Source organism: Lagenorhynchus albirostris, chromosome 20 (assembly GCF_949774975.1).
Source record: "Lagenorhynchus albirostris chromosome 20, mLagAlb1.1, whole genome shotgun sequence".
Classification (NCBI taxonomy): domain Eukaryota; kingdom Metazoa; phylum Chordata; class Mammalia; order Artiodactyla; family Delphinidae; genus Lagenorhynchus; species Lagenorhynchus albirostris.
Window position 1 is genome coordinate 59878318 of NC_083114.1, and position 288358 is coordinate 60166675.

Consider the following 288358-nt stretch of genomic DNA (forward strand, 5'->3'; position numbering starts at 1 on the left):
CTAGGCATCCCAGTGCTAACACGGCACTCCAGCCGCACAGCTGCAAGGGTCTGATTTCAGACACTGGCTTTTTGTTGCAATGAACATCAGGAAGGAGGGCTTAGCAGCTAGACACATAGGGCCACTGGAGTTTCATAATTTACACCCTTGCGCCTTCAAACCTCACCGTACTTGGCCAGCCCTCAGAGATGGTAAGTCAGACACGGTGTGCAGAGAGGACCCCTCTGCCCTTTACCTTCACCGTGCACCAGGGGTCCACGTCAACACCTTTCTTGCAGAGAAGGGGCAGCAAACCACCGGCCGTGGGTCAACTGGGGCCCGTTGCCTGCTAAGAATGGTTTCTATAGTTTTAAATAGTCAAGAAAAATCGAAAGAAGAAAAAGATTTTGTGATGTGAAAATTTCATGAAATGCAAATTTCAGTGTCCATAAGCAAGGTTTTATCAGAACTGCCAAAGATAAACAAGGCTACAGTTAAAGTGGTCAGGACAGATTTTAATCAGGAAGGCACTACTACAGCAGGAAGAGTCTGGGATGAATTGAACTCAACTGTGTGCACAGAGGTGACCGGGAGGTTTAAAGGGTGAGCGAGGGAGGGGTGAGGAGGGCCGCACAGAGTCAGAGAAGCCAAAGGTCGCGAAGGGCTGGAAGGGGCTGGGCGAACTGGAGATGATCGAAGTTAGGCGCTGACCCGCTAACAGAGGCTCGGAGACGAGGGCCCTGTCCTCGGGTGTTGGCTGGAACAAACAGGCAACCTTGAATTTTCTCAGGCAGACACTTCAAGGGGGGCTGGGGTCATCCTAGGGGTGCGGCCTTGAGCTGTTAGAAACTGTGTTAGTGTCTGTTCGCATCGTTCTAGGCCAAGGTGGCATGGAGAGGAGGGCTGGGATTGGCCTGGCTGGAATCTGGTCCAGGAGCGAGTCCACCAAGACACAGCCACACCCCTCCGATGGCTAATTCCCGCTTCCAGGCCGGGTTAAGACTGGCCTGCAACGTCAGGCCGGTAACTGAAGTAACTACTCTCACCGGCCAGCTTATTAACCCCTAACTGTTGGCATCTGTAAAGTGAGAGGAAAGCAACTCGATCGCTCCGCTGAGAACAATTTAGAAGGGAGGAGCCGGAGGCTGGGGCGTCTGGGTAGCGACCATGGTGGGGCGGGTGAAGATGGCCCTCTGACATCTCAGGGCTCCGGGCTGCGCTTGGAGGGGCCGACAGAGCCCAGCCCAGCCTGCTTTTGAGTCCGGGAACGTGCACGTGCCCCGTGCGTGGCTGTGAAGCCGAAAGGGTCAAGGAGAGCAGGGGTGACATCAGAGGGTGGGCGCTGCCGAGAAGGGCGGGTGGCGGGCGAGGCCCAGAGGAGGCTGCTTGGTCCTGCAGCCAAGGGCGCACGCGTCCCGAGGATACACAGGTAGAGCCTGAGGGCCACTTGCTCCGGATGAGCGGCTAGGAGATCAGCGTCCACGCCAGCCTGGGATTTGGGGCCACGGTTTTGTGAGTAAGAAGGGTGCTGTCGTCCCACAAACTCCATTTTGGAGTCCAGTATTATTGTTTTTATTGTTATTATTACTTTTAGGGGAATTAGACTGGTGTGCGTTTTGTATTTCCACCTACATAGCTGTATTTTTAGCAGCCAAAATCACTCTGAGTGGAATATCCACTGAATATTCCTCTCCATTGCAGAATACATTGGTTTCCCAGTGTCTAGCTCTTTCGAGAGACATGTAAGCAGGCCTGGAACTGCTCTGCAGGCGGGGTCGGCCGGCTCCAGCCGGGCGGCACACAGCCGCGTCTGCTCCAGCTTCTGCTGTGGGAAGAAGACAGCTCGACAGAGCAGAACAGAGCCCAGCGCTGAAAAACAAAGAGATCAACGAAACCAACGAGGGAAGACGTCTTTTTGTCTCCAGTCCGCTCACCGATGCTCGCGGGAAGGACGTTGTGATGGGTGGGGCTCAGGATTCGGGGCGGCCCCGGGCTTCACCGCAGCGCTCGGCCAGGGGCCTGCCGACGGGCCCGCAGCAGGACACCGCGCCACTGGCTCTGAGGCGGGCAGTTAGCAGCCAAGCGGGACGGGCACAAACGGAAAAATCATCCAACCCTGAGGTTCCATAACGCTCTCACGTTCTCAGCTTTCTAAATTCATCAGATCCCATGAGGTAAGGGAGCCAGGACGAGCAACTCAGTCCAGATAAATAATATTGAAGTGTGAGACGTTTTAAGAAATGTGGTGAAACAGACACAGCATAGAATCTACCATCGGAATTATTTTTAAGTGCCCGGCTCAGTCATGTTACATGTGCGGCCAGTTCCCAGGACTCTGTTCATCTCCCAAACAGAGACTCTGTAGCCTTCAACAACTCCCCGCCCATCCTGACCACCATCTACGTTCTGTTTCTCTGAATTTGACTACCCTGGTGCCTCATAGGAGTGGAATCATACACTATTTGCTCTTCTGTGTGTCTTATTTCACCTGGCGTAATGTCCTCAGGGTTCATCCACGTCATAGCCTGCGTCAGATTTCATTCCTCTTTAAGCCCGAACAACACTTCACTGTACGGGTACATCAGGTCTGTTTACGCGTTCATGCCTCAGTGGACGCTTGGGTTGCTTCCACCTCTTGGCTACTGTGAATAATGCTGCTATGAACATGGATGTACAAATACATCTTTGGGAGCTTGCTTTACGTTCTTTTGGGTAGGTGATGTGTGATTTTTTAAAATCAAAATTATGGCAAAGTATCCGGGATGAAGACGGCGTCAAAATCTTAAATAGAGGCTGGATCCGTGTTCCTGATTCTTCCTCTTTATCCCTCTCCTGTGGCCACTGTACAGAAGAAAAGACCGAAGACCTGAGAAGGACTTGCTTCCCAAGATCTGGTTAACTGGCGCCAGAACCGGAATGAGAACAAGGCTGACGGTTTCCCACCTGTGTAACCAGTGTCCTGTCCGGTCCTCACTTAGCCTCTGCCCAAGTATCTAGGGGGTCCGAGACACACGGCATCCTCTCCTTGGCTAACACATAATGGGGTCTGCCCTGGTGGTTTGGTCCTTATTAATCCCTCCTTGGGATTGAACATTTCAATTCTGTTACCACTATTTTTCCTGACCGCCCCAAAAAAGAGGGGTTTTAATCACATCCTACTGCAGTATTTCCCCTGCTGGTGTGACTTATCCATTTTGATCAAATATTTTATTTACCCATTCATTTCTAATTTATACCCTGCCTGCTTTCAGAAAAGATCTGAAGTGGAGACAAGGTATGAATGAATGCACGACGTGGGACCGATTAAGCCGCAGGGCTGCAGCTGCTGTGGCCTCCTTCAGCCCCCGCTTCACAGCCTCACTCAGTAGCAGCCACTGAGGCCGCAAGTTAACGGCCACCCAGGCCATCCCTCCCGCCTGGCGAAGAAAGTTCATTAAGGTAATTGCCATTACAAGGAGTGATGCTCTGTCTTCTTCTGCCTTTGCTCCTGACAAGTTTCTGGCCTGAATGTGAAAGCCCTGACCTCCTGGAAACGCTCGTTGATTTGGCTTTAAACCCGCCTCTCGCTCTGCCCACGACCGGCCCTGGTAGCCCCAGGGATAAATGGAGCTCGGGGGATTGGTCTGCAAGCACAGTCTGAGCGTTCTCACCCCTGAGTTTGAAGAGCTCAAAACAAATATCCAAGTCACTGATTTAAACAGTTAACACCTTTCCCGCCCGGTCCTGCCAGGCTGAGACAGTCGGATGAAGCTAACAAAATCGAGACACAGTCTACCGAGAAACGTCCAGGAGGCAGGGAGGTAGCAGTGTATGATCCTGTCCATTTAAGGTGGAGGAAAGACGAACGGGGCTGCGTCCCATCTGAACCGACCAGGGCGCTGAGCCAGGGTCTCCTGGACTCAGGTGTCCCCTCAGTTGCCCTCATCTCGAGGCCCTACTATGCGCTGCCTGTACATAGTAGGGGCTGTGGTAGGACGAATCCAGACTAGGGCCGCTGTCAACCTGCTCTTGTGAACATTAACAAACTCCTGCGAGACCAGAGCACGTGTTAGACTAACTCATTGTTACGCTCCCTCCACTTCTGCGGTTCTCTGCGTCTATAAATACGAGGAGATGCACAAAGTGGTCCCAGACCTCGGGAAACATAAATCTCACATTTTAAAATTCGCCATGAAACACACATGAAATGGTAAGACGGCCTTTGACCTGGCTGAGCGCTTGACATGTGTTCTCTCTCCTAAGCCTTGCAACAGCCGTGTGTTCGCTTTTATTCCCATTCAGCAGATGAACAAACTGAGACTCAGCAAGGCTGAGTAGCCAACCTGGAGGCACACAGCAGAGGAAGGAGGGAGAGCCAGGCTCCTGTCTGCTTCCTTCCAGAAGCTGAGCTGTTAGCTGTCTTGCTGGCTAATGTGGGTCAGTCTTGCCAGGTCCCCGTTTTCTGGAGAGACCAAGGGGTCCCGGCGGTTCCCTGTGAGCTGTGCAGATATTGGACTCCAGTTTGTTCTGACTGGAACAAAACCCAACGTGGACTCACCTGTGTTACGTGCGTCATCCTGGTGTGTATATTAAAGACCTTCGAAGGGTTGAAACGTGTGCTGTAATTTTCTCCTGAGGAGGCCTTCAAACAAGTTTCCTTGGCCATTTCTCTGCGTACATTTCAACTTCTTGTCTGTGTCTCATGGATTCGGGCTGCCAGTTCCGCTTTGGTCTTTGGAAAATTCCGGCCTGTGCATGTCTGCTCAGCACAATGGTGCGGGCAAACATACTACTGTTTATCTTTATAAATCACAGTGTTTGCTCACCTTGCCCAACGAAAGCAAGGAAAATAAATTAGTGTTAGAGTTAGATGTCAGACTGCATCTGCCTTCCATAAACTCCATTTTCCAATATTTGTGTTCCTCGAAATATCATCATTGCCCTTACAAATTGATTTTACAAGAAGCGGTTACAGAGTGTGTTTACTAAATAAATTTATAAAAGTAAAAAAATATATTTTGTATATTACATATTTAGGGCTGAGAAATCTAGGTTCTAACACAGGACTTTGTTAGAAAAAAGAACGCTGCTGCTTAAAATTTTTGGAAACCACTGACAATCGTTTAATCACTGCTTCAGTGAAGCAGTCCAGACTTGTCCGAGTTCAAGAAAGAAAGATAGCTTTAAAATAAAGTTTACGTTGCTTGTCTCACGGAAGGCCAGGGAGGGTCTCTGAGGGGGAAGTGCTATGATAAAGGCGTACGAACAGGGATGCGCGTGAGAGACGGCCAAGGGGCAGAGGCTACAGGCAGGGAAGTAGCTAGAAAGCCTCAGGTAGGGGAGTAAGCGTCCCTTCCTTCAGATCTGCCGCCTGGTCTTTCGTCTCCCGTCAAGCGACGAGAGTCTCGAAACCACGATCCTTCTTCACGTCTCGTGTCACGGCCGACTGACTTTGCGTTCACTTCCCGAGCCACGCGCTGATCCCATGGCCCACGCCACGGCACGAGCCCCCCTGAAGGTCACCAGCAGCCCCTCCGTCACCTGTGGCGCCCTACGACGCCTTTCTGTAGAGTTTGTACTTCGGGCCTCTGCTTCCGCTCCCTCCCTGAGATTCCCTGAACTTTCCCTTGTAATTCTGCCACCTGCCCCTTAAAGCTGCATGTTTCCAGGGTTTTTGTCTTTGAACTTCTCAGCTCACAACACAACTCCCGAGAAGTTTCGCTCCCTTCCGGGCTGTCGGCCGCCCGGGGCCGCGGTCCCTGCCTGTGTCCAGGCCGCCTCTGTGCCGGCGTCAGTGCCGGTGTGCTGCAGTGCTGCCCGCAGGGACGTGCGTCCTAACCTGCCCTCCCTTGCTTGCCCCCTCGTTTCGACGGCCCTGCATCCCCTCAGCCACCCACGCCGAGAAGCCCTGTGGTTTCTTTGGCTCCCGGGCACGCCTCACAGATTCCACTTCCGAGACGAACCGCAAATCCACGTCTTGTTGCCCTGCTGCCACGAGGCCCGGCTCTCCTACCCTCCCCCTGCCGCTCGTGCCCTGAGCACTGGCCTCCCCGGAGGATGTGGTTTCCCAGACATGCTGAGCCGGCTGACGTCTCTCCCACAGGGTGTCCACCACGTAAGCAAATGCACACTCACTGCGCGTGTCCGGTTCCTATTCTGAGACCACCCGCTGTCCTCGTCTGCGGCTCCCTCACCACAGCTCCCTCTTCTCTGCCTTTGATTGTCCAGCTTCCCTCTTGGAAGGACCCTTGTGATAACACTGGGCCCATCCAATAACCCAGGCTAAGCTCCCGTCTCAGGATCCTTATGGCTTAATCACGTCTGCCGAGTCCCTTTTTCCATATAATGTACCAGGTCCCAGGGGTTCGGCTGTGGACACCTTCGGGAACCGTTACCCTGTCTACCCCACTAGATACAACACTGTGTGCGAAGCACTGTGCTAAACCAGGACATGACCTGGTCCTGGACAAAAACCGGGGATGGGCCCTCGGGAGCTGAGAGTTCAATCGTGGGTGACTTGAAAGTAAGGCGTAAGTGCTATGCGATGTAGGTGGGTTCCTCGGCCGCATGTGGCCCGCCCCCTTTCTGAAGTTGCCAGAGGCGCCTTATTCCCCAGGACCCAGCTTGGACATCACGAGGTGACACATCCTCCAACCACTCCGTGCAAAACCTGTGCTTTCTTCCTTCTTGTGCCCTTAACACTGTGCTCATACCCCCAGTTCTGACCCGGTCTGTGTGGCTCCCTGTGCCTGCCTGCCTTGCTGGATTATATTTTCCTCTGAACCATCCGGCAGCTAGAACCTTCCCCAGCCCAGTCACACGCTCTGCACAGCGTACGGCATACAGCGCCCTCGGGATGTGTTGGTACATCGGACGAGTGCGTGAACTAGAAAAGGGCCGGGAGGAGTGCGAGCAAAGAGGCTACAAAGAAGCATCAGGAAGTGCAGTAAGAAGGCCTCTAGAGCTCATTCGGGATCTGCTCCCCTGGCCTCAGGGGCCCCGTGCTCGGCCTGAGCCCCTGTATTCCCTACAGCGGCGCGCGCAGCTGCGTATCCCTGGGTGAGACGGTCTTCTGAGCTGGAGCACGTCAGCCCTTAAGAACGGACGGGTTTCTGCCATACACCTGGAACTAACACAATACTGTAAATCAACTGTATTGCAGTTAAAAAGAAAAAAAGAACAGACGGCTTTCCACAAGGGCTTTGCTGGATGATTCAAAATTACCTTTAATGACACTAGATCACAGATTTTTTTCCAAAATAGTGTCTCTTCCATCCTGTTAACAGAACCAACCCAGTAGGAATGATCTGGGTCTTAGAAGGCCTCTAGAGTCACAGGGAGATTTGATTCCTCAGGTAAAGCCTGTTTACTTACACACCTGCCAGCAGTTCCCTGTTGCTTTGGTCCCAGGTCACCACTCCCTTTAAGCCCAGTCACCAGGTTAAGAGGACCGAATCCTCACAACTTTCTCTTCCAAGAGGAGCCTCAGCCGCGAGCGCCCACTTCTCTTTAGCTTTGTAAAAACACGTGCACGTCTGGGTTCCAAAGAGACAGAAGACCTGACAGCAGGTGGGCTTGACGAGCAGGCCCAGAGCAAGCCACCCACTCCCCGGACTCCAGGCCCTTCCCTTTTGGTCGCCACTCACAGCAGGAGGGCTTGTCAGCTGAGGCCTCCGATTGCATTTCTGTTCAATTAGTGAGCAAAGGGCACTGAACCACATTCTCCTCTGTTTCCCTCTGCAGCGGAGCCCAGAGTGGGAGCCACGACCACTTTCCAGAGCTCTCCGATGGTTCACCCCATCGTCTAACTAGCGCCCTTTCTTCTCAGGAATTAGCCGTGCAGTTTCCCGAAACGATGGTTCAAATCAATTTGCAGAGCATCTGTTTTAATGAGCTAAGAATGGGGTAACACCGCAGACTTTGCAACTGCAGCTCCTCTTCAATCTAATTATCTCCTTCTGTGGATATAAAATCAACCAGAGGTTCAGACAAAGGGGAATTTCATCACTTTCCCAGAAGTCTGCACGTAGGAATATGCCTACTGACGGGGCTACGCTAAAGTAGGCAGCATCCACCAGAACTGACGTCACGATGGTGAAGCTGTCAAACCAAGGCTTCTAACAGCGATACCTGGTGAATGCTGACGCTTTGTCATCGCTCAGAGAGCACAGTGGAGCAGGCGGGGATGTGACTGCACAGGACAGCCCACTCCTGCACCCCAGGCCATCACTCCTGCCCACGGTTATCATCCGGCCACACCACAGTGGCAAAGGGCATCCATGAGAAGGGGAGAGTGTCCTGAAGTTCTTCTGTCAATCAAACCCTCTGAGCCAGTTCAACAGGCATTCGAGGGCCTGCTCTGTAAAAACTACAGAGCCAGTACTGTAGGTTTTGGGGTCTTAGGACAAGATCTCTGTCACCCAGAAGCTCACAAACTCCTAACTCTAATATAAAAACTGTGATAACATAGATATAAGCCCATTAAGGAGGCACAGAGGATGAGGGAACTAATTCCAACTGACCTGGGGGGTCTGAGCGCTGAAGGGCGTGCTCCAAACGAAGTAGAGAAGCAAGAAGGTCAGGGTTCATCCAGGCGAGGAACGGCAAGCTGTCTGATTTAGGGGACTGTGTGAAGTGCTCAGGAATAAGACACGGGGGTGTCTCCAAAGCGCAGCTAAGAAATTTAGGGTGCGATGGGCAACCACCGAGGGCTTCTCAGGAAGAGTGGCACCATCGGATCCGTTTCGGAAGGTAACTCGGGCTGCAGTTGGTAGGATGAGCTGGAACTGTGGCTATGCAATCAAGATGGGGTCTTCACGTCCGAAGAGAGGATTTCCATCCATCTGGGAAGTGGTTCGTTAGGACAGTACCACGGTGTGAACCAAGTGGCAGAGCCCATTACAGACCCAGGGCTCTTCAGCTCCAATACCACAGCGGCATCAGAATGTTCCAGTTTAACCGAGCTGAGTGCAAGTAAGTCTCCATTCCAGCACCCCCTCCACGAGGCCAACTTTCCATTCTCACGCTTGACCTGCACTCCATACAGTTCCCGCCTTGCCGTTTTGATGAAATTACATTTTCCCAATAACTTTCACACTAATATCATTCTCAGAAAAATGCTTCAAAGGCTTCAAATAATGCATAGGAATGAACACCTGAAACAGTCTTGTTTGCGTTTTCCCACTGATGACGGGGGCTTTGTTTACTTCCCGTCGGGCGGATGGCAGCCCTCCAAAGCCATTCGATTTATCTGTAAAGAAGTGTGTTTCTTTCCAAAATCCAGAGATGATTTATGTTGTATCAGATCAAGTCAAAGAAAGCAAGATACCTAGCTTGAAAACTAATCCACCGCAATGAGTAAGAATTAGAAATTGTCCTTATGAAAGGCTGACTGCCCTATCTTCTTACATTTGCACACTTTAAGCACAGAATATTCAAGTTAGATTTATGGTGCCACATTAATGGGGTGTTAAAAATAAAAGAGCCAGGGCACACAAAGCATCCTTTGACCTGCTAATGCTTCTCAAAATCGTATCAGGGCAGATGCAAAGAATTATTTCCCCAACAAAAACAAGACCCTGGCTCAGGGCAATTTCCTGCACAGCCGGCATCTGGGGGGGGGGAGGGGCAGGGGTGGGGAGGGAGCAGTGCATGCCACGCACCCCTGTGAAATGTGTTATTATACCTTCATAATATATTGATACCAAGTAGGTTTACAAGTTCTGAAATGAATTCTGGGCTCCACAAGCCCAGCATCAACAAGTGACTTGTTAACACTAATTCATGATCACTGTTTTTAATTCCTAAGAACCACGTTGAATGACAATTTGAAAAGGGCTCATTTTCTCACTGATCACTGATGATCTCTAAACTTTCAGGTTAACACTTGGAGCCTTTAGGCCTTTGCTTCTGCTGAAGTTCAGAGACACAAGTAAAGTTGCAAATTTCTGGAAACTATAGAGTCACAATTTTGCAAATCAATGTTGAGCTCTGTTACTTTAGCTGGTTTTACTGATTAATATCATGAATAAAATCAAAGTGCTGTGCTTAACTTCTGTCAGACCTTTGCTCTTAAAAGGAAGCAGAGGATTGTGGTTCACACATAACAAACAGATCTCCAAATTATTAAAAAGGCATTTTATTATAAATACATTTTAGTTGTAGCAGTAAAATACATTTTGTGTTACCATGAATCTTTTAAAACAAAAGAACTTCACTGAGACAATGGTCACAATGTAGGAATTAGAGACCTCCAAATTGAAAACTTGTTCTAAGGAACCAAAGCGACTAAAGTAATTCTAAAACTAAGTTAAAAAAGAAAATGACAAAAAAGGAAGAAAATAAAAACCCTAGAGAGTGGCTTTGGGGTTATTTTATGGTACAAAGTCATTTTTACTTTTAAGCATAAACTCTTTAGGTATTAGAACTCTCAGATGAGGTATCATTAACTGCAAAGAAAAAAATAATAATTTTGTTATAATTTTGCCAGAAATTATGATTATTAGATGGCTGTACAACTGGTACTTTTAAGAGATGGAAACTGATCAGTTTTATGTAACCTTCCTTTAGGAGGCTTTTGCCCAAATAAGACCCAGTATGAATTTGCCACGTGATTGTATGAAGTTAGCTGAACACGTTTAGATAAGAACTGTATTCTTGAAGCATTAAAAAAACGAAAACAAAAACAAAACCTGTGTCACTAATGACAGAACCCTTTAATAAGATGCAAAACCCATTACCTTTATAATTGAGAGGAGAGGTATTTTAATCACTGGATTTACCTAGGATACAACTACTACACTTAACCAGTACCTTCATGGGTTTCAAAGAATCAGGTGGGATGACTGGCACAGAAAGCGGATACAGTACAATGTCATACACACGGGTTTACAGGAAGTAGGCATGGTCTGGACATGTAAAAATCCAAGACTCCTGCTCTGTATGGGGGGGGGGGCGGGCTGAGAAACATTCAGGTGTAACTGACACGTCAGCACTTCATCCTGGACAAAAGAGCCCTCTGAGCAGCTGAAAGACACAGAGGTCTTCACTTCCAAGGCATCGTGCAAAGAATAAATAAACTGAAGCTCCCTATGAGTTGGAACTGGATAAAGTAACCTGTGCTGAACATACAAACAATCCCACCAGAGGTTATCTTGCCTTTCAAGGAGGAAGTACTGTGTTTTAAGAATTCCAAAGCTGTGTGTTCTATGATGCTTATCATACGGTCTACATCTAAGTCATTCTATAATCTATTACCTTAAAAATAATTTCTTCTCTTTCTAGGGTCTCGGTAAATTCAAAGCCAAACAAAAAACCAGAGGCAGAGACCAATACCCCTCAAGCTGCACTCCAGGGGGAATATTAACAACAACAGCACGCGCATTTTAAACACCCAAAGACCTGTAGGTTTATTATACTGTAGGCAGTTTCTTTCTCAAAAATAACTTGCTCATACATGTGCACCTATGGTTTATGAATAACTCATGCTGTGTAGGTGGTAGATTCCTCTAGACTTTATTTTGCAAACATATATAGATTTTTTTTAAGGTAGCAAAGTAATCAGAGACAATTATCAATTTCCTGCCACGTACAACAATTCAGGCTCCCCTAACACCTACCGGCACGGCAGAGAATCCAAATTAACTTTGTTAACCTGAGAAACACATAATTTGAAAAGCAAATCCTTTGCCCTCGCCTCCCTCATCCCCTAAAACATAACAATTACGACTACACCATTCGGGGTTTATCTATCGTTTTCTATGCTTCAGGTCACTGCCATCGTAGGACGGGGCCTCCAGTACCTGGGGCCTCGATAAACGCGAACTGCATTCTCGGGACAGTCGGATGGCTCCCTTCCACAATCCTCACCTCCGCGTGTGTGGAGCATCAAGACTGACTCTAAGCGCTCCAAACGCACGCACAGCTTCCAGACCAAAGCCCAGGCTGCAGTGTACACAAAACCAAACTCACCCTCCAAGTGCGAGAGCTCCTGCCCCGTCACGGGGAAGAGCAGCACAGACCTCAGACGGGGTGAGCGCTGAGGGGCGGGGGGCGGGGGTGGCCACCCCCCAGAGGGCCCGGCACTCCACGGAGGTCTTTCTCCATGAATGTGCCCGTCGCCGCATCAGAATTATAAAAATGTCTCAAGAGATCAGTTTTGTACACTGAGTAAATAAATGCGTGGCTGAAGAGACCCTCAGACTTCCTCTAGACCCGTGGTTCTCAAAGTGCGGTGCCTGGACCAGCAACGTCAGTGCTGCCTGGGAACTTGCTGGAAACGCAGATGATCAGGCTCCGGCCTGGCATCAGAAACTGTGGGGCAGGTCCAGCAGCCTGTACTTTAACAAGGCCTCCAGCTAATGCTGACGCTGGCTAAAGTTGGAGATCCGCTAGCTCTATCCTGCTTAAAATGTCCATATCTTAAAACAGGACATATTTGTAAACAGATACTCCTTCTATTCTGGGTTGAAACCTATGGAATTTGCCCCTTCCCCTCAACTGCTCAAACATCAAAAAAGAAAAAAGAACTAATGATGAAATTCATTTCAGAACATCAAAACAAAAATTTTAAGTAATATCGGTTTCCCCTCCTATACATAGTTCTAAGGCAGGCAGTCACATGCTAGTATGCAAAATAAAACACAGAAGACACCTCATATATGAGATGTAGAAACAGCTAAAAAGACTCCCAAAGAATATAATGAAAATTCTGTAATATTGTTTAATGAACTTATAGAATTATATAAAACTTACTATGCTTTATGCTTAATATTCGTATCAAAATAAAATCTCTCTGTTGAACAAATTGCAAATAAAGTCTGGTCTAATACATTACTGAAGCTGTAAGTATATGAATGTCTCTGGATTTTCTGAACACTCCAGTTTTAGAAGCTTTAGACTAATACTGTATAACTGGGTTTAGGATTTAACCACAGTTCACATTACTAAGCCTATATTCTTTTCTGTTAGGTACCTCCCTTCGAAAACATTTAGAAGCTCCTGTGACTGTTTCCTTAAAGTTTATTCCAAAGTAGATATTTTCAAACATTTCAAAAAATTTAAATGTTACATTAAAATTTTTTGTAATCTGTTTAATCTCATATTCTAATTTAAAGTAATAACAATGCCACTTCCTGAATGTGCTTTAAGAGAATGTTAAATGCCAGTAAGATTGATTCACTCCTTATAACAATGGTCTTCAGCAGCTTTACAGGGAAACCTCAGCCAATAAATATCCAACCCCAGGTAGATGGAGAACTCGAGAAACCTAATATAACAAGCGCTCTGAAGACTAACGTGACACCTGCTCTTTCCTGTTACCTTTATACTATGTGGCGGACATCACTAGCTGATACTCTGAACAAGAAATCATGGTTATAACATTATCCGTTATTTCTAACTGCTCAATACTGTGTGGGTCAGGTGGCAAAAAGCGGAGTGAACAATCAGATCCATTAAGACATATCCTTTGAGATTTAGGAGCGCACATGAGGGTGGTGGTAGAAATTGAGGGTTTCTCAATAGTTAAAGGGATGGTTAGCAAGAAACAACGTCTGGTAAATCATAAAAGACAAAGTACTACCTTTGTGGAGCTAGAAGAAAAACCAGAGCGCCTAAGTAACATTTAAGGTAGCAATTTGTATCTTGCAATACATTTAAAGTTTTAATCTTGTATTTTTATAGGCTTTTTCTGGGTTCTCTTTTTAGAAACAGCTCCAGTAGGAAACAATTCTAAGGATAACAGGTGTCTCTTCTTAAAATGGCGATTTCAGTAAATTTTATTTTCTTAATAACAACAGCTGAAATCTGAAATTTAACTTGAAATTGGTTTTCACACACTGGCTCTTAGGCAAGGTGACTCTCTCCAGCGCAGGTCGCTAGAGATACATTCCTATATGTTTATAGCTTTGCTCTTGAAATGTATATACGTGGAAAATATTAAACATGTAAGATCAGCTATACCAGAGCAAGATAATACTGTATCTTAATTATCTCAAGTTAGGGAATTCAGTTACTTTCTCAGCAATTTCAATGCCACCATAAAAAAGGAAACTATTTTCACAAATAGGTCTTGGAGATCGCTATGTTTAATTAGGTAATGCTTATTCAGTGGGAATTCTGATTATTTTACTTATTCTGCAGTTCTTTGAACTGAAAAGACCAATTGATGTTCACACCAAACTCAAACTTATTCTAGAATCTCTGATGAAAAAAACCACACAAAGCAGTTTATTATTTCACACATAAAAAATGACCTGGAGAGAAAGCATATCTGTCTGAGGAAAGGAAAATGAAAGTCATGTTGTTTAAATGGTCAATAATTAACTGCTGATTAATCAAAAACAAAGCTCTGCTATAACAACTTGGCCAAGCACATGCCAAATGGCAACCAAAACCCCTCTGAAAAACCCACCAGAAAATATCCATGTTGCACTGAACGAGGCTCATTCAGAGCTGAACAGAAATTCATTTTTAGGTAGGGAAAAAAATTCAGCATGAAAACTCTACAGACTCTATCACCCAAAAGAATTTCTTTGAAGTAAAAAAAGAAAATCTCAGTAGCACTGAAATTAAAAAGTAAAATTAATAAAAAATAGTTCTGGCAAGAAAAAGGAAACTTCAGAGTGATATAAAGAACAAAGAAGTAGAAAGACATGTGAACAACTAACTGCACTTAGAAGAAATCTGTTTTGGAAGAAAAGGAAGTTGGTAATACTTGGTATTATCCCAGAGCTTACATCAAGCTTTAAAAAAAAAAAGTTCCATCTGAACTCTAAGGTTGGACCTAGACCATAAAACACAGTCGCCCCTCAGTGTCTGCAGGGGATCCGCTCCAGGACCCCCAGGACTACCAAAACCCGAGGATGCTCAAGTCCCTTACATAAAATGACGTAGCACTTGCACATAACTTCCACACATCCTCCCATGTACTTTAAATCATCTCTAGATTACTTATGATACCTAATTCAATATAAATGTTAGGCAAATAGTTGCGAACGCATGGCAAATTCAAGATCTCCTTTTTGGAACTTTCTGGAATTTTTTTTTTTTTTTTTTAAATATCTTTGATCCATGCTTTGCTGAATCGGTGGGCACGGAACCCGCAGATACGGAAGGCCGACTGTAAGTTGTTTTTTAAGTCTGATTCGTGGGCACTTGCTAACACTACCCAAGTAATATCCAACAGGATGAACGGTACTCAGAAGCCACACATTTCAATGGAAACTTGCAATGATTCTTGCAGTAAGACTTTCTCAAAACTGTTACAAGATATTATTATGTATACATTACATTTAAAGCACAGTTGGAAAGATGGCATTAAGTAAAGCTGAGATGGAAACATTCGAATCCTTGACTGGCTGTAGAAACAATAAGGAAGTGAGGAACACTCAGACGTTCTCAGCAGAGCAGTGGACTAAGAAGCAGCTACTACTTTTAGTTTCTTAGAAATAACTGCTTAGAACAGCAAAGTCACAACAACGTAACAGCTTCCTTACGCAAAGTTTCCATCAATATATAAGGGCGGTAGGGTGGGCACATTTAAATATAAATAATTTTAAAACTGGTATTTTTTAAAGGTTCAAGTATGGAAAACAGATGATTAGGCAATTACTTTATGACAAGGGGTTAACTGACAGCCCTGATGGGATAGTTCTGTCTTTGTCAGATCAGCATGCTTTCGACCATTTACCTGGCTTGCGTCGCAGTCCTGTATATTTTCGGGGGAGGAGAATCATCACTGACAAGAACATCATTCTTCACTGACATCCTCACATCAGGGGGATCTCATTTTCATTTGGGCTGTATCTTGAGTTTTGTCACAGAGTTAGAAATACACAGCTATATGGCAAAACTTTTTCTTCTTTTCTTGTGACTATGTTGAGTAAAATCTGCCATCACTAAATGTGGCGATCTGACATCTTACAGAGAAAACGAGGTGCTGTAACTTGCTGGCTCCGTTTTCCAACTGTGATTTATACTAACCATTAGCACGTCTGCAGTCTACACGTCTACATCTGCCGCCTTACACAGAGACCTGCAGCCTGTAACGTGAAGCCACAGAGAAGTGAACTGCACTCTGGGCAGAAGGACAGAACTGAATAAAAAAGAGGTTCTCTTCATTTGTCCTAGAGCTTGACAGCCTTTAACTAAAGGCACTCTCTTCTCCCAAACTGTCCGAGGCTTACAGGGGACTACTGCTGGCTGACACCAACTAAACTCCCGTCGCAGACGCTTTTCTTTGCCCTCCACTTTTCAACTCTGCTTTAAAAATGGACCGCGAATAGACGATGGCCTATTCAAAGGCAGTCTTCCGGAAGAAAACTAGTTTTGAACGGATCATGAGGGTCCGTTCAGGATTTGCAGTGTTTCCCAACCTTACCTTATTATTTTATGTTTTTTTTAAAAAGGTTATATTGTAGTTTCAAGATATCTCTGAAGTATAAAAGTAGTACTACTAGATCAGGAAAACAATATGGACATGCATCGTCGCAAAAGCGTTACAAGACCACAAGTTTTAAGAGGGTAAACGTTGTTCTTTGGATTTTACCAAAGTTCATTCAAAACAATGTTTAGACTGTAGGATATTTAAGATAGCTGTTTAAATTGTATATTTTTGTACAAGTTCAGTGGGGTTCTTTTAGAAGAATCAAAAGACATGAAAACAAGGGCAGCTTCTTGCCCCAGATTTTGATGAATTTTGATACATCTTTGACAAACATTATACTTCTTCTTTAATGATGTTCCTCAAACAAAACAGTTAGCAAAATATTTGAATTGCCATGTATAATGTCACATTTTAATGTAAACATCAAATAAAGGTACCAAAATTTTTACTGGAGGGAAAAAAAACCTTAAAGCGGCACAACTCTTTATACCACTGGAGAGGGGGAAGCCAGATTACGAACATTTACACATGCATAGTGAGGAAAAGAAGATGTTACTAAATTCACGCATTTTTAAAATAGTTATCAAGTCTACTAAGCACCAACAATCCTAAAAATTTTTCAGCTTCATGATTTGTTTAAAAAAAAAACACACACTATCAAATTAACATTAAAAACAAGCTTAAAGTGTAGCTTGTCCAAAAAATAATTAAGTATGCCACTGTTTTTTTCATGTTACAAAAAACAGTGGCATATGAAATACACCTGCAAAGAATGCCTTTAACTCTATCCTACAGTGGATGGAGATTACAACAGCACATCATACATAGTCTAAAACTATAAAAGTTTTAGAATGCAGCATCTTGTCACCAAAAAAAGCTGATAAAACTTAAAGTATTTAGAAGATGCTGACCCCTTTTTTTTTTTTAAAAAATTTTCAATGAATTTAAGCAAAAATAACATACATTTGTACATCAACTGGCCATTTCTGGTACAGAAACCCAGCGTATGGTAATATTACTGAATAAATGTAAATGCTACTTACAATTTTTTTTTCTTTTTAAATACATTTTAGACAAACTTTTTTTCTCCTTTTTTAATAGTTGCACAATTAACCTCTTAGCTGCTAGCTTGATGCAAACATATGTAACAATACACAAATTTAAAAATATTTTTTATTCCACATAAAAGCTGTCAAAATTCCGACTCATGTCAAAAATGCAAAATAATGGAATATACTGTAAAAAAAAATTAGTTGCAAGTCTAGCAGCAAAGCAATTGAGAACATACTTAATATTAAAACAAAGGGAACTGTGCATCTATAGGTGAAGTCCAGCTATCTTAATTCTACTGATACAAACAGAATGAAAACACTCTCCCTGGAGGAAAAAAAAAGTGATTATTTAAAATAGGAGTAAAAGCCATTGCTGCCCGATGAGCTCCCCAGGCTGAGTTCCTGGAACAGAGACAGAGGGTCGCTGCTCTTCTTGGCCTGCTCTGGCGGGGGCCTGGGCTTGGGCGGGGCCCGCAGAGCGCTGGCGTACGACATGGCGGGCTTGCTGCCTCCACAGCTCTGCTGGCTGCTGCTGCTGGCCGACTCCGCGATCTGCTTGTTGGGCATGAGTGGGGGGAACTGGCCGAGATGCTGCAGGACGCTGTAATTGAAGGAACTGGACCCCTCGAGGTTTTCAGGCTTCAGATGATCCTCAGGGGGTTTGCCGGTCTTGGGCGGAGCTAGAAGCAGAGAAGAGTAGCACCGATTTAAGGGCGAGCCCAGCGACCCTCAGGCATCTCACTAGTTCAGTGTGTCACAGCTGGTTCTCATCTCCAGGAACTCAGCGACAGGAGAGCCACAAGGACAGACAACTTCTGCCACAACACTCTGCAATCACAACACATCTGACTGAACTTCTCCATCTCATAAACACTTGAAGAAGAATTAACTACGTGAACTGTGATAACTAAACATATAAAACTAAAGGTCAAGTCTGAAGGTTTTACTTCAAAAAACTAACTTGTGCCATTGCACACTTTGCTATTTATTATATTAACTGCTCACAGTTTGAAAATGGGAAAAAACAGGTTCTTTCTTAAATAAAAATGAGCTCTATATGCAGACTTCTGGTTAAAACAGCTTCTATTATTAACCTAAGAAACAGCAGCACCTGGATTCAATTTCTTAAAAATACTACCTTTTCTTGTAATATGTAAGGAAACAAGGAATAAGGTGGGGAAAGCTGCTGTAGACTTTACTTCACGTTTCCTGTCATCTGCCGAATTCCAAGGTCCTTTAATATTCGACTCCACTCTTCCTAACTAGTTTTATGGCCCCCAAATCATAACTGGTTTTAAACATTGCTTTTGCTTTCAATCTTTTAAAAGTTTAACTAACATTAGACTGGATTAAAATCATAATACATATTCATTGAGGATAACTTGGAAATTACACAAAGGCCAAAGAAGAAAATAAGTCATTCATATTTCCAAATACCAGAGCTAATTTAACTTGCTGGTGCATTTTTCCCTAAGGATGTCATATAACGCAGATATTTCATAACTTTTTAAAGTAATCTCTCATTTTTAGAAATATGGATAATAGTCAATTTTTCACTTTTCTACACTGTGATAAATGTTATTATAGATAAATATTCCTAAATATTCACGACTGCTCCCTTAGGATAAAGCCCTAGAGGTACAATGGCTGGGTCGTATAGTACATACACAGTGAAAGTTTTTGATTAACTGCGGCCAAGCTTCCCTGCAGGAAAATACTGCCCACTTAGACTCAACCAACAATGCTTGCTCATTTCCCTACTACATCACAACACTAGTGTTACTATTTTTTTTAACTTCAGCTTCTTTTATAAATAAATAATTATCTTGTGGTTCTACTTTACATGTCTTTGATTACTGACATTTATGGACATTTTTCCTTGTGTTTATTACCTATTTGTGTAAAGTTAAGGAGGAAATATTTCATTTTTTAGTTTTAGTATTTCATTGATTCATTATGCTAATTTCATATTATTATTTTAAAACTTTAAAAATTCACAAAATTGTTCAAAATTATTTTAAGCCATTTAATAGCTTTCTGGAACGTTTACCACCTTTCTGTCTAAATGTCACTGATTTTGTGAATGAAACAATTGTTTTTAAGAGCATTAGTTTAACAAACACTTCAATATAAAAGTGGCCTGTACTGCCTAATATACAAAATAAACATTTTACTGGCTGTTCAAAAACTTACTATTTTTATTTACTTTACTAAGTCTTATTTACCCATATTCTCATCTTCATGACAATATAAGAGTTTAGAATGTTTTCAAGTAAATAATAAATACTTACAGAATAATATTTTAGAGGCAGTTTAGCCTAATGCCTACACGCTTATCTAATCATGAATGTAAGATCTCTGTCAATTTGATTTACCATATATGCTCCTGGTAAGACAAACTATTCTTTAAAACTATGAATTTTACTAATGACTTTTTTCAAAATACATTATCTCTACCTAATCTTTAATTTTCATCTGTGCATAAAAAGAAAATGCTTGATAAAGTATGCCTTGTCACCAAGAGAAGTGAATAGAACCCGAACACATATGTGTTAGAGAGACGATCCCCACCCTCGCTGAGGACACAGAGGTCCCGCAGTGAGACTGGATCACCCCCTCGATCGCACAGGGTCTATTCTCATGATCTCCTCACTCAGCAGGCAGGCATTTACCAAGGTGATCAGTACCAAAATGGGAAATCCAAAGTTCAAAAAGGTCAGAGACATGAGCTTTGCTCTCAGGCTTGTAATTGTGGAGAAAATATGGCCATATCATGACCTCTTTCAAATTCCAAACCAATATAATAATGAACAGTTTCCTTCAACTCAAGAAATAAGTCTCAAACTTCAGAAAGAAGTTCCCCAAGTGGTGATTATTGTCCTTCTGATTCACCACCGGCAATTGCTACATTCCTCTAAAAATGAAATGAAAATATAAAATAGAATAAAATATGAAATAAAATAAGAAATACACACATACATACATACTGTTAGACAAGAAGCTGTGCTTCAGGATAGTAGTGATTTTGAATTAATTTTTAAACACTTAGCTAAGTGTTACTTTCAACTAAAGAATACTATTTGTCTCCTAGCAATGAAGAAAATAAGAATTTTATATTTGTGGAGAAGACACCATAAATGACATGTGCTCTGGGCACTTGCTCAGGAAATTTCAACTTTATCAGATTTTTACTGATTTCGGCCAAAAGCTATCTTAAAATTTAGGCAGAAAAAAAGGAGAAATGATGTTGTCTTTAAAATAAATTATAATACACAAAACAACTAAGAAGTAACAAATTTTCATCACTTATTTGTAATTTAGATGTTTCTCAGGAAATTCAAATATGATGAGTGCATTTCTGTTAGACCTTTAAAATGACAAAGCAGTCCCAGGCAAAATACAACACTCTAACCATAGAAGGTACTAATGAAGGTTTAAAGCTTAAAATGACCGTGTCTCTTGACAGGAAAGAAACCAATGCCTTTCTAATGCCTTTTGACCTACCACGTCTACTGTTCTAAAAAGAACATCCTCCAAAATGGGTCAGTCACAGGCACAATGGATTCACATTCTAAAGATGAACAAAATTAATTTGAAATACAAAGGTTGATGCTATCAAGGCAGAAATTCACCGACGATCACAGACTTGTTCACAAAGATAAATGACTGCAGCCTACAAAGAGAAGGCTATATAGATCGGAGAACTCAAACAGTATCATTCTTTACATTCCACATAAAAAAGAGGGAAACAAAGGAAAGATAAACGTGCACTCGCGTTCAAGGCTGAAGAAGACTTCAGACTTCCCAGCACACAGGTTTACAGCCATATCCATTCCAAGGCCTTCCTATGCCTTCTTTCTTTTCTTCTTTGGACTTGGATTTCTCAGTTCATTAGAATATAAGGAATAAATACTGGATTTCTAAATCTCAAAATGTCAGACTTTACTGGTTTCTCTTATGGCCAAACTCTATTGTGTAGCAAACTGTCAACAACTTTATTGACAATAAATCCTTGAAAACTGAAATTGACCTAACCAACTGCCGCCCCCAACCCAGAAGAAAACACGAAAATCCAGAAAACAAGCTTTTCCCAAGCAAAGGTGATCTGATTTAGAAATGCATTCTAGGTTCCCTTACTTCTTTCACGCATTCACAGGTTAAAATGATCAAAATGATCAGTTCCCAAATATGGGTAGGTCTACTTACCTTCCAGACCATAAACATGGAACCAATATAGTCCTAAATTAATGTGTATCCTGAGAAACACCTGCGAGCTATGAGCATTAAATACTGTTCCAAGATAATAATGCGAATGGAAGGAATGGGAGAAGAAAAACTCCATAAATACGCAGGAGCTGAGTAGTTAAAACTGCAATTGTGGCAACCCCCAACCCTGTCTTACCTATCAACTCTCTGGGCTGAGCTGTCCTGCTGGATCCATTGCACGGAATGTTCTGATAGGGGGTAGATGAGGTGGTGTTTACCCAGGACTCCGGGGAGGAAAAGTTGAAAGAAGATTGGTTATTATGGTCCTGAAGCTCTTTACACTGGGCAAGGCTGTCTTGAGGAGTGCTTACTTCTTCAGAACAAGGCTGGACTGAGCTAGATGAGATTCTTCTTTGGTACAAGGGCCGACCAGGTCCTCTGGGTTCATACTACACAAAGAAAAAGGACAGTTCATAAATCAGTGAAAACTTACACCCTACTCTCTTATGCACACAGCAGTCTCACTCTATTAAGTAGAAATTCTCAAAAACACTTTCTTCTGTGACTATCAAAACCCCCAAAAAGCAGCCTGAGCTGTGGACATGGTGTCAGGAGACCTGGGGTCAAAACTCAGTTCTGGCCCTTAGCAGGTATTCCTATGACAACACACGTCTAATTTCTGACTCTGTTTTCCTGTCTGTAAAGTATGGGGCTGAACTACCTGTCTTCAGTTCTAAAGTTCTATCCACATTTTAGGTAACATTAGATTAAGAATAAGAATGAAGAAGCATATCTGCTCAAAATTAAATGGGGAAATTACAGTCACGATCAACTGAATCACAACATCTTGCACACATGCGTCCGTTTGAGACTCATCTCATGGGCCCTTCACAACCTCCTGGTTTGTCATTCCTTAGACCTGATGGTAAGACAGGGTTCCTCCCACCCAACAGAGGTACTCCCGATCGCCCTCTCTGCACGTCTTCCTTCGGAAAGTCTTCGACTGAAACGGAACATTCATTATTCTTCAACAAATCCTTCGTATGTTTGAAACCCAATTAACGTTTTTCTCCTCCCTACACTTGCACAACCAAAATTTCTTTGACTCTCCGACAGGATGTATTTGCCAGCATTTCATGATTTTTTACTGCTACTTAAGTGCCCTCCAAGCTCTCGGGCCCGATTGCTGTGGCCATGCTCAGGCTCAGTTCTAAAAGCAAAGGCAATACGGAGTAGCAGTCAGGTGTTCAGTCAGCCCGGCAGCATCACTCGGCAATTGACCTAGCCTCTTGGGAACTTCATCTGTAAATGTGGCTTCCCTGTCCACAATGCCTGCCTCTTAGGGCTGCTGTGAGACCTGAGCAAGTTCAGCATGCATAGTATTTGGCACATAGGAAGGTCTGCTGTTGATGTAACATAATGGATAAGCGTCCGTGTTAGAGCTTACATGACAGAACAGGATTGGCTTTTTACTGCCCCCTCTCCCTCCCCCCAAAGTAACAGATTTGCTATTCAGTTCGTGGTCATTATGATTGGGAGGAAACTTTCTTTTACCACCGTTGTTACAAATAACTGGAAATCAGGAACTAGAGATTAGATTACAAAGAAGAGAGAGAGAGATAGGCACAGAAATAGCAGGATTTGGGGGGAATATAAGATATCACAAGCAGATATTGTCAGGCCAATGAAATGCGGGAATTTGTGGGCCTAAGTATGTGAGAGTAAAGTCGTCACGGACGGAACCACAAGGGTACAAACGGGAAGGGAATGGGTCTGGATTGGCTGCCTTGAGCAGAAAGGCGTGAAGGGGAGGGAGGAGAGACCTCTCACTGTTAAATGAGGATGTCCAGGTCATTTCTACATTTCCAAAGTTTTAGCTACTGGATGAGAAAGGCGAGAGCTAATACTTCCATCCCATTAATACCTTTTCTCATATGTTTTTATTGTTCTTCTGTCTTTATGTATAGTATCTAAATTCATCTTTAGTTTTACTCTGCTTTAAAGGTATTTTTTTCCAATGGTTAAGATCATTCCAAATTTGATTCCTATTTTCTAGAATAGTAACCATTCTAACTAGTGTCAACTGTGAATTTAATCAGCACATTTGAAATTTCTTCATCAAGGTTATTAACTTATGGTGTTGAGTAGAATAACCAACATTCCTAAACTGCTTTATGTTTTGTATGGCTAGGCAATGAATGAATGGTCACAGCAGCTTGTACAGGGTGCTTTTTTTTATCAAGGTTTGTTATGAAGATGATTAGCTCTTAGACTCAAAGTGAAGTGCTTCTTTTTATTACCATGACCTGAGTGTTCAGCCCAGTCAGAAACTGTAGGGGATCACATTCTAAAGGCTTTATGTGTGGGCTTCCCTGGTGGCGCAGTGGTTGAGAGTCCACCTGCCGATGCAGGGGATGCGGGTTCTTGCCCCGGTCCGGGAAGATCCCACAAGCCGCGGGGTGGCTGGGCCCGTGAGCCATGGCCGCTGAGCCTGTGCATCTGGAGCCTGTGCCCCACAACGGGAGAGGCCACAACAGTGAGAGGCCCGCGTACAGCAAAAAAAAAAAAAAAAAAAAGGCTTTATGTGTGAATACTAAAGTACAAAACTAAAATCTGTTATGGCCTCAGAAAACAGGTTATAATAATCAAATTCCCTGGTGATACTCATACGAATTCCAGGCATTAACTTTATAAGCCCCTTTCTGCAATGAATAGATATGTGAACCACAACGCTTAAATGAGGAAAACTAAAAATCAGAAAGCAGTGGAAAGCTGATATAAAAGGAGAAAATGTTCAATTAAACTTTAAAAAAAATGTGTGTCATTTATACCTTCCAAACTGAAATCCAAAAAAATCACACAGTTGACACGCAGAGTACTTGTGGAAGTATTGTGTAACATGTTTATAACAGCTCCTAAGCAGCTGCTGACAAAGATGAATGGGGTAGATTAAGTATAAAATACAACTTCAAATGACATTATGAATGCAATTGATCCTCTGTTAGAAAAAGAACCAAAACTTGGCATTGTTTGAATGTTCTTAAAATTAGATATGTTGAAGATTTATCTATATATATGTGTGTGTATGTATACACACACACACACACACACACACACTCACACATAATATACATACGTACATATATAAATATAATATACAGATGGTCCCCTGGTATACCTACTTCATACAACACAGATGTAGGTAGATGCATGAAAATATGATTTGCTACTTTGGAATCTGTCCTCAAAGGTAATTTGAGGATAAGCAGAGAAATCTTGCTGACAACTGAATGAAATGGTTTATACACCAAATAAATTACCTTTTAGCAGTTTTGTAGTTTTCAGCATACAGACCCTGTACAGGTTTTGTTAATTTGCACCTAGCATTTAATTTTCCTCTGAGCTAGTGTAATGGTACTTGCTCTTACATTTTGGTTTCCAATTGAATGTTGCTAATATATGGAAATGGGATTGACTTGTGTTGACCTTTTACCTCAAAACCTTGCTAAATTCACATTAGTCAAAATTAATTTTTGTTGGTTTGTTTTCTGGGTAGATTCCTTGGGTTTTTCTACATTGACAATCATGTCATCTGTGAATAGGGAGAGTTTTATTTCTGCCTTTCCAAACTCTGTGTCTTTTCTTTTTATTGATGTACTGCACTGGCTAAGACTTCCAGGATAACGTTGAACAGGAATGTTGAGAGTGGACATCTTAACTCCTTCCTTATCTTAGAAGCGTTCAGCATTCAGTCTCTACCTTAATCATGATGGTAGCTGTAGGACTTTTATAGGTGCCCTTTAACAGGTTGAGGAATATCCTTCTACTTCTAGTTTGCCAAGAGTTTTTATGAGTGGATGTTCTGTTCTGTCAAATGTGTATAGGCTTTTTTTTGCCGGGGGGGGGGGGATGTCTATTGATATAATCATGTGATTTTTCTCCCTAGACTGTTAGTATGGTGGATTACATTGATTTATTTTCAAACACTGGACCAGCCTTGCATTCTGGAAATAAGCTCCGACATGATTGTAGTGTATTGTTCTTTTTTATATATTGCTGAATTCAATTTGTTAATGTTTTGTTGAGGATATTGCAGTGATGTTCACAGATATGTCTGTAGTTTTCTCTTTCTTGTACTGTCTTTGTCTAGTTTTGGTATCAGAGTAATGCTAGCCATATACAGTAAGTTAAGAAGTGTGCCCTTCTCCTCCATTCTCTGGAAGAGATTGTGTAAATTGGTGGTATTTCTTTACATGTTTGGAGGAATTCAGCAGCGAACCATCTGGGCCTGCAGATTTCTCCTTTGGCAGGTTTTTAAACTACAAATTCAATTTTGTTAACAGTTATAAGACTATTCATATGCTATCTATTTAATCTTCAGTGAGTTTTTGTAGTTTGTGGTATTCAGAGAAGTGATCCATTTTATCTAAGTTGCTGAATTTTATGCAAAGAGTTGTTCACAGTATTCCTTTACTGTTATCCTTTTTAATGTCTACTGGATTCAGTGGTATCTCCTCTTTCGTGCCTGATATTGGTAGTTTGTGCTTCTCTCCTTTCCTCTGTCACTCTTGCTAAAGCTTTATCAGTTTTTTTTTTTTTTTTTTTTTGCGGTACGCGGGCCTCTCACTGTTGTGGCCTCTCCCGTTGCGGAGCACAGGCTCCGGACGCGCAGGCCCAACGGCCATGGCTCACGGACCCAGCCGCTACGCAGCATGTGGGATCTTCCCGGACCGGGGCACGAACCCGTGTCCCCTGCATCGGCAGGCGGACTCTCAACCACTGCGCCACCAGGGAAGCCCAAGCGTTACCAGTTTTATTGATCTTTCCAAAGAACTGGCTTTGGGTTTCACTGATTTTTCTCTATTATTTTTGTTTTCATTTTTTATTGAATTCAGTTCTCATCCTTATTATGCATCTTTATTATTCCCTTCCCTCTGCTTGATTTTAATTTATTTTATTCTTCCTTTTCTAATTTCTTGGGATAGAAGCTTAGATTATTGATCTGAGACATTTTCTAATTTCCCTTGAGACTTCCTCTTTCACTCATTTATTATTTAGATATATGCAGTTTAATTCCCAAGTCTTGGAGATTTTCTGGTTATCCTTTGGTTATGCATTTCTAGTTTAATTCCATTATGGTCAGATAACATATTTTATTGGTGAATGTGACATCTGCACTTGGAAAGATCATATATTCTGCTGTTGTTGGTTGGAGTGTCCTATAAATGTCAACTAAATGCAGTTGGTTAATGATGCTGCTCGCTTTTTCTATATCCTGGCTGATTTCCTGTCTATTAGATCTATTAAATACTAAGACGGGAGAGTCAAAGTCTCAAACTATAATTGTGGATTTGTCTGTTACTCCTTTTAGACTTTGCTTCACGTATTTTGAAGTTCTGTTGTTAGATGCATACACACTTAAGACTGTTATTTCCTTTTAATGTACTGACCCTCTTATCAGTACTAATGTCCCTCTTGGATAACTTCCTATGCTCTGAAGTTTACTTTGTCTGACACTAATATAGCCGCTCTAGCTTTCTTTTGATTAGTCTTTGCATGGTATGCCTTTCTCCATCCTTTGCTTTTAACTACCTATACTGTTATATTTTTAACGTTTCTTGTAGATAGCATATAATTAGAACTATTTGAAAAACCCATCCTGACAATCTCTGACTTTTAATTGGTATGTTTAGATCATGTATATAATGTAATTACTGATATGTTTAGATTTAAGTCAGTTGTCTTACGTCTTTTGTTTCCTGTTCATTTCCTGTTTTATGTTCCTTTGTTTTCCTTTTCCTGCCTTCTTTTGGGCTATTTGAACATGTTTTTGTAATTTCATTTTAATTTTGTGATTCTATGTCTCCTTATATGATTTTTAAATAGGTGTTCTAGGGATAATGGAATACATACTTAACTTTTCATCATCTGCTTAGAATCTGTATTTTATCACTTCAGTTGAGATGTAGAAAACTTATTACCATATTCGGTTCTTTACTTTTCCTCTTTATGCTATAGTTATAGTTGTTTTATATATTATATCTATATACACTGAAAAACAATCAGACGATGTTATATATTTTGCTCTCAACTGGGAATTTTGATAGAACTCAAGGAGAACAGTTTATCATATTTATCCAGATATCTACTGTATCTGTTGCTCAACTTCCATTGCTGATGTGCCTAGTTTCCTTCTGGTATCATTTTCCCTCTGTCTGAAGAACTTCCTTTAACAATTCTTTTAGAGGAGGTCTGCTGGCTAAAAATTCTCTTAGTTTTCCTTTATCAGTAAATGTCTTTATTTTACCATCATTCCTGAAGGACAGTCTTGCAGCATATACATTTCTGGGTTAAACGTTCTTTTCTTTCAGCACTTTAAAAATGTTTGCCACTTCCTTCTGGCTTCCATGGTTTCTGATGAGAAATCATTAGTCATTTGAATTATTGTTCTCTAATGAGATGTGTTTTCTCTGGCTTCTCTCAAGATTATTTTCTTTGCTTTTTGCTTTTAGCCATTTGATTATAATATGCCCAGGTGCAAATTTCTTTGGGTTTATCCTATTTAGGGTTCACTCTGCTCCTTAAATCTGTAGGCTTATGTCTTTCACCAAACTTGGGAAGTTTTCTGCTATTATTTTGTCAGATATTTTTCAGCATCACATTTTTTTCTCCTCTCCTCCTTGGACTCTGATGAAATTCAAAAGATTGAATATTCAACCTCTGTTTTTGTCCCATAGGCCTCTGAGGCTCTGTGTTCCTCCCCACCCCCACACCCCATCCAATTCTTGTTCTTTCTGTAGTGCAGATTAGGTAAATTCTATTGATCTTCAAGTTCACTGACTCTCTCCTCTGTCATTTCCATTCTGCTACTGAGACCATCAAGTGAGTTTTAAATTTTTGGTTATTGCATTTTTCAGTTTTAAAACGTCTACTTGGTTTTGTTTTGTTTTTTAATATCTTCTCTTTCTCTGCTAAGACTTTCTAACATTTGTTTCAAGAGGTCTGTGATTGCTCTTTGGAGCATTTTAATAATAAGATGCTTTCAAGTGTTTTCGGATAATTCCAAAGTCTGTATGTATCATCTTACTGCGGGCACCTGTTGATGGGCTCTTCCTGTGTGAGCTGAGATTTCCATAATTTCTTATATACTGAGTAAGCTTGGATTGCATTATGGACATTTTAAATATTAACTCATGAGACCCTGGGTTTGTTTAAATCCTACAGAGAATGTTGATACTGATATTTTTGTTTTAGCAGGCAACTGATCTGGTAATGTTAAGTTCCAACCTGTCTTCTGTGGGCTATGGTTTCAAAGTCAGCTTAGTTTTTAAAGCCTTGGTGGTGCTATCTGGATCTGCACTGAGTGTCTGCCACTCTGGATTCAGTCCGTGACCTGGGCAGAGGTCTATCCATCAGCTCAGTTCTCCATGTCTTTGGTATGCTAATTAGGATCTGATCCATGTATGTGTACATCAGACCTGGGCCCACGAATTCATAAACAATTCCAGAGTCACTTGCTTAAGCTCCTCCTCTCCATGAGCTCCCTGGTGATTTCTAGGTCCTTGGGAGCCCCCTTGATAGTCCTCTGACCAGAAACCACCCACTCCCACAACGTGCAGAGTCTAGGGCCAAGGGGCAGGAGGACAGACAGGAAAAGGCAACAAGGTCTGGCCCCACCCTCCTGGCACCACAGGCCCACCAAGCAGAGACGGCTCCCCTCCCTCAGAGTTCTGGCTCCCATAAGCTTTTGCTGTGATCAGGGCCATCACAGTGAAATTTTTGACTCCATATTGCAACTAACCTTTAAGAAACTACTAACTGCCAAGTTTTGGTGTAGTATCAAGGGGGAATATCTATAATTTTCTGAAACGGTCATTAAAATCTAAAATCCCTTTTCCAGGTGCACATCTGCATGACAGAGCTTTCTTCATATGCGCCAACCAAAGTGACACATTGCGGAAGGTTCGCAGAACTGAGGAGCTGGCACTCTCGCCACCAAACGTCTTGTTTGGACAATACAGTTACTTTTGTTAACGAGGAATGAGTTTATTATCATAATTTTTAAGTGAATTGATATTTATTTTAAATTATTAGTTTTAAACACTGATAGCTTATATTAAAAAAAACTGTTGATAGATATTTAAACATCACATAAATAAAAGTTTTTGAGATCCTTCTGACGTGTGCATAAGGCTATTCACTGAAGCACTATTTTTTTTTTAATGGAATTGGTGGATCGCTTGGTAAACTCTAATTTTATTTTATTATTTTATTTATTTATTTTTATTTCATTTATTTGTTTATTTTTGCTGTGTTGGGTCTTTGTTTCTGTGTGAGGGCTTTCTCTAGTTGTGGCAAGCGGGGGCCACTCTTCATAGTGGTGCGCGGGCCTCTCACTATCGCGGCCTCTCCTGTTGTGGAGCACAGGCTCCAGACGCACAGGTTCAGTAATTGTGGCTCACAGGCCTAGTTGCTCCGCGGCATGTGGGATCCTCCCAGACCAGGGCTTGAACCCATGTCCCCTGCATTGGCAGGCAGATTCTCAACCACTGTGCCACCAGGGAAGCCCTGAAGCACTATTTTTTAATAGCAAAGGACTGGAAGCAATCCAAATGTCTGTCAACAGGAGACCAGTTCAATAAACCATGGTACAGCTACATAATGAAAGTACTATGCAGCTGTAAGAAGAACGAGGAAGATTTCTAAATACTGCTATGGATGAGCTCTGATCTATCATGATACACAACAACGTGTATAACATGCTGCCTTTTATCTACGAAAGGGTGGTACATGTACATACATAAGTATCTGCTTTTATTTTCAAAAAGAAATAATGAGAGGATTAATTTAAAAAAATAATTGTTTTCTATAGGGGGAAGGGATAAGGAAGGAGTAGAGTCAGGAATGGAAGTTTAACCTGTGAATATCACTTGTTTTATTATTTGGACTTTGGGACCATGTACTGATAAGTGCTTCCTAAAATCAAAATTAGATTTGAAAACTAAAACCAAATAGAAATAAACTCAAATGTTTATCGAATGAGTGCTATAACCACACACAGAAGAATTATTTCAGATACCTTTAAAATCCAGTTTTGTTTGTTTGTTTTTGTTTTTTTGCGGTACGTGGGCCTCCCACTGCCGCGGCCTCACCCGCCACGGAGCACAGGCTCCGGACTCGCAGGCCCAGCGGCCACGGCCCACGGGCCCAACCGCTCCGCGGCATGCGGGATCCTCCCGGACCGGGGCACGAACCCGCGTCCCCCACATCGGCAGGCAGACTCCCAACCACTGCGCCACCAGGGAAGCCCCTAAAATCCAGTATTTTAACTAAATATATCTATGGGATATAGCCTTAGGACAAAATGAACCACACAGATGTCTTCAACTGCATTTATTGCTAATTTAACATCCGTACTGTTATTATGAAACTATTACACACACACCCTTATCTATCTATATCTTATCTATGTGTATGTATATACATATAAAGCAAATAACTAGCTGTTAGTCATTTATTAGGAACAATGATCTCTAGTGTAAAGTGAAAAACACAAATATTAAAAACCCTATAATCCTTCATTGACTTGGAAGTATCAATATGAACTCATGATTTATTTTTCTCTCAAAAAACAAAGTACTTCCCGGCTCTGCCCAGTGAAAAAGCAGGGACAAGCAGTACCAGAGAGCACCTTCAGTACCAGACTACAGTCTCCATCAGGGCTGCCCTGAGAAACACCTGATTCCTGGTCAGGGGCGGAACATGTACGAGATGAGCTAGAGACATCTCGTCCTGCCTGAAAGCAAGGAAGCTACCAAAGGTCACTGTCAATATGTCAAAGAACACAGCCACCAATATGAAGGGGCTCCCACTGGCCAGAGACATAACAGTGTGTCACACTGCAGAATGGCTACAATGAACTGAAAACTCAAATATATAATGATACCTGATTCATGATGATATTCCAAAGGAAAAAACGGTGAGGGGAGCCTGAGTGGTCATCTCTGGGGCCTGCTAAGGCACCATTACTCTGAAAATTTAGGGCAAGAAAACAAAGGGCAAGAACTACTCATTTTTTCTATATAGACCAGATTTGAAGGAATGAAACCTTCAGTGAGGAGAAGTTCCCTTTCATAGAAGAAAAATAGATACAAAAGAAATTAAAAGAATTTTAAAATTTTAAAACCATTTTGCCATCTCTAATGAAACAACAGTTCTAAACAATAGTCATCAATAGCTGCTAAATCTGAAGGTCGTTGGGAACTTTTAAAACCGGTGGATCAGACTGCTGTCATCTGATCACTGATAAACGTTAATCAACTTAACATCACTAAAGGTAGAAAACCAGGTATTATGAGCATCCTCCCCTGTATGCATATGAACACACACCTTCACTTCAAATGATATACACAACCTGGTAATTTCTCACTAAAATATCACAGATATCTTTTTATCTCATGAAAACTCATTTATTACACCATATTTAATAGCTGCACTTTATTTCTTCACTCATTTAAAGTTGGAAAATTCTAATGCCCGTAGGACCAGGTCTATAACCTAAATGTGTAATGTAAATCAGACCAGGTGTTGAACAATACGGAGTTATGCTGTGATAAACTAAAGAATACATGCTTGGCACTCAAACTAGTCAAATTTAATTTTCTAAAAAAACACTGAACAAGTTAAAAAAAAACAAATCCGGACTATCAGTCTGTACTCTCTGAGTTTTATCTCATTTCTAGGATATTTAATAATTTTTCACGACTTTACAATTTACTCATCTAAAATACCACTGAATTCCATCGCTTTACATCTTGTTCAACTATAAATTTTCATACAATATGAAGGTTATTGGTTCACTAACAAAATTGATTCTCTGGAGATGCTCACGTTTTTCTTTTAATCTAAAAGTATGTTTTTGGCCTGGATTTGTGTGATCCAAGAAGAGGCAATGTAACCTTGACCTAAATTAAAATGTCAGGGACACGCAAAGACTCTGGGGCAGAAATCAGACCTTACTCACTTGTGTATTCCCGGCACCTAAACACCATGCCTAGAACCTAAAAGTCCTCAATAAGTATTCAACAAAAGGATTTAAACGTTTAATGTTGAACACATACCATATTTTCTATTTAATTTCCCCAAGCTTTGAAGAAGAAATTCCTGACTATAGAACACTCTTGGGCTCTACTAACTTACTTCAATTTAGCTCCCAGTAAGGTTATGATCTTACGTCTAAAGCAATGTGCTATAGTTTTGTCGACTTACCTAGGAAGAAAGAAACTAGGAGAGGAGTATCACTATAAGATTAAAAACAGTATTAGCAAGCCAGGCAATGTGTGTTGGATAAACTGTAGTTTGCAACAGTAATGTCTATGGGTTCATGTCATGTAATCTATTGAAAAGGACTTGATAACTTCTGAAACTGTATTTTGTTTTTAAAGGCATGATCCCCAGTTAATGGTGGAGACTGGCCCAAGACTCCACTAAAATAATAATAAGTGAACATAAAGGATCTATAACAATCAAGACTGGATGACTGGCCATCAACATAGGACACATTTCTGGAACACATGGAAGACTGTCTGTGGAAGAAGGATGGAGTTAGAGCTACCAGTTGAGAGGAGAATCAGTCCACTCTGCAGGATTCCAGAGAGACTCGGGCCTCAGAAACACAAGCTACAATGGAAAGTGAAGGGAGGACGAAGGGATAAAACGGGGGGGGGGGGATTAACTGAAAGTCTGTACAGAGAACAAGTAGTCTCACCCTGCACTCCTCCGCAACAACCAGAAGATTCAAGCATTAAAAAGTCCCCAGGGAAAAGCCTGCCAGGCAGTGAGTCATTAAGGAAACGTAAAACTCCCAAACTGCTTTTCAGGGACACAGATAATCAAGGGTTACCAGACATTTAAAGGGAGTCTCCAGCGTAAAAGATGGTCACAGATAAACAGGAAAAAAGGAGGGCCCAGGAAAAAGAAGTAGCAATTATGTTTTAAAAATATTTTTTCAATGCTTTTTTAGTTCTTACTAAAAATCTAAGACAAAACAACAACAACAACCTCTCAATTGGTTTCCTCAGAAAAGGCACTGCATTTATAAAAACAAAAATAAGATGCTATGAAAAAGGAAAAACCTGAGAAGGAAGAACTCTTGGAAATGAAAGAATCTGAGGGCTCAAATGTAAAGTGTGATAGAAGGGTCTGTAGGTAAGATGAAGGAAATCTCAGACAGCAGGAAAAATACAAACATTAAAATGTGAGAGGAAGAAAGAATCTGAAGAATCCAGGAAGTCTAACATCTTATCAACAGAAGCTTCAGGAAGTGAGAAACAGAGAAAAAAAGATGGTAGGCAATTAGCAAAGAAATAATACAAGACAGTTTCAAAGAGCTGAAGGGTGTGAGTCCTTCAGTTGAGCAATTCTGTCCAAAAGACCCTTCCGTGGCATGGGAGATGCTGGGGACCTGCACTGTTCAGTAAAACGGCGCTGAGCCACACGTGGCTGCTGAGCAACTGAAATGTAGTTAGCAGAAACAAGGAAGAAGAGGTGGTTCTATTTCACCGCATTTCACATCACATCAGATCCATCAGGAATCCCTGTAGATCTTAGCTACAAACAGACCTTGAATTTACTTCTCGCCATTACTACTGCTCCATCATAGTCCAAACCACCATCATCTCTCACCTAAATAATTATGCCACTCTCCACCATTTCTTTTATATTATTTTAAAATAATTATTTTTAAAATAAAATGCATTATCTTAACAGAAGTTTGAAAATGTCAATGTCACATTAGGTTGATAAGATTCAATCATAATAGAAGCAAAAATTTATCTTAATTTTCAAAACCACAGTACATTTATCTCTGGGTTTTGTTTTGTTTTTCTTGAAAGAAAGGTACACTAAAATGAACGTGACTTTGTACCAAAGTGCATTAAAATCAATTTAGGTCTAAATAAAGATAAATACCATTTGAAAGCATTTCACAGGCAAGGGCACTTACACTCTGCAAACAGTATTTTCCCACCAAGCGATGTTCTTTTCCTACATCCAAACACAAGGTAATAGAGGAGATACTAGAAGGAATGCAGTATTACATCTAAGAGAGAAATGTCAGGCTCACTGCTGTGACATTTTGAGCTACCTTGACTCATTCTGGCTCTTGTCAACTCTTCTTGAATGTGAAACAGTCAAGTTATCAATTATAGACCACAATCCCTCTTACGATGAAAATACGTCAGCTTGACATAAATAAAATAGTACACAGAAGTTTACCTTCAACTCATAGCTATGATAACTCTGAAGAATAATTACAACTATGAAGAATCACAGTTATCATAATTAATTTCAAAAAAGAAGGTAATGCCAGAGAATTCTGTTTATAATTTTTAAAGAACATTGAGAAACAAATTCCTTATAGTTAATCTTCTGATATTTGAGATCTCCAAGTTAATTACCTGAGCTGTCAAACATTTAGTAGGTAGAACTGGATAGCTCTAAGAATACGGAATTCTAAAATGAACCATCTCCTTCTCTCTCCACCACCATCCCCCCCTTCTCCGCAAAGGAGAACTTCATATAATTGAAGATTTAATTGTTTGGTCTCAAGAACATGATTTGTCTCACCCCTGGCCTCACCCACCCACCTGCCACGTCTACTTCATGTAACTGCAATCACTTCCTGCTTTCTCGGAGTAAACCTTATTTGTGGCATAAGGATAGGAACAACAGTGTGATGCTCCAGAAACAACGCGAGACCGGAGGTCAGGAGTCTCAGCTCTGCTGTGATTAGTAACTGCTTGAGCTCTAAGTCCTTCAACATCTCACTGCCTCAGTTTCTTTTTAAAAGGAGGAGTCAGAGTAAGTGATCTTCAAGGCCTTGACTAATCCCAAAGTTCTAAGTTTTACTTTAAAGCCTTCAAAAAATCAAAGTCTTTGTCAATGAGAATATATTTTAACTTTTTATTATTAAAAAGTCCAAACATCCATCACCGACCTTAACAGCCATCAACAATTTGATGTATTTGCTAAAATAATTAAAGTGTTATGACATATACAAGCCTATTTAAGTTATTTAAATTAAAAAAACTATAGAGAGCATGCTAACTGATTACAATAGAATGCATTATGGGCAATGAGTTTAAAATTTCAGATTTTCTCCCCACAGAGGGAAACTCCTATGAAGTACACTGAAAGAGAAGGGCCCGCAAACAAAAATTTGAGAAAAAGATCCCTTGCCTATAAAAATACATATATATTTCTGACAGAGAACGCCCTTTTATTTCCACCTACACTTCAGTCCTGTGGGCCCTTAGGCTGTTCAATATATATACTTTTCACCTTTTATTTTCTTTCTTCTTTTCTTATTTCCTCACCACTTTTTGTTTCCTGTTGCCTTTGCCCAGTTCTCAGTTTTTTTCCTGAAGAGAAGACTATTCTTTCTACCCACATCTCCTGCCGAGCAGATTGCTCCTTTACTTCTAGATGGCAACCCTATCAATGACTGGCATGCAGAATTTAATTTTAGAGTCCTCAGGTCTTAAATAATTTCATTATTTATTCCTTAAAGGCTTATTCTCCTCTGCCGGAGATCCTTAGTCCTGGGTTCAGTATGGACTCCATATATGTTTGTGTGTTTATAAACATTCTTCATGCTTAAACTGTGAATTTGTTATGTTGCTAAACATATGATCATTATTTTCTAAGTCCACTGCTAATATCTCCTTCTAAAAATCAAAGTGTAATGCTAAAGTTTCAAAAGCCATTTAAGAAGAAAAAGCTAAATGACTAAACTCATGTATGAATTTCTATTTTTAAAGACTGCTGTCAGTTTAAGGAAAAATTCATAACCTGCTTACCACTGTTTTATAAGGTACACCTCTAATGTATAAGGTTAGCAAGCCATTCACATGTACATGTGTAAATAAGTAACTGGGGGAAAGGTGAGCAACTTAATGAATTAGGGCTCTGTTTATAGTTACACTATCAAAGCTAATCACTAGGGAAGAGCTAAATGCTCTGGCGGAAACTCCAAGGCTCATTAACTATGGTGCCAGAACCTTTAATTAAAACAGAGCATCTCATTTACATGGTTAGCTTGGTAATTTAAGCCTCTTCATGCTTAAATTACAGGCCCAATTTATTAATCTGTTGATCACTGCCTCTGTCATATGCATTAGATGGTGTATTAGATGCCACATAGTGACGATCTGAGAAGACACTTCTGAGAGGACAGCAGTACTACCTGGTCATGCAACATAAATCATGACCTATCATCATGCATCCACCTTTCAAGTCAGAACAGGCAGACTACGTTGATCAGCCAAGAATATAATCTTCAAGCTACATCTGTACCATAATACCTTGCTCCATAGAAGGAGACTTGGCGGGGAAGAGGGAGGATGATTAGACAACAGTATTGAAACCACTGAGTATTGAAGGACAAGTACTTCCTGAAAGCCGTTTTGAAAACTAACCTCAAAACTAGCTGTTTGAAAGAAAAAAATGAAAACAAACAGATGGGTTAAAAAGTGTCTTTGTTCAAAAGCCAACACATAAGACAGAACTATTTCAAAGCAGATACCTCACAGAGGCCTACTCGTCATCTCTAAGACGGCATAAGTAAATGCTGATTTATAGGAAGCTGATCAGAATGAGCGACTTACAAGAATTCCGTCTTTGTTAGAAGCCCACTACAACAGTACCACCAGCGCAGCACAAAAATGTGCAGCTCCAAATGCTTATTTGGAGACTTTTACAATACGACACTTTTAAAAGGAACTTTCCATTTATTACTAGTGAGGACTTTTAATCAAACTATTATTTCATGGCAAAGTACCTCTTAAATGGCAAAAGCTTTGCTCTGCACCAGTGTTCTGCACTGCTGGCTCTATGTTAAACAAAAGTTTTTTAACGTGATAAAACTATCTCCACTTAAGAAGAATGAGGATTTATCTCTCAAGATAAAATAACTGGAAAGTATAATGGGGGGGAAAAAAAGGTCCTGTTCATAAACAAAAAGCAAGGAAAACTCAACCTAAGAATAAATTTAACCAGAAATGAAAACACTAGTAAGAATTTTACAGAGGAACACTCAGAAAACAAAGAAAAAAGGAAGAGAAGGAGGGAAGAAGGAAAAAAAATTAAAATATAGAAGACTGTACAGTTCCTAAATGAGAGGTTTAAAATATTTGTAAAGACAAAATTTCCCCCAATTTAAGCTATCCATTTGATATAAGTGAAATTAAAACCTAAGAAAGGTTTTTGTTTCCGTTTCGGGGAGAGGAGTTCACATAGGTATTCTAAACTTCTAGTAGAAAAACCAGAGAATAACCTCTTCTCCCCGGCACTCCCCAAACCGAAACTGGAAGAAAAAAACAAAGTAATAAGGGAGACGTCACACTATCAAATTAGAATGCCAGAAAGTCTCAAAAATTAAAACAGTGTAATTCTGGTACAGAAACATATGGACAGATGAGGAGAAAAACAGAAAGTCCAGAAACAGATTGCAGTATATACTGAAGAACTGCATCTTACTCAGAGATTAGATTGTAAAGTTATCATGCAAAATGAAAAACCTTATTCAGATCAAAATTACCCTTGAAAAAATCCCAAATCATGCCAAAATTACTAGAAACTGAATGCTTGGAAGTTCAGAAGCCAAGAGATAACTTCTATTGCTGCTCCTTGCATTTCACCTCCCCCTCCCCCTAACAGCAGTGAGTTGAAACACAAATGTGATACAGTGGTATTATGAAGAATTTAGTATTCGACAAGAAAACTACTATCTAGTGAGTATGCAATCATTTAATAAAGAGTATGAGAACAACTGGCTAAATATTTGGAGAAACTTAAATCATAACCTCAAGCTTACACTGAAATGTGAAATCAAATTGGAGCAATTTATCAATCTATTTCCAATCAGGAATGGTCTGTAACCTGGTCCAGGTAAGGAAGGCACCTCTGCTCTTTGTTCTCCTTCTCTCATCACATCAGTAAAGAACCAGAAGTGGGAGAGGGTGCAGGCGCTACAACCAAACCACAGAGCCCTAGCTTCATGCAAGCAGCTGAGGGCCGGGGCTTTTGAGGTAGGTAAGGAAAATGCATGGATTGATGCCTGAAGCATCTAAATGAGAAGACTCTAAAAATTTTAAGTAGCAAAAAGTGCCATTGAATAGGATCAAGATCACGTTCAGGGATCTTGGCCTGGTAGAAAGAAAGGTTTGATGGGGCGATATAACTGAGCACAGCAATTAGGGAAAAAAATTGTTTCACGTCTCCGACAAGTAATACCCCTCCATGACAGCCACATGTTCTCACCTGTGAATGCTATGAAAAGCTATCTGTTACTGTAGGTGAACAAAATTGGCTATCCCAAAATGTCTCTCTGGCTTGAGGATTAATTTAGGCTGATTGTTTTTAAGGCCCAAAAGACTCAGGAAGAACCTCTGACCTTCCCGCTAACTGCCTAAAAGAATGCAGATAGAGGACCTGTTCCAGGAAGGGAGCTGTCGCCAGAGATCACTATAGTGCGAACTAAGTATCTAGACGGGGAGGAACCCAGAAAAGCCTGTTTGTTAAAATTCCTCTCTGGGTCCCACTGGCTGCACTGCCAGCAAACCACACACTTGACTTTCCATCTCCAAGCCAACTGCCTTCCTGCACTCTGAACTCCAACCACCACCCCACATCCTTTTGTCTTAGCTGAAGATGGTATTTAAGGTGAGGGCTTTGACCATTTTGGTGAGTTACTCAGTTTTCCTGGGTCTCTCCCATGTATAGATGATATTAAACTTTGTTTGATTTTCTCCTATTAAGCTGTCTCATGTCAATTTAATTCTCAGAGCAGCCAGAAGAACCTAGAAGGGTAGAGGAAATTTCTTCCTCCCCGACATTACAGGAGCTATCCTGGTATAGTGAAATGAGGAATAATTTCTCTAACTTCCACATTTTCCATGCTGACCAGGTATATCATTTGTCAAAAGAAAATCAAAATTATTATAAAAGAAGAGAAAACTAGTGAAACACAACATGAAAAACCATATCTGTTCAAGTTAACTGTTAAGCTAACATCTAGATGTTTTCATCCAACATAAGCTTCATCTACCAAGGTTTCTAGCAATGAAAGAATTAACAGTAGGTAGGGAAATAACACATTTTTCTGTATTGTTAATGTTAAGGAAATTATTTTAAAAGGTTGGAAATAAACAGCAAACATATAAACCATTCATTCTGTGAGATGATTCATGCAAAATCGTTTTGTACAACATAACAGACAGAAGTTATCCTAATGTACTGAAAACGTCAAATCCTGTAAATGTGGTAAAAATAATATTTCCCTTGTCAAGGTATTTTCTTCAGTGTTGCAAGTCAGTCATCATTTGTGAATCTCATGCATCAAAACAAAGGTGACCAAATGTTTTTGCAAAAGTAATTGCACTCTAAGAACCCACTGACAATTGAAGGTACTTATTCATGTACTCACAGCTAAACAGTAATAACAAATGTTAAGAGCGCAAAGGTACAGAGAACTTAAATTCCAAAACTAAGAAACATTTAAATAGATCAACGATTAAAAGTACACTATTCAGTATCCAACATTATTTAGCAAAGTACAAAACTTTATAAAACCTTATAAAAACTGTGGCATGTTATTTCCCCCAAACATTATGAACTCATTCTACTGGTTAGATCAAAATAGCACAAGGGTTATCAGTAAAAACGGTGGAACGAGGAACTCCATAAAAGCAATGGAAAAACTGACAAAAACCGTCACAATCAACTTTCTTGGAATTTAGGAAACTAAAGCTTGCAGCAACCAGGGGAGCACTTAATCAAGAGAAACCAGAAAATTTCAGCAAGAAGAGCAAGATTTGCAGTATTTTCATTTCCCACAGGCCCATGCCCCTGCTTCTCCAGCTGAGTGGTAGCCTTGAAAATAAGACCCTGCGTTTCCAGCACTACTATCAGAGCAGAAGGGGCCTCACTGTCCAAGAGCTGTCATTATTTGTTTTCACCTGTCTGGTACAAAACAACACTTGACTCTTATCTAACTCAGAACTCAACCAGTGCTGAAGGGGCCATACTGAAAATACTTACAAGGCCGATGTTTTAGTTGCTGCTGCCTGAAGCAATGGATAGCAGTTGGACCAAACAACAGACTAACAAAAAGCTTTGGAGGAAAGGCTGGGTTATAAGATACTTTAGGGAATAAAGACTTCGAATAGCTCCGACCTGTTCCTCCCTGGGAATCTAGAAGACCACACACATGCTGTGCACGTGCTCAGGAAAGGCCAGAAAAGTTCTCACCTCTGGCTGATCTGGAGGCTGGAGAAGCAGGAAGTTAAAGCTGAGGCAGAGGTGTAAACTGCCTGGCCGAGTACGGAAGGTGTGCGCAAACACACGTACACACAGGTGCCTCTGCATGTAAACTGCCTGGCCGAGTACGGAAGGTGTGCGCAAACACACGTACACACAGGTGCCTCTGCATGTAAACTGCCTGGCCGAGTACGGAAGGTGTGCGCAAACACACGTACACACAGACACCTCTGCACGTAAACTGCCTGGCCGAGTACGGAAGGTGTGTGCAAACACACGTACACACAGGTGCCTCTGCAAAAACTGGGCAATGTTTTTGGAACGGGGTGGTTAAGGAAACCTCTGGGCAATGGCTAGTTGATCATGAAGCCCACGGAAGAAAAACTTCAGAGGCCACACACAACAAATACTGACTTTAAAAAATCAGTTCAAAATTTAAAAATTAACTTTAAATTTGAAAAATTAGTTCAGAAAAATCACTAAACAAACAAATGACAACAAAATCAAAAGGCAAAAGGATGAGAAAAGACATTCCATGCAAATGGTAACCAAAAGAGAGCTGGGGTGGCTATACAAATATCAGAAAAAAACATACTTGAAGACAAAAATTGTTATGAGAGAGAAAGGACATCATATAATGATAAAAGGTAGACAAGGAGATTTAACAATTATAAACATACGTAAACCTAAGGACAGAACCCCAAAATACATGAAGCATAAACTGACAGAATTAAAAGGAGAACTACACAATTTAACAATAATATTTGGAGACTTCAACACCCTACTTTTGATAACGGATATAAAACCTAGACAGCAGACCCAAAGGAAAGAGAAAATTTGAACAATATAAACCAAATAGACCTAACATATCTATAGAACATGCCACCCAACAAGAGCAAGATATACATTCTTCCCCAGTGTACCGGAAACATTCTCCAGGATAGGCCATACAACAAGTCTCAATAAATTTTAAAAGATTAGAATTATACAAAGTAAGTTCTCCAACCACATGGAGTGAAATTAGAAATCAGTAACAGAAGGAAATTTGGAAAACTCACGCCGGAAATGCTTGTCTTCCTCTAATTTTGCCAACAATGTACCCTAAACATTATACTAGAAGTTCTGGCCAGGCAATTAGGCAAGAAAAAGAAAGAAAAGACATCTAGATTGGAAGGAAAGAACAAAACTATATTTGCAGATGACATTATCTTCTACATAAAAAATCCTAAGGTATTCACACAAAAAAAATCTATTAGAGCTAATAAAGAGTTCTGCAAGTTTGCAGATATACAATCAATTGCACTTCTAAACACTAGCAGTGAACAATCCAAAAAATGAAACTAAGAAAACAATTCCATGTACCATAGCACAAAAAATAATATGATACTTTGGAATAAATTTAACAAAAGAAGTGTAAGACTTATAATTGGAAAACTACAAAATACTGTTGAAAGAAATTTTAAAAGACCTAAATAAGTGGAAAGGTACCATGTTCAGGAACCAGAAGACTTTATATTGTTAAGATGGCAATACTTCCCAAGTTAATCTACAAATTTAATGCAATCCCTTTTAAAATCCCAGCTAGATTTTTTTTGCAAAAACTGACAAACTAACCCTAAATTCCATATGGTAATTCAAGGGACCCAGAATAGCCAAAACAATCTTGAAACAGAAAAACCAAATACCAAAGACTCATACTTCCAAATACAGAACTCACTACAAAGCTACAGTATACAAGCCAGCATGGTATTGCATAAGGACATATATAGATCAAGGAAGAGAATTTAGAGTCCAGAAATAAACCCATAGGTCTGTGGTCAGTTGATTTTTTGACAAGGTTGCCAAGACCATAAAATGGAGAAAGAATGGTCTTTTCAATAAATAGTGCAAAGAAAACTGAACAACCACATGCAAAATAATGAATTAGACACATACCTCATAAAATGTACAAAAATTAACTCAAAATGGATCAAAGAATTAAATGTAAGAACTAAAACTAGGAAAGGTAGATGTAAATCTTTGTGATCTTGGATTAGACAACAGTTTCTTAGACATGACACCAGAAGCAGAACGACCAAAGAGAAAACAGATAAATTGGACCTTATCTAAATTAAAAACTTTTGTGCATCAAAGGATACTCTCAAGAGGGGGAAAAGACAGTCCACAAAATGAGAGAAAATATTGCAAATTATATGTGATAAGAATGAGCCAATCAATGATGAGCCAATCAATGAATACTGGAACAATTTGAACAAATTACCTCCAAAACCCTACAAATAAGATATAGAAGCTTCCCTATGAAACTTGACTTTTTAATCAGCATCTGTAGCAGAAAATTCGCAAAACATGAATAAATTATTTCTAAAGCCTTTAGAAATCACTAAGGAACTGACAAAATGAAGCTAATGTCAAAAAAATATTTTTCATATCTCAAAATTCAAAGTGTTTACCCTGCTTTAAGAAGACATCTGTGATTGATAATGACCACACGAGCTTTACACATTCTTACCTTTAATCACTGTAAGCTTAACAAGAACAGCTAGACAACATTTTTATAGTCCACACCGAATGTACCATTTTTGAAATTTTATAACCTAGAATTACTAAGATTTTTATATCAGTGAAGGTCCATGAAGATGCTCTTTAGCAATACCGAAGTATAATTCAGTTTACCCTGGATTGCTTAGTTTAGCAGAGTCAATTCTACGTTGAAGACTGCAAATTCTGATATTTGGGAATCAGTGTCATTGTGTATTAACTGCCCCAGTCTAAGAAAACACCAGGATGAACGACAGGAGAAAGAGCACAGCCCTTGCAACTGACCACTGGCTGAGAAAACCAACATCTATGGAAAACCTTAATGAACAAATTTGTAATTAACAAATATAATGTAAGTAAAAAGATGAGCCACTAAAAACCATTTCCCCAGATCAGACAGGATGAAGCTTCTTGAATGAATAGCCTCCTCAAGTCAGTCAGATGTTAAGTGTTCTAAAACAGCAATAAAAGGCTTCAGGTTGTAACAATGACCATTCTACAAAGCCTGAATTAGCGTAATAAAAGGGGAAAATTAAAATAAGTTCCAAGAACAGCCTCAGGTAAATCAATGAAATTAGAACACTCCCTCATCACACCATACACAAAAATATACTCAAAATGGTTTAAAGACCTAAATATAAGACATGGCACCAAACAACTCCTAGACGAGAACACAGCCAAACATTTTTGAATATAAACCACAGCAGTATATTCTCAGACCAATCTCTCAAGGCGAAAGAAATAAAAGCAAAAATAAACAAGTGGGACCTAATCAAACTTAAAAGCTTTTGCACAGCAAAGGAAACCATCAACAAAACGAAAAGACAACCTAAGGAATGGAAAAAAAATATTTGCAAACGACCTGACCAACAAGGGGTTAATTTCCAAAATACACAAATGACTCATACAACTCAGTATCAAGAAAACAAACAACCCAATCAAAAAATGGGCAGAAGACCTAAACAGACACTTCTCTAAAGAAGACATACGGATGGCCAAAAAGCACACGAGAAGATGCTCAACATTGCTAATTATTAGAGAAATGCAAATCAAACCCACAGTGAGGTATCACCTCACACTGGTCAGATTGGCCATCATCAAAAAGTCTACAAATAATAAATATGCTGGAGAGGGTGTGGAGATACAGTTACCCTCCCACACTGTTTGTGGGAATGTTTAAGTTGGTGCAGCCACTGTGGAAAACAGTATGGAGGTTCTTTAAGAAACTAAAAATAGAGCTACCATATGATTCAGCAATTTCACTCCTGGGCATATATCCAGAAAAGACAAATACTCTAATTTGAAAAGATACATGCACCCCCAGTGTTCATAGCAGCACTGTTTACAATAGCCAAGACACGGAAACAACCTGTCAATCACGGAAACAACCTGTCAATCAACAGATGAATGGATAAAGAAGATGCAGTATATATATATATATACACACATACATACATACATACACATACATACATGCACACACACACACATACACACACATCTATACACACAATGAAATATTTCTCAGACATAAAAAAGAATGAAATATTGCCATTTGTAGCAACATGGATGGACCTAGAGAATATCATACTAGGTGAAGTAAGTCAGACAGAGAAAGACAAATATCCCATGGTACCACTTACATGTGGAATCTACAAAATAATACAGATGAATCTATACACAAAACAGAAACAGACACATAGACATAGAAAATAAACTTATGGTTTACCAAAAGGGAAAGGGAGGGGGGAAGGGATAAACTGGGAGTATGGGATTAACCGATACAGAATACTATAAATAAAACAGATAAGCAACGAAGATTTGCTGTATAACAGGGAATAGTATTCAATATCTCATAATAACCTACAATGGAAAATAACCTGAAAATATATATATATATAACTGAATCACTTTGCTGTACACCTGAAACTAACACAATACTGTAAACCAACTAGACTTCAATAAAAAAATAAACAACTCTTTAAAATGAAGCTGCAAAATAAACAAGTTGCAAGAAAATATTATCTTTACAAGACTATTAAATATAGTTAAGATCTGTCCACCGTCACCATCAAACCAACAAATATTGATCTTTTTCACAATCAACGATCCTGAAAGGAGAAGCGCAGAAGAAAGACATTTTACCTCTTCTAAGCTGGGGAGCGAAGAGGACGACACCGTGCGAGCCGACAGCGGGTGGAAGGGCTCTTGGCTGACAGCAGGCTGATGGCTCTGCATGTGCACAAAAGGGGTCTGCGGTGGCCTGGGCGGCAGTGGAGGTAGGCCATAGGGAAAACCCGGCCCCATCAGGCGATTCTGCTGTAAGTTGGCAAAAGTCCATGCTCCATCAGGTGCCAGGCATTTCAAGGGAGGAGGGGCGAGGTGTTCAGACGGCAACGAGAAAGGCGAATTGAACAGCTGCGGCGGCAGGCGCTGTGGAAATGCTGGGTTGCTGGCTACTTCGAGGTCTCTGCTGCTGTCACTGAAGTTGGAAAAGTGGGTACTGTGGTCTGCACTGGACGGGGGCGAGGGGACTGCTGGTGGGCTCCTGGTCTGAATTTGTCTATATTGCAAAAGTCTTGATTGAGGTGGCGGCATCTCAGCTAGTTCCCGTGTTTCACTTTGATCACGATTAGACAGTTCTCTGATTAAGTCTTGAAACCTACATAAGGATGATGAAATATGAGGAGGAGAAAACAAAAGAAAAGCTTCATCACATTAAGGAGAGCTTAATCAACTACATGTGTAATTTTTACAAACAACAGCATACTACTTAATCAGAACTAACGTTAATTCATCTCAAGAGCAGGAAGCATTAACACTCATAGGTGCTGAGCTGAAGATGCTAAATATGCCCAAGTATCTGATTTCTCTCTTTTCCCTTGGTGGTAAAAACAGCTGTCCTGGTCTTTACCATGCCTTTGGCAACTAACGGCTGTAAAAGGTCACCATAATGGTGGATCTTATTCAGAAGGGATTAGGAAACACTTCAATGCATTCACATGACACCATAAAAACAAGTTTAGAATGAGGACTGAACACTCGAACATCTATACTTAAAAGACGGTAGAATTTCGTGCTACTAGAAAAAAACATATTGATGATAAATTTATAATTTTTAACTTTTAACCTCTAATTTAATCCTGTCCTCTTTGCATTATGACTATGAAAAAACCACGCACAGTGATGGTACGTTTCTTTCAGAAGGACTGCAAAGCAAGAGGCCACATTAACTTACGAGCCACAGCGGGTGGTCCATGCCTAGATTTTCAGAAGAGTTACTTCTCAAAAGATGCTCTATATTTTAGAGTCAATCGACAGAACTGTGGAGCAATGTACCTAGAAGGCCGGCATCCAATTTCTTTGGGACAATATTCCAGTCTGAGGCTAAAAGGACACCACTCAAGAAGGACAACAGTAGGGGCTCGTGTCAGTCTGCTGGGATACCTTGAGTCAGCTGTTTCTGCTTCATCTTCGGCACTGCTGGGGAGCTTCCAGTCTGCTCTCACTGGTGGCTGATGTAATCCAATGGGCGGCTGGGGAAGATGCTGGAGGTGAGGGTGAGGGTGAGGATGGTGATGGTGTGGGTAAGGAACACTGCCCTGGCTGAGATAGGCGTGATGCTCACTCCACTGCTGTAACCGCACCTGCTGCTGCCGTAATGCTTCCAGAGCCACACTCCCATGCACACGATCTGTAGAAACATTGGTGCGAAGTTTATGTTTTCAGCATTTAGGGTTTCAAGTTAATTCTTTCAAGAGTTTCTACAACCAGATATTCTCCAGAAAGAAATGGCTACAATTTGAGTTTTGGAGAAAGCATATGTTTTCTTAACTTGCCAGTAACTCAAGTTATGGTGATGATGATGATTCTTCCTTACCTACATTATGACATAACCTGACATCAGCTGGATGCTTAGTATTATATAGCATTTGGAACTAGATTCTGATTACCACGCTAACTGATTGATTCTTTTGCTGGCGTTATTTGAAGAAATGAACCAATCCTGACTCAAGAAATATTGTACAGCAATGTCATCTGAGTAAATCATCTCTGAATTTGTCACATCCAGCAGCGATCAGAGAACTCACCTAAAGCCTCTCCTACAGGCAGTCCTGGGGGGTTCTCATCAGTGAAGTTATTCAGATGTGAAGGAAGAATGGGGCCGGGCTGCGCAATGGCTCGCAGAGGACTGTGGCCCCCCTGCAGCATGGGAGGGGGCTGCTGCTCAGGAAGTGCAGCCTCTGCAGGAGGGGACTGTGGTCGATGAGAAACCGGAGTATTAAAAAAAGCACTGTTGGGGCCTGCCTGACAGGCAGCAGAGAGCTGAGGCGGCGGCTGGCCCAGCGGATTCTGCTGCGGGACTCCCTGATTCGGGGGGGGCGGCATTTGATTTGGTTGTTCAGGCAAATTATTCTGCTGCTGATGTGACAAGGCGTGCTGCTGTGGAATTGCAAATGGCGGTCTTGGCAGCTGGGGAAGTGGATGAAAATGGCGACTGGGGACTGCATACTGCGCATGGGGAGCAGGAACAGGGAGATTTATGTGTCTTGGGTTGAGATTGTCTTTGCGATGAAATTTGGGATAAACAACACCAGGACGTGATTCAGGACTTCTGTTCTGTGGATTTGATTCCAAATCCATCTAAAAAAAAGAAGAAGGATTTTTTAGCTGAGGAAGATCTAAGTCCTGTGGTTCACCACCTTTTCCCACCCCTAGCACATCTAAAAGATATGATCCATTCTTATCTGTAATAGCAGGAGCGCTGGGGGCCCAATAAATCACTTTCTGACAATCAAACGAGGGAATATTCTTTAAATTAGGAACGATGAAACAGAAAAAAACCCACATATTAAATGTGAGTCACAAGGAAAGATACTACTATTTTATTAGCATATCCACTTTAATGCCTTTAAAAACATTATTTTCACACTTTCTTCCTTGGAAAGATAACCATTTACTTCCTTCTGATATAAATCATTAAAATGTGTTCTTTCCTTCTGATTTTATTGTTTTTATACATCTCTTCCTCAAACGTATCTATATTAATATAAAAAAAGTCTCAGTCTAAATAACTTTGAAGTGAACAACAAAAAAAGTACTATATCACCTTTGCATTAAAAGCTTGGCTGTCAATTTTTGCCATTATTCCTTCAACAAACACTTACTGAGGGCCTACCAAGGACACTGTGCCTGGGGCTGGAGATAAAAAAACAGACTCAGTCTGTACCCCCAGGAGTGCAGAGCGGGGGTTGGCAAACTACGACCCCCAGGCCACTTCCAGTCCACCGGATTTCTGTGCATAAAGTGTTACTGGAACACAGCCACAGTTGTGCAAGTTGACACACTGTCTACGGCTGCTTCCTCACTACAATGGCAGAGGTGAGCGGCTGCAACAGAAACCACACGGCCCACAAGGCCTGAAAATTTAGTATCGGGCCTTTCACAGAACAAGTCTGCTAAGCTCTAAGCTCTGGCTTAGAGTCCAGTAGAGGATACCAACGTGTAAACATAACATTAGAGGTGTTGTAAGAGGACGTGAGATGACATCCTGGAGCCTGAGAAAATTAAAGGTGACTTCATGGAGATAATGATAATCTTGCATAAAAAGCTGGAGTTTTTTAATCTAGTATGAGGGAAGTACATACTAGATAAAGGTAACAGCTTATACACCGAAGCAGATTTGAGACGAGAAGCTCTGTGCACACAGAGCTACAACGGGACTTACATGCGAATCTTCCCCTTCTTGAAATCAGATGAAACTGCAGAAGCCCAATTACACGAGACCCTGAATGAGTCAATACTGAGAATAAACATGTTCTTAATCCTGTAAACTGTGGCAAGCTACCAAAGGTTTTTAAGCTAGGGAGTGCTGTCATCCTTCTGAAACACAAGTCTGATCTTAAGTGACATGAAACTGACGACTCTCAAGAAGACAGAACAAGCAGTTTGTTCCTGCATTGAAGCTGGGGTAACCCAGCAACCAAGCTATTGCCACAGATGGCTGCGATGTGCCAGTCATGCCCCAAGAGCATCCTCATGTCTAGCTCAAATGGACCAAGGTTGAATCTGGCCAGTAAGACCCTGAAGACTACTGGGTATGTATAAATTATCTCAGAAATGAAATGAGATGGATGGTAACTCTGCCCCAGTCTTCCCAGGCAGCTGCAATGCCTGCTCTTCAACTGTCTCAGAACCTGATTAAGGCTCTTTACCAACAAACATTTTCCCCTATAAATCTTCATCTTTTTAATGACTGAAGCGACATTTCAGCTGAGATACACCTTTCTCCAGAAGATACTGTTGACAGGCACACGCTGATTGCATGAGGGTGACCATGATTAGATGTCAAGGTTGTGTCTGTGGATAAGCTGATGTTTCAATTGCCTTCTTCACTTCTGACTTTGAGCTGGACAAGAAGCTGGGCCAGTGTCGCAGAAATTTAGATCAAGACTGTGCTCCTCTACGATACTACAACAGGCTAAGCAGGGGAGATGACTGTAAAGTCTGAAGGAGTCTGACTCTAATATTATCAGAATTAGTTTCTCCTCTATTGCTTTCCTCTTAATCCTGAGTCAAGGAGAGCTAGGACATTTTCCCCCTAGGCCCCAGGACGAAGCATCAGGGTGGAAAAGAAAATGAAACATGTCTATCAGGTTGCCTAGTCCCCTAACAGGGAAAGACCACAACAGAAAATTTTAAAGAAGGACGTGAGAGACGTTTGGCTGTCTTGGCTTCAGCTGCTCTGACAGCACCTAAGACTCTCCCGGTTGGGTCTGTCCTAACCCTAACCCTGGCCCTCTGACTACCGGTGCTGCTGCTGTACCGCCCCACACGCCCTCTGCTTTCTCTCTGCACCCGTTCCCAAACACACAGGACGCCTACTCTCACTGCTGCTTCCCTCTTACTCTATCAGCAAGCTCCCCTGGCTGCCTAATTGGCACTGCAGCTCCTCCAGTGGGTACTGAGCCCTTCCAGTTGTATAAACTGTGAGTCAGGGCTGCTTATGAGGCATAAGTTCCTGAATACAGAGAACAGTTGCTTAAAGCCCGCCTGAGGTTGCAGGTACAGATTTGGAAGTCACCATCAGGGAGCAAGTAATGGAAATTGTGGAATTGGACTAGTTTATGGTAAGAAAGCACAGAATGCAGAGAGAGCTATATGGGACCATGACAGAACCCTGGGAAACCCCAACTTAAGGCCTAGGGACAGATGGGAAGGGGTGGACAGGAAATTATAAAAGAGACAGAAGATCATGTAGAAAGAGTTGTGATAAGTAGAAATGTGTGTCAAAGAAACCAAAAGAAACAAGATGGTCAAGAAGAAAGAGGTAGAAAATAGTGCCAAATACCAAAGAAAAGTCAAGTAAGGCTACAACTGAAGCATGTTCATAAGATTTGGTCACTTTGAGTTTTGTTTTGTTTTGTTTTTTTTCCTTTGGCTGCACCACTTGCAGGATCTTAGTTCCCTAACCAGGGATCGAACCCAGGCCCATGGCAGGGAAAGTGCGGAGTCCTAACCACTGGACCGCCGGGGAAGTCCCTGGTCACTTTGAGCTCAACAGTTTCAGTGAAATGTTAAGGCCTAATACTAGTCTGTGTTGGTTAAGGGACAAATAAGAGATGAGGGGAAAAAGGAGAAATTAAGCAGTAGCTATATAAAGGAAATAAAGGCCAAATAAAGTGTCTTTTATAAAAACAGTCTATCAATCAATTTACTTACAGGCTGAGGAGGAAGAACGAGTAGCTGGAAAGAATCTGAAGATAAATGAAGAGAAGGGACAAGTTCTGTGAGGTGACCAGAAGAGGAGAGATAAGTCTTAATGGAAACTCTTCCTCTGAGATCGGTGATATAGAAGGATGTTCAAGGACACAGGAAACGTGTGAGGACTAAAGTTCTGAGTTAAGAGCGTGAAATCCTGATGAATTTCACTCTAAGGCAAGGTCATCCCCTGATCGTAAGAATAACAGGTAGAAGGTAAGCAGGCATCAGAAGAGCTGCTGAGAAAACTGGGCAAAGGGAGCCAGGCACGTACAAAAGAAATGGGGAGGCACCCCACAGGTTCCCTGAGATCAGAAAGCATGAGTTTCCAGTGGCACTAATTCAACCAATGATTTGATTTTCCCTCACTGGTTCACGAGCACAGAAGCAGAAAAAGCAGGTGAACAAACAGGTTAAGAGTTAAGGATGCACACAGCAGGTGTGACGAGAGGACAAGGTGAGGGACTTGAGGAAGTTAAGTCTTCCTTTCACACTATAACAGCTCTTCCCAATCTGAGATAATTTTTAGTAACACATCTATAGCTGTGTCTTCATTTATTACTTTATCATTGGAAGTCTCTGAATTCAAGTCTATTGCTAAATAACACAATTTGAAAAAAGTATTCTGATAAATAAAATAGTGTAGACAAAGAAAAGGTGGAGGGAGAGAGTGCAACATGACCCACCAGATCCTCATGAAACAACACACATAAAAGATATACATAAAAAGGTAGATAATTTTCTTTAAAATACCAGGATTCCAAGATGATCGATCAAACTAACTCCATCAGAACAATGCATTCCCTAAAGGTAAGCCACATACCTGCTTTGATTCTGTAGGCTTTTTCTCTGGTGTCCGAATCTTATTAATTTCAGGTCCAGGATTATTTGTATCACTTTTACCTAAGAAAATATTTCAAAATTCTTATAAATTGTCTTCAGTAGATGTTACAAAATGCCAATGACTATCCAATATTAGACAAAGAAGCAGAATATTTTAAACATTTTTCAACAATTATTAATTATTACTGCTTGGGTTTTGTTCTTAAATCTTCAGAGCTGCAATTTCTCTGCAAGAAAGAAAATTTATAAATGAAGCAAATCTCTCTGACAAGGCAAAAACTTAATAAGGGAATAAGCTTAAAATATCAACTAACTCCAAAGATAACTGCCCATTCTCCAGGAATTTACAGCCTCATTTTCTTAAACTAGACATAGAAAAGGCCTATTTATAAAGGTTTACTACTTTGGCCATTTACGAATGCAAAAATCCAAATAATGCATCAATGTAATTTAGTAAAGGAATCTAAACTAAATAAAGATATTCTGAAAAGAATGCAGTTATACTTTTAAAAGTAATAGGTATCAAACTAAATATAAGTGGATGACAAACATTAAAGGAAGCAATATTAAGGTTAAAAAAATCACAATTATAATAGACAATGCTAGTTCCCGCATGTGAAAGGCTTTTAATCTATAAGAACTAACTACTGGATATTTTAAATCCCTTGAAAGAATCCTTAATTTGGGTTCTTCCTTGAAAACATTCTTTTAAGAATGCCACTGGAACCTTGTGCCAAAATAGCCTTACTACTCAACTTTAAGAAATGAAAACTACAATGTCTGAGATGAAAAATACACTGGATGGAATTAGCAGATGTTTAGACACTGCAGAAGAAAAACTTGGTGAACTTGAAGGCATAGCAATAGAAACAATGCAAGGTGAAACACAAAAAGAAAAAAGAATTTTTTAAAAGATGAAAAGAGCATCTGTGAACTGTGGGGTAACTTTAAGAAGCATAATAAATGGGTAGTTGGAATTCCTGAAGAGAAAAAGAGGTGAGACAGAAACAATTTCTGAATAAAGGTCAAAAATTACCAAATTGATGAAAACTGTAAACCCACAGATACAAGAAGCTCAACAAACCACAAACACAAGAATCATGAAGAAAACTACACCAAGGAATATCATTTCATCATAAACAAATTACTAAAACCAGTATAAAAATAAGTTCTTAAAAGCAGTCAGAGAAAAAAAAGACATGTTATATGCAGAAAAGCAAAGAGAAGGATGACATCAGATTTCTCACTAAAAATAATGTAAGCAAGAAAACAGTAGAGTAACATCATTAAAATACTGAAAGATAAAAACTATCAACCAAGACTCTATACGCTGTAAATAAAAACATTTTCAGACATACAAATGCTGAAAGAATTCACTGCCAGCAGACCTGAACTACAAGGAATGTTAAAAGAAGTCCTTCAGGCAGAAGAAAAATTACTCAAATAGAAACATGAATATACAGAAAGAAATCAAGATTACCAGAAGTACTAACTACATGGATAGATATAAAAGATTATTTTTCTTATTATTTAAAACTCTTCAAAAAGATACTTGCCTCTTTAAATGAAAATAACAATGGTTGAGGCTTATAACATAGGAAAAGTAAAATAAATGCATGATAACAACAGATAAAGACCAGAAGAGGAAAACCTGAAATACTCTGAGGTTCCTTTTCTGTACCTGAGTGGTAAAACATAAACGGGAAAGTAAACAGTGTTAAGTTAAAGAACTCTCAGAACGGGAGAAACTATTTACAAAGGAAGCAACCAACAAAGGATTAATCTCCAAAATATACAAGCATCTCAATATCAAAAAAACAAACAACTCAATCCAAAAATGGGCAGAAGACCTAAACAGACATTTCTCCAAAAAAGATACACAGATTGCTAACAAACACATGAAAGGACGCTCAACATCACTAATCATTAGAGAAATGCAAATCAAAACTACAATGAGGTATCACCTCACACTGGTCAGAATGGCCATCAGCAAAAAATCTACAACAATAAATGCTGGAGAGGGTGTGGAGAAACAGGAACCCTCATACACTGTTGATGGGAATGTAAATTGATACACTATGGAGAACAGTATGGAGGTTCCTTAAAGAACTAAAAATAGAATTACCATAGGACCCAGCAATCCACTACTGGGCATATACCCTGAGAAAACCATAATTCAAAAAGAGTCATGTACCACAATGTTCATTGCAGCACTAATTACAATAGCCAGGACATGGAAGCAACCTAAGTGTCCAACGACAGATGAATGGATAAAGAAGATGTGGCACATATATACAATGGAGTATTACTCAGCCATAGAAGGAAACGAAACTGAGTTATTTGTACTGAGGTGGATGGACCTAGAGTGTGTCATACAGAGTGAAGTAAGTCAGAAAGAGAAAAACAAATACCGTATGCTAACACAAATATATGGAATCTAAAAAAAAAAAAAGAAAAAAAAAGGTTCTGATGAACCTAGGGGTAGGACAGGAATAAAGATGCAGGCATAGAGAATGGACTTGAGGACACGGGGAGGGGGAAGGGTAAGCTGGGATGAAGTGAGAGAGTGGCATGGACATATATACACTACCAAATGTAAAACAGATAGCTACTGGGAAGCAGCCGCATAGCACAGGGAGATCAGCTCGGTGCTTTGTAACCACCTAGAGGGGTGGGATAGGGAGGGTGGGAGGGAGATACAAGAGGGAGGGGATACGGGGATATATGTATATGTATAGCTGATTCACTTTGTCATACAGCAGAAACTAACACACCATTGTAAAGCAATTATACTCCAATAAAGATGTTTAAAAAAAAAAAAGATACCCCACATCCAAAGACAAAGGAGACGCCGCAATGAGACAGTTGGAGGGGTGCAATCACAATAAAATCAAATCCCATGACCACTGGGTGGGTGACTCACAAACTGGAGAACATTTACACCACAGAAGTCCATCCACTGGAGTGAAGGTTCTGAGCCCCACGTCAGGCTTCCCAAACTGGGGGTCCAGCAATGGGAGGAGGAATTCCTAGAGAATCAGGCTTTGAAGCCTAGTGGGATTTGACTGCAAGACTTCGACAGGACTAGGGGAAAGAGAGACTCCACACTTGGAGGGCACACACAAAGCAGTATGTGCATCGGGACCCAGGGGAAGGAGCAGTGACCCCATAGGAGACTGAACCAGACCTACCTGTTAGTGTTGGAGGGTCTCCTGCAGAGGCAGGGGGTGGCTATGGCTCACCGTGGGGACAAGGACACTGGCAGCAGAAGTTCTGGGAAGTACTCCTTGGCCTGAGCCCTCCCAGAGTCCACCATTAGCCCTACCAAAGAGCCAGTAGGCTCCAGTGCTGGGTCGCCTCAGGCTAAACAACCAACAGGGAGGGAACCCAACCCCACCCATCAGCAGACAAGTGGATTAAAGTTTTACTGAGCTCTGCCCAACAGAGCAACACCCAGCTCTACCCACCACCAGTCTCTCCCATCAGGAAGCTTGCACAAGCCTCTTAAGATAGCCTCATCCACCAGAGGGCAGACAGCAGAAGCAAGAAGAACTACAATTCTGTAACCTGTGGAGGGAAAACCATATTCACAGAAAGACAGACAAAATGAAAAGGCAGAGGACTATGTACCAGATGAAGAAACAAGATAAAACCCCAGAAAAACAACTAAATGAAGTGGAGATAGGCAACCTTCCAGAAAAAGAATTCAGAATAATGATAGTGAAGATGATCCAGGACCTCGGAAAAAGAATGGAGGCAAAGATCAAGAAGATGTAAGAAATGTTTAACAAAGACCTGGAAGAATTAAAGAACAAACAAACAGAGATGAACAATACAATAACTGAAATGAAAACTACAAGGAATCAATAGCAGAATAACTGAGGCAGAAGAACGGATAAGTGACCTGGAAGACAGAATTGTGGAATTCACTGCCATGCAAGAGAATAAAGAAAAAAAGAATGAAAAGAAATGAAGACAGCCAGAGACCTCTGGGACAACATTAAACACAACAACATTCCCATTATAGGGGTCCCAGAAGGAGAAGAGAGAGAGAAAGGACCCGAAAAAATATCTGAAGAGATTACAGTTGAAAACTTCCCTAACATGGTAAAGGAAATAGCCACCCAAGTCCAGGAAGCACAAAGAGTCCCAGCCAGGATAAACCCAAGGAGAAACACGAGATACATAGTAATAAAATTGACAAAAATTAAAGACAAAGAAAAAGTATTGAAAGCAACAAGGGAAAAACGACAAATAACATACAAGGGAACTCCCATGAGGTTAACACCTGATTTCTCAGCAGAAACTCTACAACCCAGAAAGGAGTGGCATGATATACTTAAAGTGATCAAAGGGAAGAACCTACAACCAAGGTTACTCTACAGGGCAAGGATCTCATTCAGATTTGATGGAGAAATCAAAAGCTTTATAGACAAGCAAAAGCTAAGAGAATTCAGCACCAACAAACCAGCTCTACAACAAATGCTAAAGGAACTTCTCTAAGTGGGAAACACAAGAGAAGAAAAGGACCTACAAAAACAAACCCATAACAATTAAGAAAATGGTGATAGGAACATATATATTGATAATTACCTTAAACGTGAATGGATTAAATGCTCCAACCAAAAGACACAGGCTCACTGAATAGATACAGGAACAAGACCCATATATATGCTGTCTACAAGAGACCCACTTCAGACCTAGGGACACATACAGACTGAAAGGGAGGAGATGGAAAAGAATATTCCATGCAAATGGAAATCAAAAGAAAGCTGGAGTAGCAATATTCATACCAGATAAAATAGACTTTAAATAAAGAATGTTACAAGAGACAAGGAAGGACACTACATAATGATCAAGGGATCAATCCAAGAAGAAGATATAACAATTATATATGCACCCAACATGGGAGCACCTCAATACATAAGGCAACTGCTAACAGGTATAGAAGAGGAAATCGACAGTAAAACAGTAATAGTGAGGGACGTTAACACTTCACTTGCGCCAATGGACAGATCATCCAGACAGAAAATTAATAAGGAAACACAAGCTTTAAATGACACAATAGACCAGACAAATTTAATTGATATTTATAGGACATTCCATCCAAAACCAGCAGATTACACTTTCTTCTCACATGCATATAGAACATTCTCCAGGATAGATCACATCTTGGGTCACAAATCAAGCCTCAGTAAATTTAAGCAAACTGAAATCATATCAAGCATCTTTTCCAACCACAACGCCATGAGATTAGAAATCAATTACAGGGAAAAAAAATGAAAAAAACACAAACACATGGAGGCTAAACAATACGTTACTAAATAACCAAGAGATCACTGAAGAAATCAAAGAGGAAATTTAAAAAATACCTAAAGACAAATGACAACGAAAACACAATGATCCAAAACCTATGGGATGCAGCAAAAGTAGTTCTAAGAGGGAAGTTTATAGCAATACAAGCCTACCTCAAGAAACAAGAAAAATCTCAAATAAACAATCTAACCTTACACCTAAAGGAACTAGAAAAAGAAGAACAAACAAAACCCAAAGTTAGTAGAAGGAAAGAAATCATAAAGATCAGAGCAGAAATAAATGAAATAGAAACAAAGCACAGATCAATATAACTAAAAATTGGTTCTCTGAGAAGATAAACAAAACTGATAAACCTTTAGCCAGACTCAACAAGAAAACGAGGGAGAGGACACAAATCAGTAAAATTAGAAATGAAAAAGGAGAAGTTACAATGGACACCGGAGAAATATAAAGCATCACAAGAGACTACTACAAGCAACTCTATGCCAGAAGAAACGGACAAATTCTTAGCAAGGTATAACCTTCCAAGACTGAACCAGGAAGAAATGGAAAATATGAACAGACCAATCACAAGCAAGTAATGAAATTGAAACTGTGATTAAAAATCTTCCAACAAACAAAAGTCCAGGACCAGACGGCTTCACAGGTGAATTCTATCAAACATTTAGGGAAGAGCTAACACCCATCCTTCTCAAACTCTTCCAAAAAACTGCAGAGGAAGGAACACTCCCAAACTCATTCTACGAGGCCACCATCATCCTGATACCAAAACCAGACAGAGATACTACAGGAGAAGGAAATTACAGACCAATATCACTGATGAATACAGATGCAAAAATCCTCAACAAAATATTAGCAAACAGAATCCAACAACACATTAAAAGGATCATACACCATGATCAAGTGGGATTTATCCCAAGGACGCAAGGATTCTTCAGTACACACAAATCAACCAATGTGATACACCATATTAACAAACTGAATAAAAAACATATGATCATCTCAATAGATGCAGAAAAAGCTTTTGACAAAATTCAACACATATTTATGATAAAAACTCTCCAGAAAGTGGGCAGAGAGGAAACCTACCTCAACATAATAAAGGCCATATACGACAAACCCACAGCAAACATCATTCTCAATGGTGACAAACTGAAAGCATTTCCTCTAAGATAATGAACATGACAAGGATGACCATCCTCGCCAGTATTATTCAACATCGTTTCGGAAGTGCTAGCCACGGCAATCAGAGAAGAAAAAGAAATAAAAGGAATACAAATTGCAAAAGAAGAAGTAAAACTGCCACTGTTTGCAGATGACGTGATACTATACAGAGAATCCTAAAGATGCCACCAGAAAACTACTAGAGCTAATCAATGAATTCGGTAAAGTTGCAGGATACAAAATTAATGCACAGAAATTGCTTGCATTCCTATACACTAACAACGAAAGATCAGAAAGAGAAATTAAGGGAACAATCCCATTCACCACTGAAATAAAAAGAACAAAATACCTAGGAATAAACCTACCTAAGGAGGTAAAAGACCTGTACTCAGAAAACTGTAAGACACTGATGAAAGAAATCAAAGATGACACAAACAGATGGAGAGGTATACCATGTTCTTGGGTTGGAAGAATCCATACTGTAAAAATGACTATACTACCCAAAGCAATCTACAGATTCAATGCAATCCCTATCAAATTACCAGTGGCATTTTTTACAGAACTAGAACAAAAAGTCTTAAAATTTGTAGGGAGACACAAAAGACCCTGCATAGCCAAAGCAGTCTTGAGGTAAAAAAACAGAGCTGGAGGAATCAGACTCCCTGACTTCAGACTATACTACAAAGCTACAGTAATCAAGACAGTATGGTACTGGCACAAAACCAGAAATATAGATCAATGGAACAGGATAGGAAGCCCAGAGATAAACCCATGCACCTGTGGTCAACTAATCTATGACAAAGGAGGCAAGGATATACAATGGAGAAAAGACAGTCTCTTCAATAAGTGGTGCTGGGAAAACTGGACAGCTACATGTAAAAGAATGAAATTAGAACACTCCCTGACACCATACACAAAAATTAACTCAAAATGGATTAGAGACCTAAATGTAAGACCAGACACTATAAAACTCTTAGAGGAAAATATAGGCAGAACACTCTTTGACATAAATCACAGCAAGATCTTTTTGAGATCTACCTCCTAGAGTAATGGAAATAAAAACAAAAATTAAAAAATGGGACCTAATGAAACTTAAAAGCTTTTGAACAGCAAAGGAAACTACAAACAAGACGAAAAGACAACCCTCAGAATGGGAGAAAATACTTGCAAAGGAATCAACAGACAAAGGATTAATCTCCAAAATATATAAACAGCTCATGCAGCTCAATACTAAAAAAACAAACAATCCAATCAAGAAATGGGCAGAAGACCTAAATAGACATTTCTCCAAAGAAGACATACAGATGGCCAAGAAGCACATGAAAAGCTGCTCAACATCACTAATTATTAGAGAAATGCAAGTCAAAACTACAATGAGGTATCACCTCACACCGGTTAGAATGGGCCTCATCAGAAAATCTACAAACCACAAATGCTGGAGAGGGTGTGGAGAAAAGGGAACCCTCTTGCACTGTTGGTGGGAATGCAAATTGATACAGCCACTATGGAGAACAGTATGGAGGTTCCTTAAAAAACTAAAAATAGGGCTTCCCTGGTGGCACAGTGGTTGAGAGTCCACCTGCTGATGCAGGGGACACGGGTTCGTGCCCCAGTCAGGGAAGATCCCACATGCCACGGAGCGGCTGGGCCCATGAGCCATGGCCACTGAGCCTGCGCATTCGGAGCCTGTGCTCCGCAACGGGAGTGGCCACAGCAGTGAGAGGCCCGCGTACCGCCAAAAAAACACAAAACCAACTAAAAATAGAATTACCATATGACCCAGCAATCCCACTATTGAGCATAATATACGCAGAGAAAACCATAATACAAAAAGACACATGCACCACAATGTTCACTGCAGCACTATTAACAATAGCCAGGTCATGGAAGCAACCTAAATGCCCATCGACAGACGAATGGATGAAGATGTAGTACATGTATGCAATGGAATTACTCAACCATAAAAAGGAATGAAATTGCGTCATTGGTAGAGATGTGGATGGATCTTGAGACTGTCATAAAGAGTGAAATAAGTCAGAAAGAGAAAAACAAATATCGTACATTAACGCATATATGCGGAATGTAGCAAAATGGTACAGATGAACCGGTTTGCAGGGCAGAAATAGAGACACAGATGCAGAGAACAAATGTATGGACACCAAGGGGGGAAAGCGGCAGTGGGGGATGGTGGTGTGATGAATTGGGTGATTGGGATTGACATGTATACACTGATGCGTATAAAATTGATGACTAAGAAGAACCTGCTGTATAAAAAATAAATTAAATTTTAAAACTTAAAGGAAAAATAGATAAATACCAATTATATTTGGAGAATTCAATATTCTTTTTTTTTCAACGTAGACAGAAAATCAGCAAAGATAAAGTAGACTTGAATAATCGTATCAACCAACTTGACCTATAGCACTAGAGCACTCCATTCTTCTCAAATGTACATGGAACATTTATAAAGATACACCATATCCTGAGCCATAAAAGAAATCTCAATAAATTCAAAAGGATTCAAGTCATGCAAAATATGTTCCCTTACCACAATGGAATTAAAACTAGGAATCAGTTAACAGAAAAATTCTTAGAAAATCCCCAATAACTCACCCAAACTCACCTTTCTAAATAATCCATGGATCTAATTTTAAGAGAAACTAGAAAGTGTACTGAGCTGAATGAAATAAAAATAGAACACTGGAATTTTGTGGGATACACTACTGAGGAGGAAAATTCTAACGCTAAGATACCTCTATTAATCTAAGCTTTTGCCTTAACAAAATAAGTGCAAGAGTTGTATTCTGAAAACTCTTTTTTTTAAAAGGCTGAAAGTAAAGACCTTAAAGAAGAGAGAGACACCGCGTTCATATAACAGAAGACTAAATATTAAGATGTCAGCTCTCCCCCAAATTGACCTACAGATTCCACACAATCCCAATCAAAATCCCAGCAGGCTTTTTTTTGTAGAAACTCACGAGCTGATTCTAAAATGTATGTGGAAATGCAAAGGACCTGGAATACACAATTTTGAAAAAGAAAAACAAAGTTGGAGGACTCATACTACCTGATTTGAAGGCTTTTATGAAGCTACAGTAATCAAGACAGTATATTTGGCATGAACAAACATATGCATCAATAAAAGATGATAGAGACTTCACATAGGCAGTAAACTGATTTTCAACAAAGATACCAAGTCATCTTAATGGAGGAAGGAGAGTATTTTCAACAAATGGTGTTAGAACAACTGAGCATACATATATGTAAAAACAAAACAAAATGAGAACAAAAAAACCCTTCAATTCTTACCTCACACCACATATAAAAATTAACTCAAAGGAGACCTAATATAAGAGCTAAGACTATGAAACGTCTAGAAAAAAACACGGAAGATCTTTGTGATCTTGGATCAGGCAAAAAAAAATTGATGTAACACCAAAAACATGACCCAAAGAAGAAAAAATTGGATAAACTGGACTTCATCAAAAAGGTAAACTTTTATTCTTTGAAAGATACTGTTGAGAAAATCAAAAGGCAAGCCATATCCTGGGAGAAAATATTTTCAAAACATATATCTAATTAAAGATTTGTATTCAGAATGTATACAGAACTCTTATAACTTCGTAAGACAAACCAATAAAAAAGTGGACAAAAGATACAAATAGACACTTCATCAAAGATATACAGGTGGCAAATAAGCCCAATGAAAAGATACTCAACATCATTAGTCATTAGGAACATGCAAATTAATACAACAATCAGATACTATCAGATACCCATAAGCAAGGGTAAAATTAACAAGACTGACAATACCAAGTACTAACGAGAATGTGGAGCAACTGGAAATCTCACACGTACCAGAAATGAAGAATGGTTTGGCCGCTTTGGAAAACAGTACGGCAGTTTCTTATAAAGTTAACGAATGTGCTCAACAAGCTCAGTCCTGGGTATTTACCCAAGAGAAATGAAAATATCTTCAATACGTATGTTCACAGCAGCTTTACTCATAAGAGCCAAAAATCAGAAATAATTAAGGATAGATAAAAACAACTGATGGAGGAGAGATAAGAAGCACTGTGGTTCATCCATATAAGGGAATACTAATCAACAGCAAAAAGGAACAAACAACTGACACAGACAACACAAATAAATCTCAAAAGTATTAAGCTAAGTGAATGAAGCCAGACACTATGATTCCATTTATATGACAAACTAGAGAAAAGACCAAGGTATAGGCACAAAAGTCAGATCAGTGGTTGCCCAGGGCTGGGGCTGGAGGAGGAAAGTGACTGCAAAGGGACAGGAGGGAGTTGTCTGAAATGTAAACACGCTGAATCTTGATACTGGTGGTGGTGAACAGCTCTGTGTATTTGTCAAAACACATCAAACTACATTCTAAAAGGGTGGATTTTACTCTATATAAATTATATCTCAATAAACCTGACTTTAAAAATTACACAGGGCAATTTTTCCTTATTTATAATTCTAGTAGACAAGAGACTACGATTTGCATAAGAAATAACTTCTTTAAATAAACTATTGCCACAGTAGCATTAATGTTTAGTATGCTACAAAAATATTTTGGGTCAACAAAAATGTTTAACAGGAGAGGGTTTTCTGTCTCAATTTTAAATGACTACCATTTAAAAAAAATCTAAATATTAACATTTTTCCAGGAAATTGACACCATCAATCGTAAGTGGTAGGTTACATCTAAGTTTTGTATCCGTGCACATATCTGTATCTTCTGGAGAGAGGATCCACAGTTTTTACATCAGATTCCTCCTCGAAAAGGCTTATAATCTATGAACGAGTTAACACTCGCACTGTTAAAGGAACCTTATGCGTTGATACAACCTGGCATGTCGTCAGTCTAGGAGCACGAGAACAGCACAGCAACTCACAACCTGGCGCGTCGTCAGTTTAGGGGCACGAGAACAGCAGCAACTCACCGTTTCGACTCTGCTCATGTTGGTCCTTCTCCTGATGCTGGCTTTGCGTCTGCCCTATGCTGACAGGTGGGTGATGCCCAAGGCCATAAGGTATAGGAGACCCCCGCCCATGTGTCTGTAAGAGGTTCATATTGTAGGCCATGGCTGCCTGGTGTGTAATGATTCGAGGATCAACTGCAAACCTACCCTGGTATCCTGTCCATGGTACCTAGGTTATTATAAGAAATAAAATAATTGCTTTCAGTACATTTTGAAAGGCAAACTGCTATAGTGCTATTAATTAGGAAAGAGCAAACACACACAGAGATGTTAATTTTATCAAAATGAATAACTACAAAATGAATGCTAATAGTGCCAACTGGTAGAATGACTGCTATATCTCAACTGGCAAAAAAAAAAAAAAGCTCCTTGAATCTTTAGTATGTAAGGGAAAACTGACCACTTCCCTTACACACTAGGTTAGGAAGAAATCAAGGACTTAAAATTGGTAATTATTCCTTGAGGCATCAAATCATTTTATAGTCTTGAATCATTTTCCCTCAGTATGAATGCATATATGTCACTGATTACCATGAAAACTGTCTTTTAAAGTCATAACTGCATAGATATACAGTTTAATAAACTTGAATAAGAGAACAGGGAAAAAATTTAAGAAAAAATTCAGTCTAAGGAGTCTCAACTCAAAAAATATGTATTACTATTTTATATGAATAACCAAATCATTTAATGTTCATTTACTGTAGGCAAAATTCAAACAGGTCATTAATTTAATTAATGCTTCTGATTAATTAAACCACAGAAACAGAAAATTTCTTTAGGTGTGTCAAAATATATAATCTCTGCATATTAATATAAAATGAATAAACACAATGACATCTGAGCTACCACCCCTATTATTTTATTATAATACAACTGTTAAATTCAGACTCTTAGAAATCTTTAAAAGTCTCTTTGACCTAGTAAAATGAAATATAAATCCCAAGGGACTTACTATTTAAAGCAGATGATGTATAATGTTGCCAGGCTGTCTGGGAAGAAATAACTCAGCTAAAATGGAAAGTCTATGGGGAGTTGACATAAATGACATATTTCTTATTGACAGTTATTCTCACTGGCTGCCGGGATTGTGAACCACCATGACCAACATGGCTGGAAAATGTTGGCAGCTAGGCGTTTTTGCATTTTGGGGGTGTAGGCAGGGGTGCCAAAGATCCTTGACAATGATCACCTCTACCTGAAGCTACAGTACTTATCTTAAATGAAGAAATATTTTCTAGGCTAAAATTCCTGAATTTGGAAATATTAGTAAACAGCAATTTTTTTTAATTACCAAAATACTCAAAAATCTTAAAGAAAAGAAAGATGAGTTTTAACATAAGATGGAAGCCCTCTAAAAATCTATAGTCTTAGAAATGATTTAATAATGTTTTTAAGTGCCAGTAGGATTTCATAAGGTGTGGAATTTCTCAGATAAATTTAGATCCAAGGGAGCTAGGCTAATCCAAACCTTTTTGCCTCCTTCAAAGAACTGTATTTCTTAGGGTTAGTGAATTATATAAGAATGAAAAAGCAAAAGATAAAATAAAACATCACTTTACAAAACAAGAGTCCAATTTACTAGCTCTGTTAACTTTTGGCCCAATTTTCCCCAGTAAAAATACTTAAGACAATACAAAGGCTTTTCAATCAAAACACCCAATTTACAGATTTCTTCATAGCCACTGACAAAATAGTAACAAATTTTAAGCAACAATTCACATTTCTTTGGTCATAAGAGCTGCTTCGAATGAAAGAAGCTTACAGACATTGAAAACCAAAAAAAAAAAAGAAAAGAGAGAGACAGATTAGTAGAACACTATTTGGGATAGTCACTAATTTACTGAAGCCTATTTTATCTTATTCATTCAATAGAGAGTATCTTAAACATCTACTTACAGGTAAAGGCACGGACATAACTACATTCCCTCCATAGACAGCAGGTACATAAAGAATACTTGTCCCAGTGTGAGGATCTATTCTTTGAACAGGGCTTGGAGATTTCCCCAAATTTGGGTGAGGTCCAAGAGGAGGTGGAGGGGTATATGCTCTAATAGGGTTGCCAATAAGCACAGAAGGATTGGGCTGAACTGAAAAACAAATAAAGAAAGGATGCACTCAATAGCTGTACATATTCACGTAGACAAAAATAATTAAAATCATCCAACAGCAAAACACATTCCCCAGCTTTGCCATAAGGTATCTTATATTCAAAGAGTTATCAGTGTGAAAGAGTAGAGCATATTAAAAAAAAACAATCACTTTACCATATATTCCCTAAAATTAGCTTGAGATATACAAAGTATTCCTTGTAAAAACTAGCATAATTTTAAATGTCTTGCAAGGAGCTGGAGATGTGTCCTTCAAGAGAGAAAACCATACAGTAAACATTCTTCTGAGACTAGAAAACGTAAACAATTCTTCAGAATAAAGTTTTGAGTTGCAACTGTAGCACAGCCACATACAAAACAGTTAAGCAGTTATTGTTTTAAGAGCATAATTCTGCAACATTTTAAATCACTTAAATAAACTTTATCTTGAAAATTTGTATACCCAACATTTGTAGGATATAAATATGTTCCAAAAACTTATGTTGCATAGGAGGCTTAAATGTTCACCCTCAAAACTTCTATATATATGTACCTTGGTACCTACAAAATCACCTCTTTTCAGAAATGACATATCAAAGCATTCACAAGAACGGATGTGTTGAATAAAAGAGTTACATGAGCTCCAAAGTGTCAGTGTGTGTGTGTGTGTGTGTGTGTGTCCCTCTCCATCCTCCTCTTTCTAAATGACAAAATTTGGAATAAACGTCTTACATCATAAAAGCAAGCTTTCATAGGGCTAATTTTTCCACTTACCAATTCCATCATTCTGGAAATGATCATTCTGGATATGATGGAGGCTTTTCCCCTTTACAGAAAAACACAAATGTATAATAATGTAAACACACCTAATATTAAAGAACAAAAACCATTTTCCTCATTCCATGCAAAATAAATGTATATAGCAACAATTAAAATGTAAAGACTGTGAGTCTGTAATTAATAACCGTTAGAGGCCTTTGAGCCAACCTTCTTTTTAAACGTTAAGTCAGGGACTCCCCTGGTGGTGCAGTGGCTTAGAATCCGCCTGCCAATGCAAGGGACATGGGTTCGATCCCTGGTCTGGGAAGATCCCACCTGCCGCAGAGCAACTAAGCCCATGCACCACAAGTACTAAGCCCACGCACCGCAACTACTGAAGCCTGTGTGCCTAGAGCCTGTCCTCCGCAACAAGAGAAGCCACCGCAATGAGAAGCCCGCACACCACAATGAAGAGTAGCCCCCGCTTGCCTCAACTAGAGAAAGCCTGTGCGCAGCAACGAAGACCCAACACAGGCAAAAATAAATAAAATAAAAACATTAAGTCATGGTGCTAGGCCTCAAGTTTCCTCAACATCAAATTAAGGATATCTAAAATTCTTTTTTCTTTTTAAATTAATGTTTTTATAAAAAGAAATACGCATCAATATGACTGAAACCTAAATTCTATTCCTTTGCAGCTTCTCTATAAATTTTCTATGAATTAAATGGTGAAGTGTAAATGCCGTTTTCAAGGGAAAAATATCAATCTTCAACTCTTGAGGATGAGAACCTTTAAAATAATAATATGAATGTAAATATGCTTTGGGGTTTATGATATTTTGAGTATGATTCATGGCATCAAACTGTAAAATTTACTGAAGGAACAGGAAAATGCACAGTGTCATAATCTGCTTAAGAGAATGTACGAATTTTCTAGAAAGCAATGTGGATGTCAAAAGCATCAGAAATGTACATATGCTTTAACCCAATAATTGCACTTCCAGGAACCTAAATGTCCATCAGTAGAAAATTTATTAAATAAGCAATGGCAGATTCATACAATGGCATGCTAGTCTACCATTAAAAATGATGACTTTGGGGCAGAAATATGTGAGGAAACATATGGTTCTGAGTTTCTAGACTAAAAAAATTTTTTTTCTCTTTTCATTGGCTAAATGTAACACACAAAGCCATTACACAACACAAGTAGCACATTATACAACTTACCCTTCCACCACGTAAATTTTTTATTTGTACATTATATCTGAAAGCTTAAGTGGGGGGATAATGCCTATAGCAAGAAGAAGAATTTGTTCTTGACCAAAGCAAAGGTACAGTGATGCTTCACTTATCTCCCTATCCGCCAGCAACTTTAAATATTCAGGTTAGCACTAAACATCAAAGGCTTATGGTCAGCTGGTTAGCAACGGGTAGGCAAGGGCAGCTAAGCTCCAACTCTTAAAATGTCAGAAAAAAAACAGTCAAGAAAGAATCAGAGTTGCTCCTTTAACCAGAAGAGAATGTTCACAGTGACTGTCGTTAGCTATTAAAAAAAAAACAAACAAAAAACAAGCTTCTGAGGAATAGAGAAGTGAAACGAAAAGCAGGCAGAGGAAAGGAGAAAATGGCACACAGCAGGGACGGCAGCAACAGGTGGAAGATGAGAGGCGTAAGCAATGAGAAGTGACCACAAGAGCAGCCAGAGGCAGACACGCTGACAGAAGAAAGGAGAGCAGTGACACAGCAGAGATAAGACCGTTCCAAGAGGCTAATAAACCATTCAGATTTCTCAGTCTCTGAGGACTTGTCAACCAGGGGCGGCTGTGTGTCAGGTGGAGAAATCGCTGTCACTGGGTCAGTGTGGAAGGCACAACAGCCCCCCCAAAGACATACACACTCTACTCCCTGGAACCCATGAGCTGTCATGTCATGTGGCAAAAGGGGCTCTGCAGATGTAACTAAAGACTTAAAATAGGAGGATTATCCTGGATTATCTGGGGCGATCCAATCTAATCACATGAGCCCTAAAAGCAGAGACACCTCTCCAGCTGAGTCAAAGAGATGTGGAAGAAAAGGAAGGAAGAGATACAAGCGGTAGAAGGGGAAGTCAGAGATGCCAAGAGAGAGAAGGCTTCAATGCACTGTTGACAGCTCTGAGAGGCAGAGCCACATGCGAGAACTGGAAAGAAGCCTCCAGAGCTAAGAATGGCTCCCAGCTGACAGCCAGCAAGGAAACAGGGACCTCAGTCCTTACAACCACAAGGACTGGATTCTGCCAACAACCTGCATGACCTTAGAAGCAGATCCTTCCCAGAGCCTCCAGATAAGAGCCCATTCGACCAACTCCTTGATCCTGGTCTTGTGAGACCTGGAGCCAAGAAACCAACAAAAACCTGGACATCTGACTCAAAGGAATGTGAGATAATAAATGGGTGTCATTTCAAGTCACTAGGCTTGTGCTAATTTGTTACAACAGCAATCGGAAATCAATACAAAGAATAACCATAGCCTAGATTGATCCTGCACTGTAAAGCTGGAAGCATGCCAGACAATATACATCAGCACTCTGGGTGCTGTGTGATAAACCAAGTGAAAAAGAAACTTGGGAAGGACCTAAATACCTAGGACGTTATCTGTTTAGGTCATTATTGATTCCCTGAGCTTAGAACATCGCCTGGCTCAATGAATACTGTTGAACGAATGGGGGGAAAAAAGCAAGTTGGGGCCTCTCACAAAAAGATAGTGGCATATCTGCAAGCATAATTCAGCACCCTGTTACAGTTCGATATGGGAAAACTCCTCTAGCATATTTAGGCTTCCCATGCAACTGTAGAGCAATAAGTGTGCTTGGTCTATACAAAATATACAGTGTTTGGTAGCATATAACTAAATAACAATGCAGCAGTAAGCTAGAGCTAACTATGCAGAAAAGTCATTCCATAATGATAATTCCAAACTTCTGCTAATAAACCTTCAGGAAGTATGTATACCTTTGGTAGAAAGCTTATAAGCAAATGTAGTTCACATCATCTGTTTTTTGAGGACCATTTTTTTTACTCAACCGTATATTCATTCAAGTATTTATTGTTTCATTCACTCATTCTTTCATTTTCCATTTATTCATTCAACAAATGTTTATGAGGGCCCACGATGTGTCCACCCCTGGCTGGGCACTGAGGCTACTGAGCCACGTAAGTCTGACACGTCTTCTGATGTCTGGACCCGGAGACACAACATAAGCAGCTACAGACAGTGAAGAGCAATTCACAAACTAAAATCTATAAAACAATGCTGTGGTCTTCTCAGAGGACCCGTTTCTGAATATTATCTGTCCTCTGAAGAGTTCTTATAGCATGTACGAATGGGTCTGGCCCATCTTCGCAGTTTCTGAACGCTGCTCCCAGCGCGTGCCCAGGAGAGAGCAGACTGAAGACAAGCAAACTGTTTCCTGCGCGCTGATTCTGTAGGCACCGGAAACAGATGCCTTCCTACAGATGAACGATGCCTGGAGAGCGGGGCAATGAGTCTTACCTAGGACCGCCTGCTCCTGGATCCCCTAATATCTGTACCTTCGCTAACCCTTACCAGAGAACCTACATCTTAGTGAGGAGGATAAAGCCATTTGATTGGTGAAGAGCTAGGGGTAGGCGTTGCTGCCAGACACAGTGCTGAGGGAGCAGGTCCTGGAGCACGTGTAACCATCACCCAGCATTCTGATGATTTTATCTACATTAAATCTTACTGGGATTTTAAGTCTTAGGCTAACATTAACCTTACTAGTTTTTAATATTTCTTATGCACAGAATTGCATTAAAAGTTAAACATTAAGGAAACTTGGGGGGAAATTATATGGCTTAGTATCCTGTTTTAAGAAACAGCACGCTTTTCTTGCAAGTAAATTCCCCTTCATCAAAAGACTCTAGCATATGAAATAAAACATCTGGAATTTGTTTCAAAATTCTCCAGTGCGTATATGTGGTGGTGGAGTGGTGGGCTGACAGCTGAAATAAGATCAAGGATAAACTGATAGTTAATGAAGCTGGATGATAGGGAATTCATTATACTCATCTATTTATGTATATATTTGAAATTGTCTACAATAGAAAGTTGGATAAAAAAAGACTCCAGTACAAATTCAATCCTCAGAACAATTTAATAGAAGTAAAATATAGTACTGGGGCGCGAAGGGAGAGATGATGACAAAAGTAACCTTTGGCTCACTATAACTTAGTTACCTAAAATTATTATTATTATATATGATATAAAGAACTTTAAATAACCAGGTATATAAACAATTGAGTGAACCTCTGTGTTAGTGACAATGAAATAACAGATGATATCTACTGGATCAGTGAAGAAAACTTCCCAAAAAGTTAAAAAGGAAAAACTGGGGAGATGGCTGCTATGGTCCTTAACTACACAGCCTTCCTACTGAAAGAAGGAAGCCCCATGCACTCTCCTGGACGCATCACAGCCATCATTCACGTATCAGGTGCTTACTGAGCACCCACTATGTGCAGGGTGGGGCTAGGCACTAGAGGCCATAAGAAGTATACAGAATAGGATTTTTGTCTCGGGGAGTTTACAGTGTTGGAAAAGCAAGTGGATTCAACATATATTTTCTTTACCTTTAAAATAAAAACAAAAAGCAAATCACAGGATCTTGCTTAGGGTCAGTACACATTTGATATAATGGCTTGAATCTAGCTGCATCTATGGTACATTAATTGATGCTAACATTGATCAATTAAGTAAAAAGTTTATTGTAGTTATTGTATTTAAGAATGTGCAAAAGGTATAATGTCTCTGAAACATTTAAATAAAAAACAGTAAAGTGTAAACGTTTCTAACTGGGTTCCCACTCTTCACCCACTTTAAGCTACTTGCTGTTCCCTGGAGAGCCTGCTCTCTCACACCTCTTGCTTTTCGTATGAGCTCTTTGCTAAGCTTCACTCATTAATCTTAAAAATACTTCTAAGCACCTGTGATAAGCCAGATGTTGTTCTAGGCACAGAGGCTAGAGCAGCAAATAATACAGGCAAAAATCTCTGCCCTAAAGGAGTTTCTGTTCTAGTGTCTGACAGTCTCCCCAATCTCCCACTCACTCCATCCACTCGGTGAAATTACCCTGAAATCTCCACTGTGGTGGAGTGGTACTTCCTCGGACCGTTACCCATCTGCCGCAAGAACACTGGGGCTAATTTGCTTCTCTACTGCCTACCGTAACAGCTGTCACACAGAAGAAACTTAACTATTTGATAAATAAGTTGATTATTAATTTATCAATAGTTTAAACTTTAGAAATCTAGAGGATTCAGTTATGCAAAATGCTTAATCTGCTTAATCCCAAGTAACTAAAGCATTATTGTATATCAGGTCCATTTTTATTAAACTCAGACAACAGTACATTAAAACAGAAAGCAGTTCTCGTCTCAGTTTAATATTTACTCAGCTAAAAGTTCTTCAAGATATTAAACCAATAATTATTTCTTGCACATTAAGCTTTACATTTTTAAAATGAAGCCCCAAACTGGCATACTCTCTTAATTCATGTCACTAAGTTTAATATCATGCTGATGACTATAAATACACCCCAAAACCAGAACAAATACTAAACATGCCACACTCATAACTTTCTTTTCTAGATGGTAAGTGCAAGCATTTTTTTTTCGGCAATCTAGCAAAGAAACCAGCTGTTTCTGACCAAAATAACTATAGTTCAAAAGTAGACATGGGGGCCTTGATTCCCCCCCATCCCATCCCATCCCAATGACTGGACTACTTCTTATGCAACAAACACTGGTCAAAGTCGATTAAAGTAACCTTCAAGCAGTCAGCCAAATTTTCTGTGTCAAACACCACTTGAATTGGTCACCAACAAGAGGTTAGAGCTATTTTCTTTATACAAATAGTGCTATTATTATATTGTTCCTTATAAAAATATGCTGTAAAAGCATGCTATATAATATTCTATAAGAGCATGCTTTTAATATGTGTGGCGGTCTTTTAAACTGCTTTGTTTTATTCACATCTTGCTAAAATAAGTCTATCAGTAGAGAGGACCGGGAGGTTATATTATACAAAGGGCACCAGACCTAACCAGGTACCTGAAAACTTTTTTTTTTTTTAAGATTTTTTTGATGTGGACCATTTTTAAAGTCTTTATTGAATTTGTTACAATATATTGCTTCTGTTTTTTTATGTTTGGTTTTTTTGGCTGCGGGGCATGTGGGCATCTTAGCTCCCCGACTAGGGATCAAACCTGCACCCCCTGCACTGGAAGGTGAAGTCTTACCCACGGACCGCAGGGAAGCCCCCTTGAAAACTTTTTGAGGATGACTTATGCCATTAAGCAGCATGGCTAAACACCACACTGTATTTTCAATTAATGTCCACACTGGACGAGTTCCTTGCAGAAACTGGTTGCCATCAAATGTAACCTTCAATTCCAACACGTAAAGTAACCTGCAGCCCAAGAAAGCTCTGACGTCTCTGCACTGTTCTCTCTTTAACCTCCTCAGTTTCACTGACAGGCTTTACCTTGGGGGGTGACTGCTGCAATCTGTTGGTATTTCCCGTGTGCTGCACTCTCAGAGCCCGGGGGATAAATTCAGGTGCCAGTGGATTCAACACATATGTCTTCTTTAGTTCTAAAGCCTCTAGCTGAGCTTTGATCTGTTCAAAAGTGATTCCATGTAGGCTATTATTTTCATGACACAGGGCAATAAACCGCTCCCAAAATTTCCTACAGAAAAGATTTAGAAGATCAGTTTATAATTTCAGTGGACGAGATCACAGAAATGACTAAAAGCAACTAAAGATTAATTTCGAATTCCCCCACCCCAACCCCAAATCCTTAGGCCCAGTATTCATCTATGATTCAGGTATAATCTTCCCACCAGATCACAAGACTTCAGAAGTTTGGTTCTGAAACTACAGTCATGTCTAGTACTGTGGAACATACAAATTCTGCTCTCCATTAATTCTGGCTGATCAATGAAAGTAACATGGTCAGTGCTCGACTATGCACACTAATTTGGAATGACAGATTTTGTTATCCACACAGTAAGCAAGGATTTCAAAATTGATAACTCATTTTATCAAAGATTTGTACTTCTAGGCATACTCATCATATACACATTTGTATGTATACATATATATATTATATACATACACACACACACACACACACACACACACAAATTTGAATTATGGGGCCAAAGTAGCCTGGTGCTGGGTGGGTGACTAAGAAAAGCCAATTCAGACATAAATCTGAACCACAAAGTAAATAATTCTCATAAGGAACTTAAGAATTAACCAGTTATTCCTATATTTTTCTTTTAATTAACTGACGCTTGTCACAGCAAAGCTCATAACATTAATTGACTAGGTTAAAAGAATTAAATTATGAAAAACACAGGAAGTTGGAATGCTAATTTTTTTTTTTTAATAAATTTATTTATTTTTGGGTGCACGGGGTCTTTGCTGCTGCTCGTGGGCTTTCTCTCGTTGCGGTGCGCGGGCTTCTCACTGCGGTGGCTTCTCTTGTTGTGGAGCATGGGCTCTAGGCACGCGGGCTTCAGTAGTTGTGGCGCGCGGGCTCTAGAGCGCAGGCTCAGCAGTTGTGGCGCACGGGCTTAGTTGCTCCACGGCATGTGGGATCTTCCTGGACCAGGGCTCGAACCCGTGTCCCCTGCATTGGCAGGTGGATTCTTAACCACTGCGCCACCAGGGAAGCCCTGGAATGCTAATTTTAATGATGATTATTTATCTCCTAATCAAATTAATAAATACTAAAGGAGAAAAATACATTCAAAATTAATCCAGTTGTACACTGTTGCTCCTGAAGTTTTGAAAATTGATCTCCAAATATTAAAAATATTATATATTACAAAAGATAACATATAAAAAGTTTTAGGATTTTGAATGACTATTATAAATATGCATACCTATCTTTGGTATGAGGTTCAAATAATGTTTTATTATGCTATAAAAGATATGTGATATGGTTTCTTCCCAAGTTGGTATCCTTGTGTCCAGGTGGACAGCAGGTAATCAAGATGGCTTCAAGAAGCATAAATAAAAAGGTTTATATTATAAAAGTTAGTATATGAATGGGAATGGAGTTATTAATACATTCATAAAACTTTGCAGATTTTCATTTCAAACTATGTTTCTCTTACATATGCTTTCTACCATCTTTTCTAATTTTTTAAAGATGAGTTTAAGAAATGGGTCCAGAAAAAATTTCAGGCCTCCATGTCAACAACAGGAAAGGTAAAAATGCTATAAAATATTAAATATGTATTTCCAACAATAAGACATAAAGGCTAACAAGACACTCATTCAGCTACAGGAAGTGTGTGTTGCTAAGAAATGCACACTGAAAGCTGCCCTTTATTTTTATTCTTAAGAACCTTTCCATAGGAATCAAATTTTTTTTCTCATAGTCTGACAGCTAAGGAAAGACTATCTTCAACATAGCACTCAGGATATAAAATCCAAAAATTTTCCTACCCTTTTGATAAAGAACCCCAAAATATTCAACTGTATTAATATTTATCAATACAATTCTACTACATCCTGTATTAAAAAGGAAGTTTTTTTGGTCTAATTGATAAAGTAATAATTTCATAGAGTGGCATTTTATATTCGTGTGAACTTCAAGACACAGCAAAATGAGGAGAGAATGGATTGACTTTACTACAGCCCAGTTTTTGATTTTTATTTATTATAACATATTTTCATTTCCAGCTTACATAACTAAAATGCTAGAACTTGCTCTATTTCAAGCTCCATACCCTGTCCCTATACGCTCTTACTTACCTCAACTGCACTGAAGTAACATCGAGTTAAGCAGAACCTTTAAACAACCTCACACGTCACAAGAAGCTGGTAGCTTGGTGACAGTTTTCATCTACAAGATCCCAGGGATCTCAAGGAAACAGCCTTTGAGTTAAAGGAACCGTTTCAGAAACAACACTAAACACTTGCTAGAAGCTAATCAAGTTCAACTAATTCCAAAAGCAACCTGGAATTTCCATCTTAAATCTCACTTGTCTTTTGATAGCCTAAGGGAATAGCAAAATGGTCAAGCACGTGGATTCTAGAACTAGGCTGCCTGGGCTTCAGTCATGGCTCTGTCATTCAGCAGCCCTGTAGCGTTGGGCAAGTTATTTAACCTCTCTTCATACCTCAGTTTCCTCATGTGTAAAACAGGGCACCAACAGTGTTATTATTATTATACTTTTATCACTAAGAAGACTTTTATTTCTCACTTTTAAACTTTCAGAGAAATGTATTCTTTCCTTCAAAAATTCTTAAAGGCAAAAATATTCCTTTCTTCTCTCTTTGTGAAGGCTCTTTCAAAGACCATTTCACACTGTCCTTGAACTCAATTCTTTAATGAAATACTACACATGGCATTATGAGGCATTTCAGAACACATAACTGGAAGATCACTTGAGAATTTCAACAACACTCAGACTGAAGAATTCACCACTATGATTATTTAAAGGCTTCACCAATTCTCAGCGCCTCCCTAAAATGTTAACATGTTAATTTTTTTTCTAGTAATGTTGGTTAGAAAACCCAAGTGTGTCTCTACGTTGTGAACGTAAGTGTTACTTTCAGAAGACAAAACCTTACGTTCAATCACTGCATGAACCCAAAGTCTGCTTGCATTTTCATGCTAACCTTGCTTCTAGGATCGCTGATAAAACATTGAAAAATCACTTGGTGTCCTCAGGTCATAGAGAGAGAGGGTGTCTGTGCACATACACACACCTCTACACGTGTGAAATAGGTTTATATCTCACTGAGCAGGTGGAATTCGCTAATGAAGAAATTCGGTTCAAAGAGAGATCTCTTCCAAACTCTCTGGTTTGGAAAAACCCATGAACACGCCCCGCCTCCCCTCCCCCATCACCTCTCCTCACTCAGCGTAGATTTATCCACGCACACGCCTCGCTTCCTCGGAAAGGCAGGGTAACCCGGTGAGGTCAATCTGACATCTGTCTGAGTGAGACACTTAGTAGCTATGTGGTCCTGGGCAGTAACTTAAACTCTACATCAGGCTGCCCATTTAAAATGCAAATAAAATACCCACATCACCGGGTCATTAGGATGACTGAGCGAGGCAAAGTGTACAAAGCACTTGACCTAGCACCTGGCACAGAGAAAGCTGTCAATAAACAGCAGCTACTACATTAATATTTGTTTGTTTGGCAAGTGGGAGAAGGGAAAGTTCCCTCCATTCATTTAGGGTTAACAGAAAAATTGTTTAAAAATCCTTTACAACAAAAAAGATTATACAACTGGTTGCCTTCTAAACTGGTATAGTAAACACAGTAATCATTCCTTGAAAACTTGATCAATATTTGGAAATACCATATTAGTTTTTTATAAATATCAAATGAGCAAGGGAGAGAGACATCCTGATTAACTCAAACTATTGATACAAAGAATTCACGCCTTCATTAGTATAGTACCTAAGAATCACATTATGTCCTCCAGGTTTACCTGTATTATGAGATTAATTTAATTTCTAATGAAACTGGGAAGAGTAAAGCATAAACATCCATAGCCTCAACTATCAGCTCCTGGGTTAGAGCTGATTAAACTGTCCAAATAACAGATTATCAGCATTCCCATTCAGCTATGGGTCACATGATTTTCTCTCCCTACACAATGTACTGGACTCTCTGAAAGTATTTTACTTAGCTTATAAATTAATTTGAGGGCCTTGACACACTCCAGCTGAGTAGTAAGAAATAAGCAACCTGTAGGCCTGGCTTCAAGTTAAAAATTAGCCCTGGATCATTCTGATAGCATGGCCTCAGGAAGAATCATCCACCTATTTGCTCTGAGAAAATAACGACTTATGTCAGAGAAGGGGTGAAAAATGCTGATCTCATGTAATTCACAGTATAATATACCTCTGTGGAAAGGGGTAATGATTTTAAAAAATATGCATGTTGGTAAACGTTTGGGGTTATTTATAAAGAATGTCCAAAAGTAATGTCACTCAAGACTACTGTTATACCTATTTATACCCACAACAGTTTCTAGTTGCTTTTAATACATGTCGGCCTACTTTACATGTGTTAATCTAATAAAATTCTAATCAAACTGTATGTGTTCTCACATTTATCAAATGATAAATATAAACAAAAATGGTAAACTACCACAGCAATATTCTAACCAAATGTATTTGCAATGAACAGTAAAGTAACTAAAGTGAACTTCTCAGGAAGGAAGCCAAATTAATAGACTTAGTTTTATTCATTGGTATCTTGGAATTAATATAGTTCCTTCCCCAACTTTTTGTCATTAGTGGCTAAAAATTAATGGAAATCTATTTTTAAAACAAGAAACTAAAGATATTTTACAATAGAGCTGTTTAGCTATATATAAACAAATCATGGACCATTCAAGTTTTACTTCCTTAAAAATAAAAGGTTATTCTTCAGAATGTAACCATAAATTAAACTCTACGTGATTAATGGCTTTCCCCTATAAAGTATATTAACTTCTTTTGGAATCTTAAACTCTAATGTATGCAGCTTATTCTTAAAAAGGTCCCAAATTGTTTCCTTTGCCATAGAATACTTTTTTCCTGCTGAGACAGGAAAACAGATAATAAAATGCTGCTATATCTATATTGCAACAGAAAACTTGGTTTAAACGGGCCACTTCCTAACAACTTTGTCTATTTTAACATACCACGAAGAAATAACTACCCAAGGCGTATTTGAGACCATCGGCACCTCTTTCTACTTTTCTGAACTCACTCTGACAGGTACTAGAATACTTAAAAAATTTTAAGTAATCCCTCGTGTATTTCTTTCTTTTTCATAAAGGATATTCTAAATTTCTGTTCCACTGTTTTTTTGTAACATAGTTTTTCAACACTGCGTAGGCCAAGTCTTATATTACTGGCTTCATACAGTTAAAAGTCCTATTAACTAGTATAAATCGTAAGTGTACAAGGAGAAGTTTTTTATTTATGTTGATATTTTAACATTCCTTATGGCTACAATCTAAGGAATACTAACAGTTCTTTCCAAATACAAGTAACAACCCTTTTTAACCCCCTAATTTTAAGATCCTCTGGATTAACCAGACACAAAGATTTGCACTGAGAAGCCTTGAGAGAAAATGAGAAGGAAACTCATCAAAAACAAGCTAAAACAATAATGAAGGAAAAAAGAGGGGAGTATGGGTATGAAATTCAGTCTCCATCAAAGACAACGCACACACACAAAACCACCTTCAGGACCTCGCACTGGTCAGTCCCTTGTCCTGGAGCACTCTTACCCCAGGAGCCTGCGTAGCTCATACCCTCAACTCCAGAGTCAGCTTCTCAGTGAGGCCTTCTCTGACCACACACACCATGTGAGATCACAAACCGCCCACCCTACCCCATCACTTCTAATGCCCCTTGATGTTCTATTTCTTCCACTGAACTTACCACATAAAATACTACAGTGTTTTTATTTTGCTTACTGTCGGTGTTCCTCTCCTCCCCAATAAAATGTTAAGCCCCACAAAGGCAGAGATTTTTGTGTTTTGTTCACTGATGTATCCTCAGTGGCTAGAAGAGTACTTAGAACACAGTAGGCACTCAGGAAACACCTTATGAATGATGATTGATTCAATGAACACACAATTTCATGTACATAATGAATAGGCTCAAAGCAATATATTTTTGTGTTCCCACTGGGTATTAGATAAGACTAAACTTGATTTTAATTAGCCAGGAGGTCATATAAATATGTGCATAGGGATGCAAATTACTCTACATTTCCCCCTTTAATGTCGCAAACACTAACACATAATTACCTGCATCTTCCAATAGAGCACAGAGCAATGGGATCACCCACCACGGCAACCAGGGACTGTGCTCTTGTGATGGCAGTATTGAGAAGCTTATAGTTAGATAAAAAACCATAATCTAAGTCCTCTGTGGAATCTTCCAGCAGTTGCTCTTTCTTTTTAATTGGTGTCTGTTTATGTTTACAAGTATGTCTTGTACGTACTGTGCTAAGAAACAAAACTCTGAATTGCTTTCCTGTAAAAAAAAGAAAATAATTAAAAATAAGAGGACTGTTATTCTGAGCCATATAATAAAAGCATTTCATTTTTTAAATCTTATTGCTAAATAAGAGGTGTTGATGAGAATGTGGAGAAACTGGAACTCTTGTTCACTGTAGGTGGAAATATAAAACAGTATGTAAAACACTATAGAAAATACCATGGCGGTTCCTCAAAAAATTAAACATAGAACTAACATATGATGCAGCAACTCTACTTCTGGAAACACACCCAAAAGAACTGATTCCATAAGGAAGCCTAGAGAGAGACTAGTCTGTACATGTTCTTTCTTACATCGACACATCTCTTCCCTCATTCTATGACAAGTCTCCACAGATGCGAATACAGTTCTAGTGTCAATTCTTCGTTCTCTCCTCTCCAGGCCAAACAATCCTAGTTCCTTCAACCATTTCTGACTCCACAGGGCAGTTTCTAGACCACTAACTGTGCTAGGTCGTCTCTGGACGCGTCCTAGTTTATTAGTAATATTCTTTCTAAAATGCACACCCAAATTCTGCGTGATCTGAATGCATGGTATACTGGAGCTATTCTCCCCCATAATCTAGAAACTGCATTACTCTTATTGTTGTATATTGCCACGCAACTTCAGACTGTGCTGGGCTTTTCTGGCACTCACATTATAGTGCTGCTTCACTTACTTAAATGCACAAATTTCATAGCAACTAATTACATGAAAATTTAAAAGAGTTGCTTTATTCACTTAGGAAAATCTAGATGAAGAACAAGCTATGCCTTTAAAAATTTGCTTGACAGGTACAAGCTTTTAAAAATCTTTATAAACAAATTAGTCCTCAGATACATTATAACAACAATAGGTGTTGTATGCTACTGCGATTGCAACTACAGCATACAGATATTTGCAGTTACAGTCATGGAGGAAATCCATTTGTTGATACTTCTTTTATTTGGATATAGAAATTGAACGAACATGTAAATGAGCTCGACCTTGAATTGCCAAATTTGGCATTAAAGAACTTGGTATGAAACGAATACATAATTGCTTGTCCAGAAAAGAGATCTTGAAAACTAAAAATCAAATGTGCACACACTTTAAGATCTAACCATTTGAATAACTTAATTCATTTCCATTAATAGCTACCTTGAACATTTAGCACCCTTTCGACGTTAACATCAGATAATCTCTTTTTTCGAAGTTCAGCGCGTATCCTGAACACCTGGTCGGCATACGGAGTCACCACACCAATACTGCCGTCATCTAACTTCCCCCACGCTACTGGCCACTTCCTTCTTAACTCTTCCACACGTTCCACCACTTCAAAGACCTTTAAACAAACGTACATGTATACATATTAAAGTTATACAAGTGCTTGGAGAAAAGAATATGGTAACTGAAATTGATGTACAAAGGATTCCATTTTAGCAAATGTCGTTTTAAAACCACCTCAAACCAGGAATAATGCTTTGCTGATGTGAACACATTTTTGCTTACATTTCAAGCAGTAAATCTCTACAATAGTGCACCCAGTGAAAACGTGAAAATCGGAGACGATGTAACTGGCCATTGGCCCCACCCCTTACCTGGCCCCCCTTCTCAAATGGGGACAGGTTCGGGTTCCTGTTTAGAGAGAGGCGCGTGGGACCGGCAACCCCACGTTCCCAGTATTTCTCAGTCCACTCTGTAGCTCAGGCCGATGAAACCCATTAGGAGAGCCCTAGAGTCAGCGCCGCCAACGTCTCAGCAGTGCGAGGGCTACCCTTCCTCCTCTCCCCGTGGATATAAGTAAACAGAACAGCCAACAGCTGGCAGCAAACCGCAGCTGGGACTGGGGCAAATCTGGACCTCAGGACAGACTCTCGGAGTTCACTGCCTTCTCATGGTACAACTCTGCCCACGCCCTGCCATTAACCTTGCAGTGAAGTAAGCCCGTATTTTACCATCTGGATTTTCTGGACCCCACTTAGTGAATTAGAGTAGAACTTTTAGTGTAGTTTAATCTACTTTGATTCGATGAATTCATCAAACAAAAAGTGTTGATGCTTGGCACAGTAGGGGACAAAATGATTACTAAAACACGCTCCTTGCCTGTGAAGAGATTACTGTATAGTTAGAAAACAGATTCCTAATTTAAAATACGTATTATAAGGCAAGCTCAATAGAGGGTCAGGCAAGAGTCCAGGGGCAGAGAGAGGAAGGAGAAAATTTTAATGTCTTTTAAATACATTATTTATTTACTATTTGTTAGTTAATATCTACTTAAATTTATAATAGTAAATATACAAAAATTTGATAGTTTTATTCCTTTTAAGAACTCGAGGATTAATGGCCAGGATGCAGTTCCCACTTCCACATATAAATTCAATGAATGACAGAGGAACAGACTCTAGTCATCCTGTTGTTATAATGAAATAACAGCAAGTGAAACAACTACCCAGACCGTCCAAGGATTCCGATGAGTCAACTGGATTGAAAACATGGCGCTCTCACCCATAAGGAACAAGCAACACATAACCAGTTCTCCACTTCGTCCCTCTGTTACCCCTTATATAATAGGCAGCATAAAACTGTAGTCAAAATACACAGGCTTGGAATGGTATGAGGAGCTTGGGGAAAGCCCTCTCCCAGATAGACATCTATGAAGCTGGTCAAGGCCAACAGATAATCGTTCGAAGTCTCTGGAGACGATCAAAGAGCTGCCAAGACACTGAGAAGCGTTGTTTCACCAAAGTCTACAGGAAGTCAGGAAGAAGAGTGGAAGGCTGGGGCTGCCCCGCTCTCCCGCAGCCCCCTGTCCTACAGGACTGTCTCAGCAGCTGACGGGTAGCTCCCACCTGCTCCAGCTCCCTGGGGGGAAAGAGCTACTCCAGGCGGTTACAGCAGTGGATGAACATCAGAGATCTCGTTTGCCCCAGGAAGGTGCAGCAGGAGGCCATGAGCAGCTGGCAGCACCTGGGTGGCACCTGTTCCCCTTCCCCACCTCCTGCTGCACAGGGAGGGCCTGCGTGGGACAGTGGGTGAAGCAGGCTGTCTCCTTCGCTCGTACCATAGTCAACACGGTAGAAGTCACAGACAAAAACAAAATCTTGATAACAGCAACAAAAAAACACCTCATCACTTACAAAGAACTCTAATAAGATTAACAGATGACTGCTCATCAGAAACAATGAGGGCAATAAAGCAGTAGGAAAGCATATTTCAGTGTGCTGAAAGAAATAACTCAATAATCTAATATCCAGCAAAACTACTTTTCAAAAATGAAGGCAAAATAAAGACATTCCCAGAAAAAAACAAAAACTGAAAGAATTCTTTACTAGCAGACCTGCCCTAAAAGAAACAGTAAGAGAAATTCATCAGGCTGAAAGCAAGTGACACCAGACAGTAATTTGAATTCACACAAACAGAGCATACTACTAAAGGTAATTACATGGTTAATTATAAAAGACAGTATAATAGTATATTTATTTTCCTTTCTCTTCTTAACTGATTTTCCAGCCAGCAGTTTCCAACCTGAGTGCAAAAGTAATAAAGGAAACCCTAGAGTTATTTGTCAATATTTCAAACAGGTAAAGAAAAGTTTACCTTTTGCTAAAATTAATTGGCACAGACTAATTAAAATGTCAAGTTTCTTTACGTTTGGCTAGGAGTTTATCAAGTAGGTACTGTCAATTTTCTTGTACTGACTTCTAACTACAGGCCTCTGACCAATTTTTTAATGGAAAGATGAATTACTATTACCTAATAAATGGCATTTTTTTTGGTAAATAAAATGAGTAAATCACGGGACTCAAGGGAAGAAAGGGAGATGGAGATCACATATCACGAATCATTCTTCTAATGACCAACGATGCACACATCCTCCCCTGGGTTTCCTGAAGTCCAGAACTCCACTCCCTTGTGACAGCCAGAACCAAACCTCTGGCTCTCTGGCCCGCTGGCCCCTAAAGACATCACAGGTGTTAGTCTGCTACCTGATCTGACCCCTCATACTCCCCACATTTTCTCTGAACTTAAAAAGTCAGAAACTGTGAGAGAACCACACACGTTGCAGCACATAATGGGTTAGCACCATCGTCATGTGGGTCTGTGTGACCCCCCGGAGCGCAGGATTCCACAAGTCAAGTCTTTTTACTCATGTAAAACGATGCCTCATTGGAGTGTGCACTATAAATTGTGACCTCAGTCCATTTTAGATGGCTTCTTTTAAATGAGGTTCTGTATTTTGGCATAAGACAAAATGTAAATCAAAGTTTTTGTTTCCCATGGCAGATTCATCTTAACAAATCAATGTTACACAAGAAAGAATAAACTTCCATACTATTTTCATGTAAATGAAGTCAACACACAATAAAATATCAACCCAAAATTTTAAATAAATGCTTAATAAGACCAGACTATATATATGACTGCAAAAATGTCAACAATTTGCAAAAAGGACTAAGGTACCTCTGCATTATTATAAAAAGCTGTGCTATTTTTCTCTTGTACATCTTCCCCTCGTGCTGTAAAGAAGGTTAGTGGGTAGAAATCCTTGTGTGCTGGCTGCTTTCCACTGGCCATCAGTTTGCCCTCATAGAAGAGCTCAGAGGTGTAACTGCAGAAAAAGACCGAAATAAATATATAAATAAAAAGTAACCTATCATCAAAATTAATTTTACCCGTAAGAAAAAATTACCAGTCAAATTTCACGTTGATTTATGCCCATGATTAATCTTAATCCAAACATCTAATACCCATGATGCCAAGATTTTCACCAAAATTAGCCACAGCAATGAAAACACAGTGGGCTCCTGGTATACCACCGATAAATGAATTGACCTGGGGAAGGCATGAAGCCAGAACATAGAAAGAAAAGGAAGAAATGACGACAGTTCAGTACTAGATGGAACTCTTGTTTCATGAGGAAATTTGCTAGCTGTTATGGTTTTCTGTACTCAAATTTTTTAAATGTATATTTTTATTTATGTGGATCATATACTTATGCAAACACAAAGATCTATAGACACTAAAACAATACACACAATTGAAGGGTATTCCAGTCAACTGTAAAATGAATACTCTACTAATGAAGATATTACGTAGTACTCGATTCATCACTGACTGTAGCAAATGACTGGCAACAATAAAAGAGGAATCACATTTCGAGATATTGATAAAAGCCATATTTAAATCTAAACTTATTTTTATATCTCTCCTACTGCTTTCAGAGAAACCTAAAAATTAGTTTCACATGACCGCCATAATCAATATTATTAAATTATACTAAACTTGAAAAAATCCTAAGATTTTGGTGGTGACAGTGACAGGAATGCAGCACAAAGGGGCTTCCCAGGGTGCTGGGAACATTCTGTTTTTTGGTCTGGATGCTGGTTGAGGGGTACGTTTGGTTTGTGACTACTCACTGGGCTACCATTTATGATACTTTTACTTGTATAGATGCATACTATGTTTAATAGAGACCTTTTAAAACTTTATTACTAAGTTGCATGGTTTTCTTTCCTTCCTCCCTCCCATCCTTCCTTTCTTTTCAAATAGACTCCTTGTATAACACAGCCAGACACACATGCGCAAACCATTATGCGGCTTGTCAACATATTTGTTTACTACATCATGTAGTTTTACATATACATTATATATTTAGTCACAGAAAAATATGTTTATAGCTAGTAGAACCTGAAGTTTTTGTTTCCAGAACTGCCCTACTATAATAAATTACAACTGACTTTTGAAGTATACTTTCACAGACATAAAATCAAACATAATTTGCAACACTAGGGACACCATGTAACTCTGCTGGGAATAATCTGTCCCTAGGAACAGTGCTGTTTTGAGTCCCCTTCCACCGGACCACACAAAGTGTGACAGAGGGGCAGCTCACACCTACTTGATGATAGCTTCGTGGGAGCGGTAGTTCTCACACAGGAGGATCCTGCAGGGAAACTCGGCAGGGTAATGCTCATAGAGCCGGTCAAGCAGTGAAACGTGAAGGTTTCTTTCCCTGGCAAACTCACTGTAAACGAAAGGGCTGAGCTGTAACAGAGAGACACATGGAGAGAATTTAACTAAATATACAAGTAGTATTTTTTTTAACATACTTTAAAAAAAATCCACCATGCTGAAACTTCTGATGTACTAAACCTCAACATGCTGAATGCTGGAATAAGCAGAGTCAAACATATTTTTCTAGGAACAATTTTACTACTATATAGAATGAGGCTAAATTTTCTAACTTTTCGTTTCAGCATGCCAACACTAACCTAGAGTTTCTACACATAGGTTAATAAAGGACTCTTCCGGGCTTCCCTGGTGGCGCAGTGGTTGAGTCCGCCTGCCGATGCAGGGGACACGGGTTCGTGTCCCTGTCCGGGAAGATCCCACATGCCACGGAGCGGCTGGGCCCATGAGCCATGGCCGCTGAGCCTGCGCGTCTGGCGTCTGGAGCCCGTGCTCCGCAACGGGAGAGGCCGCAACAGTGAGAGGCCTGCGTACCGCCAAAAAAAAAAAGACTCTTCCAACTTAATAATAAATAGCTACTACCTTAGTAATTTTAGGGATGCAACCCACTGCATCATTGGGGGAGTCAATCAACTGTCTCACTAAAATTAAGCAACTATTTTAAACAGTGAGCTAGCAGGATACACCGCCTATGACTAAAACACTTATTTTTAATAATTAGCAAAAAAGCCATCTTTATCTCGTAAAGTGTAAGGAGCCATCCTTGATTATAACTTTGATGCTAAGAACAAAATTAAACTTCTGGCAAAAAAACAAAAACAGAACTTGTCCCTCTACCTTCAACTCTTTCCTAAATGGATAGCTACAACACTGTGTAGGTTCAATCTCAACCAACTGTGACAAAAGAGAAAGAACCTCAAACTGAAACTTTGCAAAACTGATATTTTAATAGAAAAACTGTAATTTTCTTTCATGCATCGGTATTAAGATCAGACAAGTTCTTTGAGATTTTGGCTATTATTTTTAATTAGGCACTTTGTTTCCCATGATAATGAAAAATTAACCCTTCAGGAAAACAAATGTTGGGGACAGGAACTGGGGAATCGTAAGAAGGATAATTTAAATTTATTTGATAAAGAAAAGTAAGAATCAAATATTCATACTACAGAGAACGGAACTTCAAATTAATAAACATGACAATTAGAACACTGATAGACTCATTCATTCCAGTCTCTAGCCAAAGAAGGAAAAAAAGTGGGGTGGGGTAGCAATTTTCCTTCAGAAACACCAACATTTTCCACTATTAGTATAGAGATATTTAAAGTACTTAAACTGACATGCATGGCACAATTTCATAGGCTGTTTTAGAAAACAAAATATTAAACATCAAAATATAACAGAAGTTTCTTTCAACACGGTGACTCAGAGGGCACTCACCTGCATGTGGTCACCAGCCAGGACAACCCGCGTGTCCTTAGTTGCTAATGCTAGGGGCATAATGGTTTCACACTCCATGGCCTGGGCAGCCTCATCTAATAGAACGTGTGTAAAAAACCCTGCGAAGTACAGTATAAACACAGGACCGCATATTACAGCAGTGATAAAGGGAGGAGTAGTGTTTTTCTTTTAAGGAAAGAGTTTAGTGTCCTGATTTAAGAGCTGTGAGTACTTTTAATGCCAGTCCTCAATTTAGAAGATCATATATTTAAATCATTATTTAAAAATAGAAGTTGAAAGGAATAACTATTTTACTCAACAATAGATATGTAAATGACATCTGGTACTAATGGCCCCAAGACTAACAGTTAAATCAGGACACATAAAAAAGACTTTAAAAGTGCAAGATAGCAGCTTTTCACCACAAAGAAAAGCTGGCAACAAAACAGTGATAGGCCCAAAATCCTTTCACTATTTATTTGCTAAAACACCAAAAATAAAACAATGGTAGTTTATAAGTAACTTTAGCTTAAACACATACATTAGACATTAAAGAAAATCATACCCAAAATCTAATATAAAGGAGAAAGTGATAATCTAACTTTGACCAAAAACAAAGGTTATCTGTTAGCAAATTCACTATTTTGATTATTTAGGTTTAGTGTGTGTGTGTGTGTGTGTGTGTGTGTGTGTGCGCGCGCGCGCGCGCATGCATGTGTGCGTACAGATGATATACAATGTTTTAGCCTAAGACCCTATCCTGGCTGTAAAACTATCACCAGTCTGAAAAAGAAAAAAACAAAAGTGACACAAGTATCAAAAATGTACATTTTCAAATATGCCCCAGATGCAAACACCCACGTCTGGGTTACTGCTGCCACTCACACTGAGGCACAGGAATCTGTGTAGAGAAAGGAGGAAAAGCCTCTTTGCCCCTAAAAGAGGAGACAGAAGAAAAATCTTGCTGTCTCAATGTGTAGAAGTAAATGTTGCCCCCTATGGCTAGCTCACTGAGGTAGAGAGAGGGGGGCCCTGTTTTTACTAGCACAGGAAAGAACACAAAGTAGCTTCTCTGACCAGTTGTAACTCTCTAGATTAATTAGCCTCCTGTGAGTTGGCCCAAGAACCTAACCTCTATTTCTATGGATAGCAACAAGTTCCAAACAATCTGTTTATACAACTTCCTAATGCAACTTGTTTCTAGGTTGGGGACTTTCTAAACCTTACTAACTGGCAGTAATAACCGCCACCACCATCACCACCATCATCACGGTCCATTCAAACAAATGGCTGTGTTGACATTTCAAGTATCAATAACTGTTGTCTATTTAATGACAGTGGCCCAAGCATGATTTGGACACGTGCATTTTTCTCCCTGTTGAGGAGAATTTGTGCTTTTTGTTCTACAAGACTAATTAAGGAAGATGACTATATAATTATAGGATCAAATTGGAAAAAACTGAGACTAGTGAAAAAAATCTGTTTTCATTAGATAACATTTTAATTAAATAGAACTAGGCTTAAATCAGGAACTGAATAAATCATGAAATTGTTATACTGTTGCTTAAGCTAGTAAAAGAAACCTGAATTAGTCAAACTGATTTAGCCTGAGCCTTGGTTGTCTTAGCTGTAAAATAACCCTCCACAGAGTTGATATGAGAATTAAATAAAGTATAAACAATGCCTAAAACAAAGCAGATCGTTGACTTGCAATAAATGTTCTACACTCTTGCTCTTCAAAGCCATTCTTTACTCTTCCTCAAAACTATACTGTTTAGGAGGCTTGGGTATTTAATTTACGTGGCAAATATGCAGAGTATAATCATGAAGTAATGAGACTGATTGTTAAATAAACATACCAACATTTACATTGCAAATAAGTGTTGTTCCATCAAAGAAGTCAGCTGAGAGGAAATATAACTCATTCCAATGGATGCAGCCACTGTTCAAAACATTTTTGAAACTCTGCTTTTGTAACTGCCCTCACCAGCCAGCTATGAGCTGCGTGCACAAGAAAAATAAGTCTCATTACATGAGAGGCACGTCTCTCTCTTTTTTTTTTCCAACCCCTAATGGTATTGCTCAGTTTGATAACCTGCCTTATTTACCAGATATGCCTCAGAAAGATTTTGAAGCTTTTCTAAAATTAACTCTACCCTCAAAAAAGAAAGTTTGGCCACTGTTCATTCTTTAAGATAAACAGAGGTTTATCAAGGGCCTCCAGGTGTCTATACCCTGGGCCAAGTGCCAGGAATACAAGATGAAGAGAACTGTCTCTACCTTCCAGAGACTTAAAAGAATCTGTCACTGGCTCTGAAAGCAATTCCAAAAGGAGAGAGCAAAAAAGCGTACACCAATGTCAACAATTATAATAAAGCGGTAATAAATGAATATTCTTCCAAAGCAACTACCTTAAAGTGATACCACATTTTGATGGTTAAGTTCTGCCATATTTATCAGAACTTCTTGTCACCATCTGTCTGTACTTTGTATAATATTAGTTTGATTTTACATAGTTCCTGTACTTAAATAATCTTAATAGTATGTCATAAAAAAACCTATCATGATTGTTGTCTCTACCCTGTATTAATGGAAAACTATTTTAAAATTAAAAACTTGGGAAAATTGTAAAAAGACCAACACTGTCCAAATTTGAATTTTTCACATGATCAATAGTAAGTAAATACCATCTGATCAATTAGAGAACAAACAGAGTAGCAGTCACTAAAATGTCTAAACTAGGGGTTGATAAATTTTGTGTATGTGAAGGGCCAAACAGTACACATTTTAGGTTTTTTTGGCCATACAATCTCTGTTGCAACTACTCAACTCAGCTGCTGTAGCACAAAAGAATCCACAGAAAATATAGGTAAATAAATGGGCATGATTGTGTTCCATCCAATAAAACTTGATTTACAAAAACAGACAGTAGGCCAGATACGGCCCACAGGCCAACACAACCCCTGATCTAAACTGAATGCAGAGCCCTGTGCATTCAGGCACCCCTTCTGTGTCTTGAGTCAGCATACCAGGTTCAAGGTCCAACTGACAGAGGTACTGGGAAGTATTCAACGTAACAACAACCACGCGGTGCTTAAGAATATCTTCTTTCTGTGGCATCTGAAAGGTGGAATGTGCGCTTGAGATCAAACAGTACTGATGCACAACTGGGTGGACAGTCTTTACCCAGCGATTTCTGAAATATACCCTATAAAAGAAGATAACATTTCCTATTTATACTTATTAACATCTTACCAGTACCTGATTATCAAAATAGCGACATTATGATGTTAAGACTACAATACCTGGAAATTAACAAATAAGTCTGGTAACTGTTAACACTCTACCGGATTAGAATTTAACATACAACTGTAACTCCCCCCACCAAAAAATGAATCAAGCAGAAAGTATATACACTATGATAAGATAACTATCTAATTATTTTTAAGTGTTCAGAATAATCTTACAACAGAATGACACACAGAGTTTCATAAGCATTCGTTTTTTTACTTCAGAACATTCCCATTTGGGAATTATTTTTTTTTCCTAGAATATTCTTACAAAAATATACTTATATTTTAATTATCTATGCTAATAAAATACAGTGAATTGCATAGTTACAAGAGAAATTTAGAAGTTCCTTGCATTTCACTTTAGAATATATTCTTATACCTATATTTGAATAGACCTCTATCTAAAGTTCTGGAAATTTAAAAATGAATTTAAATTCTGGACCATCAGAAAAATCTTAAGAAAGAGCATCTCGTCTATTAATTGCAAAAGAAAAACAGAAATAGGACTCATACAACAGATTACTAAGATGGTACAGAAACAACTCATCCATCCACCCACCCACCTCCCCCCCTCCCTAACCTACCCACATCACAAAGATCTGCTGGGTATCTACTATGGTCCAGCACAGAGGCAAGTCACATGGCTTGCAAACTTTCATAAAGACTTTGGATTTATTCTGATTTCAATGGAAAGCCATCAGAGAGTTGTAACAGGGCACATGTCATGAGACACGCCTTAGGTTGTTAAAGGACCCCTCTGTTTCTTTGGACAGAATACACAGTTTTGGAGGCAGGAAGAGGGCTGGACAGTGATGTGGTGGTAAATGTTGAATTATCAGCCTTCGGGGTGGGGATGACCTGATCTGCAGTGTTAGCTGGTTTCTGGGGTATAAAACCTACTATCATGGCCAATTTCACATGAACTTGGGAAGATATGCACATGACTGGCTCTCACAAACCAGTACCAGCTGCTCCATCAGACCAGGGACTGGGAGAGAGGCAGGGGGAGGGGGCAATATCAAGGAGACCCATTAGGAGGCTGCTGTAAGGATCCAGACAAGAAAAAATGATAGCTTGAACCAGGGTGGTAACAGTAGAGATGTGAAAATGGTCAGATCACTGCATATTTTGAGAGTAATGCTGACAGAATTTACTGATATACTAGATGTGGAATTTAAGAGAAAGGATGTTCCATGGCTTTGAAACTGGATGAGTGGCAGTAGTGGTGATAGGGAGGAACAAATTTGGGGTGGGAATTGAGAATTCAGTTTTGGACATATTTAGTAGTAGACATCCAAGTAGAGATATCCAGTAAGCAGAGGTATTTATAAGTTTGGAGTTCAGAAGAATGCCTAAGACAAGAAATATACAACTGAGATCATACTTAAACCCTGAGACTAGAAGAGCTCACCTGGAGAGTAAGTGTAGATAAAAAGGAAACTAGTTGGAAGAATGGCTGATGGACCACTTCCACATGTAGAGGCTGGGGAATGGAGGGACACAGGAAAGGAGACTGGGAAGCAGCAATCAGTGAAGCAGCAAAGAACTTAGGAGACTGTGAGGGTCCAATCAAGGGACATAAACTTCCGTGTCACTAAATCGTCTGGACATATTCCGGGCCCATCACGTTACTTATTAGCAGCATCCAGCTCTGTGGTTGCTCCCTCCTTGAAATATTCTCTCCCTCGGCTGCCATAACTCAACCGCTCCCTGCTTTCCTTCCACCTCTCTAAGCTGGTTCCTCAAGGCTTAGCCTTTAGTGCTCTCATCAAGCTCTGTCCTCTCACCTGACAATCTCATCCCAGGCCCATGGCTTCAATTACCACCAATACCCTGATGACTCACACATTCTTCTCTCTCCAGCCAAGACCTCACCTCTGAGCTCCAAGATGCATATCCAACTATTTATTTGACATCTGTCTCCTCTAGAGCGTTTCAAAGGCAGCTCAAATGTCATATGCACAAACACTAACCTCATGATCTTCTACCATGTGTTCTAACCCTCCATTAAACAATTAAAACTGGTTGTCTTTTTTTAAGCAAAGCAAAGCAAAAAAAAAAAAAAGCATTTAATAAATGTCCCTAACTTATAAATAAATTGTAATAGAGGAAAGTAATGTATTTTAAAAGCATTACTATGATAGGAAGGACTGTGAAAGTAACCAACACCACTCCTAAAAGATGTAAAAATCTTAAACATATTTTAGGTTTTAATAAAAAATATTTAATCAAATCAGCAAAGCAGAATTTACTTTTAAATATATGAAAAATCTCATTTTACAAATTATCTGAAACAGTATTTACAAATTATGATTCCATTAATATTAACTTACGTGTGTGTATTTAAGCATATAAATGACTAGAAATTAAACTGTAAAATGTTAGTAGTAGTTATCTCTGACTGGTAAGGTTATAGGTAATTTTTATTCTTCATGCTTTCCCATATTTTCTTAAATGAACATTTCATTATAAAATTGAAAAATTCATTTTCCAAATTACTTATCAAATCTAACTCCAGGCACTGCTTCTTTCTCAAAGAAAAAATAGAAATTGAAGTTCTAAGCCTCATTACTGACTTTTTTGTAGTTACCTTGGAAAGCTAACTCAAGATGAAGTTAGTAAGAATACAAAGTTTGATCATTAGGCCCATTTCGTTAAAAATATAATAGTCTAGTGCTGACTTAAAAAAGACTTAAATATTTTCTCAGTACTTTCATTTTGTGCAACATTTAAGGTAGACACTGTCTATAAGATTACTTAAAACACATCCAACAACATTTTTCAAAATTGGAGAATTGACACTTTCAAGTCCATGGTATAAAAGGTGACACCAACTAAGTAATTTACATATTTCTAGAAATAAACTGTCCACATACCCCACATGAATTATACTGAAATTTAAAACAGAAGACTGTCTGGTAATATACCATTTCAATTCACTGAAATTTTATTCATGTATTGAATTCATATGCAATGAACACCCCCAAAATATTATTACATAAGATACTACAGAATCGGAAAGACCTTATTTATTTATTTAAAGATCTTTATAAAATAACATATACCTTCTATTTGTCCAGAAAACAGTAAATGTCCACTTTCTCCATAGATAGCCTTTATCTAATAAGTGGTAACTCTGCCAGAATCAGCTACTGATTTTCAGAAGCAGACACAGAAACTGTTTTCCTCTCTATTCCATTTTAAAATCTTCTAATTCTAATAAAGTAAGAAGTAAAAACTGAAACTAAATATAATTAAAATGGATTCTAAAACCTCCATCCCAAAATAATTTAAGCTCAACTCCTGGCAACTAATAGAATTTTTATACATTTTAACGACAAGTGTGCATATTTAAACATATTTACTGTTTTAACTATTTAATGTTTATGGCTATTTCCCTACTTTGTCACGTTTACTAGGGCCCACTAAGCTACAGTGTGGGAAGGTAAACTTGTCATCATCACTCTTATTCCACAGAGACAAGTCTTCAAGGTCACATGCGGACACTTAGGGCCCTCTTGTGTTCTTTCCCCTGCGTTCTGGGACAATTCACATAAAGCTGATCTCCCCAGAGTGCTCGGCCGTTCTAATTTTCTCGACTGCATCTCCCATACCACTCATATTTGTTGTCCATTAGGAAAATTATAAATTAATCTCAGTTAACATAATAGATGGTGCTAATAAATCCTAACATTTCAATGTAGTAACCCTCCTAGGAAATACATTCACAAGTTAACATCTTTCCTGAACAGAAAAACTATGGCGAAAATACAGCGCCACATAAAGGCCCAAGTCTTTTCTTATTTTATTCCACTTATTAAATGAAATAACATGAAATTTGTATTTAAATAAATTCAAATATTTTCTGCTAGAGGGCAAGTTTCTGTATTTGGGCCACTACAACTATACATAGACCCTACTGGAACATAACTTCTTATCCTACATGTTTAGATGCACTACATGTTGGATTGTAACGCCCAAAACATAATTTTACATGGGAAAAGCTAAACATAATGCTAGCCAAATAATGGAGTTCAGTGTTTATCAACCACAGCTCTCCTGCCCCAAATGTCAAATGACCTATGCTAGGTCAACCAAGCTTTGAGGGGTCTTCACTCCACTGTTTCCACGCCAAGTACAATGATAAATGAGATTGTCACAGTTCCTACGTAACATACATACACAAACATAAGCACACACACAAGCTCTACCAACAATAAAACATCTTATCGACACTGAAGTAAGAACACTCACAGCAAAAATGCTACTAGCTAACTCAATTTCACTTAGGGGCTAAAAAAGATTAGAATCTGAAGCAAACTAGTTTTCGATGAATTTATCCATTGGTAAATATCACATTTTCATTTATAGTGACTGTACACATGTGATATTTTCTTATCAAATAAAACTGAGTTCTACTTAAAATACTTATTTCTTCTCTAATTTGTCTTCAGAGTAGAAACAGAGTACGGCATAAAAACCTGTGTTAACAGGCCATGCCACTTTTTTCTCTTTTGTTCTTTTTAATGCAATTGCAAAATCATTCGAATGGCTTTGCTTATGGTTATTAAAGAATTAAATAGCGTAACCTCATTTTTCCATGCCTAAGCTCAACTAGAAAGAAAAAGTTAGTGAATTATGATTCAAAAGTGTGGTTAGAAATTAATTTTTAAACAATAATTGTATTTGAACAACATAGGGCATGATATATTAGTTTGTAAAATGGCAAAACTAAACATTAATTCATATAACAATGAGAGCAAATGGTATAATAACCATTTAATGGTTCTTTATTGTTTTCTGAAGAAAAGGATTTTATTCCCCCACAACCCTATATCTAAGAACATTTCATATCCATAGACACTTAGTAGACCTGTATTAACCTAGAATTTTCTTTATCTCTTAAATGATAGCAAAGAGCTATAAGTACCAGTCGGTTACACCGTGCTGCAGAAATCACTTCAATTTCATGCTTCTCTAAATGTGTAGCGTCTGTGAAATTACCTGCATGATCACAGTCAAAATTTTATTTCCATAAACAACTATCACTGCATGACTACTCTGCCATGCAAAATATGCTAGAATTTTAATTAAAATTGATCTAATCATAAATTTATATATAGTAGCTTTTAGAGGAACACATCAAAATCGGCTCAGATTGTAACCACATTTTTTACATACAAAACTTAAAAAAGGATGTCTTTCTCTTTACTTAATGTTTAAGAAATGAATGGTCAAAGATTTTTAAATTTTTCCTTAATTTAAATGGTTTCTTCAAAAGGCATAACCTCCAAATGCCAATGCACAGTTAAAGATTTTGGTTTTCTCAAAGTTACTAAAATCTTTATAGACACCTTTTCTTAAGAATAATAAAGTATGATACAGAGACATAATAAGCCTTAAAAGAATACCTGAGAGGTCTTGCCTGGGGATTGCCTGCTTCTACATATGGATGTAAATAATCCTTTATGTAGAGATCAGCAGCACTATTAGAATGGGTGCAAATGAGAATCCTGCTGAAATAAATGGTGCAAATAAAAAGAATGATGAAACACAAAACCATTCAAGCAGTATAATACCAAAAAAAAGCAGTGGCCATTTTAATATAATACATTTCCCTCAACCTACTCAGTAACCTCTAACATATTATTCAGTTATGCTTTTAGGAAATTATTACTAAAGCTTAATTACTCTTTAAGCTGTAAAGGAGATAAGTTCCCCCAAATTATTTTTAAATCTATCATATAAAATTATTTTTTAAAAACCCAACCCTTTTGGCACTAACATTTATCACACTCTCTTAGCAGACTTGGCGTTTTGAGGACTATTTAAAAGCTACCATTCTCTATGTTGCCAATTTTTAAAAACAGTACGTTTTCAGAGAATTCAAATTTTAGTGCTTTGGGGTTTGAGTGTGGCTCTTTTTCTTTATTTGTATCTTTTTTAAATTTTTACAAGCAAGATGAAAATCATCTCTCTAGCCCTTGCTTTGTCTTCACAACAAGGACAGAAACTGTGCCCTGCTGATGAGACCAGGGCACACACAACGCCATCTCACCTGGTCTCCTGCTGCTGGAGAATGTGCTTGACGGCCTGAGCTAGGGTGAATGTTTTGCCGGTGCCATAGGGGCCGATGATGAGAACAGGAGGCAGCTGTATTGAAAGTGGGGTCGTAACAGCCAGAACAGCCTCTTTCTGTTTTGCGTTTAGCCGAGGATCCAACTGCTCATCCCATTGTCTAAAGAAAATTAATATGTAAGTTATTTTAAACACATGCATCTTATTCATAAGCAGAACATGGCACACAAGTATCTTGAATTTCACTGAACCATTAAAAATACTGACATAACATAGCATCTATAAAAACAAATGCTTATTCTAAAACTACTTTTTAAAAAATTCCCAACAAAGTCGGTGTAGGGTGTTTTACTACTCTGATCAAAATTCACTTTAGTTATCCTGTCCTTTCCAAGTGCAAAAAGATTCTGGTAACTAACCAAGAGACATCACAACACACTTCCAGTCTAGTTGCTATGTAACAGCAGTTTCTTTGCATAGCAAATAAAATGGAAAAGGGAAACTAACTGATTTTCAAATTCTAATCCATTGAAAGACCTCTCAGTAAAATTTAAAACAAAAGAAAAAGAGAAAAACCTGTGTCACTGGTTAAGAGATATCAAACTTTTACAAAGTTCTTAATTCAGAAAATAGCAGGGTTTTTTTTAAGGTCAAACAGTATGAAATGTTTTCTGATTATTTTCACACACACAAATAACATACATACGTCCTATTTTTCTGGGTACAGAACACCTGTCATGGCAACACAAATGGCTGTTGTAATGAAATCTACCTTATTAGTGTCCCTTCTATGACTTGGCTAAGTTTTGAAGATTTAAATGGACGGCAGATGCTGAAAGGGATCAAACTAAGTGGAGAATCAACAGCATTCTTTCTCATAACTACAATTATAATACTAAATATTGCAACAACTATGGTAAAAATGATAGCGATGTAAACCAAAATAGGAAGGGCGTGTAAAGAGACTCTTAGAAAATTTGCAAAATGCCTACAAAATAATCCTGAAATAGGAGGACACAGTTTAGACAGCAAAATGCCCACTCCGTGAGGCTACACTCTACTCAAACAGAAGCTAGTTATTTATGGAAAGTCTTCTTAACTCTTTCAGTTTCAAAAAATTATAACTAATGCTATATATTATGATAGCTTCAAACAAACAAAATTCTCCTAATTTAAAACCTTAGAAAACAAATTTTAAAAACAATTTTAAGCATATAAACATGCTATTATTTATTTTTCTGAAATTTAACTTTTTTTAAGTAAAAAACAAAAGGACTCTGACCAGTGGCACTAGATTTCCTGGAAGCCATGCACGAAAACTCCAAAGAATCCCTCAGCATTAACCAGTTTCTTTACTCATAATTCTGCCAGTACCTAGCAATGCTCCATCTCCTATAAATAAGGAAACTCCTTTAGGTAAGTACTAAGTCCAGAGCTACTACACGTGGCAGACACTGTGGAATGGTTACCCCCAAACCACCTGCGGTGCCCGTCTCTTCCTCCTTCTACTACTGAGCCCAGACAGCTATAATACTACCTTTCCAGCCTCTGTGGCTGGAGACCCAACTCTGGTCAACGAGACGTAAAAGAAGTCCCTCAGAAGGGCTTCTATACCCAATAAAACAAAACAAAGCCTCTCTAGAAGAAAGCCTTCCTGCTCCTTTGCCTTCCTCCTTCACCTTGCTGGAAAAAGCTCATGATAAATAAAACTGCAGAAGCCATCTTATAATCATGAGGCAACAACAGGCATCACGAAGAAAACTAATATGCTCTCTAAGTAGAGAGAAAAGGGAGACTAGGTCTGCAAAGGTACTGCTGAGCCCCCGTACCAGCCCTCGACCACCCAGCTCTGGGCCTCTACTTCTATTTGTTTAAGCCACAGTCAATCCAACACACTGTCGCTTGCATCTATACCTGACCACTATGATTCTACGATACCTGACCCCAATGGTTCCTTTATCTGTACATGGAGGTAATGATACTTGCATCAGATAGATATTTTAAAGGATCAAATAAGATCATGCATGTAAGCTATTAGGAAAAATAACTGAGCAATAAGTGCAAAATTAACTTTGACTTCTATTACTATAATATTTTCTGAGGATCTCAGAAAAAGAAGATATTACTTGACCAGCACACACTTTTGAAAATCAAAAAACGTTTTTAGAATACCCTCTAATCTCTCAAATTTGGGGACTTTAATGAACTTATGAATGAGATCGATATTAGATTATATACATAAGTATAAATCTAAGAGATTAGTGACAGATTTACAGGTATAATTCTAAAATATGTCGATATCTCTTCATTTTATTTATATAGACCATTCTACTTGTCAATTGTTTCAGTGCAAATAAACGCTTCAGAGTAGATCAGAAACTTTACCAATGTGAGTCATCGCTATAGTTTCTGGTCATGAATGATGAACATTTACAGAAAGCCAATAAGTAAAACAAATTGTCTCTATTTATTATACTACCTGCTTAATAAAGGGAAGAAGATTTACAATAAACATGCTGGTAAAAGTCATCTCTGAATTTCACAATTAAAACAATGTAAAGTCTCTTCAAGTTTACTCTGAATAAAATAAGAGTTATTTTATTCCCTGAACCATAAGTTCTTTTTTTTTTCCTGGTCTGACGCATTGTTGTGATTAATTTATAGACTACATGCTCAAGAATAATTTCTCAATTTCATTTATCTTTCTATATTCCACCTTATTCCAGAAAAGATTTTAAATGGCTAATAGCTTCTCAGCGTTCCTAGACCTAGATACATTTTAATTACTATTTAAATTATAGTGGTATGAAATCTCTTCCTGCTTGAAAGTTTTCTGCTACTTGACATTTCCTTACTTTTGCAGTTAACACTTGCAATCAGTGGTATTTGAATATGCTGCTATACACAATATATTTTTCAGAAGTGAACATATCAAGTCAATGCCTATAAGTTTACTGGTATAGCCTCACATTTGAAACCCTAATTTTCTTCTTTAAACATGATATTCTTATTAACTTAAATGTGTCATATGTTAATAATGTGCAAGGTTGTGTTGGAGATTCAAAGACAAATAAGATGTGGTCTCTTCTAAAAAGCTCAGAGTCTAATGAGAACAGCAGAAATGTACACAACTGAGAAAAATCAATTTTAGAGAAATTATGCTTGAAAGTACAAAACTGACTGAACCTAGCACATACTAGGCATCAATAAATATTTGTTGTAATAATGAAAAGGAAGAGCAGATTCATTTACTAGAAGGAGAGAGCCCTTGAGCGGGACTAAATTTTAAAGGACAGGTAGATCCTCCAATAGATCAATATTGGGCAAACATTATTTCAGGGAGAAAAAAACACAGATAGAACACAGGGCTGGGGGAGGGGGAAATGCAGCATTTAATGAGTATAAAGTTTCAGTTTTGCAACATGAAAAGGTTCCAGAGATAAACTACACAACAATGTGAGTACACTTAGCACTCCTGAACTGCACACTTTAAAAATGGTTAACATGGTAAATTTTACGTTATGTAGATTTTACCACGATTTTTTTTAATTTTAAAGAATTTTTTAAAAGATAAGGAGGCAAATAAGTTCAGGGCAAATTAAACAAACATCAAGGTAATTCTATATGGCTAGAACATGACGATTTAAAGGAAGAAAGGGAGAGTAAGAAGAAAAAAGTAAAAAGAAACCTGAAAAGATACTGTTGAGAAGCACTGTCAATGAGACCACATAATATGAGTTCTGTATTAGGATGTTCAGACTTTATCTGCATATCAAGCAGAAGCCCTTCAGAGGTTTATAAGCTGTGAAATGAAATGATTATTTTAGCAAAGTAACTCTGGAAGAAGTACGTGGGTTGGACCACAGAATAGAGACACAGACAGCAGGACTGACGACCGACTAGAAGGCTACTGAAATAGTCCAGCTCTAAATTACGCACTGGCTGTAGGGATGGAAAGGGAAGGATGCAGAGACGCTGAATCACATAAGAGCTAACACTATGAGATGCCACTCACCACTTTCAGGAGGGTGAGAGCAGCAGAGAGCAAGATCACAGGGGCGAGGAGAGAGAATACACTGCAGGTAGGGTGGCCACCCTTGCTCAAGAACTTTGGCAGTAAAAACAAGAATGAGGAAAGTAAGAACAAGGAAGAAATGACTTGGATTTTGTATTATAAGGCATATTTTTCTTTGTTCTGTTTTTAGGACCAGAAGAGATGAAGTGTGAGGGGAAATGATATAAGTCACTACTAGGGCTGGCCCATAAAAATTTCCCACATGGCCCTCCGTGCTCCTGCTTCCCCTTCTGCCAGCTCATGTCAGCACCCAGGGTGACCTTGGAAGCCACTCAGTAAAGATACCAGAGCCTCCGTCAGAGATGGAGCAGGGCCACGCTACCATGACTAGATTGACACAAGTGATTAAAAAATAAACTAGTTTGTGGAGCCACTGAGATTTAAAAAAAAAAAAAAGGTAGAGTGAGCTGGGCATGGGCAGGGGCCAAGAGGATAAAATCCAGTAAAAGAATAAAAAAGATGCAGTCATAGAGCTGTCACTACAGTTAGTCTGGAAACAAAACAGAGGTATCATATTTAACTACATGTAAAGATGTGTAAAGAGACTTAAGCAGAAAAATATTTACATAACAATTAACTTTACAGCATCTTCCATGATACTTCCTCCATTTTCCTAAATTACAAAAATGTCTTCCCTATTCAAAAATTATTTTAAATTAACTATTTGAACCACTTTAGAAAGGCCCTAGTTTCCCTATTCAGCTTCTACTCAGGAATATTCCTAAATTGCTTGGCATTCTATTAAATTAAGGCAGTTGAGAAAAGCAATAGAACTCATTTAGACTCTGAGGAAAAGTGAAGAAAATCAATGATGAACTTCAAATGCTTCATTCTAAGAGTTCTTGTACTCTCTTTTCTCAACTAATAACATCTCTCTTGAAGAATATATGGAAACCTTCTTATAAACATATGAGTTATTTGATACAGATATTCAATTTAAAATTTATGTAACTTCTGGAATGAGATATCTCTTTTTTGTACCTGTTGGGACTCCAAGGTATGGTTGGAGTCATAGTGATGTCTGGAAACAAAACCCCATTGTCCTTGATCCTGTCTAGCGCATAATGCATTTCACAGAGGGGTAATCGATTTAATTGAAACTGAAGTTCAACCTGAAAGACAAAACAAAAAAAATTTTTTTTAAAAGCATTAAAGCAAACATCAGTGCTTTTCAGCTTCCTAGAGTGCTCTGTGGAGATAGTGTAATAATACTATGCCTAATATTTGCTTTGTTTATTCAGTGCCAGGCACTGTAACATGCACTTTACATAGATTATCCCATTTAATAGCACCAATGACGTGTATACTATTATTAACCTCATTTTTCATCTAAAGAAACTGAGGCACTTGTAAATTACTTAATCTTTAAATAAAGATTATCTGATTCCACCATTCCTAAGAAGAATATATTTGATAAAATTAGTAGAACATCTGTGAAATATCATCTCTCAAGGGTTAAAACCAGGCCTATGACACCGTATTGATTTACTATGAATGGATAATATTCACCAAATGCTATATTTAAAAAGAATAAAAGAGTAGCTTCCCAGTTAAATATGGCAGACTGAGCACAGTTCACCTAAAAATCAATAAAGACAAAAAGAACAAGAGCAGGGCTTCCCTGGTGGCGCAGTGGTTGAGAGCCCACCTGCCGATGCAGGGGACACGGGTTCGTGCCCCGGTCCAGGAAGATCCCACATGCCGCGGAGCGGCTGGGCCCGTGAGCCATGGCCGCTGAGCCTGTGTGTCCGGAGCCTGTGCTCCGCAACGGGAGAGGCCACGACAGTGAGAGGCCCACGTACCGCAAAAACAAAACAAAACAAAAAAAAGAACAGGAGCAGATACAACTTCAGATAAGAACTGCCACAGGATCTAGCTTAGTTTATTTTAATCTGTTCTTCTGTTGCTGATTTAAAACAGAAATCAGAAAGCTTGACCTCGTATAAAACTGGAATGTTTTAGATTTTACTTAAAGAGAATCAATTTTCTCTAAAAGTTATCAAAGGTCCAATTCTCCACCCACCAGAATCAATACTTCAAAGTCAACTGCACTTCTAGCTGTGGCAGAGGGAGGGAAAACAAACCAGAAGAGGAGGATCTGCTGACAGGGAGACTACAGACAACCACAGTGAAGCTGCCGCACTTCAAAACATACCTGTGTGTCATAATCAGGCCGAAGATTAAGTTCTTCACAGCATTCCCTGGATATCCTTAAAAATATATATTCTTTTGTTTTTTCTTCAATAGTAGCTTCATAAACCTTCTCTTTGGTTCCCTGGGTCTGTACTAACTTCTCTTTAGGGACTGGTAATAAATAAACAGCATTGACTTTGGTCATCACCAGCCGTCCAGCCAAAGTATCTTCAGAAAGTGTTTCAGTAAGCTTGAAACGGCCAAAAAGTTGTCCATTCTGAGCATACTTTGCACCTCCAGAAACTCCAGTGAGCATGAAGCTTGCTAGAATCTGCAATTGCACTTTAAGGTTGAACCTAAGTCAGAAGTAGAAAATGAGTTTGAATATTTTACATCAAAAACATTAAAACTAAATAAGAGAGTAAAACGAATCAAATATAAACATAGAAAAATTAAAGGTTCATTATCAATTCCACTCCACTGAGCTACAAATTATATACTATCTTTAATCCAAGCTGGAAACAACAAAACTTTAAGTGAATAAACTCTCCAAGTTTATAAAAATGCATGCTTAGTTGTGTTGAAGAATACACATATTTTTAAGTTTGAGCATTTAAAATGAAACTAGGTACGATTTTTTAATAAAATGAAATATCATGTATTAGTTAATATGAAAGTCTGTTTAAATATACCATTAGGACAATCAAGACTTTAAAATCACCTAAAGCCAGAAGGAAATGTACTGTACTGAAGCTACAACAGACTTTTATTAAACTGCTGCTTTCCAAGTAGATCTTACCAAGATTCTAACCATAAAATTTCTCTTCCAATACCGCTGGCGAATAACATCCAGAATACATTTTTATTCATGGCTACATCAAGGCAGGTCTCATGCCCAAATTATGGAAAGAAAAGTTAAAGGCTATCTTATTAGACAATGGCTGGTGCACTCACTCCCACTTCCATGAGCACACGTGAGCATGAAAGAGAACATGTGTGTGCAAGAAGCACAGAGAATCAAGATTAATTCACACAGTCAAGAAAGATGAAATGAAAGAAAGATTTAAATTAATTAATAGCTCTTCTCCTTTGCCACTCTGAAATGGTGCTGTGAGAGAGAAGACACAGTGGTAACAATGGGAAGACTGTCTCCTTTTTCTTTTCTTTTTTTTTTTTTGCAGTACGCGGGCCTCTCACTGTTGTGGCCTCTCCCGTTGCGGAGCACAGGCTCCAGACGCGCAGGCTCAGTGGCCATGGCTCACGGGCCCAGTCGCTCCGCGGCATGTGGGATCTTCCTGGACCGGGGCACAAATCCGTGTCCCCTGCATCGGCAGGCGGATTCTCAACCACTGCGCCACCAGGGAAGCCCTGTCTCCTTTTTCTTAATAAGGTTTGAAAAATTTGAATGAAAAAACTGTTTTATAATCTATATACCCATTTGTGGAAAAGGCTACTTTTCAATGGTACTACTGTATTTTCTCGTGATTTTCTGAAATTTTCTGAATTTTCTTGACGTGATGTCAAGAATGTCTTATAAATTCTTAAGGAAAAAGAAAAAAAAACCTTTTCTAAAACATTATGCACTTCTGTAACACAAACATTTGTACTGCTTACAATATTAGGAAACCAATTCTAATTAAAACATTATATTCAAATTTTGAGTTTCCATTTATATACTTTAAAGTTAGAAAACTGTAAAACTAGATAAATATTTTAACAGAAATAAGAAAACACTTAAGGAAAATAATACATCTGAACAGCTATTTATGCACATAACAAGTCATAGCGTTTATAAGCTCCATTAGTTATTTTAAAGTACCCTTAAGGGCTTCCCTGGTGGCACAGTGGTTAAGAATCCGCCTGCCAATGCAGGGGACATGGGTTCCAGCCCTAGTCCGGGAAGATCCCACATGCCATGGAGCAACTAAGCCCGTGCACCACAACTACTGAAGCCCGTGCGCCTAGAGCCCGTGCTCTGCAACATGAGAAGCCACTGCAGTGAGAAGCCCACGCACCGCAACGAGGAGTGGCCTCTGCTCACCGCAACTAGAGAAAGCCCACGCACAGCAACAAAGACCCAACGCAGCCCAAAATAGATAAATATTTAAAAAACACTTAGAATACTTAAGGCTCCAAAAAGACATGTAAAAATATACTTTATTATAAATATAAATTTAATATATAATAACGTGGCTTTCTATGAGGATCAAATGAATTCCAGGAGTACTTGCTCTGTGTATCATATATATATATATATGGAATTTTAAAAAATCATGTTATATTTCTCTCATTCTCTATCCATATTTCACTAGATCCAAACTAGAAAAGTACAATATAATTTAAAGAAACACAGATTGTATGTTATCTACTTATGTTTGATTCTTTCAAGACTGGAATGTGCACTAAGGATTCATATAAAAATAAGTCATAAAATGAAACAAAAGTATACCACCCTCCCCAGTTTACATATAGTCTATGTTCACCTTCCTTTTTTTAAAAAAATAAAATATATGCTTTACAGAAGAACAGGAACCCTTAGGTTTTTCACGTTTTTTCAAATGAAGTTAAATTTCTACTTTGTTTTTATCATCCATATAACTGATGTGTGGTCATTAACAACCTTCTCAGAGCAAAGAGATTCCTTGCAGTCCACTCTCAATTCACAAGTGACCTCTCTGTTGCTAAACTTGATGTCCAGCTTTCTGATCTTTTGTAAAGTTATTATTACTTTGCGACCACTTTCCGTTTCCTTTAAACTCCCTCTTCCACTGGCTTCTGTACAGTCATCCTCTCCTAGTTCTCCTCCTACTTTTCTGGCTGTTCCTCCGTCTTCCATCCAAGCACCACCCCCCTTCTAAGCATCCACCCTGCTCTCTCCTTACCCTGCCGGCTCTCACAAGACGAGGACGCCCTCTCCTAGATCTCTCAGCTCTGGGCTGTAAACTTAACTGCCAAATACACACATTGGATTACATGCTCTGCAAATTCAGTACAAGCAAAAGAGAATCACCATGTGACTTCCCCACGTACCACCCCAAACCAATCCTCCCGTGTATTAGACAGCTTAGGTAATGGCACTATCCACCTAGTTGTCCCAGCCAGAAACCAAGTTATCCTTGACCTTGTCTCTCTCGCCAACCTTCATTCCCCATCATACAATCACCAAGCCCTGTTAGTTCCTCTTATTCCTAAATTATCTGCATCTCAACATTTCTAACTTGAATTACTGTAACAAACTCCTACCATGTCTTGCTTCAGATCTATTCTCCAAGCCACCACTAGAGGGTCTCTGTAGAATGCGAGTCTGATGATAGGCGGCTCCAAGGGTAAAGTGTAAACAGCTTTCTATCTCACCACCCCACCACACACGTCCCTTCCATTAAAATTACGATGACCGACTTGCAGCTTCCCCCACAACTCTATGCTCTTATTCTCCTATCCTGTTTCTTCAAACTAAATACCTTTGTCCTGTTTCTTCACCTGACAATTCTACCTGTTTTTCAAAATTCAGCTTAAATGCCACCTGGTCCAGAAAGCTGACTTTGATATGTCATTCAAGCTCTGGGGAAACGAAACGTAACTTGTTTACCTCAGAATCAGCAATGACCAGCCTAGAACCTAACACTTCGAATACTCAATAAATTCTGTTCATTGAATTAATTTTACATGCTTGTAATAATCTGATTTTTTTTCCAGGCACCATATTCCCATTTCACCTACTTCATATTATTCCCTAACAAATTCTTGTAATCCTATAATGTTTTCTCAACTAACTTGGGTAATGTATTAAAGTTTTACTGTTACATCTATTTTAGAATCTACCATCCCAAAACACTTGATGACAATTTAGCAGGCATGAAAAATTAATCTCACAGTTTTAAAGCAATAAGAGAATTCTTTTATGACATTGAGTTGTGCCTTGCAACAAAACTCTTGAGGCAGAGACACTAGAACTAAGAAATACAGCTTTTCCTACAGAAGAGTCACCATATGTTCAAGATGCAGACATTAGAGACCTTCTCAAAGTTACAGCTACTAATATTTAATTTTTCTAAAAGATTAACAGGCTGAAACTAAAAAGACATTAGTAAGCGTTCTTAAGTATTAAAATAATATGCATTTTTGAGATTTAGTAACTCAGAAATACCTAAAATACAAAATATATCCTATAATTAACAAAGATACGTCTTAAAAAGAAGGAAAACCATCTTTCCATGGTTCCATGCCACATTTTAAAATCAACTTGAAAGCTTACAGGATTCCTAACATTTTTGGAAATGGCAGAATAGTAGCCCATGGAAGTTTCCGGCCGATTTAAAACCATACTTCCAGCTAAAAGAAATATGGCTCCGTCTATGTTAGAAATAGTTATACCTCTTGAGTGTAACTTTCAAAACACTTCAAAGCTATATATAGTGAGTTTCCCTTCATGCAATTTCTGACTAAATGAATGACAACAAAAGTCAACCATGGTAATAAGCCAAAAAACAGCTGGGTCTACTGAGGCAGAGCCACAGAACCAAGGTTGAATCAACAGAGGCCTCAGCCACTGCAATGATGAAATGAGCGTCCGCGTATCGAGCTTGTCCTGCCAGCTTTAGTGCTGGGCAGCCACAATGCCCCAGTCCTGCAGGCCACGACACACTCTGATGCACATGCACATGAGAGCTTCAGCCAGAGCCAATTTCTTTTGAAAATGTATATCTCAGAATGAAATCGATTTCACTGCAAGGTGGAATCATTACTGAATGCACAACACCATGTAGCTGAGGACAAGAGAAGTTGAAAATAAATCTTGAAAGAACTCAGAAGCATATTCTAAAACTTAAATGAAATGCAGTATTATTCTTACCATCTCCACACATCTCATACTAAAACTTAACATAAAAAGAACTCTTAATATCTGGACTGCTTTGAAAAAAATCATCTTTCTTTAAAAAATAAAAAGATAAACCTGATTATCAAATTCAGCCTCAAGCCGAAATACATTTTTTCTAATCTTGAGAGGTTTCATTCAATCCATTTTCAAAAAGAGAAATTCTAAGGTGACCACGTAAAAGTACAGGTCTACCTTGTTTTACTGCACTTCATTGTCCTTTGCAGATACTGCGTTTTTGACGAATTGAAGGGTTATGGCAACCCTAAGTCAAGCAAGGCTACAGGTGCCATTTTTCCAACAACATTTGTTCACTTCATGTCTCTGTGTCACATTCTGGTAGTTCTCACAATATTTCAAACTTTTCCATTATTATTATATGTGTTATGGTGATCTTTTATGTTACCATTTTAACTGTTTTGCGATGCCACAAAACGCAACCGTGCAAGACAGGAAACAACTGTGTGTGTTCTGATTGCTCCACCAACTGGCCGTTCCCCATCTCTCTCCCTCTCCTCAGACCCCCTATTCCCTGAGACACAAGAGTAATGAAATTAGGCCAGTTAATAACCCTATAATGACCTCTAAGTGTTCAAGTGAAAGAAAGAGTCACATGTCTCTCACTTTATATCAAAAGCCAGAAATGATCAAGCTTAGTGAGGAAGGCATGTCAAAAGCTGAGGCAGGCCAAAAGCTAGGCCTCGTGTACCAGTTATAGCCAAGTTGTGACTGTGAAGGAAAAGTTTTTGAAGGAAATTAGAAGTTGTACTTCAATGAACACACAAATAGTAAGAAAGAAAAACAGCTTTACTGCTGATATGGAGAAAGTTTTAGTGGTTTGGATAGATCAAACCAGCCACAACAGTCCCTTAAACAAAACCCTAATCCAGAACAAGCCCCAACTCTCTTTAATTCTATGAAGGTTGAGAGAGGTGAAGAAGCTGCAGAAGAAAAGCTTGAAGCTAGCAGAGGTGGTTCACGAGGTTGAAAAAAGAAGCCATCTCCATAATGTAAGTAGAAGTGCAAGGTGAAGCAGCAAATGCTGATGCAAAAAGCTGTAACAAGTTATCCAGAAGATCTAGCTAAGATACTTAGTGAAGGTGGCTACACCAAACGGCAGATTCTCAGTATAGATGAAACAGCCTTCTGTTGGAAGAAGACTCTACCTAGGACTTTAGAGAGGGGAAGTCACTGCCTGGCTTCAGAGCTTCAAAGGGCAGGCTGACTCTCATTATGGGCTAATGCAGCTGGTGACTTTAAGTTGAAGCCAATGTTCACTTACGATTCCAAAAATCCTAGGGCCCTTAAGAAATATGTTAAATCTACTCCACCTGTGCCCTGTAAATGGAACGACAAAGCCTGGATGACAGCACATCTGTTTACAGCATGGTTAACTGAATATTTTAAGTCCCCTGTTGAGACCTACTGCTCAGAAAAAAGATCCTTTCAAAATACTACTCCTGTCAATGCACCTGGTTACCCAACAGCTCTGATGGAGAGGAACAACAAGATTAATGTTGTTTTCATGCCTGATAACACAACATCCATTCTAAAGCCCATGGATCAAGGAGTAATTTCGACTAACAAGTCTTATTATTTAAGAAATATATTTCATAAGGCTATGGCTGCTATAGACAGTGACTCCTCTGATGGATCTGGGCAAAGTCAACTGAACACCTTCTAGAAAGGATCTGCCATTCTAGACGCCATTAAAAACATTTGTAATTCATGGGAAGAGGTCAGAATATCAACATTAACCATAGTTTAATAAAAGAAGCTGATTCCAACCCTCATGGATGACTTTGAGGGGTTCAAGACTTCAGTGGAGGAAGAAACTGCAGATGTGGTAGAAACAGCAAGAGAACTAGAATTAGAAGTGGAGCCCGAAGATGGGACTGAATTACTTCAATCTCGTGATAAAAAGCTAACAGATGAGGAGTTCCTTCTTATGGATGAGCAAAGAGAGTGGTTTCTTGAGATGGAATCTACTCCTGGTGAAGAGGCTGTGAAGACTGCTGAGATGACAACAGAGGATTTAGAATATGACATAAACGTAGATGATAGAGCAGTGGCAGGGTTTGAGAGGATTGACTCCAGTTTGGAAGAAGTTCTAACTGTGGGTAAAATGCCATCAAACAGTGTTGCTGCTACAGAGAAACTGTTCGTGAAGAGTCAATCGATGCAGCAATTTTAAGAAATTAAAATAAGACACAGCCACCTCAACCTGCAGCAACCACGAACCACCCTGATCGGTCAGCAGCCAGCAACACTGACGCAAGACCCTCCACCGGCAAAAAGATTATGACTTGCTGAAGGCCAGACGATGGTGGGCATTTTTTAGCAATAAAGTATTTTTTAATTAAGGTATGTACCTTTTTTTTTAGACATCCTGATATTTCACTTAATGGCCTACAGAATAGTGTAAACCTAAGTCTTATATGTACTGGGAAATCAATAAATTCATGTGACTTGCTTTACTGCAATATCTGCTTTATCGTGGTGGTCTGGAACCAAGCCCACACTATCTCTGAGGTGTTCCTGTATAGTCCAATCCTTATAATTAAAATGTAAGAAACCAGTATGAATTCCCTCAATACTACTTTCATGATTATTTTTCAAAATATGTGGTCTCCTTCAGTTTTTGAACATTTATTCGATAAATAATCATTGAGTGTTTGCCCTCCCACTGACAGAGACCTCCTGAAGAGCAGGGACCATGCGTTTATACTCCCAGCACGCGGCAGCAAGGGATGCCACTAGGGAGCACTAGGGATGCCAAGGTGAGCACAGCTCTTCCCTTAAGCTCATATACCAATCCTGGATAACAGCTACTGAATAACAACCGTTTCACCACCTGGCTGCGCTTAGGCACCCCTCCGTATTTTAAACATGAAAAATACTATCCAAAGGGGAGATTCTAAAAAAGAAAGAAAGAAAAGCAAAGTGTTTCTAAAGTAACTTACTTGCTGACTTCCTTATACTGGGCTATCTCCTCAATATAAAGGAGGTCATGCAACCGTGACTGATAGTTGGTCTTGGTCAATGATTTGTCTAAAACGGACTGGGTAAATAGCTGGTCAGCAGAGAGAGGAATTTGGTATCTGATAAGAAGGCTCTTCTCCAAATCAGTAGTTTCATTAGGTTCAAAATCTATAATAGTCTTAGAAGAAGAATCCCAACGCTTAGCCGTGGTTACTAGCTGCTGTTTTGCATGCATCAGGTACTCAAGATCTAAATGGAAACAAAAAACACATTTATAAAGGAACACAACATTAAAATTCTCAAATAATACACTGTGCATTTTGGTAAGAAAATTTTGTATGCTAAAGTTCTTAAAAATGAAACAATATAAAACCCCAGTTGACAGAGTGTTTTCCCCATGTGAGAAATATGTTTTTGTCTAGGTTAACAAAATAACATAAATAAGAATTCATGTAAAAAATATTTTTTTGTACCTCAGGCTAGGACATACCAGAAATAGTTATTAACATTTAAAAAATATAGATTAACATTTAGAACTTAATCCTTTAGTCAAGAGAAATCTGATCTGCAGGAAGAAAGTATGGTAAATTTCTCATAAGACAAAATCTCATCAGGTGATAATCACTTTTCTCTTCCTACTAGAGAAACAAAAACCTTTTGTGTTTTATTCCCACATTAAATTCCACATTAAAAGTGATAAAATGTACTATTCAAATGCCATTTCAGAAAAATCCAGTTTAGCCTCAGTTAAATTGCATGGTAAGTAGAGCACAATGTCAAAATGAACGACTGATCAAGTTTTCACAGCTCTGGAAAAAAAATGCAGCAGAATACCAGCACCGGGTGAAATACATCGTAACATAAATCCTGAGCATTGGGTAGCCTCACTCTATCCACAGTGCATTTTAGTTTTCTATTGGGTGGAACACACGTACACCTAGAAATATGAAACTTGACCAAAAGGGGAAAAAAAATTTGCTTAACTAACTCATTAGGCCAAGATCCAGTTTTAATATAACCTAATTGGAAAGATGGTTTTTACAACTCAAGTTAAAATTTTAGGAAGAAATAATAAAAAGTTTAAACAGAGATCAGTCTCCAAAGCGCAAAGACAAGTTATCCTGTGCTATCTTTGAAATGAGAGCAGATTGTATAATTGTCTTATCTTGCTTAGTGACAGATTTTGCTATATTTAAATGTTATATATAAACTATAAACATATAAGTATAGTCATCCACCAAGAGAAATTTCTCAATATTAGAAAATAGTTTATCCTGGTATCATAATAAAGATCAAAATGTACAAGTCCTAATTTCTAATCTTTGTTCCTTGAAAAGGCATTTTTACATGCCAGTTTTATTATTCATCAAATGGCAATATAAACACAACTATAACCATCAATATATAAAGATGGTCTTCTTGTTAAAATTTTGCATTTTTAAAATCCTCTGGATGAGATAATGATGGTCTGTTTTTGCAACAGCCTCACGAGAAGTTTCATAAACTAACCACATTTTGTTCCTAAATCACTCTAAAATTGGGCCCTTCCTATCCTTTCATTAGATCATAGCTATAAAAAATATTTAAATTATACAAACGCCAACATTCCTAAAACAGATTATACCATCACTAAAGATCAGATACTATTAACAAAATAGCAAGGATGTACATAATTTTCTTCCCTTAATTCAAAAGTCAAAAGGAGAAACACTAATGGTACAGAAACCAAATAACCAGCTCTTCAAAAAAAAAAACACTAAACTCTGTGCAGTATTGAAGAATTTAGTTAATAGGTAATAAAAGGATGTCTATTCTTTGGGCATAGGGAAATTATATTTCATAATTTTATTTTAAATAAGAAACTGATTCAGACTATACCTACATCAATATTATATTCACATTCTTTAAAAAGTCACTAGCTATTCCTAACTGCCATTTAAGTAACTGGGATAATAACAAACTTAAAATGGTACAGCTTTCCTTTAAAAAAGCTTTTTGTATCACCTATTTAATATACAAAGCAAATTTTGCAGAAAATCATTCTACTCTGGGCTAAAAGTATTCAGGCTTTTTGGGAAAAGTGGCATGAGAAATAGTATTTGTTTTTCTCATTTTACCTATTTACTACCATGATTCCCACCCTGATTTTATGAAGTTCTTAAAATGAATGTCTTCAGCTGGTAGCACAACAATTTCAAAACAATTCCGAAACAATGTTAAATTTTATTCCATCTTTTTAATAACTATAAATACAATATAGGAGAGGGGAGAGCTAGGGGAGCAGGGAGAAGAATCTTGGGAAAATCCATGTGTGCCGGCATCAAAAAGTCTACAAACCACTGACCTTGGCCATTAACTCAGGCGTCCGAGATGGACTGGGGCCAGTGACTACTGAGGGTTTCTTCTGCAAAAACCACTTCTCTTTCCCTGCTCATGTTCAACTTGAGACAAACTTCTGCCTCCAATCCTCTCAGTTGTAAAAAGTTTCTTATTAAACCTGTTTAATTACCCACCTACTTACAGTGCTTAAAGGTCATTAGGTCTTAAGAGCTCCTCTTTAAACAAAGGAGGAAGCTGGGGCTCCCCCAGGGGGACACTGGACACTCTAGTCCTGGGGCTCATCTCGCCCCCCATGCAGCACATGCACCAGCTAACATGCAACCCAGATGTGAACACTGCTCAGGGCAGCCTGAGCCAGTCCATCCATGGTAAGAAAGCACTCTTCCTCAGTCTAAACTAGGCTAAAATTTAAAAAAAAAAAAAAAACATTCTGCAAAGATGAAAAGTGAACAGGTTAGAATCAATATGCATAAAATCACTTAGGGCGAGTTTAACACTGACTTATTAACCAATTCCTGTAATAATAAACCTGAAACGCTGACAAATTAGAAACCTACGGAATGTGTTACCCTGAGATATGATAGGCAGAAGCTACACATGTATTTTAAGAGAAATTCATAAGAAAAAGTTAAAGATAATTAGAACGTACCTGATAATTAGAACATAATTTCCTGAAGATAACGTACGGAAGAACTGTTACTATCAAAAATAGAATCCAAGGTTGGAATAACTAGTCTGACACAAGATTCGCTTCCCAACTTCCCTCACCCTTCTGATTACTGTGAATAGCAACTGCTCTCGTTTCAGCCACATAGTTACTATTCTAATAAAGCATCCAAAGGGTTGGTTTGTTTTATCTTGAAGTATGTAGTACAGCAGACTTGAAAACTATCCTTAACAAACCCTAGACCGTGGATAAGAAGTTAGGAGAAAAACATGCAGTGTCCTACATACCCAGCACAAAGGCTGACACACAAGAAGCATGCAGTAAATGCATTTCAAATGTGGGATTTATTAAAAACAGGTATATTTATCTAGGACTTAAAGAGAATGAGACGAAATGATTCCTAATTCCAAAATTGGATACAACACTCTTCCTTAGGAAACATTTTGGTCTGTGGCTTTACAAATCTTGACAGCCCAAATCAACAATAAAACAAAATCCCAAAGGAAACCCAAACTACGACTTCAGCTATCCATTTCAACATTGTTCCTTTCACTAAAAGAGCTACTCAGACGTAAGATGAACATCTCTTAGCTTATCCATGTTGTCTGTTCTCTTAATGAGGCTAATAAAAAGTTAAAACAGCGGAGTAACAACATAGGAGTACCTCACACTTTTTACATGCTTCTACTCATTTACATTTATCTTTTATTGACAAATATACTATTTTTTGTTTGTTCTGTTTTTTTCTTTTTGGCCACGCCATGCAGCATATGGGATCTTAGTTCCCCCGACAAGGGATTGAACCCGTGCCCCCTGCATTGGAAGCGTGGAGTCTTAACCACTGGACTGCCAGGGAAGCCCCTATTTTTTAAATCAATTTTTCTATTAATTTTCTGACGCCGTAATAGTAAACATTATATATTTATATATATAAACATGTCCTTAATTTACCAACAACTTTGACAGCCAGAGATAATTTTTAAGACGTACTTTTAATGTTAATTTTAACATACATTGCTAGACTAAAAGTAATGTGTAATAAATACCATTTTCAAATTTAAATATAAGAACTAATTTCCAACATGTAGCTTCCAGATATTCAAAGCAGAATTCCAGATCAGTTTTGTCAAGCAAAAATCTTCTATGACTGAAATTGAGGTATAAAGTGTATAATGCAGTTTGTGTTCTAAGCAAGGGGGAAACTCACTAACTTCCTTCTTTTGTAAATGTCCTTTGCCACAAATTTGTGAGAAGCACATCTTTAATCCAAAAAAATTTTTTTTAGTTCATATAATGCCTTTTTCTGTACCTGAACCTCACCAACAAGGAAAAAACAATGAAAAAAACTACATCAATTGTGAGAGTAGTAAAAATATCAAAGACAGAACTAAAAATGAGCACAACAGGTCAGCTAAATTAACGACAAAAAAAGCCAATCAAATGTCATCTAGCTTGCCTAAACCTAGATTTAAGTTTTTCTCTTTATAATGTTCAAAATATCTTATCAGAAAATACATTTTGTAGATTTTATATTGTTCTCTTGTAATATTTGTTTTTCCTATGTCCTTGAAAAACAAATTTCACTATGTGAAATTGTTTTAATGTTTCCAAATTAGTTCAAGAAAATGCTTGATTTTATTCAATTATTTTCCATAACATAATTAGAAGTAAGACCTTGTTTAAAGGAAAATAGGCAAAGATATCAAACTGCAAAAAGGTCACTAAGAAAAAGGATATAGTAGTATAGAAAGGGGGGAGGGTATATAGTATTGGTCCCAAATGGGAGAACATCCCTGTCTGTATTAATTCCCGCTACCATATCTGAATCAAATATAAATTTTACTATATTTTCAAACTGATATATCAGAAACATCAGAAATGAGACTCTTTATTTCTTCCAGTTACCAGTCTCAAAACATCATTCATCTTGGGACAACTTCTCTTGCCAAGATCTCTAAGTGCTGCTGCCTCAGTAACTTGGGTCTTCATCTCTGCTCTTCAGTCCCCTGGCTGCACCCTAGTCTGGGTCCTCACTAGAAGAACAAAAACACAAAAACAAAACCAAACAAAAAACCCTTCTCTCTTCCTTTTTTCTTTCTGTTTGCAAACCGGAAATTATCCTAATGATGGCTAATGATAACATCAGCAGCTACTATCTACTGAATGCCTGCTACGTGCCAGATGCTGTGCAAGGTTTAGTTCCAGTTCTCACGATAATCCTCTATGACAGATACTACTAGCCCCATTTACCAGAAGTTTCCACACGAAGCTCAGAGATGTTAAGTTCTCTGCCCAGGGTCATACAGGAATTAAGTAGAAAATCAGGATTTGAATCCAGTTCTATTTAACTCTGAAGTCTGTCCACTGCTCTGTTTCTCCAACTAGAAAAGTAGCACATAGCTGGGGCAAAAGCCGCCAAAGCACCCTCAATCTCTCAAGCCCATGAGGGTGCCCTGAAATCCTCCTCATTTCCTCTTTTTATTGCAGATATTTAATATTTTATATTATTAATTAAATAGGCTTTTATTAACTAGTACAGATTTTTGACAACACTTACAAACTTATTTTTATGGGAAATGAGTCATGAGTTAAAAGCCACAATCTAAAAGCAAACTTTTAAAGTACAACCCACATGTAAGCCAAGAACATCCTTTTAGAATTATATTTGAGAGTAGGAGATGCATGTCAGTATCTCTATGATTTTAAATCTCCTTATGATTTAAGAAAGGTGCAATCCAGTAGTTCTCAAGTTCTAGTCTCTAAAAGCAACGTAATGGCGCAAGAGTAAACAAACCACTGCATTCAAGAGAAATCCAGCCTGCATTGTTTTTGAAAATACAGTTTTATTGGAACACAGTCACACCCATCCATTTACATATTGTCTATGGCAGCTTTCTCACTATAATGCAGAGCTGAGTAATTGGAATAGAGATCATCTGCCCTGTAACACCTAAAATATTTACTATCTGGCCCTTTACAGAAAAAAATCTGCCAACTAACTGCTCTATTAGTAAATATAAATCAAGTATTTTTATTTCATCAACTACTGTATCTGTTTGGCTATGGGAATTAACATATTTTTATTCCAAAGAGTAGTAGAAAGATGACAAAAGCAGAACACAACAGAATAAAAACAGGTAAAAGGGATCAAAGTAAATGAGAAATATGGGTAAAATGAAGTCTGGGTAATAATATGAGCACAGATACAAGAAGTAACACCTACTTGTTCAATTTTGGCACAAATGTTGCTTCAACCCTACTCACAGCTAAAGGTAAGGGGACAGAACCAGTTCCACCTGTTCGTTATGTCCAAAAAATAAAGTCCTAGCATTTACTCATGAAAAAAACTTCTAGGTTCTCATAAATGGGACACTGTGGACAGAATGAAAAACATCCTCCACAATATGCTTAGTTATAGCCAATATAACAGCAAGTTTCAGATAGCTCTGCTATACGAAGTGCCTGTTAAATAAATATTTAGTGCTCAGGAAATAAAATAAAGCACCTATAAATCCAACCAAGAGCCAAGGAAATGGAGGCTAGCATGCCCTTCCTTCCCTTATCCAGCTGGATCTTGGCGTAAAATTGAGGTTTAGGCAGTAACATGACAATTCACAAAGTAATTCACCATCTTCTGCAGGTGCCTGCATGTTAAAACCAGGGACCTCTTCCCAAGAACATGAAAGCAGATCCTATTAAAGGCACTGTGGTCTCCTTTATACTAGTAAAATCAAGTTATGAAAGCTTATTTTTAGGACTTTCCATTCAGAGATAACATACTAATATCAGCAAAGTTAATTGGACCATCAGTTGAACATGGAAATAGACACTGTAGGTGTATTCACAATTACCATTGAAATTACATTCTACCCAAACTAATACTGAAAGGTTTTAACTGTGCTAAAATCATCAAATGAAGTTGGTAGACCAAAGGAGACCTGACCATCTACTTACACAAGTCTGGGGAACCTCAAAGCAAGCTTTGCCTGATGACTGTATGAAGTGACCAGGGCATAATGCAAACCATTCTAATCCCATTACACAGTAAATGAGTCAATAAACTTGGGATCTTTTTCTTACTATTCCCTCCCTGTCCATGGTATATTTAGGGGCCAATACCTGTCTTTTAATGGTGCTGTTACAGTGCCTTTTAATACATCGTTATCAGGGGAAAAAAGGCTAAATTTTACCTTCTGTAGAAGCTGCATCAATCATTACTCTTTGCATGAGTACTGGTTCCAATCCAAAGTCGAAAACTATGGTTTGGCGAAAAGTTCCAAATATTTCTGTGTTAAATGCTATCCCGACTTTATACACGTAATGATCTAATCCATTTTGGGCCATCTTTCCTCCTATCCATTCTTGACAGTTTTCTGGGACTTCTTGTGACACCTGGGTAGCACTATCTCCGGCAGATATTGCAACGATACTAAAATGAGGGCGATGAGCATCGTAAAGCAATGCTACACGGTACAGCATTCTTGCAGGCTACAAGGAAGTTAGAATAATTTGTTGAGTACAAGGGGGTGAAAAATCCAGTTGTAATTGGGCTCTTCAATGAAAATATTGCCGTAAGGGACTTTTACTTTCCCATGCTTCTAAGATACTATGTTAAAAATACAAGTTGTACTCATAAGCCATTTAAGAAAAAAAACTCAGTTGTTAAAATGATATATTTATGATGTCAGTTATACCTCAATAAGGCTGACAGTTTCAAAAACGATATACTTACGCTCCATTACTAGCCTCCCTGCTCTTTCTGTGATACATTCGTCCTCCACTGCGGCAAAAGCCTTCGCCCTGTAGCACCGTCACCTCCAACTGCCCATACCCTTGGCCCAAAAAAGTTTCATCTAGCCTCAAGGAGGAAGTCCTCATAGGAGAGCAGTGACCTCTGAAGACACTGAATTGGGTTCAAGGCCAAAGCTAAACGTTCCCAGATTTTTCATCCCAAGATGCAGATGGTACAGTGGAAGAAACATCACAAAAAAGTACACAAAACTTTTCCACTGCATATATTCACAGAAATATTTTACTTTGCTTCATTCTTAAACTTTGAATATTATAATTCAGGATGGGAAGCACTGCAGAAAAATGTCTCATATTAAAAACCCGTTATTACAGAATTTGTGATTTCATTAAATCAAAATTAAAAACAAACTCATTGTTTGAATATCTTAGAACCACCAGATTAAACAATTCAATTTTTAAATAGTTAACTACAAGCCGTGAACCCCATCCTACGTTTTAAGTTTGGAAGACAACATGTCGAAGACCTCTTCACCAAATAAATAAATAAGCAAGTATCTAAACATCTACAAAGCTTTTATCTCAAAATCTAAGAAAAATCTGTACCCTTCATGATCAAAATACAGAAATATGCTTTATCACGATATAGAACCTACATAAAAATGTACTTAGAATAAAACATTTTCAATGCTCTTTCAACACACAGATTTAAAGGTCCAAAAAGCCTTTATGAAAACTGAAAGACATTTATATTCTTTAACTATCACAAAATTCATACCTTACAAGTGAGAGCAAAGGTCCATGTCTGGTGAGATTTTTTGGTGTTGACAGTAACGGACAGATCAGGATTATGCTCTACCTTTACTCCTTCTATACATTCACTAAGCTGAAAACAGAGAGCAACTAATGTTACGTTTTATTCCTAAAAACACAAACAAACACTTTTGGCATGGTAAATAAATGTTAACGGTAAAGATGCTGATGGAACTGTTTACAAAGCAAGGTATTTTATACATTAATTTTCAGTTATTTTTATAAGCACAAAATATAATAAAGCTAAAGTAAGAGACATAAGAAAACTAACAACAACAACAAAAAAAAATGGCAATAAAAACTCCCTGAATGAAGACAAATTAATATAATACCTGCAAGTCTCCAAACAAATGGTTTAGTTCTGCTCTTTATTTTAGCAAATGGGTCTACTTTTGCTACTAAAAACACTTTATCAAGAATCAAGTTTTTCATATAGAGGACAGGGAAATAAACCAAGATACAGCACGAAACAAAGTCAAGACTCAAACAAGGGCACTGTTTAAAACAAACAAACAAAAAAATGCAGTTTATTTTCCTCACCACTTTCTCAGGAGATAATGAATTCATCCACTTTTCTATCAAGGTTTCCATGTAACTGCCTGAGAGCTGTTTATTCTCATTTTGCTGTTTCAATTTTATCAACCGTGAAGCATATCTTTTCTGCCATTCTGCTAGTTCTTCCTGGGAATGTGCTGAAGTACACTGGGCACCATACCTACAGATTCCTTGCTCTAAAAATCTAAGTAGAATAGGAAAGACTGTTTTATCATATACTTTGTTGGACCATTTAAAAGATAAACTTCCAGCATTTGCCCTCCGACTCTCCAATAACAAAAACAAAACTTCATCTCCTGAAAGGCCATATTTATCACATGTCTTGCACCGAAGAGGAAGAAGACGTTTAGGAAACATTTGTAACAGTTAATCAAAACAGCAACCCCCCCATGTTCACTGACCTCTTTCTCTGGAATAAGGGGATGACAAAGCAGAACATATTCATAACCGCCCCCCACCCACAAAAACTGGCATTGCAAAGGTAGCTTCCTTCATGATATAACAACTCTGTTAGACAATTCCTCTTAGAGCGGAATTTTTCTAAAGCAACACTGACATCAAGTGGATTAGTTCGTCAAGCACAGGTATGCCCTACTTCCCAAAATGATACGACCTAAAGAAAATTTTCCACATACTAGAAATTTTGTTCTGGGAAAAAAAAAAAAAAAAAAGTAATATGTCACTGAATTAACATTTCAAGGCTTCTACTTTTCACCTTCAAATGTAATGCCTTCACTCTTCTCTACATTACTATTGCCTATATTTCATTGAAAATATTGGACTATATTAATTTGCTTGAAGTTTTAAATAAATAAAGAATAAAAGTTTTATGTAAGAATCACAATTAATTCAATAGTCAGATTAAATTCTTCAATGGGTAAATTCATAAACGTTCATTTTAGAGGCTATAGGGTTAATATTTCTCAATGCTTATGACTCAGAAAATTCAACTGATAATTCAATGGTCAAAACAGATAAAAATGCAAGACTTTGATCAGTAACTTTTTTAAGTTTTAAATACTCTATAAAATAATAGATCCAGCCAGTTTTTAAACATTCAAAAAATAATAAAAGATCTTCTGAGAGAAAAAATGAAAATCAAACTATAAATAGCAAATGGATAAAAGCGATGTTATGTTATAGATAATTTTTCAACTGGAAAAATATGAATAATAAGAAATACAAAATGAACCACAGCACAGTGTACATTATCAAGTGTTTCACCCTATTTGAAAAGACGAGTGTATTTAAAGCTTTTCTTGATGATACATAAAGTACTTGAACTTAAATTATGCTATTTATTAAGTTCTCTTATGCTTAAGACACATTTAAAATCATGCATTTGTTTCTCTTCAGTATGTCGTAATAAGCCAAATATTTCTTTGTCTTTCTATTGCTTTGCTTTAAATTATTTCCCTAAAAATTGAAGGTTTGATAGTCTCATCTGGACTATGAATTTTCTCATACTTCCTTTGCATAGGATCACGTTCTACCTCTCCTACAACATTGATGCCACCAGGATTTTAAAAATTTACTACCTAGTTTCTTTATTTCTACAATAAAATCAAACCTGACCTCTTGACTCTTCAATCATCAAAGCTGCATATCAAACTTCCTTCATTATCAAAAGCAACCCAGAGTAATTAGAACTTATATCTAAAAAACCAATAGTTTCTAGTTCTTATAAAAAGAACCTTTCTTAATGTAACTTTAAAAATTCTTTCTACCTTAACATATAATTATTAAATTTTGAAAGGTTAGCCCTTCAAATATAAATTACTCATAAATTCTATATAAGATTACGTGATAATAGATTTTCTCTTTTTTAGAAAAGTTATTAAAATAATTTAAGATTTCTTTATCTATTTTATGCTCCATTTCAGTTTAAATAAGGTAACTTCAACTTCAATCACCATAATTTAGGTAAATTTCACATAAACGAGATCAGCAATTAAATTGAGTCATATTAATCCAACTGGTATTACAGAAGTCTTAACAATCTCCATTTAGATCACTGTTGTTTATAATTAAAAGAAGGATCATCAATATGGTTTTGATTTTTATTATTTAATGATAATGACCATTTTGGCTTCTGTTTCAAATTGAAAATAAACCATTCTACTCAATTGTTATGCTTCTTCCTTCACATATTATCTTCTTTAAATCGGAATTACTACTTTTCAAAAAGTGAAGGAAAATTAACTATCCTTTGAATAAAGACATGTCATTGGTTTAAAAAAAAAATTCACGTTACCTTTTACACAAAGTATATTCCTCGCTGCTTGTGATTCCCCTAGGTGGTGGGCGGAAATGCCAACCATTACAAGATCCTAGAGAGTAATCAGGATATATAGTCTTATCATTTGAGGCTTGCTGATAATTCTGATATTTTAATGTGTAAGAAATACTATAAACCCTCCATACACATCATCTCAGATGATGTAAAAAGAACATGACATGCTTGCCTCTACCAAAAGAGCCCTCTACCAATCAAACGAATTATAAATCACTTAGCATATGAAACTTAGAAACCACTGAAGAAGCAGTTACACAGCAGCTAAGACAAATCAATGGCCCTTACTCTACCCCAGCGACTGGCAGACATACTTCCAAGTGCAGTCTCCTGCCTGGCATCTAAAGGGGAGATGTGTTTGGCATGCTTGTCATTTCTTAAGTATGAGTCGCGTCTCTATTAGGAACTATTTCAGGAATGAGAAAATTATGGTATCCTGGAAGGAAATTTTGTAAAACAAATTCCAGTACTGCATATGGAGTGAGAAGAAGTTCCACATTACCATCCACGTTCCTTAGGGTCTGTCTGACACATGGCACTGAATAAAGTAATCTTTTTTTAATAATTGAAATGAAGTTCAAAAAGGTGAATTCTGAGATAGGAGCTAAAAAATAACATTAGTTTCCTTCTGAATACAATGCGTTTTAATGCACGTGGATAAAAGGTCCCAAATAAGCCAGGAAAACAAAGCGTCAGAGAGAACGGCTGAGCTCTAGAGGCTGAGCGGGCAGCAGTAAGTGTCCCAGGACCTTGCAGCCATTTTCTACCCCCTCACAAGTCACTGTGCTCCCCCGCCCCCAAAACACACTCCGCCCGGCTGAGTTTAAAGCTGCGTTTCACCCCTTCCTATCTGCGTGACTGGGAGAATTACCGAACCTTAATGAACATCAGTTTTATCACCTATCAAAAAGATGAAGAAAGACTCTAAGAAGTCAGTACTCGTTTCTGTGAAAGCCACTACGTGGTAGACATCATTTAGCAAACGCTCAATGAATGCCAGTCTCTCTTCACCTTCCCCTGGCAGGAGAAGAGGAGAATCACAGACTTTCACTGTGGCAGGAACAACTCAGCTTACAGGTCAGCACTTCCAAAAAGTAGTAACTGTACTAGCCCGTGATAGAGAGAAAGGAGAAAAGACCTCCCTCTACGGATTGCTAAGAGCAGGGTTCATTCAAGTTCAGAACTGCGCACATGGAGGAAAGAAGGTAAAATAGGTCACTTCCGGGGTTACCTCCCATCTCCGTACTCTATAACTCCATGACAGGGGCTAGTGAATGAACTGCTTCCATCCGCACTACTTCTTAAGTTATATCTTTATATTCTCTCCTGTACCTCCACTAACATGTAATCTAACTCAGAAATTTCCTCCCAATAATCAATAAAGAAGCAATGCTCAAAATCACAGCTACCAGAAGTTATGAAGTTTCGTACTTACCCTCTTCTAAGTCTTCCACGTGATATCCAGGGAGGACATTACCAGTTGCTGTCTGCAATTTTTCAAATGAAAGAAATTTTTATAATAAGAAATAACTAGTTGATGTTGAATTAAAGTTGGAAATTTTAAATATTTTTTAAAAAGCTTTAGATTGAATATTTAGAAATTTTTAATAAACATTAATATGCAAACGGTGTTTTTTGCTCTTTGCTCTAGTTTCCATATGTAAGTATGGAAAAGAAGTACTTCTGTGGTCCTCATTAAGGAAACTGATAGAGATTCCTTCCCTACATAAAAATTACCTGGGTGCAAGAGAAGTCTCAGTCCCCAGCCCTGAACCCCGTGGAGTAGCACCTTCCATCCGTGTATGTACTGCACTCTCCTCTGCTAACGCCTACAGTGTGACCAGCCACTTCTCCTGCATCAAGTGCAGCACCACCACCACTGCAGGACCTGGGAGCATATCCTGGCCGAGTCCCCCTCGCTGCTCTAGGATGAGACCTTCTCCCACAGTGGAGCCCATGGCTGGGGACCCACTCACCCTGACTTCTTGGCTTTCTCGACCCCTCGAATGCAGGTAAGACCTCCATCTGCCCCTTTGGCTATAACTTTACTCTAAGCTCCACACCCCCAATTTCAACTGAGTGCCAGCTAGAGAATAGTTAAGTGCCGCTTAACTATCCTATAGCATTTTACATGCTGGGTCACTGTCAGCCATGCACAGACCCACTGTCAACAGCCTGCAACTGCCTTTCTGCATTCCTGCGCCTCAGAGGATCCGGCACATAATGAATGCTCAGTAAATCTGGATGGATGGGGGGATGGGTAGATGGATGGATGACCGCCCATGCACTTCAAACACAGTATGTTTAAATAAAATTCATCAACTTTAACCCCAAAGCTCATCTTCCTTCAGTGCTGCTTACCTCAAGTGAATGGATTCATCTTCCCCCAAAAGAGCCAGGCTGAAACCCTGAAAGTCAGACTCTGTCCTGCTCCGAGTATTCTCCAAATCTTTGCCCAACCAGGTCTAGAATGCCTCTCATGTCTGTCTCATACTCAACGCCCCCGCCACTATCCTAGGTAAGAGCATCATTACTACTTGTCTCATCTACCCCTGAACCAACTGACTGCCAACTTATTGTACCAAGTCACTCCTGGGTCTTTACTTAGCTGCCTCTATCCTTTAACTTCAGTTCTGACACTAGCCTCCCTGGTTTCCCTGCAGGGTGTTTATCTCTCCTTTCCCTGCTTGTACTTCCATTACAGAACCTGCTGACCACAGGCTGCCCTGTGGGTACATTAGCTATGCACATCTTGGGCTGGCCCTTCAGATTGTTTTTCATGGATTTCTCAGCTTTCCAAAATGCAAAGAACCTTGAAGAGCACACGCACTCAGTAAATGTTGAACTGAATGAGAAGGAGGAAACGGTATCCCAAGATGATATTTGGAATGTCTTGTACCATAGAAAGAATGGCATAAATGCTAATTGGGTATAACTGAAACAATAATATCACCATAATTTACATGTCACTGATTAAATTGGACCCTTTTTAGGTTGGGCTGGAACTAAATCACCATAATACTGTTTCAACAGGAAAATGCCTTCTGATTCTCAAACTACTTACTAACAAGTTTTTAAAGACAACCCATTCTTTTTGTAAAATGAGGACTGAATATAAGAATACATAAGCTAACAAATAAATCAGGAGTAATTATTAACATTATAAGGACTCTATGCGCACCAAAAAGGTATATTAAAAGATCCTTTAAAATTCTATAAGCAAGATCTAAGCAGCATAGTCCCACAGTAGCCCTTAAAATATGATTCTAACTGCACAGAATTTATAAGAGCTAAAAATTCACTTCAAGTATAAATTGAAAGTATCTCCTCTAAAAAAATTTATCAAAATAAATTTACCAAATATGTGAGAAAAAATGGGGAAAAATGTTTTGGTGATGAAATGAAGCTTAAAGCATTTATAACTGTCAGAAGGGAAACATACGTGGTGTATTTAGTGAGTCAGCATCTACAACAATCTGCAAACGGGCAGAGTATGCATGTGCTGACACTGTAGTTCTCAGTCTGGTGGGGTCTGGTGAACAGCACATCCTCATCAGAAGAGCTGGTAAAAATGAGAAGCTCAAGCCTGGGCTGAATATTTGGCCACTGTGGCTTTTAGTTTCCTGGTACTGTGTTTAGTTTTGTTTTTTTAACACCCTTTTTATATGCTCAGACCCTAAGACAGAAGGGCAACATCAATTAGTTTGTGATTTTCAGTCTTTACTGAGACCTTCAGGGAAGGCAGCCGAAGTTCACACTGCTAGAATTCCTGTAAATTTACAATCAAATCTATTGATTGGATATTTGAAATTTTTCTAAAGAATATGCGTTGTTTTTCTTTCCATTAGTCAGCCTTTAGTTCCATGTCTTTATTCTAATCCACCAGCATTTACAGGTTAAACATCAGCTCAGCCCAATCTTTAAATAACAAATTGTTGCTATTTTTAAATACGTCAGGTGCAATAATAAGTAAGGGTATCATTGTTTGTTAACTTTTTCTAGATGGATTTTTTAATAGTACCAGTTCACTAACCAAAAATACTACTACTCTGGTTACACAGAAAAGAAATTATAAACAAAATTTAAGTCACTTATTCCAAAAGTACAGTCACAAAATGAGAGTCAAGTAATATTTGTGACCTTATACATAACAGCATTATAAATATTAAAAATAAAATTTTATATATATTTGTGTATGATTATCAGATGTAAAGCTGCTAATTCAACTAAGGTAATAAAAGAGGAGAACAAGGCCCCAAATCATCTTATTTTATGTTCTCATTTTAAAAGTCTAAAACACTTATAACTGTCATATTTTACTTCTTAGAAATTAAAAGACTACATATATACTAGAAGGGAAATGGCTTTGAAGTTAATTAGAGCTTATTGATTCTCAGTTAATTCATAATAAGATAACATAAGACCAAGAAAATAACATTTTTTTAAAAGGCTATATTTAATTGTAGCAAAACAAACAGTATCTTTATGCAGCTTATATAATTCACGATGACTATCTTCTTTGCTTACTTATTTTTTGGTATGAACTGCGATGTATGATTAGATTTGAAGTGGGAAAGTAATCTACAGGAGGTCAAGGTTTACACCTGGGGGCTCTTCTCATCCTCTTGGCCTGATGGGAGCACCCTTATCGCACTCTCCACGAGACCAGCACCTTCTCCATTCTCAACTCAGCTTAAGTGTCTCGTCCCCTCACCACCACGCCAGTTATTTTTCCATCACAGAAAGCTTATTCTTTCCCCATCACAGAAAGCTTATTCTTTTCCCTCATACCACTTACCTCAATGCGAATTATACCTATACTTGTTTAATTAATTTATGTATTTATCGTCTATCTCCTCCCCAAGACTCTAACCTCCCAGACGACAAGGACCATGAGTGTCTTGTTCAGTGCTGTATCCTCAGCACCAAGCATAATACCTAGCACACAGTAGGCGCCACTTTTTAAATAAATAAGCCAACCAATCGATCACTTTACATGGGCTTCCATTTATGATAAAAACTGACAAAAATGGCTATTTTTAAAATGAGACATCTAAATAAAAATACTTTTATATGAGGAATAGAAATGTGAGACTTACAAAGCCATGGGCCTTTTACGTGCCACTGCTGTCCCCAGCCTTCAACTGCTTCACCAGAGCACATTTTCGTTTACCATTTACCCTGATACACATTATTTCCACCAGCTAAACTCACTCCCTAAAAAACCTCCTCAAATCACAGACTTCCATTAGTTACTTAAAAACACAGAAGGCTTGAGGAGTATCTCACTATTAAAAACAGAATTTTCTAATAGCCAGATGTAGTTAAAAACTAAAATTTCCCCATTATCTTTCCATTTATTGGCCAGAGGCAGCTAACAAAAATTAGGGACAAAACAGAAGACCTGGGATGCAGAGGCACGTTGACAGGAAGCAAAGTTCCTAGGACGGGACCAAGCCTGGTTACGGAAAGTCTAAAGGTTGCAGTACCCCATCTTTAAAGCCTTGCTGATGCCCAGTGATTTTCCAAATTTTAATAAAGAACACGTACTAGCCAGACTGCGTTAAACTCTTCCCAAAGAGATCCACTGAAATAGTCTTACCTCCGTTTCTGTGAGAAGTATTTTTAGTCTTGTCAAATCTTTTGTTACCATCCCATTCTGAAACGGCAAATGAAAAATGGAAAAACCAAGTAGTGTATTAGTTCTTTACTATGGGGACTTAACTCTTCAGCTGTTTCTAAGGTTCATCTGTAAAAAGAAAACTCATCTCCCATCCTCATTACCATTACTATCATAGAGATGATGATAAAGCTAACCACCTATGCGCAAAGTTAAAAAGATTAACAGGACAAAAGATACAGTGTGCCCTAAAACACTGTATTCACCTTGCCTAAGAATTTAAGATTAATTCAATAAAATATTCACAAAGGGTATCACTGAAGAGCAAGATAGAGTAAGTAAAGAAAAAAATAAACCTCAACTTGTTTTTTAACCTCAACTTTTTAAAACTCCTTTTTCCTAAAACTAATAGGCTAGATTCACAAAATGGTGAACTCAGTTACTTATGACTCAGATTCACATACAATGATCACACTACTTAAAGATGGTTCATTAACAAAGCTGTTGAAGGAAAATACATAAAACATTCACTCTTCTGAAATTCAAATTTCACTTGAGATTTGAAAGCAAATTGCTTCTTCCTAATTTTAAATTTAAAAATCTACAAACAATAAATGCTGGAGAAGGTGTGGAGAAAAGGGAACCCTCCTACACTGTTGGTGGGTATGTAAGTTGATACAGCCACTATGGAGAACAGTATGGAGGTTCCTTAAAAAACTAAGAATAGAACTACCATATGACCCACCAATCCCACTCCTGGGCATATACCCTGAGAAAACCATAATTCAGAAAGAGTCATGTACCACAATGTTAATTGCAGCACTGTTTACAATAGCCAGGTCATGGAAGCAACCTAAATGTCCATCAACAGATGAATGGATAAAGAAGATGTGGTACATATATACAACGGAATATTACTCCGACATTAAAAGGAATGAAACTGGGTCATTTGTAGAGATGTGGATGGACCTAGAGACTGTCATACAGAGTGAAGTAAGTCAGAAAGAGAAAAACAAATACCATATATTAATGCATATATGTGGAATCGAGAAAAGTGGTACAGATGAACCTATCTGCAAAGCAGAAATAGAGACACAGACGTAGAGAACAAACGTATGGACACCAAGGGGGGAAAGGGGGGCTGGGATGAATTGGGAGATTAGGACTGACATGTATACACTGCTGTGTATGGAACAGATAACTAGTTGAGAGCCTGCTGTACAGCTCTGTGGTGACTACTACACTATGCTCTGTGGTGACCTAGATGGGGGGGAAATCCAGAAGTTGGGGTCAGGGGGAAATATGTGTGGCTATTTCACTTCGCTGTACAGCAGAAACTAGCACAACACTGTGAAGCAATTATACCTCAAAAAATTAAAAAATAATAAAATAAGTAAAAATCCAACAGGTAAAACGGTGTAATATGCTTAACTTATATAGAAAAGTTCCTTAAGGATAGAATTATCTAAATAATAAAGAAGAGAGCTATTCTTTATCATCTATTTAGAACTAAATACCCATACAATTTTGCTACATTAATAACACATCTTAGCTTTTATATTCATTTGTTAAAATGGTGACATCCAAAAATACTGTTAAACCAACTAAACAATTCACAGCAAAATAATTCCTTAGAAAATAACTAAATTACCCTCTGAGACGGGTCATTACATTACACTCAACAATATACAAAGTACTTTCCTAATCTCCATTTTTTTTTTACCAAATATATATTTATTTGCAGTGAAAACACAACTTTGCTCCTGCTTTCCACAATTTATGTTAATTCAGAATAAAAGTATAGAGAATTCATGCTGTATAACAAAGTATACATATATTTTCTTGCTTTCACTGTTTTTCATTATGATTCCTGAAAAATATCAGCCAATTCTGTAACAGTTACCAACTGGTAAAAAAAAGTTATAATATCTCTTTTCTTCCAATTTCTATAGATTGCCAACTCTAAAGTACAAAAAAAGTAGTCTTTCAATTATCTCATCCAAAAACAGACAAAAACTCTCAAAAATTATATACTACATACAAACATTTATCCCAAAGTCTGAAAAGAATTAGATAACTCCATCAGAGCAGTCATGAATATTAACTTACACATATGACATCTTCAGAAACAATAGTAATTATTACTTAGTTTAGATAAACTTAAGCATTTTATAAAATAAATTGTTGAATTTAAGAACCCTATAAGATCATATGTCCACAGGAGCATTTTAAAAGTCAAAAATATTTCCAGGTTCTGTTAAATTATACCTTTAAAGAAAATCATTTAGTTATTCTATACTTTCAAAGCTTAAAAAATATCTCCAACTCTTATATATATTATCACAAACTACAAGAATCCAATGATTAAACATCAGTTTGTTGAAGAGAAATAAGCATCTCAAGATACTTACAAACTTTGATTTCTGACAGAACCTAGAGGAACGTAGGTAATACACCTAAGGAGTCAAATGGATGAATCCGTTTTCAGACATTCAAATTTAGAACTCATCAACATACCAGGGACTCTCCTGTCAGTGACTTGGCAAGAATGCTGGATACAAGTTGGAGCTTTCCTTTAAGCTGCATGCAGCAAAGTACTGCTTGAAAGGTACCATCTCCCTTGGCCAGTCCTTCTCCCAGCACTGTCATGAAAGAACAGCCATCATTAACCGCGTAACATTCGATACACATTTTTCTCAATTTTATTATTAGCACACTATCCCAAGCATGACTTCTTTCATACTAAAAGAATAACTATAACTGCTAGAGGAAGGCAGTGATGTTTCAGTTCTGTCCATGACATGCATAAAGCCAAGAAAAAAAATGGGACAATCAACATACCTAACCTACTACAGCCTATAGTCAGGTAGGATCACCACAAAATCATGAGGAGAATTAATCTTACAGCTCTCCAGTGAAAATACTGTTCAACCTATGATGTCTGGGTAAATGAGGGCTTTTAAACTGCAGAGATAGATATTCGCTGAATAAAGTTCTTGCATTTTTGACAAAGAGACGCAGTGCCATTAAAATGCGTAAGAATAGAAACTGCAAACCTCAATATTTTGAAATTCCTAAGTAATTAAGAATTAGCTTTTATCAAAACCAGCAAGATTAACTAAGAACCCAATGGTCAAATGGCCAGAGAAAATGCTACCCAATTTATCTGCAAGGGTTTACTGACTTAATTTAATACAATCACAAGGAGAACATATTTCTAACAATACAGAATATACTCATTTTTATGCCATGTCATTTGAGATGATTTCCCACAACTGCTAATGGTTCAACCAGTAAAACAATCTGTACCTTTCTCTTTACTGCTAAGTCCAAGATTCTATTTTTAGTTTATACACACTTCAGCTTCCTTTGCAAAAAGATAATTTGCTGAAAGAAAATATTTTGGAAATTGCATTTTTTCTAATTATTTTCAAGGAAATGTTTTGTTTAAGTATCAATATAATATACTGCATTTAAAGTCCATTGGGTCCGTCCTTAATATATATATATATTTTTTAATAAATGTAATTATTTTATTTATTTATTTTTGGCTGCGTTGGGTCTTCATTGCTGCCTGTGGGCTTTCTCTAGTTGCGGTGAGCAGGGGCTACTCTTCGTTGCGGTGCGCGGGCTTCTCATTGCGGTGGCTTCTCTTGTTGCAGAGCACGGGCTCTAGGCGCACAGGCTTCAGTAGTTGTGGCATGCTGGCTCAGCAGTTGTGGCTCGCGGGCTCTAGAGCGCAGGCTCAGTAGTTGTGGCGCACAGGCTTAGCTGCTCCGCAGCATGTGGGATCTTCCCGGACCAGGGCTCGAACCCATGTCTCCTGCATTGGCAGGCGGATTCTTAACCACTGTGCCACCAGGGAATCCCTGTTCTTAATGTATTTATTTTGGTTGTACTGAATATATCCTTTTGTTATATGGTTCAATTTTTTTATTACCCAAATAACATAACAAAAGCACACTAATAAAATTCTACACAGAAGTTCACCATAAACTCACCACTCAACCAAAAAACTGTTTTCACTTATTCATGTTCTCTTCAAATTCTGATCAATATTTACATAATTTTTACATGACTGTAACTGATATAACAGTTTATATCCTACTTTACTTCCCCTTGACATATTCAGTATTTTCCATATTACAGTGTTTATATTTATCATTTTATTAGCTATATAATGTTCCATCAAGTAGATACATCAATTTACTTAACTATTCCCTTGATCCAGAACAGTTCCAATTTTTAACTATTAAAAAGAACACTGTATGGGGCTTCCCTGGTGGCGCAGCGGTTGAGAGTCCGCCTGCCGATGCAGGGGACATGGGTTCCTGCCCCGGTCCGGGAAGATCCCACATGCCGCGGAGCGGCTGGGCCCGTGAGCCATGGCCGCTGGGCCTGCGTGTCCGGAGCCTGTGCTCCGCAACGGGAGAAGCCACAGCAGCCAGAGGCCCGCGTACCGCAAAAAAAAAAAAAACACAAAAAAGAACACTGTATTAAACATCTTTCTACATATATACTTTATTGAATCAGATTATTAAATTGAAAGTTGCAGTCTCTGTATCCAAGAAGGTTTTATTCAATTACTTTCAGTTTAGACCAACCTGCTGTCACAGCATCCATGTTACAGATCACTTATCTCCTCAACTGACAATTCCAATACATGAATAACAACAACGGAGCATCCTTAAGAATGTCTTGAGCAACTCAGAAAATTCCACAGTAAGCCCACATCTCCCCCCAGATCTTACTATTCCTGAAACTACTTAAATATGACCTTCGGCAAAAGTCATTTTATCTCTCTGGTCCTCAGTGTGGTCATCTGTAGAACTGCAAGATGAAAAAATGTGCTGCAAGGATCAAATAATATAATGCAAGCATTAATAAAACGCTCTGAAGAAACATGACAGTCTTACCAAGGTCTGGATCACTCACATTCGCTAAGCCTGTTTCCTCCCCCGTAAAATGGAGGTGACAGTAGCTACCTAATAAGGTTGTGGTAAAGACTAACTGTGTTAATTATATGAAGTATCTAGCACAGTCTCCTCAAGAGTTCCCTAGATGTTACGTTCCCCTCTAAAAATTATAAAATAGTATTAAGAACTGTTGAGGAACTAGCCTAGTTCCTTTTCAGTAATTGGGATATTAAGAAACTAGTTGTCCAGAGCTGAAGAATGTCTCAGGGAAATGAAAAAAACGTAAGAATATTTCAATCTCAGATGACTATGTCATGTTTAAAGAGTATTAAATGATATGATATTTTACAAGCACTTTGCAGAGATCTTTGGTTTTGCACAAGGTATATGCTGAATTTTATTTTGGAAAAGTTCTTCCATTACACTGATGTCTAAATGTCTCCAGATTTGTCAAAATTATGTTTCCCTTTTTCTCTCTAAACATTTTAGACAAGAAACACTACTGATGTACTTTCTTCTAACGGCTGTCTTTAAATGCAATTCAGTTTATGTCTTGTAGGATCCCACATGAAGAACTATGGCAAAGAAACAGTCAACTACTATAGATAAAAAGCTATCCTGCTATGGTGTCATATGATAGAATCAAATTGCAGTGCTGCCAATCTGGTCCTGTATTACCTTTAACATCTTGAAAAAGCTTGAAAGAAAACAAAGTATGGCCTAGTGTATTCTTAAACTTGCCTCAGCTATAATAATTGAACTTGCCAAAAGAGATGACATTAAAACATAACCTAATCTTGGGCAACTGTAAAAAAGTTATGATTCCTTACAAATAAATTCTCTTCCCCCAACTATCTGTGAAATTCTACAGTGAGCACATAACTCTTTCCTTCCCCTGGGAGTTACAAAGGAAAAATCTGAACACCTTAGTTGCGTTGCTAAATTCAAGTCTCTATCCCTTCTCATTCTTAAGTTTTTGTAAGATTTTCTAACACTTGAAATATGTCTTATTTGGAATATTTTGGACCAGAATATGACTAATCTTAAAGGAGTACTCATTCAACTGTTTCAACAAAAACAGCTTCTGTAAGTGTTTGACAGCCCCTGGCTACCAAAAGGAGAGGATCAACAATTAAAATGTAATTCCCCTTGCCTGTAAAGAATTACCTGCAATGAGAAAGATAATTTAAAACAAGCTTAAAGTTCAGTAAATGCTGAATATTAGTCTGTATTTTTTCAGTAACATGACCATAAAAGGGTATTTTTCTTATCAAGTCCTTAGTTATTTCTAAAGCCTTTTATTGAAGAGCATAGCCTAATCAAGGTAGCATTTTTCCCAATTTTTTGAAAGAAATTTTAAAATTACCATTAAACTAAATCCTTGAGTCATTAATAAAGTGAAGCTATTCACCACTTGGAAATAATCACATTCTCAGAACCAACACATCAGGAACTGAATCAAAAATGAAATAGATTCATTTAATAAATATATAAAACAAATTTATAATTTATAAATAAATTCCTTTCCTAAATATCAGCCATTTAATTTTTGGGCAATAAACTTATTGCCAAACATCTATTGGGGTGGGGTTAGGGGAGGAGTTTATGAACAGACTCCAAACAGCAGAAGGCCTAAGTCAGGTTAAAATGTCCACTTGTAACAAGTAACAAGAAGTATAAGGTAAACCAGAATAAGAACTCTGTGGCAAATCTCTCACCCGGGTCCATTTCTCCAAATAGTTTTTTTTTTTCCCACCATGCTTCTCCTCTGTCTCAACCCCTTTTCCCCTTGCCCTCTCTTTACTTCCAATTGTAATACATAATACTTGAAGACATGCGGACCACAGCTTTTGTGGCATTTTATGTCCTTCCTACCAAGGTCTTTTGCAGATATAATGTTTCCTTTATAAGACGCTTTTGGAAAATGAAAAGCCTTAACAGTATTCAATCTCAGGTATCACACAGACCTCTTCTGAATATTTCATCTCCAGATTTAAATACTATACTCTCTCTCTCATTCTCTCTCTTTTCTTTTTCCCCAAATCCCTGCTACCTTGCTCTCTGCTCCTTCCAGTATTCAGTCCTTAACCTGGTCACAAAAATCTCTGCATCTCTTTTACAGCCCTCTTGTGTGTGCCATAAACTTTGAAGCTGAGACCTTATTGTATATTTTTGGAAGTACTCTTTCCTTCAACTGCAGCTCAGAGTAAAGGCTCTTGGACTCCTGAGTAGCCTGTTGTACTGTGTGTGCATTAGAAAGAGAGAGAGAGAGAGAGCGAGCATGCTGCTTCCCGAGCCTTCAGCCTCCTCGTTATAAAGAACCCTAATTTCCAAGATGCATTTGCTGTAGCATTACAGGAAAGTTAATCTCTGTTAACTGTTCAAAAACTGGAAGAAGGGGGCTTCCCTGGTGGTGTGGTGGTTAAGAATCCACCTGCCAACGCAGGGGACACGGGTTTGAGCCCTGGTCCAGGAAGATCCCACATGCCACGAAGCAACTGAGCCTGTGTGCCACAACTGCTGAAGCCCGCGTGCCTGGAGCCTGTGCTCCCCCACAGGAGAAGCCTCCACAGTGAGAGGCCCGTGCACACAACGAAGAGTTAACCCCTGCTCGATGCAACTGGAGAAAGCCTGAGTGCAGCAACCAAGACCCAATGCAGCTATAAATAAATAAATAAAATTTATTAAAAAACTAGAAGTTGTTTCTATTTTAAAAAATCAACTTAACTGTATTTTTTTATCTTAAAACGCTTTCAGTGCCTTTACGTCAACGTCAGAAGTCAACGTCTTTCTATGTCCGTTGTAAGCACTCAGAGAAAATCCTCTGCTAAGGCACTCCCTTACTTCACTGTTTCCACGGTTGATTTGCTTGCTTTTGAAAAAAATAATTTGCTTACTGAGAAGAACTGACATTTTGCTCCTCTTCTGACTATTTTCTTTGCACTATGTGAGAGGGCTATGTTTTCAGGTGTTCACAATAACCTTAATTTCAGTGCTGTCATCCTGCCCGTCAGTGTCCATCCGTCCCCCCCACCCCCCCGCCCGTTTTGGTATAGTTTTTATTGAGATTTTACAAGGCAAGGTACCACTCATTTTAAATCTTCTCTTTTTATGGTATACATATAATTTGAGCTAATATAAAATTAATGCTAGTATTTATTCTATGAGTGAAAAACAACATGGAATACATTTATAATGTCGCTCATGACTATAACTGGCACCCTGCATAAATAAGAAAAGGTCTAGAACAGACAGTCATACAACCATGGAGGCTCTTGCAACTGAGTTCAAAGGGTGTAGTTCAAAGACTATTGCTTACTTAAATATCTACTCATACAAAAGAGAGTCTGGGGCTTCCCTGGTGGCGCAGTGGCTGAGAGTCCGCCTGCCGATGCAGGGGATGCGGGTTCGTCATGCCCCGGTCCGGGAAGATCCCACGTGCCGCGGAGCGGCTGGGCCCGTGAGTCATGGCCGCTGAGCCTGCGCGTCCGGAGCCTGTGCTCCACAACGGGAGAGGCCACAACAGTGAGAGGCCCGCGTACAGCAAAACAAAAAGAAAAAAGGGAGTCTGCATACTCAGAGGATGGTCTCCAACTTAACTTAAATATTAAAAAAACACTTTCCTGATTTATATTCTATCCCTAACAACTTACATATAAGAAATTTACTTAAAACAGTTAATAGGCATTATGGGGAAATGAAGAGTGGAAGTTAAGGTCCTATTCCAGAAAGCCTTAGGCTCCTGCTGAAGAACAAACTGTGGTACAGCCATGCTGTGGAATACTACTCAGCCATAAAAATGGATGAACTACTGATACACACAAGAACTTGGATGGGTCTCAAACACACGGTGAGAGAAAAAAAGTCATCCTTAAAAAGATCACGTACAATATGGTTCCATTATGTGGCATTTTCAAAATGACAAAATTATGGAGGTGGAGAACAGATTAGTGGCTGCCAGGGATTACACAGGGAGGGAAGACAGTGACTGTAACTGCGAAGGGTAGCACAAGAGAGATCTTCACTGTGATGGAACTCTTCTGCATCAGGACTGTGCTGGTGGTTACCTGAATCTACACATAATAAAATGAAATAGAATTACACATATTCATTGAACCAATGTCAACTTCCTGGTTTTGATATTGTACTACAGTTATGCAAGATGTAACCAGTGGGGGGAAAGGTACATGGGATCACTGTACTATATTCGCAACTTCCTGTGAATCCATAATTATTTCAAAGTAAAAAATTTTTTTTTAATTCCTGTTGGAGAAATAAAGCTTATATACATGAAATTTTTTTTTTTTTTTTGGCCGTACACGGGCATCTCAGTGTTGTGGCCTCTCCCGTTGCGGAGCACAGGCTCCGGACGCGCAGGCTCACGGCCATGGCTCATGGGCCCAGCCGCTCCGCGGCATGTGGGATCTTCCCGGACCAGGGCACGAACCCGTGTCCCCTGCATTGGCAGGCGGACTCTCAACCACTGCGCCACCAGGGAAGCCCCATGAAATTTTTTAAATAGTTACCGCAAGTGGATCTAAAGAACAAGTAATTAAGAAATATTATTGAACTGCATCTCTATTTAACATTCTGGTCAACAGGAAAAACTGGATGGACTAGAGGCTTAAAGATCCAAACTCCTGTCCCGCTCCACTATCGTCTACGTGATCCGGAGCCTCAGTGTTTTTCATTTCTAGAATATAAAATACCCATTTGCCTTTTTTCCCCCCAGGTTTATTACACTCAACAGAATAATGTCTGTAAAACCCTAAAGAATAAATAGGTTGTACCTTAGGATAAAGAGAAGGAGCATGGCCTTTCAGATCACAAAGACCTCACTTCAAAACCACAGCTCCACTCTGGACTGTCTCTATGCTCTTAAGCAAGTTACTTAATCTCACAAAATCTGTTTCCTCACCCATAAAGCTGGAATGATATTACAGTGTGATTAAACAAAATACTTCAGAGGGTCTTACTCAGAAATAATTCTGAATAAGTATTGTTACCCCTATTAATTATTTTTCCAAAACATTTTTAATTACCATAAAATATAAAATCTATTTAATCAAAACTCTTCAGAGAAGGAAAGTATAGAAGGTTCAATCAATCACGTATCAATTTGCCTTTTGTAATACAGTCAGCATCTATTTAACAGGGCTTTTTGGTTACTGAATCACTTACTTCACAGGGCAAGTTATCAACATAATAAATATCAATTGATGGCCCAAACTCCTTTGTTTACATTAATTTCTTAAATTAATGACACTCTCACCTAGGGTTTAAAAATCTTGCAGCCTAAAAAGAATAAAATAAAAATCTTGCAGCCTTATGAAAAGTATTCATTGATGTTATAATGACTGAGTTTGATCTACACAGTACATGTAGCACAAAACTCTTAGCTGATAAGACTATCTTTTGATTTCACTTTCTCCATTTACCTCATTCCCTTTTGTTAGTGTAAAAAAAAGTGAGTTTCCTATATGATGAATATTTCAGAGGAAGAAAAAGAATCCTTATGTTATGAAAGTTTTCCTGTTACGCCAAATACAGCGTATGTTCAGATAATGAAAACAGACTTGACCACCTCACTTACTCAGTGGTCACTGGCTTGACAACCCTCCCTCTCCAGAACACAACACCAAACTCAGAACTAAACTCCATGAACTTAAAGTCTGTGCAGCTTATTTTCAGGATGCCCTTGAGTCCTCACTCAGAACCTATTTCTTATTTAAGTAGAATTCCAACTATTAAATCTTATGACTCTGATTAGTTCCTGGCTTAAACAAATCAGCCATAAAAAAAAACATTTTGGGAACAACCAGGTAAATCTGATTATGGACCGGTTTTGGATATTAGGGAATTATGGCCATTTTTATTAGGTTAATAATAATATTGTGGTTATACAGTTATGACCTTATTTTTTATTAGAGATGCATACTAAAGTATTTAGGAGTAAATATCATGATGTCTGTAATTATTTTTAAATAGTTCAGAAAAAAATTAATGAAGTAAATATGGCAAAAGGTTACAACCTAAGTTTCGAGACTATGAATGTTTATTATACTCTTTCTCCTAGTTTCCTGTATGTTTTAAATTTTTCATAATAAAAAATGTTTCAATGTTTTTTAACTCCATGACAAAGATTGCCTGTCTGGTTTCCTATCCCTGCCTAAGAAAGTGAAATCAGGGTCAGAAGCAGCAAGTGGAGAAGAGGGGGAGGGTAGCTGCAATGAGGCATGTTGAGAGTTGTAAGGAATGCAAACTGATAGCCTGACAGTGAGGGAGCAGACACCAGGATGATACTCTAGTACATAAAATTCAAACAAAGCTCTGGGGCCATTAAGGCAGGAGCTATTCCGGCTATCTAGCGTTACAAACCAATATAATAATTAACAGAGATTGAGATTCTCGTGTTGCTTTTTATTACTGACTGCTTAACTGTGGTATTTTATTACCTTATATAAAAATAAGCTTGCTGTACACTTGAAACTAATACTGTAAACCAACTGTTTGGTTTACAATTTAAAAAATTTAAAAAATTAAATTTAATTCAATTTAAAAAAACACAAGTTACCAAAAGGTGAAAAGAAAAAAAAATTACATGTACATAATATATAAGCAGAACTCTACAATTAGCAATATACACATGTAAACTTTGCCAATATTCCCAAATGTCTATTTCAAACGACAAAGTTTATATACATTAAATAAGCACTTCCATGTTCTTACTTATCACATAAATGGTAACAAGGAATGCACAGAGTGTAATCAATGAACCCTTATTGCAAGCTAACCGATTTTCTGCTTTTCCACACAGTATTGCAATGAAAACCATTCCACATACAATTTCTTCCTTCTTTTGGAATATTTACTTGGGACAGTATCCCAGAACTAAGATTAGTGGGTCAAAGGAACGAACATGTTACCAAGCCGTATTCCGCTTCATACTCTACCACACCACAAGCATACACTCATTTCACTGCAACCTTATCTTAGGCATTGGTTAAACTTTTCTCCCCACATTACAGAGACATAATCAGTATCCAAAAACTGCACGTAATTGATGTATACAGTCTGGTGAGTGTGGACATACGTATACATTCATGTTACGATGATCACAATCCAGGTAACAGGCTTATCCTTCATCCCCAAGGTTTCCTGGTTAAGCTTTTACTGTGGTAATTCAGCAGCTGTAAAATAGTATCTAACTTGAAAACGCTAATAAAACAATTAACAAAAAACGCAGCGTTTTTCCTTATGTTCCTTCACCCACAGCGTTTACCCTTCGACAACTCTTCACAAGTCAGTTACTCTTCTGGGACTTTGTGTGTCTCCAAATGAAAAGCATCAACCTCCCGAGTACTCATGGAAGGGAACATTAAAGCAAGAGGGGCCATTTCTCACACACAAGATTGTCACAACGTCAAGACTGAGAGGTTCCAGTTAGTGAGCTCACAGGAAACAGGCATTCAAGTGTATTTTAACCCAGACACCCAACTTTTAAAACTCCTTAACCCAGATATCTAACTTTTAAGACTACCATAAATAAACAAAGGCAACAGTAAGAAAGAATATATGTTTATTACAGGATGAACTATAACAAACTAGAAAACTAGAACCACCTGAATGCCCGTCAATATGGGAATAGCTGAATAAATTACGGCACATCTATGCCATGGAATATTCAGCAGGAATTGGAGCTGATGTATTATTAACATAGTAAGATGTCCATGATCTATTGTTACAGAAGAAAGCAAGAAACTGTGTGATGATCACATAATTCTTTTTTAATTTTTAAAGGAAAACCCTACCTATGTATTATAAGCATTTGTGCTTATCACTACAGAGAAAGGTGAAGAAGATGCAGCAAACTGATAACATGGTTCCTTCAGATGGGGGAGAAGGGGAAGTGGGTCCCTTCTTCATATTCCTCTATATTATCTGACTTATTATCTGGCTTGTTGGTAACTTTTAAATGTCCACAGATAGTAAAGATTTTTTTAGTGGAAGATGGTACTAGATATCTCTCATGCCAATTAACTCCCAAAGTATACAATCCTATGAAGCAAGGTTTACAAAGAGGTCACTGAATCTTTAATGAATGGTTAAATTATGTCCAATATGCCCCAGGAGTAGATAAGATGGTTTTGTAAGGTTAACAACAAAAAGAGCTAATACTTTTAAGAGTTTTGACACAAAGGAGCAAATAGGAAAAAAAACTTTAACTTATGTTAGACACCTCAGCCCCCCAACCCCAATCTGGATAATTGAAACATTATATTATCCAAATCACTGAGCTGTGCCACACTCCCAGCAAGAGTGTGAGAGAATGTACCCTGAACCCTCCTCCCACTCACTTCTAGACTCATTCTAGTGAACTGGCAGCAATCTCCAAGAAAAGGATCCCTAGTCTATGAGTACCCAAAGAGCACGAATCTTACTAATCAATTTCCTGCCCAAAAGAAAACAGGAAAAAGCACTAAAGAGCATTCTAGCCAGTCTCTGCTCTCTAAGGGAAATCTTCTAATGAAGGGGAAAAGAACATTTTAGGAGGCAGAGGCCCAGCTTTTCAATTTATCCAAGCTTAACGTTTTAATCAACGTGTGTTATGTGCTACAGTTCTTAAAATATGGCTCTTTATTGACTGAAAATACTCACACAAACTTTAAAAGGGCATTATCAATGTTCCCAAGGGAGTGACAGCAATGCCAACACTCGTGATTAGGAACAATGTTCATGTGTGCACCCATCATAGCAGGGAAGTCGCCATCCAAATTAGTCACTCAGCACCACCGTGAGGTGGGTTTTTTAAATATTATAATCACTTTTGAAATTAGCATATGAAAAAAAACAAATCTTAAACACTGCTCAATTAAATAATTCAAAATCTTCACAGCAGAAAAGAATCCTGCTTTTAAACATACCATGCCTACAATCTTCATCAGCTTGCCCATAGTTTTTCTGCAAAATAAAAGATACAAGATAAAGTTAAGTAGTTCAAGGGCTGCTTAAAACAGATTTTATCAAAAAGCTCAGCTTTGTTTCAAAGTTTAATCACTAATGTTGCAAATTTAATATGCACAGAATAAAGCTACCTCTGGCCGAGGTTTACACAACATTCTACAAACAGACATTACAGTACACTTCCCTAGGCCATTTATTCACACTCCTCCCCTCGCCCTCTCCAACCTCAAGCCACCAGAAATCTCTTCCCCATCCTCACTCTCAGCTAATGACTTCACTGAGTAAACTGCAGCCCTGAGAAGAGACTTTCCACGGATGGCCACTACCATGGCTGCCCGCTTCCCGGCACACCGTGCCTTCCACCTGTTACCAGGTGAGCCATCGCTGTTCCTTCCTAAAGCCCATCCTACCACCTGTGCAGATCTGTTCCAGGGCCTACTCAAGAACAGCGCTCCAGCAAGCTTCTTCTATTTCTCCTACATCATTAATTTTTTGTTTTCTAACGGTTCAGTCCTAGAAACAAACATGCTCTTAGTTCCCTCATCTGAAAAGATCCTTCTCTTCACTTCACTTCTCCCACCAGCTACCATTCCATTTTTTTGTGCTTCAGTGGGGCAAACTCCTCAAGAATTGTCTGTATCATGTATTTCAATTCCCTTCCCGCTGACTTTCTCTTAAACTCTCTTTTATTAGGCTTTCACCCACCACTCCATGGAAGCTGCTCTCATGGAGGTCACCAGTGACTGCCAGTGGATCCAGTTAGATACACTTACATGTACCCATTTAGACACACTGTCATTTCTCAGTCAATTCTCAACCCTCACGACTCCACCCACAGCAACCGACACTGAATCTTCCCTCCTTTGGACACAGGCCTTCTTTGATTGGTTCCTAGGACATCTTACTCTCTTAGTTTTCCTTAACCTCACGGGCTGCTTTTCAGGATGCTTTGCTTCTCCTCCCAACCTCTTAAACTAGTGCCACAAGACTAAGTCCTCAGCCCGCCCCTTCTCTCTACCTATACTCATTCCCCTGCTGACCTGACCCAAGTCTAAGACTTTATATATCATCTACAGGCCACAGACTCTCCAATCAACATCTTTAGCCCAGACCTCTCTCCCAAACTCCAGACCTGCATTTCCAACTGCTTATTCAACATCTCCAGCTGGATATCTAAACGTCATCTCAAATCAGTATGTCCAAAATGAACTCTTTCCCATCTCCCCACCTACAGCCCTCTCATCTCAGTGTAAGGAAACTCCACGCTTCCAATTGCTCAGACAAAAAAAGGGCAAAGTAAGTAAACTATGCCTGCTCCATATCTCTCACTCCCTGCCTTCAGTACATTAGGACATCTGCTTCGTTCTATCTTCAGATTGTAACCAGAACAAACCACTTCTCACCATCTCCACTGCTAGCATTTTGATCTGAGCCACTTCACCGCTGGCCTAGATTATTCTAACAGCTTCCAAACTAGTCTCCCTGCATCTGCTCTTATTCTTTTACAGTCTATTCTCAACACAAAGGCCAAATAACTCCTATTAAAGCAGACCATGCCACTCCTCTGCTCAAAATCCCAGCACAGTGTCCCATCTCAAGTAGAGCAGACACCAGCCCTTACAGTGGCCTGAAGGGTCCCACAGGATCTAGCCCTGTTGCACTCTCCCCCTTGGGCACGTTACTCCAGCACAAGGGCCTCCCAACTGTTCCTCAGACGTGGAAGGCATGCTTCCGCCTCGGAAATTCCGCACTGACTGTTCCCTCTGCCTGTAACGATCTTCTTCCAGATTTCAACATGGCTCACTTCCTTACCTCCTTCCTATCACCTTATCATGAGGCCCATCTTAACCCAATTTAAAACTGCAACCCTAACCCTAACCCTAGTAACCCTCTATTCTACTTTTTTTTCCATGCAGACTGTTACCTTCTAACAATCTAAAGTGTTTACCTATTTATAATGCCTATGGTTTATTGTCTGCCCCCCCCACTAGAAAAAGTACTATGAAGGAGGGATCTTTCTCTTTCTCTTTCACCAACGTATAGCAGATACCTAGAACAGCGTAAACATTCGTTGAACTGAGTGAATAATATTGCTTGAAATATTTGTTGAATGGAGTGAATAATCCAAAATGCTATACGATAGTAATACTTTCAAGGCTTAAAAACACAGTTACTTGCCATCAAAGATATTCAGCAATCACTAGCCACTTCACTCATGTCCTTAGCCCAGAATGTGGTGATTTGTAGCAGCAGTGATCAGCAATAGTCCACTCACAGAAAACAGACATTTTACATGGTTCAGCACTGGCTCATTGACAGTGTTTACTCACCAGCTGCAAAAAGGAGGCGATTCTGTAAAGAAGACTCTCGATTTTGATGCTTTCTATCTCCAGTGGACACGGCCCTGTGAAGTCAGCCATGGAGTACTGGCCAAGAGAAAGGAGCGCCTCTGTGCAGTGCTTGAGGGTCATTTCATAGTCCTGTCTCTTAAGTGATTCACACGCTTGTTCACATGACTTCTCAGCTCTTCTGTCTTCCATGACTCAGGGACAAAAATCCTAAAGACAGGGAGAAAGAACAAATCAGAAAAGGTTTTAAAAAGTTACTAATTATCAATTCTAGCCCCATTCCTAACTCAACTGGCCCAACTAGCTATCTGAATAGTTACTCTCAAGCAGCCTTTTGATCAAGGTCAGAGCTGAGGAGCAACTACTGACGCTACAAACTCTATGCTTCTCCTTTCTATTTTATGAAGTCTTCACTAAAATTCAAGCAAAATATCAACCGTAAGTCAGGATCATGCCAACAATACATCAAATTTATAAATGAAACATGATGCTGAATATTACAAAGTGTAATAAGCCATGAAGGCGTCTCTTTTTTTTTAAAACCAGAAGGTGCAAAAATGTTTCTTATCCCAGCCTCCTATTTTCGGTCTTATAATTCTGTAACTGAGACTGCAGAGAATCAAAGTCCATACCATGTAGGATTTTTCCCACCAGTACAAAACACTGGCTCAAGGGCAAGTTTGAACTGGCTATTAATTCAGTTCAGCAAACATTTCCTGAGGCCAGGCCCTGTGTTAGCAGCACTAAACTCAATGAGGAAGCACGTCATCACTCCTTTCGAGAAACTCAGATTCTAGCAAGACAGGCAAAGCACAAGTGAAAAATGACGAGAAATACCTTCCATCTGCCGAAAGGCATGAGCTGGCCTCAGAAGAAGAACACCAGTTCACTGTGCAGAGATGACAGGAGAGCACAGGGGAGCTCTTCAGAGAGAATATGCACGAGAAACCACCACGGCAGAGAAAGCACACGATACACTCCACGTGTGTCAGAGAAGGAGGGAGAGGAGCTAAGAATGCCCTCCAATGCCACAAGAAGTGAGGGCTTTATTCCATAGCAATGGAGCATGATGGGAGGCGTTTAAATAAAGAAGGAACCTATCGGGCAGTCCAGTGGTTGGGACTCCGCGCTTCCATGGCAGAAATGGGCGGGGGGAGCGTTTGATCCCTGGTTGGGGAACTAAGATCCCGCAGGCAGCATGGTGCGGTCAAAAAAAAAAAAAAAAAAGAAGGAACCTATCATGTAGAAGTCCTGTGAACAACTGGTGAGAAGCAGGCATTGCCATTAATAACAGACCACTAAGCAGTCCAAGTAATAGAGATTGAGAATTCAAGCGCAGCCTCTCCTGAGCTCTATCACTCATAATGCAGGGAGCAGAAAACCTGGGCAAAGAAGACCTAAAACCCTTGGACCTGAGAGTCACAACACTGCTTCGGAGGATCACCCTTGCTGACCTCTTATCACCATCTCTGTCGGGATGGAGACTGCTCTTCTTGCCTGTTCCCACCCTCGCTCACTCTCCCCACTTTCTACCTTACCAAATGGCCCAAGGTACAGGTCTCCTCCATCTTTCCAAAGCTCCATTTATGCCACTTCGCTTTTAAGAAGGACCCACGTTAGTGCCTGTTTTCCTAACCAAAAGAAATCCAAAGAGGATATCTATTTTTACAAAAAAGGGGGGAAAGTGAAAACAGTGTTCGGCGTGTGTTTCGCAGCAGCCCTTACAGAGGCAATCCGCACTGTGAGCTGCAAAAGTGGGTGCAAGGGGCACCGCCCAGCTCCTTCCCGGGAACCACACTCAGCACCTCAGCATCAAGCCACCATAGCTCTGAACTGTCACTGGACTTCTGTGCTTTAGCTCAATTTATTTTGTGCATCCGTTAGCAAGATGTGTCCTATGGTCACTGCTTCTTCGCTTTACGCCATGTCGGCTTATGGAAGGTTTCCTGGGAATGCTCTGCTTTCAGTCATTGGGGGAAACCCATACTTACTGTCCTCCCGCCTCCCTCCAGCCTGCATATCCACTCTCGGCCTGGCCTTTCCAGCTCTGAAAAGACAACCTGGCTCCGCCCTCTGCCGCCTATATACTGCAGTGAAAGATGAGGGGAGAAGCTGACAGGCAGACAAAAGGCAGCAGCAGTGAGTGAGGCCTGATGACAGACATCGGAAGAGTTCCAGGCCCCTTCAACTTTTGAGATGTTTTGTATAACAAAAAATGTAGAAACACCTAAGGGATGGGATGAGAAAGAGCTCAAAATGGATTTCAGTATTTGTCAGCGTTTGTTAAATATGGGTGGTACATACACGGGGTACAATGTAATATTCTCCACTTTTCTAAGTATGAAATTTTTATTAAAAAAAATACCAAAATACGGTTTTTAAAATTACAGGATATTTAAAATGTTTATACATTTGACAAGTTAACACAAAAAATGAAATCTAATTGTGTTATTCACAAGGTAATCCAACAAATATTTAGAGTATTGTATCCTCAGGCATTAACATGGCCTCCCTTTAAACTTCCTCAGCTCTCCCTCAGTGGGCTATAATTCCCAGTTTACTTTAGGGGAACTTAAATATTTAAGTTATAGTTGGTGTTTATGTCCCTTATACAAACATGCATTAATTTGGGGAAATCAATTATCAAATAAACATCAAAAGTAATCATTTCTACATTACTAACGTGACTTTGCCCATTAGAGATCAGAATGGCATTACAAGATCATCAGTAACTTATTCTATAGGCCAGAGCTGATGCTATTGACATTTTGGGCTGAACAATTCTTTGTTGCGGAAGGCTGTCCTGTGCTTCATAAGATGTTTCAGCAGCATCCTGGCCTCTGACCACTAGGTGCCAGGAGCACGTCTCCTGACTTACAACAACTAAAGATGTCTATCTCCAGACATCAGCAAACGTCCCCTGGGAGGCAAAATCATTCCTGGTTGAGACCTACTGATATGAACAAGCATACAGTGTTTGCTTGCCCAATAACAGCAACAGAAGATGGATACATCCATGGATTCCAAAGGTCCTAGAATTAGCAAATCTCCTCTATAAAACTCCTAGCCCACATCTAGAAAGTATTACAAAAAGAAGGAAAATGAAACGAAAAACTAACAACACATGAGCTAAAATCTTTGCTAGGGAGAGAACACAGCACAGTGATCCAAAGCACAGACTTGGAGCCAGAGGACTTACATTCAGAACTCACCAGCTGTCACTCACCAACTGTGTCACTCACCAGCTGTGTGACCTGGAGCAAATGACTTAGCCTCAAGTATCTCAACTTGCTCACCTCTAAAATGGGCAAGAAGACAACTAATACCTACCTCCTATGGTTATTTATTTTCACTTAAGAATTAAGTGAAATAATACGTGTAAAGTGCTTAAAAGAATGCCTGGCATACAGTGAGTGCTCAGTAAGTGTTAGTTAGCTATTGTTATTTCACTAAAATTCCATATTTTCAATTTATACAAAATGGAAATCACTTTACAGATTTCAACATACAACACTGTATTCATAGAAAATAAAATATCATGCTATGTAACTACTTTATCTACTTGACAGAGGAATTATTTTCACCCATTTTCTCCATCTCGATAAAATAATAATGGTTATGATTATGCAATCATAATAATGATTATGCTCCCCAATAGCCATTGGAGAAACAAGTGTACTTGTACGTCGCTGACGAAGACAAGCTAACCCCTAAAACTGGCTCTGAGGGGAGATCACAAAGACTACCGTCAACATTAATCACCAAACATATTAGCCAGGGATATCTCAATAAAAGTAACACAGAAGTAGAGATTAGGGACAGAATTACTAACTCTGGGAGCTATGGGGGGAAGTGACTTAATTTCAAGAGTTAATGTCTCTGATATGGAGGCTCAGGTGCCCACCTCAGCACTGGATATGAAGATGCCTACCACAATTACGTTTGTTAATTAATCAGGTCCCAACAGTTCATTTCTAACTGCTGTCTCCCTGACCCTCACTGCAGGTACTTCTGTAATGTAGCTCTCCATACAAGGCAGGTCTCTGGTAACTGTCTTCCCTGGTTCTTCAGAAAACAGCGTGACCTGGCTACACATACTCCTGAAGAAGTTCAAGTGCCTTCTTGAAAAACATAAAATAAAAACTGCCAGACGAGGTCAAAGAGAGACAATGTCTCAAGCCACGCTAAAATGGACTACAAAAAACACAGATCTAGAAACTACCTCTACACGAGGCCAGCTCCCAGACACACCTCACCATGTAGCCGACACTCTTGGCCAGGATACACGGATACACCCGTGTCTACAGCACGCGACCCTGCTACGTGGTGGACAGACACTGACCAAGCTGGGTCTTGTACAGCCTCTGCCACGGGGACAGAAAGGCCTGGAGAAGGGCGCTGAGTCGCTTGAACCCACCAGTGTGGGAAGAAGCACCACGTCCACCCATTGCAAGGGCCACCCCTATTTGCCTCGACTCTTTCTCTTCGTGTTAAAAATTATCCAACTTTCACCAAAAGAATACACAACACTAACTTTCTGCAAACTCCTGCCCCTGTGGGGAACGGCATTCCTGGAGGATGTAACTTCACCGACAAAAAAGCTGGAATCAGTAACCAAGATTCTAATTCAAATCCATTAACCCCTGTGATCTGTTGCCGATCTACAAAAAGAGCCTAATAGCATATTAGTCGTTTGACCAGCCAGCGTCCATCCCTTTTTCTGGTGATAAAAGCCCACAAATTCCCTCAGAGTAGGTACCTCTCTCCGACTCTCAGTCGGCATGGCTCCAGTGGGGTCGACTCTGCCAAAAAGCCAGGGGTGCCATGTGACCAGAACTGGCCAATCCCAGTCTCACAGCCTCAAACAGCGATTGGCTCCAGGTCAGACATGTGACCCCATAAGAGCCAATGAGACATCATGAGACTTTTGCTGAGGCTTCTGGGAAAGAGACAGGCACTCTTTCCGGCTGAATCTAAACGCTGACAGGCTACAGGGGGTGAATATGCTACAGCCATTTTTGTAACATACAGCTCCTGCAACTGAACTCCATACAAGGAAAGGCAGAGTTGACTCGTGGGGAGAACCTGAGTCCTGATGACTTTACTTGAGCCCTGAATCCAGCCAGCTGTGCCTGACTTCGCAGTTAGGTGAGCCTAACTCAAACTTCTTTCCAGCTTAAGCCAATTTAGGTTGGTATTTCAGGCAGCTGAAGCGAATTGATGTATATGTGTATATCTGATTAGTACCTCACAGGATGTGAAAAATGGAATGAACTGACAGTTGTCTTGTAAAACAGTGTATATACACATGATTATTAAAAACACTGGTCACAGGTATTGATTAATAATAAGTGCAAAGAGAAAAAAGTGGGCATGGGAGAGAAATGACTTACTGTGATACGTGGTTATTCCGACTCTTGAAAATATTCCAAAACATTTGTTTAAACAATTTTATCATAAAGCTATTTCAGCAATAATAATAAAAATAATAACAAGAGCCATTTGCTGAATGCCTACTGTGGGCCAGAGGCTGTTGAAATGACTATATTATGTAATCTGCTTGATTCCTCATAAACGACCTTACAAGGTGGATGTTATTATTATCATTCCCACTAACAGATAAGGAAACTGAAGCACAGAGAAGTTAAGTTACTCACCCACAGTTACACTGTTAATAAAAGGCAGGATTCAAATGCAGACATTCTGATGCAACTCGTGCTTTTAGCCATGACACTGAATCTGAACCTACACTCAAAGTTCTCATGCTGTTCCAGTGAAGCAGAAACTCAAACTCAGGCACTCCCAAAAGCATCAAATGTGAATGTAATATTTTAACCCTGGAAGAGTCTTAAGGACTAATTCCTACATAGTTGTGCATTATGAAAGTATACATATTTAACCACATTAGTGATCATCATTTTTTTAAAAAGTGTGAAAACCCTCACAAACCTCAATCAATTGCATTCTTTGGTTAAACAGAAGTCCTAGGTGTTGCCAAGACTAAGGAGCATATTATATAGTACTACCTTGCCAGAAAATAACATTTGCACCTTCCACAAAGTCAACTTTATGAGAACATTCCCATCACTAAGTTACTTTTCACCACTTTTATAGAACAGAAACTTATTTTAAAATCTACCCATCTTAGTATAATATAAAAAAGAAAAAAATTTATGCATTGGACTTTCTCAAAATTAAACCTTTTTGCTCTTTGAAAGACACTATTATGTTAGAAGGATAGGAAGCCAAGCTAAAGACTGAGAAAAAAACAACTGCAAATCACATACCTGAAAAAGGATTTGTATCCAAATATATAAAGAATTCTCAAAACTCAACAGTAAGAAAACAACCCAATTAAAAGCTAGGCAGGGCTTCCCTGGTGGCGCAGTGGTTGAGAGTCCGCCTGCCGATGCAGGGGACACGGGTTCGTGCCCCAGTCCGGGAAGATCCCACATGCTGCGGAGCGGCTGGGCCCGTGAGCCATGGCCGCTTGGCCTGCGTGTCCGGAGCCTGTGCTCCGCAACGGGAGAGGCCACAACAGTGAGAGGCCCGCATACCGCAAAAAAAAAAAAAAAAAAAGCTAGGCAAAACATTTTAACGGGCACTCCACTAAGAGGATCTAATGATGGCAAATAAGCACACGAAAATATGTCCAATGGCATTAGTCATCAGAGAAATGCAAATTAAAACCATGATAAGATATTACCACATACCTATTAGAATGGCTAAATTAAAATCACTGATAGTATCAGTGATGTGGAATAGGGGGAATTCTCATACATTGCTGCTAGTGGGAGAATATAAAGTGGTACAGACACTCTGGAAAAAGGGCTGACAGTTTCTTATAAAGTTAAAAATATACCCACTATATCACCCAGCAATCCCCTCTCCCCAGAGACAGCTACCCTAGAGACAGAGAAATGAAAACTATGTTTGCACAAAAGTCTGTACACAAATGTTTACAGCAGCTCTATTCGTAACTGTTAAAAATTGGAAACAACCCTAATGTCCTTCAATGAGTGACAATGGAAAACTACTCAGTAATAAAAAGGAATAAACTTTCAATACATGCAATAACTTAGATGAATCTCAAAGACAGAGTAAAAGAACCCAGTCTCAAAAGCTTACATGTATGATTCCATTTATATGAAATTCTCAAAAAGACAAAACTATAGGAATGGAGAAAAGATCAGTGGTTGCAGAGGTTATAGGATGGGGACAGTTAACTATAAAAGGATAGCATTAGGGAATTCTGGAGAGTGATAATATTATTCTGTATTCTGATTGTAGTGATGGTTGCACAAACTACAAGTGTGAAATTAACAGAATAAAAGAAAAAAGTTAGTTTTAGTGTATGATAATTTTAAAAATAAAATTTTTAAATTATTTTTAAAATATGAATCCCAATATCACAATGGACACGGTTTTTAAAAACTGGAAAGAGGGGCTTCCCTGGTGGCGCAGTGGTTGAGAGTCCGCCTGCCGATGCAGGGCACACGGGTTCGTGCCCCGGTCCGGGAAGATCCCACATGCCGCGGAGCGGCTGGGCCCGTGAGTCATGGCTGCTGGGCCTGCGTGTCCGGAGCCTGTGCTCCACAATGGGAGAGGCCACAGCAGTGAGAGGCCCGCGTACAGCAAAAAAAAAAAAAAAAAAAAAAAAAAAAAAAAAAAAAACTGGAAAGAGATAAAGAAGGATAAGTTTGTTAATAAAAGGAAAACCTGGGCTTCCCTGGTGGCGCAGTGGTCGAGAGTCTGCCTGCCGATGGGGGGAACACGGGTTCGAGACCTGGTCTGGGAGGATCCCACATACCACAGGGCAACTGGGCCCGTGAGCCACAACTACTGAGCCTGCGCGTCTGGAGCCTGCGCTCCGCAACAAGAGAGGCCACGGCAGTGAGGGGCCCACGCACCGCGATGAAGAGTGGTCCCCGCTCGCCGCAACGAGAGAAAGCCCTCGCGCAGAAACGAAGACCCAACACAGCCAAAAATAAATAAAAAATAAATAAAAATAAATAAATTTAAAAGGGAAATCTATACATTTCCCTTTCTGCAAATGCAGGTTTTCAAGGCAAGAGCAGAGCCTCAGAAAGAATGTCTGCAAACAGAACAATCACTAGTTCACTAGGTACAAAATGTAGGATACTTTTGAAGAATCCCATCACAGCTAGATAACTGGTCCAGGACCAAAAGTAAATACTGGAAGAAAAATGAAGTCAACAGTGTACCACCGAGGTGGCAGGCAGACTGGCCTGGACTAAGACATGTTCAGTAATAGATAATAAGGGAGGTGATTTGTAAGCACCATTCTCGTCCCACTGTGGACTTCCTTCTGCAACAGTGTAAGGATAACCGCCAGATCATCTTGAAATCAAGTCATGAAATATACTTTTATATTTTTAAAAATCAATTATTGTCCTAAATTAACTTTTCTTATTAATTCAGTCATGGTCCTCTTTTACTTCTAAAAAATTAAATCTTATTTGATTAGAGACAGACTTCAAAAAATAAAAATAAACTGTGATCAAATAGCAGGAACAAACAGTAGTAACTAAAATTTCTTCAATCTAAACTGAAGATGATTTCTGTATCTCTGTCTTTTACATTTGTCTCCATTAGGGGAAAAAAATTATCTACCTCATAATTAACTTGGCTGGAATGAATCAGACTGCATTTGTAAAGGTTTCAGAAGACCAATGAGCTGTGCTAAACATTACCACTATCCACCTGAGCAGAAATTACTATACATAAGTTTCTTTACATAACGAACAAAACAAAAATTTAAACAAAAGAAGAACTACTAGAAAAAAAATTAGAGATTCATTTTTTTAAGTCAGTAATTTGCCTTTAGTCAGTAGTTTGCCTCATACATTATTATTTTCCCTGTGGAAACCCAATTATTATCCTGAAAACAAGACCACTTTAGAAAGTAAATGCATTGTGACAAAAGAAAGAAAAAGCAGATTGATACATTATTAAAATAACTCACATGCCATACCCTGAGGAGTAAGGAAGCCATGGCAGAGCAGGCCCCCTTCTCCTCAATGGACAGCACAGCTGTGGGGAAGACACTGCAGCTAGCACAAGCATGTCACACTTCCTCAGGGAGGAAGCAAGTTACAGACCACTCTAGAGAGGGCGCCCATAAACTGACGGCCATGCTCATTACCCAACGTCCAGGCCACCCACAGGCTGACTACAACCCAACTTTCCCACCATTCCCACACAGGCCCCAGGGACCGTCAGGCCTCTGAGGCTCTGCCAATGCCCTTCCCTCTACCCAAATATCCTTTCCCTCCTCTCTCCGGACCTGAATCCTGCCCAGCTCTAAATGAACACTTCAAGGCCTATTTCCCTAAGAATGCCTCTCTCAAAACCAAAATTACTTCCTATAGAATGATCTGCCTCTTACTCATCCATTATCTTGGATTAAATACATCATGTAAGATGCCTTATCTGACGAACACAACTATTTTATAAGTAGGAGTCATGTTTTATATCATCTATATCCCCATGACAACCATTCAGCTCACTAAAACCATTCAATAAATACTCTAATTGAATTTCCGAAAGAGTTGACCTAAAATAACCTAAATGCCAAGCATTCCAAGAACTGTCCTGAACCAAATTCACTTCTCATTCGAATGCCAATGTCATAGACAGGGATGTTGTATTGTCTTTAAATGTACTTGCCTTTATGCAAAACTAGAATCTTTGATGAATCTATGGGACACACATGTAAAATATTCTGCAAAGTAAAAAAGCTTTATTTATTGTACTGTGCTTAATATTCAGCCAGACTTGCATTTTTCTCTAAAACTTATAAAATTACTGAGTATGCAAGAAGCATTAGAAGAGAGACTAAGTCTATTGAGAAGAAAACTGGAAGCGAAGGTCATCAATCATTTTCTACTCTGAATAATCTCTTTCATAAAGAGGTAAATTCTCCTAAATTCCAGAATGAATGGAATTCAATACAGCAAAGTAAAATGCTTTAAATACATAAAATAAATATCTTGATGGACCTTCCACCATGTGTTTTAGTAACTTAAATTATTAAAAAAAAAAAACCCTAAATTTAAGAAAAGTTATATCGAGCTAAAATTGAGATTTTTTTTTCCATGTATTACTTTGATTTTCCTGGCCCATTTTTGAGAATGGTCAGCATTCTGGATCAATAATTCCAAATTATTTCTTGAAGAGAGATTCCTCCCGAGTCATTTAACATGCTTACTAATCAATAAAGATATGAAAAAACAAAAAACCCATATTTATGAAGCAAGCAAATTATATTAAAAGACTGACTTTGAGAAAAGGTTGCTGCTTGCCAAGAAAATTTTATTATTATAAAACATTTTCTGTCATTTGTATTTCTTCATTTTCCCTTCCAGATTATCTGTGTAGCCTTGTAAACACATCATAATCCAAAGCAGTTGAGCTTTATAAATAAAATGTAAATCAACGCAAGAGAGCCAACTGCATAATTAACACAAAAGCATACAGGGCTTCCCTGGTGGCACAGTGGTTGAGAGTCCACCTGCCAATGCAGGGGACACGGGTTCGTGCCCCGGTCCAGGAAGATCCCACATGCCGCGGAGCAACTAAGCCCGTACGCCACAACTACTGAGCCTGCGCTCTAGAGCCCACGAGCCACAACTACTGAGGCTACACACTGCAACTACTGAAGCCCACGCACTCTAGGGCCTGTGTGCCACAACTACTGAGCCTGGGTGCTGCAATTACTGAAGCCCACGCACCTAGAGCCCGTGCTCCGCAACAAGAGAAGCCACCACAATGAGAAGTCCGCACACCACAACAAAGAGTAGCCCCCACATGCCACAACTAGAGAAGGCCCACGTGCAGCAACAAAGACCCAACACAGCCAAAAATAAACAATAATAAAAATAAATAAAGGCATCATCACATAAAAACAAATGAGGAAATAATTTTTTAAAAAAAGAATAACTGGTGGGGCAATGGTTAAGAATCCGCCTGCCAGTGCAGGGGACACGGGTTTGAGCCCTGGTCCGGGAAGATCCCGCATGCTGCAGAGCAACTAAGCCCGTGCGCCACAACTGCTGAAGCCCGCACGCCTAGAGCCTGTGCTCCGCAACAAGAGAAGCCACCACAGTGAGAAGTACACGCACCGCAATGAAGAGTAGCCCCTGCTTGCCGCAACTAGAGAAAGCCCGCACACAGCAACGAAGACCCAACGCAGCCAAAAATAAATAAATTAAATAAATAAATTTTTAAAAAAAAGAAACTAAAGAAATAAAATATATTTTGGGGAGAAATAGGAAAAATTATACATGGACTTGATATCTGATAGTATAACTATTAGTATTACTGAATTATCTTCTTAGGTGTGATAATGGTATTATGTTTATGAAGAAATATGTTCTCATTCTTAGGAGACACATGGTGAAGTATGAATGAAATGCCATCTAAGATGTCTGCCACTTACTTTCACCTGGCTCAGGAAAAAGAAAAATTCTAGCTATTTGACAGAGAAAGAGAGACAAGGCAAATTATGACATAACACTAACAATTGGGTATTAATTATACTATTCTTACAACTTTGCTGTAGGCGTAAAGATTTTCATAATATAAATTAAACTAACAGTTTTCTTTAACTTAAAAAAGATTCAAAACCCAAACTAATCCAGAAGTTATAATCTTCTCGTAAATATATTTTATTTTATGCTGCTTAATTCATCTCCTCCAAATTAAAAAAAAAAAGATTGAAAAGGGGTGACTTATTTTACATAGTAAGGAATTATAGCTAACATCCAGGAGTAATATTTAGGTTTCCTTCAAATTGATATTGAATACAGTCTTTTTAATCATCTGAGCAGTTTATACTGATCTTGGGCTCATTAATTGCTAACTTACCTAGTTTTTTTAAATAAATATGTTTATTTGTGTGGGTTTTTTTTTTTTTTTGCGGTACGCGGGCCTCTCACTGTTGTGGCCTCTCCCGTTGCGGAGCACAGGCTCCGGACGCGCAGGCTCAGCGGCCATGGCTCACGGGCCCAGCCGCTCCGCGGCATGTGGGATCTTCCCGGACCGGGGCACGAACGCGAGCCCCCTGCATCGGCAGGCGGACCCCCAACCGCTGCGCCACCAGGGAAGTCCAATATGTTTATTTGAATACAATTACCTTATCCCTTAAAGAAGCCAGAAAGAAGATTAAATAACCCAGAAGACACAGTTGGAAACTGTAAAGAGGTATAAGAAATAGAGTCACTGGCAGAAGAGAAGAGCAGATCTCTTACAAAGCTGCATTCCATGTACCCTGCCTGGGTCAGACATAGTTCATCTTGAGCCAAAGATCCAGTAGACACCCATCTGCCCAAAATGCCTTTTTCCAACTGAGAAAGAAGTGAAAATGCTAAGACATATGAGAACATTCGTTGCTGTCTACAGCTAACTGAATTAGAAATCTTTAATACCATTTCTAGTCCTGAAATTCTATTATTCTACATAAAACACCTTTAAAAACAAGTATATATTATCATTTCACACCCATTAGGATGGCTACTATCAAAAAAATAGAAAATAACTGTTGGTGAGGGTGTGGAGAAATTGGAACCCTTTTACATTTCTGGTGGACATAAAATGGTGCTACTGCTATGGAATACAAATACGGGGATTCCTCAAAAAATTAAACACAGAATTACCATATGATCTAACAATTCCACTTCTGGGCATTTCCCAAAAGAACTGAAAGTAGGGACCTGAACAGATATGTATACACCCAAGTTCACAGCAACATAATTCACAACAGCCAAAAGGTGGAAGCAACCCGAGTGTCTATCAAAAAAATGGATGAATTTTTAAAAATATATTTACATACAATGGTATATTATTTAGCCTTAAAAAGGAAGAAAATGCTGCCACATGCTACAATATGGATGAACCTTGAAGACATGCTAAGTGAAATAAGCCAGTCGCAAAAAGACAAATATTGTATCAGTGCACTTACATGAGGTACCTATGGTATGAATGGACCCTATTCAAATTCTTAGAAACAGAAAGTAGAATGATGTTTGCCAGGTGCTTGAGGGAGAGGGGAATGGAGGGTTAGTGTTTAATGAGTACAAAACTGCAATTTGGGAAGATGACAAAGTTCCGGAGATGGATGGTGGTGCTGGCTGTACAACAATGTGAATGCACTTAATGACACCGAATTGTATGCTAAAATGATTAAAATGGTAAATTTTATGTTATGTATATTTTAACAATATTAAAAAAAAACCCACAAGTATGCAAGCCGTAATACCCTCCTAACCCTCCTTAAAAGGAGTGAGACCCATGTCCTAATCCCGATGCAAACTTAAGGAATGCTCACTGCCCATTTCCCAATCTTCCCTGCCCATGAAGGAGAAACAAGAGCTGGCAGGGCAGCGCCAGAGCCAGGGGCGGGAAATTGGTCCTGATGTTCGTCCCAATGAATAAACTCAGAAAAGCCAAAACAGAGGGTAAGGCCCAAGGTGACTGACAGAGGCAGGCCAGGGAAGAGAAGGCAAAGGCAGAAGGAAGGAAATCCTTGAGAACATGGGCAGCTGGTGAGACTGGGAAGGGACACCACAGCTGTGCGCAAAAGGAGGAGCAGAGAACAGGGGAAATCAGAGAAGGGAACTGCCCCAAGGTAAGGAGAGAGCAGCAGGAGAAAAAGAAGAATTGTAAACAAGAAGGGCTTCATTCAAGAAGCCATTCTTCCCAAGTACCAGCAGGAAAATGACTTCCTTCCACTGAGGTGGCCATTTGTATCTAAAGAAACCAAGAAAGTTGGTGAAGCCTATAAAAAGTTAGGAAGAAAAATACTTGTCTATGTAAGAATATTAATATACCCCCATCCACAGAGAACTGTGTACTGCCATTTTTTTCATTTGTTTTTGTCTTTTTTCTCCCACAAGAAGAGAACACTTACTTGTTTAGGGATAATTTCAATCAGGGCCTACCTTTTTTATTTGTATCAAACACTAGTACGCCATGAATGAGCTGAAGCGTTCTAATGGCACAGGGGTAAGAGTATAGGCTTGAAGCCAGCTCTGCCTCAATATGAATCCTGGCATTGTGACCTGAGGCAATCTGCTTAAACATTTGCTTTGATTTCCAAATCTGCAAAATGGGAATAATAACAGTGCTACACTTCAAGGCATTGCTGCAAGAATTAAATAGGGTAAAATATGAAAGCACTTAGAACAGTGTCTGGCCCACACTAATCACTATTAAGGTATTAGCTTCCTATTATACTCCAGACCTAGAACATGAGCTCCAGGAGAGCTGAGATTTTGTCTGTTTTGTTCCCTGTTGAAGCCTCAGGTACCTCACATAATTCTTTGCTGAATAATAAAAATGTACTGAATGCCAGCAACACAGAAGCCCAAAGGAACAGCATCACCTTTCTGTTATTACCAACAACTAAAACCTGCGTCACTTCAGGCTCACAGTTCACAGAGGGTTTTCTACACCTTATCTCAGGTGATTCTGTGACGCTGCCATTATTACCTCCGTCTCACAGACAAACGAAGGCTCAGAAGACGTAAGTGATTTGCCCAGGAATTCTGGCAATTAATACTACTTCTGTTCACTCTAGACCCCCACCCAGAAAGCTCAGAACATACCCTACTGAACTGTTCAATTCTCCTTAACTACAGATACCCAGAGTTCAGGTTCACCAAAACACTCTATCCGATTTACTTCAATATAACTGATGGAGAGGGAGGAAACAGATGAAACAGCATTAGTAACTATTAAAGTTGAACAACAGGTACAGTGGGACTGATTATACCCTTTCCACTTCTATACATCTGGAATTTTCCATAATAAAAAAAATGTAATTAAGAAATAAACTCTTCACTCCCAACGTAAGCTCTGCCACTTCCAGCTTCCTATTGAGCACACCTGGGTGCGAGGAAAACACCGCAGAGAAGATTCTCAGTCTGAGGCAGTGAAGAGAGTGCTGGACTGGGAATCAGGCAGCTGCAGTCTACACTCTGCTTTATCTAACTGTGAGACCTCACTGGTCCCTCTAGTTCCTCTGGGCCCTGAACTTCCTCATCTGTTCCTTCCAGGGTTAAGATTCTGATTTCACCTTTCTACTAGTTCCTTAAACTCACAAAACCAAACTCGTCTTTTCTCTATCCTAAACCCCTAAGGCCTGTTCTTCCTCCTGACTTCTGTATTCCTGCTGCCCCATTCTGCCAGCCATCCAACCATAAAAACCTCAGCATCATCTCTGACTTGAGACATAGAACTGACTGTTCGCTTCCCCTCCTACCTAATCAGTCACCACATCTCTCTGTTCAACCTCCAAAATACCTCTTGACTCCACCACCTCCTTTCATCCCCAAGTACACCAACTCAGGCACTCATCATCCCTCACCTGGAGTAATACCAGGACCCCAACTGAAAACGCTGTCTCTAGTTTCTCCTCACTGACAATCCATCATATTCATTCTCCAAAACCCAGTCATGACCTCTCAACAGCCGCACTGTCCGCTACGTTCCTTCATGTAACCCAGGGTCCGGGTAATTTGGATACGCAGTTTCCGGACAGCCACCTCATTTCCAACACCACCCCTCAGCCTTTGCTCAAGCTACCCTTCCCTCCAGAATGCCCCCTTCTTGCCATGGCGCCTCAATTTCACAGTGGTGCAATTTAAATGCCACCTCCTCAGCTGAAGTGTTAGCTTATATCCCCAAGGGGGCAGTATCACTCCCTCCACTGAACCCCTAAGCACCTTGTCTGAACCCCTCTTACAGCACCCTTCAAATTCCTATTAGTCCTTTCTTGTTTTGGTGCCCCTACTCTCTCTACTAGATGATTCGTTCCTTGTCAGAGGAAATGATGTTTTATTCATCTTTGTATCCTTCAGAACAGAGCTTCTCAAAGTGCCGTGGCACTGTGGTATGCCGTGAATGAGCTAAAGACGTTCTAGTCAGTGATCCCCTCAGCCCTCCACAAAGCGACTTCAGAGCCAAAGTCCCAACAAGTCAAGCCTCTAGCAGCCTCAAGCAGCCTCCTCCTTCAACCAAGTATATGCCATGATGACTTGAGAAGCACTAAGAGGACGCAACACGTGGTACACACGGATGCGTACTAAACATGTGCCGAACTGAATCTTGGAATAACTCACCTGTTCCCCTTCAACCACTATTCTCAAGAAAATTTACCATCTAGACTAGACTCACTCTGAACATTCTCACTGAACATGTTCTGATCATCTTTTTAATAAGCACCTGTTTATTAGCTGGTTATACGTGCCTTACCATCCAAAGCCCACATCGATAGTTTACTGATTAAAATAGCAAAGGATATGAACAAACAATTCACCATGAAGAGACTCAAAGAGAAAAATTCAACGTTATAGAACAAAGAAGTACAAATGCCACTTTACACTATTAAATAAGCAAAAACTTTTAAGGAAAAAATGTATTTATATCCAGTTGTGGTGAAACAGGTTCGTCTGTATATCTGTTAGTAGTACAAACTGGTATAACATTCTTAAAAAACAGTATGGCGATATATATCAAAAGCCATAAAAACATTCATACCATTTAACACAATAATGCATTCAAAAATTTATCCTAGAGATATAATTAGCCAGAAAAAAATACAATATCTACAATAACATAGATTCAAGTATTAACTGAAAACCAGCCAGCAACATAAACATCTAACATAAAAAGACTGAAGTAAATTACTGACGGCATGACTTGATGAAATATTTTGCAGTCTCTCAAAGTGTAATCATGTCAATTAAAATTGTGACAACTATAACATGGAAATGTTTCATAATCTAATAAATAAGAAAAATTCAAATTATATGCATCATAATTAAAAATGAGTACAATAATATATATGTGTGTGTGTGTGTGTATATATATAGATATAGATATATATCTATACATATATATTTTTTTAACAGAATGCCAAAAAGAAAATCAACTGTTTTAGGGGTAGTAACCCAAATACTTAACAATTTACTTAATAACAATTCTTAAATTATTTTGTAATTTAAGAGAGAAAGTTCTACCATACTAAGGAAACTAGGGGTCCCAGGATGCAAACTCGATATACTCTCAGGAAGAGGACCACACCTCTCTTTTACTGCTCACTTTGGCCTTAACTGAGAACGCTCATGCACTTCTTATCACAATGACCTATGACAACCCAGACCCCAGCTTTCCAAGGACCAAGAAACCAGCTCAACTAGTCTTCTGATCACCCCCATGAACCTGCGGGGGATGAATGTGCAAACTACCCTAACTCAAGAAACAACAATGTTTTACTTTAGCAATCAATAAGTAGCCAAGCCTAAGTTTAATTATAAACCCTAAAAGTATATAGCATTGTCTCATTAAAGTCTCTGGGACTAGTATTAAAAATGTATCAAAAAATAATTTTAGCACTGATGCCCCACAAGGACAATATTAAAACAGTCTTCTAACTGTTTTTCTGTAGTATTACCATTTTCTTAGTTTAATACTGAATGGCCAAGATACTATAATGGACCAAGAAGATTACTAACTGTGAAATAATAAATACTCAAGACTAAAATGTTATTCTTAGGGCATTTCAGCAAAAAACAAATAATTTGAAGGACTAATACAACCATTAGGAAAAAAGTTTAACCTTTTGTTTCCTTTGATATGTTCTTGGCATCTAGATCCTCAAAAATGCAGATCTATACAGTCATTCATGACAATACACACACAGTAGATAACAGGAAAAACAAACAATTTAATACTTAACCCGTTCATCAGAGCACTGGGTGATCAACACTCAAGAATGCTGACACAAAAACTGCAGGACCTCTGAAGATCCAATCATATGCAGATAGGTTGAATCCCTGTGCAGTTACTCATTCAAAACAGAAGTGGAAGATTAACCTACCCGCACTTCTCTTCAAACAAACTGACAAAGCGTCAGGCAGTCTGTTTGGAGTAGGTTCACCATCATCCAGTCTGCTCCAGAAGTAGCCAATTCAGTCAGGTCACCACTGCTGCACCAGTGCCCTACTTCCTCCACCTTGTCCCACCTCATCTTGCTGACCAGACACCCTCCTCTAGATTAAGTCTCTTTTGTCTTTTCCTCAGGCATTATCAAGTTCTTGCTTTGTAAATAAGGCTCTCCCAGACCTTACTCACCTGCAGTTCACTGCACTGGGTATCACCCAAATAGCCCATCAGAGCTCTTTATAATTTCTGAAAGAGAGAGAAGGAACCTTTTAATACATACTAGAAAACACCACTGCTGATGTATCAGTTCTGAAGCATTTGTATCCAGTGGTCACAGCATATAGTCCTTTGGTCCACAGTACTTCAATAAAATGTAGCATAACCAGCCAGGACCAAGAGTCCTGAGATAAGGGTCCAGAGATAAAAGTTTGGTTTAATGTTGCTACTAATCAGCTGTGTGACCTTGGGCAAGTCACTTGACTTCTCCAGGCCTCAATTTCCTCATCTGGAAAATAAGACAGACTAGATAGAAGCAGCAGAGCATACTGCAATGGAAAGAGAACGCCCTTTCCAAGGCACAACGCCAGCACCACTACTTACTAGTCTTGCGACGTTATGTTCGTTAATTCACATTTAACCTAAATTTCCTCTGCAAAGCAGAAATAACAGCTATCTTGGAGTTGTTCTGAAAACTAAAGGAAAGATAATGAGTTATAACAAGCCTATAGTAAGTATACTGTGCATCTCATCATAAAATTCCACAGATGATAATTACCAACATTACTCCCAGCCCTAAGGTTATGTGAATTCAATTTCCAATTATTTATTTCCTTACAAGATCAACAAATCAAAACTTTACCAACCTGACAATGCAATTAACTGTTTGAGTGTTTCACTAACAATTCAATTACAGTTATCTTAAACTAATGGAAGTTTAAGATTATCAATATTAATTAACATTACAGGAAATAAGGGCGGAATCCCTGCCTGACATCTAAACGGGTTCAGTGGCCATGCCTTCCCTGACTTCTCCCTCTGCTTTCACTACTGCCCGGGCACCTAGGCAAGAGAGGTCTTCCAAACACCACGTAACACCAACTGCTTTCTACGGTCAGATTAGGGGGACGCGGCTAAAGATGGAGGAAGGAGAGCAGAGGCTTTTTATCTTTTTTCCTACATACACTTAGCACTGCTCCGATCTGTTTACCATAGCATGCATCAGTTTTACATAAAAATAATAATTTTTTTAACTATATTAGTTACACATATTGCCTACTGAAAGGAAGCTCGCCTCACAGGAATATTTTCACCACAAGGAGAATATCGACAGAAGAAAGCAAAAAGGCAAATTCAGATGTTCCGAGAACACCTAAAATATGGCACAAAAATCACAAACATTCACACGTCACAATGGTTTACTCAAAAAAATTTGCCGTGCATTCTTTGAAGAACCTAATGATGAATCAGAGTTTTGGAGAGTCAAAACAAGTTGAACACACAAATTCTGGCTTTACCATACAACTTCCTGCCCCTGGAGAAACTGACCCAGTACAATTTACACCAGGAAACAAGTTGGTATGACTCTTTAGTAGTACGCTGAAAAACTTTCAATTTGCTTTATACAATTGGTAGCTTTTAAAATAAAGATATATACATATATAAATATACATGTACACATATATATACATATAAATTAAAAATCTTCATGTTATATCTACTATTTATTTTTGAAAGAGGAATGTTAACTCCATTAAATTCAGTGTGGCTCGAGAGGATAATGTCCGCCACCGGGGAAGCGACAGACCACTAAGTCTTGCGCTGCTCCTAGCCAAGGCTGCCGAAGCCGCCGACTACACCCAGCAGTTTAAATGAACTGCAAGCTGCTGTGGCCGCGCTCTCCACACATGTCATACTTCTCTCCTAGAAAACAATTCAAACTATTGCTTAGAAATCAAATTATATTTGCGTGTATACTTATCTAAGTTTATGGAAATAAACAGCCATAACAATTTGTTTATAATTTTTTAAGTAGCTCCTCCCCATTTCTTGTTTACCGACAAGTTGATAAACTTGGCCCCAAATCTACTATGCATTTAAAACTGCTACGCATTTAAAACAACAGGCAAAGGACCTTACTTCTTGTGCTGGGCCTGCATTTAGAATCTTAAATATAATTTGATAATTATATTATAGACTATAGATAATTATAGACTAATTTGCATTTAATATCAATACCATGCCTACTTCTTAAACAGAGAACAAAAATGCATGTGTAAGATCTGGTCTACTTATTTGTAGGTCCCTCTGCAATATTCTTAGCCTTTCATGAATATGCTCTATATTTTTAAACTACACAAGGCCTTTGCAAGTAGGAATGATTTCCCCTGCTATTTTGGCATCACTCCCTTCTCCAGTAAAACACTGGACTGTCCATAAATGTATACAGACTTTAAAACAATGTAGATTGAATACTTATGGTATTAGAAATGAAACTTCTTGCTAACAACTGCAAAAATCAAGCACACCAGCTGATAGAGGCACTTACTGACTCCCCAAAACTCCCGCCTTACCTAAAAATAGTGTCCCAGCTTCCCAGCCAAAAGGACAGACTAAAAAAGCTGTGTCTTCATTCAGCTCAAAGACACAGACCCCGCTTCACCACAAACTTCAATACTATGGCATTTCCCATTTTAGAATGCTTCGTGTGACAACCTGTTCGGTGGCCAACCACCAACTTCACTTTGAAGTGAATACTAACACTTCACATGGTCTACATGTGTGAAAATTGTGGAAAATGTCTTGACACAGCTCAGGCCAAACAACACTAGCCACACAAGATTATCTATTTCTAAATATTCCCTTTTGGATTATAAACAAACATCTCCATAGGCCCAAAAGTAGATCATTGGTTCTTTCCACAAAGTAATATGTATTAAAAAAAAAAAAGATAAAAGGTACAGTTTGGGAGGTCTAAGGCATGAATATGCCTCCATCTGTAAGTTGAAAATAAATAAATTTTAAAATCCATATTTGCTCTGCTAAGAATAAAAATAAATGTAATACACACAAGCACTTCTGAGTTTCAAACACAAGCAAATGTGGTGTGTGCACTTACAAAAAGATCTTGGTTTATGTCCACCTTCCTCTCCCAAGTTTTTTTTTTAAGGCAAAAATGTCAATTGTATGCCTCAATCTGGAATAAAATAAAGCACAGCTTACTCTTCTTAAACAGATGTGTGATAGAGATGAAAACTTTGTGAGTGGACTTCAAAATTCAAAGGCTACCCAGATGTGTTAAAGGAAAAAAAAAAAACGCTGCAGTAACCAATCTACCGTAACAACTTACATTTTCTCAATAAACCATAGTAAAATATTTTACAGACACACTCACACACACTGTAGTATAGTACATCTACGATGACTAAAATAAAAAATAAATAAAAAGATATATTTTTAAAGTTGAGAAAATTGCTTGTGAAGAATGTAAAATTAGCAAACCACTCTCCTTCTCACCAGTACAGAATACTGACTGTTCATTGACACTATATTAATAATGTTCTATAAATCCAAAGCCTTATAAGTTAGATTAAATAAAGCAACACTCTGAATTCACACACTACATGTGACCAGAAGATAATGACAAGCCAGTCTCATCCCTAATAACCTATAACCAAAATGCAACACTATCATTTTTATTTCCAAATAATTATGAGAGAGACAAGCACTGTTCCATTTTTCAGAAAATAAAAGCAGGATGTGCCTGAAATAACGCTTTCCAATGGAAAGGGTGTACTTTACACGAGTCCCACAAACTGCAGACATACAAAATCCACATACACAATCACTAACACTCAATGCAGACTAAGTGATGGACACCAAAGCACAGATAAAATTAAGACATTCAATTAAAGTTACACAAGGGAATTTAAATAGGCAAACTATAATTACCCCTGGTGAAGATACTAATCAAGGATGGCTGCAAATAACACTTGGCTCTGGATAAGCTCCAGTAGTTGAAAAGTTTGGTATACTTGACACAGTTGTCCTTTCCAAATCTAGCCCTGCCTCTACTCCCATTTGACTGAGTGAGTGATTTGGAAATAAAGATGGCCCCATCAAATTACTTAGTTTCAGTCTCACCCTCATGACTTGATTAAAATAAAGAAGGAAAAAAGGTAAATCATTTTTAACTGCAGTCTCACCTTACACATCTCACCAGCACTGTAGTTCTTTAGTGATCAATTACTTCATCCAATTCCTGAGATAAACAGAAAAGTATAATGTGTCTATACAACACCAGTAAGAGACATGATCAGTAGCAAACATTCTATCAGCCTGAAGTGAAAGGGCATATAAATTTCAAATGGAAAAAGTTACCAAAATGGTATACAGTATGCAGCTTTGTAAATGAGTCTGTTTGCTTTACTTTAAAACAAAAACATTTCCTCTCTGTGTGATAAAAGAATAATTATAAAGTGCTCTTAAAATCCAAACATAAAAATGTCATATCTGACTGACCTTACTTTCAAAACATGAAATGAAAAAAAAGGAGAAAAAAGAAGAGATGAAGGAGAAGAAATCCATTCATAAGAGTTTAAGAGAGGGCAAAATTAACAACTAGCCAGGACGACGCCTTCCTCCCCCCTCCCCCCGCCCAACTCCAGGAATCCACTGTCTCTGGAGTTCCACATCTATGAACGATTTGCCTGAAAAGTGTAAGTGGTGAGGGTGAAGGAACAACAATTTTGAGTTTCAAACAAAACCTGAGGGTCTCAATCCAAGAAGAATCCGAAGACCCTGATTTCCAACCCTGGCTGGAGGATCCTCAGCAAAGGGGAGGGTGCAGAAGCCTCAAATAATTTGGGGGGAGAGCAATCAAAGTTCCTTAGATAAAACTGCGGTCCCTTAGCTCAAGAAAAGGGAAGTCTTGAAGGAATCTCCAGGAAAGGATCCTCTGTTTTTATTTTTGTTGATGTGCTTGTGGGCCAATGAGAATTTCCGAGGAGGGGGCGGAGAAAGGGGGTAAAGAAAGTAAAGCTCAGGCAACAGCCCTCGGCGGGGGAGGGAGGGGTGCACCCCTGACCCACTTTTCCCCGCGCCCACCCTCCGGCCCCCGCCCCACCCCGCGTGGAAGTCCGAGCCCAGAGGGGGCAATCGAGCGGGGCGTGGGAGGCCTGCACGCTCCCCACCCCCAGCCGCGACCCGGAGGAGGCGAGCGTGCAAGGCGGCTCGACTCCCCCTCCCGGAGTGCCGTGGGCTGGACAAACCTCCCTCAGGCTCGCGGCCGGGGTCTGCGAGGCCCCCTCCACGGCCTGGGCCGAGGGCTCCGCGGCCCCCAGCGGAGGGGAAGGGGGCCGGGGAGGGGAAGAAGCTGTAAACAGCCCCAGCGTCCGGGCCTCGCCTCGAAGAGCCCCGCTTCCCAGGCCCCGCCGCGGGCCGTCTGGGCCCCAGGCCCGCCCCGGGGCCGCCCTTCCCGGGACTCGGAGGACCGGAGGGGAGTCCGGTCCCCTCTCCGGAGGGCTCCGGCAGCTCGCGGAGCGGTCCCAGCAGCAGAGAAGGGGGAAGTCAGGACTTACCTGTCATTACTTTCTACGCCATCTTGGATCCACTTGTCAACGTCCCCACAAAGCATTATGGGTAAGAAAGAGCCTTTAAAGTGACTCCCCCCCTCCCTCGGCCTCGGACTCCCGCCTCCCGCCGCCGGCGCCGCCCCTCGGGCCGCACCTCCCGCCCGGAAAGTTGCCCCGGGTGGCTGGGAGGCCCTCCTCCCTCCCCCGTACTGTTTGCCTTTAAAATTCCCCCCTCCATGTTTAAAAACGTGGCTTTGGGTCTTTCCCGTCGCTCCTGCCCCGGCCTCCCTTCCCCCCACCCTTCGCCTCCACGCCGGTTCCTTGTACCCCGCCGCCCTCCTGTCCTGGCAGACACCCCACGTCTGCATTTAATCAGCCCGAGGTTTCCCTGCTGCTGGCAGCAAAGAGCTGCTCATTGATTTATTTATGCGTCTGTTATTGCTCTAGATCTTCGGTGCCCGGAGGCGGGCTTCTGCTTCCCGCCCCCGGGCAGCCGGGGGTCGCCCTCGGGGCCCCGGAGCCCGGCAGCCCTGCAAACCAACCGGCGCTCTGACTGCCGCATCCGCGGATGTAAAGATGCCTCTGTCCTGCCAAACCGTTCTGGGGCCGTCGGGCTCCGGAACCTGGGCGGACACTGGGTCCCCGAGCCAACCGGCATCGCAGCGCGTTAGGGAGGGGGAGGGGAGTACTAAGCGAAAAGCAACTTTTACCCCTGTTGACTCTCCCTTCCGCTGTCTCCTCCCCTCGGCCGGTAATGCGATCCGCGACCCTCTAGATGGGGACCCCACCCCTCCCCTAGGAATGTGGTTTTGGGCTCTGCCGAATCCACCCTTTTACAGTCCGGGCTGCTTGCGAACTGGGACTTCCCGAGGCAGGTAACTCGGGGGCGCAGATTGCGAGCTCTGGCCGGGGAGCAGAGGCGCGCCAGGGCTCGAGGGAGGGTCCGGGAGAGGGGCCGGGGCCGGAAGGAGGGTGCGCCCGCCGCAGTCCACCTGCCGGGTCCCAGCCGGGCGGCGAGCGCTGGCGGCCGGGCGAGCGAAGGACCGCGGGCAGCACTCCGGCCCAAGGCTGGTGGGGGGACGCTCAGGTCGCCTGGCTGCGACGGGGCGCGCTGGAAGTAGGGGCGCCGAGATGCTAGCCGGGGAACCAAGCGAGCGACCCCGCAGCCCACGCCCGTCGCCTGGGCCTCTGCTCCTGCCCGAGGGCTCGCTGCAGGGGAGCTGAGCCCTCTCGCGATGCTCGCCGCCCGTTTTCGGTTGCGCGGGCGAGCAGAGCATCCGCCCGCGCCCTCGCGCGGTGGTCCCCTTGCCCCGGGGCCCGTTGGTCAGTCCGCCGCACTCTCACCTCCCATTGCCACTGGTCTCTGCTTTGCAGACTTTGGGGGCCTACTCTGGTTGCTTTTTTGTTTCCCCCAAGCAAATTTTGACCAAGAGGTGTCCAAGGGAAAATTCCTCCAGGACACCAAGACTTGCGAAATTGTATTCGGTATAAAATGCTGTTGAAAGGCTCTGAAATTAGAAGAATGCACAGGCATTAAAGCCCTCCTTCGGTGCACGGGGAGGGCCTGGGACCTTCGGGTCCACCCAAGGGTTTTATGCTCCTCCAGACCCTACGAGAAGCCTCTCTCGAGGAACCTGGACGGTTGCTGACAGAAGCCCTGCCCCCGGGGAGCTAAAAACTCCACCAGGCAATTGTCCCGGCCAAGTGAGAAGAGTGGGGTGTAGACTCATTAAGGGATTGGCCCGGGGTCAGCAGTGAGGGAGGGAGCGAGGTGGTGAGTCACTGCAGGCCTGCTGAGAACGCAGCGTGCCGGGAGGGCCCTCGCCTGAGTCACCAATTCTCTGAGCTCCGAGTGAGTTGGGAAACTGGAGCCCGGAGCCAAGTTCTTGGACAATCCAGGCCCCGCCGCCATGCGGGGCCGTGGGCTGGGGGCGGGGAGGCAGCGCTGCTCGCGACCCTCTGCCGCTGCCCGCTGGAAAATGAGCCGCCCCGCCCGTCTGGTGAAGGCTCCAAAGTCTCTTCTTTACGCGGTAGCCAGTTACTGTTTCCAGTCCCCCTTCTGCACCTAGTCAGCCACTCCTATGCACTGACTTATTGGTTGCTTTGTGTTTACCCGGCACCTTAATATGTGTGGTCTGAGTTTCCTGTAATTCAGCACTCAATAAGCTGACGGCAAGGACTGTACCTCGCCGACGTTTCTTTAGTAGGTGCTTTTCTTGGCCTTGCATAGGCCTGGACCCAGAGAAGAGTTTGATATATGTGATTGCCAGACCCACCCTTTCGTCCAATACAACGTGCATCCTGGCCCATCCTAGTGCAAGATGCCACCTGTGGCCTCAGCTAGAAAACCCTCCTAACTCCTTTCGCTGCCTCCACTCTGGCCCCTACTGTCTGCTCTCCATCTGACCAACCCAGTGAGGTCTGCGAAATGTCACGTGAGTCCTCTGCTTAAACCCACGGGAGGTGTCCTCGCCACACTTAGAATAAAATCAAATTCTTAACCATAGCCTACGAGGTCCTGTGTGAGGGGGCCCCTCGCCATGATCAGCACACTGGCCTTCAACAGTCCCCTGCAGCACTGCAAGCCTCCCTCCAGCCAGATCCTTGACCCCCAGATCTGATGGCTGTCATCCTTTTAGCACTCAGGTCTCAGCTCAGATGTCCCCTCCTGGAAGAGAATTTTCATGATCCCCTTCACCAAAGCAGGGCATTCTCTGTTCTTTTACCCTGGATTAGGAATGTTCTTGTTTGTCTATCTGTTGATTGTTTATTATCTGCCCCGGCCCCCTCGGAGTATAAGCTCCATAAGGGCACAGGCCTTGTCTAGCTTGTTCACTCAGGGCCCGGCACATATATAGGCATTCAGCAAAGAATTGTTGAATGAATGACCAAACCTTTATGAGAGCAAGGGGTGGTGGTGAAAGAGTGCAGAAGCATGGAATGAGCAGCTGAGGGCCCTGCCCATCATCAGACCACTGGGATTGTACACAGCTAGAGGCAGGCAGGTAGGAGCAGAGTTGGGGGAAAACAGACCCCTTGGTCACCATTTAATGGTGCTCCATTCTGATTCTGATCTGATGAACCACAGCCCCAAATAATTCCCTACTCACGCCCGCTTCCTTCCCTCACTTTTTTTCTCCCCATCCCCAGCAATGGCTACATCTTATTCTGCCCAGACCTAAGGCTCAGTCCTTGGGTCTCTCTTTTTCAACTACACTGCCTGCCCTTCTCTTTCGGTCTCAAGGCTTTGAATAGCGTCTTTACCCTGAGAAAGGACTCTGAACCTGTAGCTCAAGCCCAGGGCTTTCTCCTGAGCTTCAGACTCTAATCCAGCAGCTTCTTAGCATCTCCATGTGAAACTCATATGGACGTCGCAAGCTCAACATGTCCAGAGGTGAGTTCTTGACTCCCCCCCCTCACAAACGTGCTCCACCATGGTGTTCCCTGGCTCCATCTCTTAATTGCTCAGGCCACAGTCACTCCTATCTTTCTCTCAAACTCCATCTTCAATCCATCTACAAATCCTGCTTTGCCTTCAAAATGTATCTAGCAACTGACATCTCTCATCACCTCCATTGTTGCCACTCTGGTCCCATGCACTTTTATCTCCTTCCCTTTGCCCCCATTCAGTGTATTCCCAACATAGCCACCACACTGGTCTCGATAAAGTGCAGATTGAATCCTAGCTCTCCTCTGCTCACGCCCATCTGATTTCTTCTCATCTCATTCAGAGGATGAAACTAGAGTCCCACACGATTTGCCTCTGATTTGTTTGACCTCATCTCCTGCCTCTCTCCGCTGGCTCTGTTTCAGCCATAATGGGCTCCTTTTTGAGTGTTTCCTCTTCCAGTACCACCGTCTCCCCTGTATTCACATGGTTCACTCCTCTGCTTCCTTCAAGCTTTGCTTAGCCCAGTGAGCCCATCTCTTGCCAGTCTACTTAAAATTTCAATACTCCCCCCTCCCAGACACTCTTATTTCTTTCCTGCATTTTTCTCATAGCATTTATCACCTCCTGAAGTAATAAATAATTTGTTATTCAGTTTCTTGTCTGTATCTTTCCATGTGAAGAATCAGTTTGCTATCACCAAAGACTTGTGTTTGTTACTGGGAACTACATTTCCCAGCCATGCCCTTGCCTTTGGGGCCATGTGACTAGTTCTTGCCAATAGACGTGAAGCAGAAGTGTGACTCTGAATGAGCAGGACAGATCTGCATGACCAAAAATACATGCAAGGACTCTCAGCTGAGCAGACAACAGACCTTATGTTAACCTGCTGAGAAGTTGTGATCTGTTTGTTATAGCATTTAGCACCTCAATCACTGTACCTTGGATACAGTGGCCCACTAGAACAGAAGCTCGGTAAGGGCAAGGGCTTGTGTAGGTTTTGTTCATTTGTTTATCCTCAGTGCCCAGAACAGAGCTTGGCATATAGTGGGTACCTAATAAATATTTGTTGAGTGAATGAATTAATTTCCTTTTCCATGACCAGTCATGAAAATAAGTGAATGGTTGGCAAGGAAAGGACAATGTGAAAGGAATTTTTTGTTTGTTTGCTTGTTAAACGAGTAGTAACTCTGGATTTCTACAGAAGTACTGGCTACAGGTCTTGGTAAAGCTAAATGGAGCTTCCTTTAATTCTGTTCTCCCTGCTTCATCTTTCTCTTTTCTTCTTCCCACTTTTCTGCCTTCTCCATCTCTATCCCTCTAGGTCCTCCTTCTCTCTCCCCTTCTTCTTCCACTCCTTTTTCTTCCATGGATTTTCTTCTCTTTTTATTCTCACTTAATCTAAAAAAAAAAAAAAAATTCACTGCCTGTTAATTTGAGCTACTGCGAGTACTCAGCCAGGATATCTACTCCAGGTTACTTAAAATATAGACGTGGGAAATAACGTGGGTTAAAAAATAAAGAAATATTAAATCCGTGGACTCCTACTCTCCTTCTACCTTTAAGGCCCACTTCATTTCTTCTTGAAATACAGAAAAGAAGTGATGGTGGTCCAGATAATTCAGACTAACCCTCCCACTAAGTACTACTAAAACAAAATAGACAACGTATTCCTCAAAACATCTGCTTGGAAACATCTGGCAGGTTAACAAAAGTGAAAACTATCAGGGGTAGACAGAACAGGGAGGTGATTCTGAGATTTGGGGTCCTTGTGCCCTAAGGTCCTTTGCTTTTGACAGCAACTTAAGTCCAGAGTATCACCTCGCACACATTAAGACAACTGTTATCAAAACAAAAACAAAAAACAGAAAATAACGAGTGTTGGCAAAGATGTAGTGAAATTAAAATACTTGTGCATTGCTGGTAAGAATGTAAAATGGTGCGACCACTATGGAAAACATTACGGCAGTTTCTCAAAAAATTAAACAGAGTGACCATATGACCCAGCACTTCCACTTCTGGGTATATACCCAAAAGAATTGAAAGCAAGGACTCAAACAAATATTATATACTCATGTTCATAGCAGCATTATTCACAATCGCAAAAAGGTGGGAGCAACCCAAGTGTCCATCAACAGATGAATAGATGTTTTTTTAATGTGATACATACACACAATGGAATATTACTCAGCCTTAAAAAGGGAGGAAATGCTACACATGCTACAACATGGATGAACCTTGACAACATTGTGCTATGTGAAATAAACCAGCAGCAAGAAACAAATTACTGTCTGGTTGTATTTGTATGAGGGCATCTAGAGTAGACAAGTTCTTACAGAGTAGGAAGGGTGATTGCCAAGCAGCGGGTGGGGAGGAAGGATGGCGAATTGTTAACTGGATACACATACAGCGTCTTCAGTGTGGTAAGATGAAAAGACTTCTGGAGATTAATTGCAGAACAATGTAAATGTACTTTACTGTACACTTTAAAGTGACGAAAATGGTCAACTTCATGTTAACAGAATTTTTACCGCAATTTTTAAAAATTTTAATGGTTAAGACAGTAAATTGTATGTGCATTGTACCACAATTTTTGAAAGAAGAACAAAAATTTAAAACGACAAACCATGCAAAAACTACCAAAAGAAAGTAGGCATTATGGCAAAAAAGCATGACTGGAGTAAAGAGGGTTGCTTCATAATGATGGTATGCTTCATTCACCAAGGAGACATAACAGTTCTGAACTTGTGTGTGCCTAATACACATAGCCTCAAAATATAGAAAGCAAAACCATGGACAGAATTGCAAGAAGGTAGAGACAAATCTACAAATATAGTGGAAGATGCATATATCAGTAACTGTTAAAACGAGCAGATGGAGAGCTAGTGAGAAATAGATCTGAACAACTGGATAAGCAGACCTTACCTAATAGATATATAGAGAATACTGCACCCACAACTGCAGATCACAAATTCTCAAGTCTACATGGAATGTTTCTGAAAATGCTGGGCCATATAGCAAGTCTCAACAAATTCAAATGCTCTAAATCATACAGAGTACATTCTCAGACAGTGATGCAGTTAAGATAGAAAACAAGAAAAAAAGTAAAAAATATCTACATATTTGAAAATTCTATATACTCCTAAATAACTCATGGATTTAGAAAATCACAGTGGGAACTAGAAAATATTTTACACTGGAAGTTTTTGAAAATATTACATCCCAGAATTAAGATGTAGCTAGAGCCATGTGAACATGGAAAGTTTTTAAAAGCATGTAATAAAAAATGAGCCTGAAATAAGAATAAGCAAAGTAGGGGCTTCCCTGGTGGCGCAGTGGTTAAGAATCTGCCTGCCAGTGCAGGGGACACGGGTTCGAGCCCTGGCCCAGGAAGATCCCACATGCCGCGGAGCAACTAAGCCCGTGTGCCACGACTACTGAACCTGCACTCTAGAGCCCGCGAGCCACAGCTACTGAGCCCGCACGCCTAGAGCCGGTGCTCCACAACAAGAGAAGCCACCTCAGTGAGAAGCCTGTGCACCGCAACAAAGAATAGCCCCCGCTCACCAGAAGTAGAGAAAGCCCACGCTCAGCAATGAAGACCCAGCACAGCCAAAAATAAAATAAAATAAATACATTAAAAAAAAAGAATAATTAAAGGCTTCCCTGGTGGCACGTGGTTGAGAGTCCGCCTGCCGATGCAGGGGACACGGGTTCATGCCCCGGTCCAGGAGGATCCCACGTGTCGCGGAGCAGCTGGGCCCGTGAGCCATGGGCGCTGAGCCTGCGCGTCCGGAGCCTGTGCTCCGGAACGGGAGAGGCCACAACAGTGAGAGGCCCGTGTACCGCAAAAAAAAAAATTAAATTAAAAAAAGTTAGTTTCCTTTCTGAAGATATAAAGGAAGCTTAAAAAAAAGTATAAGCAAAGTATTCTTCTGAGAGATTTCTTTAAGCACAAAGAAAGTGCAAATAAATGGAAACAGTCAAAAGTTAATTCTTTGAAAAGACTAATGAAATTAATAAACTCCTCCTGGGACTAATTAAAGCACAGATAATGCCAAAAAATGAAAAAGGGAACATTTCTACAGATTTTTCAATCATTAAAAAGACACTGAGATAACGTTATAGCAGCTGTATGCCAATAAGTCTGAAAATTTGATTGAAATGGAGAAGTTCCTTGAAAATACACCTTTCCAAACTGGCACAGTTATAATATAAACCGGACTAGTCTTGTATCTACTATTTTAAACTAGGTCTATAATTTAAAATCTTCCTGCAAAGGAAACTCCAGGCCCAGACAGCTCCATCAGTGAGTTCACTGAGTTATATTTAAGGAAAAACTAGCACCAATCTAATTTTCCTTCAAAGAATAGAAAAAGGAAATAATCTCTAACCATCCCATGAGGTCCGCACAACCTTGATACCAAAACCTAACAAAGACATTACCAAAAGGAAAATTAACAGGCTAATCTCACTCATAAACTTTAATGTAAAACTACACAAATGATCAGCAGAATGAATCCAGCAATATGTAAAGACGTTAATATACATCACAACCAAGGTGGGCTTTTCTATGAATGTCAGTTTAGTTTAACATTCAAAAATCAGTCAGAAAAAAATGTTGAATAAAATTCAGCACTATTTATGATTTTTTTTAATGTATGTACTAGCAAAGTAGGAATAAAAAGGAATTTTCTGAGCTTGATGAAGTGTGTGCAGAATTTTCAACAAACACACCAAATAGTGTAGAAACCTACAAGCATCATACCAAGTAGTGAAATGTTGAAAGCTCTCCCTTTGAACTGGCAACAATGATGCCTGCTCTGACCACTTCTATTTACCATCATGATGGAGGACCAAGCCAGTGCAGAAAGCAGTACAAGAAAAAAGTAAAAGGTATATGTTTGAAAAAGAAGAAACACTGTTTACAAGATGACCTGATACATATGTTTAAAAATCCACAAGTATACAATTAGAATTAACAAATGAGGTAAGGTTACTAATATCAATATTAAAATGTATTTCTACATACTAGTATATACTATATAAAACAATAATCAGGTAGAATATAAAAAGTTTAAAAAGATATACATGCACACCAATGTTCATAGCAGCACTATTTACGATAGCCAAGACATGGAAGCAACCTAAATGTCCATCGACAGATGAATGGAATATTACTCAGCCATTAAAGAATGAAGTAATGCCATTGCAGCAACATGGATGGACCTAGAGATTATCATACTAAGTGAAGTAAGTCAGAGAAAGGTAAATATTATATGATCTCACTTATATATGGAATCTAAAAAAAGATAATACAAATGAACTTATTTACAAAACAGAAACAGACTCGCAGGCATAGAAAACAAACTTATGGTCACCAAAGGGGAAGGGGGCGAGGGATAAATTAGGGGTATGAGATTAACAGATACACACTACTATATGTAAAATAGATAAACAGCAAGGATTCACTGTAGAGCACAGGGAACTATATTCAATATCTTGTAATAACCTGTAATGGAAAAGAGTCTGAAAAAGAATATATATATATGTATATATGGCTGAATCACTTTGCTGTACGCTGAAAACTAACACAATATTGTAAATCAACTATAGTTAAAAAAATTTTTTTTAAATAACGGGGAATCACCAAAAAAAAAAAATCTTACAACAGTGGTAAAATAGTGAATACATAGGAAGGAATCTGTTGGAATGTGTACCAGAACTCCATGCAGAACTAACCATTGTGGAAATCGACATAAATGAGAGGCATCACGTGTGGCAGACATGGAGCTGTCATCTAGATGCCCTTCAAGAAAGAGCTGTCTGCTCAGCCATGCGGATGCGGCCTGCACGCAGCCTCCAGCTGCAGAGAGCTGCCTTGCCTGAGAGCAGCATACATCCAGTGACACACACGGGACAGGGACATACTTAGGGCCATTTTCAGCTAATGCACGCTATTCCAAAGCTCTTGGCCACTCCCTGCCGCGCTGACAGAGTGTCATGGGGCCAGCATTGCTGTTTGACCCTTTGCTGTGCCTGACCTTGCTGCCTCCCCTCCCTTCCCCAAGTGTCAAGCCCTCATAAACATCTTGCACCTCAAAGTCGGTCTTTGCCTCTGCTTCTGAAGACTCTCACCCATGACGGCTGGCTCAGGAGAGATCTGAGGAAGCAGGTGATAAGATGGGGTTCAGAGCCAGCCAGCAGGTCTCCCTTACTGATGGTAGGTGGGTGGGACTCAGACAGCCCTTGGCACAAGGTGCTGGTCCTGTTGGCACATGAGGAAGGTGTCCTGGTCGAAATGAAAGCATTGGCAGAGGTCGCGTAGCAGGCCCTTGAGACTTACGAGGAAATAGTGGCTACAGAGATGGTCGGTTTGGATGGCTATTGACATGCATCATCGATGCTCTACAGAGAGGCGATAAAGAGTTGAAGGTAATGGGCAGTTGAAAGCCAGGTGTGAAAACCAGAGGCCTCCTTGGTTGCATAAAATGAAGCTCTCGTCTCCTGCAGCGACAAGGCAGAGAAAGCTAGGGACAAAGACAATGAAGATTAAACGCCCAGCAGAGGCCGGTCAGGCCCTGGATGGGATAGAGACATATGGGCAATGACACTGAAGGTTTTGGCTTCCTGGACTCCTGTGGACCTTCTGAGCCTGCAGAAGTGGCCCATCATCCCCGAATCCCCAGTAAGAGCTAGCACTCCCTCTTGCTGGAACACCATGTAGAAGAGCCTGGGTTCCTCGGAATTCCCCCTCCTTGGTCACTATGCCTATCGCTAGCTTAAGTCACAGTCTGTGGCAGCTAGGGACATGCTGAGGGATTATATCCCACAAAAGTGCTGCAAGCCCTAGCCAGTATGCCGGGGACTGGATTCTAAGGGCGCTTGATCCAGGGGGCCAGAATATAAATGTGGGTTCAGAGGAGTCTATTGACTTGGCAGTGCTCTCCTGGGATACAGGATTCAACATCCTGGTAAGGGTCTCGGGTGCAAACTCACCATTAGAAAAGTTGAAATCCCAGAATTGCCAGGAAAGAAGGTGGAGGAGAAAATTAAGAAGCTTAAGAATGAGCTGTGTAGACCTGAAAGTGCCGGACACACCCAGTCCTCCTTCAGGGAAGGACACGCTGCCCAGCTGTGGGGAATGCGGAGCCTGGACGTGCAGCTCCTGGGGGCCTGCCTCAGCTGCTGAGTGCTGCTTTGCCTAGGGTCACTCTCTTCCGGCCCTTCCCGGGCAGCCTGGGTTTCATGACTCAGCATGGACATTTCAGCCCAACACTGGACACTCTCACAACAATAAATGCTCCAAAACACACCAGGGTAGCCAAAGCTTTGTCAGGTCTGGATCTGATTTCTTCCTCTGCCCAATTCTGCTGCTTTCCTTTTCCCTCATAAACTCCTGTGCTCCAAACTCCATTAAACATCTGTTTCTGGACACCCTGACCTGCATACCATACTCCTGGGTTTAAAGACTCAAAAACGTTTCAAGAGGTCAGTTCACCTGCAAATGCCCTATAGATTATATACAACCATATCAAAATCTCCAAATATTGATCTTCTTGCAATATTTTTGCTCATATAACACATTTATTTCCAAAGAGTGTTGCCCATAGTAAGTTTTTGAAAATAGAAAGTAAACAAATATTCTGTGGGACTATATTCAAGGATTGACAGATTTGGAGGAGAAACACTTTATATACTATACAATATATATATGGTCAGGACAAAAGCAAATGTTATAAAAAAGTATAAAATAGACCAAAAGATACAAACACAATAGAATGATAAACCAATTCTGGAATTTATTAGGAGATGCAGAGGGCTAGGGATTATCAAGACGCTCTTGAAGAAACAGGAAGTAGGTGGACTTGCTCTACCAGATGTTAAAACTTACTATAAAGCTACAGAAATGAAGACAATGTGGTTTGGGTACAAATACATACAAAGAAGAGAGAACACAGAGACGAGCAGATCCTATCTGAATGTTTGATTTACATCAAAGGTGAAACTGCAGACCAGTGATGGAAGTCTTTGTCATTATATGGTTCTAGGACAGTTGGATGCCCTTACAGAAAAACATGAAACCTTACCTCCACCCCACCCCATAAACAAAAATTAACTCCAGGTGGATTGTAGATCTAACTATGAAAGACAAGACAATAAAGCTTCTAGATCAGTACAGACCAAGAGAAAATGGAAATATTCTCTCATCTGTGCTGTTCAATACAGGCAACTGAAGGGCTGAATATTTTAAAATTTTATTTCATTTTAATTAACTTTCATTTAAATGGCCACAAGTGGCTGCCATATTGGATAGTTCAGAACTAGAAGGCAATATTGAAGACTGTCTTCCTGACCTGAGGATAGAAAAGACTTCTTCAACAGCCTATGAAAACCACTAACCAAAAAGAAAATAAATAAACTTAACTGCATGAAAATTAAGAATTTCTGTGCATGTAAACGTGTCATGATATACTTTGATGAAAGAAAGAAAGAAAAGGAGCACAAAGGCAAGTCACAAGTAGGCAAAGGGCTCATATCCAGAATGTGTAAACAACTCCCACAGATAAAAAGGAAAACAAACAACCCCAAAGTAGGTAAAAGACTTCAACAGGCAATTCCCCCCCAATAAAAAAAAAATCCAAATGAACAATTAACATGTTCAAAGTGTTCAACCTCAGCGATAATCAGGGATATACAAATTAAAATCATAATGAGATAGCATGACACGCCAAGCAGAATGGCTAAAATCCAAAAGATTGACAAAGCAGACTGGCAGTAAGAATGTGGACCAAGGGAATCTCTCAGATAGAGTTGGGTGAAGGTTTGGATCGGTCTAACCACTTTGAAAACTGTTTGGTAGCATCTGCTAAAATGAACCTATGCTCTAAGCCAGCAATCTCACTTTAGGAATATGCCCAACAGCAATATGTGAACTTGTACATCGAAAGACGTGCACAAGATGCTCATAGCAGCAGCATTTGTGATAGCCGGAGGTTGGGTAACACCTGCTAGCCACAGCAGGAGATTAAGTAAACAATCAAATCATCATGTTGTACAACTTAAATATATACAATTTTATCTGTCAATTATAACTCAATAAAGCTGGTAAAAAGAAACTATATAAAAGTGTACCTATAAAAAAAATAAGTAAACTGCTACAGTCATACAATGGCATACTACGCAGCCATGAAAAAGAATGAACAACTGTTATATTCAACAACATGAATGAATCTCACAAAGGATGCTGAGCCAGAAACATCAGAACAACAGAAGAGTCCATACCCTGTGGTCCATTTATACAAAACTCAAAATGCAAGCAAAATTCAGCTATAGTGTTGAAAGATACATGCTTAGCAAGGAGATGATTGCCATAAAATTCTGGCCTGAGGTCACCTCCAAAGGGAGGTTAGGGAGCATACGTGAGCATTCTGAGTTGCCTTACGTAATGTTTCGGAATGTGGATCTTTGCTTTGTGATAAAACAATGAGCTGTCCATCTCTGTTTCATATGTTTGTGTGTGTGTTCTATTTCACAATTAAAAAGGTCGAAAGAAAACAGAAAAGGTTACAAAATATTGGGCTGAATGTTTGCAAACCCTGTATGTTATATATTTGAGGTTTTGGCTTTTTTTATCATGTTATCTTAAGCCTCGATGCTCTGTGGAGTGTTCCCTGGCCAAACTGTTTGGTGTCGGGGGAAATAATCTGGGGGACGAGAAGTGCAGGTTGCAGCAAGAGACAGTATGAGTGGGCACGTGGTACCAGTCTGCCCTGGAGAAGCAGCAGCATCTTTGCACCAAAACCACCACTGGATTTTTCCTTTCCAGCCCCAGCAAAGGCAGAATGGAAGAAGCAGGCCCTTAGTCTAGTTTTACGGTCCTGTCATGCACTCTTCCCTGCCATCCATGAGGGATGAAGTCCCCAAACTCATTAAGCCGCTATGTAAGAGTTTCTGTTGTTGCCAGGGGTTGGGGGCAGGAAAGGAGAGGCAGCAATTGTTTGATGGGTATGGAGTTTCTTTTGGAGTGATGAAAATGTTTGGAACTAGAGTTGGGGGTTGCACATCACGAATGTGTACTAAATGCCGCTGAATTGTGCACTTTGGTTAATTTTATGTTATGTGAATTTCATCCCAGTTTAAAAACAAATAAATAAAAGGTTAAAACTCAGTGGATAGATTTAACAAAGACTATATTTTTCTCCTTCCTAATAAAGGCAGAAATATTTCTTTCTACAAGGAAATAAATAGACTTTTAAAGAATTTCTGGCATCCCCAAACTTATCTAGTTGCTGTTTCTTGCTTTTTTCTTTTAGGTTGTACAAAGCGAGTTCCTTAAGGTGTACTACATGATGACTTAACATACATATACATTGTGAAATGATTACCATAATCAAGTTAATTAATACTTCATCACTTTAACCTTTTGGGGGAGGGATGGGGAGTGAGAACAGTTAAGATCTACTCTCTCAGCCAATTTCAAGTATATCGTACCATATTATTAACTATAGTCACCATGCCATACAGTAGATCTTTAGAACTTAGTCAACCTATTAAATACTGAAAGTTTGTGCCCTTTGCCCAACATCTCCCCATTTTCCCCACTCAGCCCCTGACGAGCACCATTCTACCCTCTGGTTCTAAGAGTGACTTTTTTAGGTTCCGTGTGTAAGTGGGATCATGCAGTGTCAGTCTGTGTCTGGCTTATTTCTCTCGGCATAGTCTCCCCCAGGTTCATCCGTGTGGTTTTGCTTTTCAGTTCTTGTACCCACCCCCTTTGCCTGTCTCCCCTAGAAGGTAATTTTCAGCACATGTTTGCGCGCACAAGCACTTCTGTGGGTCTGCCTTTGCCTCTGGCTCTCTGACCTTTTGCAGCCTCTCCCGTGGTGAGCACTGCTTTGCTGAGGCTGCATTTCTGCTGGCAGTCCCTCAAAATGATCTTGACAGGAAGCCAGGCTTCCTGGGGTCCTGAATCAGCAGAGCAGGAAGGAACTAAAGCCCACAGAACTGTCGAAGGGGAAGCAGCCAACTTGAAGGCAGAACCCATACCTCTCAATAGGTCTGGAGAAGAGTCCCATCATCTGTGACTAGAAGCACAAATTCTGGAACAAGTCACCTGAAATGCTGTTTCCTGCGATCAGATGACCCTGGGCAAGTCCTTTGCCTCTCTCTGCTGTCATTTCCCCATCTGTAAAATGGGAATGACTGTTTGAGGGTTACAGGCATCTCCAGCCATGGCTTGGATAGAGAAAGTCTGCAGCAAGGCTAGCTCTTACTCCTTTCAAAGCTTTCAGTTTTAAAGTAGAGGGTTTAAAAAAATGCCCATTTCTTTTCTTCCTGCCTTTCACCTCCCATGTTCCAGTTAAGAACTGATATCACAGGAGCAAACAAACGAAACAAACCAGAAACACCCTGGTAACCTATTTTTGGCATTCACAATTGAACCAAGACTTCTTCCACAGGAAAATGGCACTCAAATAGGATAATATGTTTGAGGACATTTTCTTCCTAGACCTTATTGTAACTGGCAATGGCATTTAGGGCCTACAAGTCTAACTCCCTTATTTCTAGTAGTTGAAGTTTTGGAGCAGAGCTTTTCATTCGCAGAGACAGCAAGAAGTACATAGTTCAGTGATGAATTCTCTTGTGGCGAGCCTACTCTTCAAAAGTGTTAGGATACTGGGAGATGCTGGGACTCGGAGATGGGTGACCCAGGCTTTGGTTTGCCAGGAGACCCTGGGCTAATTACTTCACTTCCCTACCCATCAAACTGGGGTGTTGGACTGAATGGTCTGTAAAGTTCCTTCAGTTTAATGATGAAGGATTCCACTCTTCAATATCACCCCCAAAGATAAAAAGGAGTCATGAGGCTTTGGGCTAAGAATGAGCTGGAAAAAAAAAAAGGCCCCTAAGGTCCTCCTTTAAAAAAAAAAAAAAAAAAGTGTGTTTTAATTATAAGTCAAATTTTACTTTCAGGAAAACAAACAACACTTAGGCATTTTTTGTTCTGTTTAGTTTAACTTTAATCTTTCTCCCCAGCAGATAACTCTGCAGTAGAAAGGTTTGGGGAAGGTTTCTTACACTTTCCACCTACAGGCCAGTGTACATACCTGAAAGGACTCCCTGGAAGCTACTTTGCCAGTTTTGCAGAAAGTCACTGCCAAGAGAGAAAGCTTCACATTAAAATGACTTAAGTAAATCTCTGGTGTCATTTCTGATGCTATAGGGTTAATCCAGTATAAGGACAGTGACAAAGTGCAGGGATTTTTTTTTTTAATGGATTCCACATTCATAGCCAAGTACTTGGCAACCTGCCCTCTCATATGTTACGAAACAAAAATGTGTTGCCTTCAGTGTGTTTTTATTAGGCCAAGCAGTTTGCAATGCTTGGGTCTAGACTGAGACGCCAGAACTTTCCCGCTGCTTTGTCACTGCTCTGATTAGTATCTTGGTGTCCCTCGTCCTTTTAAAGAACAGTTTGAGGACTCAGGGAAGTGATGTCCTGGGAGCAGGCACCGGCCCTCAACCGCGGCGGAAGCTCTTCAAAGGGGTTCAAGTCCAGATTTGCATAACATTCCGCAAAACTTGCAAACATTCGCCAGTCTTGGACTCTGAAGTTATTGGCAAAGGGAAGGTCCACCGTCGTGAAATTCTCAGGAGCGAGGTGGAGCAGATTTCCATAAACAAAGCAAACTCCAGTCTCTGCAGCCTTCTGTAGAAATCTTTATACCCAAAGAGAAGGGTCCCTTCCAGCTCTAGGACGCTATAATGTAACCATTTTGCGCTAAATGAAGTGCTTTATGAGCAAGCTTGCCTATTCCCTAGGAAACTTCAAGTGCATAATTTTCCCTCAATACATCTTTTTGCCCCATAGGCTTGGCTGAAAGGTAAATATCCCTGATGATTCTCCTCACAGGGAAGTATTTATTGGATGAAAGGCAGTTTTTTTTAGAGGACTAAAAAAAAATTCCATTGACTCAGAAACCTTGTGAGCAGCTTTCCCAGTATTTAGCCACCACACTGAGCCCTCCAGCCATCCCCGTGATACCCCTGAAGGCGGCAGCAAAGCCATGGGTTGATGTATCAGGAGTCATTAAAGCTCCTACTAGCACACAATTAGGATTTCTTCTCAGTGGAGCCTAACTTTTTTTTCTGGCCCTGGTACTGTGTCTGCTCACCCAGCTTAGTTGTATAAAGGCTTTTCATGAAGTCAGGAGAGTCTCCAACACTACAAATGACTGGTGGTTCCTTATACCAGACCAAGCTGTGCTTCCCAGGACTCTCCTTACAGGTGAGTAAGAGGCCACAGTCCCAGGGACCCCAGAGCCAGCCTCCAGCAGCTGGAACAGCTGGACTTTACCCCCTGTTACTCCTGACGTCTCCCTTGCTCAGGCCGTCTTGTCCTTTCTTCCCAGTCTCTTCCTTTTTCCTGTTTTCCTTATCTTCCCTTTCTCCCTGTACTCAGCTGGCGTCTTAGTCACTTACGCAGAGGTCTTAGCTCTATCTTGTCTCATTCCCACAGCATCCATAGGGTTAGGTCTATTTCATCTCACTTCCCACAGCATCCACAGGGTTGTTTCCATTTTCTTCTCCTCTTTCCAAATAGCTCTTGTCTCCACTTACATGTCCTAGGCCACCCCCAAATCTACTATCCTTTATGCCACCAGGCAGCCCCAATACTCTCACTTGAGTCATAGTTGCAAGAGTTTCCTTATAGAGTACCTTTATCTCGCTTTGGAACATGGACTTATTTCACATCCCAATAACCATTCTCTTAATTTTTGGATGGAACGTATACATTCCATTGCATTCCAGAATGCAATGCACAGCCTCTCTTGCAGCTAGAAGTTGCCTTGGAACAGAGATGTAACCAAAACTGTTGTGTGCAATGTCCAGAAAACGTCCTTCAGTGGGGACTGCGGGACACCCTTCTTCGTTCCTTCCCATTTCCTACTTATTAGAGTAGAGATGTGCTGTCTGGAGCCCCAGTCACCAACTTGGATCACGAGGCCATACGCCGAGCACGTCAGAGCAGTAAGGCTTGATCTCTATTGATAAAGGAGCCTCCCTCCAGACCAGCCCTGGGCTGACAGACTGCTGAGTTCTGTTCCTCGAGAGAGAAACTAAACTTCTATCCCATTTAAGCCACTGTTATTCTGGAAGGTATGTATCCAAATGCACATTCTAACATATGGAATTTATAAATTCATATTGCACAGAAATCAAATTTATCTGGACCCACGCAAGAGGATGGGCCTTGCCAAGAGAGAAAATAGAAAGGTAAGAAATGCTAATGACTCCGAGTCCTTTTGACGAGTTTTCACATGTTTACCAGACTCCCTCAGTGCCACAAATGACATCCAACAATGGCTTTAATGACCAGAGACAAAAGATATTTTAACATTTCTCACCTTTTTTGGGTTTTTTGGCATAATTGCCGACTTCCCAGCAGATTGCAAGAATAGTACATGGAGTTCCATACGACCTTTACCCACATTCCCCAAACGTTAACGTTTTATCACATCACTTTATCGTTCTTTGTATATCAAATTTTTTTCCTGAAACACTTGACAGTAAGTTGCAGACACATTGCCCCTTTACCCGTAAACACTTTAAGTGGGTATTTCCTGAACAAGGGCTTAAGTGCAACGTAACCACAGGAAGATAATCAAAATCAGAAAATTAACCCTCATACGATACTGTTAGCTAACCTATAGACTCTTCTCAGGTTTTGCCAATTGGCCCAATAATGTCCTTAATGCCCCAAAAGAAAGACAAGAGGAAACCCCAAATTATAGGCTGCATTCTGTTCTAGTGTCTACCTAGGCCTCTTCGCCCTGGAAAAATTTCTGTTTTGGCCTGTTTTTCCTAGCCTTGACATTTTTGAGGAGTCAGTTATTTTGTAAAATGTCCCTCAGTTTGGGTACATCTGATGCTTTTCTCATGATTCAATTCAGTCTGTGTATTTTGCGCCAGAATCCTCCAGAACTGATGCTGTGTTATTCTCAGTGCATCATTTCAAGAGGTGGTAATTTGTCCCATTACTGGTGATGTTACCTTTGGCTGCTCTGAAAGTTGTGTCTTTCTGAAGTGTCTGCTCTGAAAAGTTATTATTTTCTCTTTGTAAAATTAATAAGTAACTTGATAAAGGGTTCCCGGACCCAATTCCAGTGTGTGTGTGTGTGTGTGTGTGTGTGTGTGTGTGTGTGTGTGTGTGTGTGTGTGTGTGTGTGTAGGCTTCCCCATACCAATAAGCAATTCTGTGACACCAGTGGGGTGTCCAAGAATCCAACTCATTTCTGACACTATCTACCTGGAGATAGGATCAGATTCCACAGGTAGGGGGCTCATTCCCACAAGACCAACCTCCACTTCAGATGCCAGTCGCAAGCCCAGGTTATTATTACCTGTGCTTCTGACCGACTGACTATAAATCAGAGACTCTCACAACCCCCTCCTCGGGTTTGATTAATTTTCTAGAATGGCTCACAGGACTCAGGAAAACCCGTTTACTCACCAGATGACTGATTTATCATAAAAGGATATGAATCAATGGCTAGATGAAGAGATACATAGGGTGAGGTATGGGGAAAGGGTCTCTCCAAGCACTCCACTCTCATCAAACACGTTCACCAGCCCAGAAGCTCTCCAAACCCTCTCCTTTGGGGTTTTTATGGAGGCTTCATTACATGGGCGTGATTGATTAAATCGTTGGCCACTGGCGAGTCATTCAACCTCCAGCCCCTCTCCCCTCCACCGAGATGGGGGATGGTACCGAAAGTTCCAACCCTCTGATTTCATGGTTGGTTTTCCTGGCAACCAGCCCCCACTCTTGGGTGGGATCCAAAAGTCACCTTCCCCAAAGCATTTTCAGGAACTGAAGACAAGAGACCAACTAATCATCCCATTGCTCTTATAGCTCAGGAAATTCCAAAGGTTTGGGGAGCTGTGAGCCAGGAACTGTAGGTGAAGACCAAATGTATGAGAAATATATATTTTGGTCATCTGAATGACCGAATACCTATTTCTTGTAAACCATGATATCACCATCTTGTGGAAAGATACTTCGAATCTGTGTAAATATCCTGTTAATCCTTCAACTTTCACCCGCTAACTTTAGCATCCATTGATAATTCTTGCATGAATGAAATATTACTATAATGGTTGCCCAATAGTGATATGATAACACTTTTTCTTTTATATTCTTTCCCAGAGACGATTGGAATTTATTTACTTTTAAAGGTTTTAATTTATTTACTTTTTGAGCCACTTTATTGGTATGTGAAGGTAGAAGTTTAGAATGTGAAAGCAAGGACCCAGGCACGTGGTGATTGTCACCCTGAACACTATAAATAAAAATAACTTACCTATTAAGAAATTTCTTTTTGGGCCCAGAGCATGTGCCTGGCACTGCGCTGGGCCCTGGGGTCCAGTAGTAAATGAGACACATCCAAATCCTCAGGGAGCACACTATTTTTAATGTGGAGGACACAAGCATGGACATATATTTTCTGCAACACGGTAAGGGCCATTCCAGGGTGGTTTGGAACCAGGTGCCTTGCACGGCGGAGCTGGGTTCCTCTGTTGAGTGGAATGAGAACGCTTGATTTGCTCTATTATAAAACTACTTTGCATACACTGATTTTTATGTAGGATAACAAACTTTCTGGAAGGGAAAAACTTGAACCCTGTCTATCATTGTTATGTCTGAGGAACTTGGGAGGCCAGAAAGGGGCAAGCGTACAGGGGAGGACTACAGAAGCCTTAAGACCTCACTTTAAGGAAAGAAGAAATTGTCTGTGTGAAGCAGCTTCCCTGTCCCAAGACTCTCATAGTCCTAGCACCCTGCTCCTGGGGGTCTCATCCCTTCATGTCACGTGTGAAATACACTCACATCCCATATTACATCAATGTATGTGTATGCATATTAGTTTCATATGAGCTAGCTTTCATTGGTTCGTTGACGTATTATTATATTTTGTCAGCTTTTGATTTATTTCAGATAAGTCTTTACAGTTTAAAGCCAATACATTTTTTTTGAGGTCTCAAAAATCTTTTTGTAGATTCTCACAAAGGTCGTAGGCCCCAGGAACTGCACCTGAAGTAACTGATGTATTTTTTTAAATTGCAAGAAGTTTTATCTGTCTCGGAGACAAATATCCCTGAATTAATCAAACTTCTTTAAAAAAAAATTTATAGAGATGTAATTTACATACCATAAAATTCACCCATGTAAAGTATACAATTCAATGGTCTTCAGTACCTTTACAGAATTGTGCAACCAACGCCGCTATCTAATTTTAGAACGTTTCATCCCAGCAAAAGGAAACCACGTACCCACTTAAAGTCACTCCCTACCCTTCCCCTAATCTCTGGCAACCACGAAACTACTTTTTGTCTCTATAGATGTGCCTTTTATGGACATTTTATGTAAATGGAGACATGTAATACGTGGTCTTTTATGACTGGATTCTTTCAACTCAGCCTAATGGTTTCAAGGTTCATCCACGTTGTAGCATGTATCAGTACTTCATTCCTTTTTATTATTATTCGTATTATACTGCGTGGATATAACACATTTTATTTATCCATTCACCAGTTGAGGGGCAAGGGGGTTGTTTCCACTTTTTGGCTACTGTGAGCAATGCTGCTATGAACATTTTGTGCAAGTCTTTGTGGGACATTTATTTTGTTTCTCTAAGAGAATTGTTGGGTCATGTGGGAACGTTTTGAGAAGCTGCCAGACTTTTCCACAGCGACGGCACCATTTTACATTCCAGCAGCACTTTCCCTATATCCTCACCAACACTTTTTATTGGCTTTTCTATTCTGGCCATCCTAGCAAGTATAAAGTGGTATCTCATTTTGGTTTTAATGTGCATTTCCCTAATGGCTAATGATGTCGAACATCTTTTCATGTGCTTACTGGCCATGTGTATATCTCTTTTGAGAAATGTTTCTTCAGATCCTTCGCCCATTTTTAAAATGGAAGTATTTATTTTCTTCTTCTTGAGTAAGAGTTCTTTCTTCATATATTCTGGATATAAGTCCCTTATCAGTTATATAAATATGCTAGCTTTTCCAGTTCTGTGAGCTATCTTTTCACTTTCCTGATGATGTCATTTGAAGTGTAAAAGTTTTTAGTTTTGATAAAGTCCAATTTATGAATTCTTCCCTTCATTGTGCATTTGGTGTCATATCTAAGAAATCATTGCCTAACCCTAGATTATAAAGATTTATTCCTAGGTTTTCTTCTAAGAGTTTTATAATTTTATTTTTTTAAGATTTATTTATCATTTACTTATTTATTTTTGGCTGTGTTGGGTCTTAGTTGTGGCAAGCGGGATCTTCATTGAGGCCTGTGGGCTCTTCGTTGTGGTGCACGGGCTTCTCTCTAGTTGTGGTGGCGGGTTTTCTCTTCTCTAGTTGTGGCGTGCAGGCTCCAGAGCGTGTGAGCTCTGTAGTTTGCGGCATGGGGCCTCTAGTTGAGGCAGGTGAGCTCAGTAGTTGTGGTGCGTAGGCTTGGTTGCCCCGTGGCATACAAGATCTTAGTTCCCCGACCAGGGATCGAACCCACGTCCCCTGCATTGTAAGACAGACTCTTTACCCCCGGACCACCAGGGAAGTCCCTAAGGGTTTTATAACTTTAGCTCTCACATTTATGTTTCTTTTCCATTTTGAGTTGATTTTTGTGTATGGTATATGATATGCATTCAACTTAATTCTTTGACATGTGGATATTCAGTTGTCCCAGCACCGTTTGTTGAAAAGACTGTATTTCCCCCATTGACTTGTCTTGGCACCTGAAGTTTACGATGGTTCTGAAAGCTAGCTCCAGTGAGAGGGTCTGAGAATTAGGGAAGAGTGATTACTTCCAGCTATGATGTAACTACTCATACGCGGGCCTGTCCTGCAGACCTCTCAGATAGTAAGGTTGCTCCTTGCAAGAAGAGGAGCAGCCTTCTGCTGCCCAAGGTAGCAGAAAGGATTCCTGGTTTTTTAGAGCGCCAGGGATGATCCGGTTTTATTGGCATCGTGCATGGTGGGTCTCCCGTTCCACCAGCATCTAGTGGTGGTCGTAGCAGTGGAATCTAAGTATCGCCCATGGAGCAGCATGTGTACAGCTGTTAGGAGCTGGATCATTAGGTCCAAGTTCAGGTAGCCATAGTGGCGACCAGTGACCAGCACTAGTTTGTGAATATGTCTAGGTACCCTGGTGTTTCCTAAGTGATTTTGTAAAAGTAGGAGAGGCTACTATAAAAGATTGAAAAGGTGAGACCTCAGAGCAACTAAGATTTGGGCATTCATTGAAATGAGGCTCTACCTGTATTCACAGACTGGTAAAGACTGAGTCACCAATATACATGTACGATGTACAGTGGGGTCCCGTGCACTGTTCCTGATGCTGCAGTTTTTCAGGATCCAGCAAGGGCCTGGGAAGGGGGGGAAAGCAGCTACGGACTCCAAGGCAGAATTTGGAGCTGGGACTTCAGGCCAAAGAGGTAGGTGGGCCAAAGCCAAAGCCAGGAGTGAAATGAGAGCTATATCAGGAGCCAAAGGCCAGGATCTAGGAAGGCAGGATACAAGGGAGACATTAAAACCGGGAGGGTGGCAACCAGGAAAGAAACCAAGGATGACACTGTGACCGGGAGCCTAGGTTCATTTGTAGTTGGATTTAGAGACACATCGGGTGATTTTCCTGGCTTTTAGAAATTCCAGGCATTCTCCGTGAAGCACCATTTCTGCGTCTCAGAGGCGGGTTCATGGCACAGCTGGTCTCAAAGTTGGTGCTTATAACATTGTGCTCCTGACACAAGGCACACATATATTGAACACCTACTGTGTGCCTCATGCATACTTGGAGGTCAGGCTACTGTCATAGTGTAAGACACACTCTGTTCTCAGGAAGCTGAGCAAACAGCTGGCTTAGAACATTTCCAGGGTTGACACAGGTCCTGGGGCAGTGAGGTTTCCACTCGGCTTAACTACAATGGCAATGACACATGTCCAGGTCAACACAGCTAATAAATGAAAGAGCCGGGGTTAGAGTGCAAGTGCCTTTGCTCTCATGTGGAGCTTTTTCTTCGACACTATGGAAGACGCAGAGGCGGTGGAAAGGAAGAATGAAAAAGACTGAAACATGGTTATTTCTGTAGGAAAGAATGATAGGGAGGACGGAGGAGCAGGGGAGGGTCACTGGAGGGCAAAGGGGTCAAAGAGGACAAGTGGTGAGAATGCAGGGAGGGTGAGAGGAGGTGTTAGTCAGGTTCTCCAGAGAAACAGAACGAGTGAGACACAGATATGCAGAATACACAGATCTCCTGTTTCCTGTGTGTGTGTGTGTGTGTGTGTACAAAGAGAGACAGACAGACAGACGGCAGAGAACCGGCTCACACAGCTGTGGATGATGAGAAGCCTCAAGGTCTGCAGAGCAGGCAGAGCCCCCCCCCCCCCCCCCCCCCCCGTCCAGGATCCCCTGCAGGCATCAGCAGCCCCTCCTCATGGGTCGTTAGCACAAAGAACACCTACCAAGAGCGAGCACACACCAGGGAAGCCTGTCCAGTTACGGGCTCCACAAAGACAACTAGAGACACCGTATGGGCTGAAGGGGCCAGGGCGTGGTGGGAAGTGGCGGGGAGGAGAGCTCCCCGGATGCTGTGGGACTTCGCCCTCCGCTTTCCCCGGGGGAGTAGCCCAGAGCATTTGCCCTTTCTTTGGGGCAGCCGCTCTGGTTTTCCACGGGCCAGAGCAGGTCCTATTTCCATAGTCCTTACGCTGGCTCTCAACAGTTCGACCCGTCCTGCTCCGTAAATGTTCTTGCCTGCGTAGGTTTTCTTCTGGGATCTATCCGAGCTCATCCTCGCAGGCTCACCTTCTTGCCAATTCAGGGCTGCCAACCTGCCCCTTCAAATCCTGGTTTTAAACTTGATGTTTCAAGTCCAAACTTGTTTCCTTGTTTGCCCCTTCCCAGGACTCCACACCAGTTTCCACTTTACACTATGACCCAGAACCCAGGTCTGACCCACCCAGCCCTGACGGAGCTCCTGGCCTGGGCTGGAATCCAAGTCCAGATTTGCCAGGGAGAGAAGGTTGGACAGATTCTCCCACTCTGCCTGTGTAGAAACCAGAGCCAACTTCCCTGACCTCATCTGTCTCAGAGTTGCCGCTGCTCTTCTCTCAGAGGTAAGGATGGGCTCTCTTACCGCCAGTGTGTTACGTCCCTTTTTCACCTTTGAAGAAGAAATTAAGAGCGACCAGTGTCCAGCACCTGCACCCAAGAGGAGCAGGCCTGTTGGAGAAGCCTGAATCATCCATGTGGGCAGGTTCAACTACTCATCCTGCAAAGTTCCCTTTGTTTCTCTTAGGGAACTTCTTGGATTTATATCGAACCAACTATTTCTGATACCTGCTGGAGAATACATTACATCCAAGAAACATTCACGTCATCACTCCTTCCACACATCTGCAAACCCTAGCCACAAACACCTTGTCATTTGCTACATGTAAGGTATACTAAATCTATTAGAATCCTGAATATAGTTCAATCTTTTTTCTTTTGAATTTAGAAACATTTAGAATGTTCTGTGTTGTAGTAGAAAGAGATTTCCTATTTATTTTTGCAAATCTCTCCCTTCTCTCTCTTCAGGCAGCCCTTGCCCGTAAACCCCCTCCCCTTCCAAGACTCTTCCCCTACCCTCTCCCCCATCCATCACCCTTCTTTACAGAAAGGATCAAGCCTCAATTCCCCTCTTTCTCCTTCTCTGTGTCTTGCAAATTTCACAAGCGGCTGGTGTCAAAAGGCTGTGGATGCCCTTTCATCTCTACCAGATTACTGATGCTTCTGCAGAGCAGCCAGTGAGTGGGCTGCAGGGAGATGGGAGGAGTGAGCTCTGATTTCAAAGATGGGGGGATGTTCCATTTGGAACTGCCGCTGGTTTCTCTTAGCGTATTTAAAATCAAACATCGCTTGCCTTGACCAGGATTAATTTCCATCCAAAACCCTCTCCTGTCTGGAATACATAGGAAATTTGCATTCCTTCTATTAACACAGCTTTGACGGGTCCCATAAACTAATCCGTTAAGCCCTGTGCTCCGTGAACATGCACATTTTCCTTGCCCTCCGTTACATGACAAAGCATCCTACCTCAGCTGACAGGGCTGGCAGGCCCAAACTGCAAGCACGTTTCTCCCTGCCCCCAGGCCTGGTGCCTTGGGGATGGGGGCAGGGTAAAAGTTCAGTGCTCCCAGCCTTATTATAACTACAATTATTATTCATGCCCAGGCTGGGGGAGCCCGAGGAAGCAATGTTTGCAAATTCTTTAAAAACTGAATCAGCAAAAGTCTGACCTAAATAGTAAATCTCTAATAAATAGAACTCCAATTACAAAACAACATCACTAACGACAACAAACCTATATTTTTTCAGCCTTGATTTTGTTATCTGCACTAGGCCAGACAACCAAATTTACCGGACGGACTTTACTGCGTTGCTTCTAGAACATACACTCACCATCAACACACTGACGTTCCCATGTCCGGGTCATCATTTTCAAAATCAGAATTCCCATCATGGAAGCCCATGATTGCCCTTTGAGGGCTTTTGTAAAATCAGACAAAGTACATTCCAACAGAGACATTCAGATACACGATCATTTTGACTAAAGGAAATCGTGTGACACTATATCTAAAAACCAACTTCTTAAGGCCATGAAAATTTTCCACTTGGGTATTTCTTGAGCTTATAACACTTAAGTCTATTTTTGTGTCAAGGGTCAATTAACCAGTGTCCAGTATTTAGAAGAGTATCAATAAACGTTTGATTGACATTTGAAAAAAAAAATCATTGATGGGAAATGATAATACAAAGGACAAGAAAAATTGTGATCCATCTGGCTTGGGTTTGTTTGGGCAGTTTTTCGGAGTCCAGTCCCAATTAGCAAAGAGCACAGAGGAAGAACTGTCCTTAGGGGTCACCTGCACTTCTGCCCTTTGCCTAGGGAAGATGCAGCCCAAGTCCAAGATGCACGTAACTGCTGGCCAGCCCAGGCTTTCCAGGTAAAAAGCCTGATACTCCGGCCATAATTACGAAATGCCTTACCCACCCTTCCCATAGTCCTTTCCTGCATTAATCAGATTACCTTTTTTTTTTCAATTGAGGTACAGTACAATGTTATATAAGTTTCAGGTGTACAACATAGTGATTGACAATTTTAAGTGTTATATTTCATTTATAGTTATTCTATAAAATATTGGCTGTATTCCCTGTGCTGTACAATATATCCTGGTAGCTTATTTATCTTATACATAGTAGTTTGTACCTCTGAGTCCCCTGGTCCTACCTTGCCCACTCCCCGCTTCCTTCTCCCCACTGGTAACCACTAGTTTGTTCTCTATATCTGTGAGTCTATTGCTTTTTTGTTATATTCACTAGTTTGTTGTATGTCTTAGATTCCACATACAAGTGAGATCATACAGTAGATATACAGAAATAAGTCTTGCTCTGACTTATTTCACTCAGCACAATGCCCTCCAAGTCCATCCATGCTGTTGCAAATGGCAAAATTTCATTCTTTTTTACGGCTGAGTAGTATTCCGTAGTATATATGTGCCACGTCTTCATCCATTCATCTGTTGATGGACACCTACGTTGTTTCCATATCTTGGCTATTGTATATCAGATTACCTTTTAATTAAAAGTCTGGTGAAGAAATTAAAATGTATCACAAAAAGTCCAACCCTTAACTCGCTGAGTTTATGGCTTAAGTTTTAAGGAATTTAGGATAATGGATTCTAAATTCATATCAAGTTTTCATCCAGCAAAACAGCTGGATCTCATTCTTGCTGTTGACTGAACCTTATCAAAAATTACCCAGGACCCAGGTCAACCTCGGACCCAGCTATAATAACATTTTCTAAGCTAAAGTAGTAGATCCTAACCTTCTCCTCACTTTCTTCCACACGTGTCACCAACAGCGTTCCCATGCTCCCACCGTGGATGGCCTGTGGCTTCTCCAACAGGCCAAGCTGTTCCCATGCCCCAGCCCTACAGTACCCTCCCCCCACCTTTCGTGCTGCAGAAACCCCTTCCATAGAAGGTGAAAATGCCAAGACTCACCTCTAGGACTTAGGGCTGGAGTATGGGCATGTGGCCTGATGCTGGCCCACTGTTTCTGTAGGAAAGCTTTTAGGCAAAAATTTTCCCCTACTGTAGAGACTCACGGGAGGAGATTCCTTTCCTGGCTAGATGTGTGCGTATCTGCAATGTCTATAACTGCTCAGACATCTGTCTCTTGACCATGAAGAAGGGATGCTGCTGACAAGCTGAGAGTAGCCAGATGGAAAGGTGGAAAGCTGGAAAGCACCCTTGTTCTCAACGTCATGGTTGAACCGCTGCATCTACCCCAGGGGCCACCACGCTGCCTTTGAACCTCTGATCATGTGAGATAACAAATATCCTTATTGGTTAAGCTAGTGGTTCTCAGACTTCTGGTATCAGGGCCCCTTTCAGCTCTTAAAAATTATTGAGGTGGGACTTCCCTGGTGGTCCAGTGGTAAAGAATCTGTCTTCCAGTGCAGGGGACGCAGGTTCAATCCCTGGTCAGAGAACTAAGATCCCATGTGCCGCAGGGCAACTAAGCCCATGCGCCACAACTACTGAGCTCGTACGCCTCAACGAGAGAGCCTGTGTGCCACAAACTACAGAGCCCACGCGCCCTGGAGCCTGCGTGCCACAACTAGAGAAGAGAAAGCCTGCATGCCACAACTAGAGAGAAGCCTGCGTGCCACAATGGAAGATCCCGCATGCGTCAACGAAGATCCCGTGTGCTGCAACTAAAGTCCCAATAAATAAATAGATCTTAAAAAAGAAAAACTTACTGAGAATCCCGAAGAGCTTCTGTCTATGTGTGCTACGGCTCCGTATTTACCTGCTAGAAATTGTGACAGAGAAAAAGCTTAAATATTTATAAATAAAGATAATAAACCCATTTGTTGTTCACATAAACAACATGGATTTATGAAAAAAATAATTATATGTTCCAAAAGAAAAAATTAGTAAGAAGAGTGGTTGTTCTACCTTTTTGCAAATCTCTTTAAGTCTGAGTTAATGGGAGATGGCTGGTCTCTGATAACAATTGCTTCTGCACTTCATCTCTGTGATATCACACATCATATAGCCGCTGAAATACGTCCACTTTACACTTGTGAAATAATAAAGGTGGTCTTGGTCTTATTATGAAAATGCTTTAACCTCACAGATGTCTTAAAAGGGTCTTGGGAATCCCCAGGGGATCCCCAGATCTCATTTTTTCTTTTTTTTTTTTGTGGTACGCGGGCCTCTCACTGCTGTGGCCTCTCCCGTTGCTGAGCACAGGCTCCGGACGTGCAGGCTCAGCGGCCATGGCTCACGGGCCCAGCCGCTCTGCAGCATGCGGGATCTTCCCGGACCAGGGCACGAACCCGTGTCCCCTGCATTGGCAGGCGGACTCTCAACCACTGCACCACCAGGGAAGCCCCCCAGATCTCACTTTGAGAAAGGGTGGTCTAAGCCATTCTTTTTTTTTTTTTTTTTTTTTTTTTGGCTACACCACGGGCTTATAGGATCTTAGTTCCCCGACCAGGGATCAAAAACCAGGACCCTGGCAGCGGAAGTGTGGAGGTGGAGTCTTAACCACTGGACCACCAGGGAATTCCCATAAGCCATTCTTTTTTGTTTAATTTTATTTATTTATATTTGACCGTGTTGGGTCTTCATTGCTGCACACGGGCTTTCTCTAGTTGCGGTGAGCAGGGGTTACTCTTCATTGCAGTGCACAGGCTTATTGTGGTGGCTTCTCTTGTCGCGGAGCACAGACTCTGGGCACGTGGGCTTCAGTACCTGTGGCGCGCAGGATCAGTAGTTGTGTCTCGCGGGCTCTAGAGCACAGGCCCAGTAGTTATGGCGCAAGGGCTTAGTTGCTCTGCAGCATGTGGGATCTTCCTGGACCAGGGCTCAAACCTGTGTCCCCTGCATTGGCGGGCAGATTCTTATCCACTGCGCCACCAGGAAAACCCCCATAAGCCATTCTTGATTGGATATTCTACTACCTGGAGCGAAAATCCTGTAATTGATACACCTCCTCAGGGTTGGTGCATCTATTCCTTCCAGGCTTTCCCCCTTCCCGGGACCTCCCCCCCATTCTCCTCCCTTAGATTCTTGCATGACTCTCTTTCACTTCTCTTAAGTCTCCATCAACAATTTCACATCCTGCGAGAAACCATCTTGGACCACTTGGTAACTGTTTCCCTACATAGCATTTGTTACTACCCTACACTTATTTTATTTTTATCAGTTAATTGTTTAAGCACATAAGCTTCACATGCGGGGGTGTTTTGTTCTACTCACCAGTACGGGCCTTCAATAAATATTTGTAAAATGAATAAATGAGTGAATGAATGTGAGCAATGATATAAGCATAACCTAGAATACACTCTAATTGATGTGAAAAATGAGTTATTTTCCAAAAAGTAGAAGAATGGTTGCTAGAAGCTGGGGAAGGGATAACGGGGAGATATTATTTAATGGGTATAGAGTTTCAGTTGGGAAAAATGAAAAAGTTCTGGAGATGGACAGGTGGTGATGGTTGTACAACAATGTGAACGTACTTCATGACACAGAACTGTATACTTTAAAATGGCTAAAATGGTAAATCTTTTATCACAATTTTAAAAATAAGTTATTTGCAAACATTGGTACCAGGACTTCCCTGGTGGCGCAGTTAAGAATCCACCTGCCAATGCAGGGGACACGGGTTCGAGCCCTGGTCTGGGAAGATCCCACATGCCGTGGAGCAACTAAGCCCACGTGCCACAGCTACTGAGCCTGCACTCTAGAGTCCGCGAGCCACAACTACTGAGCCCATGTGCCACAACTACTGAGCACACGTGCCACAACTACTGAAGCCCACGCGCCTAGAGCCCATGCTCCACAACAAGAGAAGCCACCACAATGAGAAGCCCGCGCACTGCAACAAAGAGTAACCACCGCTCACCACAACTAGAGAAAGCCCGCACACAGCAATGAAGATCCAACACAGCCCAAAATAAACAGTAATAAACAAATAATTTTTTTTTTAAAAAATAACATATTACCTACAATATATATAGCTCACACCTGAGGAAGCAGCTATACAGCTACTAAAATATTGGTGATTTTCATCATCAACAAAGCTCTGGTTCAGTTGTTAGTTGGATTCATTTGCAAAAATTTTCATTCACAGCCACTTATTCTTCACAACTGAGTCAGCTGGGGAAGGATAGATCATCTATTTGCATGAAAGCAGGGAAAAAACTGTGCACTAAGCTGTTTTATACTATGACAAATAAAATCACAGGTTGGGACTACACACACACGCACACACACGCACGTACACACGCACGCACACACACACGCGGAGTATCAGGAAACAGCCTCTCCATTTTGGCTGCAGAGGCATGGATTTTGGTTTCCTTGGCTTCTGAGCTGTTCTTGGAACCGGGCCATCAAGGGAAACTGAGCAAGTACACGGGTCCATCGAACTTGGGCTGGATCCATCAAGGACACAAAAGCAGAGGATCCAGCCCTCTTCCCAAGGGGAGCAGACAAAAGTATAGTTGATGCTGAAACCGTGGAAAGCTCGAGCAGCCCCCATGGGAGGGAACTTGGCATGGGCAGGCGAACAGCTCTGACTGACCTGGGGGAGAGCACAAAGCTGGGGTAAGATCCAGGTTTCTGCTCAGTCCGGACTGCTGACCCCTGTGCTTTGTCAGTGAGGGAAAGAGAGGCGGCCTCTCCCCGCAGGCTCTGCCTGGAACGTTTCCCTGGCGTCTGAGGAATTCTCTCAAGGGGGCGCCACCCGCGGAAGAAATGCTCGTGATACAATGTTAAATGGAAAAGTGAAGATAAAAGGATTTTATATATGTGTGTGTGTGTGTGTGTGTGTGTGTGTGTGTGTGTGTATACATCATGTATGTTTTTAAAGTTTTTTAAAGCATGCATTGACAAGTAAGACCAGGAGCCTACAATATTATCAGTGATATTCTCTGGGTGGTCCAATAACAGGTAATTGACATTTTTTCTGTGGTTTAAATCTTCCTACAACTAGCAGGGTTATTCACTAGCCATAAGCACGTTTTGAACTCCACGCGCAGAAGCCCCTCAGCATGGGGGAAAGTGCGGGCTGTGGAAGGCGGCTTAGGAGCTCTTGGAAATATTGGCAGTTGTCATGAGGTTGCTGCTGAGGGGAAGGGGGAAACGTCTGGGAGGCCAGAGGCAGCATACACCCGTGGCTTTGTTGCCCCATAGTTTCTCTCAGAGTTACTCTGGTTTCCCTGATTGCAGGCCTACTTAGCAAGAAACACGGTTTCAGACTTTTTTCCCCAGAAATATGTAGCCCAAACTCCCAGCGCAGAATTCATGCCTCGCCTGAGCCCCCAGCCCACACCCGCTCCCCTGGAATCCCAGGAAAACTTTCCAGCATCTCCACCTTCTAACACTTCTGAGTGGGACCCCAGCGGGTGGTGGCGGTGGGAGGGCAAGTTGTTTTCTGCTTGCACTTAAACCACCTTTCTTGCCTTTTCAGCCATGTTGGGACTGTGTTGCTCACACCAGCCACCACTGTGGAAAATGACACAGACAGTCTGTCCTTTGAAAGCATTTGGCGTGTTCCTTGGAAGGAAAAACTGAGCTCATCCCAAGAAACAGGAGAGAGTTGGGGATAGTACAGTCATCTCTGGATTCCAAGAAATCCATTTCTTATTTTTTTTCTATCATTTGACATCTTTTTGCAGCCCCTAACTTCCCAAAGAATGAATTTTCTTCCCATAAACACTATGGTGAAGCTATTTCACAGCCACCTCAGAATAGCAGAATCGTGGCCTCTTCATAACTGAGTTTCAAGTTGCTCCCTCAGAGCTCTCATCTTACAGCTGGGTGGGCTGGGGGAAGCCTTAGAATGTGGCCTTGAGAATGTTCCAGTTGCTTTGGAGGATGGTGTAATAGATAAGACTAGCGTGAGGAGATGCACGTAAGGCTCAGGCTGAGCGAGTGCTAGGAACTGGCCCCGGTCTTGGAGGAGCGAGTGGTGCGGAAGGCTAGGGCGTCCCCGCACCGCCACAGCTGCCCCGAACCTCCCCCAGCTGCAACTCACACGCCCTCCGCGCTGGGCTGCTTCCCACAGGCCTGCAAGCCCTGTACTTGCCCAGACGCAGGAAAGAGCCTGGAGTCAGCGACAGAGACATCGGTGGTTTAGTGGATGAGGGATCGTACACAAGGGCCCGGAGCAACACCCCGCCGTGGGTGCAGACGGCACGCAGGACAGGGCAGCAGCCTTCGCTTCTGAGGGGCAGGGAGGTTACCAGTCAGAGAGGGAATTGATGTCAGGGGGGCTCAGCGGTCACCAGAGAGACCAGCAGCGGAGCCCGCTTCCCACTGCCCCTTTGATAAGCTATCATGGTGGGGATAGTTCTGATCTAAAGATTAGCACAATCACTAGCTGGGCCACGGCAGGTATGTAGGCATTTACTGATCAGGCTCTACGATTAAGAGGGAAGGTCAGCCAAGTGAGTAGAGTGTAGGTGAGGCGGGGACTGGTCCAGCAGGGGATGTACAGAGACCAAGAGCACAGCCGTCTTGGGTGGCCTGACTGTACGCACACACACACACACACATCACAGCATCACAGCATCACACACACACACATCACAGCATCACACACACACACACATCACAGCATCACACACACACACACATCACAGCATCACACACACACACATCACAGCATCACACATCACAGCATCACACACACACATCACAGCATCACACACACACACACATCACAGCATCACACACACACACGTCACAGCATCACACATCACACACACATCACAGCATCACACACACATCACAGCATCACACATCACAGCATCACACACACACATCACAGCACCACACACATATCACAGCATCACACACACACACATCACAGCATCACACACACATCACACACACCACAGCATCACACACACACATCACAGCATCACACACACACACACACACACACACACACACACATCCCAGCATCATAGCAGATGGGAAGAGGTGGCACCTTTAGACCATCATGCTGGAGACTGTCTCTTGCTATGACCTCTTGAGGCGTAGCTCCAGAGACGGGAATGAAGGAAAGAGGGCGGGAGGAGGGTTTTACATATCAAGGCGGGTCCTGGTTTTCCCACCCTCCTATCAAGTTAGGACCCTTTAACAACCTTCCTGGGTTTTCTAATGAGGCTTCTTGGCCTGAACTGGACCCCGCGTACCCTCCTCGTTCTCCATCCTTCCCGTGACACACAAAGGGCTTCATCCTAGGAAGGTGAGACCAAGAAGAGCATTGGATACCCCACTTGAGGGACCAGGTGGCCACAGCAGGCGGTGTCTTCTTCTGTCACGTCATGGGTTTCTGCAGGGCAGGAGGACAGCCCCAGCTCTGCCCACCAACAGCAGGGCACTGACCACACGAAGTGGGGCACAATTCACACCACCCCTCTGTCCACCACCAGCACCTTCACAATCCTCCCTGGCCTTCCCACTGGCCACCAGAAGATGGTCCCCCCTGTCCTTACCAGAGTTCCCCACCCCCGCCTCCCCTCCTTGCCTCTGTCATCCCAGTTGGAGGATGTGAACACTGGTGGACTCTTAAGCTGTTCTTGACATTGAAGAGAACTGAGCCCCCTGAGTCACACACAGTCTACTATGGGCTGAATCGTGTCCCCCAGACTCACGCGATGGAGGCCTAACCTCCAGTACCTCAGAGCGTAACCTGTTTGGAGACAGGTGTTTAAAGGGGTGATTCGGTTAAAGTGAGGCCTGGTGTCCATAAAAGAAGAGGAAGGGGCTCCTGGGGCAGAGGCATGACCGTGCGAAGAGGAAGCACGAAGCCTCAGGGGACACCAGCCCTGCAGACACCTTTGCTCTTGCACTTCCAGCCTCCAGATCTGTGAGAAAATTAGTTTCTGTCCTTTAAGCCACCGGGTCTGGTATTTCGTTATTGCGCCCTGAGCAAACAAACTAATACACAGTCGCACAGTCCTCACTAAGCCCTGGGGCCTCTGGACTTCATCTTGGAGCAAACCTGCCCCCCAACACACACACACACACACACACACACACACACACACACACACACACACACACGCAGCTCCTTCCCCTTAGTCGGCAGGCAAGAGGTTGTCTGCGGAGGTGAGGGGCTGTTAAAAGGCCTGCGGAAGGAACACCCCCTCCTGTCATGAGAGGTCCAGACAGCGAGGCAGGTCCTCTGATGCCCTGCTCGGCATGGGCGGGGCGGCAGCCACCTCAGCCCTGGTCCTGGGTCTCGCCTTATAGCCGGCCCCAACCTTGTGGGAAGGAGACGGAGAAGACCACGCATCTGTGTCCTTTCCTTCCTGGCCCTCCACGTGGCAAAGGGAAGTTCCCACGGGCGGCCGCTGCCCATCCTGCAGCCACGCTTCACGCGGGGGGAGCGGGGGAGGGCGTGCCGCAGCTCACGGGATGGGCACCCAGGCCCTGGGCGACTCGGCCACTCGGCACCTGGGCCACTGGCCGCCGCGGAAAGGAGACACCAGCCGTTTCCTGCTGCTTTTCCTTTGGAGAGCAGCAGCAGGAACGGGGGGGATTTCAGATCTCTCTTGCAGCAAATGTGGTGGGAGAACCGGCTGGGACCAGCAAGCAGAGCTGGCCCTCTAGTGGCTTCTGAGGGCCGGCGGCTTTTCCACGAAGTCACGTATTAAGAGTTCCTTAAAGAAACAAATGAATAAAAGCTTAAAAAAAAATAAATATTGGAGGGAATACTTATTTCCCCCTTTTCTTCCTCTTTTCCTCTATACGTCTGAGGAATAGAAGAAGGAGACAGGAAAGGAGAGAAAGGAGCAAAATGGGAGGGGCGCAGGAGGGACCAAGGGGATTTTTAACCTGTTTAATAAATGCGAGGCAAGGTTAAATATTCCCCTAGGACAACTATTAGTTTACTTGCTCTGTGACACTTCAAGTCTGGCCCCTTTTAGCAAACTAGCTAGAAATCCAGTTTGGTAACCGTCAAGTACTTTACTGGGATAGATAATTTTATTTAATTCTTATACAAACCCTAGACAGAGGTATTTTATTTTTATCATCATCATCATCTCCATACAGATGGGAAAACTGGAGGAGAGAGAAGTGAATTGACTTACTCAGGGGTGCAGAGCTATTGAATAGGGAGGTCTGAAGTTGGGATCCGCGTCCAGGCTCCAGGGATAGGACCACATATTAACCCCTCTATTGAGCCAACCAGCACAGAGGCTAAAGTGTCTCAGGACACTCATGCCCTCTAGGTTCACCATACATTCCCTCCTTTTCGTCTCGGGTTCCTCCTCCAAGCTCCGACATTCTCCACACGCATCAGATACAGAGGGCAGGCACAGGATGATTTCTATTCCTCACAATCCAGTAAGGTCTTTGTGACCCTAATTCTTCAGGCAAAAGCATAATAATTGTAAAAGTAATGAAAGGAAGGCCAGGGAGATTTTCCTCTTAATGGGCAGAAAAGACAGTTCTTTCCAAAGATTGCAAACCACCCTCTGATCTCCTTTGTTTCAAGTCATTTAAAACAGCCTGCCGCAGGGAAGTAGCCAGCCCAGAATGCTACCACACATCTTCATTAATTCCACAAATATGTATTTTGTAGCCAAAGAATGAGTTCCTATTGTATTCCAGGCACTATTCTAATGTCCAGGGATATAGTAGGGAAATAGGGCAAAGGTCAAGTAGTCTAGGAGAGGGAGAGAGTCTGTACTTAGACAAAGGAAGAAAGAAGGAAGAAACAAATAATGAGATAATTTCAGACAGTGATAAATGACGTGGCTAAAATAAAGCTGGGTAACGGGATACGGAGGATCTCAGGACCAGGACCACCTGAACCAGAGATGTCAGGGAAGTCCTCTCGGAGGAATGATATCCGAGCAGAGACCCAAGTGATAAGAAAGAGCCCAAGGAGAGCCACAACCATGTCAAGATGTAGGGAAGAGTATTTCAGAAAAGAGACATTAGCGTGTGAAAGATGCTGACGGAAGAAAAGTCAACATGCTCGAGATATCCAAGGACAGATGAGTTGACAGACGGAAATATCCAAGTACCTATTCAAGTAGAAATGAGTTGATGATTGGAGTCTGAGGTTCAAGAGAAAGAAAAGGTAGAATACAGGGACTTGAAAGTCATCAGCCTAGAGATACATCTAAAACCATGGGGTTGGATGAGAGTATCTGCGGAGAGAGCACAGATGGAGAAGTTGAAGACGGCTGCGGGGAGACCCTCGGCCCTCCGTTAACAGCCAGCGGTCTGGCAATGCTGGCCCAGAAACAGTCCCTGAGGTAGGGTGTGATGGTAACTCCGGCATAGGAGCCTAGAGAAGCCTTCAATCAGGCAGCACTTAACTGAGCCAAATGCTGCTGAGAGACCAGGTAAGACAGCAACAGGGCACCTGTGATGGCTGGTGTGGGTGTCCTCCAAAGGGCCTCCTCAGAAGAATGCTTGAGATGAAGGACAGACATCAGGGCACAGAGGAGAGAAGAGGGGGAGAAGGCGGACAGTGAACAAGGTTATAGGATGCGTTTTTGTCAAAGTCTCTGCTACTTCCCGGACCCCTCATCCTCTTACACCTCTCTTATCCAGAAGAGGAGGGAGCAGGTCTGCATTTGCTGCATACCATCCTTTACAATCCCAAAAACTCAGTATTTAATTACAACGTTGATAACTAAGAAGATTTACAGATGGCTTAAAGTCAGTATAATCACGTGGGAAGTCCAATTGTCTTTGCCTGGATTCCCCGGAAAGCACATCTTCAGGCGAAAGCTTACGTGCTCCTACTGTGTTAGGGAGTGCAATTTCAGGCAGCAGAGGAGTGAGGGACCAGGGCACGGAGGCCTGGAAGGAGCGAGAGGCACTTCCGGGAGGAAGATGCGTCCTTAAACCTGCTGCCCCTTAGCTGCTCAGTCCTGGGGGACCATCCTCCAAGGAGTCACGTAACTGGCACCTTAGGACAGTCTCCCCGGGGAGCGGGCTGGGGGTGCAGGGAGGAGAAACAGCACCTGACTCCCTTCTCCAACTGGTCAAACGTTCGCCTCCTGGGATGTTGACCCCCCTCCCTTTCTGTAGCACAGACTCACGTGGGTGCCAAGCTGGGGTCCTGCTATGTCAACAGGGAAGCCCTAGGGCAGGAGGAGGGAAGCGGTGAAGCAGACCCAGGGCAGAACCTGGTGTGGCCACACCAGCTTGAAATCCGTCACGTCTACACAGAAATGATCACTGCCTTGGTGACTGGAAAGTGACAGATGAGGCCAAGAAGTTTTCAAGTGGTGCATGAAAGGTACCTGGTGGGTCATCTGAATAATAATTTGAACTGTGACTTTAAAGAACATAAGAAGCGAAATGTCAGTGAGGTTTTATGTCTTTAAGAGAACAACCAAACCAAGATAGCTGTTCAAGGATGTTTACAGGAGCAGTGTCTGTAATAGGTAAAAAAAAAAAAATTAAAATTAAGAACAAAAACTAGGGAAAATCATCCCCCAGAAATGGAGACTGGTTAATAAATGACGATATCTAATACAATGAAAGTCTATGGCTTCATGAAAAGAAGGATGATTGCGGCTGGTGGCAGGAGACAGGAAGAAAGGGGCACCAGGAAAGTTTTGAGGGTGACAAATATGTTCACTGTTTGCTGTTGGTGAGAGTGGCGGGGATGTATACAGATCTGAAAACGAATCAGCATGTACACTTCAAATATGGGAAGTTTACTGCGTGTCAATAAAGCTGTAAAAATAATAAAAATTGAGGGTGCTACGGAGGAAATACAGAGATGTTGGTCAAAGGGTACAAACTTTCAGTTACGAGAGGAATAAGTTCTGGAGCTCTAATGTACAGCATGGTAACTACAGTAATAAGACACAGTAATGTGTCATATAATTGAAATGTCCTGAGAGTAGATGATAAAGGTTTTCACCACACACACACACACACACACACACACACAAAAGATAACCATATGAGGTGATGGATATGTTAATCAGCGCCACTGTGGTCACCATTTCACAATGTACACACACATCCAAACAGCATATGGTGTGGGCAGTACACTGAACCTCACTAAGCTTTAGCTTTCTCATCTCTAAATTGGGGGCTAATAATCATTAAAAATTCTACAAATAATAAATGCTGGAGAGGGTGTGGAGAAAAGGGAACCCTCTTAGACTGTTGGTGGGAATGTAAATTGGTGCAGCCACTATGGAGAACAGTATGGAGGTTCCCTAAAAAACTGAAAATAGAGTTACTGTATGATCCTGCAATCCCACTCCTGGGCATATACCTGGAGAAAACCATAATTCGAAAAGATACATGCATCCCTATATTCATAGCAGCACTGTTCACAATAGCCAGGACGTGGAAACAACCTAAATGTCCATTGACAGATGAATGGATAAAGAAGATGTGGTACATACATATATATAATGGAATACTACTCAGCCATTAAGAAGAATGAGATAATGCCATTTGCAGCAACATGGATGGACCTAGAGATTATCATACTAAGTGAAGTAAGCCAGACAGAGAAAGACAAATACCATATGCTGTCACTTATATGTGGGATCGAAAATATGGCACAAATGAACTTACCTATGAAATAGAAACAGACTCACAGACATAGAGAACAGACTTGTGGTTGCCAAGGGGGGAGGGATGGAGTGGGAGTTTGGGATTAGCAGATGCAAACTATTATATAGAGAATGCATGAACAACAAGGTCCTACTGCATAGCACAGGAAACTAATATCCTGTGATAAACCATAATGGAAAAGAATATGAAAAAGAATATATATGTAAAACTGAGTCACTTTGTTATACAGCAGAAATTAACATAACATTGTAAATCAACTTATACTTCAATAAAATTTTTTTAAGAAGTAGTAAGTGAACAAACAAAACAAAGACTAACACATAGATACAGAGAACAGATTGGTGGTTACCAGAGGGGAAAGGGGGCGGGGGGAAGGGCAAAATGGGTAAAGGGAGTCAACTCTATGGTGACAGAGGGAAGCTCTACTTTTTGCGGTGAGCACACTGTAGTGTATACAGAAGTCAAATTAGAATGCTGTACACATGAAACTTATATAATGTTATAAACCAATGTTACCTCAATTAAAAAAAATAAAAATAAAATTCTCTTCCTGACAAGCTTTTATCAGTAGATCCCTCTACTCTTGCATTTCTGTGGAACAACATGTAACGCCAAGAATTAACTCCAAAGGCTTTGAAAATGTTTTTGGATTCCTCCTACCACAAGAAGATCAGGCTCAACTAGGCACAGGTTAAGTTTCTGTTGAATCATTTGGCTTTTCCAATCCCAGTTCATGGCCCAGTTAGAACTGCTATTTACACAGTTACGTGATAATGTGGATTCAAAGGGAACAAAAGACATATACATTATTATTTCTCTGTATTAAATGTTTAGTGTGTATAAAATCATTAAAATTATATAACCATCAGGAATAATAAAATATTTTCAAAACGCTCAAAAAAATCATGTACACTTTAAATATATACAGTTTTATTTATTTATTTATTTATTTATTTTTGCTTACGTTGGGTCTTCACTGCTGTGCCTGGGCTTTCTCTAGTTGCCGCGAGTGGGGGTTACTCTTCGTTGTGGTGCGCGGGTTCTAGGCACGTGGGCTCAGTAGTTGTGACTTGCGGGCTCTAGAGCGCAGGCTCAGTAGTTGTGGTGCATGGGCGTAGTTGCTCCGCGGCATGTGGGATCTTCCAGGACCAGGGCTCGAACCTGCTCCCCCTGCATTGGCAGGCGGATTCTTAACCACTGCGCCACCGGGAAAGTGCCAAATATATACAGTTTTTATTTGTCAATCACACCTCATTAAAGCTGGGGAAAAATGGAAAAGATAATTAAAATAATTTTTAAATTAAAAATCAAAAATCCTGGAAACAACCATTCAGTCACTGGGGGCTGGTTGATAAATGATGTTATTTAATACATTGAAAATCCATGCACCCATTAAAAAGAGGAGGGATAGATCTGTACAAGGAGATATGGAAAGAGCCACAAGACATATTTAATGAACAAAGCAAAGTACCGAGCAGTGTGTCCGAATGGTCTCACTTGTGTACATTTTTGGACAGATTTTATATATGTAAGTGTGTTACAATATTTGGGGCTGCAAAGTAACAGAAAACTAAGACTCGAAATGGCTTAAACAATAAACTTTTCTTATACCTCATAATTTATAAAACCGAAAGTGGAGTGGGTTTCAAGGTGTAATTATTCCAGGTGTAACCAACTCTCTCCTCCCCAGGGGAGTTATGCCAGTTTTCTCCCCATCCCCCGACAACATCTGGCTCGCTGAATAAACTGCTTATTCCTCAAATGAACCCAGAGGTAGAGGGGAGAGCATTCCCATAACTCCTCTTCTCAGCCCATACGACGTAGCCCTTTGGGAAAGGGAGATGGGCCATGAAACACAAAGGCTTCTTGGAATGAAAGAGAGAAAATATCTTGCTTGTTTGTTGTTGAGTCTTCCATGGCAGTGGGAACACAGCAGAAAAGTCTCGATAAATTATCTCCACATCAGTAACCGGCAGTGAGACTCCCAGAGTCCTGGCTCTCTGTACAGGTTCTCTCCGGGTAGATCTATGCACAATCACCTCCTCTTGTTTCACTTAGCCTGTGTAGGACACCGATAGTCTTCTTGCCCAAAGTGATGGGAAATACTACAGGACATGAACTTTGAAAACAACCTTGTGACTCAGTGCTTCCAGGTGCATCTGAAAGAAGGAAATGGAAACAGCTCTCAGCAATTCTCCTAGTTTAATTCACTTTGAGTAGCAGAACTGGATGATTTTGATCCAAACCCCGGGATTCCAAGGAAACTGTTTTGACCGTTTACCATATATCGGAGAAGCAGGTAGTTCATAAACATACACGTCATGAGGATACCATATCAAAAGAAGTAGCATCTAATGCAACTCTACCAAGCTGTAGTGTAACTACTATAACCAGTAAAGAGCTCGAAAACGCTTTTGACAGAAAGAGCACTTGAATGTAATATCGGCCAATGTTCTCCTCAACATAAAACCCTGCCATAAACGTTCACAAAGAGCATGGGAATTGAAAGACCAGGAAGGAAATGAGTGATAGTTATCTCATGCGAAGGAACAGAGCTTCCTTACAAAGGCACAAGTGTTCTATAGGCGCTTGTATCCCATCCAGCTTTTACCTCACAATTGAGTATACTTCGGATGACTTCAAGTAGTGAGTAATTTGCCTGAATATCTCAGCAAACATTCCACAGTAATTGGAGTTTAGTAAACTTATTTCAACACTATGGTATATCTCAAAAGTCAGAGAAGTAGATAAATGGTTAAACATTTGATTTCAAGATCTGAAAATAAAATGCTTCAGGGCCAACATGAAGTTGTTAAAGTTCAAAATAAGAAAAAGACTCTCTTCTCTCTTTGACCAGGGAGAGTACAAAGAGCTGTCTATCAAGAAAGACTTCACCAGTTCACATTTGTTACCTTGGTGAATTTTCTACCAAGTCTGACCTCTGGGCTTGCAGGCACAGAAACCCAGTGTTTCCAGCTCAAAGAGCAGATCCATCTTTCAGGGATGAATATACACTCTCTACCCATTGCAGTACTGGTGTGTAACACCAGAATGACCATTTGTTCATCACTAATGAGAATTTAACTGTCATCCACATGAGTACCCCTTCTTCTCCTGGGAGGCAGACATACACAATATCAGAAAAAACGTGTATGTACGTATGTATGTGTATTTCTCATTTGATTTCTTACTATAGTAAAATGTAATAACATAAAATGTACCATTTAAACCACTTTAAAAATTTTGTTTTATTTATTTTTTTATACAGCAGGTCCTTATTAGTCATCCATTTTACACACATCAGTGTATACATGTCAATCCCAATCGCCTAATTCATCACGCCACCACCACCCCCCGCCGCTTTCCCCCCTTGGTGCCCATACGTTTGTTCTCTACATCTGAGTCTCAATTTCTGCCCTGCAAACCGGTTCATCTGTACCATTTTTCTAGGTTCCACATATATACGTTAATATACGATATTTGTTTTTCTCTTTCTGACTTACTTCACTTTGTATGACAGTCTCTAAACCACTTTTAAGTATAGAAAAAGTATTTAAAACTTGGAAATAGGTAAAAGAGATTGCTGGTTTTCTTTCAGTGCAGTGCTGATCTGGACACGTTCTGGGCTATTTTAAAATTCTGGGGCTTCCCTGGTGACACAGTGGTTAAGAATCTGCCTGCCAATGCAGGGGACACGGGTTCGAGCCCTGGTCTGGAAAGATCCCACATGCCGCGGAGCAACTAAGCCCGTACGCCACAACTACTGAGCCTGTGCTCTAGAGCCCGGGAGCCACAACTACTGAGCCCACGAGCCACAACTACTGAAGCCCAGGCACCTAGAGCCTGTGCTCCGCAACAAGAGAAGCCACCGCAATGAGAAGCCCGTGCACCACGATGAAGAGTAGCCCCCGCTCGCCGCAACCAGAGAAAAGCCCGCGCACAGCAACGAAGACCCAACGCAGCCAAAAATAGAATCGATAAAATAAATAAAATTTATAAAAAAATAAAATAAAATTCTGTAGGAGCAGAGATGGATACAGATTTCTGTCCACTAGTGATTCAAATAATTCCTGTCTGGCAAAATAGGTAACCTCAGGACGTTACAATGCATGGCCTTGTTGGACATTAACCAATTTTGTATCTGACTAGCAGTTTTATTCTTACATAAGGATCCCTTGGAACATCTTTTAACATCTTACTGGCTCCTTTATTAATTGTAAGTTGAATAAATTCCTTGATATGTGTATTTTATATTTACATGAGTTGTGATCTTATCTTAAAAAAAAAACCTAAGGTGAAATTTCCATAACATGAAATTAAGCAAACTAGTTACAGATGTTGAGAATTTAGCGTTGGTGGTATAGTGGTGAGCATAGCTACCTTCCAGATGTTGAGAATTTAGTTGTCAACTAGTTGTGAAAAGTGGGCTTCTAGAAGCTTACCTTCTTAGAGTCAGATTTTTGTCAGCCAGGGAGTCATTATGTATCTGCTTATCTGCTTTGGTCCGGAATATATTGCTACTTGAATCTAAATCTTAAAGGAAGAATTTATTTCCAAACTCTTACCGTAATCCCTAAGTACTGACAGCAGAAGAAAATGACATTAGCTTCTCTTTCAAGATTTGCATTCAAAAAGTGAAGGGGATGTGCTCTTATATAGCGTTTTCATTAAGTGGGAACACTTTGAATAAAATACCTGCCCTGCATTCTACACACAATGGAAATCGATGTGGACGCACCAGGAAACCTGCTGCTTAGTATTCTGTAGCGAGGCACTGCGCTGTGCATTCAGCAGTGGCAGACATGATACGCATTTTAAGAAACGTTATTCTTTCCCAGCATTATCTTTGCTCTTTCTTGAAGATTAGTTAGTTCTTTTAAACTTATCTAATCCTTCAAATCCTCAAAAATTTTAAATGAATACAGTACTAAAGTCTTGATCAAGTAAAATTATTTTACATCATATTGCTTTAACCTTTTAACTTTCTGTACTTTCAAGTGGCATTTAAGCATTTTTTTAAAAGGCATTATGGAACCAGAAAGTTTTCTTTCACAGTTCAAGGAAAATGTCCAAAGTTCAAATTAAGATGTGAAATTAATCAGGGCACTAAATTCAGAAATATTAGACTTAAAGACAAAGAGGATTTTTACTGCAGGTTTGGTACTCATCACGTATCAAATAACAAGGCTGTATGTATGGCAATACAGAAAAACTAAGGTGTCTCTGTGACACCGGCTTTATTCCTTGTAGATAAAGCTTCTCACGTCGAGAGCGTTATTTCTACATCCGAAAGTTTCGGAAAAGGTGGCCCAGATTATTTTGTGCGTGTGATGTATAAATAATGTTTATTTAGTGACTTTTATTATTTGTACAAAATAATGCTTTTTAATTTTTATTTATTTTTAATATTTATTTATTTATTTTTAATGCTCTTTTTAAAATTGAAGTATAATTTACAATGTGTTAGTTTCACGTATACAGCAAAGTCATTCATATATATATATATTATATATATATGCTGTTTTTCAGATTCTTTTCCATTGTACGTTGTTACAAGATACTGAGTATAGTTCCCTGTATTGGCTTATAATTTTTAAATATTAGACATATGGTTTATGGGTGTCCATCTGCACTCTTGCCCTGGGCCTGACTATGTCAGGGGGGAGCCTGGCTGAATGAACAGACAGCGACTTCCTGGGGCTGAGCTCTCTTTGCCACGGATAGGAAATGAAAACTTGTCATTTCAAAGCTGACGTTAATCCATTTTCATTCTAGGGAAGCCCCTTAAGGGGACTTTTAGTCATGCAAATACAGAGCAGAGCTACTCTTCTGAAATGAAGATGCCGGTGGCCCGTGGCCCAGAAGCACCACTTTTGGCCAAATAACGGCACTAGCTTTAGTTGTAGGCAGAAAGGCATCTCTTCAGATTCTCCTGGTATTCGTGGCCTTGGGTAGTCTCCACCCACATTCAGTAGAGCTGACCAAGATTCTTTTTTGTCCAAGATTCACCTTACATGTAGCCTAACTTCCGTGCTTTCACCGTGCATTAAGATTCTCCCTCCACAGCCAATCCTGAGGGAGTCAACGCTCAATCTTGAAAAATACTTGTGAGAAAGGAGATAAGGAGGCATGGCACAACCTTTAAAAAACGGCATAGCCATTGAAGATATGACACAAACTGGTTAGAACCAACTAGGTCCAAGGTCTAAATAATACTCTTTTTATTTCTCCCAGTGATGCCAAATGTGCTTTAGATTTTTTAGGGTTCTAAAACCCTAAAACATCCTTAGTGGGTTTCAGATATAAGACCACCTATTCTGAAGACAGGAGTGCTTTACTTAATGCTGATTGCACTGCTGGGACTTATGCACCTGACACACGTTCAACATGGTTGACATTTGGTCTTATCACTCTGATCACAAGTGGTTCCTATTCCATTGACTCTGGGCCCCCCTGACAGTAGGTCCAAGATAACAGTTCTTTTGGAATTTGTCTTTATGGTTAGTGAGATAAGATTTAAATAATAACAGCTTTATCAGGAATTGATCTCTCTCTGGTCTACCACATTATTCCTTTGTGCCTAAACTTCCTTTTGGTTTTAAAAGCCAGTGTGCAAATTGAGTGAAGGGTACAAAGGACCTCTCTGCACAATCTTTTTTTTTTTAACATCTTAATTGGAGAATAATTGCTTTACAATGGTGTGTTAGTTTCTACTTTATAACAAAGTGAATCAGTTATACATATACCTATGTTCCCATATCTCTTCCCTCTTGCGTCTCCCTCCCTCCCATCCTCCCTATCCCACCCCTCTAGGTGGTCACAAAGCCCCGAGCTGATCTCCATGTCTGCACAATCTTTACAACTTCCTCTGAATCTTTTTGTTGTTGCTGTTTTTAAGCCAATATACCTAAAAGAACTGAAAACAGGACTTCAAACAGACAGTTGTATACCCATGTTCACAGCAGCACTAATCACAATAGTCGAAAGGTAGGAAAAATTCAAGTGACTATCAACAGATGAATGAAGACACAAAATGTGGTCTATCCATACAATGAAATGCTATTCAGCCATAAAAGGAGTGAAGTTCTGATGCATGCTACAACATGGATGAACCTTGAAAACATGCTAAGGGAAATAACCCAGTCACAAAATGGACAAATATTGTATGACTCCACTTACATGAAATATCTAGAGTAGGCAAATTCACAGAAACAGAAAGGAGATCAGAAGTTACCAGGGGCTGGGGAAGGAGGCGGGTGGGGAACTGCTGCTAATGGTTACAGAGCCTCCGTGTGGGATGATGAAATTTTGGAAATAGTGGTGATGGTTGTACAATACTGTGCATATAACTAATACCACTGAACTGCATGCTTACAGGGTAAATAAAAGTTGGAAGTTGAGGATCAAAACAAAATTGCAGGGCTTTCCTGGTGGCGCAGTGGTTAAGAATCCGCCTGCCAATGCAGGGGACACGGGTTCGAGCCATGGTCCTGGAAGATCCCACATGCCGTGGAGCAACTAAGCCCTTGCGCCACAACTGCTGAGCCTGTGCTCTAGAGCCCGCGAACCACAACTTCAGTGCTGCAACTACTGAAGCTCGCGTGCCTAGAGCCCATGCTCCGCAACAAGAGAAGCCACAACAATGAGAAGACTGCGCACCGCAACGAAGAGTAGCCGCGCTCGCCACAACTAGAGAAAGCCTGCGTGCAGCAACAAAGACCCAAAGCAGACAATAAATAAATAAATAAATAAATTTTAAAAAGTAAAATATGCTAATGAAGGGTGAAAAAGATTAATTGGTTAAAACAATTTAACTCAACAATTATCTAGGTTTCTACTATGTAACAGAATGATGGATACAAAGATAAAAACATCGTTCCCAATCTTATATAGAGGAAATAGCAAGATGATAAAGCCTTTGCAATCTTCAAAGAGATGTCATTCAATTCTTTCAACGTAGGAAATACTAAACTCCAAGTTAGGGACATTGTTTTATGTCCACTCAAAAAGTGACATTTCTCTGCATCTCAGGGGGCAGGATAAAACTGGATTCAAAAACAACTGACACTGGATAAGCATCACCCTGCAGCACAATCCTAACTTTACTGATGTCCATGTTCACTCAGTATTTTTTTCTCACAAAAATATCTTTAAAAAACTCAACATGGTTCTTTTCTAGCATTTACTGCAGGTATCAGGAGTGGTTCTCCAAGTGTAGTGCACGGATCAGCAACGCCCACACCACCTGAGAGCTGGTTAGGAATTAAAGTTCTTGGGCCTCACCTACTGGGTCAGGAACTCTGGGGGTGGGCCCAGAGATCCACGGTGGAGCAAGCCCCGAAGGTGATTCCCTTGTGTGCTGAGTTAGAGACCCATTGGTCGAACACAGCAAGGCACAACCTTTCACCAACCCCGCCCGAATCAGAAAGAATCCAGGGGAAAAAGCCAACCGGTTGCCACGTACAAAATGTTTTCCCACTGCTTAAAAACAGGTTTAGAGAGATAACATGATTTTGAAAGAAAGATGGAAATTATCTATGGCTTTTTGTTATAAACAGTAAAAGAGTTGAAAAGAGACGTGATATTTTAAAGCATGAGTTTATTCTCCGGCTTTTCTTAAATACCCACAAATTAGTACTTTTCTTGCAGTTATATCCAGGAGCTGAAGGTAATTTAAAATTATCATACATTTAACACTTATAAGAGATAGAATGGAATGATATGAATTTTAAAGACGAGTTTTTCAGTGATTCAATAATAAGCATATGGAAACTGAAGATAATTACAGAAATAACAATTGAACTCTAAAAACATAAATTATATAGAAATAAAGGGTAAAAGGCATTTCGTTATAAAAGCAAAAACAAAAACAGTGGCCCATCACCTCTCCTGCTGGTTAGTAACCTAATGAAAACAATAAGTCAAGTATTCTCTTCTCCATATTAAAACAAAGTGGCTCTATCCTTTTCATGCATGCCAGCCTTAGGTCTGAAATGGGAGCCAGGATTTTAGGTTCTGAACATATCATACATCACTGCCTTACGATAATGGAGTCTTCTTTGTAACACTAAGAAACTGGTAATAAGTCTTAAGTTTGCTTGAACAGAAAAAACAAAAAAATGGATAAGCACTTAATTAAGTCAAGTGGGATGTGGCCACTGGGACACAGTTACAAATGGCACCAAATCAGAACACACAAAAAGCTTAGTTTGAGGGTGAGCATGTTAAATAAAAAACAAAGAAAAGGAGCATTTTAGATCTTTACAGCAACATATTTGGCCAAATAGTCCAGGTTTGGCAACTACAAGGTGAATGAGTCCCTAGAAAGATGAAGTAAAGGAGAAGCTAGATTCAAATTAATTCCAACTCAATTTACAAATTAACAATGCAAAGGATTTTATTTTCTATCCTTTTCATTCAAAAGAAAATTAAAATCATATTCTTACTGCTAGTGTGAACTTCTGATGTTTCTGAACTTGCCATATTTTTGGTTAGTTTTTAAAGACAGTGATAGTAGATGTTGTTATTAATGTGGCCAAGATATTACATTTCCAAAGAATAAAATTAGATCAGTACAATGTTATTATTCACAACGACTCAGAAAAAAAATAGAGGTTCCACAATTATCTCCAGCCCCTGGGATCATGAAACATAGCAGCTTAGTGACCGTTAAATGGAAAATGAATTATGAGAACTGCTGTTTCCAGAATGTCTTCCCCGCCTCTCCTTATTTGTATTTTTTAAAAAGTAGACCTTACACTTTCTTTATTTAAACATATTTAAAATATGCTAACATTGGTTTCTTTTCTATTTTCTCTGAAATCAAAATTTTAAATTTCTAAAATTTGCTCATAGTAAGTGATCTCAGATGTTTCTTTTGACAGTGAAACTACTTTTGTTTAATTCTGCTTGAAAAAAAATGTCAGCGCTATACCATTTACAGAGAGGGTGTCCTGAAGTCTCTTTTTCTGGTCATTTTTAATGCATCTTAAGTTGTTATCTAGCACACATTATAATGGAACTGAAGTTCCTATAGGGAGAAAATGAATTTGGAGCGTTAATGATGTAATTAGACATAGAAGTTAAAGCCACAAAGGAGTCTTATCACAATGACTTGGTGTATTAAACTGTGTCAACACAATGTCAGTTGATTTAGTTTAACGACTGGTCAAGTCAAGGGAAGGGGGTAAAAATAAGCTACTGTGATTAAAACTAGTTTGACTCAAAAAAAAAAAGTGTCTATAGCCTACTTGATAGCTCTGTACACCATCTAGAGACTTTCTGACACGACACTAAAATACAGATTCTTCACAAATCACAACTTTATCCCAAATGTTCTTAAAGATTCTATGTTGCTTTTTAAATTCTACTAAATAATCAACAGCTTTACAACAAAAATTATTTACCTAAAAAACACTTAAATTACTATCCCACAAAATGTTTAGAAACACAGGTAACCACAGAAAGTAAACATGCATATACTGGTTTTTTTTTTCTGTTAAGTAATTCAAACTTTAATGCAGAAAAAAATACATTACAGTCAAAATAAACCAATGAAAGTGATACAAATCATCTCACACTCACTGAATAAGCAGACATCAGAAAGACCATGCCCCATAATATATTCCCGGCAAAAACAAGATGGCTGCTCTGAAAGGAGAAGTTCGTACAACTCACAACAAATAGAGTACTGTAAGGGTGACAACGTGGTGACCCCTTCTCAAGGCACTCATGCCCACATACTGCTTTTTTATTATTTTAATTTGGGTTGTTAGCTGAATGAAAACAAATAATAGCTAAAAAAGTTTTCAAATGATAGAAAAACATATTTAGGTAAGTTTTGACAATTTTTTGAGTACTCAGACAATAGAAATGTATTATATATTTTTGCACCAACTGCAAATACAAAGTTAATAATGAAATCAAGGAATAGAAAGATCGAAAGGGGCCTCAAATATATTGACTATCTTTTAAATTTTAGACAAAAGAGCTGAGAATAGAAAAAAAAACAACCCCAACATATACATCATATAAGTCTTTTTTAATATATGACTTCTGATTTTAAATCTTTTCTGAAAGCATCAAGGGCATGGAGACCCTTACTATAGATTATGTATCATCTCCTCTTTGGCAATGAGGTGTGTAGTTTTGTTAACTAGAGACATCAGTGAGTTCAGTTTCTCGGACCATTCGTTTATTTTTATTTATTTATTTATTTGATCATTTTATTTTATTTTATTTTATTTTTTTTGCAGTACGCGGGCCTCTCACTGCTGTGGCCTCTCCCGTTGCGGAGCACAGGCTCTGGACGCACAGGCTCAGTGGGCACGGCTCACGGGCCCAGCTGCTCCGTGGCATGTGGGATCTTCCCGGACCGGGGCACGAACCCGTGTCCCCTGCATCGGCAGGCAGACTCTCAACCACTGTGCCACCAGGGAAGGCCCTATTTTATTTTTTTAAACTTTTTATTTTATATTGGAGTATAGCCTATTAACAATGTTGTGATAGTTTCAGGTGCACAGCAAAGCGACTCAGCCATACATGTACACGTATCCATTCTCCCCCAGACTCTCCTCCCATCCAGGCTGCCACATAACATTGAGCAGGGTTCCCTGTGCTATACAGTAGCTCCTTGTTGGTTATCCGTTTTGAATATAGCAGTGTGTACATGTCAATCCCAAACTCCCTGGCTATCCCTTCCCTCCTCAATTCCCCCCTGGTAACTATAAGTTCGTTGAGACCAGTCATTTAAAACATTATTTAAATCCTTGGGTCTCTGGAAATTGATGATTTCTGTTAACCTGTCTACCTTAGCAAAGATGCTCTTGCTAGCTACTAGATTTGAGAGAAAAGCCTCTGCAAGAAAGACAAATTAAGACAAGATAATTTTAGACAATAAAATTTTAGAAAAGCATTTTCTCAACTGTTTATTCAAGCATATGCAAGGCTAAAATTCATTATTAATAGTTAGAAAGGACTGCTTTCCTGCATCAATGTACTTATTTTATTGTGAGTCTAGGGAATGATTAAAATGAGTACACTCAGAGTCAAGGATCAGTTTGAATCTCCCCCAAAACTTAATACTGTGGGTAAAGGACAAGAACCTTTTGCTAACAGCAACATGGGCTGCCTTCCACAATGTTTCCCCCTAAAAGGAAGAATTATACAGGTTAGGGTTAGGGTTAGGGTTAGGGGTTTTTTGGGAAGTTGAGTTGTGTGAGTTCTTGGTCTGTTTTTGATTATGAATCCCTTATCAGGTACACTACTTGCAAATATTTTTTCACATTCAGTGTGCTTTCTTTTGGTTTTGTGCATGGTTGGCTTTGCTGTTGAAAACATTTTTGGTTGGATAGAGTCGTTTTGGTTTAGTTTGCTTCTGTTTCCCTTGCTTGAGGAGACCAATCCAAAAAAATACTGCTAAGATTGATGTCAAAGAGTGTACTTCCTATGTTTTCTAATAGGAGTTTTATGGCTTCAGGATTGAAGTATTTGCAGTGCTGGATTTATTTTGAGGTTGTCTTTGTAGATGGTATGAGAACGGAATCCAATGGTGATTTTTGTGCGTGTAGCTTGTCCACTTTTCCCAACACCATTTATTGAAGAGGCTGTCTTTTCCCCATTGTATATTCTCACCTCTTTCACCATAGATGAATTGATCATATAAGCGTGGGTTTATTTCTGTGTTTTCAGTTATGTTCCTTGTATCTATGTTTATTTCATTTGTGCCAATACCATGCTGTCTTGATGATTCTAGGTTTGCAGTATAGCTTGAAATCAGGCAATATGATATGTCCAAATTTGTGCTTCTTCCTAAGATTTTATTGACTCTTTAGGTTCTTTTGTGTTTCCATAACACATTTTGGAATTTTTTGTTGTAGTTTTCTGAGAAAATCCACTGATATTTTGAGAGGAATGGCATCATATCTCTCGATTGCCTTGGTGGTGTGGAAGCATTTTAACAATGCGAATTCTTTCGTTCCACGAGCACAGCATATCATTCCATTTGTTTGCGTCATCTTCATTTTCTTTCATCAATGGCTTCCAGTTTTCTGAGTATAGGTCTTTTACCTCCTGGGTTAGGTGTACTCCTAGGTATTTTATTTTTGTTAATGTCATTGTCCATGGAATTGTTTTCTTAATTTCTCATTCTGATAGTTTGTTGTGAGTGTATAGAAATGCAACCAATTTCTGTAGATTATTTTTGTATCCTGCAACTTAACTGTGTTTTCTGATGAGCTCTATTTGGTTTTGGGTGTTGCCTTCAGCATTTTCTACATAGAGTGTCATGCCATCTACAAAGAGTGACAATTTTACTTTTTCCTCTGCCATCAGATTTCTCTTATTTCTTTTTATTTAATTATGTTGAATGAAAGTGAGGAGTGTGGTCAGGGTTAGAGTTATATGTCAACATATCTGGCCCTCTTCCCCTTCCTCCCTCTCCATCTCTCTGATGCCTCCAGGAAAAACAGGACTAGTCCAGGGTCACACATTATTCAGGGAGTTGAGCTGGACCATTGTTTTTCTGCCCCTCAGTCGTGTGCATAATTTTGCATGCTATCTGGGTAACTTTGGCCAGGTGTCCCTTCAGATCTTTTCCTATTTTTAAAGGGATTGTTTCTGTTAGTGTTCTTTGTCTATTTGGAGACAAATTCTTTATTACATGTGTTTGCAAATATTTGTCTCCTAGTTCTTGATTTGTCTTTTGCTTTTCTGAATAAGGTCTTTCACAGATTAGAAATCTTTAATTTTATCAAGTCCACAGTATTCCTTGTTTTTCTTTGTGGATTGCCTATTTGTGTTGTGTGTTAAGACTCAAAGCTCATGTCAATTTTCTGCTATATTTTCTTCTATAATATTGAGAAGTTTGCATTTAAAATGTGTCTCTGAATAATTTTGAGTGATCTGGTGTAAGTTGCAAAGTTTGCATCTACATTCATTTCATCCCGTAGGGTTTCCAATTCATTGTTCCTTAACTGTTTTGGAGACCGTATGGGATATTTGATTCCATTTCAGACTGAATTTCCACAGTTTAATGGATTCAGCAGTTTTGCCAGCAGGGGCGCTGTGTCCAGTGACCTGGAAATGAGGTGTGGCCTGCACTTCCCGCATTGAACACAGGGGGCGCTGATCCCCCCTCGCCCCCTCCTCTGACCCACTGGCACGTCCGCCCTCCATGGTGGACTTGGCCGTGTGCACACCTGAAAGAGTTCTGTCTCCTCAGGTGCCACCAGGGCTGCAGCTCTGGGACGCCGAGGGTTGGCGTCTAAGCTGACAGGAAAAATTGTGCAAGAATTGGGGTGGGATCCCCTCTAAGGATCTGCACTGCTAGTAAAGGGTAAAGGGATGCACCTGTGGCACTATGATGGGTCCTGCACACAGTTCCCCCCGGGGAGGAGTGTCCGTTCACTCTTCCCTTTGGGGGATCTGCTGGGGACTCTGCTCGCTCACGTGGTCCCCAGGGCTGGTCATCACCAGACTAAATGCCTACCTCGATGATGATGACCAATGCAGTGTCCCCAGTGTTTGCATTTGCGTGTGTCCTCGTCTGAGAGGTCAAGCAGTCTCTAAGCTACACTGACCATGTGCATAGCCTCTCATTGCAACCGCATGTGTTTTTCTGTTTCTTTTCAGAACGTTTGATTTTCGAGACGGTTTTGGGGCCACAGGGATGTCAGGTCTTTCTCTGGCTCTGGGTTATGAGGAATGCTTTTCCAGTTTGTGTTGGGGTTTGTCTTTCTTGGTTTCGTTTTGTTAGTTATTTTTGGGCCACAGGAATAGCTCAGCACTTCCTTTCTGTCTTCTGGCTGGGGTGTCACACTTAGAACAGCAGTGTGTACCCTGAGACTATGCACATGTTTACTAAACGGGCTTCGTTTTGTACGTGACATCTTTAATCCACCTGGATTTCCCTTTCAAATACCAAAATGCTATTTCAGATGAAAAAAAAAATACAAGAATTCACCAGTCCCCTCTTAAGATATGTGGGCAGAAACAGAAAGCCACCTTTTGTATGATTTCATTGATAGGAAACACCCAGAATAGGTAAAGAAACAGAGAAAGAAAGAGGATTAGGGGTTGTCAGGGGCTGGGGAAGAGAGGAACGGGGAGAGCATGGTTTCAGTACAGGGTTTCACTGGGGGGAGGGGGAATGAAAGGGTCTGAAACTAGACAGTGGTGATGCTGCACAGCACTGTGAATGTGCTTAATGCTCCTGAATTGCCCCTGGGGTGGCGTTTCCAGAGATGGCTCTGGGTCTCCTGCAGGCGCACGTGCCGGCTCTCCCTGCTGGGCTGGTAAATCCTCGCCTGGTGCGGCGTCTTTGGCAGGCTATTCCTTAGGCTGGGATTTCCCTATCGTTGGTGCCTGGTCCTGCACCTGCGGCTAACGTTTCCAGATAGAAAGGTCTGGGAGTTGGAGCCAGGTTTAAGGTCCGGGGAAGTGCTGGAGCTGTGACAGCAGAAAAGATGACCCACACGCCTGCCTTTCCATGTGCCCTTCCGAGGACAGAACTCTACCCAGAGCTTCCCAGAGAATTCCCAGTCCAGGAACTCACAGCAGGATGTCCTCTCTGACAGCAGTCCATGGGATGGGTGGCCTCAGGCCAGCCTTGGCTCCGGGCCCAACCCCAGCCTCGGGGGACTCCCCGCCGTGTGGCCCAGCACTCACCCCTCCCCACGCCCTCACGTGCACCCACCCCCGGCCTGCTCACCCTTGTGCTCCGTCTGGGTGGGCTCCAGCTGCCTCGGGGGAAGGTGGACATGGTGCTCCAGGTCAGAGCCGGGTGGGCTGAGCTCCGCGGAAGCCCGGGGCTGGAGCCTGGGGTGCGGCCTGGGTGGCGTCCGGGCAGGAGGCCTTCCCCGCTTACCTCTGGGCCCCGGGTCCGCGGAACCCTCCATGGCCACACTCTCCCGAGGCCTGCACCTGCCCTCACGGGCAGTGTGGTGCCCCGGCCCCTCACTCGGGGAGACGGTGGGTCGGGTGTCCCTATGGATGAGCTCGTCGCCGATCTCCAGTGTGAGGCTCTGCAGTGACAGTGACCAGCAGCTGGCCCGGCCCGGAGGTATCAGAGCCCTGCCCGGCCGTTATCTCCGCCGCTGCTGCTGCCCACTCGAACTTCTGCTCCCAGATCGGGCAAGACCTGTGTCTGCTCTCCTCCTACCCGGAAGGCAGGAGATCCACCTAGAGGGCTTGGGATAGACCTCGGGCAGAAGCGTGCTGCCCTGGCTTTCCACATCCCACCCAGCCAGCTTTGACCGGAGGTGTGGACGTGACCGGCGCCCCCAGCCTCTGACCCCTCATCACCCTGCTCTAGCGGCAGGCAGACCCAGCCCACAGAAGCCCCGACCTCCACACGTCCGGGGAGGGGGACATAGGGCTACTTGGATGGCATCAGAGTGGCGGCCTGGCCTGGCCTGGCTTGGCCTGGGCCTCCCAGTCCAAGGAGGGACCTTTGGGTCCCTCTGGGCAGATGGCCAAAGGCGTCTGGGGTGAGACCTGACCAATGCCTGCAGCGTCCAAAAATACTCTTTCTGGGGCCTTTCCTGAGGCCACGGCCTCGGGGTACTGGGACACAGCACAACATGTCCATTCGAGCATCTCCAACCAATTGAGCTGGGTAGGGGGCTCCTCGAGAAGTAGGCACCTGGTCACCCAGGTTCCAATTCTGCTTGGCTCTGTGGCTAGGGAAGTGAGGTCCCTTCCTGGGGTCCCCTTACCTGGGCTTCCTCCTTACACACAGCTCTCCAAGGGCACCTCTGGGCTGCTGACCGCCCACCCCCATCCCTGCCACGTCCCTGTGCAGTGACACCAACACGGCCCACTCCACAGCCCCGGGGAGGCCTGGGTGCCGCCAGGGCCCCAGCTCTGAGGACACAGCAGGGTTCAGACCCGGCTCCCCCTTGCCAGTAATGTGACCCTAGGTAAGCCATGTGCCTCTCAGGGCCTCCGCAGTCCGCCATCTGCGCAGTGGGGGTCATGCTGGCATCTACTCCCCAGGGAGGCCATCAGGTATATAGACCTATAGACACCTACAGTGCCCGTAAAACCCGTGGGCTGGTATCACGTGAGCCCATGCACAGGCCTAGCAAGGAAGGGCTCCACAAAGGGCCGGCGCAGCACAGAACACAACTGAACAGGCCCGGCTCTGCCCTGGGATCTAGGGAGGGTCACTCCCCTTCCTGCCTGTTTCTCAGTCCCCCCCGCAGTGGGAGGATTGAAAGTAAATAAAATTCAGACATCGCCCCCTCCGGCAACAACCTTCCAGGTCCTCATGCTGTGTTTACATTCAGGTCCCGTGTCTCATCTTGGCCCTGGGGTGGGCTGCCCCCACCAGGGCCCCGCATTCGCATTCGTGCCTCCTGGTCACACATCCTCCTGCGATCCCCGCCCCTCCAGGCTGGATGGACCTGGCGCCTGGGTTCCAACGTGCAGACTGATTGATAGAAATCGTGTGACTTCTACTCATTCCCTGTCTCCTGTGTTCATTGTCTCTCTGTCTATTTCTCTCTGCCTCTTTACGTTTCTGTCTGTCTCTATTTCTCTGTCCCTTCTCTCCCTGTCTCTTCTTTCTCTCTCTCTTTCTTGCATGTATGTGTGTGTATATTGTTAGGGTCCAGGGCAGGTCAGTTCTAAATAGGCCTTAATGACATATTGATTATTTTGAATTAATATTACTTAAGAAAAGACCCGTGCAAAAGATCTCCTCTCTGTCTCCCTGCAAGTAGGAAAGAAATCTCTCCTGTGAAAGGTACACCACCTGGGGGCTGGGGCCTGAGGTCTGAGGGGGAAGGGCTGCAGGCATGTTGGCCCCTGCAGATCAGTTCATTCTGGGAACCCTCTGTCGTGACTACTGAGGTGCCGGTTAGCTTTGCCATAACCAAAGCCAGCTCCCCTCTCCGCCTGTTTACGAGAAAAGGCCTGAGTCTGAGCCACTCTAGACTCTCTAGATTTCATGGCACACGGACTGAGCCCCACCCTCCCATCCTGCCAGACCCCTTGTACAAATGCCTTCACTTTAAGAGTTCTTTCACCTTGTCCAGAAAATAAACAACACCCCCCCCCCCATAGCCAACAGACAAGCAGACAGATATCCAGCTGCTCTCCTGCCTCAGCCGCTTCAGAGAGTCGCTGTCTTGGAAATACCTTAAGCTCAATGACATACCGCCGTCTCCCTTTCTCTGGCATCATGCCAACCCCGGGTGAGCCACGTCTTACGTGGGCACGATGGCACCATTCAGGCGAGCCGGAGACAGTACCCCAAAGTGGCCTGGTGGTACCACCGTACATTGAAAATGACCAACACACCAAATCGGCCATAAACATGGTGGTTCAGAGACCAGGGATGTGCATGTGCCTCTGATGAAATCACTGCTCAGGAGACCCCAGCATCTATCATCCATCTTCTCCACGTTCTTCTGACCTCTGCTCTTCCTCTTTTCAGCTGATATCTTCCTAGATCGTTCATGGAGAAATTAGATCCCATCTGGCAAGAGCAGAATTGTCTTCTCAACACATGAGAAGAGAACAGGCACGGGCCCGCACCCACCTTATCCTCCTCTGCCTGCCTGGCCCATCATGTCAGCAACATGTGTCCCTCCTCCTGTCAGAAGCCTAACCCCAGGGAAAGGACTTAGATGTAAAGGAAACCAGAATATTGTCTTGAGCTACGGACACTTCAAAAAACAAAGCAAAACCAAAACAAACAAACAAACACCCCCTCCCCCACCCCCCAATAAAGCAGGTCTAAGAAGGGTGAGCTGAGCCTTCCCCTTCTTCCTGGAAGCAGCAGATAACATGCCCCCCCCCCCCGCCACTGCACCCCCCGCCCCCGCTCCCCCCAGGAAGACGCCTTCCCTCTGCTGGAAGGAGAGTGACACTGTGATCGTCAAGGGCAGACAGTGGAGAATGAGAGAATTCCGTGCAGACAGACTTTGTGCAGCGTAATTCTCAACCTCCTTAGCCTCCCCACATAGTGTGGCTCCTTTTCCACAATCACCTCTCTGTTCAACCCAACAGAAAAGAATTTAGGTTTCGCCACTTCTCTGGGTCTTTCTTCATTTCCTTAGAGGGCGCCCTGGGTCAGGTAAAACTTGTGGGAAATAAATGTGTATGGTTCCCTCCTGTGAGTCTGTTTCATGTCCATTCAATTCTCAGGACCAGCCGTCAGCTCTAAGAGGGTGGAGGTCAGGTTCGGTCTCGGCCACATCTTCCCTGCCGGCATCTTTGAATTCTACCTCCTTCCTTGGCTTGAGTCCTCAGCATGCTGACATGCTCTCAGCTGCCATCTTCAGAAGCTCTGTGAACATGGGCTGTGTCTTTCAAAATGAAACACGTTCTCACCATACGATCCAGTCCTCAAGCTCCTTGGTATCAATGGACCCAGATGAGTCGAATGCTTCCATCTACACAGAAACCTGCGCCCGGACGTTTACGGCAGCTTTATTCATAACTGCCAGAACTTGGAAGCAACCAACATGTCCTTCGGGAGGTGATTGGACAGATAGACGGGGCTCCATCCATGCAGCAGAATGTTCTTCGCACTGAAAAGAAATGAGAGAGAGAGAAGGAGCCATAGGAGATGGGAGGGGCACCTTAAGTGCATGTCAGTCACTGAAAGAAGCCAGACAGGAAAGGTGGCATAGCTTAGGGTACCAACCACATATGACATTCGGGAAAAGGCAAACCACGGAAAGGGTGGGTTGCTAGGGGTTCGTGGCGGGGTTAAGGGGTGGGGTATGATAAATAGGTCGAGCACAGAGGATTTTTAAGGCAGTGAAACTATTCAGTGTGATACATTCATGGCAAGATACATTTGTCAAAACCCATAGACTGTGCAACACCAGGAGTGAACCGTAGTGTAAACTCTGGACTCTGGTGATCATGATGTGTCCATGCAGATTCAGCGATAGTGACCAACACCCAGAATGTTGATAGGATAGTTGGGGAGAGGGAAACTCTGAGCACCTGTGTGGGTGGGCGGAGGGGGTGGATGGAGAGAGCAGTAACAGCAGAGCAGGGGCACGTGGCACCTCTCTGTACTCTGCCCAATTTTGCTGTGAACTCAAAACTTCTTTAAAAAATAATAAACCCCATTTAAACAAAGAAACAAATGAACATTCCAGTAGCATCGCATGGCTGCTTCTCTTCAAGTTCTGTTCGTCTGGGCCACTTGAGAGTCAAACTTCAGCAGACACTTTCACAGATGGCCTTTCAACCCGCATCCTTTCATAGTTTCATCTGACATCCGCTCTTTATCTCACTACACTCTTTTTTTTTTTTTTTTTGGCCGAGCTGCACAACTTGCAGGATCTTAGTTCCCTGACCAGGGATCGAATCCGCTCCCTCGGCAGTGAAAGCGCGGAGTCCTAACTACTGGACCACTGGGGAGTTCCCCAACACTCTTTTTTTTTTAAGATAGTACCTTTTCTTCTTTTTAAAAATCGGTGTATACTTGATGGGCAATTATTATATATTAGTTTTCTGGTATACAACATAGTGACTTGATATTTTTATACACTACAAAATAATCACCAAGATAAGTCTAGTTACCATTTGTCACCATACTGTGTTATTACAGTATTATGGACTCTATTCCCTATGCTGTACATCACACCCCATGACGTTTGTTTTATAACTGGAATTTGGAACCTTTCAATCTTTCTCACCTATTGCACTCATCCCTCCACCCACCCACCTAGCAACCACCAGCATGTTCTTGGCATCCATGAGTCCATTTCTGTTTTGTTGTGTTTCTTCATTTGTTTTGTTTTATAGATTCTACATATAAATGACATCATAAGGTAATTCTCTTTCTCTGTCTGCTATATCTCATTTAGCATAATGCCCTCTAGGTCCATTCATGTTCTGGCAAGATTTCATCTTTTTTTTTAATTAATTAATTTGTTTTTATTTTTGGCTGTGGTGGGTCTTTGTTTCTGCACACGGGCTTTCTCTAGTTGTGGCGAGCAGGGGCTACTCTTCGTTGCGGTGCGCGGGCTTCTCATTGTGGTGGCTTCTCCCGTCATGGAGCACAGGCTCTAGGCGCATGGGCTTCAGTAGTTGTGGCACATGGGCTCAGTAGTTATGGCTTGCAGGCTCTAGAGCGCAGGCTCAGTACTTGTGGCGCACGGGCTTAGTTGCTCTGTGGCATGTGGTATCTCCCTGTGCCAGGGATCGAACCGTGTCCCCTGCATTGGCAGGCAGATACTTAACCACTGTGCCACCAGGGAAGCCCAAGATTTCATTCTTTTTTTATGGCTGAGTCATGTTCCAGTGTGCATGTGTGTGTGTCCAGTTTTCACATATATATATGAAACCTTCTTTATCCATTTGTCTATTGATGGATAGTTTGGTGGCTTCCATATCTTGACTATTGTCAATAAAGGCTTCATGAACATAAGGGTGCGTATATATTTTTGAAGTTGTGTTTTTGTTTCCTTCAGAAAGATACCCCCAAGTATAATTCCTGCATCATATGGTAGGTCTATTTTTAATTTCTTGAGGAACCTCCATACTGTTTTCCATAGTGGCTGTACCAATGAACATTCCCAACAAAAGTGAGTGAGAGTTCCCTTTTCTCCACGTCCTTGGCAATACTTATTATGTGTTGTCTTTTGGATGATAGCCATTCTTTCAGGTGTGAGGTGATACTCTCATTGTGGTTTGAACGTGCATTTCCCTGATGATGAGTGATGTTGACCATCTTTTCATGTGTCTTTTGGCCATCTGTATATATTCTTTGGAAACATGTTCTGTCCTCTGCCAATATTTTAATTGGGTTTTTGTTTTTTTGGAGGTTGACTTGTGTGAATGAGTTCTTGGTCTATTTTGTGTATGAACCACTTACCAGATATATTGTTTGCAAATATTTCTCACATTCAGAAGGCTGCCTTTTCTTTTGTGGATGGCTTCCTCTGCTTCTGGAAAGCCTTTCAGTTGGATGGAGTCCCATTGGTTTATTTTGCTTGAGGAGGCAGATCCAAAAAGTATTGCTAAGACTGATGTCAAAGAGTGTACTGCCTATGTTTTCTTCTAGGAGTTTTATGGCTTCAGGTCTTACATTGAAGCATTTGATTCATTTTGAGGTTATTTTGTAGATGGTATAAGAAAAGATTCCAGTTTCATTCTCGTGCATGTAGCTGTCCAGTTTTCTCAACACTATTTATCGAAGAGGCTATATTTTCCCCATTGTATATTCTCACCTCCTTTGTCATAGATAAATTGACTGTATAAGTGTGGGTTTGTTTCTGGGCTCTCAATTCTATTCCATGGCTCTATGCATATTTCCTTTGTGCCAATACCATACTGTCTTAATGATTCTAGTTTGAAATAGTTTGAAATCAGGGAGCGTGATATGTCCAGGTTTGTGCTTCTTTCTTAAGATTGTATTGACTATACATGTTCTTTTGTGTTTCTATACACATTTTAGAATTCTTTGTTCTAGTTCTCCAAAAAAATTCCATTGGTATTTTGATAGAAATGGCATCCAATCTCTAGGTTGCCTTGGGGTGTGGAATCATTTTAACAATATGGATTCTTTTAATCCATGAGCATGGTATATATTTCCATTTGTTTGTGTCATCTTCATTTCTTTCATCAATGTCTTCCAGTTTTCTGAGTATAGGTCTTTTACCTCCTGGGTTAGGTGTATTCCTAGGTATTTTATCTTTGTTAATGTCATTGCTCATGGGGTTGTTTCCTTAATTTCTCATTCTGACAGTTTGTTGTGAGTGCACAGAAATGCAACCAATTTCTGTAGATTAATTTTGTATCCTGCAACTTTACTGAACTTTCTGATGAGTTCTATCTGGTTTTGGGTGTCATCTTCAAGATCTTCTGTATAGAGTATCATGTCATCTACAAAGAGTGACAGTTTTACTTTTTCCTCTGCCATGAGATTCCTTTTATTTCTTTTTAAAATCTGATTACTATGGCTAGGACTTCTTAGACCATGTTGAATGAAAGTGGTGAGAATGGTCAGGGTTAGAGTTAGGTTTAAGCATAACTGGCCCTCTTCCCCTTCCTCCTTCTCCATCTCTCTGAGGCCTCCAGGAAGGACAGGGGTAGTCCACGGTCACAAATGGCTCAGAAAGTTGAGCTGGACCATTGTTTTTCTGCCCGCTAGTCCTGGGCATAGTTCTGTATACTGTCTGTGTATCTTCTTTGGCCAGGTGTCCAGTCAGATCTTTCCCTATTTTTCATGGGGTTGTTTGTGTTAGCATTCTTCGTATGTTTTGAGACAAATTCTTCATCAGATGTGTGTTTGCAAATATTTTTCTCCCAGTTTGTAACTTGTCTTTTGATTTTCTGAATAAGGTCTTTCATGGAGTAGATATCTTTAATTTTATAAAGTCCACAGTATTCCTTGTTTTTCTTTGTAGATTGCCTTTTTGTGTTGTGTGTTAAAACTCCAAAGCTCATGATCTACATGACCAAACTCAAGCTCATTGTCAATTGTCTTCTACGTTTGCTTCCATAATTTTGAGTAGTTTTGTATTTAAATATTGTCTGTGAATAACTTTGAATGAATTTGGTGTAAGTTGTAAAGTTTGCATCTACATTCATTGCGTTCCAAATGGTTTCCAATTTGTTGGAGTTATGGGGTGTCCAGTTTTCCCAGCACTGTTTACGGTGGGGACTGTCCTTCCCCTCGGCGTGTCCTTGGCCCCTTTGTCATAAATTAACCGACCCCAGCCGTGCGTGTTGAATTCTGGGCTCTCTGTCCGGTTCCTCTGGTCCCTGCGCCTGTTTTTGTTCCAATTCCACACTGTTTCAGCCACTGTAGCTTTTCAACAGTGTGTGAAGTCAAGTAGGGAGATGCCTCCAGCCTCTTCTCCTTTCTCAGTTAATTGTTCCCTAACTGTTTTCCGAAAACTTTGGGGATATTTGTCTCCATTTCAGTTTGAATTTCCACGGTTTAACAGATTCAGAAGTTCCGCCAGCAGGGGGCGCTGTCTCCAGTAACCGACCACTTCCCGCACCGACCACAGGGTGGCGCTGAGCCCGCCTCTCTGACCCCCACAGCGCATGCGCGTTCCCCGCGGACTCGGCTCTGAGCGCAGCTGAGGGGCGTTGTGTGTCCTCAGGCAATCCCGGGGCTGCGGCTGGGACGCTGGGCTCAGCGTCTGTGCTGACAGGAGCTCGGTCTCCTCAGGACTCGCTGGGGTTTCGGCTTCAGGACAACGTGGGGCTGCGTCCACGCTGACGGGAGCTGGGTTTCCTGAGGACGCAGGCGACGCCGGCGGAAAAGGTGAGGAGACAGTGAGGAAAAGTGGGGAGAAGCTTCCTGGGGGCGACGGACGGCTGCGGGGGTCCGTCTTCATGCGGGCCGGAAGGGCTTGGCGTGCAAAGCTGGGTTTTTGGTCAGGCTGGTGCGCGGTGGAGCCGCGTGGGTTACGGGGTGTGCAGTCTTCCCCGCACCGTTTACCGCGGGGCTGCCCTTCCGCTCGGTGTGTCCTTGGCCCCGTTGTCGTAACTTAACGCCCCCCCCCCCCCACCGTGCGGGGTGGGTTCTGGGCTCTCCGTCCCGTCCCTCTGGGCTGTGCGCCTGTTATGAGCCAGTTCCGCACTGTTTTGGGGACTGTAGCTTCGTGATGAAGTGTGAAGTCAGGGAGGGAGATGCCTGCGGCCCGTTCTCCTTCCTCCGGGTCGCCTTGGCTCTTCGGGCTCCTTTGTGGCTCCACGCGCGTCTTAGGAGGATTTGCTCTGTTTCTGTGGAAAATGCCATGGCCTTTCGGGAGGGCCTGCGCTCACTGTGTGCACCGCTCTGGGTAGAAGGCATGCTCTAACAATGTTCATTCTTCCGTTCCATGAGAACAGGGTAATCTTTCCATTTCTTGGTGTGTCTTTTTCAATTTCTCCATCAATGTCTTAAAGTTTGCAGTGTGCAGGTCTTTCACTTCCTTGGTTAACTTTATTCCCAGGTATTTTGTTCTTTATGGTGCAATTGTAAATAGGGTTGCCTTCTTTCTTTTTCTGATGGTTCATTATTAGTGTTTAGAAATGCAACTGATTTCTGTGTATTGATTTTGCAACTTTACTGAATTCATTTATTAGTTCTAATAGTTTTTTTGTGGAATGAAGTGGAAAATTGGACTTCCAAAATCCCACTGTTTCTACCGTATCCAGGTCGTCCACAACACGGAGGACAGTGGCCCCTAATATAACCTTCCCCCAGTGCCTCTAAATGACACGTGGACTTCGGGTGAACTGGATCTGGGTAGGGCTCGGCTGCTCTATGGAAGCTTGATGTTTTCTCCGCTTTTCTGGCGTGCTATTGACATACATGATGTTTTGAAAAGTAATTTACTTTCCAGTAATTTCAAACATACAAATTTACACACATAAAACAAGTCTTGTATCTTCACTAAATATATTCCTAAATATTGACGTTGACATTATTTACAGTGAAATTGTTATCATAAATGCTTTTTCAGGTTATTTATTGCTAGTGTATACATATAAGATAGATTTTTGTGAATTGATATTTTGCTCTATAACTTTGCTGCATTAGTTGACTAGGTCAAATAATTTTTTGTTCATTATAGGTAGTTTTATATATAAAATGATGTGATCTGTGTTCTGTGAAGAGACACAGTTTGAATTTTTCCATTCACACATGGATGCCTCCTATTTCTTTCCTCAAGATTCTGGGTAGGACTTCCGGCGTCCTATTGAGTAACAACGATGAAGACCAGCTTCCTGGCCTCGTTCCTGATTTCAGGAGTAAATCTTTGTCTTTAACATTGAGCATGATGTTTGCTGTGGCTCTTTGTACTACTCTTTTCCATATTGAACAAATTTCCTTTTATTCCTGCTTTCTTGAGTGTTTGTATCATGAAATAACACTGGTTTTTTATTGTAGTTTTTTCTGCATTAATTGATATGATCGTGTGTTTTACTTCACACTTTTATTGTGGTTTATTACATTGCTTAATTTTAATATGTTGAACAACCTGAAATTTCTGGTGTAGAGATACTTGCTTATGGCATTATCCATTTAATGTTCTTTTCGTTTCCTGTTGCTATTATTTTGTGATGGATTTTTATATTCATCTTTATAAGGTATACTGGGGTAGTTTTCTTTTTTATGATGTATTTGTATAATTTGGTTAGATTTGGCTTGGTGTAAGTGGTGTGGAGGGTTAGCGTGAGGGCTGGGGCTCTGTATGGTTTATGGTTGCTGTTATGGTTTACGTCTTATGGTTATGTTTATAGTTATGACTTATTTATGCGTATGGTTAATGAATACATTCTATGGTTTATGGTTTTGGTTATGGTTGTGGTTTTGTTTATTCCTTAAGGTTTATGGTTTTGGTCTCAGGGTGTTAGGGTCCTGCGTTAGAGTGGGTGTTAGGACATGGGCTAGAATTAGGGTATAGGTAGGATACGGGTAGAGTATGGGTTAGGGTAAGGTACAGGTTTAGGGTACGGGTTAGGGCTAAGGTTAGCTCAGGGCTTAGGGTCAGGATCAGAGTTTAGGGTGAGGATCCGTGTCGGGGTTAGCGTCAAGGCTGAGCTCGGCCGTTGTTTTCTGCTCCTCCAGCCCTGAGCCCTGATAGAAGATGAATGAAGTGTCTGCTCTGGTCCCTCACTGTTTCAAATTGAACTCAACATCAGTCCAGTGTTCTTAGGGCCTCAGAGGTCACACAGGGTTTCCCTACACCCTCCCTCCTGGGTAGGGAGCCGGAAGGGCTTGGCGTGCAAAGCTGGGTTTGCACTTCTTGAAGTTGTCTCCCGCTCATGGGCCAGTTAAAATGATTAGAAAACAAGCCAGGGCTGCAGCCCCTTGTCTATCCTGACCCTCAGGACCCCACACCGGTTCCTTGGACCTGGCCGGTGCAGCAAGGCCCACTTTCTGCAGCTATGAGCCCCTGAGGGGCGAGGATTGGCTGACCTGGGAGGCCTGACCGTGCGGGCCAGGCCTCCCCAGGTGTGCCTGGGTTGAGGTCAATATAAACACCGCTCCAGGCAGCAAGAGCCCCTGCAGCTGTTCCTGACGCCATATTCTCTGCCCCGTCAGCAGTCTCGGGGCTGGGCTGGTGGGTGGAGTGAGGGGCTGCGGCTTTGTGGGTGGCCCGGTGTGAGTGGGCTCTGCTGGACTTTCTGCAGGAGTTGCCAGGCTGCCACCTGCTAAAGAAGAGGATGTGTCACCCATACCTGCCGCTGGAATTTCTCCCTGGGCAGAGGTGAGGAAGGAAAAAAGCAGTGGGGGCTGGGACAGGAGGGGTGCCTCAGGCAGGGAAATGGAAAGCTTCCAGAAGAGCGCCCGTGGCCGGGACCATCTCGGCTGGCCTGCGGGCACCAACTCGGCCTGCGTGCAGTGGCTGGGGTGACTCCAAGCCCCTTCCTCTAGGCTTTCAAGTCCTTGCACACATTCAGGTGTCTTACCTGGGAAGGGTGGGAACAGTTCAGCAGCAGCTGGCCTGGGGCTCAGCTCACGTTTACTCACAGACGCCTCGGCACCGTCCCCCAGCTTTGCAATGAGGACGCTCCTTGCGGGGGGGCTGCTGGCTGCATGGGAGACGATTCCCCACCTCTGACCAACTTCAGAATTGTTTACCACTAGAGCAAGTGTCCTGATAGGGTTTTCATCTGTGTAACTAGTGGGTTCTTAACTAGCAACGTGAAGGGTGACATCAGAAGTCCTGAATCAGGGTGGGAATACTTACCCCCAACAGGTTCAGGCGTAAAAACCTGGGGAGGCCGTGCGCAGCCGGCACCCTTAGGGATGGGCTTCCGACTGACCCCTCGACATACGGGTGTCCAGCCTCTGCTTTAGGATTTCTGGGGCCCGGTGCTGACTCTAAGGGCTCTGCAATCCAGCCTCTGTCGGTCTTTAGTGAGACCCGCACTTCCGGGATCCTACAGAGCAGGGTCTGTGTGACCGTTCTGTGGCTTCTGTAACAAATGACCACAAGGTGGGTGGTTTAAAACAACAGGAATTCATCCTCCCCCAGTCCTGGAGACCAGACATCTGAGATCAAGGTGTTGCAGGATAGAAGTCCCTCCAGAGGCTCCAGGATAGGGTTCTTCCTGCCTTTTCCAGCTTCTGGGGTCTCCAGGCATCCCCAGGCTTGCGGCTCCATCCCTCCCGTCTCTGCCTCTGTCTTCACGTGGCTTCTCCTCTGTGCCTGTGTTTCTCCTCTTTTGTGTCTCATAAGGACTCTCTCAATTGGATTGAGGGCCACCCGAACCCAAGATGACCTCACCTCGAGATCCTTAACTACATATAGAAAGACCCTTTTCCCAGATATGGTCCTGTTCACGTGTTCTGGGGGGCACATCTTTCGGGGCCAGCATTCAACCCATTGCCTGTGTATAAAATAGCCCTCATTTCAGGAGATTGCCAAGGTCCCGTATAGATTGGCACAGACAGCAGCCATGTGGGTGGGGTCTGGGCACAGTGAGGACCCTGGAATCACCTGGAAAGGATGAAGTCCTGGCTGCATTAGGTGAGCTCTTCCACCACGGGGCACGTGGAAACAGCCACTCCACTCTGTCTGTGGAAAGGGACCCAGTGCCGAGTCCAGAAAAGGTTATATTGCAAAGCTGGCTCTTCCGGGATCTCATCATCAATAGCATCATGTGACCAGTAACTACGGGCTTGGGGGAGTCACTCTCTGGCACGTGATGACAGCACTGTCTCTTTAGGCTCATCCAGCCTCGAATAGGAATGTTTGAAGGAGAAGAGTTTGGGAGATTGCGAAGCTTGGTTGTCAAGGCAACTGAGCAGGTTTGTCAAGGAAACTTCTCCCTTAAACTGAAGGCAGGGCTGGGAGAGCTGAACTCCTGGGATCTTTTAAAGGGGCTGCTCTGAAGCACCATCACCTGAGAGGTGGTCTCAGCGTGAGCTGGGGTTTGAGAAAAGTGTGATGAGATGAAGCCTGACTTTCTGTGACAGCTGGGGAGGGGTTTGTAAAGCACCTTGGCTTTTAAGGCAAATGTTTGTTGCTGGAACAAAGTGTCTCCCAAAACGGGGCTGGAGCTCAAGATGTCTCTGTCCCCTTGTTGTGAGAGTCCAGGGCAGGTGGGTGTGGGGGCCCAGGCTCTGTCCCCCTGGTTTCTCCTTCCTGCTTCCAGGTGAGGGCTCCAACAAGCAGGGTGGGGTGACCACGTGGGCATCATGCCCTCCGTCCTAGGATGCAGGCTGGCCAAGGCCCTCACCACCTCCACCCCTTCCCCTTGGTAACACGAGGCACTATGCCCCAGCTGGGAAGGCTGGGAGGTGCAGGGTAGCTGTGAACAGGAAAAAGGGAAATGGTTTCTCACGGGCAGCTGCACGGCTCTCCTGTGACGGTCACCTGGACGGTAGCGCACAGACACTGGGTCCTGTGCAGCTTCGATGCTTTGTGGTTCCGGAAATCCTATAGGAGACGGTCCACAGCAGGGAAGCTAATGCTCTCAGTGGAGCTGGTGAAGCCCAAGATCTGCAGTTGAGACTGAAGGTGCCGATGTACATAGAGGACAAAACCGTCTCGTGTGAATGTAGTTCAGGCACGTTTAACGTGAATGCAGCCATGTTAATGCCTAGCATCTTCTATCTTGTGCCTCCCCTCAGGGACCCCCTCCTCAGTTCCTGGGGCTCCTGTAACCCACGTACAGGGGGCTGGAGAGTGGGCTGTGTCCAGTCTGAGCCCTGAGTTACCCTGCGTGTGAGTCTGCTCAGGACCGCCGTAACAAATAGCACAGACAGGGCAGCTTGGGTAACAGACCTATCTCCCAGTCCTGGATGCTGAGATCAAGGTGTGTGCACGCTGGCTTCTCCTGAGGCCTCTCTCCTTGGTGCTTAGACAGCCATCTTCTCCCCAGGTCCTCACATGGTCTCCCCCTGTGCCCATCTGTGTCCTAATCTCTTCTTGTAGGACATCAATCCGATTGGATTAGGATCCACACTGTGACCTCATTTTTACCTTGATCACCTCTTTAAAAATCCCATCTCCAAATACAGCCACATCCTGGGGTCCTGGGGGTTAGGGATTCAGCATGTGAATTTGGGGGGACGTGATTGAACCTATACCATCCTCCTTAGGAACCAAGTGTGCTTCGGTCCTTCCTTCCCTCAAGTCACACGAGGTGATGTAATGGCTCAAGGAGAGGCCACTCGTGCAGAGTTTGTGTCCCAGCTGGGGAATCCTTCTCTGCTGTCTTTGATGAGGCCGTGGCAGTGCCTGCCCCGTCCTGAGGTGAGCAGTTCTGGGGTTTCCTGCCGTGTCTCCCGGCCTGCTGAGGTGCCCATTGTCAGGGAGCTCAGGAGCCAGCAGCCTAGTGGGGATGCCGGGGACTCTCAGGGCCTTGGCAGGTGTCTCTTCCGGCAGGTGCCCTAGTGAAAGTGGGGAAACATTTGGGGGATTACAGGCGGGAGAGAGTCAGTCTCGTTTATGCTTCAGAAAGACCAGGTTGGGGTGGGATGTGAGACGCACCATTGGGCAGGGAGCTTTGTCAGGCCTGATGGAGGAACCAGGCACAAGATCGGGCTTGGGCCAGGGCTGTGGGCGTAGAGGGGAATTAGTGTGGGAACTGGCCACAGACTGTTGTCGAAATCTCGGCTTCCCTGTGCACCAAGGCTGAACAGAAATACGGAGACGGGTTTTGGAGGAAGAGAGAGATGGCTTTATTTTTCTGTTAGGCAGCAGGGAAGACACAGCTGGCTAGCGCCTCAAGAACTGGGCACCCCTCCTCGAGAATCAGGGAAGATTTTATATGTGGGGCTCTCGCAGTCGGGGTATAGGATGAGGATCAAAGTAGTGAAGGTCTTGCATTCCTCCTTTCCTTTGCATTATTTTAAAACAGTCATAGCTGGCATCAGGCTGCGTGATAATTGGGGTCCGGCAGTCTGGTAATTGCGTCCGTTTGCCTCTGGCTTATCGGCGGTGACCTCGTTTCTGAAATGCAAAAACCATAGGGGGTGATTTGTTAGGAGGGGCGTGTAGAATGTTAGTGCTGGACATAATAAGGTTAGGGAGTGAGAGGCAGGGGATGTAGCTCTCACAGAGTTAGGGATGATGGGTGCCAAAGGTAAATTAGATAGTGTCATGGAGTGAGGTTAGTCTTGTAAAGTACAAATCTAGTGACTACAAATGAGTGACAAAGTAAAACAAGGAGTGATGAACTCTTTCAGGCCAGGTTATGTTTCTTCTCTAGCCAGTTCGCTGTTCCCTTTGTTTTCCTTGTTCCCAGGGCAGGGAAAACTTCATTTCTATTTTTGCTACAACAAGACTCTGGAGGAGCAGATGACAGTCACTGGGGCACAAGGAGGGTGGGAGCCTGGGAGACCCCAGTGTTACCTAACCAAACTTGGGTCTGCTTGCCCGAGTGCAGTAAAGCCAGTGTACTGACACCAGTTGTGGAGAAGGAAGGTGCAGCTTTAATTGTAAAAGTGCCAATACAAGGAGGACAGGTGGCTTGTGCTCTAAAACCCCGAAGTCCCTGAGTGATTTCAGCAAGGAAATTTTAAAGGCCAGGTGAAGGAGGGGGGTCGCAGGGTATGTGATCAGCTGGTGCACCGTTCTCTAGTTGAAGATGAGGTAACAGGCGGTTAACATTATAAATTATAAACAGAATCTCTGGGGCTACCTGTTCATGATCATCAAGTAGTTAATTTCTTCCACTTGGTGGTGGTTTTAGCATCTGTAAAACAACTCAGGAAGTGTGCATCAGACACTGTTATCCAGGTACTTCAGAGAGGAGCTACAGCAGAGGATGTGGGGGAGGGGTCTGTCCTAGGAAGGCCCCGTAGGGTCCTGCTCGGTTACACCCAGTGCCTGGGCTAAGCAACCTGGGAAGGTGGGGCTGCTCCTGGGTGTGGGGAACTGCAGCATCCCAGTCCTCTGAGGGGCCTGTTAGCCCCCAAGGGAGACGAGGATGCAGCGGCTGGACAGAGGTGTCTGGCCTGGGAGAGGGGTCCGGGCTGGAAATGTCACTGGAATCATCACAGGGAGGGAGAGAAAAGGCCAGTGGGGACAGGTAGGTCACAGCAGACTGTGCAGGTGACTGCGGTCCTGGTGGAAGCAACTCAGAGCCAGAAAGGAGTGGCCATCAGGGGCTGACCTTCGTTCTCTTGTTCGTTTGTAAAGCCGTTGTGTCAGAGTTTGAGACACCGCCAGGAGTCGTCTGGGCCCAGTGCTGCCATGGCTTCATCAAAGGGCCCAGGGGGAACAGAGAACCACTGCAGGCCTCGCCCATGTCCGCACTGGGAATGAACCCCATCGGGGCTCCTGGGCTCACAGACTTGAGGGAACCTCTGTCCTCAGGACAGGTCTTCCTCCCTCCTCTCACCTGCTGGTCAGAGGCCCAGGAACCCCCAACCTGGCTCCACCCCCAGGGCCTGGATTCAGAGGCCCAGGAACCCCCAACCTGGCTCCACCCCCAGGGCCTGGATTCTGGGACAGCTTAGGGGTAAGCAAGACCCTCATGCTCCTTTATCTGCTTAGGGATGAGAATGTCTTAAAAGCTGCAAGTGACTGATTACAAAGTACTGGGTGTTTCCAGCAGATATGGGTGGAAAGATGGGGTGTGAAGTTCCTGTGTCTGCAGGGTCTTCCCAGCATGAAGATCTGTGTGTTTCCCCTGGCCAGTCAGCATCCTCCCAGGAAGCCCAGATCCAGGATTACGAGGGCAGAGGCTGTCCCCTTGCTTATCTGTAACTTCCCACGCCCACAACGAGGCTGTGGCTGGCTCCCTGGCTCCCACCATCTGCCATTTATCTGTGCATTGCTCCTTTCCAGGTTACATGTGCAGAGGTTTCAGAATTGTTAGCTACTACACCCTGGAAAGAACTTCATAAAATAAAGCCCACTGTTTATATACGGTCCATTTTGCCTTTAGTCTACAGATTCCATTCATTTCCAAAGGTGACTTAGGTCAGCACCTTTTACCCCATCCCCTACAGTGAGTTGTTTCCATATATTTCTAATACATTTAGACTCTGTCACATTATGTATTCCATCCTGCAACACGCCTACATTCTAAATAACTAAATTTGAATAGATTATGATTGACCCCTTGGGCTACACACATCTATGGGCTTAGACAAATGCATAGTGACAGGTATCCATCCTAGAGTATCACATGGTATACTTCAACCCCCCCACCCCATGATCTGCTTATCATCTATGTGGCTTCGCCTTTCCCAGAATGTCGTAAATGGGGTCATACTGTGTGCAGCCTCCTCAGACTGGATTCTTTCACTTAGCAACACATACTGAGGATATATCCATATCTTTCCATAGGTTGATGGTGCATTCCTTTCTGCTGAGTAGTATTCCACTGCACGTGTATGGGAGGAAAAACAATTTTCCCTCTATTTTTCTAGGTTCTTGGTTGAGACCCCCCCCCCGCCCCTGTAATAAAAGATTACCAGGAGAAAAACAAATTTAATGACATGTATACCTTCTGAATACAGGGGGGATACCACGGAAGACTGAGTCACTCCCTGAAATGATCCCCTTAAATACCGTCTTCAGCTAAAAACAGAAGAAAGATGTTGGGGAACGGGGGGAAGGCCAGTTATGGCAGGTTATCGTGCAAAGCACAGTAAAGAAGGGTATGATTGTTTGCACATTTAAGTCAGGACATCTCCCTTGATAAGTGTTACTTGAGATTTCATTATCCTTCTATTTCTGGTGCAAAGCGGGACATACCCTTATAAATGGAGATTTCTGTATTGTAAATGTCCTTCACAAAAGGGCAATCTCTACTCAGTTTTCTGAGATTCCTTTTTTTCTTTTTTGTAAAACATCAGACTGAAATAATCCTCGTGCCAGAGGGAGATATTTTGGGGTGGCATATTCTGCTTGCCTTGACATGGATGCTTATGCATTCATCTTTTGAAGGATATCCTGATTTCTTCAAGTTTTTAGCCATTATGAATAGTGCTGCTGTGCCTAATTGCATCCTTGTTTGCATTTGGACATAGATTTTCAAAGCAGTTGCCTAAATACTGGAAGCACAATTGTTGGATCCCAAGGTAAGACTTATTTAGCTTTGGAAAAAACTGCCAGATTGTCCTACAGAGTGGCTGCACATGCATCCCACCAGCAATGAGGGAGAGTTCCTGTTGTTCCTCACCCTCTAGCAATTGGTATTGTCATATTTTTGGAGTTTAGCAGTGCTAATAGGTGTGCTGTGATATCTCATGATTTTAATTTGTAATTCCCTAATGGTATATGATGTTGAGCTTGTTTTTGTATGATTTTTACTATCTGTATATCTTTTTTGGCTGGGTGTCCAGATCAGATCCTCACCCATTTTTTTTTATGGGGTTGTTTTAGAGGTCTTTGTCTATTCTGAGTCCAGATCCTTTATCAGATACAAGTTTTGCAAATATTTTTCTCCCAGTTTGTGTCTTGTCTTTTGATTTTCTGAATAACGTCTTTGAGAGTAGAAATCTTTAATTTGATAAAGTCCATAATATTACTTTTTTCTTTTGTGGATTGGCTTTTTGTGTTGTGTGTTAAAACTCAAAGCTCATGATCGAGAGACTAAACCCAAGGTCATGTATTTCTGTGTTTATCTCTGTAATTTTGATAGTTTCACATTTTAAATGTCTGTTAATAAATTTGAGTGAGTTTGGCGTAAGTTTTAAAGTTTGTGTCTAGTCATTTCATTTCATACAGTTTCCAGTTGTTTCTTAACTACTTTGGAGAAGTCATACTTGACTGTATTTCAGTTTGCATTTCCACAGTTTAGTGGATGCAGCGGAAGTGCCTTCAGGGAGCGGGGCTTCCACTGAACTGGGAGGTGGCTTGGTCTGCACGTTCCCATTGGCTGGCAGGGAACGTGAGCCCGCCTCCCTGGCCCTCCGCGGAAGGCCCATTCTGCTTGCGGACTTGGCGCCATGCGCAAATGATGGGAGCCCTGCCACCTCAGGACCCGCTGGGGCTTTGGCTTCTGGGACACGCGGCGCCGAGTCCACGCTGATGGCCGGGCTTCGGGACAACCCAGGGTCGAGTCCACACTAACAGAAGCCGGGTCTCCTCAGGACCCGCTGGGGCTTTGGCTTCTGGGACACGCGGGGCCGAGTCCACACTGATGGCCGGGCTTCGGGACAACCCAGGGTCAAGTCCACACTAACAGAAGCCGGGTCTCCTCAGGACCCGCTGGGGCTTCAGCTTTGGGACACTGTGGGGTCCAGTTCATGCAGACAGGAGCCTGGTCTCCTCAGGACCTGCCGGGAGGTGATGCCGCTGAGGGAGAAGGTGAGGAAAAGTGGGCAGAAGGTTCCTGTGCGTGGCTGACCGCTGCGGGTGTCTGTCTTCAGAGGACCCAGGAGAGGAAGGGCTTGATGTGGAAAACTGGATTTTTGGCCCCTTTTGTGTGTGGTGTAGACAGAGCGCAGTGCTGTCCTTTGGCGCGTGGCGTCTGGTTTTCCCAGCACCATTTATTGAGGGGACTGTCCTTTCCCTGGTGTATGTTCTTGGCTCCTTACTTGTGAATTAACTGACCACATACCTGTAGGTTGATTCCTGGGCTCTCTGCTCTGTCCCTCTGGTCCGCGCGCCTGTCTTTGAGCCAGTTCCGCACTTCTTGGGGAATGTAGCTTCGTGATGAAGTGTGAAGTCAGGGAGCGAGATGCCTCCAGCCCGTTCTCCTTCCTCAGGGTCGCTTTGGCTCTTCTGGGTCCTTTGTGGCTCCACACACGTCTTAAGATTGTTGGTTCTGTTTCTATGGAAAATGTCATTGGACTTTTGGTAGGGATTGCGTTGAATGTGTACATTAATTTGGCTAGAATGCATATATTTTTTTAATTAAAAAAAATTTGGGGCCACACCATGTGGCATGCAGGATGTGGGATCTTAGTTCCCCAACCAGGGATGGAACCTGCGCCCCCTGCAGTGGGAGCGCAGAGTCCCAACCCCTGGATGGCTAGGGAAGTCCCACCTTAGAATGCATATTTTCACAATATTCTTTTTACCCATGAACACGGGGTATATTTCCATTTATTTTTGTCTGTTCAGTTTTCTTTATCAGTGTCTTCCAGTTTTCAGTGTGCAGGTCCTTCACGTCCTTGATTAAATTTACTCCTAGTTATCTTTTTGGATGCAATTGTAAGTGGGATTAAAAAAAATTTCTCTTTCTGATGGTTCATTATCAGTGTATAGAATCACAAATGATTTTTGTGCATTGTTTTTTATTTTTTGTATCTTGCAGCTTTACTGAATTCATTTGTTAGTTGTAACAGTTTTTTGGTGGTTGGATGTGGAAAACTAGAATTCAGAAATCCCACTGTTTCAACTACATCCAGGTCATCCACAGGACCCAAGACATCGTGGCTCCCAATATAATCTTCCCATGGTGCCTCTTGTAGTATGTGGACTCCTACAAGGGTGATTAGCATCCCCACTGTGGGTGAACTGGATCTGGGTAGGGCTTGGCCTCTATAACAGAGTTTGATGTCTGTATTTCTGGCATGGTATGACATGGTTGGTTTGATAAGTACTTTATTTTCTAGTAAATTTTAAGTGTATAAAAAACTTTAAATAGCAGTATAAAGTTTTCCACATTCACAGAATACTCCAGTTTGTTTTACCCTGTGAGAGTGTGAGGGCCACTCTCCCAGGGAACCAGCACATAACCCCAAAATGAGGAATAATTATGATTTCCACATTATAATCCTATCCACAGACCTGCTTCAACTTTCACCAGCTGCCCCAGCGTTGTGGAAATGTATTTTGCTATTCGAATCCAGTTTTCTCTTCTTGGAACCATCACTGGGGCTTTTCCTCACTTTAAAAACCTTGCTGGATTGAAAGTATACAAGATGAGCATGATCTGGGTGGTTTTCTGTATGGCTTCTTTCACTTGGGATGTTTACAGTGTTTATCCGCATTGTAACATTGATCATTATTTCATTCATTTTTTCCATTGGGATTAAAAACACGTAACATTTACCATTTAAACCATTTTTTAAATAAAATTTATTTTATTTTTAATTTTTTGGCTGTGTTGGGTCTTCATTGCTGTGCGCGGGCTCTCTACTTGCGGCGAGCGGGGGCTACTACTCTTTTTTTTTTTTTTTTTTTTTTTTTTGTGGTACGCGGGCCTCTCACTGTTGTGGCCTCTCCCGTTGCGGAGCACAGGCTCCGGACGCGCAGGCTCAATGGCCACGGCTCACGGGCCCAGCCTCTCCGCGGCATGTGGGATCTTCCCGGACCGGGGCACGAACCCGTGTCCCCTGCATCGGCAGGCAGACTCTCAACCACCGAGCCACCAGGGAAGCCCCATTTAAACCATTTTTAAGTATACAGTTCTATGGCATTAACTACATTCACATTGTTGTAAAAATATCCTCACCATCCATCTCCAGAGCTTTTTTATTTTCCCCATGTGAAACCGTAGCCATTAAACACTAACTCCCCTCAACCCCTGGCAACCTTATTCTACTTTGTCTTTGGATTTGACTTATCTGGATACCTCATACTAGTGGAATCATAGAACGTTTGTCCTTTTGTGTCTGGCTTGTTTCACTTAGCATAATGACTTCAAGGTTCATCCACATTGTAGCATGTGTGAGAATTACCTTAGTTTTAAAAGTTGAATCATACTCCATTGCGTATATACTACACTGCACTTATCCATTCATCTGTTGAAGGATGTGTTGTGTTGCTTCCACCTTTTGGCTATTGTGAATAATGTTGCTATGAATATGGGGTACAAATGTCTGTTCCAGTCCTTGCTTTCTAATATTTTGGGTGTACACCCTGGAGTGGAATCAAGAGATCATACGTTAATTCCATGTTTACGTTTTTGGGGAGCTACTATACTGTTTTCCGCAGCAGCTGTATGATTTTATTTTATTCCTTTATATGACAGAATAATGCAGCTTATTGATCTTCCTTATTTTGCTTATCCATTTACCTGCTGATGGACGTTTAATCTTTTCTACCTTGGGCTATTGTGAATAGTGCTGCTATGAATAGTTGGTGTACAAGTTTTTGTCTGAACACCTGTTTTCCATTGTTTGGGTATATATGTAGGAGTAGAGTTGTTGAACCACATGGTAATTATATTCTACATTTTTGAATAAATGCTAAAGTTTTGTACACATAGACTGCACCATTGTACATCTCCACACATGACTTTTAAGGGTTCCAATTTCTTTACATTGTTGCCAACATTTGTTACTTTTATTTATTTATTTTAAAATTTATTTTAATTATTTTTATTATTTTGTTATTTTCATTCTAGCGTGTGTGAAGGGGCATCACACTGTGGCTTTAATTTGCATTTTCATCATGACTACTGATGTTTGACATCTTTTTTTTTTTTTTTTTTTGCGGTACGCGGGCCTCTCACTGCTGTGGCCTCTCCCGTTGTGGAGCACAGGCTCTGGGCGTGCAGGCTCAGCGGCCATGGCTCACGGGCCCAGCCGCTCCATTGCATTTGGGATCTTCCCGGACCGGGGCACGAACCCGTGTCCCCTGCATCGGCAGGCGGACTCTCAACCACTGCGCCACTGATGTTTGATATCTTTTCATGTCCTTGTTGACCATTTGTATGTCTTGCCTGGAGGACAGTCCATGCAAGTCATTTGTCCGTTTCAAAAATTGTATTGTTTGTCTTTTTGTTGATGAGTTGTAAAAGTCCTGGGTATATTCTAGATAAAGAGTCTTATCAGATATATAATGTGCCAATATTGTCTTCCATTCTGTGGGCTATCTTTTTACTTTCTGGATAGCCTCTTTTAATTCACAAAGGTTTGTAATTTTGAGGAAATCCAATTTATCTATTTTTTTCTTTCATTTCTTATGCTTTCCTGTCAAATCTAAGAAACCATTGCTAAATTCATGGTCAGGAAGATTTAATTCCTTGGTTTATTTCAGAGTTCATAGATCCTTTCTTGGTACCCACTAGGCCAGGCTTTAGGCCTGGGGTTGAGTCAGTGTGAGGGTTCAGGGGTCACGGTTTAGGGTTATGGGTCATTGTTGGAGAGTCATTGTAGAGGGTTGTGGTTAAAGGTCATGGTCAGGGATTAGAGTTTGGGGGTCAGGGGCGAGGGTCTAGCGGTCTGAGGCTAGGGTTGTTTAGGGGGTTACGGTTAGAGGTTAGGGTTCTTAGGGTAAAGGTTAGAGTTAGGTTTAAGCACAATTGGCCCTCATTGCCCTCCCCTCTTCTTCTCTCTGAAGCCTCCAGAATGGATAGGACTTGCCCTGGGTCAAACAGGAGTCAGGGAGCTGAGGTCAATAACTGTTTTTCTGGCCTTCCTACCCACAGTCCTGGGCTCTGAGAGAAGAATGAAATGTCTGTTCGTGTCTCGGACTGTTTCTTATCCAGCTCAACCTCTGTCAAGGATTGGGGAGGGTGTCAGAAGTCATGCATGGTTTCCTTCTGACCTCCCACCTGGGAAGGGTGATGCTGGCCCTACTCTGCCTGGGCAGCCCCAGGTTCCAGCACAGCCCAGACAGGAGGGCACTCAGTGGACACGTGTGGATTTATACAGAACTGGGTGCAGTGACCTGCCAGCCCCCGGATGCTGCCTTCTTGAGGGCTGGTGGGGCCCTCCTGGCACTGGAGGCATCCTTTGTCCCATCTGAGTGGGCATGAATAGATGATCAAGTCTCAGGCAGGACAGCCCTCGACCTCTGACTATCCAGGCAGGCATCTGTGGTCCTCTGGCTCAGTCCAGCCTGGGCATGGTCAGGCCCTCATGTACAGATACGGAGCTGACCATGCTGCCGGGCAATTCAAGAGCTACCTGGGCAGTGTAGACATTCCTTTGAGAAGTTTCAACTACCAACATCCATGTGGTTGAGAAAAAGGCCTCCCCCTCACAGCCTTGTAGCTTGCCAAGAGAGGTGACAATCCTCTAAACATTGTTGTGTCCCTGACACAACCATAGAGCAGACCATGGCCCTGCAATCCTTTGTCCTTTCAGTCGTTAGAAACTTTTGACATTCATATTCATTAAGAATCAAAGATATGGGAGCAACTGGACCTCCCAATGGGAGGTTCACACTGAGACTGCCATTGTCTTGGAGAGCCATATGCATCCATGTGGCCTCTGGAAAGCCTGCCAACTATGGGTCCCATGGCATGGAATAATTCTCGAGCCTCCCGTTACTTCATTGCACAAGAGTGTCCTTACCACCCTAGCATTTGGTTTCTTCCTCTTAGTAAAGGAGAGAGAAGAAACTGGAAAAGGAGCAGTATTGTTTTTCAGGGATGGGCAATTAATATGGCCAGGGAGATGGCATAGCTCAAGGGCTCCCACCTCTCAGGGGCAGGAATGAGGTGTGTGTGTCTTCTGACGGCACATGGGCTGTTCTGGGCCAGCCTCTGAGATGTGAGCACCTGGTGCCCAAGGCAGGAGACTTGAGTTTACCAACAAGAATAATCCTACCTTTTCAGCAAGTGAAAGAACTTCCTGCAGTCTTGGGAGGACAGTAAAAGCACTGGATAAGTAGCTGCAGCCCCTGACCCTAAGTGAACCCCTTTCTTCCTTTTGTGTCAGATTCTGTGCTGTACAGTGAGCTGTCATTGACATAGAATCTGTTGCTTTCTCCCGGCCAGCATCTGTTGTCATGCCCAAGTGCCTCAGTTTTCCTTTGAGAATTACATCTCACCTGCTTCCAGTCCAAACGGTTCCAGAAGGATGACCCCATGTTCCACCCAGCTCGAAGATGGGTTTACAGCCCACATCTAGCCAGTCCCATTTTCCATCTTCTGGTGATGGGTGAAGTATGAGACTGTAACCCAAGCCAGACCAAAAGCATTTAAAACCATGACTTTCTTGGAATCCAGGAAAAGGAGAAACTCTTTCTCGGAAAATGGATGGTGAGTGGTTGTCAGCCTAGAATAGCTGTTGGCCCAAGTGCAGTGAGAGAGCCTGTGCCTGTGAATGGGGTCCCCCAAAGGCACTGAGCGGGACAAAGGTTTGGAGAGAAGCAAGGTCACACTGAGACAGTGTGAGCCCCTGGACCTGCCAGGTCCAAACCCATTCTTCAACTTGCCACTTGCAAGTATTAATGTATTTATACCCTTACAATAAATACTAATTTATTTTACTTCAGTAAGTGTGTCCAGTTGCTGGGAATAAAAAAAAGTCCTAGTTGACACATCCAAATCAATAATCCCTGATCCATCCTCAGGTGTCCTAACTGGGTAGGCGTGGCTGGGGGAGGTGAAGACACTGGGTGGCGTCATATACTAGGGGAGCTGCCAAACAGCTCTGTCCCTGTTCCTTCCCTGTCCCGTGAGAGGGAAAGCCTGGAACAGTGATAGGATAACCAGTAGGGGAAGAGGTTCCTCAGTGATTAATTGGTCTTTTTGTGTTTTCCTTAATTTAGGGTTCATTTTGGTAATGTGTTTTTACAAAGAAATCACCCGTTTCCTCTAGATTTCCTGTTACAGTAGTTTTCTCTTATTTGACTTTTAATTTTTCCTGTCTAATTTTCTACAGAATCATCACAAATAATGAAGAAATACTGATACTTTATTATTAACTGAAGTCCCTATTCACGTTCCCTTTGTTATACCTTTCCTTGTTCCAGGGTTGCATAGGACATGGGGTCATCATCTGTTTAGTCTCCTCTTGGCTCTGACAGTTGCTCAGACTCTCCTTGTTTCCATGACCTTGACAGAATGGAGGAGGGCTGCTCAGGTATTGTATAGACTGCCGGGCGCTGGGATTTGCTTGGTGGTTTTGTCGTGGTTAGACTTGGCTTTGAAAAAGCAGACCACAGAGGTGAAGTGCTTCCTCTTCACTATATATCAAGAGGACGGGCTCTTAAGGGAACTTCTCCCTTATATTCTTAATTTTGATCACCCAGCTGAAGTAACGTTTGTCAGGTTTTCCCACAGTGAGGTTAATTTTTTCCCATGTCCATCCTGTGTGTCTTATGTAGGAGGAAGTCATAATGCAGAAGCCACACTTGAGGAGAGAGGGGTGAGCTTCACATCCTTGATGGACAGCTGAGTGTCTATATACATTGTTTAGAAGCTTTCTGCATAGGAGATTTCTCTTTAACACCATTCACCAAAAACTATGTAATTTATTTTTACCAGTTGGGACACGTGAATATTTATTGTAAACTTTTGGTTATAATCCAGCACTACATTATTAGACTGCTTAGTTAATTCTTGCTTTTGCTATTGAGAGCTTTTTCCATTTGCTCCTGTTTTCATTTTACATAATTTTTCTTTTGTGGGTTTTTAAAAATTTTTGGTACTTCTTTACTTTCTGATATTTTAAGATTATCCTGCTTCATATATTTACTGTCTCAGTCCTAGCATCAGCCCTTTCTTCAAAGAGCCCTTGTTCCTTTTATTAGAGAATGGTATTAAAAACTTACATGTGGGAGCTAAATATGCTCAGCTGACAGTGCATGGAAATATGTGCATGTATCCCAGCCTATGCATATACACATAATTATAAAGATTTCCATGTGGAACTATGTGTAGGCTAAAGATAGTTTATACTGATATCTCCAACCTGATCTGTTATGACATGAATATTGTAACCTTCTCTCTTTGTCTGTGACTTCCCACTCCAGTGGTCAGAAACCTGGCTTCCTCCATTTGTCCTTTATTACATTCACTGCTTGTTCCATTCGATTACTGATATAGTAGTTTCAGTACTGTTAGCTGCTACCCCTCCTGGGAAAGAACATAGAGTCCACTGTGTATGTATGGCACATTTTGCCTTTGGCCTACAGAGTCTGCTCATTTCCAAAGTTAACTTAGGTCAGCCCATTTTGTCCCACCACCAACAGTGAGTTTTTTCATACATTTGTAAATCAGTTAGATTCTTTGTTACATTCTGTATGCCAGTCTTTGACACTCCCATATCCTAAGTAGCTAAATTTGAATAGATTGTAATTTACTTGTTGGGTTGTAAAAATCTGTGGGTGTAGACAAACACATAGTGACAGCTATTCACCACTAAAGTATTATATGGACTGTTTCAACAACATATTCCATAAACTGTTTACCATGTCAGTTTTGCCTTTTCTAGAATGTCATATAAATGAGGTCATACAGTGTGTAGCACTTCAGACTGGATTCTTTCACTTAGCAATGTAAGTGTTAGATGCATCTATTTTTTTTTTTTTTTTTTTGCCCGGGTTGATGGTCCATTCCTTTATATTGCTGAATGCTATTGCATTGCATGTATATGAGAGAAAAAATAATTTTCCCTCTACTCTTCTGTGTTCTTCATTGAGATCTCCCTTGTAATGAAAAGGAGATGAACTGGAGAAAACAATCAGAAGTTTAATATATACCATGCATACCTCCTGTATACTTGAAAGATACCCAGGAAAACTGAGTCACTCCCTGAAATGGCCCAAGCCATTACCTTAAATGCTTCTGCTGAGAACAAAAAAAGATGTTAGGGAATGGAGGCAGCCACTTAAGGGAGGTTATTAGGCAAAGCACAGTAAACAAGGGTATGGTTGTTACACAGATTTATATCCAGGCCTGTTTCATTGACACGCTTTTTTTTTTTTCAAACATTTATTTACTTAGCTGCGCTGGGTCTTAGTTGAGGCCTGTGGAATCTTTAGTTGCGGCATGCGGGCTCTTATTTGCAGCATGCGGGATCTAGTTCCCTGACCAGGGATTGAACCCTGGTGCCCTGCATTGGGAGCATGGAGTCTGAACCACTGGACCAGCAGGGAAGTCCCAACAAGCTTTTCTTGATATTTAGTCATCATTCAGTTCCTGGTCCAGAGAGGGACATACCCTTACAAATGGAGATATCCTTAATAATTGTAAATTTACCTCATAAAAGGGCATTTTCTACTTGGTTTTGAAAGATTCTCCTGGGTCTGTTTCTTTTCTTTTCTTTTCTTTTTTTTTTTTTATGCGGTATGCAGGCCTCTCACTGCTGTGGCCCCTCCAGTCGCAGAGCACAGGCTCTGGACGCGCAGGCCCAGCGGCCATGGCCCACGGGCCCAGCCGCTCCGCGGCATGTGGGATCTTCCCAGACGGGGGCACGAACCCATGTCCCCTGCATCGGCAGGCGGACTCTCAACCACTGCGCCACCAGGGAAGCCCCCGTTTCTTAAATTAATCCGTCCAAAATAATCCTTTTGTCAAATGGGCATATTTTGGGGTGGTGTATTCTGCTCCCCTTGACATGTATGTGCCCTAATTTGCTTATGAATTCATCTACAGAAGGACATCCTGATATCTTTAAGTTTTTAGCCATTATAATAGAGCTGCTGTGCATTACTTGATGCTAGTTTTGGTTTGAACACAGTTTTTCAAAGCAGTTGTCTAAATACAAGAGGCACACTTCTTGGATCCTAAGGTGAGAATGTTTAGATTTGGAAAAAACTGCCAAACTGTCTTCTGAAGCTGGTTGTACGTGCATCCACCAGCATCTTGAGTATATTCTTGTATGCTTATTTACTGCCTGTTTATCTTCTCGGGCCAGGTGTGTGTTTCAATCTTTACCAAATTTTAATGGTGTTGTTGGCATAATTTGAGTACAGATCCTTTATCAGATACGTGTTTTGGAAATAGTTTCTTGCAGTTTGTGGTTTGTCTTTTGGTTTTCTGAGTAAGGTCACCAGACCCAAGGTCATGTAGATTTTCTTTTTTTTCTAGGATTTTTATAGTTTGGTAATTTAAATTTGTCTATGGGCAATTTTGAGTGAATTTTGGTTTAAGTTGCGAAGTTTGTGTCTACATTCATTTCATTACATATGGTTTCTGATTAATTGTTCCTTAACCCTCTTTTGAGAAGATACAGAGAGATACTTGGCTCCATTTCAGTCTGGATTTCCAAACTTAGTATATACAGCAGAGCTGCCTCCCAGATGAGGCCTCTGGGTTTGTGAGTGCGGCACTCCCGGCGCTTCTCTGATGTCCCACAGGGGGCGCCGAACCCACCTGTCTGACCCTGGGGGCACAGGTGCACCCTGCCCACAGACTTTGCTCTGTGACAAGCAGACAGGAGCTTTGTCTCCTGTCAGGGCTTAGGTTTCTGGACCATGAGGCATTGTCCACCCTGACAGGAGCTGGGTTTTCTCAGGAACCACTGGTGAGGAGACTCCACAGAGGAAAAAATGAGCAAGTGTGGAAAATCTTCCTGTGCAGCTGACTGCAGGGTGGGTGGGGTGCATCTTCAGGGCACTCAGGAGAGAAAGGGTTTAGCGTGGAATATTGTGCACTTTAGTTAGTTTTATGTGCAGTGGGTGACCAGTGTCGTTCTTTGGAGTCTGGTGTCTAGTTTTCCTGGCACTGTTTGTTGATGGCTTTGGGTAGAACATTTTTTGTGTGTGTGGTACGCGGGCCTCTCACTGTTGTGGCCTCTCCCGTTGCAGAGCACAGGCTCCGGACGCGCAGGCTCAGCGGCCATGGCTCACGGGCCCAGCCGCTCCGCGGCATGTGGGATCCTCCCGTACCGGGGCACGAACCCGTGTCCCCTGCATCGGCAGGCGGACTCTCAACCACTGCGCCACCAGGGAAGCCCCAAACATTTTAATAATAGTCATTTTTCTGATGCATGAGCATGGAATATTGTTTTCTATTGTGTCTTCAGTTTCTTTATCAATGCTTTATAGTTTTCTGAGTATAGGTCTTTCATGTCCTTGGTTAAATTTATTCCTAAATAGTTTGTTCTTTTTGATGGAATTGTAAATGGGATTGTTTTCTTGATTTTTCTTGCTGGTGGTTCATTATTAGTGTGCAGAAATAAAACTGATTTGTGTATATTGATTCCATATTTTGCAACTTTACTGAATTTATTTTTTAACATATTTTTTGAAGTAATGTGAAAAATTGTAATACTAAAATCTCACTGTTTCTACTGCACCCCAGGTAATCCACAGGACCCACGACATGGTAGCTAACTAACATACTCTTCCCACGGTGCCTGTTAATACCATGTGGACTCCTACAAGGGAAGTAAGTATCACAACTTTGGTTGAACGTGGTCTGGGTAAGTCTTGGCCTCTATAACTAAGTTTGATGTCTGTCTTATCTGATTTTCTGGCATGGTACTGACATGGTTGTTTACAAAAGTTATTTACTTTCCAGTAACTTAAAGTGTACAGAAAAGTTTCAATAATGGCAAAAAGTACTCACATTTGCCACTTCACACAAAATGCTCAGTGTGTTTTACCCAAGGAACCAGCACATAATCCCTAAATGAGGAAATCCTGATGTCCACATTATAACTTAATACACAGGCCCACTTCAACTTTCATCTGCTCTCCCAACTGTATGAAAATGTCTTTTTCCATCCTGATCCAGTTTTCTTTTTCTGGAACCATTACTGAGTTTTCCCCTCATTTGGACAACCTTGATGGATTTGAAGCAGACAAGATGAGTATGGGATCTGGGTGGGCTTTTCTTTCTTTCTTTTCTTTTTCCCCTTGTGATACGCACAGGCTCCGGACGTGCAGGCTCAGCGGCCATGGCTCACGGGCCCAGCTGCTCCGCGGCATGTGGGATCCTCCCGGACTGGGGCACGAACCCGTGTCCCCTGCATCGGCAGGCGGACTCTCAACCACTGCGCCACCAGGGAAGCCCTGGGTGGCCTTTTCTGTATGGCTTTTTTCACTAAAGATTTTTTTTTTCCCACAGGTTTAATGGGTTTAATAAGTTTACCCCTTCAGTTCCTATTTGCAGCACCCAATATTCCTTTGAAATACCAGACAGACCCAGCAGTGGCCAACAATAAAGTTCAGACCTCCAGAGTTTAAAAGTTCAGGTTCTCTGAGCATTCTGTGTTGCAGTGGCACTTGTCCAAAATTGGTACCTCCCTATAGCTGGGGGAGCTTTAAATGTACCAGTGAAAAAAGCTTTTTCCCCTTCAAGGGGAAGAAAGAAAACCACTCCTCAAAACCCAGCAGATCTGGCTGTGAGGTCTTTCCTCCTGTCCCATCTCTTCAGGCTTGTTTTTTTTTGCAGTGGAGCAAGAGACCAAATCTAGCCTGAGTTATAAGAAACAAGACAGTGATGGCTATAACGGGAGTGACCAGGAGCAGCAGAGTCTCCTTTACTTCCCACGTCCAATATATGTGCTTCACAGAAAAACCAAAACAACAGGTCCACAAAATACAACAACTAGAATTACAAAAATCCATTCATCCAAGGCTGGTGGAAGGCAGGAAGGGGAGGTGGGAGGATAAATGGCACAGGGAGAAAAAGTATTCAAACCAGTCCAGGCACGGGGGCTGGCAAATGCTAGAAAAGAGCTGCAGAAAATCCTGTGGTCCTTTCAGACTCACCGGTGTTTAAAATCCATACTGGTGTCAGGACGATTCTGCCTTACGTGCACCAGACAAAAATCCCGATTCCTCAGAGAGAAGGTAATATGCACAGGGCCCTTGGCAGAGTGGGTCCTGCCTTCCCTGGTCGGGGAGGTGAACAAGAAAAAGAGCTGACGCGGCATCCTTCCAATCCCACCCATCCCCTCTGGGTGGCAGGCGACTCAGTGGCCCTCAGCAGCCTTCAGTTTGGCAGGAGATGGGTGTGGTGAGGGGAACTTCTCTGCAGAAGTTGAACTACTCAGGGCAGACTGCAGGTAGACCGTCTTGTGGAAGAGTCTGTAGCTTAAGAAAACCACCAAGGAGAAGAGGCGCAATTGGAAAAGGTATGCTTTGCCAGGGGTCTTTGCTTCATTGGCGCTGATAATGAATAAAGGAAAGAGGATAGAGAATAGGCAGCCACTGACAATGTAGGAGGACTGCATTGCTGTGAGGAAAGCCAAGGGCAGACCAAATCCAAAGTAGTAAGGCCAATTCCTTTCTATGTTTGACAGTCGCTGGTGCATTTCAATTCCTGGAGGAGGAAAAGAGCCTGCAGCAAAAGGTTGAAGAGCATGTCAGCAATTATTTTGCTGACACTAGGGAATGGGTGAGGCTTCCTCCCTGATACCTCGAAGGCCAGGTCAGCTATATCCTGAAACCAAATTGCATTCACAACTTTGCTAAGCACAAACGGGGAGCACCCAAAGAGCACTGAAAATTGACGTGAGGAAAAACTCGAGCCACGACCAAACATCCCCATGTAGTGACGGATCACCAATAATTTGGGCTGTTACTGACTGAAGCACGGGAATAAACACTCGATAAAACAAAAGGAGACTGAACCAGAATACTCCACCATTCCAAGCGCAGCACTGAAAAATTCTACTAACAATACGTGGTTCACTCTCTTGCTTCCTCTCTATACTCTGGGCTCTCCTCTGAGCCAGGACACTGCTTGCCCTTCTTCGACGCTGCTCCTCTCTCTTTTGCTGAATTCGAGCATCTAGCTTTGAGATGGTACAAATTCCCCAGATGGAGTCTTTGATTCCTCTGGCAAGGTCCTGCAGAAAGGTTTTGACACTGTCAGCCATCTCTTCACTGCCCAAACTATCAACTACACAAAGGAGAGAGAAGTGTCCCCAAATGTCTCATCATGAAGCACCCGGCAGCTTTGCCCCCGCGGCTCCGGCTCCGGCCCGGCCCCTGGCCCACCGCTGGCCCGCTCGGCTCCTCCACGCCCCTCCGCGCCCGGCCACCCACTCCCGCCAGGGCGCTCCCAGGGCCGGGGCCGCTGCGCCCACACTGGGCGTGCCCGGGCCGCTAAAGATGTTTTTAACGTTCGTTTTTGTAACAAATATCAGCACTACACTTTTTTTTCATTGTCATTACAAATACAAAACATGACTTTAGCGTTTAATTCATTTTACGTATCCAGTTTTGTGGTATTAACTACCTTCATGTAGTTGCACAAACAAGTTAACTAACACGTGTACATCCTGTGTGCATGGGAGATACCCAGGGAATTGAGTAACACCTTGGAATGGCCCAAGACATCGCCTTAAATACCGTCTTCATCTAAAACGAAAACAAAGGAAGGGTAGAGTTGTTTCTGTCTACATTCATTTGATTGCATATGGTTTCCAATCGATTGTTGTATAACTAGTTTTAGAGAAGTCATGGGATAGTTGGCTTCATTTCAGTTTGAATTTCCAAATTTAGTGGATCCTGCAGGCTTGATACAAGGTTTACAAACTTGATACTGAATCAGGACATCCCATGGCGTAACTGGTATTAATGGTTTGTTCAACAATTAAAGTTCTGTGTGATATGAGTTCAGCCTGGAGTAATCCAGGTTAGTTTCTATCTGTTATACATTTGTCCCAGGATGAAAGGACAAGGGAAATAAGGTCTACTTTATAAAAGTGACTTCAAATTAATTGATGGTATAATCTCAGCCTAATTTTTAAAAAATTTATTTTATTGAAGAATAGTTGACCTACAAAGTCATGTTAATTTCTGCTGTACAACAAAGTGATTCAGACATACACACACACACACACACACACACACACACACACATATATACATACTGTTTTTCATATTCTTTTCCATTATGGTTTATTACAGGGTACTGAATATAGTTCCCTGTGCTGTACAGTAAGACCTTGTTGTTTATCCACCCTATATATAATAGTTTGCTTCTACTAATCCCAAACTCCCAATCCATCCCTCCCCCCTGTCTTCCCCTTGGCAACCACAAGTCTGTTTTCTTAAATCTGTGAGTCTGTTTTTGTTTTGTATATAGGTTCATTTGGGTCTCATTTTAGATTCCACATATAAGTGATATCATATGGTATTTGTTGTTCTCTCTATGACTTACTTCACTTAGTGTGATAATCTCTAGGTCCATCCATGTAGCTGCAAATGGCATTATTTCATTCTGTTTTATGGCTGAGTAGTATTCCATTGTACATATGTACCACATCTTCTATAGCCATTCATCTTTTGAGGGACATTCAGCTTGCTTCCATGTCTTGGCTATTGTGAATAGTGCTGCTGTGAACGCTAGGGTGCACGTGTCTCTTTGAATTATAGTTTTGTCTGGATATATGCCCAGGAGTGGGATTGCTGGTTCATATGGTAATTCTATTTTTAGTTTTTTGAGGAACCTCCATACTGTTTTCCATAGTGGCTGCATCAGTTTACATCCCCACCAACAGTGTAGGAGGGTTTCCTTTTCTCCACACCCCTTCCAGCATTTATTTGTAGACATTTTAATGATGGCCATTCTGACCACTGTGAGGTGATAACTCGCTGTAGTTTTGATTTGCATTCTCTAATAATTAGCGATGTGGAGCATCTTTTCACGTGCCTATTGGCCATCTGTATGTCTTCTTTGGAAAAATGTCTATTTAGACCTTCTGCCCACTTTTTGATTTTTTTTTGAGTTGTATCAGCTATTTGTATACTTTAGAAATTACGCCCTTTTTGGTCACATCATTTGCAGGTATTTTCTCCCAAACAGTTAGCACAGGTGCTAGAACAACTGGATACCCACATGCAGAAGAATAAAGTTGGACCCTTACCTCCCCCCACCCCGTATACAAAATCAACACAAAATGAACCAAAGGCCTAGATGTAAGAACCAAAATTATAAAACTCATAGAAGAAAACATGAGAGTACATCTTCATGACCTTGGATTTGGTCATGATTTCTCAGATCTACCAAAAGCACAAGCAACAAAAGACAAAATAGATGAATTGGACTTCCTCAAAATGAAACAGTTGTGTATAAAAGGAGCAAGGAATAAGATAATCCACCATCCAAAATGGCCCAAGATGTTTGCAAACCATGTATCTGATAAAGGACTGGAGCCCACCAGCCAAGGTCCCGGTGGTCCAGGGGAGTGTCTGTGCGGCCCCTCCCGTCCTCGGTGATCAGGGGATATCAGGCCCCACAGCACCCGAGGGGTGGACACGGGTCATCCTCAGCACCCTCAGGGAGTGAGCGCTGGATGGTTTTGAGCCCAGATGCACTCCCATTACTGCCCTCAAAGGCTGAAGGCTTCAGCATGCCTCCAGAAGGACACAGAGTATTTGCAAGTCTTTGAGAACCAAGAGGACAGTCTTCACTTTTCTGAAAGGGCATCTTATTATTTCACAGCGTGACCATTTTCCATCTGGCTCTCAGGGGTGCCCTCCCACCTTCTTGATTTCTCTGAGAGTGGCCATGGGGGTTTGGCTGTCCCCAGTCCCCACACCAGGTGACAAGGCCAGTGGGGCTAGACCCTGGTGGTCCTTAGATTCGCTGGAGACTAGCCCAGACTCTCAGCCTGCAATTGAACATGGACGCCCCTGCTTCTCCCCGTCACCGATTCTCATCTCCTCCTCTGTCTCGTTTCCTCTTGCTTTTCAGTCTCAAATTTACCTGATGGCCACCACTCACAGTTCCCGCAGAGCCCAGAGATTTCTCCTGGAAGGAAAGGTTCTGGAAAATCAGAGGGATAAATAAAGGATGCAGCTGATTCCCGCCTTGTGCTGACGCCCAAGAGGGTGAGGAGAGTGAGTGTTTTCTCATTAGAATTTTAAATCCTCCAAGTAATAGATCATTGGGGGGGCATCCAGTGTTCTCCTGCTCATTCTAAGAATGTCATTCCTGGATTTTAATGTGGTAAATAATTTATATTATAAATATGCTGAGGGGGATATCCATTTAAAAAATGTTAGAGGTAACTCCAAGGGATTTACAACAAACAAGGACACAGAACCCTGTGTCCAGACACTGGCTGAGAGATTCCTACCCTGAGCCGCAGTCCCCTGGAGGGCGGAGTGGCCATGACTCTCCTCCCGCAGGTGAGCCTACACAGGCACATCCCACGTGGGACCACTGCATCGTAGAATCTTAGAGTGGCCAATGGCAGGCAGCTGTCTAGAGATGCGGACAAGAGAAAACTGCTCAGCAGCCTGGGACAGCCCCAGGGTGAGGCCTTAGTAAGAGCCAGTGTCAGAGCCTCAGCGATAACTTGAAGAGACAGTTCGGGCTGTTAGGGACATCATCAGAGATGTACTTAGGGACATATTCAGGGCCTTAGTTATGGACAGGATCAGGGCATTATTTAGTGACAGCTTAGACTATAAGGGACAGCGTCAGGGCCTAAGAGATAACGTGAGAGCCTTAGTCAGTCAAAAGTCAGGCTGTTACTTAGGGATATATTCAGGGCCTTAGAGCCAGCATCATGGCCATAATTAGAATCAGTGTCAGGGCATTAGTTAGGGCCAAAACTAGGGTGTTAGTTAGGGAAGGAGTCAGGTCTTTAGTTACAGACAGTGTCGGGGTTTTAGGTAGGGACAGCGGCAAGTCCTTAGTTAAGAAGAGTGTCAGGGCCTTGGTTAGGGGCAGCGTCAGGGCGTAGTTAGGGGAAGAGTGAGGCCATTAGGTAAAGACAGACTCAGGGCCTTAGTTAGAGACAGCATCAAGTCCTTTGTTAGGGACATTGTCATGGCCTCAGTTAAAGATAACTTGAGGGTCTTAGAGATAGTGTCAGGGACTTAGTTATGGACATCTTTAGGGCCTCAGAGGTAACTTGAGGGCCTTAGTAAGAGACATTTGGGGTCATTAGTGACATGGTTAGGACCTTAATGCCATCTTCAGTACATCAGTTATGGGCCGCATCAGGGCATTAATGAGGGACAGCTCATGTTATTAGGGGCCGTGTCAGGGCCTTAGTTAGGGAAAGAGTGAGGCCATTAGTTAAAGACAGACTCAGGGCCTTAGTTAGAGACAGCCTCAGTCCTTAGTTAGTGTCAGGGCCTCAGTTAAAGGTAAGTTGAGGGCCTTTGTTAAGGACAGCCTCAGGGCCTTAAAGGGATGTACATAAGAGTATCTTTGGGCTCCTTACCAAACTAAAACCCCCACAAAATAGAAGATTTTAGCATTCTTCATTCCAGAGAAGCTCATCAAGAGACCATCTGAGGCCAGATTAAAGGGAGTTAAGGCCCTGTACACACACTAATCCTTAGGAGCAACTGTGTCCTTAAACCATTGCTGTAAAACTCCTCACCAGATCCTCCTGCATTGGGACACACAGTTTTTGAGGACACGAGTTTTCTGTGTCCCCCTGTGGCTGGCAAAGCAGTAAAGCTATTCTTTTCTACTTCTTCCAAACCTCTGTCTCTGAGATTCGATTTGGCACTGGTGCACAGAGGTCGAGTTTTCGGCATCAAGTTTAGTACCCAATATGGGGCTGACTTGGGGAAGGCCCCTGTGGGTCCCCTGACTTGATTGGACACTTCTGATTTTCTCCATGCCAGCCTCTTTTGAGAGAGTGTAGGGTTGGAGAATTCCTTTAGAGGCCAGACTGCCTGGGACCCTTGCCTGGAGAGGCCAAGCCCCAGTCATACCCCATCTGCCATCCCAGCAGTTGGAACTCTGGGGCAGGAGAAGATGGTGGAAGAGGGACCACCCTAGCAACTGCCAAGGCCATCTTTGCCTTGAGGATGTTCCTGTCTTCCTCCTGCCTGGGCTGCCCTGAATGTCCTACTCCAAGGGATTATTTTGGGGAACCAGAAAAGTAGCATTTAGGATGTTGCGATACCTCAGCCAGCATGTGGTAACTCCCCTGGCATGCACTCTGAGGTCCTTTAAGCCCTGTACATTTGGGGGAACTTTGGTTCCCATTTGGGTGACTTTTCATTCCAGGAAATCTCATTTGGAAGGTGCACCCCTTGGACCGAGGTCACAGGCTAAGTTGAGACTTGGAAGCTGATTTGAGTCTTGTGCTGTTTGGTTTCTGGTTCCTTTGGTTTGAGGCTTCCATTAGTGGTGAGGATTTTGTTTTGTTCTTAGTCCGCGTATGAGTGTTCTATGGTTCAGACATAGGAAGTGCTTCTTCTTCAGTTCCATCGGAGAGCCAATGGGCAAAATCCTGGCAGACTGGTCAACCTGTAGTTGTAAACCTAAGACTAAGAAAATAACGGAATTCTATTGTAATTTTGTCTGGCCAACGTATGGATACATTCTTGAAAATGAGGAAAGGTGGTCTTTGAATGGTAGCCTAAATGACTATACTATCCTTCAGGTAGAGTTATTTTGTAACAGGAAGAGAAAGACAAAAGAAGTTCCATATGTTCAAGCATTTATGAAGCTACATAGTAAAGAAAGTGAGCAGCCAGGTACCAGGCTGATAGTACAAAGAGAAAAGAAAGTCACTTTTTACTAGAGCTGTTAGTTTCTGAATGCAGAAGAAAATAAGGGGCAAAATAAGATGGATACAGAAGGTGATGAAAATTTGTGAAAAGGGAACACTGAGAAAACAAGTTGTGCATGATCAGGATTTTCTATTGGATTAAATTTAGTTGGGTAAATGGATTTTGTTGGAAGTGGGTTAGGGCAAGACTGGCTTTGGTTTCTCCCTCCAAAGTTTTCTTGGAACGCTGCTTTTAATAACAGCTTGTGAGTTCCTCTGCCTGTGTCTGTGATCTGTATTTGTGTTTGAAATCTCCTTACTTTGGTTCAGTGAATAAGTGTTGTTTGGCCGATTCTAACAGTTCTTTTTACCTCCAGCTAACTTTGAGGTGCTTTAGAAGGCCCCTGAGCCACCTCAGAGAGAAATGTTTGATTAGTATGTAAATTACATGGAATTCCTAAAAATCTAGTATGTCCTGGTAAAATGTTATCAGTCATAATTCTAGTTATTTTTAAATGTTTCATGTAACAGCAATAATTGTTTCTTTTGTCATTTACATTGTGATCAAATGCTTAACAGTGACCTTTTAAGTCTTTATGTGATTTATAGATAGTTATTGTTGTGCTCTAACACTTTGGAAAAGTGCTCCATCTTCAAGAAGATCTATGTGAAGGACCTTTTGGCAAACACAGGTCTCTGATAAATTTCGTATCATAATGCCAAACTGGGTAAGAAATGAAAAATCTTAATGGAGAATCTGATGGCTTCATAAAAAGTTAACAAAAGGATTGGTTACTGGGTGAACTGGTGAATATGGTTATAACGTTTTTGTTTTCTCGTTACTGGCTTTGATCTGTGTTTTCCAGACACAGGGAAGTCCTTCCCCTGGGGCTACTTAGGACTTTGAGCAGTTGGGTAAATGACACCTCTGTATTGAAGTCTGTATTTATGAAAGTTACTGTGTTGGCTTCACTTTTGCCCTGATGTTTAGGAGGAAAGGACAATTACCTAGTGAAGTTATGAGAATGTAACTACTCATGATGTATCACTGTTTGCTTTAGGTCTACTGCTAAAAGCACATGTACAATGCTTGTGTGACAATTGGGTATGAATAATAAAATGTATGGCCTATATAAAGCATTTTCTCATTAACATACCTCTGAACATGTTCATGATACCTGATCAGTATTCCCCCAATGTGGATTAACTAGGCAAATATAAAGGAGGCCTAGCGCTGAGGGACATGATCTACACCTGGACCAAACAGCTGAATCACCCTGGCATTGAGGGATTGATATTTTGATCATGAATGCTCTCTATTGAAAAACTTGTAATCAAAAGGGAAAAAAACTCTTCACGTATTGAGGTGTGAGGAAGTCACTTTGGCTTATACATGGTTTAACTTAAATTTTACTGACCAAAGAGGCCCATTTTGTAGCCTTTCGGACATGCATTGTACATCTGCTTTGGCATTGAGGAGGGGAATGCATTTGACAGTCAAAAAGGAGTAACTATGCTTCAGACATCTAAGGTAAAGCTAAGTGACCATTGTAGATGTGATTTTAGATGCATTCCTGTATTGTTTTTTTGTTTTCTTTTTCAAGATTTTTTTTTTGATGTGGACCATTTTTTAAGTCTTTATTGAATTTGTTACAATATTGTTTCTGTTTCATGTTTTGGTTTTTAGGCCACGAGGCATGTGGGACCTTAGCTCCCTACCCAGGGATCAAAATAGCACCCCCTGGATTGGAAGATGAAGTCTTAACCACCGGACTGCCAGGGAAGTCCCCACATTCCTGTATCGTTGAACTTGAATTTCTGAGCCATGTCAGACTTGGGATGCCACTGGCCATTTTCAAAACAATGTCTGCTGGTAGCTGCAACTGTACGTTTTCAAGGACTCCTCTCTTAACTATTAAATTTTAAACAATGATGTTAGATCAGATACTAATAGAAAGATGAGACATATGTGTAGTGGTCAATAGCTCCTGTTATGGATATGTTAATACTACATCAGAAGTTAAGACCTACTTAGGTAGAATTAGACAACTGGCTACAAAGTCTCTCCGAAGTGCCAGTTCCAGACTGGGTTTCAGACTTATTCTCCTGAATTCCTAAGGGAATGAGATGTACTTTTACTATTAAAGTTTCAGTTGTTACCCCTCCTATTTTAACTGGGTTGGTTGCACCAAAATGGCAGACCAAGGGATTGAGATCTTAATCATATGAGTCTCAGGTCCAGGACTTGGAACTCAAATATTTGTAATTTGGTATCCATTCCCCCAGATTTAGGCAGGATGACGCCCGCCCCCGCCCCCAGTTTCAGCAGGAAGCAGCCAGAGCAGTCGTTGCCCCATTGCCTGAAAGATGTGGGGAAAGATAAAACTGAAGTGGGGATTAAAACTGAGTCCCCTTAAAACCGAGTTCCTGTGCCAAGTTTATGATTAATGTCTCAATCTGAAATGATTATTCCTTTTCTTGTCAAAAACCTGTTGTCCTAAAGATTGGGGAGTGTCTAGAAGAGGAGGAGTTAAACTGAGTGGGACTCTGTGGGTCTCCTGGGCACAGAAGCCTTTCTGTGTGCCTCCTAACTTGTTTGTGGGGAATAGACTAGACACTCCAGGACCTTCCCTGAGTTCCAAAGGGTGGATTCGAACAGTTGCTAATCAGAGAAGGGAGGGGATGCAGAGACAGGGAGGAACAGTCAAGAAACAATAGTGCAGCCTTGAGGCAGGGTCCTGGTTCTGCCTCAAGGGATACACATAACAATATTTTTGAGCTCCTTAAGTAACTAAAACCCCCAACAAATGGAAGATGTTAGCATTCTTCATTCCAGAGAAGCTCATCAAGAGACTGTCTGAGGCCAGATTAAAGGAGTGCAGGCCCTGTATACACCCTGATCCTTATCAGCAACCACACCCTTGAACCATTGCTATAAAACACCTCACCAAATCCTCCCGCACTGGGACACACAGTTGTTGAGGGCACGAGCCTGCTATGTCCTCTGTTGGCTGGCAGAGTGATAAAACTAATCTTTTCTATTTCTTCCAAAACACTGTTCTTGAGATTCGATTCAAAACTGGTGCAGAGAGGCTGCTTATTCAGTATCAGGTACAGAGTCAGGCTGTTGGAAACAGTGTCAGGTCTCTAGTTATGGAAAGCCTCAGGGAATTAGGGACAAACCAAGATATTATGCACAGTGTCAGAGCCTTAGTTAGGGAGAGTGTCAGGGCATGACGTAGGACCAGCATCAGGACCGTAGTTAGGATCAGCATCAGGGTCTTAGTTAAAGACATTGCCAGGACCTGAGTTAGGCACAGTATCAGGGCCTCCATTAGGGACAGGGTCAGTGCTTGAGTTAGGGACAGCCTCAGGGCCTGAGTTAGCGATGGCCTCAGGGCTTACTTAGGGACAGTGTTGGGACTTTGGTGAGTTGCCTCATGACATTACCTAAGGGTAGTGTCAGGACTTCAGTTATTGACAGCATCAAGGCCTATGTTAGGGACAGCTTCAGGGCCTTAGTTAGGACCAGTATCAGAGCCTGAGTTAGGCCTAGCATCAGGGTTTGCATTAGGACTAGCATTAGGGCCTTAGGTATGGACAGTGGCAGGGTCTGAGTTAGGAGTAGATTCAGGGCCTTTGTTAGGGACAGCATCAGGGCTTTTGTTAGGATCAGAGTCATGACATTAGCTAGGGACAGAGTCTGGGAAAGAGCTAGGGATAGTGTCAAGATGTTAAGTTATTGAGAGCATCAGGGCCTGAGTTAGGACCAGCCTCAGGGCTTGAGGTAGGGACAGAGTCAGAGCCTGAGTTAGGGATAGCCTCAGGGCCTGTGTTAGGGACAGCTTCAGGGTCTTAGTTAGGGACAAAGTCAGGACCTGAGTTAGGGACAATGTCAGGGCCTTAGTTAGGGACAAAGTCAGGACCTGAGTTAGGGACAATGTCAGGGCCTTACTTAGGGACAGAGTCAGGACCTGAGTTAGGGACAATGTCAGGGCCTTAGCTAGGATCAGCATCAGGGTCTTAGTTAAAGACATTATCAGGGCCTGAGTTAGGCACAGCATCAGGGCCTCAGGGATAGCTTCAGGGCCTGTTAGGGACAGCAACAGGGCTTTCTTAGGGACAGTGTCAGGACCTTGTTTAGAGATGGGTCAGGATATTAGCTCAGGATAGTGTCAGGACTTTAGTTATTGCCGGCATCAGGGCCTATATTAGGGACAGCTTCCAGGCCTTAGTTAGAGACAGTGTCAGGGCCTTAGTTAGGACTAGTCAGGGCCTGAGTTCACCCCCACCCCACCCCGCACACCAGACAACCTCCCCAAGCAAGGGCAACACTAGGCCTGAGATTTGCCCTGTGCCTTAAGTACTGTCTTCATCCCCTTAAAATAAAAACACCCTGGAGTGCAGCCAGCTGAATCGCAGCACAGCCTAAGTGAGAACCACCCCTCTCTGCTGTGCCCCAAGGGACTCAGGGAAAAAAGCAGATGCGAAGAACAGAAGTGTAGAAGGACTAATAGAATAGGAATAAAATAGGGATAATGAAGAAAGGAAAACAGACTGAAGGGCTGGAGGCCATTTATCATTTATAAAACTTTATACGAAGTATGAAAAATAGCCCAGCAGGTTTCCTGCCTCTCAAGTCATGTCACTGCATCACGTAGTCGTCATCCCCAATATGGGATTCCTGGGCTCTGCTCTGCATCTGGGTGGCAACAAAACAGTGTCTACAGTTTAAGCCCACTTTTAAAATATATGCATATACACATATACATATATGTGTGTGTACATATACACATGTAAATACAGAACTGTGTGCAGCATTAAAAAGAACGAAGGTGGGTTTGTACACACCATCACAGAAATAGGTCTGCATCATAATATGACTTGAGAAAGCCAAGCTGCAGAATAGTATGTATGGTATGGTCCTGCTTCCGGGAGAAAAAAAGGAAAGACTGAGAGAGAGGGAGCGAGCGGAAGAGACAAAGAGTCACAAGCCAGTTCACACCCTCACTTCACTCAAATTTCTGCACAAAGTGACAGCCTGCGAAAGCCCTTCCCTGATGACCCCCAGAGCTCTCTAGCCCCTCATCCTGCTTCACTTTTCTTCCTAGTACTCATCACATTGTATATTTGTCTTATTTATTGTCTGTCTGTGAGTACAAGGGTCTTAGACTGTTCTGTTCATCCCTGAGTCCCCAGCAACTGGAACAGAGTGCAGCACACAGTAGGCCCTCTGGAAGTATTTTTTGAATGAATGAATAGAAACTTCAAAGAAATAGTCTATAAGGAGTGGAATAAGTGGGTAAGTATAGAGGATATATATTTTATTTCTGTACTCCTGTAGTCTTCTGCTTTGTATTGCAATATTATTTCCCTATTAAAAATCAACTGCAAATTGGGGAAGGAAGGTCTTCCTTTAGGCTGAGCTTGGCATCTAACCCCCTGAAGCTCCCTAGTTCTAACCCAGAGCCAAGCAGAGCAAGGACCTGTCTTCCTTCCCTGTGACGGTCTTTCTTGCCTTCTCTTTCCTCCCTTCTCCAAGCTGAACTGCTCCCTGTGTCCCTGTACTGAACTCAGAAGGACTGAGAAAGGTGGGTACCGACCACGACCATACACAAGGCAGGCATTAAGCAAGAAGGACAGAATGAAGGGAGAACAGATTCACTTGTGTTTAAGGCAGGAGAGGTCTTGGGCTGAAACAATACAGTACATGGAACAACAGACGCAAAAGCACTTCAAGGGAAAAGTTACCAGGTTACCAGAAGAAATCACATGCTAATGACGTCCTCCTCACTGTGTGACTGACGGATCTTCATCCCTTCAAATGCTGTTCTTTAGACTCCTACTGTGTTTGTCAGGCACTGCACCAGGCGCAGACCTGGCGTTTGCTCCCTAAAGCAGGAATCTGTCAGGAGGCTTGCAGCTTCCTCATTCGCTTTGTCACAGAGCAGGATTCCCACTACTTCACACCCCTTCTCAACCTGCAACCCAAGTGGCAGGAGAGCAGTGTGGCCCATCACAGGGGTGGGGACCCAGCACCTGGTGTCCTACATACACTGTGGACTCTCCCCAGCAAGATTGTGCATCCCTCGGACAAGCTAGTCCAGGGAAAACCAAGCTTGTGAGTTTCTTCCTTAGCAGCATGACACAGGTGGCGTATCTCTAGTGCACTGACACATGGCTTCATAAATCAGGGCAAGAAACATATACATGTTTCCTGGTCATGAGGCCTGCAGATCCTCATCTTAGGGACATGGAACTTCTTCCCATAAGTTGAGGCTCTCTCAAGAGGAGGAAAGCATCAGCTCCATCTCTAAGCTTTACAACAAAAAGCAAGATTATCTAACCCATTTAGCCAGAGTGGCTAGAGAATGAGATATATGAGTAATCTGAATAGTCCGATTAATAGTAATAAGTTCATTCTTTCCCTGTTTAACCAACATAAGTTTTTCCATTTTAAAAAAATGAAAAAACGACTCGCTCCTTCTTTTCTCTTGAGTTGGTTTCTTCACTGTCTAGCTGTCCCCTTGCCAGAGCTGCCGTCACTCCTTGCCACCTGAACCCCATAAAAGCTGGCTTCTGGACCTCAGCGCCAGCTTGAATGTCCTCTCTTGAAGTTCACCAGTGACTTTCTGGTGCTTTTCTCAGTCTTCAAGTTTATCTGGATCTCCCTACACTTATTACGTGGATGGCTCCCTGCCTCTGAAACTCCCTCCTTTTATTTCCATGCTCTGTATGCTCAAGGTTCTTTTTCCTAATTCTCGAACACACTAAATGAGATTGTTGCCCAAGAATGTATCCACGGCCTCTTCTCTTTCTATTTGGCCATCCTTGTCAGTCCCGTGTAAGCCCATAGCTTTACCTTGCACCTTTGAGAAAAGACCTCCGAAGTTGGTTATCCTTCGCCCTGACTCTGCCCAGCTCCAGGCCAAAGGCCCACCATCTGCAGACCTCTCCCCAGAGAAATCGTGCCTGGACTGCCAACAAATGGACCAAAACACTCCTTCATGCACCCTCTAAAATCCGGGTCCTGTGTCACCTTCCTCCCAATCCCTGCAGCTAAAACCCACCTGCAAGTATGTCCTCCTTTCTCTGAGCAGCTGTGGTCCTTGGCCTCACCTCTTATCCCAGGCCACCCTTTCTGCAGTGCTGTCTAATTATGTTTTCTGGGTTTCATTCTCCCAGGCTAACCTGTCAGCTCTCCTACGTACGTGCTAAAAGAATGAATGAAAATACCCTTAACAGCACACCTAGAATGAACAAAGCATGTTAACATTTTAGTAGACACTTCCCTTCAATATTCTCTTACCATCTTTCCCTTTGAGCAACTCTGTGCCAGGTACTTAACTAGACACTGCAGATGTTGCTACTACTGCCCCCACTACTTCCACTGCTTCTATTAATACTGATACTCCTGCTGCTACTATTAATAATAACAATAGACATTCGGCACTTACTATGTGTCAGGTACCGTGATAAGCATTTATGGGGATTACGGCATTTAATCTTAACAGCCGCCCTGTGAGAGAAGTAATAGTTTCTCCCCATTTCACACATGGGCAACTAAAGCAGAGAGGAAAACTGGGTAACTTCTTTGTCTTCAAGGAGCATTTAGTCCAGCAAAGAAAGACAGGCCTTGGACACACAATTACAATGTGCTGCATGCTATGAAGGAAAAGTGCAGGATATCACAGGAATGCATAATAAGGGGACCTCACTCAGGCCAACGACCAGGGATGCTTAAGTGGGAATCGGAAGGAAAAAATGAGAATAAACCAGCCAAAGAGGAAGGAAGAACAAGCCATATCGAGGGGCCAGGCTAGCCCTGGGAGCTCATGGTTCACAAGGTGCTAGGCACTGACAGTGGGAAAAGAGTGCCGTCCTAAATACAGCACCCATCCCCTGCAACTGTCCTGTTCACTGGAAAGGGAGAAAAGCTGCATCGCCCTGCCTGGGGGGCTGGGAACTGGACTCACCTACCAAGCAGAGCTCCTATTTTCCATTCACATTTTAAACGCAGGATGTGGAGATGCATTTATAATCAAATGCTTTGTGGAATGCATCCTGCTTTTAAAAATCCTTCATGGGGCCATACTTTTTAAGAGTTTCATCACCAAGTGTTAGCAAAATGTAATGATGATGATTGGTATAATAGATTCCAGTTTACCAAAAATGCAGAACCTTTCCCAGAATTCCATGGAAAGAGTTCTGTGCCGTCAAGTCAAAGGGGTTTTGTCTCAAAGAGAGACAATAGTAACAGTCCCATGGCAGTAAGCCCTTTAGACAGCTCATGCAATAGGGTTACCCAAAGTACTCTGGACCAATGAGTTAAAAGAACAAGAAAAATATGAACTGCATTAATAGAGTGTAGGCTTGTGTGTGAAAGGCATAATATATCTTTAAGTATTTTAAGAAGAATTTCTAGCATAGTCCAAACAAGTGCAGATATGAGATGCAAATCTATGATTTATAGATATTAGTTGGCCTATTGGTTGAGATCCATCTTCCTGTCTCCTGTTTGCTGGAATCACATGGAATAGAATACGGAAAATTCATTCTAACAACATGCTAATTGTGGGAAGATAAAATAGAGATATGGTTGGAAAAATAGTAATATGAAGGAGATCATTTTTTAATGCTTTTCAGAATGATTTTACTCATTCTGAAGAGTGCAGCTCAGCTTTAGCTGTGCAATTGTTGTATACAGTATAACACTAATTTTGCCTAATAATGTCTTCTAAGAAATCCATGACCATATTTTTGGATTTTGTTGCTGCTTTAAAGTTAGAGAAAAGCAACCTGTGTTCAGAACAATTAACAAGTTTTACAAATCACTGAAGTGAAAACTTGCGAAACTCCTGTATATTTTAGAATCGTATATTAGCAGTATGTTTTTTTAAAAAGGAGAAAAAAGAAGTTTTGACATACATACATATTATAGATACAGAAGAAGTTACTATTTGGGACTTCACTAGGGAAACACATTAATCTCTTTTCTATTTTATTTCCACCTGTAGAGTTTTCAGATTGCTTTCCCTACAGGTCCGTGGGCAGCAAATAAACCCACCCATGCTGAAGCGGCAGCTTAAAGTCCTAAATGGTTTGGTCAGTAGCAGTCAGGAGCCAAGAACGCTCTGTGCCAGGAGAGCCTGCGTGGCTAACAAAGCAGTTAGTAGCCCTTCCCTGGTGCAGAGTGTCATCGTCATGCTTTATGCAATTACTCAACATATCAGAAGCAAAGTGCCGGTGTTACTTCACAAAGCATTAGAATCCTAGACTGCAAGTTACAAGGCTGTTCTCTGGTTTACTCTCCCATGTGGAGGGTTGGCTGAGGCCACGGAAGTGAATGTGGTCTGCTTGCCTGCTTTCAAACGTAGCTTCAGACAAAAATAAAGATACTCATTTGTGGACAACATGAATGTTTTTACCTTTCAGTGACTCATCTTTGCCATCCTTCCAAAAGCTCGATACATTTAAGAAATGTTAGCTACACTGTCATAGTTATATAAAAGGTAACTAAGATTAAGAGATCAGATGCAGGGTTGGTGTGGGGAGGAATGATGCCTATGTATGTATGGCCACATTTTTAAGTGGAAGAATTAAAAAGGGGAACTATAATTTTCACGTCTTGCCCAAACAGAGGTTTCTGCAGACATCAATAGAACTCTTATTTTACTAGCAATGCAGTTGAGCACATATATTAACACTAAAAGGGTTGAAAGGAAAAAGGGGACAGCACTGCTTTGCACCCATTAACAATGTGATATCAAAATGGAAACATACGTCTTTTAGGATGAAATCTAATAAATAATTGAGAACCACTGTGATGCCTGACACTTTACTACCAAATACTCACATCTAACAGGTTTTAGATTGTCTAACAGAAGATAAACATATACCCAAAAATAGACCTGATTCACCTAGATTAGAGAGACAAATTCATCTTCTCTTTGCTAATTAAAGGGAAAGAACAAGGTATTTCTTACCTGCACATGATTTCGTGTGTGGGCAAGACTCGGCGCATCTCTGGGTTCTCGTCTTGGCCTTCATACGCTATGGCCTGTAAACAAAGGCACGATTTGAGCTAAGAATGGAACCAAGTAGCAGAGGACAAACTACCATAATCGAGTTCTTGACCATTCACCAGTGCTGCAAGGCCAACTAGCTTTCAGAGCCAAAGGCCTCACTGGGCTGATTGTTTTAAGACAGTTGTTAAGGATCAACCCAAATTGAGTGGAAGGGGATATGTTCCTCTCTGTCCCATCAACCACCTTATTATAATGCACATCTTTGGATCCTTGTATGAGATGGGCTTCTGTCATCAAGACAACCACAGTTCTCTCTTCAATTCAGAATAAAAATAAATCTAATCAATGGGGAAGGAAAAACCCCGAAGGCTTAGCAGACTGAGATACTAGTGATTTAAAATATAGAAAAGCACATGGATTTTATTTTTAAATGATTTGTATTTGTCGCCTCATTTTACTACTTCCAACTCCAACATGTAATATTCTAGAGGTAAGTAGCAGAAAACAAGTGAGGCTATGGTTATGAGTTCACTCACTGTCTTGTGATGATTCATCAATCCGGAAATCCTTCCTGCCTACAGGTTGAAAACATGTGCTCTCTGGGGAGTATAACCACCCAAACAGTAATACTCGCCCGCGTATGCTGGGGGAAGGGCAGGGTTGGGCGGGGAGTTAAGCCATAGTTACCTCCCTTAACTAAGAAGAATTACATCTGACTCTCAAAATTTGGAGTCCCAAACCACCTCACCAGCCAAGATGTTTTTAGTAATATGTGTACAAACATGTTACTTAAGGTCGCTGGAAGTTTCCTTGAGACCTCTGCTTACTGGAAGATCTACATGGTAATACCTGGGCCAGAGAAAAGCTCACAGCTATGGGTAGAGCAGTGCTCTGCATGGGGATACATTTTAACTAACTTGACAATGTAGCACTGCGTAATACTAATATAACACAGCTTCAAATTCTTCATAAAATTACTTTCACACATTCAGATAACTCAATTTCTTGGTGATGAAACTACTTAAATTAACCAGAGACTATCCTTTTTTTAGGACACACAAAAACTGCAGTAACTAACTTATAGTTGTCAGGAATGTGCTGGTTTATGAACCTGAGACTTTTAGAACTGTAAATGATGGAGGACAGCTTATGACACTATGTGTGCAGACCCTCAGAGCAGGCTCTGGCTTTGTTACCTAACTCCAGTACAAAACAGAAATTGCAACAAATTAAAAAATGAGAAAAAGTACTTGTATAAGGAGAAAACATTTCTCTACCATTGGCCCATCAAAAGCATTTTTTATGGTTAGCCTGTTATAACCCTATAGTTTTAATGTTTTATTTTGCCATAATTTTAGATGTATAGAATTTTAGATGTATAGAAAAGTTGTGAGGATATATAAAGAATTCCACGATACTCTACCCAGATGCCTCAAGTGTTTACATTTTAGTAAATTTGCTTTATTCTTCTTTCTTTCTCTATTTTCTTTTCCTGAACCATTTATTAATTAACTGCAGACATGCCCTAAATACTTCAGAATGTATTTCCTTAAAACAAGGAATTCTCTTACATAACCATAGCACAATTATCTGAATCAGAAAATTAACATTGGTACAATACAATAATCTAATCAACACCTGAGATTCACCAAATACCCAGTAATGTCCTTTATAGCAAATAACAACAAAACCAATACCAATCACAACATTCAGTTGTCATATCTCCTTAAAAAAGGAATATTCCTGAGTCTTTGTATTTCATGACATTGACATTTTTGAAGAATACAGGCCATTTTGTAGAAAACATCCTCAATTTGGGTTTGTCTAATGTTCCCTCAGGCTTAGCCTGAAGTTATGTAATTCAGGCCCGGAATACCACAGACAGGATGCTGAGTTCTCCTTGTATCACATCACACTGTCAACTCGTTCCACTAATGCAGTAAACTCTGACCATTTGGTTAAGGGGGTGCCTGCCACCCATCAGAGAGCACAGCCAGATTTGTGCACTGTAAAGTTACTACTTTAATTCATAACTATCTTCTGGGGAAATCATCTAGATTATGTTAACATCACATTATGACTTAAATTTTCACCCATTAGTTTTAGCATGCACTGATGATGCATTCCTGCAATCTTAAAAGACCTTTTAAATACCCAAGAAGTTGCTTTACTCAAGAAAATGCATTAATTGAAAATATTTTAAAAACCAAAACTTCCATCTGCCTGATTTACTGCAATCACTGCTTTAAAAAATCAAAGAAACACTGTAAATAACTGATGAGATCTCATACATGGTGCTAAAACATTCTATCATGCATTTCTGCGAAATCCTATTATCACTACATGTTTTGTACGTTCTCTTAATACCCCTGAAAACCTCTGGTTCAACTTTAGTTTTCTGTCATGCTAAACTAATACAAGTAACTTGGTAAATGAAATTCACAGGTATTAATGGGGTTTTCCTTCCTGTTTAAAAAAAAATTGGTTTTGGGAGGAGAAAGGAGTATCAATTACATTAGACCTTCTCATTTTGAGTCTTTCTAGATAATACCAATATTATTTTTTACTGAGGCTGCTGGTTCCACTGAAATCAGTGGGCCCGTGATGATACTCAATTAAAGATATGCTGCAGGGCGCTTCCCTGGTGGCGCAGTGGTTGAGAGTCCGCCTGCCGATGCAGGGATCGGGCACGGGTTCGTGCCCCGGTCCAGGAAGATCCCACATGCCGCGGAGCGGCTGGGCCCGTGGGCCGTGGCCGCTGAGCCTGCGCGTCCGGAGCCTGTGCTCCGCAACAGGAGAGGCCCCGACAGTGAGAGGCCCGCGTACCACAAAAAAAAAAAAAGATATGCTGCAGTGAAAATATGTTGACGACCCCCCAAAACAGTAGATGATCCATGGTCTCCCAGGTATTCCATGTTTTTGTCTTTGGTGACTGAACATCATTCGTTGAAGGCCCAGGGCCTCCGTAATACATCTCTACCAATCTCAACCTGCCACTTCGCTTCTGGCAGCAGAGTCAAAATGGAGAATCTTTCTCTACGTCAAGCATAGAAAAATGAAAGCATGAGTTTGGATTTTTGCTCAGAAATAGTTAAACTCTGGGGACGGAAGGAAGCATGAAGTTTCTTCTGTCCCTTTCCTTGGGGCCTCAGCAGAACAATACTTCTCAGCACATAATCACAGACAAAGAAGTGCTTGCTGCTTCTGTGACTTCTGAAATAAAAACAAGTGAACCAGAGAGTCTTTTCTCTCTCCTAAGGAGTAGAACTAAAATCCTGGAAATAGAGTAATAATCTAGAACCTCAGTGTAATAGAGTTAGCTATACAGTGAAACTCCATCAAAGGCAGCTCCACCTCCAACCTCTCCTAAGGAGTTTTTGTTACTGAAAAAGCTTGTTAAAACACACACACACACACACCACACACATAGCACACTATCATATAAAAGTATGGTCCAAGAAATCGACATTCTGATGAGATCCAACATAGGAAAACAGGATAAGTCTATTTTGATGAATGTCTCCGATGTAGTGTCAACAATAAAACAGACTTTTAAAAAATGTCAACAAGTTCTCCCTCCAGCTTTCACACACATCAAATTCTACCGTGTACATTTAGTACACACGTCAAGACTGGTTCACAGTTCAGCAAACGCAGACTTCGAGCCTAAAAGGAAAGGGGTCCTCTAACACCAGCTTAGGGAGAAGTTTCTGCTTGTTTTCCCAATTTAATATGTGCCTCTGTGGGGTGTGAGTGAAGCTCGTTGAGGCCAGATCAGTTGGGAGATCACAGAAGCATATAAACAGCATTGACTACTTTAAGTGAAACCATTTTAACAGACAGCTGGTTTAGGAGGTAGACAATGAAACACCAAGAAGAAGGCTTATCTTCAACCTCCATAGTAAGTCATGTGTCTGCTCACTGGGAGGAAGGGAGGTCTGCCGTGAAAGCGACAAAAACCACAGTGGTTTAAAGAAATCAGTGTGTTCATCAGGAAGGAGTAAGGATGGGAGGCCTGTTCCAGAGATGGGCAGGAGGGGAGAGGAAGCATATCAAATGTATTATTTAAATAAATGAATTGATGGTGAAGCAAGTTGAGGTTTAACCTAAGAAACAACAACAACAAAATACAATATCAAATAGAAAATGATGTTTACATTAATCCTGCCAATGCAAATAAATCCCTTAAGGTGGCAGGACTGCTTGTACAGGAAAAGAAAAGAATAAACAGCACGAACTTCATCTCAACTTTAAACACCTAGTGAAACTGATAAACAAGTTGTCAAAACTTGACATGTTTGGAGCAGATTTATTCTTCGGATATACTAGCCTCCCTTAATGTTCTCCTCTAATGAGAATAATGAAAATATCACAATTGTTTTAAATACTCTGTTGACTTTCTGATTGAGGGTTTTTTCAAGAATAATTTTTTTCTTTCTTTTTTTTGCGGTACACAGGCCTACTCACTGTTGTGGCCTCTCCCGTTGCGGAGCACAGGCTCCGGACGCGCAGGCTCAGCGGCCGTGGCTCACGGGCCCAGCCGCTCCGCGGCATGTGGGATTCTCCCGGACCGGGGCACGAAGCCGTGTCGCCTGCATCGGCAGGCGGACTCTCAACCACTGCGCCACCAGGGCAGCCCAAACTTTCACATTCTTACACAACAATAGTGCCAGAAGGTTTGCTGTGAGAGGATGAAATGCCATCAGTTTCAAATGCCCAATTACACATTAACCTATACCATCTTTGAAAAGAAATCAATCAATAGAAAAAATCTGCCTCTGTTGCCACTGTTTTAGAAGGCATCTTGTGAACTGTGGTTCATCTCCACCTTTCTAAAACATCACTGGGTCTTAAAAGTTAATTGAGATAAAGACCGCATAGTAAAACAGAAAATACACGGTGAACTTACACAGGGATCACACCTCAATGGCACGCGGAAAGAAATACAGGGAATTGAGCACAGTTTTCTTTGTTTACTTTTCAAATAATTTTAACTCTTTGTGTTCCATGCAAAAATAAAGTGGGCAAAGAGAATACTTTTGACTTTGGTTCATTAAAATCTGAAAGGTTTTTAGGAACAAAATGTTTTCATTAGGAGTCTTTCTTGGTTTACAAACCAACAACTGGAGACTTGTCATCATTAATTTAGAAAGACAGAAAGAGAGAATGAAAGGAAAGAAAGAAAGGAAGGAAGGAAGAAAGGGAGGGAAGAAGGAAGGAAGGAAGGGAGGAAGGAAGACAGGTAGATAGGTAACCTATAACTAACAAAAACTCCTAATTTTCCATTTAAATCAAAACAGTAACCTTGAAAATACATCACTCTTTTTTCCAAATACAGAATAAAACGCCAAACCTAATTTGTCACCTTAAAGAATACATTCATGAATGTACAAAGTATCTCCTTCAACCAGAAGTAAAGTGTCCTCTAAATACAGATTGTCAACACGACTTTGGCAGCAAATTACCAAGAATCAAAACTAATAAAAAAATATGAACACCTGTTATCAACATGCTGTAATATTAATCATTACTTTCAACCACCAAGTTCCACTGCTTGTCATTAAAAAAAAAAAAAAGTGTTAGCTAATGCGGTTTGAGAAATTTCCAGTAGGTGAGGGAGCCTTAGTTAAAAATTAACCTGTGCCAAAGAAAACACTACAAATTTGACGTTTCATAAACAACTGTATCAAACAGCAATCCAAAATTAATAGTGAAATAAAAAACTATTTTGCTTCACTTAGCAGCTTGGCTACTGGTGAACAAATTACAAAGATGTAATTTAAGCTCAGCAGCTAAGCAGGCCTGTTTGCAGAACTGAATTAGGGAAGTTGCATAGGAATATCATATTCAGTATGCTGTTCAGTTACACCACAGCCCTGAACAAAAAGAGGACGTGCACCAAAAGCAGGTAGCTTCAGAATGCATCTTTTGTGTCTCAAATAAAATCTCTCATATTATTCAAACACCAAGATAAAAACTGAATCATTCTAACAATATCATGCAATATTTCTCTTTCTAGCAGTAATAAAAGATATTTCACTCATATGATAACTACATTTACAACTATATTAGTAGATACAACTGGCTTTGTCAACTCAATGGGGTAATAATAGTAATAATAATAAAATAATAAAAGCATCTAATTTATTAAGCACTTAATGTATGCTAGTCACTGTTCTAAGCATTTTCCATGTATGAATTCATTTAATTTTCACAACTGAGCTTCCAGGTAGGTGCTGCCATTACTTCAATTAGTTTCCAAATGCTTACATAGTTTAATAACTAAGACCAAATCATTCTTGCTCAACAACTATATGAACAATTCACCAACACCCAGACACTTCTTCATTCCTCTCAGCAACATAAGACACAAGAATAGACTGTGTGGTCATACAAATTTGATAAATGCATCACTACTAATATGTTCGTTTTTAATGCTGTTCAAACATTCACATGGAAACAGCTCTAGCGTAAATATCCCCAAACAAATGGCTGTATATTATCCAGGAGGGAGCAGTTGGACCGCCAGACTGGGAAAGTACTAGGCCATCTGGCTCCGGCAATCTCTCCAAAACCATCAGCTTTGTTTTCACCCCCAGACTCCAAACAACACATTTTCCACTGTGATGAGTCTACATTTTCCCAAACACAGGTCCTGATCATGCATAAAAATTCCACACTTCTTCATTCCTCTATATGCAAGAAAATTCAAATCACCTGCATTTTTGACATGTTACCAAAGAAGAGAGACAGCTGCTAAAATACAGCTCCTAACTATAAACTTGCCGTGTCATTTTTTGTTTGTTTGTTTCCCCAAATATATGAAAGAACCTCTCTGCTGGCCTAGTTGAATTCCTTAGGAACATATTGATACACTAAAAATGTGCTTATCTACCAATGAAGAACCATGAACAGAAAGGGCTGTTAATCAAATCTATGTAGCTGTGGCAGGATATGATGAAACAATCAATAGGAAAAAATGCACTTGCATCAATAACTTAAAGTACCAGGAACATCAAAACAAATATATAAAGATTAGCTGGAAAGAGAACTATAACAGTAGTTCTGATTATTGTACCTTAGACTTCCCACTGCCCTGGGGTTTTTTAGGGGTCCCCTCACCATATCACCTACCTTCAAATCCATACACACAAGGATTATGTGACTTATTATTTTTCCCTTTCCAAAAAAGAGCTTTGGTTTGGGGGCAGGGAATGTTTTGTTTTTGATAACTTTATGGAATTTGGTACTCTCTCATTGAATTATAAAAATGTCCCTTTTTTCAAAGCAAGATGGTAAGAGGGCAGATAAGTTAAAGGTTTTTTTTTTTAAAAAAAAAACTATTTAAAGATAACTCACTGAAGCAATCACAGAATGTAATTATATCTCAGATACTACAGGAAAATCTGAACTGAGGCGCATTAAAACTCAGACGTCTCCCACTGAGTTCATTTGAGTTTCTGCAGTAGATACTGTTTCCCGATGCAGCAGCCATCAACTTCTGGATCCTACAGGCCTTTCTGCATGCTCACTAATGGAATACCAAAACAGCAATGACAAAAAACAGAAGAACCCTATTTTTAGTCCAGCTAAACTTGGTTTTGAAAAACCCTTCCCAAAAGCAAGCTTCTTATTTTCTAGTTGGTGGACAAATATTTTATTTTATTTGTTTTCAGAAATTGAACGCTTTTATTTTATTTATTTTTTACATCTTTATTGGAGTATAATTGCTTCACAATGGTGTGTTAGTTTCTGCTTTACAACAAAGTGAATCAGCTATACATATACATATGTTCCCATATCTCCTCCCTCTTGCGTCTCCCTCCCTCCCACCCTCCCCATCCCACCCCTCTACGTGGTCACATAGCACCGAGCTGATTTCCCTGTGCTATGCGGCTGTGGACAAATATTTTAAATATAATTATATCCTTAGTGTTTTATAAGAAAAGCACAGGGATAAGAGGGCTCAGATCCTTACACATTCACTTCTAATAAAGCTTTCCCTTTCCTGGTAGAGTCCAAAATTAAGAGTCATTACCCCAAATAGCGTAATGAGACACTTTGAAAAGGTGTGAAATACTGTGTCCTACCAATACATCTTGGTTGATTGAGTACATTTCTGTTTGATCTCAATGCTGCTAACTCCACTCAAGATCACAAACATTCTATGAAAATATAAAGTGCACAGCTAGTTTTGAATTTTGCTTGCCAAAGATTCCAAGTTTTAACCCCAACTTGTGAGTCAAAGATATGACATCACATACATAAAGCTGCATCTCTGACGTGAAAAATGTTATGATAAATAAGCAGCTAAGAGGAGACACTTGAACTATGCTTAGCTATTCCCACTGAAATTTATGATGTTACTAGAACTCATCAGTCACTGAAATTATTCCATTCTGCACTCTATCAAAATCCTGAGTCAATCTACCTGGAAGAATTTCACAGGGGGGAAAAAATAGTAACCGTTTAATCGGTCACCTTCTGTCAAGACTTCTTCTGATTGAAGGGGTCACTGCACACTTAGCTAAAATCAAAAATTTAAGAATTTAAAAATCCGACTTGGCATTTAATTATCACAGAATAATTTCAAGCTAGATGAGAATCCACTGTTTTACTCTTCGAAGCTAAAACATAGTAATTATGTCACAGCTGAGGAAAGTCATGCTGTCCACGCTGATCTGCTTTTTGAAGACTACTGTATTAGCTGTGTACACAAGAAGCTCACCTACTTCCCAAACTCTTACAGCACATAATCAAGGAAGAAGCAACCGGATGACGGGCAGGGACTGCCTTTCAAAGTAAAAGCTACAGAGAAGGCATTAGACAACTATTATGAAAGCAAACAGGTATGTCTGGAAAAATCTTTTTTCTTGATATTTTTAGACTAAATTCAGATAATTACTAAGCCTTTTTTTCAGGTCATTCCCCACCAAAATATATAATTGCCTACATTTATAATTTTATAATTTTAACTTTCAGTGAGATGTCACAGTATGGCAAGTAACCCTCTTATACCTGCTATTACTACACTGTATCTTATTCTGGTCCCATCCCCACCACGATAGAATTTATGAAGCCGTGCAAAGAATGCCTTAAGCTATAGTTTTCCCTAAGTTCTATGACCTTGTTAGTAAAATGATATTAGATGTATTGCTTTATAAGAATCAAGATTATTCTTTCTCCTTAGAAGAGTGTGTAAAGTCATTTCATCTCATAATGGGAAGATCAATTCTTGTGGCACTTTTGGTTTACGGGGCCTAAAGTAAAGTTTTGAGAGAAGGTATCACGTCAAACATGTCCTAATTTTGTGTTCCTTACAACTGTCCACTTCGTAGAGTTGCCGATAATTTAATATTTAAGTGGCCAATGTTTCACAAGCAGACAGGTCTTACATACTGGTTTGTGGGGAGTTTTTATTCTTTAAAAAATAAACTGTAATAAGTACATAAGGAATATGTATTAGAAATCATACTTTCCCTCTCCCCCTCCCATCTTTTCTTTCCTCTGATGGGAATGGCAGGAAAAGATATCCAGGGTATCAAAGACAATTTTTTAAAAACAAAACTCCACTTAAGACACTTTTGTTTTGATATCATTTGTTTAAAAAGTTACTGAAATCAGGCTTTTGCATTTTTTTGCTTGGCAAAAAAAAAAATTTAACAAAATACAGAGCGTCCAAATCAAAGGGAATTATCCTATGTAATGATCAAAACCAGTAATAGTAATAATAATAAAAAACAATAATAATACCAAAAGTATAAATGTGCGTTTACTCTGAACAATCAACTAAGAAATAAAGCAGATCTTCAAGAAAGTCAAATATTTTAGGCTAATAACTTGAAATAGATTTCAAGAGATGCAGGGGACGCGGGTTCGCGCCCCGGTCCGGGAGGATCCCACATGCCGCGGAGCGGCTGGACCCGTGAGCCATGGCCGCTGAGCCTGCGCGTCCGGAGGAGCCTGTGCTCCGCAACGGGAGAGGCCCGCGTACCGCAAAAAAAAAAAAAAAAAAAAAAATACATGTCATACCCTCATGTTTTTCACTTGGTTCACAATGAAATATGAAGGTAATAATTACAATTAGCTGTTATTAAATTGGTTCTTGCTGAGTATATTTTAAAACTCCCAACAGGTTATTAACGTGCATTTTGTACAACATATTTAAGCCATGGGTATCTAAAAATAATTTTTAAATATGCATGTATACTCTAATTTGAAACCTTCCAAGTCAGCATTTATGAAAACGTCCCTTATTTTAAAGGGAATCTTTTAAAACCGCCATCAAGCAAACCAGTCTTACCCTCTCACTGAACTGGTGGTTAGTACACAATGGGTAACTTTTCTGTCTTCGTTTTTGTCACGAAATCCTCCAACCACCTAACCAGATATTTAATTCCTAAACTTTTACTTAAAAAGAAAAAATGTCCATGCGCCTCGTAAAAACGTCAGACCTCTTTTCTGACTCGTCTCATAATTGTATCTTTTAAACCATAACTCAACTTTAATGTATACCGCTCGGCACCCGCGTGCTGGGAATGTAAGAAAATGCCGTCTATGTACCTTTAAGACCACAAGCTCGCTCACGCTGCCTGGCTTCTTGCCAAACTTGGAGGCAAAAGCAGGGGGATTTTTGCAAGATATCTTCTGACAATTGTCGCTCCGTCTTCCAGCTCTACCACCACCACCATCTCTTCTTTAAAAACTGTGTAGAGTGGGTCAAGCGCGCTCTCGGACTACCGCACCGTTCCTGGGGAAGCTGCCTTTGCCCCTCACCCGCTTCCTCTACCTCTGCCCCCCGGCGGAGGCCCTGACGGTTTGGGTTTCACAAGTTCAGCCCGGTCTGCACCAGGGTCTCTGGGCACCTTTGCGCCCCGTGGGGCCCCCCGTCCGGGTCAAAGGAAGTTCAGCCCGTACTCTCCCCGCGCAGCACCCCGTAGTCTCAAATCGCAAGGTCTGAAGTTCCCTTGAGAAGAAGGGGCCGCCCAGCCATCTCCCGCGCGGCGAGTCAACGTGCTTTGGGGCGCTTGCAAGGCTGCGCTGAGAGCGCGGTCCGCCCTGGCATTGAGAGTTCGAGTCCCAGCCCTCCCGCTAAGGAGTAGCCGGCTTCTTGACTCTCCCAAATTTCGCGGCCGTAGAGTCACCCCCGCGGCGCGAATTTAAGAAACTCACTTGTTTTGTCATGGAGTCAATGAGGCGAACGTAGAAATCCCGCTGCGTCCTCATTCCTGGGGGAGGGGCGGGGGATAGGGGAACGGAGGAGAATTAAGTGAGAGAGGATCTGCAGGAAACAAACAAACAAACAAAGAATGGGGCTCCGAGGCTGATGGAAGGCCGACTGTCCCGGAGAAGCACAGCCAGGACCCCTTTCCCCAGTTCCCGGCTGAGGGCCCTCTGGTCCAGCCCGAGAGAGTTTGGAAGGCAGCCCCGCCCCCAAGCACAGCAGCTGGGAATCGGGCGGGCGGACCCCCCCCCCCGTCCCCCCCACCCCGGGTTCTCTCCCTTCCCACGGCTGGAGGAGTCCCTCTGCGTGCTCTCCGGGAGCCACCAAGGCCCTGACCGCTCTAGCTCACTGAACGCAAGGGACCTGGGCATGAAGTCTATGCTAAGCGGAGGAACCCAGCCTTAGGACGGCGAAGAAGAAAGAAAGCGGCCCAGCGGGGCCGAGGCGCCACACCTGGGCCCAGGTACGCGCTCGCTAATGCGGCCGCCCTCGAGCCACTCAGGGCCTTCTCGGGTGAAGCCTCTTCGGGCGAAACTTAGCAGAGGCCGGTTTACCCCGAGGATGGCGGACGACTGAGCTTTGCTCCCTGCTGGCGTCCTAGGCCGCAAAGACACAAGAGACGCGGGAGGGAGGTCGGCGTGAGCTAGTGGACCGACTTCGAGGCAACTTTCCCCAAGCGGGGACCCCTGGCCTGGGAGCCGGACAGGCCCGGGAGCAGCAGAAATTGCGGCCAGCTGGGATCCCTCTGCCGCCCTCCCGACCCTTACTGCTCCAACTTTCCAAAAAGTTCCGTGGGGCGCGCACGGGCGATCCCGTTCCTAGGGCCTGGGGGCTCGAGCCCCCGCCAGCAGAGGCAGGAGCCGCGCGTGGTCGCGCGGTCGAGGGCGGGTTCGTCCCGGCGCCCTTGACTCTGGAGTGCGAAGCCGGGCTCGCCTCTCTCCATCTTTCGGGACTCAGCACGAACTTTTCTGGAGCAGAACCTCAGGAACGAGGAGCCCGCGTTCTCCCGGAACGGGAAGCGGCTTGGGGGACCCCGCGCGGGGCGTGTTACGGATGCTTTGTCCTCGCGGGGGAGCGCGCCTCCCGAGGGGCCTGGGCCTGCTCCCCGGCCGGAGGCGAGGGGCAGCGGCGCTGCGCCCACTTACTTTTTCCTTCTCCACGAACCCCGCAAAGGCTGTCCCCTCGATTTCCGCGGGCTGGCCCTGTCTGTCGTAGAGGGCCAGGACGAAGCGGAAGAAGTCGGATTTCCGCATATTGGAAGACGGCTGCTTCGGAAAGTGAGCCCGGGCCAGACCCACCCCGCTGCGGCCAAAGACGCAGAGTTAGACGGCTCAGCGGGACAACACCCGCGACCCCTTGTCACCCCTTACACACGCGCGAACCCTCAAACACCCGCCTCCTCTGCCCCCAAAACGCCCCGTGGGCCCCCTACACGCTCCCTCAGGCGCCCCGGGCCCAGCCTGCGACGGGACATGCGTGCTGTCGCCCAGCCAGTCCTCCCCGCCGAGGACCTCCGCGCCCCCCGAGCCCGACGAAGAGGTGTGAAAGTTTTGTTTGGGTTTTGCGCAAGAGACAAAACGCTGTACGCGTTTACTCCGACCTGACGCGCGCTGCGTGGGGAGGAAGAAAAGTAGTGGTGGATGAGGGGACGCGCGATCGTGGAACAAAGCCGGTCGTTTACAACTTAGGGGGAGGGATGGATGGATGGGGAACATGCCCAGCTCCTCGCTGCAGCAGCCATCCTCCGGGAAACCTCATGCGCCCCCTGCCTCCCCTGCCCAGACGCGGGTGCCCGGCCTCGGGGAGCCGTCTGTCCCCCCCCCCCAAATAAAGCATGTGGAGAAAAAGGATCTGCGGGTGGAACTCAGAGCAGTCAGGAGTGGTCGCTGTGGGAAAGGGAATTGGGGATTTTAAAAAAAGACCTGTCCTGACAAAGGTTCGCTGTTCCGCAGACATCCTCACACCCTTTCCAGAAATCCTATGAATAAGGGCTGACGGTTGAGGGCGCCCTCCCGGGGGCTGGAGCCTGGGGCGCCGGGGGCGCAGGGCGGCCACTGACAGCCCAACCTGGCCAACACAAGGGTGCGCGCACACACACGCACGCACACACACACACACACCCTTTTGTTTCTAGCCCAGTTACCCAACTCACTCTCACTACCAACCACCCCCACCTTTATGATCATCGGGGATGGGAACAGTGTTGTGGACACTTGTCCCCAGCCCGGAGAAGATGAGGGTGATGTAGTTAGTCATCTTCATTCTTCCCCTTCCGCCCTCTCTGGGCCGGAGAGAGCGTGGAGCCACCAGATCTCCCATTCCCCCAAGCCCAGCTGGTGGCCTAAAAAAAGGGGGGGGACCATTTCTCACTTGGGACCAGGAGTCCCCAGAAAGGGTACTGAGGGTGCCCAGGAAAGTTCCCCCAGGTCCATCTCCAAAAGCAGTACCTCTAGGCCATACAGCCTAGCATCCAGGAGCTGAGAGTGGCAAAGGGGCTAGAAGGGGCCATGGTCCTAGACGGTGGGGAAGACTTTTAGGAGACATCAGAATTAAAGTTAGGAGTTGCTGTTCTTCAGGTGGACCAAGAAAAAGTGAAAGCTAAAGGGAGAGAGAGGGAGAACCAGAGAGGAGAAATAAGAGATGATTCTAGGGGGACATGGAAAGAGAAAAGGGGAGAAAAAGGAGTTAAGAGAAGGAAAAAGAGGAAAGAGAAAGAAAGAGTGAAGAGGAAGGAAAGAAGGAAGAGGGAAGGAGAAGAAAGGGGGAAAGAAAGGGAGGAAGTAAGGGAGGAAAGGAAGGAGAAGGAAAGTTTTTTAAAGAGGGGGGAAAAGGAAAGAAAGAAGAAAGAAAGGAGGAAGGAAAAGAAGAATGAAGAGAGAGGAAGGAGGAAGGAAAGAAATAGAGAAGAAAAGGCAAGGAAAAGAAAGAAAGAAAGAACAGAAAAAAATAGGAAAGGAAGGAAAGAAAGAAAAGACAGGCGGCCTGAAAAGAAACAGCAATCACAGAGAAACACAGATATCCAACATCATACTGGTGAGACGCCTCTTCAGACTTAAAACAAAATGAAAACAGTCACAGACCAGGCAGGGAAAAGTGCCGGTAAAGCGCGGGCTCCTCGCAGGCAGCTCCCGGCTCTGCGGCCGCAGGCAACCAAGACAGAGCGGCCGGGGGGCGCGGAGCCCCGGAGACGAGCAGAGCCGAGCGGCAGACGCACGAGCGCGGCCCGGCCCCGGGGCGGCGGCTTCCGCTACCACCTCCGGGCTCTGCTGCTCGCCGCTTGCCTCCCCGGCCGCGGTCCCCAAGCGGTACTCACCTCTGCGCCGCCGTGTTGGCGTCCAGCACCCCGGCGCCCTACATCCACGTCCGCACCGCGTTCCTGCCGCTGCCCGGCGGCTCTTCCTTCATGCTGCTTCCACTCCATTCGATGCTTTGCTGAATCCCAAACATGAAAACAACCTTTTCTTGTGGAAAATCTCCTCCCCCTTGAAAATTTGAAAAAAAAAAAAAAAAAGGAAAGAAAAACGGCAGCCAGAGATTTTTTTTTTTGAGTCGTTGAACTCGCGCTAGAAGATCAAGGGGGGCTGGATAGCAAATTTTTAAAAAATGTAAACCTTCGCTCAAAACTGAGCGATAACCCGAAGGAAAAAAAAAAAGAAAAAAGGAAGGGAAAATCCAACAAAAAGACCAAAATTTAAAAAACAGAGATGTATGCTTGGCTGTTGGGGATTGTCTGGTTGGTTAATTTTTGGTTTGGGTGCTTTTTTTTTTCTTTTTCTTTTTGTAATGATCACAGGCCGGTGGAAGACAGGAGGGACTGGAGTTTCCTTTTGTAGAGGTACCGTTCACTTGAAGCAGGAAGAAAAAAAAAAACCCTGAGGGCAACTTAAGAAACAATAGACTCAACTCGCGCTGCCGGCTTTGCTACTTCAAGTGTCATTTTCCACTACCAGGCAAGTTTTTCCTCTCTCTCCCTTTCTTTGTTTTTTTCCTCCTTCTCTCCCAACCAAAGATGTTTCTTTGGTGCGTATAGATGAGGAGGACGCTGGTTGCCCTAGACAGATAAACCAGAGAGGGAGAGTGGGGTGGGGAAAGGGGGAGGGGGGGTAGGGAAAGACAGAGAGGAAAGGAGAGGAGAGGGAGAGAGAGAGAGAGAGAGAGAGAGAGGTGGACCCTGTTGAACGGAGATTCTGTTTTCTCCTTGCTAAAATAGAAGTGATTTGCAGGCTTTCCCTATGGAATCCAGTTTGACTCTCCCCGGAGCTAAACACAAGCACACTAACCCCAAGGGGAGGAGGCGGGGCCCGCGCGGCAAGGGCCCGCCCCTTCATTTGCATAACGCCATCCTTCCGCCTCGCCGCAGCCAATCGCGGCGCAGGAGCCTGCCGGCTCTTAGCGCAGGGTCACGCTCCCTCGTTAACATCCCTCTCCTGCTGGCGCAGGGGAGGCGGCCAAAGTTCCTCGCAAAGTGGCGCGCGAAGGATCGCTTAGTACCCGTGTCCGAGCTGGAGAGGAGCGGGGCTGAGCTGGGCAGAGCCGGGCAGGAGAAGGGAGACAGAAGGAAGGGGAGGAGGATATTCTCCTCAGGGATTTGAGCTGGGGTCTGCATCCTGGCCATTGCAGTCAGCTAAGCATCCTCGCCGAGCCCTGAGCGCGCTCGAGGCGCGCAGGCTGCGCCCTCCCAGGGTCGTGTCCTGCTCCGCTGTCCTGGGACGTCGGGCGCAAAAGTGGAGGAGATGGGAGAGGCCGGGCAGAAGAAGCAGGACGCGCATGCCAGGCGCCCACCTCTTCGCTTTGAGGAGGGGTGGTGGCTGGAAAAATGCGTGCGTGAGATCGGCGCTGGGAGCTCGCAGATGGCACTGCCTCCACGCTGGGAGGGTGGGGTGGACCCTGGGTCCCGGCAAGCAAGGCGCCGTGGATCCCCAGGGAGTGGGGGACCCGCGCCCTGCCCCTAGTCAAGCCACTGAAACACCTCTCGCTCCGCCGCTAGCCTGGAGACCGCCGGCGTTAGGCACTGTCCTCACGTGCTCACTTCTCTGGAGTATTCCGCGGGATAGGTAAACCACCATTTACCTAACGATGCTCGCACTGGAGCTGTGCCAGGCTGCGTTTTAAAATTTGGTCGGGTTCAATCCCCAGCCCCTCATCCCCGCCCCCCCAAACAGTTTTTTCCTTAGAGTAGCTACCAAAGCAAAAACAACGTCTCTGATTAGTTATCTGGTGTAGAGTTTCTCTCTTCCTCATTCTGTTAAAATGGGGGGCTTGAACAAACCTTCCCCCCAACTTCGGCCTCTGACACCTGTCAAGAAAGAGAGAGATGGGGAAGGAGGGAATGAAGGGAGGGAGAGAGGGAAGAAGGGAGGAAGGAAGGGAAGACGAAATGATCTCCTCCCTCAGACCTTTCAACTTATATGCTTGTGGCTGGCAAAGGAAATAGCTAGATGTTTCTGGGTAACGTGCCCCATCATTTTTTAGCAGGCTGTAACCTCTAATAAGCACATGGTGAACTTCTGTTTCATTGCCCTCAAAGGAACTCCCTGAATGCAGCCAAGTCTGGTAAGGGCTCCTTCGGGGAAAGTGCCAGAAATCCAGGTCCCCTTCCTGCCGGCCTTTCCTGGCCCTTTGAGTTAGGGACCTCATGGGATCGATGATGGAAAAGTACACATGCCCATGTTGAATGGAATGGAGACAGGCAGGAGTTAAACTTAGTACTGTTGGCAGAGCAGGAAAGTGGGAGCCACTTCCAGATTCGTAAACTAGTTGAAAGACTGTGTTTCAGGCCTGAGGATACATGGCCACTGTCTTCAACACTGCTTTATCTCTTGTGCACAAAGCCTGCCGAGTTTCATACCATTTAATTTGGACCATTTCATGTGCTGAGCTCTTCCCCCCGGTACCGTAATTAATGCCATTTCCTCCAAGATGCTCTCAAAGAGATCTGTTTGTTCCATCAGGATCCCCACACCACCCACCAGAGTTCCTGGCACACAGTATATGTTCAGGAGAGGTATGTTGGCGGAAACCCTGGAAGGATTATAGGTTTGTGAAGAGGGGAAAGGGGAAGCTGGACATTCTCCATCTCTACAAAATTTAAGTGCACAGTTGAATCTTGGCCTGCTGAAAATTTCCCAAAGCTCCAAGTTTAACCTCCAAGGCCCAAAGGGTCCCCAGAGCCCATCTCTTCCCCTTCCTGGACCATCCCCTGCCTTCTCTGAGGGGATCCTTCGGAGAAGGGGGACCAGAAAGCAGAGGCCACCCTCCTATCAAAGAGCCCCAGGTAGCACCGGCATGAGACCGAGACCTCCCTCTCTTTAATTGCCGGAGTCTCCATTTCACTCTCCAGTAAACAGTGTTAAGACTCCCAGGTTGAGTCTGGCGAGGTACACACCCCAGTGATGGGGAACACACAATGGGGCATCAGATCACTGCCAAAGGTGACAGAGAAAGGAGAGACACAGCCACTCTGATGACCAGGATCAGTGAGAGTAACACAACAGATGGATTTCTAGGGGGTCAGGCAAATCTAGAAGCACTCTGCAAATGATGCGTTTGTGGAGGGGCCTGAAGCTGCATGATCCAAAAGAGAAACTGGCCCAGACAAAGAAGCCTTCAGCCGCCCAATTCCTGCCCCAGAGCCAGTAATCTCCAGGAACTAAATAGGAGGAAGGCAACCTGCACATCCACCAGGCCATGGGAGGAAAAGCAAAAGGGGGCAGGTATCTTTTGCTACGACCAAGTCCATTTGGCCATGCAGAGGCAGCAGGTACCTCACCTGGGATGCTGAGTGTACTTTATTTTAACCAAGCAGAGTGTATTCGTAGTTTTTCTTCTGGGCATCCTTGTGCTTTCAACCTTGCTCTCTTACCCAGTAAGAAATGTTTAAGTAGGAAGGAAGCTAAAGAGAAGGTGGAAAAGAGACGAAGAGGGTGATAGAAAACTGGGGACAACACCCAGGCCAGCAGAATGGTACCTTTTTGTGGATTTCCTCTGGTGAATCATGAAGTAGCACTGGCAGTTTTAAACTTTGAAAAATCCCTTAAAAGCT

The 288358-nt window shown here is 41.6% G+C and overlaps 1 protein-coding gene and 1 pseudogene across 6 annotated transcripts; both read right to left on the reverse strand.

The window, feature by feature from the left end:
- Positions 1-14164: 14164 nt before the first annotated feature.
- Positions 14165-167127, reverse strand: HELZ (helicase with zinc finger). Of its 6 annotated transcripts, XM_060133081.1 has the most exons (34): positions 167089-167127; positions 165715-165770; positions 162113-162204; positions 161702-161758; positions 143528-143755; positions 141158-141194; positions 129835-129959; positions 127300-127356; positions 123133-123184; positions 121659-121734; positions 119390-119588; positions 118815-118922; positions 117478-117775; positions 110262-110529; positions 102445-102778; positions 101271-101401; positions 96195-96374; positions 95548-95652; positions 89873-90051; positions 86844-86962; positions 85336-85481; positions 83898-84045; positions 80595-80778; positions 79223-79451; positions 72920-73124; positions 66395-66446; positions 65430-65620; positions 63495-63702; positions 52043-52122; positions 47550-48102; positions 46906-47152; positions 45604-46120; positions 21800-22052; positions 14165-18077 (listed from the first exon to the last, which is right to left on the reverse strand). In XM_060133081.1, the coding sequence occupies exons 5-34, from the start codon at positions 143735-143737 to the stop codon at positions 17743-17745; spliced, it is 5826 nt and encodes a 1941-aa protein (XP_059989064.1). In that variant the 5' UTR covers positions 143738-143755; positions 161702-161758; positions 162113-162204; positions 165715-165770; positions 167089-167127; the 3' UTR covers positions 14165-17742. The 6 variants fall into 6 exon arrangements, with proteins under 6 accessions (XP_059989064.1, XP_059989066.1, XP_059989065.1 ...); XM_060133083.1 differs by lacking the exons at positions 161702-161758; positions 162113-162204; positions 167089-167127 and having other exon boundaries at positions 165715-165761; XM_060133082.1 differs by lacking the exons at positions 161702-161758; positions 162113-162204; positions 165715-165770; positions 167089-167127 and adding an exon at positions 161448-161573.
- An 85580-nt stretch (positions 167128-252707) lies between these two features.
- On the reverse strand, positions 252708-254600 carry LOC132510924 (etoposide-induced protein 2.4 homolog; annotated as a pseudogene).
- Positions 254601-288358: the final 33758 nt, after the last annotated feature.

What these genes read in the sequence shown, in the direction of transcription:
- HELZ (XM_060133081.1), bottom strand. Translation starts at nt 143,737, where the DNA reads ATGGAAGACAGAAGAGCTGAGAAGTCATGTGAACAAGCGTGTGAATCA. An exon ending in GAATATACTTTGTGTAAAAG is followed by an intron (nt 119,589 to 121,658) that starts GTAACGTGAATT and finishes TATTCTACTTAG; the next exon opens with ATTTTTAGAGCAAGGAATCT. An exon ending in AGCCTACAGAATCAAAGCAG is followed by an intron (nt 48,103 to 52,042) that starts GTATGTGGCTTA and finishes TCTTTTTTTTAG; the next exon opens with ATGGATTTGGAATCAAATCC.